This window comes from Pseudorasbora parva, chromosome 4 (genome assembly GCF_024679245.1).
Source record: "Pseudorasbora parva isolate DD20220531a chromosome 4, ASM2467924v1, whole genome shotgun sequence".
Taxonomy (NCBI): Eukaryota; Metazoa; Chordata; class Actinopteri; order Cypriniformes; family Gobionidae; genus Pseudorasbora; species Pseudorasbora parva.
Window position 1 is genome coordinate 52387271 of NC_090175.1, and position 288358 is coordinate 52675628.

General features: G+C 37.1%; 1 protein-coding gene, 2 long non-coding RNA genes and 1 pseudogene across 4 annotated transcripts; 3 read left to right on the forward strand and 1 right to left on the reverse strand.

The window, feature by feature from the left end:
• The first annotated feature begins 45872 nt into the window (after positions 1-45872).
• Positions 45873-165941, forward strand: LOC137074160 (uncharacterized). The gene is made up of 3 exons (XR_010904927.1): positions 45873-46010; positions 71563-71634; positions 165817-165941. It is a non-coding gene; the product is annotated as an uncharacterized lncRNA (long non-coding RNA).
• LOC137074157 (uncharacterized) lies at positions 82797-87168 on the forward strand. Its single transcript, XR_010904926.1, has 5 exons — positions 82797-82922; positions 83658-83725; positions 83917-83960; positions 85016-85864; positions 86940-87168. It is a non-coding gene; the product is annotated as an uncharacterized lncRNA (long non-coding RNA).
• LOC137074159 (uncharacterized) lies at positions 90717-98571 on the reverse strand. Of its 2 annotated transcripts, XM_067442851.1 has the most exons (16): positions 98051-98571; positions 97252-97310; positions 96488-96933; positions 96109-96201; positions 95565-95945; positions 94518-94619; positions 93822-94054; positions 93325-93503; positions 93140-93233; positions 92691-93035; positions 92490-92607; positions 92287-92378; positions 92063-92177; positions 91460-91732; positions 91146-91322; positions 90717-91070 (listed from the first exon to the last, which is right to left on the reverse strand). In XM_067442851.1, the coding sequence occupies exons 1-16, from the start codon at positions 98288-98290 to the stop codon at positions 90880-90882; spliced, it is 3138 nt and encodes a 1045-aa protein (XP_067298952.1). In that variant the 5' UTR covers positions 98291-98571; the 3' UTR covers positions 90717-90879. The 2 variants fall into 2 exon arrangements, with proteins under 2 accessions (XP_067298952.1, XP_067298953.1); XM_067442852.1 differs by lacking the exons at positions 97252-97310; positions 98051-98571 and having other exon boundaries at positions 96488-97240.
• A 28843-nt stretch (positions 165942-194784) lies between the features above and the next one.
• LOC137073812 (uncharacterized) lies at positions 194785-198024 on the forward strand (annotated as a pseudogene).
• The last annotated feature ends 90334 nt before the right edge of the window (positions 198025-288358 follow it).

Below are 288358 nucleotides of genomic sequence, written 5' to 3' on the forward strand. Positions count from 1 at the left end.
GTGTGCGCGTTGCAATGAAGCACGCAGTTTAGCGCGATGATTAACTTACGTGTACAATAAGTGTGCTTTCTCCCGATCAATTTTGAGCATCCAGATGGTAATCAAACATGTCTTGTGGAGAGCTCACAGAGTATGCATTTATTTGTCATTTTTAACTGTTCAAAACAGAGCCTGTGTCAGGAAATTGTCTATCCTGTTGCGCCCTCTATAGGCCAGCGACTAGTCGACGTCAGGTCGACTAGTCGATTAGTCGGTGCAACCCCTAATATATATATATATATATATATATATATTGAATCAATAAAAGGTTCAATATATGAAGCGCTACAAGAATTAATTAAGGCTCTATATAGACCCTTTTCTTCCAAGAGCGTATGTATAGGCATGTTTTTAGAGTTTTGTAGACATGTATAGAGGCATGTTTTTCTAATAAAACTGGCCTTTTCTTGGGAGACAAAAGAATGCAGTAGACTCCATTTAATTTCATTCCTGTCTAGGAGAAATAATGGATATTACAGATTTCGTTTGTAAATTTTACTTCCCCAAACAGTGGGAACCTCATCTAGACACTCTGAGATGTCCTCCATCCATCCAGGCTTTCCAATCAGTATTACACACCCCAAAGGCATACATACACACAGTAATGGTGCTTTTTTTAGACAACACTGACATATCGATCAACACTCGACTGGAATGATGCACATTTGTGCCACAACAGCGTGTTTAAAAATTATTGAACCCATGCTGAAAGGATAATAGGACAAATGCCACATGCTGACCAATTATGGCTTTACAACAACCATCAAACTTCTGGCACCCAGGGGACCATCACTGCTGTTTAAAAAAAAAGAGAAAGACATAGGAATCAATGGCCAAGTAGGGTATAACACTTTATTTACCAAGCTTCTGTTCTGGGAAAGAGTGTCTGTCCTTTCTGCGCTTCTGTATGATGGATGTCCAGCGTGTTTGAGAATCCTTCTAATGAGACCTCCGTGTTAACATGCGTCTCATATTGTCCTGCCGCTCAAGGGGGATTTCCTTGTGGAACAAAATGTTCGCCATCCATTTCCCACTGACAATGACTGCTGCATGATGGCTCTATGTTCAGAAACCTATCAAGCTGCCTACCTGAAAAGCATTCTAAGGCTTTGTAAGCCGAAGAAAGAGAAATGTTGATTATAAATGTTTCCTTTGTACCAAAAAGTACTGACAACAATAGATCAATCTAATTCAAATGCACTATGCTAGTGTGTCATGTCTAATGTCAAACTCCACTGGAATCAATTGTAAACTGTGTGTACTTTGTGTAAGGCATTCTGTTGGTGTGATGTGCATATGCTGTGTCTATGTGCAGCATTACACATCATCCCTTACCTTAAAGTGCCTCAATTTTGTTATTTTAAAGCTTCATAATTTTGTTTTTGAAGTCTCCTACAACAGGTTTTACATGCATCAAAGGGTCAAAAAACAAGTCCTTTTTCTCATAATATACATTTCACATCATCACAGTTTTCAATGATTCTCAAATGACTCATTTAAAGATTCAGTCTCTCTAAACCCCTCTTTCACCACAACACAAAAAAATCACCACAACACAACAGAATCAAGCCACAACACAACAAAATCTAGCGACAAGACAACGGAATCACTACAACACAAAAAAAAATCACCACAACACAACGGAATCACCACAACACAACAGAATCAAGCCACAGCACAACGGAATCGCCACAACACAACATAATCAAGCCATAAGACAATGGAATCACCACAACACAACGGAATCGCCACAACACAACATAATCAAGCCATAAGACAATGGAATCACCACAACACAACGGAATCGCCACAACACAACGGAATCGCCACAACACAACATAATCAAGCCATAAGACAATGGAATCACCACAACACAAAAAAAAAAATCGCCACAACTCAATGGAATCGCCACAACACAACGGAATCGCCACAACACAACGGGATCACCACAACACAACGGGATCAAGCCACAACACAACGTAATCAAGCCACAACACAACGTAATCAAGCCACAACACAACGGAATCAAGCCACAACACAATGGAATCAAGCCACAACACAACGGAATCGCCACAACACAACGGGATCAAGCCACAACACAACGTAATCAAGCCACAACACAACGGAATCAAGCCACAACACAATGGAATCAAGCCACAACACAACGGAATCGCTACAACACAACGGAATCACCACAACACAACGGAATCAAGCCACAACACAACGTAATCAAGCCACAACACAACGTAATCAAGCCACAACACAACGTAATCAAGCCACAACACAACGGAATCAAGCCACAACACAATGGAATCAAGCCACAACACAACGGAATCGCTACAACACAACAGAATCACCACAACACAACGGAATCAAGCCACAACACAATGGAATCAAGCCACAACACAACGGAATCAAGCCACAACACAACGGAATCGCTACAACACAACGGAATCAAGCCACAACACAACGGAATTGCTACAACACAACGGAATCACCACAACACAACGGAATCACCACAACACAACGGAATCACCACAACACAACGGAATCAAGCCACAACACAACGGAATCACCACAACACAACGGAATCACCACAACACAACGGAATCACCACAACACAACGGAAATGCTCCCGACCACGAGGGGTGTGGTAAAGTTAGTTTTCCTTGCCTTTGTTCTATAGATTGGCCAGTCTTACAAAGATATAAACATTACGATCAGTTTTAAGTGTGTAACCATTGTATATCAACATGAAATATTAAATTAAAATCACCTACATGCATTATAGCTGCATATTTATACTCGTGAATGCTTTTACCCGCTACCACGGCACTTGTTTCCCAAGGGGATGTCTGCCAATTCCACAGCTTGGTTGTAGTGTGAAAAAAATAAATAACAATAAAACGGACTCAATAATGCACAACATTGGAATTTGAACATTTAAACAAAAAACTAAACAAAACAAAAACAAAAAAAAGTCATTTTAATTCATAAAATTATATTTCAACCACTTGGTGGAATTACAATGTGCCCCTTTTTTATTAACAAATATTTGAGTTTGTCTTGTATAATTTTTTTCTGTTATATCAGGTTTTAAGCATTTTAAGCTGCCATGTGGTGATGATACAATATACCCCTCACATGTTACAATGTAACCCACCTATAGGGCATGCTATCCTGCAACCACATTGTGTTAATGAAAACACAAAATTACATATTTTGAACACCCGGTACAAAATATAAACATTAATAATGAATCATATAGGTTGTGATTTTGAGGAGCAAGTTGGTCCAAATAAAGTGTGTACTGTCCCATCCAAGTGTTTTATCCCATTTAGACCTAACGCAGATTTGAGAAGCAATCTTCAAAAGGTTATAGTGCTGTGTATCGCTGTGGTAACCACTGACTCTTCACATCCTCATAGTTTGGAAGTGTTTACAAAGAGAACTTACTTTTGCAGAGCAGAAAACAGCATCATCTCGGCATTAACAAACCAGCTACAGTGTTTCAAGCACCCATGAAGACCATAGATGGGCATTATGCAAAATGATACCGCGGTACATATGCAAGTCTTATGTTCACTAATACTACATTCATTTGATCAAAAATATAATCAAAACAGTATTATTTTGAAATATTTTTGGTATTCACAAGATCTATTTTGTATATGTATTCCTGTAATGGCAAAGCTCCAGAACACTGTCACATGATCCACAGTGCTGATTTGCTGCTCAAGAAACATTCTTTATTTTAATCAATGATATCCACATACATTCATGACTGCACTCTAACTTCTTGCAAAAGCAAAGTGATTTGTTTGTGTCAAGCCTTGTTATTTCACCAATGTCAATACCAAGAGTTTTCATTTAAAGGGAAGCAAATGCCAGCATTTGACAGCTCAGTATGGCTTGCTTTCACCTCAAGGAAACAAACAAACAAAAAAAATAAATGAATCAAATAACTGCTCTTTTCTGTCACTCTTGGGTCAGTTCCATTTCAAACAACTTTTATTTCCCTATCACGCATGTCAGTAGAGTAACAATTAAAAGTGGCATACCGCGACATGAATCCTGAATGTTAGCAAACTGTTTTGTTTCCTTAAAGGAACGACACTTCATTAAACCAGTCTCTTATAAAGCCTGTTTTTAGGTTAATTACCGTTCAAAGCTCTGATGCTTCTCTCACTTTTTTCTCCCTTAACTCACCAGAGGAGCTCTTGTGTTTAATTAGGGCTGTGTGGTACGCCAATAAACAATGCATTAGGAGACTAGGAGACAGCAGATAAGTGCCTGAGTCATTACCTAGGGTTCATAAGCTGTCTTGATGTACAGTCGTAATTGCAGCAATGTGGCTCCATTTGCGATGGGAGATCTCTTTGCGGATCTTAAAGAGTTTATATTGGTTTATTGTTTGTGGTTTAAAGAGTAACCTTCTTTTGTTGGCTGGCATACTTTATTAGGCATTAGTGGGAATTCATCTTCCCTCACCTGTTTGAATCATCTTCTGTCTGTAGATGGATTCTCTAAGCTTGGAAATCCCCCCTTTTCCCAACCTGTTTTAAAGGATTAGTTCACTTTACAATGAAAATTACACCATGATTTACTCAGTCACAAGACATCCTTGGTGTATAAGATTTTCTTCTTTCTGATGAAGACATTCGGTTAATAAAATATCCTGATGTTTCCAAGCTTTGTTATGGAACAGGGCTCACAAGTTTGAAGCTCAAAAAAGTGCATCCATCCATAAACTTACTCCATATGGCTCTGGGGGTTAATAAAGGCCTTTAATAAATGATGGGTTTTTGTAATAAAATATCCATATTTAAAACTTTATAAAGTAAAATATCTTGCTTCTGCCAGACTGCCTTCCATATTCAACCTCTTGCAGTTGACACGATACGTTGTGTCAGTTACGTTTTTTTTTTTTTTTTCCAGAAGTAGAATACTGCAGGAAAGAGTGAGGGTAATATTCATGTGGGAACCAACTCATGTTGGGGTAAAAGGGAATGAGGCAGCAGATAAAATGGTAGCAGATAAAATGGACAAGCTCTGCAGGGTGATGGAAATGGAAATAACACAGTATATATGAAATTAAAGCTATAATTAAAAAGAAGATAAATCAAAGATTGCAGCAAATGTCGGAAACAGGAAGTAAGGGTAAAACATATATAAGCAGTACAGCCAAAAGCAATACAGCCAAAAGTGGGGAAAAAGAGGTTCTCAGGTGAAAGTAGAAGGGAGGAAAACATTTGATCAAGACTTAGAATAGGACGTACAGGACTTAATAAAACATTGATGTTATTGTTCAAGCATCCAGCATCCAGCAAACACTTGAGCGGTGAGTGATTCCAAATTCAACACCTGTGATTGGCCAATTCCGTTGTAGAAGTCTACAAACATGTCTGTGATTGGCTACATTACTCACCGAGGCGAAAACACGTTGGAAATGTAATCATTTGACAAGTGCAAATACAGACACACACTGGATCTTTTGCTAGCTCCTTTTCGCTGATAATATGCAATTATTATGAATTCTTACAGAGGATTACATATCCTAGACAAAGTTATGGGTAGCTTTTCACTCTAAAAGCAGAAGCTGCAGCAGGTGGCAGTGGTTTGAGTGAGAAAATTACACGCTATTATCAAGTCCACCTCTAGTCCGGAACAGCGATGTCCATGCAACCCGTGGACAAGCCTCCCCCTACCCCACCTCTGGCACCGGGCCTGGTTTTGTGTGTTTTCGCTGCATTCACACTGTAAACCAATGCTGCCTCTCAGTCTTTCTGCCACTCAGTGGGGCGTAATCACAGTCACTCCAGCTGACGATGACGTCACGTGCATTCCCTCTATTGGCTGCTTCTGTCAATTTAAGATCGGCTTGCATCTTATATACAGACACGCGACTTTAATTTCACTTTAGACATAACCGACTGTGTTTATATATGTTACCCTTGTGTGTATTTGACAGTATTAGCGCAGTAAGACTGCTTAGTCCAGTAATCATGTGTGTTTGACAGGCTTTTAGTGTGCACGCGCAGCACATGTAAAAATTAAACGTTTAACCGGCAAGGCTTTAAAACACATGCAAATAATGAACTTTCATGATTGTGAATAAATGGAGCTTGAGTGATCGAATGGAATTCAAGCGTAGTTCAGGCAGACCACTAATCGCTAAACGATATCAGCTGACGCTCAGCTGATTTGTTACTCCACCTACTCTAATCAACTATAGTATTTAAGCTCTTTCAAATTCATGTTACTCAGTCTGTCGCACAGACATTTACACCCACGTCCACCCCTCCACCTCCTAGTATTCCATTATCGAGTATTGGATTCTGTGTAGAACTCTATTGTGTATCATTGTGTCTTTCTGTAGCATGTGCTAAGAAACTTTCGGTTATCAAGAAGGTTAGGGGATTATGTTTCAAGGATGTATCTCAAGCTGTCTGTATAGCATCTTTGAGCCTAAGCCTTTCACCAAATGAAAGATTGTCAATAAATTTTATTCTCAAAGTGGTCCTGACTGAACTAGTTTTCCTTAGTATAACTCTCTGACAACAACATTTCAAGCGTGGCTAAACACCCCCTAACTTTAGTGGATTTGATTGAATATTTGCTCATACTAGCGCGTAGACTAACTGGCACACTCAAATAGAGCCGATTTAAACTCAGAGAAATATAAATAATGAATTAAATGCAAAAGCAGAAAAAATTAAATCATTCACAAGCGCGTATTGAACCGTGAATGCTGTACCGAACGGTTCAATATTATATTGAGAATTGTGGCATCCCTAATGTTTTATATATATATAATGGTCACGTGTATTGATTATAGGATGATATAGAATTATGCAGTAGAAGGATGTGTGATTGTAAGTCCAAAAATCAATGATTTGGTGCCGTTTGTGTGTGACGACAGTTTCTGTGGATTTATCCTGTGGATTGTACCTCTGTTAGTAAGAGTTCATTCAAAGGTCGATGAGAAGAAGATCTGTTTCGACTCTTCCTCTGTCCTGGGGAGATCAAACAACCCCTGCCATTATCTTGATGTGCCACTAATTTCGCAAAGCCATAAAGTGACTGTTTGTTCGTTGGCCTAGACTGACCGGAGCCCATGTTGTTAATTGCCACAAACTGTTGATCTGGAGTGTTGATCTGGGTTTTGTGTATAATTATATTCAAACAAATCATCAAGATCCATGTGTGTGCGCGGCCTCAATTCCTACAGAGGCCATTGTAAGTCCACAAGACCGAAAGTGCACATGAAGTGTACCATTTGGGACAGGGTCTCAGTACTCTTTCAGATGATGTGTAATATTGCCCCCCCTACAATATAACAGGGAAGGTAGAAATGTCCAGAAATTTGGCAGGAAAAAAGTTACAAAATCCTATTTCTCTTTTCTTCAGGAAATCAATTGGGACAAATGTGCAAAATTTGTCACCACCTAAATATTCATGATATAAATATTCATCACCCCGCTTCACTGCTGCTCGCTTGACGCTCACACGCTGCTCCCGCTCCCGGTGTGAATGCACTCATTGATTAAGATCAATCCAGCAACACTTGTGGTAGGAGGAGCTTAATACATTTTATAACAATGACCAACACGTTTCAGCTTTAGACCTTTAGACTTGGAAATTTTAAAAATACATCTCCATCCTGAGAACTAAGAAAAACAAAGAAAATGAATAAATAATATCACAGAAACTCTTACAAAAGTCCTCATTCATATCGATACCATACCATTCCATACCAGGTGTATGATTTATTCAGGTAGATGGCCATTTTAAAATATCAAGCGAAACACCAAATAAGATTAATGTTTGTAATACAATAGGGAAGACCTCTGGAAATACAATTCCATATAATGTGGAATTCCATATAACGTGGCTCATATATTTTTAATGTTTCTACTTTTTAATGTTTAATGTTTCTTTTTCACCTTTAATCATTTGCAGATTTAGGCCCTATTTTGGAGTGGATAATCCAAAATATTTTGGAGGCCATTTTTTTCCTTTTGTCATTTTTACCTATGTTTAAAGTACCAGTGAAGCTTTATCTATTTCCTCTCCAGCTGTCAGCTGCATCGAGACAGCTTTTAGCAAGCCAAAGAGAATGTTCTCTGTCAGCCATTGAATACTGCAACCCTCCATATTTAGATTTGCCATTCAAAATGATAGAGGTGTCACATAAAGAGAGGTCTGACTGTGTCAGTGCATTTATAAAAGGTGTCAAACATGCTGGTTTGAATCCAACATTTAAGTGCTTTTCCTTTCTCTGTCTTCAATGCCCGCCGGCTGGAGAAAAACAGAGAGAAAATATTAAATGCCATTGCCGCATCTGTCAAGCACATCATAAACAACATCATTTGTGATGTCCAAGATAATTTCCTTTATAGTATGGCCTATTGAATGGTCATCTAAAGTATTCACAGAGCCATTCTGCTAATAGAAACAAGCCCCTCCCACTGGTTATTCTTTGTGTTTGTATCTCTCTTTCTGTATTTTTTGGGGTCCTGTGATGGGCCACTTTGGTGATGAGAGCGGCTCAAGGAAAAGAAACAGAACGGGGAGAAGCTTAGAGAGTGATGCTGCCAACCTCTCAACAGGCGGCAATCACTTTACCTGTCAACCCCTCCGCATGTCGTCTTTCATTTTCCAGCTCGAGGGACAAGAGAAAGCGTATAACAGCATTCACAGACACCCAGATGTTCTATTGGCGGGTATCTGGCACGTCGCATTTCTCCCTCTTTATTTCCTGTTTCCAAATGATGGCTGAGTTGTGTAGGAGTTGACAAAAAAGTAGCAAAAGATTATGAAAAAAATTGCAAGCATTTAGCATATTGCTGTGGCGGCAAATAAAGGATGAATTATTCATTTGAACTGTCAATGATACTTTTATTCCGCATACAAAGTGGAAAGCATGCTAAAAGGAATTGACTTGAACTGTGGATTGCTTTGCTAAAGGAATAGTTCATCTAAATGCCAATTGCCCAACTGTGGAGAGTTATGTGAACTAAAATAAACTAAGAAGAAAATATACTTCTGTATATTACCCACATTTTCTCAAAAGACAAAATAGCCTTTGCAACAGTGCTGTTTTTGTAATAGGCTAGCATAATAATATATATACAATTGCACTACATTTAGTAATTAAGACTGTGCCTGTTGAATTTAGCCAGAGAAAGAGAAAGTGTGTGATATGAGCGATAGCATCGGTTTACCTGGATGAGCGGACTGATATAGAGCTTTTCTGTGGGTGATGCAATTGACCAATCAAAATAGAGTAGTGCAGAGATCTATACAATGATCACGAATGACAAAGTTCTGAATTCATGCCAGATTAAACAATGGCGGGATTTGCGGATGTCAAATGTGTGCAATGGAGATTTCAGAGGTGGAGCGGATAGCAAGATTTTCAGAGAATAACGACTTGATTTGTTGTCTGTTCCTCATACAAATCTATTCAAATAATTGGATTTAATTGAAATGCATGTGAGGGTGTGTGTGTGTGTGTCCTTGTATTACATTGTGGGGACCAAATGTCCCCACAATATAATATAAACCTGAGATCATCTACATTGTGGGGACAAGCCTGCAATGCAAATGGAATCATAAACATACTTAATGAAGGTTTTTTGTTTTGTTGAAAAGGTAAAAATGCAGCATGTTTCCTTTGATGGGGTTAGGGGCAGGGCAGGGGGATAGAATGTACAGTTTAAAATACAGTTTGTACAATCCATTACGCCTATGGAAAGTCCCCACAATTCACAAAAACGCAACATTTGTGTGTCAATTATATTTTTTAGAACTTTTGAAATAAAATAAACTGTTGTCTTAAAATAGGTATTACAATGACTAAAACTTAAGCTAAAATTTAAATTAATAACAAATTAATTGAAAATATGAACAAATATTATACTAGTAGTGTATATAATTAATACTAAAAAACTCTATTGTATGGCTTATGAAGACATTTTATTTTTATATATTAATACTACTTTTAAACTTTACAGATGTGGTTACTACAAATTATTATGAACATTCTTAAAATGTTTTCCCCCAAACATTTTTCTATGTCCTTGCTTTGACCCGACAAAGTAGCATGGAATGATAGAGATGAGTCTGGTCACAGGCCAGAATGGCAGCACCAGATAAAGCTACAGCTGAAACATTTGAATCCTTCACGGGAGGAATCAGTCTAAAATAAGAGCACCGCTGTGAGGGCAGTGGGCGAGATGATGCTGAAGTGACACAGCACAACAGTTTCTTCCATTAATTTTAAATTAGCCAACACTCATAAGTCTCGCTCAACTGCAGCGTTCCACTTGATCTAGCACCACTACAATACTGTTGATTGTGTCACGTTGATGAAACCGTAGCGGTTGCTCTCGTCCGTACATCATTCGCCCGGAAAGATGGAAAGATGGCTCTGTACTGGCCTGGGGGCAATGTCGAAACGACAAGACCATTACATCTCCAATCCCCATTCTTGACTTATGCTGCCCATCTTCCATTTTGAAGCGGACGGGAAGCCTTCCTTTGTTGTCGCCTCCAGCCCGTCTATGCCTCTTCCTTCCATGCAACATAAACACAGATGCTAAGTTAAGATTTATTGCCGGTAGATATTTAATGGCTGCGGGTAAAGATTCTCATCCTGTTAATCTAGTTCACCATGCAGTGATAAAAGTGATTCTTGATGCAGTGCACCAGTGAAACCAAATGGCACTCAGCTGGTTTTCTTTGGTGACGTTTACACCGTTTTTCAACTGAAACTGCTAAGCTTTTTATACGTTTTGGCCTGTCATTTACACACAAAAAAATGTTTTTTTTTACTTTTTATAATCATAACCATACTTTCACCCAAACTGAATAATTAAAACAAGTTTAAAGGTAGGCTAAATCTTCTACAGATATTTTTTATTCTCTGTTTTTTTAATGACATACTCCAGTTATTGTTAAAACACACCACACGTGCTTCTTGTGTGCATTTTGAGCGTTTTTTGTGTGATTATTATATTTATTTTGTCCCACAAAAGTGTGCTGTCACTTTACACCATGACTGCAGCTGCTAAAACCTATATAAACGAAAGTTTACTAAACTAAAAGAAAGTTTATCATATTTTCTGGCTCGTTTACTTTATTTTTTATAATCATAACCATACTATCACACAAACGGAATAATTAAAACAAGTTTAAATGGGTAAATCTTCTACAGATATTTTTTATTCTTAGTTTTCTTTTTTGACATACTCCAGTTATTGTTAAAAAAAATACACGTGCTTCTTGTGTACATTTTAAGGATTTTTTTTGTGTGTGAAATCATTTTGTCCATTAAAAGTGTGCTTTCACTTTAATTGAGCGTCAGGAGCGTCAGCAGCGCAGCAAAAATAGGCTCGCCGCCAAAATCCCTGATTCACTGCTGCTCACGCGACGCTTCTCCTTGACGCTCACACGCTGCTTCTGCTCCTGCTCCCGGTCCCGGTGTGAATGCACTCATTGATTAACATGGGCGCCGGAAAAAATACGCGCTGCTCATGCTCGCAGTGTGAAACAGCCGTTACTTTCTTCAGTCAAACACAAAAGACAATTTTTTAAAATTTATTATAAAAATATGTTCTGCAGAAGTAAAACACTCTAAAAATGCTGGGTTAAAAACAACCCATGTTGTGTTGAAAATGGACAAACCCAGAAATTGGGTTGTTTGAACCTATTGAATGGACCCATTCAAACAACCCAATTTCTGGGTTTGTCCATTTTCAACACAACATGGGTTGTTTTTAACCCAGCATTTTTTAGAGTGTAGGTTCGGAAACGACGTGAGGGTGAGTAAATGATGATGCATTGCTTATAATAAAATGAAAAATAATTATACTTGTCATTTAGTATAGTGCAGCTCATTTGGGGAGACATTCTGGTTTGTAGTTACGGTTAAATTCATATTTCTCAAACTAAATAGAAGTATTAACCAAAAGCAATATTAACTTATTTCTCAAAAAAATTAAATAATACAAATAAAAAATAAAATTACATTTGTTTGAAATGAAATTTAGAAATGTTGACTTATGGACTTATGAACTCATGACTAAACAAAATATAGAGAAATATTTAAAAATAACTGATAAAAAAGACAACAGCACAACAAAATTACAAACAGGTTAACTAAAATTGAAATTAAAGCAATAAATATAAAAGTAAAAGCTAAAATATTATATAATACTTCTAAAGAGAAGTATTTGTTTGGTCTTAACCTTTGGTAACTGGAATGGTTGGGAACTAAAAATTTAAATTCACTGAGATTATTTGCTCATTTTCTTTCTAGGATGTAAAACAGTTCAAAATCAAATCATATGATTTTGAAGAAAGTCCCGTTTTTGTAATGGTGGAAATTTGCTAACAAGGTTGCACAAACAACTTTTTTTTTTTTTTGTCATCTTAACAACTGAAAAACTTTTTCAGGTTCCTGGAGACTAAACTGTATGCCATTGATTAAACTGACTGATACCATGCAGACAACTTTGTTTTGACAACACAGAAACCGAGAAAAACTAATTAACAACAACAAAAATGATAGCCTGCTTCAAAATCACTGATGACAATCAATGAAAAGAGCGGTGCCGGTCCAGACGTGGATTACGAAGAGCAAAACACTTATTTTGATGTGGCCCAAGGTGTCATTTTTCTTCATTTGTCAACAAAGTCTTCTACCTTCAATTCCCCAGCAATTTTCTCTCCATAGAGACACGAGGGAATCAGTCTCGGTTATAAGCACTGGCCTATTCTACAGCAACACGTGGCTGTCCAATACATGCATTATCACACTCCTTCCTTGTTGCGCACAGATGCTACAATAGTCTCACCGCGGGTCAAAGAAGAGGACAAGGATAGCATGACATTCTGTCATTTACATCACAATTTTTGATATGGCAAGTATCATGCCCTTTTTTGAGGGTTTGATTTTGGATTTTGAGGTGGAAGGTGTTTCAAAATGTGTTCATATAATTAAAGGATGATTATTAAGAAATGATCAGTAGAGAAAATTACCCTGATACATGATATAGTCCGCTGTATTCCTATAGCTGTCCACAAAAATGAAGAACACAAAGAAATAATACTTTTATTCAGCAATGACACATTCAGTTGATCAAAAGTGACTAATGTTACAAAAGATTTCCGTTTCATCACTGACAATAATCAGAAATGTTTTTGAGCAGCAAATCATCATATCAGAATGATTTCTGAAGGATCATTTGACACTGAAGACTGGAGTAATGCTAAAAATCTAGAAGCTTTGCATCACAGAAATAAATTACATTTTAAAATGTTAATAATAATTTACAATACTAGCATTTTTTACTGCATTTTTAATCAAATAAATGTAGCCTTGATGAGGATAAGAGACTTGAAATACGTTTAAAAATCATTTGAACCAATCAACCACATGACTCAATCATCAAAGAGTCATGTGAACCAAATAATATTGCATATATATAATATAATATACATATACATATATATAGAATTCATAGAATTCATAACAGCTACAAGTGCTATAACTGTTTATTCCCTTTATCATGTTTAGGACTGGGTGGACCTTCTGCTCTATTACTTGCCCATGAAGACCTTGAAAATCCTTCCTAAGCCTGGGTTTTCAGAGGCAAAAAGGCATCACAAATCCTTCTCAGTCACATTCTTGCCGATTTGGTCCGGCACCATAAACTCACTCATGATTACAAATTGAGTGCTACTGTGAAAAAGAAAACATTTGTATAAAGTATTTATGGCTAGAAGGTATTCATTGAGAGGTAAACATACTTTTTCTTATCTTAATTATATATATATATATATATATATATATATATATATATATATATATATATATATATATATATATATATATATATATATATATATATATATATATATATATATATATATATAAATACTGATTTAGAATATCAAAAAATATTATGCCACATGCGTCACCCACATGAATCAAACTAATTCTTACACAAAGGCTCTGTTTAAATCTGGGATCACAAGTTAACAAAGGAGACACATTCCCATTTACACCTGGTGTTTTAATCCATCTCTTTTGTCCACTTTTGAACTCCTTTATCCAGATTTCTTTGAGGGGTGGGTCTATGGGCGGGTAATGTATGGGCTTTTTCAGATCTTTCGATCTAATGGACAAAATAAGCTTGCCCAATTTACATATGAAGAGCAGCAGCTTTGGTTTCTGCTCTGACAGCAGCAAGACTGCATTTGCACTATACAAATGGCGATGCAACTGAGTTAAACATACTGACATGGAAAAGCTTAGGCTGAAAAGGAAGTAAAAACAGCACAATTTGCAATGGATGCAGACGGAATGATAATAAAAGCTTTTGTTTTCAGCAGCAAACCTTGGGTTGAGCCTTTGTGCACTATTAAGCCATGTGATCATGGTTGGTGTACACAAGTTGACGTCATTCACCACCGTCGCTTTTTCAATGACACACAACTCACATTAACAGAAGAATATCCGTTCTGTCTGCTTACATGGCAGAAGCAAATGCACATATCCAATTCATATCTGAGTTATTATGAATGAGGCTGAAACAGATCTGAGAATATCAGATCAATTCATGTGCTTTTTTCCCTGCTTAGATGTTAATAGGTTATATCTAGCATTGAGAAAAGTTACTTTGAAAATGAAAGCATTGCAATATTACAATACTCGCTAAAGTAACTAATTGTGTTACTTAGTTACATTTTTAGAAATGTAATGCATCACGTCTCATGCAAGACTTTTTTTTCTCACCTGGGCTGGGCTTTTTATTTTTTTATAACAAAAGTTCTATTTTTGGACAAATGTAAATGGAATAAAATAAAATGCAAATTCACATGTGTACAGTTGAGGGTGCAGCTAAAACAAACCTTTCAGCTGTGCTGCCATGTTTTGCAGGAGAATCGATTTTTATTAATATATATATATTTTTTACTTAAAATAAAAAGGTTCTTAAATCTTTCTCTTTTTTAGATTTAAAAAATGAAAAGTTATTTTTGCACATGGTTTAACTGATCATCGAAGGTCAGCAGCAAGTAAATTGTTCAATAAAGTGAGATTAAATGCATGTACATATTTGTGTTGTGTAACATTTTAATGTTAGGTTTGCATATGCAAATGTAAAATTCAGATTTTGCATTTCACTGATTTTATTCAATTTGAGGAATACTGAATCTTTTTTGTGCAAATGAGATTAAGAAATGCATGCTTGCATTTAGTCTAGAACTACAATAACCATCATGGTACACACAACACTTCTGCACATACTCCCGATTTCACTCAACATGGGGACAAGAGAGTCAATCAATGGGAAAACAAAATGACATGAAAAAGAAAAACATTAACTCAGATAAAAGTAAAAGTAATGGATTACTTTACTAGTTACTTGAAAAATGTAATCTGATTACGTAATACAAGTTACTTGTAATGTGTTACCCCCAACACTGATCATATCCGATCTGTGCCACATGAGAGGAAACAATCTGAACTGGATAACTTGAAACATGTAATGCAGCGGTCAAATGTGTTTTAGACTACCTCTAGAAGTGGTCAAAAGCAGACAAGCTCAAAACATTTTAGACCGTGTTTACACCTGTATTTAGTGTCAATCTTGTGATCCGATTGATCAAAACACATCTTAATACCAGGTGTAAAAATGAAAGCAAAGAAAATACTGCTATTTTCACTTAGTGTACAGCATCTTTCTGCCAATGAAAATACAGAATTGAAATATCCTAAATATTACGGTACTGCCGTGTCACCCACATAAACCTCAAGCGACACACTATTTTATTTACTTCCCCTAATGAGCCAACTACACTAAATACAATCATTTACACTTAGACATTTGTAGTCAGTTGGCAGCCCTAAAAATGACTCGTATTGTGATATAGGATTTCGGTCACACCGCCCAGGAGATACACATATGTACTGTTTGTTTTATAGATTTATTTTCTTTGCTAATGAATCAATTTGCTGGATCACCCACATATTCCCTCTCCCATATTCCGGAGGCCCACGGCTAGACAGACTGCACTCGACTGTTCTCTCGAGACTAGACGGGGTGAGTTCACTCAAGCGAGGCTTTGCCATATGGCACTACAGTGTGCAAGCCGTCAGCTCTTTTAATTCACCACAATCTTCAAGACGACATTCATCTTCGGTGAAAAACTTCTTAAGAAGCTTTTCCCGTGATAACTTTGCTGGATTTGGGCAAAGAGATTGTTTCTTCTGTTGCTAAGAGGCATTCTTAATCGTCTCAAGCTGAGATCGAATGCTCCTCTAGAATCAACAAGATATGCGGAATCCAATTTGATTTAATTCATTATCCACTCCAGCGGACGCTAATCGAGAACAATTGATTCTGCATGGAGACTAAAAGGGAGGCATGTGTGATGCTTGTAAGCACGTGAAGGCGGCGGCCTGGAGGTGTCCGAGTCAGATCGCTAAAAATGATTGGTTGTTTGTGTCATGCGGTCCAGGCAACAGAATGCTGGAAACGACATGAAGGGATGCACTAAGTGAGCATACCGCACGGACGAGATTAGATCAGTGTTTTCACTCCCAAGGCGTCGTATACGGAAGCATCTCACTGCAGAAGCCAAAGGAACCCCTTGGCGTTTCTATGTTGAAGCAGCCAATAGCCTCACTGCTGTCAATGAGAAACCTTTGGAGTCAATCCAGTGATGCAAAAGAAAGAAAAGAAGGAGATACTGTATTGAGAATTCCAACTGCAGGATCTTTTAAATCAGATGGGCCGATTTTTTTTTATTATACGAAGGTCATATTGAAACTCTTGGGATATCTTCGATGCCTTTCGTGTGTTGATTCTTCTGTTTACCCCTGGTATTAAGATGTGTTTTGGTCGATCAGATCACAAGTAGATGAGGCAGACACATACCCATTTACACCTGGTGTTTTAATCTGTCTCTTTTGTCTACTTCTGTCTTCGAGGGGAGGGTCTATGGGCGGGTAAATATATATATATATTTTCAGATCTTCTGATCTAATGTGCAAAATAAGCTCACACAATATGAACATGAAAGGAGATGACGGAAAAAACATGCGGAGAGCAGCAGCTTTAGTTTCTGCTCTGACTGCCACAAAACCAGCTGGGTGTGTGCTAGAAATAAGGAATGGTCAGAGAACATTGTGCTAGGTACATTTTTCATCTTCAAGCCATACTTAGTTCTTAAGCCAACAAAGTTTAAATCCCCTCTGGCTAGCGTGCTTCTCATAATGTGATGTTGTTTTGTGACTATTTGAACACAAATTGATCAAAAGTATAATTTATGATGTTAAAAAACATTTCCATTTTTTAGGTTAAGTGTAAGTTATCTTAAACTTTTCATATTGAATAATCGGTGAGCATAAGCGACTTTATAGCGAAATATTTTAAAACTCTTACAGACTCCAAACCTTTGAATGGTAATGCATCTATGAGCAGATAACTCAAATAAACTATAACTACTTTTCTATAAACTATAACTATAAGTGAATTCTGTAGAACATGGTTGTCAATGTATGATAAACAGAAACAACATCCCAAACATCCAATCAGATTTGAGGAACAAGTTTACAGTTTATGTCAAGTTTAAACTTACAAACCAGGGTTAGGTGGATCTGCATCAGTGTTAAGCGCTATCATTTGGTTTTGGGGATAACTTATGGATAGTGTTAGAACAACAATTTTAGACAGGAATGGTATTCCAGGATAAAAAAAATAAATAAAATTTGTTCCTTAAAATCACATCACAACACACTCATCCCCTGCAAATTAATTTCTGTGCGAATGCACCCATGAATGACCTATGCAAATGTTCTTTCACATCGAGAAATAATAGCAAGATGTTCTTGTTCTAAAGGGCTTGTACTTGACGCATGCTTCAATTTCTGACACGTTAAAAGTGAGGACATGCTGACCAAAGGAATCAGCATACACCTGGATAAAGGGTTAGTTCATACTTTTGTTCTCTTTCCATCCCTCTTTCTCACACACGTCAGTGATATTACCGTCCTTTGTACTGTAAAGAAAAGGAGAGTGGGTGCTGTCTATTACAAAGCTCAAGATAAATCTTGAGCTAGTACAGACAGGAAAACGAGACAAAATTTTCTCTCACAATGACGGGAATTCTTCACTGCATGGAGGGGGAAAAAGTGGCACGAAACTTGCAAGCAGTTTCTTTATTTTTCGCTAAGATCAGTTGTTCTTGGGCAGACTTTTGTTTGGCTTTCAAGAGCATCAGACTTTTTATCTTTCACAGTCAACAAAAAGCACTTTTCACAGCCGTCATTGTACCTGCCCAGAAAGATGCAGCCGCAGATGGATGTTTGACCCTGTGGAGAATGATAGTATTGATGGAAACTTAATCCCCAGCCAATGGATTTTTGCCAGATGAAGAGCTGCACCGAACCTCAGGTTGCGTTGACCTGTTCAGACTGGGCAAGGCCACATTTAATAACAGCTTGCGCCAACGCAAACACTATTTTGGCATTTTAAAAAAACTCAGGATTTGCTAAAGACAAGCAGTAAAAATGAGCGCTGAAAAGGCTTAGACAGGCTTATTTTTGCGATTGACCTTGCATAACCGTTTGCAGGAGTTTCCTTGTCTGACGCAAAATTTATTTGAGGAGAGTATTCAAAGGAATCATGCAAGGTGATTAACTAAGGTTTGCGCTCGTCAATATGTGTTTGCGTCATTAATTAAACCAGATGCCAAATTTACGCTCTTGTTAGAATGCTTCATGGTCATTATGGAACAACACAATCACACGTGAATGTGTATCAATAGTACGAGTTTGCAATCTCGTGGAATGTGTACGCTAAAATGAGTTTTGGTGTGCATATGCTACGCAGTTTTTTTGCGTGCATATGATACGCACTTTATGGTATGTATATTACACGCTCTTGGGTAGGATGGAGGTGGTGGGGTGGGTGGTTTGTGCGTATAATACGGCATAAAGTGTGAATGCATGCAGAAAACTGCTTACCATATGCACACTAAACATTCCACGGCATTGCACACTCTTTTTATTTATATGCATTTTTGTGAGATCGGGCTCTTATGGAAATGATCCGGTTGCACCTGTGTTCTTTCATTTGTGTGTCGTCACTAGATCACGCGCAGAACTTTCCACACCCATTAGCATTTTTTGTAATAGTGCTCTAACATTAATTTGCCCTGTTGAGTGAATCTGGCCATTAGTGTATTTTCAGTCACGTGTTCCTTTGTTTAGTTTCCCAACACTCTTTACTTGTCATGGAGATTTATTTAATTATCACAGGTGTTTGTCATTTTTCTCTCATTTGCTCTGTTTTCAGTTCTCATTTGTCTAGTCTACTTTAAGTTAGTGTTGGTGTTAGTTGCTTGCTTTTGTCTTGTGTGATGCTATGGATTATTAAATATTCATATTTGAACCTTATCCTCATCTTTGTGCCTTCATTTGTCTGCACTACACTTCCTGACACCCAGTCAAAGATCAAAGCCAGTAAGTCCGTGTTATGCTTGTTATATATTTAATATAAATTATTTTCTTTATGAAAATTCTTCTTTAGTGTGTCTCTGTAAGTCAACGAAAAACCCCAAAACATCAGTGAAATGTAAATAGTTTTTTCCAGGCATTGCAAAGTCATTAGTATGGAAGAGGATTAGGGCCAAGATAATAAAATAAAAAAAATAAAAAAATAAAAAAGCATCAAGATTAAAGTCATTATAATGCGAGATTAAACTCGTTAAATTTTGAGAAGAAAAGTGGAGATACAATTTCGAGAAAAGTCGTGTTTGGAGAAAAAAAACTTATATTGCGAGGAAAAAGTCTAAATAAAATCTTGAGAATAAACTCGTTTAAAAAAAAAAAAAGTTGTGTTTAAAAAAAAAAAACGTTAAATTTCGAGAAAAAAATTTGAAATAAAATCTTGCGAATAACGCATTCGATCAGTGTTCATTGGATAGCGTATACTGATATAGGACATGGCACAGTTGGATAACATAGTCAAGCTATATTTCAGACTTTATTTCAGTAACAAAGAAATACTTTCAACTTTAGCTAATAATGACAAAATTATAATTAGCATTCGAACTTTAAAGAGAATTTGCAAGCAACTTGACCAGACAACTGGCATTTAGATGCTTATTGCCAGACAATTCAGAGGAAGCTGTCAATCAATCAATCAATCAATCAATCAATCAATCAATCAATCAATCAATCAATCAATCAATCAATCAATCAATCAATCAATCAATCAATCAACTTTATTTATATAGCGCTTTTACAATCACGATTGTGTCAAAGCAGCTTCAGTGTCAAACAGGACAATATTGCAACAAAATTAGATTTGGCTGTACAGTCGTTCTGGAGAAAACAGTGATGTTATCAGCTTATTTTAATTTTTCATATAGCAACAATGTTGGCAGATCAGTATTATAGTTTATAGAATTAAATAAAACCTAATTCACACATTTTATTTGTATATTTAGTTGAATAACTGTGGGTCAGGGGTTCTCAGAGATGTAAATAGAACCTTTAGGCAAGAATTTTATGAACGTTGTACACTTGGAACTACAATGAAAGTTCCTTTCATTAGACGGGATTTCCAAGCTGACTCTTGGAAAGCTGTTGGCAGAGTTTTTTTCTCGAAATTTAACAAATTTAATCTTGCATTATAATGACTTTAATCTCAAGTTTTTTTTTTTTTTTTTTTTTTTTAGCTTGGCACTAATCCTCTTCAGTACATTAGTACAATTTTAAAGTGAGTCAAATTTTTTTTTTTGGTATATCTAATTGTAAAATATCAGTTATAAATCTTTTTTATTTTTTATTAATACATTTTTTTATGGAGAATTCCATTCTAGTAATGACAAACATCTAGAAAATGAGTCATAAGTCAAATATAAAACCATGCCAGAAGGTGGCACTGTCCCAAACTCACTCGGTTCTTTGCTGTTTTTTTGTGTGGTTATTTTTGGATAAATTCCCTTTAAGGATAATAAAAAAAAGTTAGGAAAAGAAAAACATGAAGTAATGTTTGTTCAGATTATCTAAAGACAATTTTGGAGAGAATTAGACAATTTGGATAGATAGATAGATAGATAGATAGATAGATAGATAGATAGATAGATAGATAGATAGATAGATAGATAGATAGATAGATAGATAGATAGATAGATAGATAGATAGATAGATAGATAGATAGACTAATCAAAAGGAGTGATGAAGCCATATATAATGTTGTGAATCTCACAATGTGGCCCTTTAATGTCACACAGGCCAGACCAAAAAGCGTGGCAACAATTTGACATCTGCTATGAGAATTGAAGAGTCTGGCCAATCATCCATTGATCAGACGACTGGTGTCCTTTCTGTACCCGGGACACAAATTGTTCTTTCCCCCCGGCATGGCAGTATCATCAACAACAGCTGCTACCCCAAAGAATGAATCATGGTGAACCAATAAACCTGGTGGACCCACATGCACCTACCCATAATTCCACTCCAATACAAAACACTTTAATCTTTAGAACAAACCGCGGATGTGTGTTCGGCGCACTGGCATCTTTCTTGGATTTTCTAAATGTGTTTCTTCTTTCTGTTCTTATACCCCGTTTTGTTGCACAATGTCTCTTAATTCTGCTACATCGTGATCGATGTGCAAACTTGCTGACTGAAAACATTTACTTAACATTCCAATGATCAATTCTAACATCAGGAGTAAAGTTGAAACCAGTTCGTTCAATGCATGCAAATTGATTTCTTATTTATGAATATAGGCAATATGGATTTGTTGTGTCACCCAATATTGTACATAATATAATGGAACATATTACAAATGTCAGTCTATGATAAATATAAACGTCTTTTTACACTCTGTGAACGGTTGCAAATGACCAAAAATATCGATTTATTCTTCAACGAAGGACGCTTAATTAATTAATAAGAGTGAATCTCATCTGCAGAGTGCATAATTACCAGAGAAATATGCAGCCTAATTGGTTCATTAGCATTTTTACGTTATCCGTGATCCATTATTTGCCGGCAGTTCTTGTTAAGAGCGGGTTATAAATGTCTTGGCGTTGCCTTCTTTAGCGCTGACTGGAAGTTTCGTATAAACAGTGCCCACCGAGCCAATTTAGACAACACTGTGATCTCTCTGTCCACATTTGTTTTGCACTCTGGTCTCTCATTGCGGCCATAAAGTACATCACCATTATGGGACCTCGCTGTGGCCATCCATATCTTTGATAGAACAGCTGTTTCTGTGCTTCAGCATAACATTACTTTTGCCACTGGAAAAATCGAATAGAGACAAAGGAGAAATAGAAGTGTATAACCTGTCTGAACTGTCCAATTTAGAGTTAATGCACACCCTTTTTGATGTGCACTGGCAGAACAACAAGTCATTTAGTTGTTTTGGTCCACTACACACACTGTTCCCTGCCTGCTAGTTGGCCCCACGGGTAGACCCTAGTCTGAAGGCAATATTCTTTCATGTGAACAAACTCTTTTGCTAAATCTTTTAGCAAATCATATTTTATAAAGGTTTTGGGGGGGGGAAGCTGATTAGAACATTTACTTTCCCTATTCAATGAATATTAAGAGAATCAGGCCTAAATGTCCCCCATCACTTAGTTTTTCCATGTATTTTATAACTCATAGGAACAAACAAATGTCATGCCATGAGAAATCAAGTTTGGGGGCCTGATAGTGTTGTTCTCAGCTCGTGTAGTGTTGCGAGACACCTATTGTGGATCATTTAAATAGTTTGAACACCACAACAACTTCAAGACTCCAGATTACAGACAGCAAGTCATCTAGTCTGAACTAGGGGTGGGCAATAGTAGTCACGATTAACCGGTACACTGTAAAAAAGATTTTGGTCTCCAATTGAACATTTTCTAGTGACTGATCACATCTAAATTTTTCAGTTGGCCAAATTGAATTTCTGTAAATTAAATTGCATCAATTCACAGAAATTCAATTTGGCCAACTGAAAAATCAATTACATGTGAAAAATGTTCACATGTAATGTTTGTTTCAATTAAAACGAACCCTGGTTGCGATTGCTCGGTTAGTGCAGTTCATTTGAAAAAGTGTAACGCTGCCATCTGAACTCTGGTGCGCACCAAACAAGCGGACCGAGACCGCTAAAAAGATGGGTCTCGATCCGCTTCCAAATGAACTCTGGTGCGGTTCGATTGATATATGAACACAACATGGACCAAAGACATGTAAATCAGCTGATTTGACAGTGCGGAAAGATCGATCGGTGTATCCAAAATGAGTAAACATTAGAGGGCAAACATGGAGCAACGAGGAGGTAAGTGTCTCATCATTATTTGGTCTGATAAGCACATTTAAAAAATGCTAAAAAAAAAAAAAAAACGCACAAAAAGCATACTTGGCTCTTCTCATCAAAGGATCTGTGTTGCCCATTAGTCGGAACAGTACAGACGACGGAACTTTGCAGCAGATCTTCATTTCTGCATACAACGGAGGAAATCCTGCTGCTGTTTTGAAATTTTATGAGCTCTTCATGAGTTCTCAGCTGGTAGAAATAATGCCATATGTACACGCATAAAATGACTGTGTTTAATCCAGTACACAGCATTGTTTTGAATGTTCGGTAAGCAGGCTCTAACGTCATATAAGCCGGCCAATCAGATTGTGACCGTCTCTATGCCTTTGGTTCCGTAACTCTATAGGTTCGCTGTTAAATCTTTCCCCGCCAAACACAGAAATTTCCGTTATTTGTAAGAAAAGGCTTCCAGACCAATATTGGAATTTTACGTGTTTCCGTGTTTTCACTGTCGGACTCTAGGGGGCGCTATTGCGCATCTTCTGAATGAGAGTCCTGAATCTCCTGATCAAAACACACGTGAGTAAGACGCAGTGAAACGAGCGAGCGCATGTAATCATATGCATATGAAAAATAACGTGATCATCGACAATAAACAGCATATGAATCAAAACTGTGCAAGTTTTGACTGTGCAAGCATTAGGAGAGTTGATGGACTTGATCTACTCTATCTGTGTTTGATCATCGCTCTGAATCTGATCTGGAAACAGTCTTTCACAAATACGTGATTTTCTCAGCTTTTTGTTCAAAATTTAGCGTTTATTTATTTTTATTTTTTAAACCTACCCATATTCAAGTGTTGATAAAAAAGCAATGCATGAAGCTAGAATAAAATAGTTTTTTTTTGTTTTTTTTTGTTTAATGCATGCTCAGATATTCATTAAACAAAAAATTATATGGGCTATTACATTTTTTTTTTGATAATTGTCAAAAACCCTGGTGGTGGCTGGCAACTTTTTTTTAAAAAAAGCTGGCGGGGAAAGAGTTAAAAATGCCAACATGAACGCTAAGCGAACCAGAGCTATATTATATACTATTTGTTTTTGTTTTTTGGTCCAGACCAAACTACAAGTGTGAACGCACCCTTAGATGTGATCTGTCACTGGAACATTTTCAATTGGAGACCTGAATTTTTTTTACAGAGTAGAAATCTCTGTCATGGTCGGTTACGCTCATGTGACATCGCTGCGCTGTGTGGTCACAAAAGTGCATTGTTTGCATGTGTTTTTAAGCATTGCGAAGGCAGCATAGATTAAAAAAAAAGTTTTTTATTTTATTAATTATGCCTTGTTGTGCACATCACAAATTGCATGATATCATGAATAATAGTAACCACAGTTATAAAACCTATTTATTCACTGGTACACTTTTAGATATATGATGCAAGAAAAATAACCAAGTTCAAGGAATCTGCAAATATTATAATGGATTTTATCTTTGGTTACAATTATTTATGAAAATATATAATGCATTACAACATACATTATGAATACCTTTATAATGCATCATACATAAAGGCTTTAAGTAAAGTATTAACAAAAGTTCTTCCAGTAGAACAAGACAACACACATTCGTATTAAATATTATATCAAACATGTATATCAAACTAATCGATGAAACTGATGCTCAGATGTTTTTATACCATAACAAGATATCCTAATAACCAATATATATTTTCCTTTTTCATCTTCACAGTGCCACATCGAACAAATTACCCAGGGTATCTTTAAAACCAAAGGAATTCGCTGCATGAGACTCGAACAATGAAGTTTGCACCTCAATTATTCAAATGAATGTCTTAAATTGAAAGATAATCAGACCCTCATTAAAGTAATTTTGTCATTACCTCTGTATTGCAATTAGAGTCTTGCCGAGGAGAGCTTCTGAGACCTGCACTGAATCTGGATGACTCGAAGATAACACTGAGGAGTAATTACTGCTCTTTCATATGGCTTACATGATGCAATCTGATGGAATTGATTGATAGGATGTTGATATTTCTCACCATCACTGGCCATCAAACTGAATGCTTCTGGCCTTAGTCCAGTCTCGCATAAGATTATGGCTGGCGTTTTGAATTGTCTCAAGTTTCAGCCGTTCTCTAAGGCCTTGACTGGCAGTTATAGCAATTTTGCCTCTGTGTAGAGGGGTGTTTTACCCCAGACATGTTTGTCACCACACACAAATCTTTTGGTAACACTAAGCTAATGATTAATTAAAGCAGACAACTGGAAGTTGAAATGCATTTCTTGGACACATTGGGGTAATTAACACATGAATGTATACTGCTAGTTAATACTATGGGTCCTATTTTAACAATCTAAGCACATGGTCTAAAGTGCACGGCGCAAGTGCACTTAGGACACTTGGTTTAATGAGGAGGAAAATGGTTTGTGTGCCCAGGACATGGTCCAAAATAGTGATGTCCGGTTCGCAAACAAAACGCTCTCTTTAACCGGATCTTTATAGTGAACCGGTCGAACCAGTTCACCAAATCAAACTGAATCGTTCTAAATGGTTCGCGTCTCAAATCAGGGCTGACCCCACAAGTTACTATAGTTATTAACTTTCTGACATGAGTGACAGTCTCTCCAACTAGAAATAAACTAATATCTTGAAGTAGATGTTGTAACTCCAATCGTTAGCTGAAGTGAGACATGTTTTGCTGAGAGATCTGATGAACTCACGAGCAGCTGATACTGAGTATGCGCGTGTAACCGAACGTAGCGGCTCTTGGATCAGCAGTACAGAATTCGAAAACCATTTCTGTCGGACACGTTCGATACTGAGAACCGATGAGCTGCGCATGCGTGTTATTTGTTCAGAGGAACGAACTGCAGGATAACTGTAGAAAACTAATCACTTTTGGAAACACCATAACAAAGCTGTCTTATCACTGTCAAATTAAACGCTCAAATTAAACATTTATTTGTTTTATCAATAATGCATGATATTTTCAGGAACAGCTTTTTTCTTATTTAATTTCTAAGTCGATACACATTTTAAAATGTACTCAAAACAGTAGGTTTGCTATCAGACTGGCCTACATTTTCAGCTTGCAGCAGTTCGCAGCTCAGCACACACACACTGATACAGCGGTTCTCGAGTCAGGACCGGGTTGCAGGTCGATCTTTCAGATCACCAGTCGATCTTTCAGATCTTTCGAACATGTTCGATTCTGAGAACCGGTGAGCGGAGATACTCAGCATGCGTGATAGCGTCGTAACCGAACTGTTTCTCTCGGACTTTGGTAACGGGCGATAAACCAATCAGATTCTCATCTCCCATTCCCTTTAAAAGCCAGTTGCACTTGCACCATGGCAGATTCACAATTTATATGCCGAAATTTGCAAGTGGAAAGACTGAACGCTTCTCCAGAGAGGAATCCTTGTTCCCCCGACTATAGGCTCATTTTACTAACGTGTCCTTTACATAACACAAAAAATACTGCGCAACTGACTTTATGTAACCCCTCTCATTCAGCCCACTCACTCCAAGTGGGACCCAAACCCGGGTTCACCGGCATAAAAGTCGGACGCTTTAGCAAGAAGGCCAAAGGCTGCAACCTCTAGCGTCAGTTGCAAGAGCATCTCTCGAGGTCAGAGGAGTGAGGTTTACTTGCACAGTGACTACTAACTAATTGGCCTCTGTTAATTTTAGACCAGGTTTTTGTTGGTCAATGGCACAGTCAACGCACTTAGCAACGGCACAACTGCATTTGTCATTTAAACAATGTGGCGCTAGCCTAGAAATCTAGACGCACCCTAGCGGCAGCAAATCTAATCTGCCGCTAGTGTCGTCTAGCAAATCTCAATACAGTTCTGAGCTGTAAAAACCAAACTCGGGTAGGCCAATCACATCGTGTATAGAGTCGATGGGCGAGGCTTAACCTAGTAACAGCAGAGTTGCGTTTGCGTGCTACTAGTAAACACAGAGGCTGTTGAACGCCGGTCTTTCGAATCAGCTTTGACCGCGACTCTGGAAGACTTGGAGTTAAGCTTTTCTCTGAGAAAAGAACAAAGAATGGCACTGAAGTCATTCTTAAACAGGCATGATGTGTTCAGAGTTTTGTCGACCGGATACAGCGAAAGTTTAATCTATCAACGAGCTCCGCTTCACGTTGCTCTGGTTGGTTGTAGCGCTATCCTATCGCCTGCAGAGGGAGTTTGAAAGACAACCGTTTATTCCGCCCCTCAGATTAAGCCCTGTCAGTGGTGAGTTCCCAGACCAAACATCTTGATGTGAAAATGAAAACTGTGTTGTGCTGAAATGAACACAAAACACTTTGATGCATATCTGCAGGGCCCTATATGTTATTAGGGAATAAATACATTGACACATTTAAGTAATATCAATTCCTAAATTACTTAATCTATGAATAATATAGAATCTTAATTTGTTGCTGATGCAGTAATGATTAATAAATGGTTTAGTTGTATTAGTCATGAGTACATTAACTCATAATTATCTGTGCATTAGTTAAAGGAAGTGTATGTAAGATTGTGGCCAAAGCTGGTACTGCAATTACTTTCAAATGACTGCTGAGCGGTGTATCCCCACCCCCCGGATGCTGAATCACTACTGACTTTGTGATTGGTAGATAGGTGGAGGGTGGAGCTTCAGGCCAAAACATCAACATCAGTCGAGGGCTGCAACAACAACTTTTAAATGACAATATTCTGGCCGGACTACTGTTGTCAGTGATATAAGTATTTGAAATTAACATGATTTATTAATTTCTAATGACATATCAGGGCAATTTTATGTTTAATTGAAAAACATTTCTTTCATAAAGTTCCTTTAAGCATGAATTAATTTGAAGTAAATTAAATCATCTTAAAGTCTTGATCATTTCAGGTAGGCTCATCAGGTACTTAAATATGCTATATCAGTTTCTATTTATTGTTTGGGACAAAAGAAAATCAAAAAGTGCCTTTAACCTTGCTGTTAGCCTGGTGGTGCCCTATCAGGTGACGGCTCAAACGATGTGCTCTCATCGGCCATCGGCACATCGCTGTGTATTTGCATAAAGTTGAACTCAGCTCAACTCTGTCGCATCGGCGCCAGTCTTCGTCTCTCATATTGACTCAAATCAACAACTCCCGCTGCAAACCGTTGTCACTGTGAACGACGCTTAAGGCAGTGACCTGACTCTAAAAACCCTTGTCAGTGACTGATTCATGGGCTGCAACTCTGTTAACAGTCATTCACACGGACAACACAAATAATGCTCGTATAACACTAACTTTTAGCATCTTTCTAAACTGATAACTAGTCCAAGCACATATTTAAAACAGTGCTGAATAATTTAAATTTACAAAACCAATTTCCATTGAGTGCACCCCCCCTTTCCCCCCACTGTTAGAGTACCTCTCTTCGCAGTCTGTCACTAACGCTCTTTTCAGTTCCTGTCCAGTGTTGTCAGATTGGGTGGACATTTCCAGCCCGAAAGCTCACCAAAACCCAACCACTCCAAGAAAGTCCCGCCCAAACCGTTAACTGACAAAATAATTTAATATAATTTTATTGTCATACCAATCAAGGTTATTAATAGCACCATTTTATCTCCTTAAAACAAAGGAAAACCGATCAAAACAGGGCAAATACATTATGAATTCTGTCTCTATAAAGCTCCTCCTTCCAAAAATAGAATGTGCTCTGATTGGTCTGCTGGATTGGTGTGCTGTGATTGGACAACAGCTTCAAACATGTTTTGAAAATGCATGTTTCAACACCCCTCACACTCATTTTTAGGACTGCCTGACACATGTAGCTATCAAAGGCCGTTTAGATTTCAAGCAGTGTTTACATCAAGCAATATACATACGATGGATAAAATGTCAGACAGTCAGCGCTGAGTGATGCTGTTTGACATACTTATCAACACATAACCCAGACATAACCACACACCATTCATTTCCAATCACTGTCTGAACACAAGTTCGGTCTTCTATATTTTATGTGATGGGATGGCGGCAAGGGAAAACACATCTCCGTCGCCATATCCAGGCTGTGTCCTCACTTAAAACACATCTTTAATGCACAAATCCTCCCATTTGCAAGAATTCCCATGTGAACTAATTTGTAGTTTCACTGAGGAAAAAAACAGAACATTCAGTACATCAATGAGAGGTTTGGGAATATTCTTTGAATTTACTTTAGATTCGTGCAACTCAAATGAAACTTCAGATTAAATGAAGTAGGGCTGGATGATGTATATCTTGTCTAATATGAGGGACAGATTTTGTTTTCTTTTATTAAACTACAATTTATTTTGTTCTTTTTAGTCAAAAACAACCTGAACATGTTTTGGAAAGTTTTTTGTAAAATACACCCTTTAAAAATGTTGAATCTACTGGCAACAATGTGTTTTTACATGCACAAAAGTAAAACTGATCATTTATATGATTATTTAATAACCTATACAATACAAGAACATGGATTTTGATATAAAAATGTAAACAGAAATGCACAAAGCAAATTTAATAAGCCAATGCATTGATAATGCATGTAATGAGCAACAAACTAGACAGATTTTGCTTCATGCTTTTACAGTATTTGACCTTTCCATGATAAAATAACAGCATTAAGCCACTTAATTGTCCATATACATTGTTGTGTTATTACGCATAATCTGTGTATGATTGAGCATGTAAACACACCCATAAAAACAACCTTTTAAGTAATTTCAGAGCAATTCCATCCGTCCCTCCGACTGATTTAGTTCACTCATGTAGTTTACTGAATGTAACATTCACTGACATGTATAGCCCACTGTTTAAAATATATATGAAACCACATTCATTTTCATCTCATGAATACAGAATATGTTTTAAGTGACTCAATATATGTAGACATGCATGTCTAAACTGACTCACAAACACACACATGTAAACAACCACTTCCACTTTGGTTTCATTTGAGGTGAACGAACCATGAGTGCTTACACAAGACTTACGATCTTAATTAAAGTCCTCCCGTAAAGCTCATTAATGCCGTGTACACTGTCCTTATATAATGTCTAGCTGTAGCATTAATCATTTTAAGAGCAGTATCAGTCTGCCGTTTGGCCTTTTCTACAATATGCTATACCTCACAACGCACTTACACAGTTGAGAAGTCAAGCGTGAATATAATGACATCAAGTGTCTTTCGGCCGCAGTATTGTGAGAGTGTCTGCACACAAGGATGTTCATTAATTTCTCTTCATATCGCCCCCAAATCCCCACCTCTACCCTATTAAAATAAATCTTTGTGTGTCATCTTAGAACAAAGCACATCTCAGATCATTAATCACTAGTGGTGAGGCCACAACAACTGCTAATCTAAAACCTGTTCTTTGCTCCGACTTCCCTCTGCTGCCATACACCTGGGAGCTTCACGCAGCAATCTAACATCCCTAGATAGAAGGAAAGAGTGTGGGAGTATTACACAGAGAACAAGAGAAATATAGAGGACAAATAAAGTGGAAGTATTTAGCCAAAACTGAAAACATAAAAGATTGAAAATAGAAATGGCATTGATTTTCAATAAGAGATCGCAATTTGAAGCGACATGACCAGCAGCGTCCGTCGGCGGGTGTGAAAAAAGAGACATTTGTTTAATGTAAATTAAAATGCAATGCCGCATCTACCAATGGGAGCGAGGGAAATCAGCGCTCATGTGATTCGTCCCCTTTGAAAAACGGTAGTTGAGTGCAGGAGCAAGACTATGAGCAATTTTTTCTCTGAGCAAAAAGTTTGCTATGATTTGTCTCTGCCCACATGCAGGGATATAATAAAAAAAGGTGATACATGGAAAATTGTGAATATCATTCATCTTGGTCGTGATATGATGTATTATGCAATGCTGCATTTTATATACCAACACTTTTCTCCTCCAGAATGTTCACTTTTAGCAGCAAGAAAACGGATTCCTTGTCAAAATGGAATGGCATGTTATTTTTAGAGGCAATACATTGGCACCTTTGGTGACCTCCAGTTATAAAACTAGTGTGAATGAGGGTTTAAAGTTACTGTGGTCAGATGTTCACAGCTGTCATAATCCAGGAGTCTAGGATGTTTATAATTAAAAATATAGCCATGGTCAGAATTATTGTCAGCCTTGGTAAATATGAACAAAGAATCCTGTGAAAATAGATCAGTATTGTTAATCCTTTTGATCTTTTATTTCTAACTTTTCATTGAAGTAAAATAATTAAATTAAAATGTGGAGAAAACTCTTAATTAAATAAATACATTTCTTCAATACACGGTGGCGACAATTAATGGCATCCTTTATGCAATACTTTTTGCAACCTTTTTTTGCCAAGATAGCAGCTCTGAGTCATCTTCTATAATGCATAATGAGTTTGGAGAACACCTGACAAGAGACCAGAGAACATTCCTCCATGCCGGATCTTTCCAGATCCTTCAGATTCCCAGCTCCATGTTGGTGCTTCTCTTCAGTTCAGCCACTCATTCTCTATAGGGTTCAGGTCAGGGAACTGGAATAGTAATGGAAGAAGCTTCAATGTGTGCTCAGTCAAACATTTGTGCGTTGGTTTTGATGTTTGATTTGGATCATTGTCCTGATGGAAGATCAAACCATGGTCCATTATAAGATATCCAGTAGAGGTGGTCCGGTTTTGATTTATCTGTTTGTATTTGATATATGATGCCATGTATCTGAACAAGATGTCCAGGATCTCCAACAAAACAACAGGCCCACAACATTAAAGATCCAACAGTATATTTAACTATGGGCATGGGGTACTTTTTATCATGGTTTGCACCAAATCATTTGATTTAATTCTTTAATTCCTTCCAACTTAAACCCCAGAAAACACCTCAGACCCCAGAAGGTTAAAATAATAAGGCATAGACATGCTTGCAGGCAGATTTATAACAATTTTAGTTAAGTGACATCATCACTCAGGAGTGGTCTCTTGTTTTGTTGCCTGGCTGCCAGTTTCTCTGTAGCTGGCAAAGCACGCTATGTGAGCAAAGTTAACGTAAGTTAACTTTAAAATTAAAATAAATATCTGATCATCCTCCATATCATGGCCCCAGTTTACATCTTGTATTGTCTGTAAACTCTTTCATTACCAAGGCAATGACTGAGGCATCTGAATTATATTCCAAAGAGTTTATGGCCTGGCGTTGTCATACTCAGTTCTAGTCAGAATATGAGTCTGATGCTCCATTGGGCTGTCATTATGGGGCATCTTTCAACCGAACCAGGAAAGACTTCAAATGGATAGACCTACAACCAATCAGAGCAACGGAGTGCCGCATAACGCTAGTTGTCAAATGTCAACAGAACTCAACTGCACTGTGTTGCCAAGTTTCTATGTCCATGGGTTAAAGTGACCTCATTTATGTGATATATGGAATGCGAATTTTAGTAGGCAACCTTGCCAAAATAACACACATTTTACCCCCCATACGCCATTTTCTTTCCGGAGAACAAATTCAACCCAAGCGCCTTTGATGATGTGAATGATTACGTTGCTTTTTATCATATGTCCATCATCGTCTAAAGCCCACCATGACAATTTGATTGGTCCGAACAGTTTCTGTTTGTGCAAAATTACTCCTCTATGGATCAAGTCTGAACTGCCTGAGCTCAAATGTTGTGGGCGGGGCTGAGTTCAGCTGGCATCCAAGCTAAAGAGTTTAAGCCCCACAGTGGAAAACTATCCATTCGTAAAGTGAAGAGAAGGGTTTGGCCCTACAGTGGAAAAGCTACTTTTGTGAAATCACTGAAAAAAAAAGTTACATTGACCTTACAACATTTAAAAATACTGATTTATAAAGAACACAGAAGTGTTCCTAATTCTGATGAACATCTAAATGCTTGCTTGTCCACTAGTCGTCCACATAGCAATTTACTATAAATCTTTCACTCTATACCCATATGAATCGACATTGAAGTGTTTACAAAAGGGATGCATCAAGCTAGAATACATTTTTATTAAAATGTAAAGTGCAGTTAAGGGTATATTTCAAGTATAACAAATACTTAAATAGGAACATAGCATTATAAAGTGTAAACATAATTTCTATATAAGTACTAATGATATGATTATGATTTAATGATAAGAAGGATGCCATGTTCACAAAGAAAACTTACAAGTAAGCATGCAAACAAAAAAAGTGCTACAAGTATTTGACTCAAGTTCACTTGTAGTGTAATAGCACTAGTATACATAAAAGTATAATTTTATACACTAAAAAGTGGTCCAATATTGCTCTAAGTAGTATTGAAACAGTACACTTCTAGTAGCCTCCATTGATGTTAGAATTAGATATCACTTACTACATATAGTATACTTAAAAATACAAGTGCTCTTTATTTAAGTACATTAACATGAAGTATGCTTCTTTTTTTTCGTAAGGGATGTTTTGCTTCAAAAGTGTCCTTGTTATTTCTGCATAATAAATGTCATTTGGTTTTAGATTTTGTTATCTAATGCAATGCCATTCAGACATGTGAAGTGTGTGAAGTGTGTGAAGTGAAGTGAACACTTTTTGGAGCCACTTTTCTGGTATGAAACTCCTCACTAATGATGCACAATAAAAGAGTTGGTATTTTAGCTTGGGTTTTAAGCTTGAACTTGTTTTGTGCAAATGTTGTTTTGAAAGCAGGACTGCAAAATGATAGCAATAATGCATAATGGTCATGTATTAATATGTCAGCACTGTTTCTACATTGACTCAGTGTTCCTCAATGTGTCATATCTTTGTGCTATGCCTTTCTCACTTAAAAAAAAATAAATAAAACCTTTCATTACCTGATCTTTTCTTGTAACAAGAACTTTACTCTGATAGATTTGCATAATCCTATTACCTTTTGTTTTGCATGAAATATGACTTAGTAAGGGGCACAAAAGGCAACAGAAAAGCCTCACAGTAACCAAAGAGGAATATAAATATTCTATAAAATGTGAATTTGTATCTACTTGGACTTAGACATATGGTACATACATTATTAATTTGTAAATGATTGTGGTCCAGGAACATCAATAGTCCAGAATTAGCGCTGGCAGTGCTTATTTGACAGTGGGCAGCTTACTCTGAGCGGCCAGGTTGCTTTGATAAAGTCGGCAGAGGGAACACAAGAGACTGGAAGAAGAGAGTCCTCAAAACTTTGAAAGAAATAAACTGTAAAAAAAACATTTTAAAGCAATAAAATCAGAGGCACGTCAGCATGTAGTTCAGTGTAAACCTGCGGCAATGGGTGCCAGCCACATAATCAGTGACACATGATCAATGATCAACATGGGCATTTGTGTTACTTTTAAGGATGATGTTGGTTATTTTGAGTACATATAAGCACCCCCCCTCAACCCCCCCCCCCAACCCCCCCCCCCAAAAAAAAAAAAAAACACAACAACAAACAAAACAAAAAAACAAAAACAAAGGGAGAACAGATTGTTGAGCTGTTTTGTCATATGAATGTGCAGAGCTGAGAATAGTCACTTCAAATGAATTAACATTCATAGCTAGTACTCAAGGTGGGACAGTCTAGGCAGGGTCATAAATAACCGCTGTTCCACCTCAAGGCGTTGAGCTACTGGACTATTGACATCAGTCTGGAAGGTGGATTTATTTTAGGGATCTATGATTAATGACATCATACAATCTTTGTTTAATTGAACATTAAATTGCCCACATTTGGACCCTTCTCAAAAAACTGCCTGCATTTCCACTGACCCAAACGACGACAACTCAAGTTAATTCTTCTCATCATCGTAAGGGATTATAAGAGGCATTTGCTGAAACAGTGAGAATGTACTTACATGTATAACAAATACAATTTAAAAGAATCAAATGTTAATGTTGGATGTCTAAAACTGGGAGTGAGATTCTGTGAGTCTGATTCTCAGTATGACATCTCTCTGATTGTTTGCCAATTGTCTAAATAGCTGATGTTTATTATAGGGCACCACTCAGAAAGCCACTGATTGAGCTATAGATCTTAAAAACTGCCGTAGATTGGATTTACTGAGGATGGACACAGAACCAAATCATATTACTGGAGTAAACACAGCAATTGAAAATAATTTTTAGTAATCGCCTATTGGCCTCAACCAGACATTGTTAGTATTGACATGGAGAACTATTTTGAAATATCCATATTTAGCATGAGCCTTCATACAAGCTGGGTTTAAAATAGTGAGAAGGTTCAGAGCTGTACAAAGCAATGCCATCAAATTATTGTCACACTGAGGTTGCAGCATGCATGAAGAAGACAATGACGAGACATTTTTTTCTTTTCTTTATGCCCTGTCCAACAACACAGTCTCAGTCCCAGTATTGACTTTAGATCTGAGGCCTGTTGCATGAAGCTAGCTGGACAAACTCTGAGTTTCAGAGTAGGTTTAGAGTTGACAAATCCAGATAAATCCAACCTGGATTAGATCAAGTTCAACTGTTTCTCAAAGCTCGGTATAAACTTTCTCTCTAAAGTTTGCGTTTAACTCTGAAGAGGTGCACCTGAACGTGTGACACGTGCGGCAAACAGCCAATCACAGTGCCCGTTTGAATCACTTCTCTTCTGAAGATTGAGAGATTGTTTTGAATATTATTATGAAAGGAAATGTGTTTACAAAGCAGGAATAAACTCTGATGCTGCAGCGACAGTTTGAGAAGGCTGCTGGAAGAATGTCTGACTATATCAATGCATAATGTGAATCAAAGGCATATGCATAATAATTATCACAAAGAGCTCAAATGAATTCATGTTGTTTAAAAGAATTATGAATGCATGTATTATATTTATACTATTTGGCTACTTGTCAATTAAAATAATATTTATATGAACATATATTCAAAGTGATTTTAATTCATATAATATAAATATAATAAATAATTAGCACCAAAAGATGCACAATTTTATTTCAAACGTTTTTTTCATTATATAAACTTCTTTAATTTGGAACGAGACATACAGGGGGTGTGGCTTTATTGATTCTTTACTTGCAGCTGATTGGTCCAGTTTGGGTTTGCGATCTGTAACCCAGAATAAAACCTGCTCCAGAGCAGGTTAGCTGTGTAGTGTAAGTTACCATGGTGATAAACACTGATTAAAACTAATCCCCCTTTTTGAGCCCGAAAAACCAGAGTTTGCTCAAACTAATCTCAAACTTACCTGGGTAACAACTGAAACCAGCTTTGTGCAACAGGCCACAGTTTTTTGTTGGTCAATGGCCAGTCGTGTTCAGTTCCTCAAAATAACAACAGGCCAGCAATGCGCCTGAATTCTCCTCATTTTCAGACCAGCACGCCCATGGGTGAACAGATATGTGCAAGGGCATTTGATATTTAAATAATGTGGCGCTACAGGTAAAAATTATATGAATAAATCCTAAGTGGTATTTGAGAGTGTAGTTTAGTGTGCATTAATAAGGGCATTGTACTTTGGCAGTCTTACTTCGGACAGGACAATAATAAAACGGTTAACCAAAGGAAGGAAACAAGAAACAGGTGGAGCAAATTAATCAAACAAGGAATCACCATAGAAACTAATGCAAACATGAAAACCAAGAAAACAGAAAGGGAAAAATCAGGACACAATGGCCCTGTCCCAAATGGCACACTTCATGTGCACTTTCGGTCTTGTGGACTTTCAATGGCCACTGTGTACACGTGTCTGTTAAATCCACGAGACTGCAGGGTGTCCCATTTGTCATTGTAGGTCTCAGAAGGGTGAAGCACCCCCTTTGATGTCGATACGCGCCCTCAATGTGCACTTCTACTCAGCCTGCACTGGTGCGGGTTATGCAGAGGACTTCTTCCTGGAAGTCAAAGTGGCATTACGTCGTGAAAGTGCTGACTCAGAGGAAGACTGTGAGGGTTTAGGGTGCCATTTAGGACAGGGCCATAGACTAGACTAGACTAGACTAGACTAGAATAGAATAGAATAGAATAGAATAGAATAGAATAGAATAGAATAGAATAGAATAGAATAGAATAGAATAGCCTTGGAAACTAAATTAGTTTTGAAAAAAAAAAAAAAGTTAAAGTTGAAGTATTAGTATTAGTCTGAAATAAAAATAAATAAAGCTATATACTATATATAAAAAATGACATGATTAAAAAATAAAAAGTACTTTTAGTAGTTACGAGTAAATAAAATTAATAAACCAATTAGCAGTGAACATTTATTAACATTTATTCAATTCTTAGTAATCTCACGTGTCTGGTCTAGAGCTTCAAAAAAAAAAAAATCTTATTTTCTCAAACTCTGACATTAAAGACTGCAATAAAAATGAGATCTCAGGATGATCTCGTACATTTCTCATCTGTTTCTCAAATGACCTACGCTGCTAATATTATAGGTCTACTTAAACGAAACATAGTTGTTTGATAGCCTATCAGATGTCTAATAATTCCCGCCTCTGATCACTGAGCTGTTTAATCCCAGTTTATTTCTTAGTAATCCTATTGCTGCACTTTTAGGTTTAAATAAACTTAACGTCCTTTAAAATGCATTAACAGCCTGCCTCTTTAAAGGTACTGATGGTGACTTTCACAGAGGATACATTTTGAATTTTGATGACTGAATCCATGCTATGATGAATATCGCACGGTCATCATTTTACGTGTTAATCTTCTGTAGTTTTCTTCATGTTGTCAGAAATGGCTTCTTTTAAAGGTGCAAAACTTGCTTGTAATGCACATTAGCATGAATGGCTCTTTTGTTGCATGTAGCCTTGGGTATTTTTTGTTCTGACAATCTGACGCTTTAAAACCTATCCCTTGAAATCCTTAGATCCTACTCTGTTGTACAGTATATGCCAGAGTGATTTTTGTTTTGAGTGATGTTTTTGATGGAGCCTTTATATCTAACCATTTTGCCGCTCTTTCTTTGCAAATCTCAGTACTCAAGGGGGCACTGGATTTGCCTTAAAAATGCTTGTATCATTAAATAGGGTATTAAACAGATTGCTATCTATAAACATATCAACTTTAACAGTTCTAAAGGCCCGTTCACACCAAGAATGATAACTATAAATTAGTGCTGTAAACATGTATGTTAAAGCCTTCACACCACTGAAACGGACGCTTTGCATTGCACTTGGTGATGAAAGACTTGGACGCAGCTGCTCGGCCATGGAAACCCATTCCATGAAGCTCTCTACACACTGATCTTGAGCTAATCTGAAGGCCACATGAAGTTTGGAGGTCTGTAACTACTGACTCTGTGATTTTACGTGGCCTATACCACTTTGTGTATGAGTTACTGTTGTTCCCAATTGCTTGCAATGTTATAATACCACAGTTGACATTGGACTATATAGTAGTGAGGGAATTTCACAAATGGACTTGTTGCACACTTATTGGATCATCACTGTACCATGCTTGAATTCGCAATTTTTTTATGCAATATTCCAATTTAAATGTGCAAGTTTTGATGGAAACATAGCAGCTTCAGACACCACTGGAATGGACAAAAACACAAAACTATGCACTCAAAAAATAATTTGTTGAATTTACTTAAAAAAGCAGCATCAAGTGGTTCCACGCAACTATATTGAGTAGGTTTTACAAATAACAATTTAGTTATATGAACAAAAGAATGTCAAGTAAAGCTGACAAAATGTCTAAGTATTACAAACCAATTGAATTTGTCACTGTTGCATAATATTTATATGTGTAGTTTACTTAATAATGGTATGTTACATTTATAAAAGTTTATGTTAGGTGAACACATTTATCGATTTAATTTACCTTATTGAATTAACCACTTCTTCTTCAAGTGAATTTTTAAAAACAAAATTCAAAAATAACTTTATTGAGGGCAGGACGTCCATCCAATAAATGTGTTTATATGAGTGCCCACAGCCTAAACACAGGCATCACTATTCTGCATAATGGTAACCGTAAATAATACTTTAATCCCTAAATTTGCTCTACTAATGCAGTCCCTTACAAAGCATTCTGGGAACTACAGATCCACTGTTAAGTTGACCGAACAAACACTTTATTTAATTTCAATTAATTTCATTACATGAGTTTTTCAAGCTATGTGAACAACTATGATTTGAGTGTAATTAACAACAGTGCAAGTTCATTTTTTGAGTGTGCCAAAATGCCTTTTTTACAGAGTATGCTCATAAGCACAGTCTTACATTAACAAGGTTGTGAGAAAATGGGATGCATGTGAGAACCTCATCATGTACTGCAGGTCTTAAAGTGACAGCAGCCTAATAAACCCGCTGCTGTCTGCCATTAAAGGTCCCATGGCATGGATTGTTTTATTATTTTATAATGATTCCTGGGGTGTACTAATATTGTTAGTATGGTTTTTTATATGCAAACATATCATAATCTAGAAGTAAAAGGCATTTTTTTTCTATACTGATATTAGCCCTCTGGCTTGAATGCTCTGTTTTTTAAGGGGCGTGTCTGCTGTGAGTCTTCAGTGAAAACACCCACTGTTGTGATTGGCTGACATCTTTGTATTTGAAATGAGATTACGCGCGGAGGGGGAGTGGTTTAGTCAGGCACAAGCAGGCAGCTGCAGCGCTGCCAGTCGAGAGAGAGACGCAGAGAGAAGGAGCAAAGATTGCTGAGGAAGTGTTATTGTACCGAGTTTTTGAGAGGGCAAGTTTATTTTGTTTGTATCTGAGAGCTCTGAATAAACACGAGTGAACTTTGCAACATTATTTCTGTCACAAAATGCTTTCACCACAGCTAACAGCAAGCACCCGACATGAATACAGAAAGAGCTTCTGTTGAGCATAATGAGCAGCGTCATTCAAATGGCAGTTTGGGCAAGTGTGCACTGCAGATATACGTGTGATAGACCGATCCAAACATTATAAAGAGTGTTCTTTGATCGCTCTCTGTAGTTTAATCATTTAAATAAAAGATTTGTTTAATGCTGCTCACAGAAACGAGTGGAGTTGATGGTTTTAGTCACTGGCTTGATTCACTGATGCATCAAGATGGCCAGCGGCGGGACTAACAGTATTAAACGATTTAGAAAGAAAGTCTGTGTAAACTTGAATGATTAGCTGCACATCAGAACTCACTGATCCCAGATCAAGCATTAATGGTAAAGCCTGTGCTGCTGACATCCACTGATAAACTGAATATATTCTCTACTATAATTCTCTGGGCGGGCAAAGCAGAGGAAGGGGCGGTAACCTTTCCGGGTATCACATCATAACAGGAGAATTCAAGATCAGCTCGTCTGAGCTCTCATTTTCTCAAAGGCAGAGAAAGACCGCCTGAACTCAGTTTACACAGATCCAAATTTCTCGCCACTTGGGGACAATATTCAGGCTAGGGGAATTCATATTAATGTTGAAAAAACTCATAAAATAAAAATTTCATGCCATGGTACATTTAAGGATTATCAAAGAACACAACAAAAAGAGAAAATCACTCACTGCCTTTGACTATACATCTGTAGCTTTAATAAGGATTCATCTACATTTAATTTATAATTTATGCAGTAAATATTGTGAAGTGTTTGATAACTTCATCCAATTTCTGTACATCCTACCTGTTAAACTTGAAAACCTCAAAGCACTTTTTTACAAGGTTACATGGGCAAAACAAACAAACAAACAAACAAAAATTATTTTAATAGGGCAAGTAATAATCTAATTAAATTGTAAATTAAATCATATATATATATATATATATATATATATATATATATATATATATATATATATATATATATATATATATATAAATGTTTAACCAATTGACAGCACTACTATAAATATAACTATATCGATAATAATTATTAGTTTCCACACCAATGCATATTGTTTTGTCGTCTACTGCTTTAAATACCCCAGCTCTTTATAGAAGGATAGATTCTGATTGGATCGCCTGAAAAAAAAAAAAAAAAAAAAAGTGATTCCAGCGATGTTGTTTATCTGTGTCTTTATCATTATACATGTGTTGTGGACTGCTAGAACTGTATATTTATCATTATTTTAGATATTTATCGTTATCATTATTGATTGGGCCTTAAGTGGGTGGTTCTTGGCCAGAATAAGCTGCACAATGCAAAGCTGGTGTTCATCAAAAGTCTAGCTTTGTGAGACGAACATCAATATTCGAGCAGTACAGGCGAAAGCAATGAAGATATCCATCTTAAATGACAGAAAACCAACACAATGCAAGACAATGCAAACAAGAGGAATGCAGAGACATGGAAGGACTTGAAAGAGTGAGAATGAAAGACAGAGACAGTGGGAGGGAAGGCAAGCTGGAATGAAAGCGGGAAAAAAAGCATCTGTCTCTCTGTGGGTGGTGCGTAACAGATGCAAAGCTACATGTATGGATGACTGTCTGGTCATATATAAACAGAATGTAGTTAGGGTGCTGTTTCTTAGCTTGTGGCAACAAGAAGCCACAGTAGGGGTGCCGACAGACCAGCCAACAAATCACAGTTCGTTTCATCAACATCCCGCGTCCTTTACGAGAGCTGCCTCCCACGCACGTCAACAGGAAACGCACAGAGCGCAGCTTTAAGGGGGCCGCTGTATGAGGGGTGATTTATACAAAATAAGTAGATTGCTAAGCAAACTGAGAGGAGAACTAACGTGTATACGCTCGCCAGCCGTCTGGCCAAAATCCCATAGTATTCAGGCGTCAGACATAGGATTCGAGACGTTAGACGTCACGGTCACGTGTCGGAGCTGCGCTCAAAGTGCGCGGCGGCGTGGCGGCGACGTATGTGAGAAATTATATTTTTTACTTTGCGTCTGAATAACGTACGCGTGGATAAACGCCTGGATAACGTACGCGTGAATAAACGCCTGGATAACGTACGCGTGGATAAACGCCTGGATATATTCATCAAAATTTGGAAACTGTATCCTACTATTTTGATAGTTTTTGTGAGAAGTCTCTTCTGCTCACTAAGGCGCTGCATTTATTTGATCCAAAATACAGCAAAAACAATATTTTGGAATATTTTTACATTATAAAATAACTTTTTTTCTATTTGAATACATTTTAAACCATTTCTGTGATCAAAGCTGAATGTATCACCGTTACTCCAGTCGCAGTGTCACATGATCCTTCACTCATCATTCTCATGTGAGGATTTGAGCTCAAACATTTATTATTATCAATGATGAAAACAGTTGTGTATAATTTATTGTCAGGATTATTATAATGAATAGAAAGTAAAAAAATAACAGATTTTTTTGGGGAAGCTTATTCAGCAAGGATGCATTAAATGGATGAAGTTAAAGTATACACATTTATAATGCTGCAAAAGCTTATATTTTTATTTATCTTAAGTATAAAGCTTTTGCATTATAAATGTAGGCCTAAGCTATCTTTAACCCTCTGCCCGACCACCGGCTTTTTTGATCAGATGATAATGTTGTCATCACATCACATGCATTTGTTAGATATCTGAGAAGTTATATAATATTTCTATAATAATGTTGTCATTATTTGCACATTTGTTTTCAGATATTCAAAATGTGTGTACAGGATGTTACAGTCTATGGCAGGGGTTTTCAAACGGGTCCCCAGAAAAAGTTCAGATAGCCTAATTTAAAAGACAAAGCAAAAATGAATAAAGTCTACCGAACAGTCTAACTGTTTTATTTCTAAACGTTTCTTTCATTGTTTGCCATATACATACTTTTCAGAATTGTATATGTTTGCTTTGTATTTTTCTAGCGAGTTTTTCTCACTATAGTCCCCTTTATCTCGCTCATTGAGTTTGTAGAGCAGTATTCTTAATGCGATACATAGCTGCTTATTGTGAAAGTTGCCTATACTAGTCATTTTTTATTGAACATGTTCTTCAGGTTTATACGTCCAATGTAAAGAATAGGCGATTTAATTTTGGAAACAATGTTCTATTTAAAATGTCACACTTACAATTTATTTACAGTTTTTTCATACATAAAAAATATATAGATGGATTTAAGGGGGTCCCTCATAAAGGTTCATCATATTTGGGGGTCCTTGGCATCATAAAGTTTGAAAACCCCTGGTCTATGCAAAACGTATATATCAAGATGGATCTTGGATATCATGATGAAGTTTCACAAGACCATTATAACTAACAGCACATAAATGAAATCAATAAACACCATCCATATTCTCAAAAACTTCTGATAATATTTTCTCTTGCCATAACAAACGTACTTGATTACAATACAGTTACAGCAACCAGAGAAGAATTCAAAGACAAGTAAAGGGTCAAGAGATCAAATAAAGCAGCCGCTAATCATGATTCTGGAGACTTCAAATCAACATTCAATAAATCATCAGCATCTAAACCTCTGATAATCTCAAAAAGAGCTTGTGTGTGTGTGTGTGTGTGTGTGTGTGTGTGTGTGTGTGTGTGTGTGTGTGTGTGTGTGTGGATTCATGATGTCTAAAACATCCAAGTTATAAAATGTTCAAACAAACTCTTTATTAAACGTCACTGGACTAAACACAAATTAACAATACGTATATGTTCACCCGATTACAGGAAATAACTCAGATGGCAAATACAGCCACATGTAACACATCTGACACGTGGTGTAATTATAACACATTAGTGTGTAAAAGGTTTCAACACACTTCTGTGTAGGAGGAATAACACATTGGTTGAGTTACAGGTAACACAAATATGTGTTAAAAAAACACAACATGTGTCGTCCGAGCACATACGCTATATGTGTTAAAATTTACACAACTTGTGTCAATTTTAAACTCATTTCATTGTGTTGTTTTCAACACATCATGTTATAAAGTGCTCGAAAAACACCATCATTGTGCAGTGTATGCAGTGTTTATGTTTTCAAACAAACAGGCCTATGCAAATAAAAGTTATTAATATAAACTTTTTTTTATCAGTTGCTACATTTTAATTTAAAGTGCAAACTCTGTTAACTGTTTTCTCTTCATGAACTTCTCTCAAAAGCAGTATTATCGGTGAGGTGTTAAACTGTGAACAATTGCGTGGATAAAGTCAGAGTTTGAAACATTGTATTTTGTGCACATGCGTTCTGTACTCGATTACGAACTGCTGACACAATGACACAATTTCTGTGTTAAATGCTACATTTATTGAGCACACTCACTACATGTGTTACACATGTTGTGTCAATTTTAACACATCTCCTTTTAGAGTGTAGCAAAAGTTATTATCTCTTACATCTGTTTTTAGTGTTCATTTAAAATAAGACAACTCTGATATTATTTATAATCTTCTAGGCCTATCTGTTATTTAACAGTTTAGATTGTTCTTTAATGATGATCTAAACAGCAGAAGACAGAAATTGTGGTTTAAATCCCAGGGGAGCAGGTGGGGTGCATGGTTGTAACACTGCATTACAATGAGCCCCTATTAGAAATATGATATTATAATCTTTTTTTTTTTTTTTGTAATTCGTTTGAGAAAACCATGAAAAAGGGTTAATAAAGACGAGTCAATGTTCAGAAACTATTCATTATTATGTTTTTAACTATCCTGTGCTTTATTAAGCGATGTGTTTGTTGTCAAACTCAATTGTTTAAATATTTTTAATGATGAAAAATGCCTTTATATTAAAACGTTAATAATTGTATTTTATTAACAAAATATTTTAGTTTGTCTTGTATATGTTTTGATTGAATAATAACATTCTAAGCAGTTATTTGGACATACTACCCCACCTATGGGGCACGTTGTCACATTTCACGTCCATTGTTTCAGGATAAATCAGGAAAAAAGCTTACACTTATTGAAACAAAACCACATAATTGTATTAGACGTGTGAAATTAATGTAGGCAAAAAATACTCTGAACCCCAAGTGGATTTACACAAACTGAGACAGTCAAAAATCGTTATAGGTTGTGCCCTGCTCTCCCCTAAATGATCTAATGTGGATAAATGTATATTTTGTATTTTCTCCTAATAAATACGTGTTTATCTGGGTTAGCTTCTGGCCTATTTTAAATACAGCTTTATAAATGGGCATTTCTTTTAACTACTAACTGTTTTAACACATTGATGTAAAATCTGTAAAATGCACGATTTAATAGGCTACATTTATTTACCTTTTTTTTTTAACTGGCTGAATTAAGTAATATAGGCGATTTCCTTTAGTATTCCATAGCTACAAGAGACCTATTAGCCTACATGTTGTAAATAAATATTACTTGTTTTTAGAATGTACAGGGATTAACTAAAACACATAGGCTATCCATCGGTCCTCATCACTAGACGAATTGTTAATGCACAGAGTTTACTGTAATTACGTCAACTTCGAACATTGAAGGTTTTTTTCCGATAACTGGCAAAACTTCAGACACGCGCAGACGTCACGTAGCTTCTCAGGCGAGTATGTGGGCGACGAAAGTGTAACGTTTCTTATCACACGTCTTTGGTCACGGCTTTGCTCACGTCAAGGTACGCGACGATCGACACGATTGATTGCTTAGTTAGCAAAGTAAATATATAAACCACCCCTCATACCGCTGTGGCCTTCATTGTAGCCGGTGTCTCTTCGAAAGACGCGCCCCCCGTGAGCGTCCGCGCTGCCGCCTTCTGACAGGACACGCGGAGAAGCTCCACGGAATGCCAAAACGTGCTATCATGTAGGAACGAGAGAGGTGAGGAAGACACAGCAGTGCACTGGCAAGGTCTTAATTGCATGAGTAAAACTGGCAGAGGCAGGTGTTTGTGTGCTACTCGTGTGTGAAAGGACTGTCTGATTTTCTCTCTGTGTAAAGAAAGAGTTCTCAAAATTAACCTCACCACTGGTCAAAAGTTTGGAATAATTATGCTCGCTATTTATGCTCACCAAGCATTCATTTTTTTGTTTGTTTGATCAGTAAAAGCAGTAATACAGAAATCATTCTTATATAGGGATTTGGTGCTCTGTTATAATCAATTATTATTGATGCTCAGTCAGTGATTAACTCTTTCCCAGCATTTAATAAAAGTTGCCAGACAGCGGCAGGTTTTCTTTTTTTTTTTTTTTGATCAATTTCACAAACCTTTCATGAATAAATTGTTGTATGAATTTCTGAACATACAAAATTATAGATACATAGATTATAAAGAATATTATAAATCAAAGCACAGATGGAGTAGATCGAGTTCATCCCCCCAAAGCTTCACGGTCCTGTTGCTCGTACTGGGTTTGACATTTTATTCACTGCAAATCCTAACGCTCAAAATAATTAATTGGTTTGAGTAGAGCCAACTCAAATTAAACTAATTAGTTCAAACAAATGAAAAAAAGTTCACAAAACAGACCACAAATACGCATTTTTGTCCAATCAAATGTTCTCTAGAATGGTACTTGTAACCTGGTTCTTAGATGGGTAGGAAGGAGGCGAGAACCGGCGAACATTCAACAACTTTTATTAAATAAACAAAACGAAGGTAAACCGCGGGCAGCCCCTCACGACTGCCCGCACACACATAACAAATCATAAACAAAACTCAACGTAAAGTCCAGGCCTGGTCCTCTCTCGTCCTTGACTGGTGTCGCTCGTCCTTAAATGCCTCCGAGCTCCCTCATGAGAGGACTCAAGACCTCAAGGTGTGGCTCGCAGGTGACGCTCTTTCGCAATCACTCGCTCCTCCCATGCCCCTCGCTCATTCACCTCGCCACAGTACTGACTATCTGTTATCGACAAGTAATAACAAGCAGCTCATCAACATTCATGGTTATTGGCTATTTTAAGTCAACATACATTTTAAATAAACTATTTATTTTCGTAATATAAATGACATACAAACTGCAGTTTTAATCCATGTCTGATATAGCTTTAATGCTAACATCTAGTATATGTAAGAGTTCTCCCAGCATATCATAGCCAAGCTTATGACAAGAAAGCAAAATGTTTGGACCTTATGCTGGTCAAAAACGACCTCCTTAAACCGGAGGAGACAATCTGACTGACATTTAAAGTGTCCTATGTTTTCTTTAAATGCATATCATTATGCAAGATACAGTATAAAGTGCAACAGTCAAAAGAAAATACACTGGCATTTACAGTGGTGGCCAAAATGATTAGAAATCCTAACAGATCTGAAAAGTTTTTACTGAAAAACTAATAAAAAATTTTTTTTCTCTCTAAAACGTGATTTCATTCCATAATGTTTATGAAACATGCAGATGGTTGCTCTAATCATTAAATATCAGAAGTGAGTCGCACTGTTTTTATCCACTTTTAACTTCAGTATTTGCTATGTCCACCATTTGCATCAATTACAACAGCATCAGTGTTTACAGCCACGTCTCTCTGCTCTGCAAAAAAGGCTTTTCCTACTTAGTATTTTTGTCTTGTTTCTAGTCCAAACATCTAAACATTCTTAAAACAAGAAGTATTTACTAGACAAGCAAAAGTAATTGTCTTGTGTCCCACTCAAAATTAAGGGAGTTTTTGCTTTAAATAAGCAAAATAATTTTAAACTAAGATGTTTTTTGCAGTGTGGCATAGTCAATATATTTCCTCTGAGAACTTCAACACTAGTGTTATCCCATGCCTTCTGCAACTGAATGTACAAACGATCTGTCCAGTTTATTTTACAACTCACTCCAAATGTGCTTGACGGGGTTGACGTCCGGTCTTTAAGGGGCCAGTCCATCATTTTCAATGCTCCAGCAGATTCCTTCCATCACTTGCAGTTCAGGTAATAGTAAGACAAATCTTTTGGGTCATCGTCCTCTTGGAAAATAAATCCAGGCCCATTAAGACGACTCCCAGATGCTATGCCAGTGTTTTTAAACATTTTGGCCACTACTGTAAATAAGACTTGCGGCTGGAATTCTGAAGAATCTCACTATTTGTATCTTTTATTCTTCACGGTTCTTTTCAAGATTTGAAACTGACTGCTTGACAAAATGCAGTGCAAACTGACTGCAAACAAAATTTGATCAGTGAGCCATTCTAGTAGCTTACACAAATGATATACTATACCTGACAAATAATTCTGTCAGTGATTTAGAGAGAAATGTTTAACAATATTCGACTTGTCATAAATGTTCCATGATGATGAACACAATGTTAATATACTTTTGTTCCTTGTTACTGAATTTAAATAATTTGGTGTCAAATTATGTTTGCTAAGCACATAGGGGGTTGCCACTGAAGTGTGAAACACTGATTGAGCTGAGAGCATTTCTCTTACTGTTGCTGAATTACAAATGAATGTTGAATAAAAAAGTATGTTTGTTGGATTAAAACACACACACACACACACACACACACACACACACACACACACACACACACCATTTTTTTTAATGGGGACATTCCATTGACACTTTATAGTTTACAAACTGTATATTCTGTACCCTAAAGAATATAACACTAAACCTACCCATCACAGAAAACATTCTGCATTTATACACTTTCAAAAAGCTTCACTTAATTTGATTTATAAGCTGTTTTCCTCATGGGGACCAAACAATGTCCCCACAAGTACACATATTCCAGATATTACTATCTTTGTGGGGACATTTATACCACACAGACACACACACAAATCTGCGTTGCAATTTCCTTGGGGTTATTAGATTGCTAGAAGCTGACTGCATAAACATCTTTATTTTATTATTCAAAATTATTTTTCATTTTCTTTAAGGGAGGCCCTTTTAAGTTTCACTCACATATGCGAAAGATCAACTAGAAAACTGTGTGTTTGACTAATTATATAGTGACATCTTTGAAAATGAAGCTAAATATGCTATATGAGATTCTTTAAGAATAAGTGTGGAGAGAATGTGATATTCACATAAACATCAAGTTATATATGACTTCAATGTCATTTTAATCAAATTGATGATTTGCATTATCATTAAGATCAAGAAAATGGTACTTCCAAAATCTTTGAATAGATAATAAATATATATATATATATATATATATATATATATTAGTGTTGTCAAAAATATCGATATTTCGATATGTATTGATACTGGAATATCTGAAACGATACGATTCTCAGTTTTTACAGTATCGATATCAGCTGCGCTCTCCTCTCCGACCGAAAGCGAGCTGACACACACCGGCATATTCTCACTCAGCCCGGTTAACCTCTGAGCACGGCGAACGCGCGTTATGCTGGACTTTTTCCTCATGACAGTGTGTTAGTGTTATTGCACATAAATTAATTCTACTAATCCCCGCAGATTTCGTGCTCACATCTGAACCGCACACACATAGCCTACCGTAATAAAGCCGCCTCTGACATGATACAAGTGCAAACATTTGCTTTTTTTCCAGCTTATTATTGGTCAAATACACTCAAAGAATTATCAGTCCTCTGGAAGAGTATTAACGTAAACACAGTCGCAAACAGTTCAGGAAGAACGAGTAAAAGGAACAGTGTTTAGGATCCATGCGTCCGTTAGTCTTAAAGGGACCGCAGTCATTTGTTATTCAAACTACAAAAAGACAAACGATCAACTGCTCTTGACTGATCAACTTGTGTAACTTTAATAGTTTCATCTGTAAGCTATTGAATTGTTTACAAAGAACATTATCCAATGTTCAAGCTTCCTTGTGCTGTGTGTAAGCTATTGCAACAAAAAGCAAAAATTTGTGAGACAATTTTAATAGTAATTGATCAATTGATCAATAATTGTTCAAATCAAAACGATGCCCAACCCTAATGAACATGCTGGCCACATGAATTTTCAGTAAAAAATAACAATGAATAATAATTTATTCTGTTGTTCTGTTGTCATATTAAGTTCTGTTGTCATATTAAGCATCTTATCTTTTTTTTTTTACTGTGGTATCGATTTAGTATCGATATATCGATATTTTAGTCTGGTATCGTATCGAAGTCATAATTTTGGTATCGTGACAACAATAATATATATACCTCCAGGTCAATATATATATATATATATATATATATATATATATATATATATATATATATATATAGAGAGAGAAACATATTAGAATGATTTCTGAAATGTGAGGAATAATGCTGAAAATGTAGCTTTCCATCACATAAATAAGTTACCTTTTAAAATACATTCAAATATAAAATGGCTTGGGTTACATGACTGTAACCCTATTCCCTGGGTTCAGAATGAGATGCTGCGCTAGCTTTTAGTGCTTTGGGAAGTCTCTTGAACAAGCTATGAATATAGTGCGTGTAACACTTCAATGAAATTGACCTGGAGGTAGTATAGCCTCGGTCGGTGACATCACTTGTGCACCTGCAAGCCCTCAGGCCTTTTTGTTTGAAGAGCAGTCTTGGGACATCATCGGCACCAAAACATTAGCTTTTAGTGCTTTGGGAACAAAATCACCCATACAGCTGTGCATGATGGTGTCTAGACCCCTAACGGTTGTGTAGGTGTGCTCAAGAACACAAGAAAGTCTCAGACATTAATTTGTGATGTTGACTCAAGTACGTGAGAGCACGGAGTGACATGAGCATCTAAACTATAAAATCTTCTGAAATTGTGGGGAGAGGATCAACCTGCCGCATCCCGAAAACTTTGTATTGGGGCATCCCTTGCTAAGGCAGTAGAGGAGGCAACCCCCTGGTGGAGTGAGCCCTTAACCCTATTGGCAAAGCTTGACTGCATGCCTCATAGACAAGAACAATAGCAAGAACAAACAGTTTATTTGGTGGCGGCAGAACCTCTGAACCCCAATGACAAACAAACAGCCACTCTGACTTACGCCACTGGCTAGTGCGGTGGACGTAGGCCTGGATAGCACGAACTGGACACAGGCTAGGAGTTTCTCCTGATCCGGAATTTTGAATGGCGGAGGGCAGAAGGTTTCAAGAGTGCCAGGATGTACAGTCAAAAAAGGAATCTTGGGCAGGTAGTCAGGATGAGGATTCAAAATCACTTTTACCAAACCTTGGGCAAAGTCTAAGCAGGATGGTGACATTGACAGGGCCTGCATACCCTTAGTTCTTTTTAAGGAAGTTCTAGCCATAGGATTAACCATCTTTAGGGTCAGAAGTTTGCCAGATGCTGACTCTAGAAGGTCTCAACCAGACTCCCGAGGACTATAGCTAAGTCCCATGAAGGGATATTGGTTCTTACAGGGGCCTCAGTCGTCTGGCTCCTCAAATGAAGTGAGTGAACAGATGATGTTTCCCAAGTGGCACCCTGTCAATCAAGGCATGGCAAGCCGAACATCCGGCCACATAAACCATGAGAGTAGCAGGGCATGTGCCTGTTGGCAGTTTTTCCTGCAGAAAATCCTGAACTGAAGCAACCTGACAGTTGACTGGGTCTGAGTCTCAATTGGGGGAGAAAGTATTTCAGGGCCAGAAATACAGCCATCAACTTGAGGCAGTTGATGTGCCAATCGTGCTGATGACCTTCCCATTCCCCTTGGCCTGGACAACCACTTAAGACCGATCCCCAGTACGTCAGGAAGGCATCTCTCATTAGCAATTTGCAACAAGACACCCCTAGAGTGGGACCCACGGCAAGGAACAGGGGTCTAAGCCACATAGTTATTGTACGAAGCCCGTGGCACGTCACTTTTATTAGCCTCCAAGGATTGGCCCTCGATTGAAATTCCCTGGCACTAAGACACAACTGTAATGGTCTCATCTCCAACATCCTTATAGGAATCCCCGAGGATGCTGATGCCATGAAACCTAACAATCTTTGATACTGATGAAAAGTAAGATTTTGGCCTAGCCTGACTTTGCTCCGGTTATGCTGAATGGTCTCGATTCATGTGGGAGACAATTGTTCCCGCATCGTAATCGAATCACAAACTACCCCCAGATAAGTTGTTCTCTGGGTAGAAGAAATAACACTTTTCTTGCCGTTGAGTCTCAACCCGAGAGAAACTAAATGAGCTAGCACAATGTCTCTGTGCTGAAGCACCATCTCTCGTGCTAATATTAACCAATCGTCTATATAATTCAGAATGCCCTGGAGGTAAAATGGAGCCAGTGTTGCATCCATGCATTGTGTGTATGTGCAGGGAGGAACTTACTGTGTTGTGGCAGTATTTATATGTGAAAATATTCTTCCTTTAGATTGATCATAATGGACCTAAATGTTAAATTTGCGACATGACCATCTTTATGGTTAACATCTTGAACTTGAGTGCTTTGACTGAAAGGTTTAAGCCTCAAAGATCGAAGATTGGACACCCCCCCCATCCTACTTGGGAACTATTTTTACGAGAGGGCGCAACTCGCCACACTCTGCATCTTTGCCTCCCTTTCTCAATAATCTGGCAACAACAGAGTAAACTGTGCCACCAATTAAACCAGAGGGGGATATTGGGGAATCTAAATGGAACACACAATCTTTGTCTTTTGTTCCTGATAGATTGAGCCACAAACAATTTGTCGCACAAAGAGACAAATCTGTGGCTTGGCGAAGCTCAGCAAATGCTTCACCATCGATAGTCCCGGCACACTCAAATCCTTCAAGAGGTCAGCCTGGCATGCCTGTAACACCACCTTGGTGTGCAGTGCGGCACCAGCCTGACCTGCAGCTTGATAGGCTTTACCCGCGAGAGCCGATGTTGTTCTGCACTGCTTCATGGGGAGGGGTAGGTTACTCTTGTTTTCATCTCTTGTTCTTATTTCAAATTACCCTGTCCGATATTTTTTGCTTCAGTAAAGGAGTAAAGAAGACAGTAAAGGCATGTTATGCCTGAACTGAAGCTGAAACATGAAAGTTAAGTTGCACAACAAAAATACAATGTTTAGGCATTATTGTTATTTATATTACTATTACTTAGGTTTATTGGTTGTAGGTTTAGTTTTAGATTGAACTGTTTACCTTTTTAAAGTAATTTAAAATATATTTTTATATAATTTGGCAAGTGTATGCATTAAAATAGTTTAGTTTCACAGTTATTAATGTATGCAATCTTAGCAATAAAACTGAATGTTTTTTCTCTTATATATTTAGTATTGCTCTTTAATAAAGAAAACAAATAATGATTATCTGATTAATCAATTAACTGATCGATTAAGTGCTAGATTAATCAATTACAAAAATAATCAATATCTGCAGCCCCTAAAGATTCAACATCATCATCCACTGCATGAGCCAAAGAAGCACCGGCGTGTGCTTCGGAACCACGCAGGGAGATATGTGGATCTAGTGAATGAGAAGTCAAAAGGGATGGACCTATCTCCTGCTCATCAGCCAAATCCATTCTAGAGCCCCACGATCCCACAGACTGAAAGTAGCCAAAATGAGCATGCAGCATGTTGACTGCAAACAACTCACAATGGGGGAACTCGCCTAACTCCAATGCATTTACCACGTACTCTTTCTCAAAACACTCAAAACAGTAATCGTGTGTATCCATGTCTGCCTTTGGCCGAGAGCATGGAGGAAGACGATGCTTAGACTGCTGACTCAGTTTCTACTGATATAGATTTCTTTTTAGCTTGAACTACTTTCACTTATGTTGTAACAGAGATGAAAAAAGAGAGAAATATGCACACTGCCAGTTGAAAATTAACTCCTAACAAAGATCTCAAGTTGAGTTTTTAGAGATTCTCCAGAGAGATTGTTTTGCACACCAGCACAGAATGGTCTGAAAACAAAAAGGCCTAAGGGCTTGCAGCTGGGGCTCATCTATTTATAGCCTTGCATAACAGGTGTGTGTGATGTCACAAACCGAGGCTAAAATACCTCCAAGGTCAATTTCATTGATGTGTTACACACACTATTCATAGCTGGTCATGATAAGATACTTCCCAAAGCACTAAAAGCTAGCGCAGCATTAAGTGAAGCTTTTGAAAGGGAACAGCTATTTTTAAATGTAACACTATTTCACAAAATCCTGTTTTACTGTATTTTGGTGAATATAAGATGCTTATTTAAAATGTAATGTATACGGTATAGTATATGTCAACTTTTCATGACATTTTTAGAGGCTTAAACATTACACACATGCACAAAAATAAAAATAAAATAAATAGCAAAGGCGAAACCATAGAAATGCTATGATAGTTTGTTAGGTGTACAATTACGTTTGACTCATCAGTTTAGTTCATTTGCATAAATTTAGCACTATGTCCTGAGTGTAGCTAAGATGTGCACTTCCATGTATTTCCAAAATTGATATTTTTCAGAGACACAAACATTTAAATTAGAAAAGCGGAAGAAAAAACTACACAACCCTGATTTCTGTATAGTTGGACCTCCTACAATGTGACCACTTTATATGCTTGTCACCCATTTTCCTGAAAAAAAAAAAAGTGACACACCACACTAAGGTTATAAAACCTATGTTACACAAGCCACTAGTTTCCTTCCCCTCATCTGCACTAAGGTCAGAATTTGATGTTCTCTACGCACAATAGTTTACCACATGCACAATTACATCTATCACAGTAGAGACTTTTTGCTCTGTGTATCATTAGTTGTTTCCCGTCTCTGCACCTCCCGACAGCAGTATCCTTTGTGTGAGGAGGTTACGATTGACTGAGCAAGTTAATAAGAACATTCAGACTTGGCTCTGCGAAGCGCCTCTCCAGTCAGCAGAGGTTTCACACCTGTCTGTAACGCAGAGCCCCATAAGGGTCTCAGTATGTATTGGAGGAGAAGCTAGCAAGGTTTTAGACAGCTTTGGAGAAAAGCCCTAAGAGTAACTTTACGCAGTGAATGGAAAGACCTGACCGGACAGATGGCTTGGGGATTTATGTTTCAGCCTGAGCTACAATTACTCTCTTTCACTGCACTATATTATACACACAGGAGCAAAAGGCAGTGATAAAAGTGTAAATCTCACAATATTAGGGATGCACTGATGTATGGGAGAATAAAAGCAATTATTTTCACTATTGGCCATCTGCTGATTGTTAAAAACAGCCGATGATCAGGGCAGATTATGTCCTGTCTATCAAACAGAGGTGGAAAACGTGAAAGACTGCATCTGAATTAGAAATCTAGACGCACCCTAGCGGCAGCAAATCTAATCTGCCTGCGAGTGTCGTCTAGCAACTCTCATTACCCTTCTGAGCTGTAATCGCCAAACTCTTGCCGGGCCAATCACATCGTGTATAGAGTCGGTGGGCGGGGCCATAATGACGACTGCTGAGTTGCGTTTGCGTGCTTCTAGTAAACACAGAAGCTGGTGAACGGCGGTCTTTCGAATCAGCTTTGACAACGACTCTGGAAGACTTGGAGTTAAGCTTTTCTCTGAGAAAAGAACAAAGAACGGCACTGAAGTCATTCTTAAAAAGGGAAGATGTGTTCTGAGTTTTGCCGACCGGATACGGCGAATGTTTAATCTATCAACAAGCTCTGTTTCACCTTCGTTGCTCTGGTTGGTTGTAGCGTTATCCTAACGCGTGCAGAGGGCGTTTTAAAGACAACCGCTTATCCCGCCCCTCGGATTGAGCCCTATCAATGGTGAGTTTCCAGACCAAACATCTTGATGTGGGTCTGGCTTGTCAGGCTACACCTGAATGTCTCTTGTGTAAAAAAAAAAAAAAAAAAGTGTGTAAGCTGTCATTAAAACAGTTTGAGAATAATATGTCACTTAACATTGTATTTACCTTAGAGACAGTATCCTATATATATATATATATATATATATATATATATATATATATATATATATATATATATATATATATATATATATATATAACATATTATATAATATATATAATATATATAATATATTGTAACGCAGTTCGTAGATGGGAAGGAAGGAGGCGGGAACCGGCGAATGTTCAAACAACTTTTTAATTCAAAATAAATAAACAAAACGAAAGTAAAACCGCGGGCAGCCCCTCACGGACGACTGCCCGCAAACACACAAAATAAAACGTGGGCAGCCCCTCACGGACGACTGCCCACTAACACAAACACACATAAAACAAAACATAACATAAAATCCAGGCCTGGTCCTCTCTCGTCTTCCGCAGCCCTTGCTCTTATATGCTCCCGTCACATGGCCGCGAGACGAGACCGGTGAACATTAATCACCGGCCCGCTCTCGCGGTCCCTTGCCCTGCTGCCTGTCACACCACATATATATATATATATATATATATATATATATATATATATATATATATATATATATATATATATATATATATATATATAATATACAATTAGATATGAGCTTATTTACTGTTAATGATATATAGCAGCCATATCACCAGCCAAGACTGGTTTCCCACTGAAGCCAAGCAGGACTGTGCCTGGTCAGTACCTGGATGGGAGACCTCCTGGGAAAACCATGTTGCTGCTGGTAGAGGTGTTAGTGAGGTCAGCAGGTGCTCACCCTGTGGTCTGTGTGGGTCTTAACGCTCCAGAATAGTGATGGAGACACTGTACCGTAACAAGCACTGTTCTTTAGATGAGACATTAAACTGAGGACCTGACTTTCTAGTCATAAAGAAATCCCAGGATGTCCTTCCGGAAAAGAGTAGCCTCTCATCATGGCCTCCAAATGATCCCCATACACTGATTGGCTTCATCACTCTGTCTCCTCTCCAGCATGTGTGTGGTGGGTGCTCTGGCAATGCGTCAGACTCTAACTCTGACGAAAAAGACTAAAGGCTGCAACCTCTAGTGTCAGTCGCTAGAGGCTCTCTCGAGATCAGAGGAGTGAGGTTTACTCGCACAGCAACTACTAGCTGGCCTCTGTTACACGTGCAGCTGAGTATGCAAACATTCCATGTTTTATTTGAGGATAATTATTAGCCTATATCAAAAAAATAAATAGCAGTTGAATGTATAGGTCCCCCCCCCCCCCCTCAAAAAAAACAAAACAAAAAAAAACCTCAAATGAAGCAGCACTACTGTTTTTTTACATTGATGATAATAAGAAATGTTTCTTTAGCAGCAAATCAGAATATTAAAATGATTTCAGAAAGGTCATGCGACTGAAGTCTGGAGTACAAATTCAGCTTTGATCACAGGAATAAATTATACATGTTTTAAATGGTAATAAAGCACCAAGCAAACAATTTTAATTGTATATCAAATAAATATACAGTACACACTGTAAAAATAAAAAAAAAATAATAATAAAAAAATAAAATATTCAGGCCCCAACTGAAAATGTTCTAGTGACTGATCACATCTAATTTTTTAAGTTGGCCAAATTGAATTTCTGTGAATTAAATTGCATCAATTCACAGAAATTCAATTTGGCCAACTGACAAATTTAGATGTGATCAGTCACTAGAACACTTTCAATTGTTTTACAGTGACTATTATGCTATGGTAATTATGGTAAGGAAAGAATAGTATAATTTTCTCAGAAATGTTCTATGAAAGTCCTGTTTTGAAATGGCATGCCATGAATTAGCCAATTAGGACATCATTTATCAACCTTGTTTGTGCTCAGTTGTGAGAACAGTTCAACAACTGTTGATAGCACTGCTAAAAGCTACTTCAGCTGGAAAAAGTCCTTTTGTTGTTGCCTGGAGCCTTCAAGGCCAGTCAGCGTAATGCCAGTCAGGAAAGAAAGGGACCAGAATTCAAAAACGAAAGCCACTAATATACTCAAAGTTCTTTTAAAACAAAGATGATGCCACTCACTCTGCTGACAGTGGCGTTTAGATGAATATGTAAATATGTGCTGTGCTTTCCTATCAATTACTATATGAACACAGAACAAAATTGAGAAAACAGCAATCATTTTAATAAAGCATAAGAAAAGCTACTGATCATCACAACATGGATATGTTTGCATGTGTTCTGTAATTTAGCACTCTAGTATCACGTCACTTTATTTGTATAGCACTTTATACAACAGATTGCTTAAAATCAAGCAGATTTACTGTATTAAAAACTGTGTCAGTGTCTCATTTCATCAGAAGTGCAACTTTTACTTTCTACAAAGTGGCTTTTTTAAATTTTCTAGCAAAGCAGATAGAGCAACTATTCACTACCATAGTATTGTTTCTCTCCCCCCCCCCCCCCCCCCAACTATGCTAGTGAATGGTTGCTCTATCTGCTTGGTTACAAACAGTGGCATTTCTAGGATCTAGAATTTAGGGGGGCTTAGCCCTAGCAAGGCTCTGCCTGTGAAAAATTGGTTACACTTTAGTTTAGGGTCCACATTGCGCTATTAACTTGTAGCTTACAAACATGCATACCCGAAGGATATTGGCTGTTTATTGTTACTTATGAAACAAATAATACTACCTTGCTGCATGTCAATACTGTACATGCATTAATCGTACCCAATAATGTAGGCAGATTTAAAATCACTGAGATCCCAAATGTTCGGGGGGTTCGGGGGCATGGTCCCCTGAAAACATTTTGATTTATATGATCTACATATGTGCATTTTAAGATGTTCTGAAGGCCACCCAATTAGATAACAATAGCTCGAAAACCATGTCACTGGGCATTATATTATTTGTCTTTCTTATCTCCACATCTCTCTTTTTCTCTGTTTTTATCTTGCACTGTCTCTTCCCCTCATAACGTTGAGCTTTGACAGATATAGTTTTTCCATTTTCATCAGTGAAGGAAGTAAACATATTTACAATACTGAATTTATATGTTTTATGAATCATTTTCTTAGATATGTTAATTTACTGTTTATTAAAGTTAAGTTTATTAAATTAATTCACAATATAAACACATTCATTACTAATCTTATGCCTAATACAGGCTGGAAAAAGAGTTTTTTAATTATTTTATTTACTGTAGGTTACAAATAGAATTATATTCATTTACAATATATACACATTCATTATTAATCTTATCCCTAATCTGATGAAAGTAGCTTTGTTAATATTTCTTGTTCGTTAATTAGGCCTACATTATGAATCACAGGCATATTTTCAGTTAAAAATGACGAAATTAGACACGTTTATTCAGTTGCCTGTATATTTTTTTCTTTTGTTTAACATTTCTGACTTAAAGCAGCAGCTGTCAAACATAAATGTTTAGTTTAGCTGCTTACATTTATCTTACTTGACGTCGAGTTGCGCTGCTTAAATTTGCTCAGCCTCAGCAGTTTCTTTGTGAACATAAAGCCCGCCTACTCTGGTTTAATTGGTTTTCTCAAATATTTTAACATTGACGAGTGGTGACAGACCATTGAGGCTCAGATTTACACACACACCTCTGCTTCTGACATGCGCTGCGATCTGCTCAGCACCGCTGCGGATTGAAGAACATACAGACTAAAAGAAGGGACGAACCCAAAGCCTCCAGCCAGTTTCATATGTTTTAAAGATTAATCATATTTTTTAGGGGGGCTGAGGCAAAAGTTTAGGGGCTGAAGTTTTTGAGGATGAAGCCCCCCTAAAAAGGGCCTAGTGATGCCCATGCTTCCAAATATCTTCTTTTGTGTTCAGCAGACCAAAGAAACTAGTTTGGAACAACATCAGGGTGAGTAAATGATGACAGAATTTTCATTTTTGGGTGAACAGTCTCTTTAATTGAACTGGAGCTTTCACGCATGCCTACTACATATTCACCATGGACCAATGCTAGTACAATTGCAATCTTACAAAGTACAATCTTGCAATTCTGACTTTAAATCTCACAATTCTTATCCTGACAAGCCAGACCCACATCAAGATGTTTGGTCTGGAAACTCACCATTGACAGGTCTCAATCCGAGGGGCGGGATAAATGGTTGTCTTTCAAACTCCCTCTGCACGCAATTGGATAGCGCTTCAACCAACCAGAGCAACCTGAAGCAGAGCTAGTAGATTAACCTTTCGCCGTATCCGATCGGCAAAACTCTGAAAACATCTTCCCTTTTTAAGAATGACTTCAGTGCCATTCTTTTCTCAGAGAAAAGCTTAACTCCAAGTCTTCCAGAGTCACAGTCAAAGCTGATTCGACCGCCTTTTGCCAGTTTCTGTGTTTACTAGTAACACGCAATCGCAACGCGGCTGTCATTGTGTTAAGCCTCGCCCATCGACTCTACAATGTGATTGGCCGGACCAGAGTTTGGTTTTTACAGCTCAGACGTGTATTGAGAGCTGCTAGATGACACCCACTGCAGATTAGATATGCTGCTGCTAGGGTGTGTCTAGGAATTGTGAGTTTATATTCTGAGAAAAAAATTACAAAATTACGAGATGTAAACTCGCTATTGTGAGAAATAAAGTCATTGTGATGAATATAAAGTGGCAATTATCTTTTAAATAGTTTTATTCCGTGGTGGAAACAAGCTTCCACAAAGAACATTTAAACATTTGCTTTTTATCTCTCTGAAACAAATTTGAACAATTTAATCATTTGTCCTTTGCATCAGGTCCATAATTTATACTAGCCACATAAGAGCGATAGAGCCAGGTAACCTTGAAAAGACAGGCCCGAGTGAATCGCTCCCACAGTGCTTTCATATCAATGCAGAAGTTTGTGTTCTGACCTAGATGTTTTATCATCTATTTTTGAAAATGCTGCTGTTTCTTCGTCGCTCTCATTGGGATTTTGAATCCTAAAGCACGATGCACTATACCTGAGAGAACCAATCTATGACGCCAAATATTTCACTCTCTGTTGCTTTGCTACTTTCACATTAATTATATACACAGCACAGACATCCCTAATTGGATCGTGGACTTTGAAATATTCAGTTTCTCTCAGCTCAAGTCCCTTTCATTGCTGTCTTCTTACCTTGGAGCCAGTAGTTAAGAAGGGGGGAGGCCTCTGTGCATCCTTTTTGCTTTCGGTGCAGTTGCTAGGCAACGGCAAACTGGTTTCCCTGGCAGCATCACATCTTCAATCAGGGAGGCATAGACGAATAACAGGAGTTAACCTTGAGAGACTACAGTAACGAAAGTGAGAATGCCACCCTGATGCCCCATTCTTGGTGAATATCACAAATGATCATGAATCCCTTTTGTTTCTCGGGTGAAATTTTGCTTTCTTTTGGAACATGGATTTAAGGTTATGAAAGCAACGCGCGCCAAATGAAGTGGGTGAGAGATGAAAGAATATTATAAATAGATGGAGAAACTTGCATAGATTTGCTGGAAATCGAAATGAAGAATCAAAGAAGGGGAAAGGGAACATTGTGATCTTTTTGATCCAACAAATGAAGTGCATTAGATCATGCCTCGTATTTTCATATATACATAAACAACCTACATATTGAAGGTATACAATTCTGTATTTATTAACTCACCCTCATGTCATTAGTTGTTGTTTTCTGTGAAACACAAAATAATATATTTTAGAAAATTATTTTCAACATAGCTCATGCAAATGTAGTAAATACAATTACTCTTTTAAACATTTTACTATAAATGTTGTATTTTATTTAATGCATTTTATTTTTGTAATGCTGTCTTGTGCAGTGTTAATAATTAAAACTATTATTGAAGCTTAAAAATTAAATATAAATATAGATAAAAAATACAAATGTTGCCATGCCAACTAATAAATTAAATAAATAAATAAGTTGTACTAAAATTACTGCAAAATAAATGGAAATAAAATGTATGCTTCATAGAAACGAATAAAGGCAAGCAAAAAAAAAAAAAAAAAAAAAAACGAATTTAAAATATTTAATAAACTCTACAAATAAATACTATAAATAGTACTAAAATAACAATGAGCGAGACAGTCATACATCTTAAATATTTACAATATTACTAAAACAAAAAAAGACAGAAACACATCAAAATGACTAAAGCTGTGCTAAAAACAAATTCAAAACAATAAATAAATACTATATTATTGTATAAATGATATCATGTTTCCCTGAGTATTTTTGTGAAGGCCGTTCTCTGATTAATTGCAGCAATGATTTTGCTAGTTCAGGTTGAGTTTTCTGGGTCAGCTTCTCTAAACGCAGCAGGGAGACATTGCTCATGGCCTGCTTCATGTCTCACAGAAGGGCTAATGTATGAAAAAGATAAGTATTTGTCTCATTTCATGCTCATTTTTGTGTTGAGGTTAAATTTGCTCCTAGAAATATTCGTTGTGAAACAAGATTACCTTTTGTAATGAGTAATGATTCCTCCCCCCCTTCATTTACCGTAGCTACATCAAGATTCCAGAGTTACTTTAAAAAAAAAAAAAAAGTACATACAGTATATAATGAGCTGAAAATAGCCCCCTTTTACTCACAATGAAATCACACAGGTCTACACTGTGAGCAGAATGATACAACAAAAATACATAATTTCACTTCATAATCAACAAAGCACTATGAGTGGCATGACGTCTACAATCATTTATAGGGCTTTTCACAACGCACTTAACCCTGGATTATCCTCGTTTTAAACCCCACTTTGTATCCCGGGTAAAGGAGAATTGAACTGTGGGTTCCCGAAAACACAAATTTATGAAAACAGGTTTCAAAGAGTAAGCGAAAAAATACATACAGACTTAAAGGGTATATTTTATGCCCCTTTTCACAAGATGTAAAATAAGTGTCTGATGTTCCAGTGTTCATTGTGAAGTTTAAGCTCAAAATACCACACAGATTATATTTTATATCCTGTAAAACAGTACAAATGCAGTACAAGTCCCTTCAAATGCAACAACAGAACATGTCAGAAACTGATGGTGCTCAGTTCGAACCGGACTCGTACAATAATGCCTACAGTTCAGAGAATATATGATGCATAGAGATGTATGGATGTACAGTCTAGTTTAATTTCGGTTTTAAGTTATGAGAGAGAATCTTTTCTCCCACTCCTAGTGTATAGTATGACCAACAGAATATTAGATCGATTAAGCACAAATTGTTCTTTCCTTTAGGCCAGGCCGGTAGGCATAACGTGCCAAGTTGATGCTTCTTCTGCAGACTGATTTATGCTTGTGTGTTACGTGACCAGACTGTAATCGCAGCCTTTGAGGTTACAAAATCGTGTTTTATCATAGTGCGATATTACCGCAAATACATTTAATCGTTCAGCTTTAGTCATTAGAATGTCTGAAGGAGGAGCATCCCAATAAAGAGTTTGCAGCTACATGTCAACTAACTCTCATTAGAGTTTTAGTTGACTGTCTGTTTAACATCTGCTAAGTTATAGCCTGGATGCCAGCCGAACTTAGTCCCATCCACAACATTTGAGCTCGGGCAGTTCGGTCTGGACTTGATCCATAGAGGAGTAATTATGCCTGAACAGAAACTGTTCGGACCAATCAAATTGTCAGGGCGGGCTTTAGACAATGATGATAATAAACAGTAATGTAAAAAAAATGGCGTTTGGGGGGAAAAATGTGTTATTTTGGCAAGGTTGCCTGCTATAATTCGCATTCCTGAGTCACATAATTGTGAAATCACATAACTGAGGTCGCTTCAGCCCGCAGACATGAAAAACAATCCGTGGGAAAACCACAGACTTGGCAACACAGTGCAGTTGAGTTCTGTTGACATTTGACAACTAACATAATGTGTTGCTCCGCTGCTCTGATTGGTTGTAGGTCTATCTAATTCAGGTCTTTCCTGGTTCGGTTGAAACACGCCCCATAATGACAGCCCAATGGGGAAGTATCAGACTCCTATTCTGAGTAGAACTGAGTATGAAAACGTCAGGCTAGCAAAGTTACTTAAAGTCAACAGAATGTTCAAAAGTGACCAAAATAAAGTGTTACCATTGATCCCAAGATGGGAACCCCTTATGAAATGACTGAAAGAACCCTTTTTGTATAGACTATATCCCTGTCTAGACACACATCACTTTCTCCTTGTAAAATCCATGCAAAATTGTCCTTAACATGCATTAATTATAGTAAGTTGTGTAATAAAGGTCAAACTTTAAAAGTCCAATATCTGTTGCCACAGTAAGTTAAACATACTCTTTATTAAAAAAAAGAGAACATTGTCTACAATCTTTTTACATTATAATGCCGCTCTGTTTCATTATGACATGTACATTAATCTCCCAGAGTGTGTTCAAAAAGCAAATGTGATTGAATTGAAACATCAATGCTTTTGGATCGAAGAATGTGGTTCTGGAAGCTGTAGATTGGATTTTTAAATGTGTTTTGTTAAGCCGACTTAGCAGGGAGGCGAATCCATAAGGGCATGGACTAATTCTGCCGATGGTCTTTTTATGGCTCAACAAACGCAGCACTTGCTGTCATTGACGGAATGAGCATCTGAATGACACGAATCTCAGCGGCGGAAACGGTCGGCCGATCTCACGTTACGAATACAGAGTTCAGGTCTCTTATCGTGTGCGTATCTAATCGAATTAAATCAGGCATGAGTCAGAGGCAGGGTCTCTCGAGGGTGCTGTTGTTCTTGTGTTGTATTTGCATGCTATTGTGGGTTCCATCAAATCTGTCTCCTCGGTTTACATCCCAGAGATTTGCATGCCAGCTTACTGTCTTGCTGATGTTTGACAGGGCTATTATCATGACATACTGGCTGCTTATGAAATATTCAAAATAGCAAAAAGGCTAGAAAGTAACATTTGGAGAGCTATAAATAGTATCATGTGAATCTGCCCTAAATGGCCCCTATTTAAGGGGGAAAACAGGCTGGAAGAACAGCAGTAAGGAGAACCTATTACTGCAGGTTCAAATATGCGCCCAGTCACTAGAATTGAAAATAGCATATGGAAACTTGTTCAGACTTCAAATCTAACACAAAACATCACACACGCCACTTTAAAACGAGAAACGTGTATGCATACACATCGCCTTTTGTGCTATACACCTCTTTTTCAGATGTCAGGGTTATTTTTAAATTAATTTCAGAAGCAATCACCCACAGGCAATATCTACCATGCAAAATGTAAAAAATTCAATCACTGTGTGATGAAAGAGGTCACTGATGAAAAATGACAAACAATAAACTAATTAACTTGTAGCTATTAAAAACAGCATCTTGAATTATGAATTGCACTAGCAGACAGCGTAACTGACAACATGAACATTTTGCTCTGGTGTTTTTCCATAGCTATTGTTGAAACGGCAGCTTGTCAGTCACCATAAAACTGTTCTCACAAGCGGTTGTTGTCTGAGGAAGTTTTGTTCTATAGTGATCATTTGTTTGTTAGGTGTGTTATGCTAATGCAACATTAATCACGCGCTTCACTTCTGGTAAGGTCAATATCAGGGTATTCTCACAAAAATGCGTATAAATAGTACGAGTGTGCAATGTCGTGGAATGTATACGCCAAAACTCATTTTGGCGTGCATATGATACGCTGTTTTTCGTGTGCATATGATACGCACTTTATGGCGTATATATGACACGCTCTTGGGTAGGTTTAGGGTAGTGGGGCGTATATATGACAAGCGGCAGAAGTTGAAGATTTCTCAACTTTTAAAGCGTCAGCGCAGGCGTCATTCAATCAGATCACCGTATGCAAATATCCTAGAGCAGGCGCTAGCCAATTGCGTTCATTACTGCTCCGTGAACCATCCAGACCAAATCCAGACGCAGCTCCCAGCCAGTACGTGATATTCTTCCCGCTGTCAGCGCTTTTTTAGGACTGACTGTACCCAACAGCTTCGAGCACCTGTGCAGTGCACTGACAACAACTACACAGGCAATCGTATTCGCACATACAACCAAATCGGCATCCATTTGGTCTCACAGACCAGTTGGTTTTTTTTGTGTTGTGTTGTGGTCCAAGCGGCAAGTAAGTTAATGTGATTGGCTGTTGTCAGTATGACGATCGCGTCAGCACCAAGCTTCAGCCGCGCTCTCCGTCAAGCGTTAACGTGTGAACACACCGTTATTCACTTTGGCAGTTATTATCTGGGAATAACATACTGCTGAAATGTGCGATTGACCAATCAGAATCAAGTATAGTTTTTGATCGTTTTTCTGGGCCTGGTGTCTATAAAAGCTTTTCTTTGACAAACAAAGTTTTCAGCTTTGAAACTTAGAGGATATTCTTATATTGCCATGAACTTTTATATCAATATCAAAAGCTAAAGGAAAAGCTGAATGAGTGCATGCTGCTCCTGCTCTCCATACACACGGCTTCTGTGCTGCCTCTTGCTGTGTGAAAGCAGCGTAAATGTTTTACAAAACAACATGGACCCAATAAGTATAAATTGTACTTTTTACCAACCATCTGACACAAAAATGGCAAAAGCTAGCTCAAAATGGTAAGCTTTTATGATTGATTGGTTAACTGTCAGACAGACGTCCCCAGATAGACACAATTCTTGAATTAAAATCAGTTAAAGTTTTAGACAGCTAATATTTAGCAATTAAGATATGAGAGACTAGGCTAATGATAGTTAAAGTCCCTGCAATTAACACATCTTGGATAAAAATACAATTAAAAAAAACATCAGCTAATTGACAAGAAAAATCTCAAAACAAATTCATAATGCAGAGTATATGCACTCTGATGTTGTGCAGAGTATTTTACGGAGGAAGAAAACTGCAAATTTTAGAGAACCAAGTAATTCACGGCGGAGCTTATCCAACTAAAGCAGTTTTCAAACCAATTTAGGTAGGGGTCTAAAGTACTTAGGAATTAATTGTTAACACTGTTATGCAAATCCAGTAGAGAATATATTAAAATGTTTTATAGTTACATTTGAGTATCTACTAGATAGAAAAACCTTATCCGGATCAAAAATGTCCTACATATTAACAAAAGTCTGTGAATCTAAACAAAAGAAAAGAGTTATAAATGAAAACCGAACAACTCCTTTAAAAACACAAACCAAACATGACATTATTTATATATATATATATATATATATATATATATATATATATATATATATATATATATATATATATATATATATATATATATATATACACTTAAATGGTATAAGCATTCTGTCAGACACAGACGAGGACACAAAGGTATTAAAGAAGGGACACAGGTGATACTTAGAAGGGTGGTGACAATCAGACGAAAGGACGATGAAGGTGAAGACGATGATGATGGTGAAGATGAAGAAGACGATGATGAAGATGCAGATGGGTACAGGTGAAGGCTTCGATGAAGGACAGATAGTCGAGGTTGGATCGGTGCAAGACCAGACAGTGAGTGTGAAGGTTAAGTGAAGGTGAGGAGTGCTTATGTAGTGGTAGTGTCTGATGGCTGTGAGGGCGTGACAGTACCCCCTCCTCCACGGGCGGCTCCTGACGACTGGGACGGGCGGCGACGGGGTCTACCACGGCCCTGAGGAGCGGGTCGGTCAAGGTGGTCTTGGTGAAACTAAGTGAGAAGATTAGGGTCCAGCACATCGTTCCTGGAGATACAGCTCCGTTCCTCAGGACCGTAGTCCTCCCAATCTACCAGGTATTCCATGCTGGAACCCCGTCGCTGAGAGTCGAGGATGGCTCTCAACCGGTAGACTGATGGGTCCTCATCGATGGTAGGAGGAGGAGGTTCGTCACCATCACCAGGATCTGTGGGTGAAGAAGGGACAGGTTCAGTGAAGGGGTTGAGTAAAGACACATTAAATGATGGTGATATTCTGTAGGTGGGTGGAAGGTGAAGGCGGTAGGTGACTTCGTTCAGCTGCCTGTCTACTGTGAACGGTCCGATGTATCGGGGACTCAGCTTACGGCAAGGTAGCCAGAGACGGACGTCCCTCGTAGAAAGCCAGACCTTCTGGCCTGACTGGTACCGCGGCGTGGGTCCGTGTTTGGCGTCAGCGTGGTGCTTATGTCTCCGGATTGCCTGCTGGAGTTGCATGTGCGCTGAGTCCCAGACCCTCTCACTCTGGGACCTCCGAGGGCTCACCTGTCCAGGGGAAGAGCGGTGGTTGGTAGCCGAGGACACATTGGAACAGGGTGAGCCCTGTGGTGGACTGCTGGAGTGAATTTTGGGCATATTCGGCCCAGGGCAGATAATGGCTCCAGCTCTCCTGATTACTTTTCTACACTTAAAATCAATATAAGTGTTAGTGCTTATTAGTCCATTTAAATTACATGTAGGGCCTACTAAAAGTTAGCCTAGAAATCTAGACGCACCCTAGCGGCAGCAAATTTAATCTGCCCGCAAGTGTCGTCTAGGAACTCTCAATACCCTTCTGAGCTGTATTCCTCACAATTTGGACGGGCCAATCACATCATGTATAGAGTCGGCGGGCGGGGCCATAATGACGACGGCCGAGTTGCGTTTAGGTGCTTCTAGTAAACACAGAAACTGGCGAACGGTGGCGGTCTTTCGAATCAGCTTTGACTCCGATTCTGGAAGACTTGGAGTTAAGCTTTTCTCTGAGAAAAGAACAAAGAACGGCACTGAAGTCATTCTTAAAAAGGGAAGATGTGTTCGGAGTTTAGCCGACCGGATACGGCGAATGTTTAATCTGTCAGCGAGCTCTGCTTCACCTTTGTTGCTCTGGTTGGTGTAGCACTATCCTATCGAGTGCAGAGGGAGTTTGAAAGACAACCGTTTATCCCGCCCCTCGGATTGAGCCCTGTCTATGGTGAGTTTCCAGACCAAACATCTTGATGTGGGTCTGGCTTGTCAGGCTAACTAAAAGTATTTCTTAATTTCAAAATTAAAATGTCCTGATAATTCACTCACTGCCATCTCATCCAAGGTGTTCATGTCTTTCTTTCTTCAGTCAAAAAGAAATGAAGTTTTTGATGAAAACATTCCAGGATCTTTTGGTCTTCAATGCAACCATAATGTTGAAGGTCCAAATGAATGCCTCAAAGGGAATGTTTCAAAGGGTTTCAGAGGTTCTGCACAAACCCAGCCGAGGAACAGGGTCTTATGCTGCATTCATATGCTCTTGAGTTTTCTGGGTAAAAAATACACATTTCAAAATAGGTATCGATTCAGATGTCCCAATTCGATTCGATTTCGATTCACAAGCCCTCAAATCGATTCGATTCAATTTTCGATTTCGATTTTGGATTCTCGATTCAACTCAAATGAATATAGATTTAATACAAATACAATGTATTTATGAAAAAAGAACAGTGAACATAAACGGGTAATTAAAAAGAAATGAAGAGCCACAAACCTGTAAATTAAACTTTATTTAACTTTATTTTTGGTAACGTTACACCTGAGTACATTGAAACAGAACGCATCTCTATATTTTAAATCCATGCAATTGTTAAATAAAATTTTGATGCAACTTTATTCTAAAAAAAATATCTGAGAATATTTTATGGATGTTTTGATATATTTATTCTAAAACATAAAAAGGATATTGTATTTTTAAAAAAAAGTAATTTCAGTACACAACAAGCTTTTCTTGTGATTTTGCTGCTCGTCATGTGTGCATTTACTTTTGAGAAACGCGTTCATTATTTTTTTACAGTCTATGGTTAATTCCTGGACAAGAGTAGTTGCCGTGGTAATGGACAACAATACCTCAACGTGCGGATTTAGGTTGACTGTGGATTAACTATTATTTGAGGAAATCTGTTTATAATATAAATTATTAGGGTCTGAATTATTGATCCTGCGCTATATATGGACTATAATTTGAATATGTCTATAATGGCTAACGTACGTGCTTAAGAGACTGCTCAAGTTTGATCCTAACGCAAGGCACGCATTCGCGTGCAAGTTATGTGATCTATTTTTAGCGGTTGTATGCTCAGCTGTGTGTGTTGTTACATCAAATGGTTCCGCAGATTTTTAGTATTACTACAGCATTTCACCTCAGCATTATAAAAGGCGACAACGCACCGGAAGCTGCCATTTAAACACTGAATGGATAAATGATGTGCGCCTCTTGCTCATTTGTAAGTTCCAAGGGGGTAATCTAGCACTCGGAAAGCGTTCCACCCATAGGGGCGCCCATTGCTAACCAAGCCATCACCTGCTGTTAGCATCCCATTGACTCCCATTCATTTTTGAGTCACTTTGACAGTGAATAACTTTACATCTGTGGCATTTAAAGACTCCATTTGTCCATTGTTTATTTGTAAGAAACACGACAATGCATAAAAGGCTCCATTACCTTGTATCTTACACTATCGCCCCGTAGAAGCTGTTTTTGTAAAAAAATAGGCTAACGATTGCGTCATAACCAACGTGACTCTGTCGCACAGTTGAGAAAATGAAGCTAGTGCAAGTTCTGCCAGCAAGATTCAATCTTTACATCACAAATTACCTTCTCATCTATCCAATCATATCCTTTACGTAGCATATAAAGGATGTACTTACTAATTTATGAGTTCGCAGCACCACCATCCTCCCCACCACCACCAAGATGGGATCTTTCCTCCATCCCCCCATACACAACCAGCCGGGCTTTCATATCATCCTCAACACCACCAAATGGGATCTCCCCTCTACCCCGAAGACTTCAGGATATCTTTCCCTCCATCCACCCCACCACCACCAGATGGGGGTGAGCTGCGCCCCTGCCTCCGTATTCAGGCAGGTTACGCAGATTCCGTACCCTCGGAATGCGAATTACGAATGGGGCCTACGCCAAAGAACTTGGTTGCTTGCTAAATAAATGTTATTGTTACAGCATTAATGCTCCCGAGTCTTTCTGGCAGAATTACCGTATAGACAGGAGGAGACGCTCAGAAGCAATCTTTTACTGTCTATGAGACAGTCGGGGGGACATGGAGACATAAAGTCCGATAAAGTCAAGGGGGAAGAATGGGGAGAAGCCCATAGTGAGCCAAAAGCAACGGGAGAAAATATTTAAACAACGTGATTCAGATTTCACTTTCCACAACTACTAGAAGACTTGTCAGACAGTTTGCTTACGTCACATCTACGTCGTCAAGCTCAGTCTGAGCCTGCGCAGTTCGCTTAAGCCATCAGGAAGTGAGTGCTTCTAATTGACCTCATTTTCTGCCGTTGACGTCTATGGGATAGATCTGTCCATTTCTTTTACAGTCTATGGTAAGATCACGCAAGGCAAATAGGTGACATCTAGTGGAGAAGACTAGTAAATAGATTTACGTTAATCTTATGTTCAATGTTATCGAAAATAAATATGGAAAATTCATTCGTGGCCTTTGAGATTCGATTCTGAATCGACAAGATTTTTAAAAAACGATTAATTGAAAAATCGAATTTTTGCCCAGCCCTATTTCAACATTTGAATGGGATGAGATCGTAATCACGACTTCAGAAGTGGGAATTATCAAATTTCCGATACCACATGAAGGCAGCATTATTTAGCCAGACCATATGTCTTAGTCTTTCCACTTCCAAATTTCACTATATAAATAGCGAATTTGTCATAGTGCAAGTGCAATTGGCTGAGACTCTGACTGGATTACTGTACTATACACCCTAAACACACCCATGACTCATTTGGAGACTAGGTAGAACCCTTTAGGACCATGCACCTGTGCTTCAAGTAAACTAGTTAAACTAGCAAATCGTAATAACGGGGCCTTTTGTGTTTTCCAGATTGGTAAAGCTGAAAAGGAGGATGACGAGTAGACGAAGAGGATAGGGGAGAATTGACAACAAATCATACAGGTAAGTCTGGCTACAGATGAGACCAGACAGCTGGGGAAGTGGTGCTTAAGTATAGTTCTTGATGGGGTAAACGGTGACAGCTGAGCATGATTAGATGTCTGCTGATTGTGAACAGAGCGGAGAAGTTCAGGGATCTGGGGAGCTCTTGACACTGTGCAATACTAAACTTCACCAGTAAACTTGGTTGCATTTACTGATTTACAGAAGCAACCCGTGGCCTGTTGCACAAAGCTGGTTTTAGTTGTTACCCAGGTAAGTTCAAGATTAGTTTGAGCAAACTCGGTTTTATCAGGCTCAAGAAGGTGGTTTGGTTTTTATCAGTGTTTATCACAATGGTAACTTACACTACACAGCTAACCTGCTCTGGAGCAGGTTTTATTCTGGGTTACAGATCGCAAACCCAAACTGGACCAATCAGCTGCAAGTAAAGAATCAATAAAGCCACACCCCCTGTATGTCTCGTTCCAAATTTTAGAAGTTTATAAGGAAACTTTTGAAATAAAATCGTGCATCTTTTGGTGCTAATTATTTATTATATTTATATTATATGAATTATAATCACTTTGAATTCATATATGTTCATATAAACATTTTTTTAACTGACAAGTAGCCAAATAGTATAAATATAATACATGCATTCATAATTATTTCAAACAACATGTATTTATTTGAGCTCTTTGTGATAATTATTATGCATATTCCTTTGATTCACATCATGCATTGATATAGTCAGATACTGCCTTCTCAAACTGTCGCTGCAGTTTATTCCTGTTTTTTGTAAACACATTTCCTTTCATAATAATTTTCAAAACTATTTCTCAATCTTCAGAAGAGAAGTGATTCAAACGGGCACTGTGATTGGCTGTTTGCCGCACGTGTCGCACCTCTTCAGAGTTGATTGCTAACTCTGGATTAAACCTGAGTTGACAGAGAAAGTTTATACCGAGCTTTGAGAAACAGTTGAACTTGATCTAAACCAGGTTGGATTTATCTGGATTTGTCTGATTTTATCTGGATTTGAAACTCAGAGTTTGTTCAGTTAGCTTCATGCAACAGGCCTCAGGACAACTGTCACGATAAATTAGGGTTCCACTTTATATTAGTTGGCCTTAACTACTATGTACTATGTGCAGTGCACTTACTGTGTTCATATTGAATTGCAAAACACTTGCTGATGTTAAGGTGGGATACAGGTAAAGTTAGGGACAGGTGTGGTGGTATGGGTAAGTTTAAGACTAGGGTTAGGTGTAAGTGAATTATCAACAGTGTTATTATAAATATAACTTACAGATGCAATTACATGAAGGCCATTTTTAAAATGTAAGTACGATGTAAAACATGTATGTACACTGCAAGTATATTGTATGAAAAATATTTAATATTAAAATAACATTATATGTATTCTATTTAAATGTTAGTGCACAGTAGCTGAGGCCAGCTATTATAAAGTGGGTCCATCTTACTTAAAAGTTTAGAAAGAACTAAATGCGCTTACTTTTCTCATTCTAGTTCCTGTCAGAGGATACATTTATTTTTATATAATATATATAAGATATTTTATTAAAATGAAAATAAAGTAAAACTAAATGCTGGAGGCAGTACATGGCATGCATGACTGGTCCAATATAGTTTTTTAAACAACAATTTCCAGACTGCTGATGTTTGAGTGTGTGATTAGATAAGATTCTACATTGTTCGGTGAACACTCAAAACAAACCAATTAAGAAGATGGGTTTAGTGCTGCTGTAACAATACCAGGAATCCCTTGACACCCAATTAGAGGAGAACTTCTCATGCCCTCAGATGTCAACGAGGTCCGAAAAGCTAAGTTAAAACAACAATTGCAGGATCCCAATCATGGCTAGAAGACTAAAAGAAACTAGACTTGATGCAATCAACATGACATTAAAAAGTATTTTTTAATGCATTACATTATTGCATTTATATTTATTTCTTTATTTATGCATTTATTAGTTTTCAGGATCATTTATTTAATGCTTAATATTACCAAGGGTGTGCTACCAAAGCATTTTGTGATACATTTTAGGAAAATAAAAACTATCCCGCATGACTTGAGGGTTAATTTGGGAATATGGGAATTACCGTCATGCTTCACTGATCATGCAGTTTGATCCTGTACTGATGCGGGTGAAGAACTTTGTTGAGATGCTGTATGGATTTACTGTAGAAATTGAAACTAGCATACAGGGCCACATCCTCTGTGCATGGCCGTGACCTGCTGTAACAGCATACAGGTGAGTGATGGGACTTCAAATCTGGTTCATTTCCCTTCACTTTCTGTTCTCTCTCTATCTCTAACAATGATTCAACTTTATCATATGTATTTCCATTGAAATCTATAGCGAAAATGACTCATGATATTATTGTGACATAAAGAGCTGTCATCAAAATAAAAAATAAATAAAACAGATATGAAACAGCTATTTTGAAATAGTCTGCCACTTGAATTTGTAATGCAAATTAAAAACAACAAGATTAAAAAGAAATCAGCATGCTAATGTTGAGTGACTAACACTTGATAAATGTTGATTCAGAAATGTTTTAATTTTTTCTCACACATTGGAGGATTGAGCTATTGCAAAAGTAGCTTATTTATAAAATATTCATCTTATGGAATCAAGGTCCTTGAAATATCACCTGATTTTGTATTTGTGTTTTGCCATGCCAGGACATTTAACACCACTCTAGAAAGTATTTGAGATCAGGAACCTTCTTTAACTGCATTTGCCATTATGCAGCGCAAATAAAATCTACCATTGAAAGAAAACAGTACCTATATATTGATATCATGGATTAGAAGACAATTAAACAGCAATGATTAAGTTTGTTTTATATAGTTTTAATGTTAAAATACATTATCTTAAAGCAGTTTATTGTTCACAGACTACTCTTAGTATGCCATTCACGGTTTTATCTTTCCCAAAAGTGTAAACATTAAGCCCCCAGACACAGCCTAAATTTTGATATGTCCAGTCATAAAAATGCATCCGAAGCAGATATGTTGGATGAGTTTTTCTGAAGATGCTTGCATTCGCTCTAGAATCTAGACAGAGTGTTAGCCTACTCAATTAATCCTGATACATACCGACAAAGCTAAAACTGTCCTTAATATGTTGGACATTCTATTGAAAGTAGCCTACTTTGACCTGTTTAGACATGTCTACACAAGTTGTCCATATGAGCTACTCTAAACAAAAATGCTAAATAGCACTGAAAGTGGTTAATTGGTTTGTAATCATAGGTTGAACCACTTTAAGTGCTATAGCACCAACCTTTAAAGATGCTATTCAGCACCTTTGTCAAATGTTGCTATGTAGAACCAAAGAACAGCCCATTCTCCTTCTTAGATTTTAGATCTGTTACTCCACTCTCATATGTTTGCTATGAATGGGAATTTACTACAATGGCAAAAGCTGTTTTGAATCACTTTTATGCTTTTCTAAGGTCAAAAAAGTATTGTGTGGGGGCAATTCGAAAATATTTCAGGGAAGCAAAATGTTGAGAACCATGTTATCTTCAGGAAATGCACTGTATTTTAATGTTGTTTTTATCCTTTCCCCAGCTAAACTAAAAATAAAGCCATATTCGGACAGTCATTTTTTATTGCTACCGTAATAAAGTCCTATTTCGAAAATAATTGATTTTCATGTTTCTCTTTTCAGTGGTGATAAAATATTGTTCTTGTAAATACTTTCCAGTAGTTTAGTAATACAATTGTCGGCAAAATCTTATTGGTATATTTAAAGTGAAATGCAATGGTACGGTACTCTGCAGTGGTCAAAAATGACAACCTGAACTGTGAATTTTGAAGTTAACTCTTTTTGAAAACTCAGAGATGTGGATTCAAATGGCAATTAAATGATCACATCACCTTGGTGTTTGTAGGTAATTTGGCCAGGGTTTTTATGTGGGTGGTGGGTGAAAAACACTGACATTCTGGATTCAGACGGCAATACAATCACTGACTAGCCCCTGTAAATGATGAAAATACCTTACAACCCCATGATAAACAATTATCAATATAAGAGTTGAAAGGGCTTAAAATTGTCATGAACTGGCTTAAAAAATAAATAAAAATACTGTTGTCTGAGGTCAACTAAGGACGTTTGTGCGTTTTTTTTAGGCAGGATTTTCAAAGTCATCATCTGATTGGTTGAATTCTACAGGATGTCTTTGATAGAGATGTTTTAAAGATAGACTCCTTAAAATATGTCCAAGAGTTTTACACACTGGTCTGTAGCATAGAGACATTGATGTTGCCTTTTTTTACGCCCCTAAACAGTATGCGGAGCAAACTAACTGTGATTGGTTGCTTTACATGTCAGTAAGACAGTGTCTGGGCGGTGCTTGGACAAGGAAATCTGCGCTGAAGTCCAGACCTTCTGCCATCAGTTTGAATCTCTGGTTACACAAGACTAGGGGAGTTGCGATACACTAAAGGGTTTCTTTGCAAGGTTGTTTGAAAATATTGCAAATTTTTGTAATTCCACAGAGTGCCACTGGTGTTGCTGAAATTACATATTTTGTCTATAAAACAATCCTCCCCACTCATAGCTCAGCAAATGTAGCAATGCAGAAAAAAAAAAAAAAATCTGGTTGACAAAATTCTACCGATGCACAGTGTATACTTTCATACCAACAGCCCTACTTGTAAAATATGGTATGAAAGAAATTAATACCAGACTCAGACTAATACCATATAAATCTCTCTCTCTCTCTCTCTCTCTCTCTCTCTCTCTCTCTCTCTCTCTTCTCTCTCTCTCTCTCTCTCTCTCTCTTCTCTCTCTCTCTCTCTCTCTCTCTCTCTCTCTCTCTCTCTCTCTCTCTCTCTCTCTCTCTCTCTCTCTCTCTCTCTCTCTCTCTCTCTCTCTCTCTCTCTCTCTCTCTCTCTCTCTCTCTCTCTCTCTCTCTCTCTCTCCTCTCTCTCTCACCACACACACACACACACACACACACACACACACACACACACACACACACACACACACAGAGACTTTGAAAAATATCTCAAATAACATTCTGTCGACCATCCTGCATTAACAGATAATCAACAGGATGAACAGTGCCATTACGGCTGTCAACAGTTCATTATAAACTCCATGTTCCTCTGGCCATTATCACATTGACTCAAGCTTGAAGGACAGTGGCAATCACCACACTGGAAATATTGTGTAATCAGACATGCCCCTCTGCCAGGGACAATATATGGGGGCAAGCCATGGGCTTCCTTCAAAACACCACTTATGATAATGAATGTTATTGGGATTCAAAACGGTACGAGAGAAAATGCATTACAGTTGTACCACCTTTGTGCAAAAACCTGGATTTTATTCACCAATATTTCCCGCTACCAAACAAAATAACAGCAAACCGCATTCATTTCTTCCACAAACTATGTCTTTTAATGCTGTGACGCTGACATCATGAGCTTTGGTCTGGTTAGTTAAACCATGTGGAGGGTTAATCACTGACTTACGCAGATTCACACAAACAGTTTGGTTACTAAGGGCAAAGTAATCCATCCAGGATGATGCATCACTGGAAAACATGGATGGAGAGATGTTTATGGAGGTATTAAGGGATGGATAGAGATAGCAAGAATGAGAGAGATAATCTTGGAATAAGTCTGCAAACCAGACAACAGATGCATTTAGATCAGACAGATCCATCTGGGTATCTAAGAATAATTCCTGTATCTGCTGTCAAAGCACATCAATTCTCTATTTTTTCACATTGACTTAGCAGTCACCAATAATTCAAAATAGATAGGTTAGAAGACATTTAATAATTATAAGTAATTATTAAAGCTAAAGCAATTGATTCTGATTATTACAGGATGCGATTCTAAAAGCAGAGCAGCCATAAACTGCTTTTGTTCCCCATTCAAAAGATTGCAAGGTAACGCTTTAGATTACAGCCCAGAAAGTACTGCGTATAAAATGCCTTTTACTTGCTAAAACACAGAATACAATAGAACGCATGTAGATGTTTTGCTCATTATTTAGAGGCCTTCAAAAAATATGATACTTTAGGCTTTATAGACGTGCAAATCCAATGCGATCATAAACTTCAGGGACCAGTGTGAAATGATCTACCAATGCGATCATACACATCAGAGAGTCATATGATTTTATATGTTATATTTGTGTGTTGGACTGAAATCTGAAAAAAAAGACAAGAAAAACCTCTGCCAATCCCAACTGCCTTTTCCTTTAACCAGTGATTTTTATCACCGATTCCAGATCTAAAACATTTGAAAAATCTTGGCTTGCAATCCCTTGCTTCCTAATCCAAAACACATTTCCTCAGAGGTACTTAGCAGGTTTGGTAAAAGTGAAGAACTTGGAGATATGTAGGGCTCCTCTGAGGATTGGGTGGTCCAGGCAGAGTCTGGTGGCCCGAGGGGGTGAGAGACATCTGAAGACATTAGCGCCTGCTGAGTGAACTTCGGCTTCCTCAAAGAGAAAACAGAAAGTCAAGACGAGTTCAGATTTGATGTAGGAGACCCTCTAGGGAGGACAAACTTCTAGGGCAGAGTCATATTTTTGTAATGGCTAACATCAATGTCCTTATCAAAGGTGAGGTGCTGTGGTCCTGATTCTTTTGCGTGAAAATACACTGTTGAAGCTGATGAAAAGTGTCAAGACAGAAAATTGAAGGTGATCAATAATGTAGGGAATATGAGCAGAGTAGGTGGGGACACAATTTGGATTGATTTAATGATGAGCAGTGGACTGTTCAGATAAAGACCAGTGTTTCCTTGTTAGAAACTTTAAAATACTTGTGATTGCAGACAGTCATTTTGTTCTTAAGAATATATGTTATTTGATTACACTTGAAAAGTTCAGAATTAATGGTCTCACTTTAAATTCCTAACAGGATTTTGACCTGGAATGACGAAGGGAAAAAAAAGGAATTAACTGAGCTGACTCGGCCCTAATTGCACACTTGAAGTGCACTTGTGGTCTTTTGCGTTCCCATTAACTCCATGAGGCTGTAGAGTGTCCTATTTGTCATTTTATATTTCAGAAGGAGACTCAAGTGCACCCTCTAAGCACTTTTTCCTATCCCACACAGGCGGGATAGGCTCCACATTTTATGCAACATTATTTCTCTAAAAATGTGGACTCGGAAGACTGCAATGGCTTAGAGACAGTCACACAACTGAGGGATTTCAATACTGCAACACAAGTTATTACACCAATGCACAAATAATTACATCATTATTTTCCCCCAAATGAATTATACATACTCAATAGCTGGATATGTAGAATATTAGATCATTTATTAGATGTATTTCTCAAAAATGAATTCAATACTGTTAAAACCAAGTGCAGCACCACATAATATGCACATCATTTTCAGATGAGTTCACACTGTGAACAGTAATCAGTAAAACTAAAACGTGACGAAACCCATTGCCTTAAAATTATTATGTATAAACTTCATACATAATAATAATAATAATAAAAAAGTTTTGTGTTATAGTATAGTTATGTGTTTTAGTATATGTCTGTTTGACCAACACAGTCTCACTCCCTACTCGTCAAATGTCTGACGCATGGTCAAGGGACCATGGCGTCACTTTTGAACGCAATGGGTATACCTTTGGCGTTATTTTTCAACGTGCAGGGTAGTCCGATAGACTTCTATAGAACTCAACTGCGTTGAAATTTGACGTCTTGGGTCCGCACACCGCAACCCGTTGACTGCCTTATGGGTCGACAGTATAATCAATAAAAATAAAAAGGAATAGGTTACAAAAACTATTTATGCCAGGGCGAGTCAGATGGTGGCCCCCAGATAATTTTTATCTGGCGCTCCAACTGGTTTTTGATGTTTAAAAACCCCCGCAATTGGATATCAAAGTGCCCTCTATATAAAGGTTTGGCGCGTTCGTCTTCGGTGATTTTAACAACGCACATGATGTACAACCGCATTCAGCGGTGAGTTTAACAACGCTCAACTGCAGGTAAAACGGCATTCAAAGGTGAGTTTGATCTAAGCAACGCTCAACTGCAGGTAAAGGGGCATTAAAAGGTGAGTTTAACAACGCTCCAAGGCGCATGCAAGTAAGCAGTTTAAGCGTTTTCTTGTCCATGTATGACACTGCTTTATTTATAGCATGCTGGATAACGTATTTTTATCGGAGGTTTGTTGATTATAATAAATATAATATGCTACGATTGAGTTCAATTAATCTTTTTTTTTTATTATTATTATTTTATTTTTTTATTAAATCCTCAAAATTAAACGCTGATGTCACCGTATGGGTGATCCCAAGGTTCATTGCGATTTTCTACTCGGTAAGTATAGGGGTTAATTAATAGAGATGGATTACACATCAAATTACACATCAAAAACTGTTCAATCAGGACAAGACGTTGTGTTTAGAAACTTTAGATTTGTAAGGTGGCCATTTCTTATGACGATAAATAATAGGACATTATAAAATTATAGCTTTCTGCACCAAATGTGCGGGCTAGCACATGTTAGCTAATTTAATTCAAGGTCATTTTTGTCGCATATAATCATGTATGATACAATCATAGAGGGATGTAAGATTTTTTGAAGTATTGCATTAAGAAGCATTGCATTAGCCCACAACTATTATCCAACATTATAAATGTTCAGAATGAAGAACGGTGTTGCCAGATTGGTTTGTTTTACAGTCTAATTGTTAAAAATCAACGCAAAATTATATAATACACAACCAAAATAAATCCATAATTGACAATACAAATGAATCCATAACTACTACACTGTAGCATAACAATTTTTCAATATGAAATAAAACAATTCATATGTATTGTAATGTAATAAGTAATGATGTCGTCAATTATTGACTGATTCAAAGTAAGTTAGCTTGCAAAATAAGTAAATTAGAAAATATATAACAATGACACGTATGAAAAATGATTGGTTATGCCAATAAGTTGTGTTGTGTTTGTTGATGCTGTCTAAAGTGCACTGTATAAAGTGTGTGTGTGTGTGTGTGTGTGTGTGTGTGTGTGATGTAGATTTCAAAATGTCTCCAAAGCAATTCAAGCCTTGCCCCTCCTGCCAAGCATCTAACCAGGTGAGGGAAAGTTGAATAAAGCATTATGTCCATAATTCAAATATTTGGTTTTAATGTTCTACATTTCTCATTATTAGGTCAATTGGACACTAAAGTATGCGCTTACTAAATGACCCTGTATGATATCTGTACTGTTACAAAACAGTGATAATGTAAGGCGTCTGGTTGATATAAATCAACAAAACGCCATAGGCAACATTGATTAGAGTAGCCTGGGTGTCTACATCTACCACTTTCACTGTATGATTATAATAATAATAATAATCCTGTGTCAATCTAGAGATGCATAGTCTGAATTGCACTGTGCTTCTTGTGTTCCTCTTTTTCCTGTATACAGCCAAGTTAAACTGTATCTTGATCATTTCCACATCATATGATGTCTGACTTTGGTATAATTTTACCAACACAGGTGAGCTGCAAAACCTGCAGCTCTTGTTTCGCAGCCATCTCCCAAAAAAACAAAGTAGCGGCCAAAAAAAAAAACCTGGACAGGAAGTGGGGGGAAAGGGTCCTAAAAAATAGAAATGCAGGAAGGGTGGTGGACTCTGCCCATATTGCAGTAAGTAGAAATGCTCATATTTCATTAAGCAATATGATTTGTTTCACTTTCATTAATATTGTGTGATAGGGCAAGGGCCTCATTTTACAAAAATAAGTTTCATCTGTCAGTGAATTAATTTGAGGTAGTCATAGATGGCATTGGTGTAACATATTATTTTAATTAATTTGTAATTTTATTGACATGCATGCATGCATGGAATAGAATGCGCATGTGAATGCCATCAGTCTTTATTCAAGAACCGCTATAAAGCCAAAACAATCTCTGTTACTTAAATTATCCATTTATCACTGTAGCGTTTGGATCAGGTGGATAGGTGGCCAAAGAGGGAGTCCAGTCAAAATTAATTTTTGTTATCATATTTTGTTTTGTGTGTCCAATCAATATAATTATTTTTGAAGGGTGTTAGGACTTTTAGTGTTCCCGTTAGAAACCCAGATTGCTAACTACAGATTAGAATCACTAATGATCAAACATTTATCCACATTCATCAGCTATCTTAATTCAAATAAGCAAAGCTAAGCAGCAGGAAGAACGGTTCATCATGACCTGAGTGAAGTGATTCAGGTGATACACAACAGATTGACTTGATTAGTCATAATCACAAAAAAATGTTAAATGTTAATGTTTTAATTTATTAGTGCATTTATAATCAAGATTTTATATCTAGATTCTAGATCAAAGTTTATGCGTATTTGGCGTACGGGCTGTCCGGGGGAGGGCTCCTAGCTTGGGATATTTAATGCAATTTTTTTCAATAGGATGGAAAAAAATGCAGTAGGAATAACAAATTTTTGCTGTCTGCATTTATTTATTACAGGTAAAAAAACTAAGTGCATTGGGCTATGTCCCAATTCTTTTTTACGCCAAGAAAGATAAGGTCTCTGGAAAGTGGGCGGCCGATGTGGTGACTCATCTGCCACCCACTGAAGACAACATAAAAATTGTGGCCACCATGAAAAAGGCCTACAATTTTGTACTGATGAAAGAAGGTAGGATTTGTGTAATTTAAGTCATGACAGTTTTAAACTGGGTTTTTTTTTATGATGAGGAAATATTGAAAATTAACATACAATATTGTAGGGAACTCCACAACAACATTTCCAGAGCCCCAGACCGAGCCCCAGCCTCAGGACCTGCCAGAGGCCCAGACCGAGCCCCAGCCTCAGGACCTGTCAGAGACCCAGACCGAGCCCCAGACCGAGCCCCAGCCTCAGGACCTGTCAGAGCCCCAGACCGAGCCCCAGCCTCAGGACCTGTCAGAGCCCCAGACCGAGCCCCAGCCTCAGGACCTGTCAGAGCCCCAGACCGAGCCCCAGCCTCAGGACCTGTCAGAGCCCCAGACCGAGCCCCAGACCGAGCCCCAGCCTCAGGACCTGCCAGAGGCCCAGACCGAGCCCCAGACCGAGCCCCAGCCTCAGGACCTGTCAGAGCCCCAGACCGAGCCCCAGCCTCAGGACCTGTCAGAGCCCCAGACCGAGCCCCAGACCGAGCCCCAGCCTCAGGACCTGTCAGAGACCCAGACCGAGCCCCAGCCTCAGGACCAACAAAAGGAGAAATTTTTCCTTTTAAATTTATACCCTGTCTCTCTCCCTGTGAAGGAACAACCCCCCCCAAAAAAAAGAAAGTGTAAGTTAACTGTGGTCATAGCACACTATGCATTAATTTCCCCTTTTTGTAATCATTATATATGAAATACAGAAATTTCCAGGTGAATTTAAGTACAGTCAATCAGTTAATAGTGAGTAATTTTACATTTTTGTAATACACAAAGGAATTTGTCCTCACATACATACCTTTCAGTACTGAACACACACACTAGGAGTAAAGCAATGAACAATACACACTTGAGGAGAGATGAATACACACACACACAGATCAGTGGTCAGCTCAAATAGTAGTCAGCCCCTTCATTCCAGGAATGATAACTATAACCATAACGATAAAAGAGCCCAGACTGACCAACGATAAGCAAAGTTTTGCTTTGTGTTAATAAATGTGATGGCTAAAATGTGAAGGGTTCTTATTGGCTGTTAGCTTTTTATCGTTCTCAAAATCACTTTAAAAGTGATCCCCAATGATATTGTTCTCCATGTCATTATCGTTATAGTTTATCATATTAACGAGAACAATATTTTTTTATATAGTTATCGTTCTTGGTGTGAATGGCCCTTAATATAATGTATTCTTTAGTTATTTAGCTGTATTTTCTGATATTTTCAAAGTTCAAGGACAATGGTTAATGTTGGTCCCCAGGTTTTATGAAACTGGGTTAAGAATTTGTTAAAGTGTAAATTGTTAAAGTGTTTTGACATTTATGGTTAATTTATAATTTATTCATTTATTTATTTTTTGTCATTTAAGGTTGCCGGAAATGTAGTAGGCAGCAAGTTTTCAAATATGACTCCATAACAGGAAGAAGGATAAATGAGGTAAGAAATATATTTTTCATTAGACTCTGATCATCTCTTCATTGTCTATGGCTCATCTGGCATTTCACAAAATTCTGACCATTTAAGAAAGTGGTAATTTAAGTCCATTTAAGTTCAACTGAAGGCCAAGTGACCTTGAACCAAAAATGATGATTTTTAAAACCTGATTATATATTTGTGTCTTTCTGTAGGGTCAAGCAGAAGTAAGGGTGAAATGGTTACCTTGCTCTGCATGGTAAGTACTGCTTTATATTGGGTTATATTGCCTTCATAAATGTCCTTTCTATTTCCACTTTTAACCATCTCATAGGTGGTGGATAAAGGTTGGAATGTATATTGTAACACACACAACTTCAAATGTACAGATTGTCTCAAAGTTTTGCAACCAACAAGCAGCGTTGAGAGAATTGTCATGTCCACTAGGTTTTAAGTCCAGAGTCAATGCAGCCTTCTACCTGAAGATTTTAGACCATGGTTCCATCTGCTGACAAGCTTTATGTACATGCTGATTTCCTTTACCAGCAGCACTCTGCCTCTGCCACAGTGCCAAAATTGCTAGTAACTGGTTTGCTTAGCATGGTATTGCTGTGCTTAACTCATCTCACCTGAACCCCATATAGAGAGGACAATGATAGACACCAAACCCAACATTACAGACAACCTCAAGGTCACTATCAAAGCAACCTGGGATTCCATAACACCTCAGCAATGCCATACACTGATGGCCTCCATACCACACCACACTGATGCAGTAATTTGTGCAAAAGCAGCCAGACCAATATAGAATGTATGCATTAACAATTTTTGATAAGTCAGATTTGTACATCTATTTTCAAAAGGTCAACATTTTTGTATTCCTCTTTATTCTATTTTTTTGAGTTGATAATTTATGGTTTTCATGAGCTGTAACTGTAATCATCAAGATTAAAACAACAAAAATTGCTTGAAATATTGCACAATATTTTAATTTTGGAGACCTACCTGTATATGAATTACACTGTTGGTTACACTGTTATGGAGGACCAAATTAATTAAATAAATAATGAATTCAATAAAACAAGAAATGTACCAGTTTATTCTGAAATATTTAAATAATTAATAATTATAATTGGCCTTGTTGACTGATATCGGCTATTGGCTAGTTAACTTTCTATCATTTTATCAATTAATGTGGCTGATGTTTATCTGTTACATTGCATCAAGCACTATATATGTATAGGTTTGTATAAAAACAATGAAATACAAGAATTATCATACAATCATACAATATTTATTTTTTTACTGATACAGTGGAAAAATCTGGGAGGAGACATGGGAGCCGGCCTGCCAGTTCCCACGAGGTGCCAGCCATGAGTGACGTCGCCATCCTGGTTACGGATGTGACTATTTGAGACGAGAAAGAGGAGCCACGTTACACATGCTGTCATGCTGTTATTTTTTTCTTTATTATTGATTTTTGTTAAAAGCTGTTCAAATAAATCAAAGTGTACCTATATTTCTGTTTATGTCTTTCCATTCATCTTGTGGGTTAGCCAATCAGCTGAAATCAACATGTAAAATGATATATTGCAATATGATGACCAAACAGAGGTGGACAAAGTACACAACTCTATTACTTGAGTAAAAGTAAAAGTACTACTGGTCAAATATTACTCCGTTACAAGTGAAAGTTGTAAAAACAGATTTTTTTCAGATTTTTTAAAAGTACAGAAGTATTTGTATTTAAAAGTACTTGAGTATCAAAATTAAATTTCCCTTTTTAAAAAAAAAATAATACTCAAGTAAAGAACAGAAACTCAAAAAATGTACTTAAGTACAGAACTCAAGTACTGTGCTTTAATGGAGAGTGACGATGTGTGATTTGGAGTAAGTGCTGGTTTTATAGTGCTGTTGGCACTCAATATTCTGTATACTTGCACGTTCATAATGTAAATTACATTATAATGCCAAATTCATTCAGGTTTGATAGTTTCTTGATAGAACACTTGATAGTTTTGAAGTGTTTATTTTTGTACATCTGGCAAAGAGTTCGAAAGAATTGTTCTAATGTGGTTTGTTATTTTTTATTTCCAAACAGTACTTCTCCATGTGCTAGTTCCTCCATCCCAACTTCACCATGTACTAGCTACCAATATCCTGGTAAGTAGAAAAACTACTACTTTAAAAAAAAAACACTTTTCATAATAATGTATGCTTCATAGAAAAGGTTCAGTCACTGATGGCCACCGTTTCAGTCCGCACACAAACAGGAAGTAAGTCAAACTATCTGGCTTTATGGATTTTAACATTCGTAGGTCAAACTATTTTAAAGTGAAAAGCAATCATGCTAGTATTTTCTCAAAAAACTAAGGATAATTAGCCTTCAAAGATTATTTTAATTTCATTCATCTTACAGTTTTTCTAAATCGATTTTACATATTTCTCCAAATTAATGTAGTTACTCTCAAAACTATTAACACAGCAAACTAAAAACATTCTTATATTGGCAAAACAGTTCAGTATTCACTGCATAATGAAGCACTGCAGTTTATTCTATTAATGCATTTATCAAAAGTTAATACTGACATTAAAACTACAAGTGTTTTCTCTGTTGATTTAATAAAAAATGCAGCTGTAGATACACAAATACATGAATGAAATTACCCATTTTTCATGTTCTTTAATTGTGTTCTTCAAAGTTCTTTAATGACGAGTTTAGTTGTATACACTGTAAAAAAAATTCAGGTCTCCAATTTAAAATGTTCAAATGACTGATTACATCGAAATTTTTCAGTTGGCCGAATTGAATTTCTGTGAATTAAATTGCTTTCACAGTTTTGTTTGTTGTGTTTTGAAAATGGCACAAAAATGCTTGTGATCTTTATGAAAACCAATGAAAAAGCGGCAAATGTTTTTCCTGATATATTTAAGAGATTTGATTGGCTGTATAAATTGCTGTGATAACGTTAGGGATTTTTTGTGCTCAGTGTTTTGAGAAAATGATGCTTTTGATTTGTAATTTGTATGAGATAATGAGATGTATGTAAGGAGAATTTACTATCTGTTTAGGACAATTACAAAGTGTATGGATCACTGTGTTAAATGTATTGAGAGCAGTTACCTAAGTTTGGAGAAATGTACCAAATCGATTGAGAACTGTAACATGAATAATCTATCTCTGATTAAATGTTTAGTGTGACGGTAATTCCATTATTATTCATGTGTGACCTTACAGGCTATATGAATGGATTCACAGAGGAGGGGTCCAAGGGCCTCATCAGTCTACCTAAGAGAAAACTGCAAGACTTCAGACTCAGGCAGCAGACTATAGCATGCACCTACAGAGGCATTCTCAAATGAACTCCTAGGCTGGCGGAAGAGGAGGAAGGGGAAATGGATGAAGAATTGGATTGGCTACATGACATCAGCGATGATGATGATAATGCTGCTGCTGATGATGATGATGATGATGATGATGATGCAGAGGTGGGGACTCAAGTCACTTGACTTGAGACTAAAGTCAGACTCAGGTCACTTTAATGATTTGAAAAGGTTTCTAAAGTCTTGACAAAAGTCTTGACTGTGTTTTTGTAAATTAGTTTGTTTGCTACATATGCTCTCATATTCTACTCTCTTTTATGTTACTGGAATTGTGATAATCAGGGTTATGTATGCAACTGATAATGTCTGTAAATACTTGCTGATATCTGTATATATGTAAACAGAAATACAAATGTGATTTGTCATCTGACTATTGAGTTGATTTTGGCTCATCAACCCTTAGGATAAGAGAGAACTGGGAACTTTCAGATTCAACCTGAGCTACCAACATTTTGAAACATTAGAGGTCACAGCAGATCCCATAATAAGATGTAAGAAACTTACATACTGTACACAGATAAATTCTGTGTAATATACCATACAAAACTGACTATGTAGAAACATTGAGGCTTAGCTCACCATGTTATACTGAGGAACAGTTGGCAGGGTTGGGTCAGATTACTTTGAAATGCACTGAATACAAACAACATGAAAATATAAGTAATCAGTTATGCCATACACATTTAAGCAACAACTCAAGTCCATGTTGTCCATGTAAAGGTAATAACCATATCCATCTGGACAAGTGAGAAGATGAATCTAGATTATAAGGATTTAATGTATCGCTCATGAAGAACTAAACCATTTATTAATGATTACTGCTACAGCAACTAATGAACATTGTATATGAATCATAGATGAAATAATATATGAATTGCTGTTAATTAAATTTGACATCGTGTTAATTCCCAAATAACATTATATTAAATAATGATGTAAATTAATGTGTTAGTTATCACAATATATGCCTCTGTGTCAATGGTACCTTCACACACATGCAGCTCACCCATATGCCAGGGGGTACTGGCATACAAATATCCCAACTTTTCTGGAAATTGGGTTTGTAGTTTCTCACAGTGACAGGTGTTGGAAGGAGGAAAAGGTTAATGGGAAATCTATTTTTCCTTTTTTTTATGGATAGAAACGAAATCTTTAAACAGATAAATAAATACAGAGGATGCCACAGGGCCTACAGTATGTGTACTCTTTGTTTTGAATACCAATAATAATACTACAGGTACAAGATGAGACGACTACCCAAATTATATTCTAGAATGTGGTCTTTTGGTGTGTGTGGTTGTGTGTGGGTGTGTGTACGGTATTAAAACCCTTACACCTATGGAATGTCCCCATATGTCACAAAAACTAACGTGTGTGTGGGTGTGGGTGTGTGTACGGTATTAAAACCATTACGCCTATGGAATGTCCCCATATGTCACAAAAACTAACGTGTGTGTGTGTGTGTGTGTGTGTGTGTGTGTGTGTGGGTTGGTGTGTGTGTGTGTGTGTGTGTGTGTGTGTGTGTGTGTGTGTGTGTGTGTGGGTGGGTTGGTGTGTGTGTGTGGGTTGGTGTGTGTGTGTGTGTGTGTGTGTGTGTGTGTGTGTGTGTGTGTGTGTGTGTGGGTGGGTTGGTGTGTGTGTGTGGGTTGGTGTGTGTGGGTGGGTGTGTGTGGGTGTGGGTGTGGGTGTGTGTACGGTATTAAAACCATTACGCCTATGGAATGTCCCCATATGTCACAAAAACTAACGTGTCTGTGTGTGTGTGTGTGGTGTGTGTGTGTGTGTGTGTGTGTGTGTGTGTGTGTGTGTGTGTGTGTGTGTGTGTGGGTGGGTGTGGGTGTGTGTGTGTACGGTATTAAAACCATTACGCCTATGGAATGTCCCCATATGTCACAAAAAACTAACGTGTGTGTGTGTGTGTGTGTGTGTGGTGTGTGTGTGTGTGTGTGTGTGTGTGTGTACAAGGTATTCCTCATGTTGTGGGGTCATTAATCTGTTAACACAATCAGAAAAAAAACAAACAAACAAACAAACATGTTCACTTTATATACTGACACCTCAAAGTCCTCTCTGAAACAAGACCTGAGATGGTCTTGTATCCATGAAATGAGAAAATTTAAATTTTGTTGTACAGCTAAACCAAATACATCGCTGGAAAGGTCTTGACCTGGAGAGTAACATAAATTAATATGAAAACTCTATATGGCTCCTACTTTGAAATACTGACCTTTGAAACGTCACATTGGTGCATATTTGAAGGCTTATAATTCATTAACAAAAGAGGCTACAGATATGGGACAAACTGGTATAGACTGCTCTTGACCTCAGCTATCATACTGAGGTATATACAGTATAGTCAACAACTGGGGGTGCTGTCAAATATGGTTAAAATGTATTTAAACCCACTTAACAATGACATATTCAAAATCTGATTACATAGATGCGTTTACCATACCCCTAAACCCCTCACTGTACTTTCAACTAACTATTTACAACATCAAATTCTAAGGAAAACACAAATGTTGTAAAAACTTCAATTCCCTATAACCACACCATGCAGCTTGAACCGACTATGTACTACAGTTGTAGTTCTTCTGGTTTGCAAATTAGGGTTGTGAACTAGGGTTGTAAAAAGATATATCTACTGAATATATCAAATATCTAGTGCAGTCAAACTAGTAATTACACTACATTTAGATAATCTATGTTAACAAAAATTAAAAATGTTGGTTTATTTAAGATATTTTAGCCAAAACAGTAGAACGCGCAAACTCCGCCCACAGCACGAGGGAAAAAAACAACAAAACATATTTCTCAGAATTAACGGAGAAATTAGTAAATGTAATAGCATTAACATGAATATACCGCATTGTTCACTTATCATATTTAATTTTTTTCTGAGGAGAAAAAGGTGAAGAAAATATTTCTGGGCGGAAGTACATAATGCAAGCTGCGTGGTTTCAGCGTCGTAGTAACCGCCATAGCAACGAAAGATAATCTTCATTCAGGGAATGTATATTATCTGTATCTTTAGTTTAGTAAAAATAAAATGCACATTTCTCATTAGAAAGCAGCCAACAGGAAAAAGAAGAGAAAACTACGAGAAAAGTTGTTCATAAAACATTACATTACATTACATTTATTAAGTAGGCTACTATTACTTTTTTTATTGACTTCTCAGGTGTGCTGTGACAATGGTTGAAACATGTATGGGAAAGCTGTTTTGTAGAGTCATTACACCTGCATGTTCCTTTTTATTTTTTACAAACTTATATAGCGTGTATTGTAGCTGTAAACTTCATTTACGCATGGAAAACATTATGAGGACAAGCTCCATTTTACAAATGTCCCCCCCCCCCCCCCCCCCCAATCAGATTCTGACCAGTTACAATGAAAACACACACATTTTTAATAATGAAGCAGAGATTTATAAACAAATATTTTTTTATTTACAACATATGTGTACTCATTTTTGACACATCTGCAAGCAACTAGTAATGCCTGCCTGAATTATACCAACGTGCCCGTTATTTTAGATCTCAGATCGGCTTGTATAGTGAATAGGTCGTATGATCTGAAAATACTGATCTGGCGTCAGCTAAGGTTACCTCTTGGGGTCCGCACCCAGAGGTAATATATACACGGTTTTAAATTAAGTTAACTGGTGAATATGTTTGCACTTGCCCCCACTGCTAAAAAAAACAACTAAAAATTAAAAGGAAACACTGACAAATATAAGGATTCAAAATAAAATTTATTTAATGCTCATCTCTCACTTAGAGTGCTCCTCAAACTCAGTCATCTGACATTTCAGAATCACTGTCGTATCCATCCCAATCATTCTGGAAGTCCATACTTGTTCCAGTCAAAACTTGAGCATAACAGTCTCTTGCATGCTTCATCCTTCTGCTGACTTCTTGCTTCTTTCTCAAAGTTAAGCTGAGGAAACCCTTGATCCCTTGTTCATTTGGATCCCACAGCTCACCTTATGGGAGTAAAACAAAAATGATCAGAAAAAAAAAAATACAATGTACAATGAACACATTACTTAAATACATACTTTTCAATGCCTCACTGGAAAGCTGGCATGACATCTCCTTGAGTGTGTCTGCACGAGTGGAGAGAGATTTCCAATGCTTTGCCATCTCAGAAAGAACAATCTTCTTCTCCTCCTCAAGCCTCCTTATTGCCATCACAACATCAAAGGCCTTCCTCTTGGTTTTCAAATCTACAGCGTCTGGGGATACAGTTGTGGAAAATAAGTCAATTTTAAGTATTTTTCAAAGAATTTCTGAAATAATCTGTGATAAGGCATAATTGGTGTTGTGCTACTATGTGAATCTAACAAAATTGGCAACAGATTTGTATACATACCACAATGTGAAAGCTGCCATGGCCAAACTGTCTCGTCAGAGAGAATGATGTCAAAGATGACTCTTTCTGTATCTGGAACCATACTGTTGTATTTTTCAACAACAGAGCTAAGAATGGCCTTCTCCTCTCTGATTTTGCGCCGAATCCGGGCCCGACCTTTGCTGCCATCGGTGTCTTTGTAAAGGCGTTGGGACCTTCTTTTAATGCTGGCCACCAGCACCTCCATTCTACTGGTCACCACGTCAAGATCAGCATTTTTTTGGGATGTTGTTGCTGAGAAGAAAAGTGCAAACATTTCGCTTACATTTTCATGGCAGTAACTGAAATGACCTAAGTCTCAATGTAACAGAACATCACAGGGAAGTCATAAGGATTATCCCTCTTTGCTTCCTTTTTTTTGTGGTAATTTTGTTGGCATTTTGTTTCGACATGATTTTCAGTGTGCATGCACTACATACTAAAATTTTGCATTTTAATTGCAAAAGTACATGACCAAAAAAACAGTGTATGTATGATTTCATTTTAAAACAGTAATTACTTGCAGAAGCATGTCTCCCATTATTCTGCAGAACTGAGACACTGAAGTAATAGTATAACTCTCACCTTCTGCCCACTCCTTAATATCAGTGACCCAGCCCTCAACTTCAACCTGTGTCACTGCCAGCTGGATTCTCATGCTTTCCAGGTCCTGAAGTTGGCTCTCCAGGCGTTTTGTGGCCTTAAATAACAACAAAAAAAAGGATATGAAAGAAGAAAAATGTTATACCTTCAACAATATTCAATAGAAGGTATTTACAATATAAGAACATAACAATAATCATCTCTACCTTCTGATATCGGCAGGCAAGTGAAGTAGCCAAGTTATTAAACTTTTGCTGATTCCAGCGCATGGCCATCAGTGTAAGCATGTCTGTACGTCCTGCAAAAATGGAAAAAAATACACTAATCTGTGTTTTACCACATGTCCCTCACTGGCTACAATTTTTTGTAACACTTTAAATCTAAGTAGTGCAGTGTGTGGTTACCTTACCTGCTTTGGACATGTGCTTCGTCGTTACAGCAATCCTAGAGAGGAAGGCGTTACACTGCTCAACCTCCTCCCCAAGTGTCAATCCGGCCCCTTGCTGATAAGCTCCACTCCATTTAACCTATTAAAGAAAATGCTTAAATGCTGCCAACATACCTTTGCAGGTGTTTAGGGACAGTTAACGACATGGTAATGTTTTCTTACCTCACATTTAAAATCATGGGCTTTGGCATGAAACACTGAGAGGAATGGTTTCATGCTAAGAAGATGCTGGAGCTCAGGGCAGGTTTTTGCCACTTTGTTGAGGTAGGGCCAGTACTTGCAGGTTACATCCATGGCAAAAAAGCGTATTGGCTTATTTGCCAGCTTGTTCTGCAGGTAGAGGGGATAAGCATAGATTTCTCCCCTGTACATGTTAAGAGCGCCAAGAAAAACTCCATGTCGACAGACTGCAAGCTCAAGTCCCTCCTCATCAATTTTACTTGAGGATCTCTGAGACGTTTCCCTGGCAGCTGACCACTCCCCTCCACAGACACCTCTTCCAGAGACCTACAACATGGTAAAAGGTTCATATAAATAGTCAGAACTCACCCAAACAATGTCAAATGTAAGATGTTATTGGTGGTGTTTTTGGAAATATTATACAAGTTTACATGGTTGGTGGTAGAATGAATGTAATCCACAAATCTCTCTACTTCATCATCTTTTGCAATGAAGATGCCATCAAATAAGGCTTGTTCTTCAGATCTAAATAAAAGAAGGGTACACATTGACTTTCAATATGACACAGCAAAGGTTACTTTAACAACACTGCAAATTATAGACATTTTGTAAGTACCTTGCTGCATTCTTAAAGCGGTAGTGCTTGCGATTTCCGTCCACAGAAACAGCAAGCATGTCTGGGGTGCACGCAGGACAGACAAAATGCTCCTCCCTGCAGATCTTATCCACCTCAAATTTAACAGCCTCCCACTCCAAAAAGCTTTTTCTGAAGCTGTCTGCTGTGATCTTCCCAGTCTGTTTCAGAACAGTAAAACATGTCAACATAATTCACAGTTAAGTTAACTAAAGTTAATAATGTCAAAGGTGAGGCCAAATTTGAGTTGATAAAATGTGGTGTACAAATTTAGATTTCGTTACGGAGTGGTAGTTTTACACAAAGACTTTGAATCTTAGATGATGTTCTATCAATGTATCGAGTATAGCTTAATCACTGTGTTTTGATATCATCAACATACTCCAATTATAATAATCAATGTGTTGATAATGTCACCATAGTCATTCTGCGATACACGTTAATACCATTTGTTAGTGTTTCCCACCCCTAATACTCACACGGCCAAATCGGACAGTTCGTTGATCAAGCATTCTTAAAAATGCTTGGCAGGACAGTCCTGGTGCTGCCATCTTCAACTCTTCATATGAACAAAACACATCTGTAGCGTACATTGTGGAAAAGTGAAGGGTAGCAGGCCAGTAGTCATTACGGACCAAGTCATCTACTCCAGCGCTCCATGTGGCTTTGCATGCCTCGCATTTCATCTCAGGCATACTGAGATCATATCGTCCTGGAAAAATCAAGGACACATTGTATTATGCACAACTCTGACAAACGCATTAGGAACAAGAGGTCCCTCCCACATGTCCCGACATAAGTTTATAGATGCGGGCGGGAGCGGGACTAAAACGTCACATTATTGCGGCACGGGACAGAATACTGCAGGAACTTTTCAGAATACTAAAAATCCTGCCCAGCTCAGACCACTATAGGGAACGCTTGAATGGAAATAGATCGGGACACATTTACGAAGCCAATAGCACAACCTTTTTTTTTTTATTCAAATAGGTTAATGAAAATTGGCAGGAAGCAAGTGGTAGAGCCCTGTGGCATATAGCATATATTTGAGCTCTATGGAGTGGAATAAGGTTAAAGTCCAACCCAGGTCCCTATCGACACTTTGCCCAGAATTTGATATGGATGCTACAGCCACTTGATCTGGAATGTTCCATTAAGTTAATTTTCATTCTTACCATTCATTGTAACCACAGCAACAACTTTTCCTGTGTTGACACTCAACGGTCCTGGAGAACAACTACATATTTTCTCTGGCATCACCAACGGCACAATACACACTGAAAGACACATCATATTCAGGGATTAAAGACAAGCATCTTCCTATGTACTAACTGGGAAGTATTCTGTAATATTTTTTTTTTTTAAACCAATGTTAAAAAAACTTTAAAGATAAAAGATCATTAAGTGTGTTTCAGAGAAAGTACTCGAAAGATTCCTCTAAAGCCTATTATACTGTGAAGTTATTTAAATAAACTGAGAATGGGACTAGGGCTGTACAATATATAATTGCACTTTTTCTGACAGATAAAGCGATTACCATTTCAATACAATTTTTGAATGTAAACGATTCGATTCAGTTCAATATTCCAAATGTCTCTTTAATTTGTGCCACCTCTGATAGGTAAGCACAGCCAGTGTATAGGAAGACTAGGGCCCTGTCCCAAATGGCACACTTCATGTGCACTTTCGGTCTTGTGGACTTACAATGGCCATTGCGTGCGCGTGTCTGTTAAGTCCACAAGACCATAGGGTGTCCCATTTGTCATTTAAGCTTAAAGAAGGATGCTCGAAAGCCTCGCTTTTGCGGCTGCTATGCACCCTCGATGATCACTTCAGCTGGCCCGTAAGTTTGCAAGCTACTCAGAGGACTTCTACCCGGCAATCAGAGCGGCATTACGTTATGAAAGTGCGGTCTCAGAGGAAGACCCTGAGGGTTTAGGGTGCCATTTGGGACAGGGCCTAACATCCACTGACCGACTGAACTTCACCAATCAGAATTTTTGTAGCCATCACGTACTACGCACACCCACCAACCAGAAGTTGCACAGTCAAGATGAATGACGTGAATATAAAAGTCAAATGTCACCTATCATGATTATTTGCAGGTTTTACCATTAGGCAGTTGCATTGGATCATATTGCAATTACGATTGCAATAATTGTGCAGCCCTAAATGGGACACACACAAAAAAAGAAAGAAAAAAAAAAAGAAATACAGCTTACCACACTGGGAAAGAGCCCTCTCCACGACACAGGTTGTTGGAGGCAATGGCTGAAAGAATCCAGCTATTGTTGCATCCCTGTTATGGAACACGTGGTTTTGGTGTATACGGACATCACAATCAGCACAGAAGAATGGTTGTGGTCGGCAGTCACGACAACGGATAACAGCTGGACTGCTGCCACATTGTTGGCAGATCTGAGTAGTCACATTTTGTTGTGCCACCATGGTATTAACCAGACAGGGTCTCTCTTTCTCCCACCTCTCTGAGAGGAGACTTTTTCGAGTAGACCAGTCTGAGGAAGCTCGTGGTGGTGCTGGTGCTGCTTCCTGATCATCCAAGTCATCAACATGTGAGTGGTTTAGCTCTTCAAGGAAAGTCTCTGTTAAAATAGTAAATCATATTTAAAAAAAACTTTCTACACTATCAAAGTGTGCAACATGGATGTTGTTGGTTATTCTGTCACAAAAAAACATGTAATTTACATTCTAATTATTAGAATCTATAAACATAATGAACTAATAGAGATAAAATGAAGAACATACCAACAGTGTCAGGAGGACAGTAGTTGGCTATCGCAACGCTGCTGTCCAACATCCTATGTGCACCAGTCTTACGACTGTAGCTGTGACTAGTAGCTGCAGCAGAAAAACAAAACAAATTAACCTTTACAGCATTACAAATCCAGAGTTTTAAAAGCTAATTTTATTCCACACAATGATACAAAATTCTATTGGCCCAATTTCGTTGTCTATACCGCTTTGGATGAGAATGTAATAAAAACCTAATTTCTCAGGCCAGACATGCTACTGATTCATGTATTCAATCCCAAATGGTAAAACAATCTATATCTCTATTTTAGATATATGTGAAAAAACAGAGGAGTTCTCCTTAAAGTAATATGACTGAAAAAAGAAAACTGACCTGTTTGGTTTCGGGATGACCTTGGTCTGTCATAGACAACATTTCCATCACTGTCTCTCTTCAGCCACCTGACAGGTTGATGGCTGGTGGATGGTGGAGCCTTCTGGACTGGTTGCTGGCTGGTGGATGGTGCTGCCTCAAGTTCTCCCGGCATCTTATTGATAAAATCTTCCAAGGTCTGGAGTTCATAATTTAATTTAGATTTTTCAACCAGCTCATCAAGCTCATTAAGGACCTGTTTGAAACTGGAATTGTCACTCATGATGAACAAGGACAAAAAAGACAACACTAAAGAGATAGGGGGGAAGAGCAAAAGAGCAAGAACAACAGAGAACCAAACAGACTGACAACAATTAACTAGACAAACGTGGCTCTTAAAAGTGCCTTTGTTTTTGCTTTGTAACGAAGCTGAAGTTTGAAAGTAAATGATGAAGGGACTAGGGGACCTGTTGAGAGAAGGGAAAGAATATAAATTCAGATTTGAAGATCATGTTCAAACAACTACATACATACTGAATAACTAAAGGTTTAAGAACTTGAGAAAATGTTGGTCTAGTTTGCCCATGCTTTGGGATGTGGTGGCTTTAATCGTCTGTGGGTGCTTATATAAATATTAGGCTAGAATACTGTAGTGCTGGGTGTTGCCTGCAAACTCACAATAAAATATATCACTAGGTATGGACTGATCTTGATACTCATGGCTGATATTGATACCAACCAATGTTTGAATTATGGACATAATGCTCTATTAAACTTTCCCTCACCTGGTTAGGTGCTTGGCAGAATGGGCAAGGCTTGAACTTCTTTGGAGACATTTTAAAATCTACATCACACACACACACACACACACACACACACACACACACACACACACACACACACACACACACTTTATACAGTGCACTTTAGACAGCATCAACAAACACAACACAACTTATTGGCATAACCAATCATTTTTCATACGTGTCATTGTTATATATTTTCTAATTTACTTATTTTGCAAGCTAACTTACTTTGAATCAGTCAATAATTGACGACATCATTACTTATTACATTACAATACATATGAATTGTTTTATTTCATATTGAAAAATTGTTATGCTACAGTGTAGTAGTTATGGATTCATTTGTATTGTCAATTATGGATTTATTTTGGTTGTGTATTATATAATTTTGCGTTGATTTTTAACAATTAGACTGTAAAACAAACCAATCTGGCAACACCGTTCTTCATTCTGAACATTTATAATGTTGGATAATAGTTGTGGGCTAATGCAATGCTTCTTAATGCAATACTTCAAAAAATCTTACATCCCTCTATGATTGTATCATACATGATTATATGCGACAAAAATGACCTTGAATTAAATTAGCTAACATGTGCTAGCCCGCACATTTGGTGCAGAAAGCTATAATTTTATAATGTCCTATTATTTATCGTCATAAGAAATGGCCACCTTACAAATCTAAAGTTTCTAAACACAACGTCTTGTCCTGATTGAACAGTTTTTGATGTGTAATTTGATGTGTAATCCATCTCTATTAATTAACCCCTATACTTACCGAGTAGAAAATCGCAATGAACCTTGGGATCACCCATACGGTGACATCAGCGTTTAATTTTGAGGATTTAATAAAAAAATAAAATAATAATAATAAAAAAAAAAGATTAATTGAACTCAATCGTAGCATATTATATTTATTATAATCAACAAACCTCCGATAAAAATACGTTATCCAGCATGCTATAAATAAAGCAGTGTCATACATGGACAAGAAAACGCTTAAACTGCTTACTTGCATGCGCCTTGGAGCGTTGTTAAACTCACCTTTTAATGCCCCTTTACCTGCAGTTGAGCGTTGCTTAGATCAAACTCACCTTTGAATGCCGTTTTACCTGCAGTTGAGCGTTGTTAAACTCACCGCTGAATGCGGTTGTACATCATGTGCGTTGTTAAAATCACCGAAGACGAACGCGCCAAACCTTTATATAGAGGGCACTTTGATATCCAATTGCGGGGGTTTTTAAACATCAAAAACCAGTTGGAGCGCCAGATAAAAATTATCTGGGGGCCACCATCTGACTCGCCCTGGCATAAATAGTTTTTGTAACCTATTCCTTTTTATTTTTATTGATTATACTGTCGACCCATAAGGCAGTCAACGGGTTGCGGTGTGCGGACCCAAGACGTCAAATTTCAACGCAGTTGAGTTCTATAGAAGTCTATCGGACTACCCTGCACGTTGAAAAATAACGCCAAAGGTATACCCATTGCGTTCAAAAGTGACGCCATGGTCCCTTGACCATGCGTCAGACATTTGACGAGTAGGGAGTGAGACTGTGTTGGTTTGACAGACCATGTCAAATGGTCATATTTGAGGCCATATTTGAAATTTACTATTACATCTTTCGTTAAGTTAAATCTTCAATGGCTTGAATTGAAAGAAAATAGACTTTAAAAAACTGTGTAATTATAACAAGATAATAAATTAAAATTAAATAATGTTGTTTACCAGTAAAATGTAATTATTGTTTAGACCACAGCTGTTTGTTTGTTAATTTTTGATATAATATACACACACATATTTAACATGTGCAAAACAACCAGTGCATTATCAATGATTCGCCCTGGAAATCCAGAACATGTAGATAATAAATCAAAAAAGTGATCTAGTACTCTGGCAAAACATTATACTACCAAATGAATGTGGACACCTGCTTGTTGAATATTTTATTCTAAAATAATTGTCATAAATACAGGGTTCCCATCTGCTACTATAAAAGCTACCTCGGATGGCTTTCCAATAGATGTTACATTTCTGCAGGGATTTGCTTCCGTTCAGCCAGAAGAGCTTTAGTTACTTCAGGTACTGATGTGGGGCAAAACGGCGCGGATTATATTTGATGGTCTGGTTCACTGGAGGTTGTCGAGTGGGGCAGAGGTCAAGTTCTTCCACACTTGTTCAACAAATCATCCCTATGGACCTTGTTTTAGCAAACTTAATATAATCTGCATTTACATAAAAAATATGTGTCTGAAAGAGAGTCCAAAAGAAGTCACTGATTTGAGAATCATGAATTGATTTGTAAATGAATTTTGGAAAAAGACCCATTTGAGAATGACCCATTCACAAGTCCAATGAACATTTAACCTAAAAACTGCAAAGGTTTGAATCTCTGGCAACAATTGGAAATTTAAGTTACAGTCCAGGCTACAAAAGCTAGTGGCTAAATGGTGTGCAAGGAAAACCATCCAAACACATCCGTTTCTGACCTGTCAGTTTCACCAAGGTGCCAAATCAATCCCCTCAATAATTCATCTGTAATCCGCTGTTGGTCTAACCGCACTCAGGACTAAAAGAGGTGACGGGTCTCATTCTGCTCAGTCTTATCTACGACACAAGAGATTAGGAGTCAAAACTGCATAATCAGACGATCGTACCTGACAAACCGACTGTGTATAAACATCCTTCTTAATGTAGGATTTATAAATAGTTTATACACCCTACATTAAGTATAGCCAATTTATGTTTGGAAACAATATGTTGCATTTATAATGTCGAACTTACAAACAGCTTAAATGTTTTTTTTCCATAATTTTTTTTTTTTTTTAGGAAGGAAGGTTCATCATATTTGGGGGTCCTTAGCATCATGAAGTTTAAAAAACCCTGTGTTGAAGCATTACGGGTTCCTTTCACTGTAACTAAAGGGCCAAGCACAACCCATGAAAAACAACCACACACCATAATCCCCCCTCAACCAAACTTTACAATTGGCACAATGCAGTCAGGCAAGTACTGTTCTCCTGGCAACTGCCAAACCCAGACTTGTCCATCGGATTACCAGCCTTAAAAGCATGATTCATCACTCCATAGAACATGTCTCCACTGCTCTAGAGTCTAGTGCCGACAAGCTTTACACCACTGCATCTAAACTTTGCATTGCTGACCCCGTTCTGAGATTTTACGTGGTCTACCATCATGACTGAGTTGCTGTTGTTCCGTTGACCGTAGAATATTTAGTAGTGAGGAAAGCTCATGAATGGACTTGAATGGTACCACACTTGAATTCACTGAGCTCCTCAGAGTGACCCATTCTTTCGCAAATGTTTGTAGAAGCAGTTTGCATGCCTAGGTGCTTGATTTTACACACTTTTGGCCATGGGAGTGATTCAAACACCTGCATTCAATGATTTGGAGGGGTGTCCAAATACTTCTGGCAATATAGTGTAAAACAGCATAGCCAGCTGTAATATAGTGAGCACCCAATGCTAATACAGTGCATTATGAAAACATCTATGGAGCGAGGACTGTGGGTAGTGCACTTAAAACTAAAGCAGATAGACAATTGAGGCAAACCCAGAGAGACTGAAGAGAGAGAATGCGCTCTCAACTAATATTTACAGGGTAATTAATGTTCCCCTCCTCTTGCCAAGGTACATCTGGCATAGAATGAAAGACAAAGACACAGTACTGTGGTTTCGCTGGCTGCCACTAGAAACTCTGCAACTACAACTCTTGGCTCATTGATCGTGAGGAAGGCCATTACTTTAATTAGATGGTGTGTCCTTGGCTAAAAACTTAAACACATAAAAGCTGTAAAAGTTCTGCAACTCTTACTCTTTCATGAAATTACCTGAAGATGGGTTTTTCACACTAGAGTCTGTACTAAAGCTGAGCCGAGTGGGATGAAATTCTATTGCTCTTCAGAGAAGGAGTGTGCTGTCTAGTGATTAATGGTCAGAGATGTTCTTGTGTTGTTGCAGAGGTTATAGTGGCTCATGAGGGGGAAAACTGATCATATGGCATTCCTTGTTCTTTTGGGCTATCAAAAATACTGTCTCACCAGTGTTGGACAATATTTAAAATTGGCTAATTTCTAATTCATGAACTTGAATTTGAATTGCCACGCTCCTCAGGATGCTGCATTACAGTGATAGGTTGATACATTTACTGTAATACTACAACAGAGGTATTATTTAGTCCACTAAAACATTATGCAAATAAAATCAATGCAATTTTGCAGATTTTGACCCAAAGTCTATGCAGACATAAATAATTACAACAACACAGCTGTTAAATGATTAAAACTATTGATTATATATATATATATATATATATATATATATATATATATATTTACATTTACATTTAATCATTTAGCAGACGCTTTTATCCAAAGCGACTTACAAAAAAGGGGAGAGTAATAGAAGCAATGGAACAGACAAGGCCAAAAACCTGTAAGAGCTGTAAGAAATCTCAATTAATTAGCACAATACACAATTTTTTTTTTAATTTATTTATTTATTTTTTTTTTTTTTAAAAGACAGACATCTACAACAAAAACTCACGTCCGCACAGTGCCGAACACTGGATTTTGATAGCTAAGATAGCTACAACCCATTAGGACTAAGGCTGTTGCCCCAGCTGTTGTCGTTAATGCAGATTCAGTGGCCCAATGGGTTGGTTTTGTATTCTAGCTAAACGCGCAGCAATAGCCATCTACAACAAAAACTCACGTACGCAATATACAGAACACTGGATTCTGATAGTTATGATTACTATGTAACATACCCGCCTGAAGGCGCAAATCCGGATGAGAGACGTAGATATGATCCCGGAGTGTACGCTTTTGGTCGTTGCTGTGGTGATCAGTAAGTGCTATTCTGTATTGGTCAAGTGCAAATGGAAAAGATGTGTCTTAAGATGTTTTTTAAGAATGGCTACAGACTCGGCAGCACGAATTGAGATCGGCAGGTCATTCCACCAGGTAGGAACGGTCCAGGAAAATGTCCGTGAGAGCGATTTCATGCCTCTTTGGGATGGAACCACGAGGCGCCGCTCGTTCGCAGAACGCAAGCTTCTGGAGGGTGTGTAAGTCTGAGCAAGTGAATTTAGGTATATTGGTGCCGAGCCAGAGGTTGTTTTGTAGGCGATAACTAGTGCCTTGAATTTGATGCGAGCAGCCATTGGCAACCAGTGCAGTTTGATGAAGAGAGGCGTAACATGCGCTCTCTTCGGCTCATTATACATACATACATACACAGATCAGACATAATATTATGACCACCTTCCTAATATTGTGTTGGTCCCCCTTTTGCTGCCAAAACAACCATGACCTGTCGAGGCATGGACTTGATTGTTGTGCTCCTCAAACCATTCCTGAACCATTTCTGCTTGACCAAAGCACATTGTCAACACCGGCTTGCCTTCTTTCCATAGTGCATCCTGGTGCCATATGTTTCCCTGGTTATTGACGCACACGCACCCGGCCATCCACGTGATGTAAAAGAATACTATATTCATCATAACAGACCACCTTCTTCAATTGCTTTGTGGTCCAGTTCTGATGCTCACATGTCCACTTTTGGCACTTCTGGCACTTCTGGGAGTGGACAGGGGTCAGCATGAACACCCTGACTGATCTGCGGCTATGCAGCCCCATACACAACTAACTGCAATTTGCGCTACAGTAGCTCATCTGTTTGAGAAGGACCATACGGGCCAGCCTTCACTCACCACGTGCATCAATGAGCCTTGGCCGGCCATGACCTTGTTGCCAATTTCACCACTGTTCCTTCCTTCGAGCACTTTGGATAGCTACTGACCACTGCAGACCGGGAACACCCCACAAGAGCTGCAGTTTGGAAGATGCTCTGACCCAGTCGTCTAGCCATCACAATTCGGCCCTTGTCAAACTTGCACATCAACTTCACATCAACACATCATTTTATATATATATATATATATATATATATATATATATATATATATATATATATATATATATATATATATATATATATATACATACATACATACATACATACATTCTTGCTGAATAAGTTAATTTCTTTCAAAAATCTTACCCTAAACAGTTATGTATATTAATACAACATTATAAAATAATTATAAAACTTTCAAATGAATGCAAAATTATTCATAGGTGTCCTGTGATTTATGATCACAATTCGTTCCTGAAAACTTGCTCATAAAATCCTTAATTACCATTAGATTGGAATTACAATTAAAGAAAAAAATAAAAAATAATATGCGCCTCTGCCCGCATGGGTTTTGCTTATTTGGTAAACATAAAAACAGCCCTTTGTCTCTTAACACATGGATTCAAACACTGCTTAATAAGGTAATTATCCGGCCCACTTGTAACTCTGTCTGCCTTCAAGTATCACTCATTATTAACATACAGCAATAACACACAATGAGTCATGTTTAATTTGACAAGAATGTTTGACCGCTGCTTGAAACAGCATGAAACAATAGAAAAAAATAAGACTGTTATTATTTTAAATGTTATATGCCTTAGAGTAGACATCCTGTTTATAATCTGACAGGATCAAATGTAATGGAAAATGTATATTGCAAAATACTTATTGTAATATAGAATTTATAATTGTACCAGAAAGATGTTCATCAATTTAGTGGACAAAACAACAAATTCAATTTCTTTATATAGGTATATAAAATCAAAAAATATAAACATTACAAAACCCACAACAAAAAGACTACACCTTTAACAGATATTAACATGAAAATGGAAAATTTAAATATCAAATCTAATTCAAATATTAGCTATAATAGCATCTGTGTGATACTAAAATAAAAGTTATCATAAAAAAACAACAACAACTTAGATTAATACTTTAATACTTAAGTATCAAAAAATACTTTTAACCCCCCTCTCTCCCCCGGTTTACTTAAATAACTTCAATCGGCTCACTTGCCACCTTTGATGGTCTTACCATCTAACACTGAAGCCATTTCCACATCCTTTATCTATAGCCATCAATATAATACACATCTATGAAACGGTTCTTACAATATAAGCCACAAATGTATTGCCCAACTGCCTCTATAGATCGTGTTTGCCCAAGCATTCAAGCCCTGTAGCCATGAGATTACGGCTGCATTATTACAAGAGAATTTCTAGGGAGGGATTCGCTATTCATTCTTGATATTTACCACCAAGGGGTTGTGTGTATTTTGTGACACATCTAAGTCTTCTACCACAGATATTGGAGCATCAGAAAGCTGTCCACAGTGCTGGAGTGGACAGAGAGCAGAAACTAAAGCCAAGGCATTAGGCCGCCAGGCCCAGAGGAGCCGTCATTTACCAGCATTACTGATCACTTCCAGGGTTTCCATTAGCCCATCTGGCAGAAGATCAGCTAGCTGATCCAGCTCAGTGAATTTAGAGGTTGGATCATGAAGGTAGATCCAGTGGTGAATGAACTTCTAGTGACCACATGCTAAAGGCCAAGCTATGAAAGGCTTATCAAAGTATTGAGCTGCAGCTTTTGGTTTTCCATCATGATTGAATTTCCATCATGGAAATTCATCATGATTGGATTATTCTTGTGATGGAAAAGTTGAGTTTTCAGTATTATTATGTTCAATGTGTTGCACATTCAACAGTGTTGCACGATCCTTCACACACAATTCTAATATAATGATTTGCTGCTCAAGAAACATTATTATATAAATATTGCAAGCAGTTAAATGGCTCATGAAATGAAATTTTTCCTTGAGCTTTTGACATGAGATGTCATCATACTATAAGTATATCCTATACATTTCAGAACTGAAAACTTCCATGTTAGTCCAAAAAACAGCCTTTATTGTTATCAAGCCCAGATAACAACTCATTGTGGAATGTCCCTATAGATCAGCAAAAGACCGCCTCTGCAGAAGATCAGTGCCTACTTTATCACTGCTACTTTGACCCCGCCCACTTGTGTGTTAGTGAGATGATGAGGAGAGAAGAACAATACAGGGTCACTGAACTAAAAATAAGTTTACCTTCCAAGGTCCTTTCAAGGGGAACAAATAATCTGTTATTTAAACGGATTACATCATAAGTCGTTCAAAGAACGCTTCCTTTGCAATCCCTGGAGCTGTTAATCAAACAGTGCGAGTTTATCAGTGACTGAGTTCTGAACTTATGCCAAAACTCCCATTAAAATAACCAACTCTCTTATTTACATTGTGTTTGCATTGTTAGTTATGATGAAAGAATTTGTTAGTGTGCAGAAATCGAGTGGCAATGCTGAGATCACTGCATTCACGCAGTTAACATATCTGTGATCAGCTACAATTATCATCACTGCAACCATTCATGTCACAATCTAAATATAATTCTAGAATCGACACTTTTAAATTCTTGATGTGGGTCTGGCTTGTCGACCCGTGTGTGTAACAATCGCTCCAGCGGCCATGCTCTGCTCCACAACACTCAGTCCTGCTCTGCCTCATACTACAGTAACGATAATAACCGCATCCAAGAACATGATTTCTGCCCGGTCCTATTTTCCACCGGCTGTGAAGTGAAGACCACATGTCCCAAGATACTGCGCTCAAACATGGCGTCATCAAACTATGCCTTTGTTTTGAATAGGCGCCCTCTAGTGGATGGAAAGTTGCATAGTGCACCTTTAACACGAGAGGCTGCTTCACTGAAAGCACACGCGCTGACACATCTGATGTAGGCTTGGGCGGTAATAAGGTAAAATGGTATACCGCGGGATCTAAAAATAGCAGCGGTATCAGTTTCAATACCTTCAAACCGTCAAAAAAAAATATTAAAAAAATATTAATTATTAAATATTTAATAAGTTGAACTAATTAAACTATTTACATATTAAATACTATTTATTTATTTAAAGCCTAAATATATGCGTTATTGTGACAGCGGATGAGAAAGAGAGAGAGGGGAAAAGACGGCGAGTCGGGCACTGAGTTATTCGGTCTCGAAAAAGAACAACTTCTGCAGTTTGGAAGTATTTTGGGTTTTGACCGAACGAGAAGGGAGAGGCGGTAAATATAGACGAGGCAATTTGCAAATTGTGCAACAAAAAGATGACCGCAAGAGATGGAAATACCTTGAACCTAAGGGCGCATATCCGAAAACCACCATCCACTCACTGCTGCGTGGATGAAAAACCGAGCGCACCCATATGCTGTAATATTGCCGAAGCCTTTTGTCACACAGCTGGCAATGTAAGCAATAAGCATGAACTCCACAAGAATCAAGTGGACATGGGACTCACAAAACAAATGTCAATTGTCTGACAATTGTCTCATAACGGTAAGCATAAAACGTGCAGAGAGTTCCTCAGGGGCAGGGGCTCAAATGTAAAAAAAAAAATATATATATATATATATATATACACATATACTTTGCATCACATAAATAAATTATATTTAAAAGTAGGCTATGTTAAAATAGAAAACCTTTTTTTCGGTATTTTTTATCATATAAATGCAGACTTGACTCGCATAAGGAACTTACTTAAAAATGTGAATGCAAATTTGAACAAATGGAATAACATTAATGGGCTTATTTTTTTATGCATTAATTCGTTTATTTAGGCCTATTTATTCATTCATTCGTTTAGGCCTATTCATGAATTATTTTGTTTATTTAGGCCAGTTAACTCATTCATTCGTTAAAAGAACGAATGAATAAGCCTAAATAAACATCGTTTTTTTTTTTGCTGCAAAAAAACAAAAAACAAAACAAGCCGATGCAGGTCCCGCGGCATCGGCACCGTAGAGGACCGAGTCGGAGCTCAAATGACAATTCACTGTTTGGAGCCACAAGCACAACGGTTTTCAGCCCCGCAGGCAAAGTTGTCGGTCCACAACGTGCCCTGTTAAAGCCGGACAAAGTTGGTTTTTCTAGCGAAAAATCTTGACTAGATTTGATGCCACTTGCCATTCGTTTCTTTTTTCTTTTCTTTTTCTCTTTTTCATTTATTGTTATTTATTTAATTAATTAATTCGTTAATCAATTGATTCAGGTAGCCTATTTTATTTGGTTTTCGTTAAAAACAATATTGTTAAGAAGACTGGAAAGAATTTATTTTTATTTAGGCCTATTACTTTGCAATCATTTTTATAATATAGATCTTTATGTTAATTCAACTCTGGTTGACTGTTGTGGGTCTATTTACACTTTTTTTTTATAAGCTGCTCTTTAAAGTTGTTCCAGGCAGTGTGATTTGATTTAATTCATTTGTGCGCGCTAAACCTGTTCTGGATGTTTATGTTAATTTAATTATGTTTGACTGTTGTATTGCACTTTTTTAAAACTGTTATTTGTTGCTAATACCAGTTGTTAATATTGTTGTGCATGTTATTTTGTTATTGTTTCAGTATTAGTGTTTGGTATTCAGTTTCTGAACGGTTTAGGCACAAGCCAACAGTTTGTTGACGCTGTCTGAGCCTTACATCATAATGTTTTAATTATTCACGGTAATACCGTATACCGAGGTAAAATAGGGAGGAGGTTTGACGGTATCAAAATTTGGATACCGCCCAAGCCTAATCTGATGCACATCTACGTTTAAAACACCGAAAGGGAAACGGTCTGAATTTAGAAAATTTCAGTATATGTTGTTAAATCATTATAATGCTTTAGCCTGCAAAGAACAGCTGTATGTATGTACTTTGTCTCCGAGGCTGACAGGACGCTAACATTAGCTGTAACAGTTACCTCAAGCAGTTCAAACGATGTAACAAGGGATTTGAGAAACCAGACTGCATGACCATGCATCCGACAGAAATATAAACAAATCAGAAATGCATTCGATTTCAGTACATATTTTGTTATTTTGATTAGAAAACCGTCAAGAGCTCTAAAAAAGCTAACTGTTTGGATTTATATGAAATGAAAACACTTAATACAATAATATTACATTTTGTAATATTAAGTATGGTCGATAAATGCTGTAGAAGTATTATTCATTGTTCGTTTTATCTGTTAAACTTTTTATGCACTACGAACTAACATGAATGATTAAGGTACAATTGTATTGTACAAATCAGTACTGTTTTTTTTTTTTTTTTTTTTGCTTTTTATTGTGATAAAGTTCAGCACTGTTTTACATAAGCCCCTTTCACACTGCACGTGGGACCCGCAATATTCCCGGGAACATTGCCGGGTCGCATTCTGTGTGAAAGCAACCACGTCCCGGAATTGATTACCGAATTGAACCCGGGTCGGGGACCTATAACATTGCGGTATTCAACCCGGGACGAGCGCTGTGTAAACAAAAGCCAAATTAATGCCACAACGTGTACGTAGTTATCGTGTGACTCCTAGAGCTTTTTTTTTTAATAATACAACCCTGCAGTGCCAGAAGAGCTAGTCGGTGTTTTAAACGCAGAGAGTGTTCGTATACAAAAGAAACTAAAATTAAACAAGCAGAAATGTGTGCAAACTGGACACAAGTCGAGACCACTGAGCTCCTTACTATCCGCGCTAAAGCTGAGATCGCTCGCCATTATACGTCACATCCGGATGTCACGTGTCAACTCGATCTGTGACCGTTACAGGTTGTGTGTGAAAGAGCACACATTACGGTATTTCGCTGGCAGTGAGAATGGACCACATCTAGCGGCCCGGGAACAAATGCCGGGTCGCATTATTCGTGTATTTGCCGGGATCGCAGTGGGAAAGGGGTTGTAGTGTTATGCTTCATCCAGTATCTATTTTAAAAACTATTAGTCGATTAATCAGTTATCGGCAAGTGTGGTCCAACCTAGTTATCGGTATTGGTCAATCGGTTTAAAAATAAATAAATAAATAAATAAAATAAAAAATTAAAATAAATAAATAAATAAAACACCTTAGCAACACATCCGCAATGCCCTGGGAACCATCTACAACACTATCAATTGTGTTCCACTGACAAAATGTTAATGAGGAAAAACATTTGTTCCTAAAATTAAAATAAATAAATAAATGAATGTGATGTGTCAAGCACATGTGCAGGATAAGCTAAAATGTTAAATCAAATCCTTATCCTCATGAATTGCAGAGCAGTCTGGTTGTCATATATCGCATGGATAACAGGCGCTGTAAGAGATGGGATGAGTCAGCATGGAGAAAATGAAAGCAATACTTTGAAGTTTTCATCTTGCCATCAGATGGACTAGTTACCTGATTTGACACTGTCTAGTTTGACTCGACTGCACAGAGAGATGTTTTGATGAAATCGAATTTACAAAATTGAAATCGAAGATAACTAATCTAGCTTTGCGATAATATTTAGACTGTAAAGGTTTTTATTAATTCAGAGAAAATGTTAGTGATATTTTATTAATGACAAATCCTTCAATAATGTTTAAAAAAATCATCCCAGGATGCACTCCCAGTGCACTACAAACACGCCTAGCTAAAATGATTAACACTGGTTATCTATTTCTTTTAGGGGACTTTCTGTGCATTACATAGAAACAGAAAATTGCATGTCAAATGTTGCATGCTATAAGGTGAAATTGACCTTACAATTTTTTTGTACATTGCAGGGTTCAAACTAACCAGGCAACAGGAGACTTTAATGGACACTTCAATCCCCAGTAACTATCATTTTCTTTTCTTAATCTTCTTAATATGAAAACCTAACTTGTCATACATGAACAATTACGTGCAAACAAGAGTTTATGCTATCTTCTACTTTTGTTTTGTCAATAAGGCTGTGTGACTGCTCTTTTCAGACAGTCTCTGCACAGCCCTGCAACTGCTGGACCAAAGCTATCAGACTTGCACTCTAATTCCCGGTTTTCGGCCAGTAGTCTGTCAAGCTCTGCCAACCACAAATTTGCCTGGCAAAGACATTCGAACAAATGTTTTGAGATAAAGCTGATCCTTTCACCATGTGACTGAGCATGCTAACAATGCTAACAACACCACCACAGAAGACGCAGCCTATAACTCGCCAATAAAGTTGTATAGAACACATTATTTATAAGCAATCATTAGCTGCAAAAGTTGATGCTCAAACAAACAAGTTCTCTCTAGCTTGGAAAAGATTATGACAGCACTTCAAGAGAGTGATTGTTCAGGGCTGTGTCTGACGTATCTGGCAGGATGTGTTTTGGTAACGTCGGGCAGGTGTCCCATTGTAGCGGGGAGATTATTGCGATGGTGAGGTAATCCTCTCATTTGGACCGCAGGGAACGCAGCTGTAGGAGTTTCAGAGCACCTCAGAAAACTCATGAAAATCAGGGTGTTTTTTCCTAAAGTGGAAGAAACCCTAACCCCCCTTCACAGACTGTTGAAGCATATTGACTTTATATCAAAAGAGACAGCTTTTGCACTCAACATAGGCCTTCTTTTTTTATTATCTTTACAGAATCTTCTCTTATACGTGTGGATTTTATCAAACCTCTGAGGATTATCAAGTCTGGTAATTATCCGTGTCAACCATTATTGCAGCGTTATATTTATTGACAAGGATTCCAAGATCTGTGGTACTGTGCAACACTGCAGTATGTATAACTACTTTACTTATACAGAGTACTTTACCTATTTCTTTCAGCATATTTCAATTAATAAAAAATATATGAAAGTATAAAACCATACACCGATCCGGCATAACATTATGACAGGTGAAGTGAATAAAACTGCTCATCTCCATCAGAGGACCTGTAAGTGGGTGGTATATATTAGGTAGCACGCGAACATTTTGTCTTCAAAGTCGATGTGTTAGAAGCATGTAAGAGTTTGGCAAGAGTTTGACAAGGGCCAAATTGTGATGGCTAGATGACTGGGTTAGAGCATCTCCAAAAATGCATCTCTTGTCGGGTGTTCCCGGTCTGCAGTGGTCAGTATCTATCAAAAGTGGTCCAAGGAAGGAACAGTGGTGAACTGGCGCAAGGGTCATGATGCACGCGGGGAGCGAAGGCTGGGCCATGTGGTCCAATTAATCAGATGAGCTACTGTAGCTACTTGTGGGCATGTGTGTGTCAGAACTGGACCAAGGAGCAATAGAAGAAGGTTGTCTGGTCTGATGAATAGCATTTTCTTTTACATCACCTGGATGGCCGGGTGCGTGTGCGTCACTTACCTAGGAAAAACTTTTCACCAGGATACACTATGAGAAGAATGCAAGCCTGTGGAGACAGTGTGTTGCTTTGGGTAAAGCAACATTGGCCACAATTATTGTAACCTCCTTTTGCAAAGATAACAACACTGAGTGATCTTCTATAAGGCCGGATGAGTTTGGAGAACACCTCACAAGAGATTCGAGATTATTCCTTCATTTAGAAGATCTTTCCAGATCCTTCAGATTCCCAGCTCCATGTTGGTGCTTCTTCTCTTCAGTTCAGCCACTCATTTTCTACAGGGCTTAGTTCATGGGACATGGGTCTTTTGTGCTTTTTTGATTTTGTGATCAGTAATACATATTTGTGTTGTACATATTATGTTTTCGATCACTGTCCTGATGAAATATTGACCTATATAAGATTTCTAGCAGAGTTTGAGCAGAGCTTTCTAGCAGAGCTTTTGATTTTCTATCTGTTGGTATTTGCTAGAATCCATGATACCATGTATCTGAACAAAATGTTCAGGGCCTCCAGCAAAATAAATAGGCCCACAACATAAAAGATCCAGCAGTATATTTAACCGTGGGCATAAAGTACGTTTTATCCCTGTTTGCACTAAACCCATCAGGTGGGTCTGCTGCCAAAAAGCTCGGTGTTTTTTTTTTTTTTTCATCGGACTATGGAACCAGGTCCCTTTTGAAGTACCTATCATGTCTGACAACTGAATATGCCGAAGTTTGTTTTTGGATGAGCGAGGAGGATTTTTCTTGAAACCCATCCAACCAACTTGATGGTGGTGGTGATGTAAGTGCTGTCTATATATATATATATATATATATATATATATATATATATATATATATATAGTACAAAAAGAGGTTTTTTTTAAACTATAATAGGGTCTCTAATCTCTTTAGGGTCTGTAAGAAAGTCATTGAAGAACATTAAGCGACATTACATGAAGACGTATTATACATCTAAGTATTATAATAAGGCAAAGCTGACCTCGATCTCTCTTTTTTGCATCATCACACTTTATGAAGGAATCTCAGTGTTTGCACATTCATTCTATGCTAATTAAAATAATGCTGGCCACATTTGAGGACATTTTTTAATCAAGCTGTCTGTGAACCACATGATCCCAATTCTGTGTGGTTTCTCAAATCCAGCATGGCTCACATAGCACTCAGGTAATTGTTAGCATGCTTATGCATAAATTCAACGTCATGAATATTTGAACGTATGCAAATTGCTCCAAGAGAAAGAATCTTGCAATTAGGATTAACACGTGACCCCCGGCTGATCCATAAAGCTTTGTCGATTACCTCACTGCATTACCAGTTGTTATTCCTCACAATTGCTAAAGGCTATTAGGTTATATCAGCAGTTATCTATCCAATACAATTACAGCTGTAATAGGAAAGAATAAACTCAGAGAGGTCACACAGCCTGGATGCTAATTAATTGTCTAGTAGCCCTTTTGAGGGCTTTTTTTATGTGCACAGTGCCACACTAAAAATATCCATATAGCTTCATACAAAGCTTGTTCCCAGACCAAATGCATTCCTTTCCATTTGAGTTATGGCACTCATTTAGAAAGGTGCACTGAGGTATGATCTAAAACTGAGGAGGTCTTCACCCGTAGCAGAGAGAGGAGAGCTTTTATTCAATGCTGTAACAGCCCAGTCCTGCTGAGTGATTCAGCATCCCGAATGAGAATTGATTATCGGCTCTATCTTAGCAAGAAATCTATTCTTGATATTGGCTGACAGTTCAATATGTCTGCAATGGGTGTCTAAAGGTAAAGGAAAGGATATACTCTTTATAATGGAATCCAGCCAGAGGGGACTTTCAAACAGTGTTTTTTTCTAATTTCTTTCTTCATTGCAGTGTGGAAGTGATCAGCAGGCTTGTATGCTATCACAGCACTATATGAGAAGAGAAAAGAATGAGACAATAAGTACATTTCTGACAGACAATGTCTGAAGCACTATAAATTAAGGCATGCAACAGCTTTGTGTGAGGAACAGTCCTTAACACACACACACACACACACACACACAAATTGTAATCTATTCAAAATTGACTATTGTAATCATAATGAATGCAAAATATATGTATCAGAATACATGATTTCTACAAGGTCGAACCTGCATTATGCACACAGATTAGTCATCAACTTCTTCATCTATTAAATCCAAATCCTTAACATAAATTCAGACAGGTCCACTTGAGTCAAAAACACAACAGGCAATCTTTTAGTTCACTTTTTATTGCGTATTTTGCATACATTTACTTTTGGCGGAATGGCTCTGTTCTAAATTCCCATCCTTTTCATGAGCTCAATGAAAAGCCAAGACAGGGAACAGCAGCTTCTGGGGACAACCTCCCAAATTTCCAAACTTGGACGGCATCTTAAATCCCCTATTTACAACAGAACACGCATAAATGACACAATTTACACTGAATAAGTTAAACACAGTTAAGGAGGAGCTGGGGAGGAGGTGGGTTGCAAAGCAGCATGCAGTGGAAGCAGCAAGCAGACAAACTGAACTAAAGCTACACTTAAGTACGACGCCCTGTTTGAGAGTTGCCAATTGAGTTCATGGGAATTGGATCAGCTGATATGGGCGGGGTTGGAATTTTTCCAATCCGCTGAGAGCCAAGCTTGACTACGTGGCCTGCCTGAACTAACGCAGATGCTTGATTATGTTTTAAAATACATACACTTTTAATAGAATAGTTGATTTTGGACTGATATATTTAAGCAAGCACAACACTTAATAGAAGATGTGAGTGTTTAGTGCACTTCATCAAATGTTGTGGGCACAAATGGTGGGCTACTCCTTCCATTTAGGTGTTTTTTAACTGCTGGCAGGACACCAGAGTAGCAGACGGCTGATCTCTCAGAGAGACACATCCATTACGCCGCTGCGGCCACTTTACATTTGTAATTAACTCGACCAGAGGAGGTCACTGTGTGTCATTCTACTAAATATTTCATGAGTTTCATAAATTGGAGTTATTCATCACTGCTGGAAAACAGCTTCAACATCCCTGCATATCATTACACATGGAATGAGTCCCATGACCGACACCATTCAACCCAAAAAGAATTATTACAAGTCAATAATAATTTGACTTATCTACACACACAGACTTGTGAAATATGAGTACAGGTGAAATTATCAAGGTGAGTTAATAGATCCACATAGTAAAATTGTCTGTAGCAATTTAGGTCAAGGTGAGAAGTGCCGCATTTGTGGTCACATTGTGAGGAAAATAATGAAGGTGCTTAAAGTAATTCATCAAGAGAAATAGGAGTTTTAACGAAGACTGAAATAGATGAATTTGGGGTGGGGGATGGGGTGGTGGTGGGCTAGTTAGTGGGAGCAGCAATGTGAAATGCCTTATGGGTACACAGTCAGTCAGTCAAGTCAGCAGCCATTTTCGTGAATGACGAATAAAGAAAGTGTCCAAATAAAATGTTTGATTTTCTTGACAAACTTTACCCTGGTTTAACTTTAGTAAAATGAACTGTTGCAACTATGGTGTTTTATGTTGTATTACGAGTTGCATTGTAAAATAATTTTGTATAAAGATTTTTTAAAACAGCATAACTGACAAGTACATAACAGGAAAGTTTCAAAAATACTTTGATGTACACTATCCCTTGCTTTTCTAAAATAAAATAAAAAAATACATAAAACATACATGAATAAGTATGTATGCATGAATGTATAGAGTAGAATTGAATAGAATATAATGTGCTATTATTATGCTACACAATATGTTTTCAATGCTGAATTCAATGCATACTAATATGGCTGATTAACAATAAAACATGACTATATTATATTATATTAAACATTTTATATTATATTATATTAAAGGTGTCATGAACTGGCTTGTTTATTTTTTTATACTGTTGTCTGAGGTCAACTAATGGTTTTTGTGTGGTTTTTACATTCAAAAACATCATAACTAATAAGTAATAGGCTATTTTCTATACTGGCTTTAATGGCTGTACCGTACTAAAGACTTAGATGTAAATGCCCACGGCTTGGATTGGATAAGATTTGCATATTGAATGAGCTTCAGCTCCCCTGTCAGTTCACGTGAGGGAGGGATTGTTTTGAAAGCGGCAAACGGAATTATTCTCTCGATCACAGGGCTCGTAAACGTCTTAATCAAACAAACACAATGATTCAATTCTCATCCACCCGCGATTGATTGGACTATTATTTTTGTATTACATGGCCCGCCCAACAGTGTATGTGAGCGGAGTGGAGCGGCAAGAATTTTCGCTCCGCGCTCAAAGCATTTCATAATCACTCTGCTCCAGCTCCGCTCCGGGTTTATCACTTTCCGCTCCTCGCTCCCTCCCCGCTCCCTCCTCACTTAAACCTCGCTCCGTGTTCGCTCCATGGAAAAATGGTGCCTTATTAACGCTCCACTGTACATTTTCATTATTTTCTTTGTTTTAAATATCACAAACCTCTGTGCAGATTCAAAGATGCATTCAGTGTAAAATAAATACACAATACTAGGTGGAAAACATCAACGTTCTTTATTGGAACAGTAATATTAAGCTAATAAATAATAGTAAGCTAGTAAATTAGGCTATCAGTTGCTCACTTTTGAACAAATTTTAAATAAAACAAAATGCTGGATGAGGCTAAATTAGCCTACATCAATGAGCAAACGAAAAACATTAATTAAAAAATAATAAATCACCAAACTAAAATAAGTTAAATTTCCAACAGAAAAAAAAAAAAAAAAAAAATATATATATATATATATATATATATATATATATATATATATATATATATATATATATATATATAAATAATAGGCTATTGTCTACTTAGGCATTAACATTCAGAACTGTAATTAGCCTATCTGAACAGCAAAAATGTTAGTTGGTTGGTTGAATTTGTAATCATCAAAACTATATATCCAATGCTGCGTTCACTTTCAGAAAAACAAGCTTTTGTAGAGTGGCAGGTGTCAAGCACATGCGATTCGTGCTGGACATCAGGCCAGCAATAGAAAACACCCTTTCTGCGCTGGCTGAGCCGCTGGGGATGCTAAATATTCGTCTTGCCATTTGTGAAAGTTGGGGCAGAATAATGGAGTTGTCCTTCCAGAAGCTAAGGATGTCAACATCGGGGTTCACTCTTGGCATTGCGAGGTATCGTTCGACTTCTCCTTTTACGTCTAGTGCTGCAGATGAATGTAATACATAGCTGATAGGCTATGTATTACCAACCTTTAGATTTTCTTTCCAAATGTGAGTGGAACACCTTATCATGTTTCCTTGACACGTGCCTTTTTAGATTCCACAAGGAACCTTTTGTAGTTTTAATCACCTCCCCACACTGGCATTCTCTTTTGTCGTCTTTACCTTTTAAGATACATTTGTATTTTTGTTCACCTTCTTTAAGGTAGTATTTCAGAAAATCCGTCTTTCTGTCAGTGGCGTTTAACCGTGCTTAAAAACATGTGAATTTGTTCACGCTATAATGCATTTGCATTATGGGCGTTAACATGAGTTGTGCTCGTGATGGAGCGGTAGTGGAGCGCTCACGGAGCGCGTGAAAACTGTGACGCTCCGACTTTTAAAAAAAACGCTCCTAGCTCCAGGCAAAATCACGCCGCTCCACTCCTCGCTCCACTCCCACTCCGCTCCGCTCACATACCCTGCCGCCCAATCATTGGATATAAGAGCGAACCACACACACACACACGTGCGTGTGCACCTTTCAAATGTCAAGTCGAGAGAGAGTGAACAGCACAGATCAAGAAAGGAATATTATATCACTATTTGAGATTCACTGGCCTGCCGATGGACTTACGTTTTGGTAGCCCGTCTGTAAAACACACAGCCCCGGGACGTTGTGATTTGCAATCCCTGGCCCATACATGTCTGAGTCCAGCATGGTAAAGCTATGTTCTGTTAAACAAAATCCAGCATCTGAGACTTGTTTACAAATGATTCTGCAGTGAAATTAAGCGAACATGTCGTACATGTCTTCCCCACGTGAGCTGGAACTTCATTAAAAATAAATGAAGTATCACACATTCCAAATATTGCTATATTAGGATCCGAAGGAAGCTTATGCAGCGACTGTGTTCTTCCACAACCAGAAATAGTGCAATATCTTGTAGGGGTATAACAATTCATTTTTGTGAAATAACAACGATTCGATTCGTATCACGATTTGAGGTTGTCGATACGATTTAAGAACAATATTGGTTCCTTTATAACAATATGATCCGAAACGATTCAGAGACTTGAAATCGATTCCGTAACTTTTTAGCCACAAATTTAAATCAGTGTGACTGTTTTATTTCAGCCGAATCGAATCGTTGTTAAAACAAATCGTTACACCCCTATCGTTTTGGATCATATCGTTCTAAATGAACCAATATTGTCCTTTAATCGTATCGACAACCTCAAATCGTTCAAATTGTTACACCCCTACTTATTATTCTGTAGAGGTGTGTTTTATCATGCAATGATGTATAGATGCGCACACCATCGTTTTCTGGGCCTGGTGTCTATAAAAGCTTTTCTTTGACTGACCAGGAAGTTTTCAGCTCTGAAACTCACAGGATATTCTTATATTACCATGACCTTTTATATATCAAAAGCTCAAGCAAAAGCTGATTTCTCAATTCATCACCCCTTTAATAGATCCACATACATGCATGCACACACACACACACACACACACACACACACACACACACACACACACACACACACACACACACACACACACACACACACACACACACACACACACACACACACACACACAGACACACAGACACCCACACACACACAAACTGTATAATATAAATACCATAGTTCAACTATGGCTACTATGTAAGAAGTCAGGAGTCACAGATTGTGATTCAAACGTATCTTTAAACTGCGTAATGCTAAAGGCAACTGAAGATTAAAGGGCATCACATGGATTATGATCTGTTGTGATGTAGTCTTTAGAGCGACTCATCAAATAAATGTAACAGACTTATCAAACTGAGTGCATAAATGTCAGTTACATACATGCTCCATTTCAGTTCACTGATGTTCCAGCAACATTTACTAAATATTTCACTGCTTCTGACACCGATATCAACTTTATATGATACAACCCGGTCTGACGCATATTAGTCTCAAAAGTAATAAAGAACAAAAGTGCACGATGTGCCGTTTAATATCCCCTCACATTCCATATCTCTTAAATTTTTCAGTCTAAACTTGACTCATCATTATTCTTTAAAGCTAACCTTGAAACGTGTTTCAATCTCGTTCACATCAGCCCATGAAGTCAAGCGTTAACACACAGCTCTAACAAATTCCTGCAGATATGGTATTCCACCTGCCAGCAATAATGGAGTAAGTCTGTGCTTCTGTTATGCCCGCAGGTGTGACATTATGCAGGGCGGTTAACAGTGTGTCAGAGAGCTAGCCCATTAAACACAGTAGTGGGTGGAGACGCATCCCAACAGGGAGGGAGTCTTAGTCCAGTTAGCATATTTCATCTGCGTTAATACCCAAATAAAATGTAAAATAGCCAGGGGAGGATGTGTCAGGACTCGATCGAGTATGTCAAGAGTTTGAAAACATGCATGTGAGAGTCAAAGTATTCTTACTATAAAATTTTGCTCTTTACAAAATGATTGGGTGTTTTACAAAAACAGTGTGTTTATATAATTTAAATTGTTTCAAAGCAGCTTTACATACATTCCAGCTGCTGTTCAGCTGAAGACAGTTCAGTGTTGATTCTGTTCCCTAGTAAGATCACCAATTATTAAATGAGTTCCATTTCATCTATAAATCAGTTCTGCATTATTGATGTCATCATCTAGCCTGACAAGCCAGACCCACATCAAGATGTTTGGTGTGGAAACTCACCATAGACAGGGCTTCAATCCGAGGGGCGGGATAAGCGGTTGTCTTTCAAACTCCCTCTGCACGCGATAGGATAGTGCTACACCAACCAGAGCAACGAAGGTGAAGCAGAGCTCGCTGACTGATTAAACATTCGCCGTATCCGGTCGGCTAAACTACGAAGCACGCAAACGCAACTCGGCCGTCATCATTATGGCCCCGCCCCCCGACTCTATACATGATGTGATTGGGCCGTCCAGATTTTGAGGAACACAGCTCAGAAGGGTATTGAGAGTTCCTAGACGACACTTGCGGGCAGATTAAATTTGCTGCCGCTAGGGTGCGTCTAGATTTCTAGGCTAATCATCATCCAGCTCAGTTCAGATCTCATATAACAGCGTCAGTACGGTCCAATCAGTAATACTGTTAATATTAAGTGTCCCCATCTAAGCAAGCCAGGTGACAAAACCTTGAGAGGAACCAGGCTCAGTCAAGGTGGAACTGTTGGAAACATTCGGGATAATGGCTTAATCAAGTCACCAAAATAATATAACATTGTTTGACTGTTTTTTAAATATTGTAATCCCAAAATCATATGCATTGTGCCTTTACATTTCAATTTCCCCCCAAAATTCAAGATTTTCAGTGTGGTCCCAGACTTTTGGACTCTGAATTACAGTCTGATCCCATCACTGCACCACAGTACTTTTCTGAAGTAACTCCCAGAAAGTTAATTAGCTTTACAAATCTGCAGAGTGTCATTAGATCCAGAACCTTATCGCGTGCTGCAGATTTGTTAATCTTTGGAGCAGTAATTACTTTATCAATAAAGATCAAGGAACCAAAACCTTGTTGGCCAGAAACAAAACGAGGAAGCAGACCCGTGACCTTTCTTATATATCACAACAAAAGAGCATCAGTATCACTATGAGAAAAACTGTAACGGCACACTCCAATAATGAACTTTGCAAACAATGTAGCGCTAAAGGCAATTTGCACCATCAATGCTCTTGATAACTAAGGAAACGATTCTAACGGAATGAAGCAATATTACATATTCCCTAGTGTGGAGGCATTTAATGGTTGCTATAGAAACTGTTATGAGGAAGTAAATCAAATGCTGTAGTGTGCTTATCAGGATTCATTGGGATTCTAGAGGGCGTACACACAACCCTACTCTAATAAACCTGAAAAGAGCATGAGGAATGCTCATAACCCTGAGCCTATAGAAACAAATCTGCTCAAATTGATTGGATTTCGTTGGATGTGGTTAGATGTTATGATCTCTGTCTTTTTCTCTTGCCCAATCACACACTCTTCACTCGCTCTTCGTCTCGCTCGGCAGGGATTTTTGGTGCCGCTCAGGAGCTTTGTCTTTGCAGTGGGGTGAGAAATCTTTGGAAGGAGAATCAGTGAGTTTTGTTAGTCAATTAAAAGTTGCTGAAAACTTGATTCAAAGCTCTCCTGCCTCCTTGTTACTTGCAACTTAAAAGTGACTAAAGATGCGTGCTGGACTTTTGCTACTAATAGGGGTTTCTCAGCCATGCGGACAGCTGATGCTTCCATTAAAAGAAATTCTGGTCTAGATGGTTATGCTCTGCAGTCAACATATGGTTTAGAAAATGAAATACTTTTCAGAAGCGCACTAGAGGCACCATCTCAGAGAGAATTACTGCCCACTGTGCATGCTGGCAAGCACGTAACCCCATACTGGCTCTGGATTGATGGAAGCATCACCTCCATTCCTCATAGATCACATTTAACCGCGCCTAAACTACAGGCCTTTTTACACTGGAGTCTGAGTCCATTAGGAGTCAAAGTTCAGTTTGTTTTGACAATGTAAAAGCTGTTTTCTGAAGCAACTGCACCCGTGGGAGCTTGAACGCAAGTTGGACAATAACTGAAGAACTGCAACGTGCTGTAATAAACAACTTAAAGGAATGTTCTGCTCTCATAGACCTTAGTCCATCGAATGCACACTTCAGAATCTTGGCAGAGGGAGGTCATCCGGGGACTTTTTGCTACTGTTTGAATACTGTGGATTCGAACATACTAGTCTGTTGACATACTGTTTTTCACATTGCACATTGTAGCCAATCACAGACATATCTAATGAGCAAGTGGACACAATGGCCCTCATTTATCAAAAGTGCGTACACCAAATTTCCAGCGTACACCTTGCGTACACCCAAACCCAAGGTAACTTTGAGATCTTTATTAATATGGACATTGGCTTACGGCACGCTCAATTCCTATGCCAGCTCAGGAGGTGGTGTACGCACGTTTGAAGAAAAATAATTCCTAACACCACAAAACGCACTGACAAAGATATGCCATATTATGACCCACTGTAAAAAACAACAACAACATAGTAATTATAAACTTCAATGTTTATTTTTGTGCAATGGACTTCAATGTTTAATTTGTGTGACTATACCAAAGCATTTGATTTGTAGGCATATGTATTCCTCCAGTTGCGAGCCTGAGCGCTTTACTTGACGGTTCAGGCCCGACAGCTGCGCATGGACTGGGACTGAAAATAATTCAGACTGACAAAATAATAAAAATGACATTCTTCTTCTTTTAAATAATAATAATAAAATAAATAATAACAACAACATTCTTCTTCTAAAAAACAATAAGCGTAATTAATAATAAAAATCATAATAATAATACGAATCTTACAAATTGTCATGCAATTATTAATGTGAATGAATGAATGGTACTCCTCCTCACATCATCATCATATCGTACACCCCAATAGCCTACATGTGCTGTGATACGAAATTAAATGCTAATAGTTTCAAAACATGTTCTGTAAAATAATGCATTGTGATAATTTCTCATCCAAACAGCTATTTAAACTGCTGGGGTGCGCTTCACAACCTCCACACTATTAACAGTACTGTTAATTTAGGTTCACATTTTGTTTTTGTGGGTGCCTTTATTCCCACTCTTTAAACTCTAAAATAAAACAATTTTGCTTTTTTCCACTTCCCTGATGGTCTTGATGGGCGCGTCTCAATCATCTCACTAGTCCACTGGTCAGGGCACTGATCAGGGGAGTCAGCTCCTTGTATTATGTCCTAATCAGTGCCCTGACTAGTGGACTAGTGAGATGATTGAGACGCCCCCAAATCTCCACGTCAGAGAAGTTTCGCTTCTTTGCCGTCTTACGTGTCTCCATGGCGTAAAATGAGGGCTTGGGGGAGGCGGAGACTTTAATATATATGGGCGTGTTATTCTAATGAGGATCGTTTTCAGCCGCGGCATTTATCAACGGCAGGTATTGCTTACACCTGGATTGCAGAGGTACGCACAGCTTCATAAATCAGGCGGTGAGAGGAGTGTAAGCATAATCTTACGCCAACATATATGCCGTTACTACGCAAGATTGATAAATCAGGGCCATTGTCCAATCAGAGTGATTTATGATTCCACGCAACAGTGCTCAAAGCATTACATTTATTTTAATTTCAGTACTGACTTGGTACTGAAGTCTGAAATTTTGACTGCACTACATTCTATAGTAGGAAAGTATCTGATTTCGTCTTATGAATGCTATAAGAACTGAAATGTGTAAACATAGTTTTATGAAAATGATTTACACGTGCAGCTCAAATAATGCACATTTGTATTGTTTTAAAATAATAATTCATTTAAAAAAGGCTTTCTAGGTTGTCTAAGCGCGCATATAATAAACAGATTTTTATGTGAAGTGACATTTTTCCTGCAAAAATCAGAGACGTGACTTACACATGTAAAACATTGATGCTTGGGTTTTAAATCTTTAAGTAAAAAAAAAAAAAAAAAAGCCAACAAACGGACACTTTTGTCATGCTTATTTTGCAATCTCTAGTTTCCGGTAATTTCTTTCTGATTAGTTTTCTGATAAAACTTTCACTTGTTGGTGAAATGAAGGGTTTGTGTGATGTAGTTCCAGAGATATAATTATCTCATCTGTTGACATGATGAGCTTGTGGAAACATATCCACATCACTATGATCAAATGCTTTCTTAACTGTTGTTCTCTCAGCGCTGTCATTTTTTTGTTGTTGTTTTTTGTTTTTGTTTTCTAACTTATCTACTTCTATGCAAATAATAAAACAAAAAACAAAATCACTGTGAGTATATGTTGACCTTGAATCACGTTCAGTCTCTTGTACATTACATGTGCACAAGTGCAAGCACAAGCAATACATTGCTGGCTGCAGTTCACTTAATCGCCACCAGTGTCGCTATTAACATGTGTTTCTTAATTATACATATAGAATTTTAAGTGATTTTGTTTAAATGTAAGCTTAAAGGGAGAGTAAAGGAGGAGCTGCAAATGGAGACAGTCTGCAAGTGCAGTCTGCAAGACTGTGGAAGAAAGTGTCGCAGGGTTACCTGTGTCAGAGGGCTACCCTAACCCTAACCTTAACCGAGTTTGTGCAGCCTGGTACAGCCACTCTAAAGAAATTGCACCGGCTGCTCTCAAATCGAGCTCATGGCGCTTTGTTGACATACGTCGCAGTCACGTGGCGTCGGCACTTTTCCTCTTCCTAGGGGTGCGCGCATGTGTGGGCAGAACCTGTTGCAAGCGGTGGTTTCCATGGTAGCGAGAGAACCATGCCAAGCCAATCACTTGTTTCGTCCTGAACGAAAATACGAAAATAATGCAGTGATTATTGCAGATTAAAAAGTCTAGAGTCACTTGATTTTTATACTCTCTTTTTCAGAGTGCTTACATTTTAATTATGTATTGACGTATAAAGAAAGTTTAAACAAATTTGGACAAAAGTGTTTTAGATCATTCTACCTTTAAATTAAGTGTGCACCGTGTCAGCGGGAGATTTACGGCTCATATTATCCCTCATGTAGTTCCAGATGCAGCGTTTTGACTGAACCTCTTCTACTTCTGCTGCATGAGATGAGAAGAACACAACTACAATTTTCTGGGTCTTAAAAGAGTCTGCATTTGTGATATGTCCTTATTTCATGCCAAACGCTAGCTCGCTCTGTCTGGATGCTTTTAAAACTGCTCTAAGTTTGCATTTTTGTCACCTATCACACGTGCACTTCAATAAGCCAACAGAAAGCAGGTTAATGCGTTTACATGCAGTGCATAATTGGGGTAAGAGGCAAAAAACGACCTCTCCCGACCGGTTTATATTTATGCCGTTTATGACCTTACTCCGATAAAAGAAAACGGGTTACCGCGCTCACATGACCATGTTCATTGTCAGCTTATTAGGCATAATCGGCTTAAGAACGTGCATGTAAACGCACCCACTATATGAAGTCTGACAAGCTGATGTGGAACACACCTATTACAATGAAACACATGGCAGGATCACATGACAAACAGGAGCACATGACAAAACCAGGAAACATGACTGTGAAAAACGTATTCAAAATAAAATAAAAGACATGAAGCATGAACAAGAAACAAAACCATGACACCCTGTGACACACTCGAGGGTGAGTAAATCATGGAGTATTTTTCATTTTTGCTTGAACTATCGTGGACCTTTCAACATTTCTGCTTTTGAATCCTCTGATGCCATTCAGTTCCATTACATGTGCCTCACCGTAACATATAACAAAAGAAAAGTATTTTTATGGTAATCAACATTATGCCAAAAATGCGGTTGAGCTTATGTAGTAGCATTGCAATATTATTTTAAAATATTAAATGTCATATTCTCTTCATATTCAATGTAACACAAATCAAATACTTACTATAAAAAACATATGACATGATCATGCACATCTTCAAATAACTTTAAAGTTCTGCAGAAAACTTTGTTTATCTGAAATATTCATCCCGTTAAGCCACTAAAATGAAATATTAGTAATAAAATAATGATGTCTTCATGTTAATGTGACAGGTGCAGTTTCACTGAGAAATACAGGCTAGCTCATGGTGCAATAACCAGCTCTATTTGCTGCAAATAATGAAAAAAAGAGCATTCTAATAATGCCTCAAAATATATATTTCTGAGAAAAATAAGGCAAAGGGAAATTTCATAAGTATTAAGAAACATTTAGGGACAGTAAGCGTGACAAATGGGTAATTTAAACCCTGGGGTGCGGTTTATGTGGTAAACTTCACAACAGGTGTGCAGTTGAAATATTGTTGATATATAATTTTCCTTCTGCTGCCTTATCTCCATAAGTTGTTACCTAGCTACCAAAGTAAAAGGGGGAACACTATTTTAGTCATTGGTAAACCTTACATATAGATAACAATAAATTATGCATAATTACATGTAACTAATCCTATAACAAACATAATCATCACCATAACCCTATAGTTAGTACACCTAGTTAATTAACATTACTTAGTACTTAAATGTATAAATAAACTGTAACAAGGACACGTTAAAAAAAAAATGTAACCGTAAAAGGTTGCTAGTTTTCAGGCTGCATTGTCCCAAAAATGTAATAAATAATAATAAATAAATAAAAATACATTACAAAATTGTACCTTTTAAGGTACAAGTGGCCATCACTGGGGCGATACCCTAAATCAGGGATAGCCAAGTTCAGTCCTTGAGATCTGATGTCCTCCAGAGTTTAGCTCTAACCCTAAGCCACCATAGCATAAAACTCATGGCTCACCATTGTTGAGATTCATAGGATGATTCTTGATATAAGTGTGCGTCTAAACATTTGTTTTTAAAAATCAAAATTCAGAATATCTAATCTGTGGCACAAAAGTATTGATGGTGAATATTATTTATTATTATTTTTATTCAGTGATTAGTTTAGTTGTTACGACCCGTGTCTTGCACTTGTATTGCCGTTTTTTCTTTCTCTCCTTTCCTACTTTCTATCCTTGCTCTGATAGGTTTACCAGTGATTGGGTGGATGATCGCTATTGGTCATCCAGCTGAGGCGTGGATGATAAATACAGGCGTCTGCATTCGACGAGGAGCTCATTGTTGGTTTGGCCGTGAACGGGTTGAGAGCTCCTGGATCCCTCCTCCGGCCGATGATCAATCTCTTGTTCTCTTTGATGTTTGGGCATGTTAACAAGGCCATCACCAGAGCGTAGGGGTGTCCTGTGATTTATTTTGAAACTTGTTTGAGTTCTGTTTATGTTAGGCACTTAGGTTAGTTAAATGTATTTTCTTTTGCTTCTATTAGGTCATTTAGTGTATCTCTCTGTTTCTTTTTTAGTTTGCTTTGTTTGTTATTTTGGCCTTTGGACACACTAATGAGATGCTTATCCTTTTATGTATGAATACTTAATACATTTATATTTACTTATAATGGGTTGTGCATGTTTGATTATCGACCGGAGTGATTCGGTGTGATTGTCTTCTGTTTGGGCCTCTGATTGAACTCAAGAAGCACCATGATGCATGCGTGAGAATATCTCATCAGTCTGAGAGTTTGACTGAGCAAGCCAGCGAAGAGCAGAAGCAAGAGAAAAAAAGGATGATGATAATATAAAACAAGTTAACTGAATCATCGTAGTTGCGCATGTTTCAATGTTCAGACTTCCTAGTTCAAATCCAATAAGTGTTTTTAGGGTACAGCAGGGCTAAAGATGCACTGGGGTAAAAGGTGCACTTGACTTTATTCTCTTTTAAACCACTAGATGACACAAAATTCAACTCAACACATTTATTAACAACCACTTTTGATGATGCACTTGGAAATTTGGCTGATCCTTGATGCAATCCTAGACAGCAATGGCAAGTTGATTCTGCACTAATTTGATCTAATATTTGTTTTCAAAACTGTTGTAGATTTATGTACCAAATGAAGAATCAATAAAAAGTATTATATATTATATACAAACAAACCCCTTTTTTGATCATTTATTTTTACACAAAATCTGTTGCTCTTTTAATGTTTAACAAAAATGTGAGTATATGTTTTAACTCAGTCATACACTGGTGAAAGTCACATGTTTGTGTGAATTACTTAAGCCCTGTTGTATCAATACCAAAGCAAAAGGAAAATTACTGCTTCCCAACATCGTCTTGTAACGATACAAACCTTGAAATGGAGACGTTCTCTTATCTCTCATTCATGAACGTCCCTTAAAACCACACAGTCATAAGAATAAATAGAAAGGAAATATAATATAAAATGTCTCTCATATAATCACATAATGAAGTTGAGGCTGAAACATCTCTTTCACCAGCTGTACAGGGCAATACTCTGATATGAGGCGAGACTGTTGAAGGAAACAATGCTAACAATGAGCTCCTTTAAGTCTGACAGTGAATCAAAAGGCTCTGTTGTACATGTATGATGTCAGCTACATTGATTGATAGCTACTGGTGTAAAAAAACAAAACAAAAACTAACACTGTTTGGTTGTAGGTTGTCACGAAGACTGAGTAATGTAACAATGCTTTCTTAACACTCCCAAGGTTTCCTTGCTTTATGAAAGCTACAATAATAGATGAATCCAGTCCAGTGAACTGCAAAAATACATTCCCAGGAATAGCAGCATATAGGAGTACATGATGATTCAAGCATGTACAATCTATGTGTTACATCCCTCTGATAACATGTCAACTGTTAACTTTTATGAATTCCCATCATTAGCCTAAAAAAGGAGAATATATTGTAAATAGAAGTATACAATATTACGACATTAATACAAAGTCCTAACCAGATGCAAAACCTTTTTTTCTGTCTGTACTACAATCAAGAAAGCTGCACAAAACAACAAATTCATAACCAAGAATATATTTGGGATTAAATACAAAGCTAAATGGAACAAGAGTTTGGACATATCTCTGGATAAAAATGGAATGAAATAATTATTAACACAATATAAGGGCCCTAAATCCACAACACGGAAGGTTTGAGCCCATTCAGTGAGATGCAGAAATGTAAAGTATTGCAGTAAACACACACACACACACACACACACACACACACACACACACACACACACACACAAAGCTCCCCACCAGTCATAAGCTGCAATGAGGCCTCTTCGGATGTTGCTTCGCTAATCTTCTGAACAAGATTTTCCATACTGGTTTACCAAACACGTTTTGGATTAAAGCCATTCTATTACAGTGCGAACCTCGGATATATAGCAGAGGGGGAGAAGAAGAAATAACACGACTTGAGCCATGTTTTCTCAATAGCCCTTTAAGAGTATTTGCTTCTTGGTAGGGGATCACATGCAGCGGGGAATAAAGAAGACTTCCTAAAATGGGAATTTGTGGGATTATGGCGGTTGTGGGTGAAAAGCGAATATTGCTGGAGGTACAGTTTCAGCTCCAATGAGCCTAGCAGTGGTTTTAGTGAGAGTGTCAATCAAAGAAATGTGGACGACTGCCAAATGAGGCACTAATTGAAGGTCAAGTGGTCAAGTACAGACACGGAAAAGTAGTTAAAATTTAGTTCACTTTAATGACTTGATAAAAAAAAAAAAAAAACATACATATCTCAAAATGCACAAAAATGACAAATAATTAGAGGTCAACTTTTAAGGACATATGCATTGCCTCTGGGACTTCAGTGACAAGTACTGTGCTTTTTTAATTAAGATAAACATACGACACTCCTGGAAACATAATTTGTGAACATTGCACTCATTTTGAATGACACATTTCATTATGCATCAGTGATGGAGCTGTCGGCTCACTACAGTAACTAATTTTCCAAAAGTCAGTGCCACTGTGCTTCCATGGAGCAACATAATTGATCTCAAAGCAGAAATACTGTGAACATTATCCCCATGTCCATTAATGTAGACATGTTTGAGGGCCAGATTCAACTTAGTGGTTGAGATCTGCCGATATTACCAAAGGGAAGTAAAAGCCCCCATACGTCTGCATGAAAGCAAAAAAAATTCGTCCCTGTTTTCTCCAATGAAAAGACCAGTAGCTAGTAACTGGAAAACGTTGTGCTATGAATGTTCTTCCTCAGTAAGTTGGGAGTAATATATGGCTATTGTTATGTTGTGTCTTGATCTTGTGTTGTCTTGATCATGTTGTTGTGTCTTGATTTTGTTATGTTGTCTTGATCATGTTGTTGTGTCTTGGTTTTGTTGTGTTGTCTTGATTTTGTTGTGCTGTTGTCTTGATTTTGTTGTGGTGTCTTGATTTTGTTGTGGTGTGCCTTGAATTTGTTGTGTTGTGTTGTGTTGTGTCTTGATTTTGTTGTGTTGTCTTGATCTTGTTGTGTTGTCTTGATTTTGTTGTGTTGTCTTGATTTTGTTGTGTTGTGTCTTGATTTTGTTGTGTTGTCTTGATTTTGTTGTGTTGTCTTGATTTTGTTGTTGTGTCTTGATTTCGTTGTGTTGTGTCTTGATTTTGCTGTGTTGTGTCTTGATCTTGTTGTGTTGTCTTGATTTTGTCGTGTTGTGTTGTCTTGATTTTGTTGTGTTGTGTTGTCTTGATCTTGTTGTGTTGTCTTGATCTTGTTGTGTTGTCTTGATTTTGTTGTGTTGTCTTGATTTTGTTGTGTTGTCTTGATTTTGTTGTGTTGTCTTGATTTTGTTGTGTTGTGTCTTGATTTTGTTGTGTTGTGTTGTCCTGATTTTGTTGTGTTGTCTTGATCTTGTTGTGTTGTCTTGATTTTATCGTGTTGTGTCTTGATTTTGTTGTGTTGTCTTGATCTTGTTGTGTTGTCTTGATTTTGTTGTGTTGTCTTGATTTTGTTGTGTTGTGTCTTGATTTTGTTGTGTTGTCTTGATTTTTGTGTGTTGTCTTGATTTTGTTGTGTTGACTTGATCTTGTGTTGCGTCTTGATTTTTGTGTTGTGTCTTGATTTTGTTGTGTTGTCTTGATTTTGTTGTGTTGCGTCTTGATTTTTTTGTGTTGTGTCTTGATCTTGTGTTGTCTTGATTTTTTTGTGTTGTGTCTTGATCTTGTGTTGTCTTGATTTTGTTGTCTTGATCTTGTTGTGTTCTCTTGATTTTGTGTTGTTTTGATTTTGTTGTGTTGTCTTGATTTTGTTGGGTTTGTGTTGTCTTGATTTTGTTGTTGTCTTGATTTTGTTGTGTTGTGTTGTCTTGATTTTGTTGTTGTGTCTTGATTTTGGTGTGTTGTCTTGAATTTGTGTTGTCTTGATTTTGTTGTGTTGTGTTGTCTTGATTTTGTTGTGTTGTATCTTGATTTTGTTGTTGTCTTGATTTTGTTGTTGTGTCTTGATTTTGTTTTGTATTGTGTCTTGATTTTGTTGTGTTGTGTCTTGATTTTGGTGTGTTGTCTTAATTTTGTTGTGTTGTGTCTTGATTTTGTTGTGTTGTGTCTTGATCTTGTGTTGTCTTGATTTTGTTGTGTTGTGTCTTGATCTTGTTGTGTTGTCTTGATTTTGCGTTGTTCAGTCTTGATTTTGTTGGGTTGTCTTGATTTTGTTGTGTTGTCTTGATTTTGTTGTGTTGTGTCTTGATTTTGTTGTGTTGTCTTGATTTTGTTGTGTTGTGTCGATTTTGTTGTGTTGTCTTGATCTTGTTGTGTTGTGTCTTGATCTTGTTGTGTTGTCTTGATTTTGCGTTGTTGAGTCTTGATCTTGTTGTGTTGTCTTGATTTTGTCGTGTTGAGTCTTGATTTTGTTGTGTTGTCTTGATTTTGTTGAGTTGTCTCTCATTTTGTTGTGTTGTCTTGATTTTGTTGAGTTGTCTCTCATTTTGTTGTGTTGTCTTGATTTTGTTGAGTTGAGTCTTGATTGTGTTGTGTTGTCTTGATTTTGTTGAGTTGTCTCTCATTTTGTTGTGTTGTCTTGATTTTGTTGAGTTGTCTCTCATTTTGTTGTGTTGTCTTGATTTTGTTGAGTTGTGTCTTGATCTTGTTGTGTTGTCTTGATTTTGTCGTGTTGAGTCTTGATTGCGTTGTGTTGTTGTCTTGATTTTGTTGTGTTGTGTCTTGATCTTGTGTTGTCTTGATTTTGTTGTGTTGTGTCTTGATCTTGTTGTGTTGTCTTGATTTTGTTGTGTTGTGTCTTGATCTTGTTGTGTTGTCTTGATTTTGTTGAGTTGTCTTGATCTTGTTGTGTTGTGTCTTGATCTTGTTGTTGAGTCTTTTTTTGTTGAGTCTTGATTTTGTTGTGTTGTGCCTTGATTTTGTTGTGTTGTGTCTTGATTTTGTGGTGTAGTTGTCTTGATTTTGTTTTGTCTTGATTTTGTTGTGTTGTGTTGTCTCAAATTTGTTGTGTCTTGTTTTTGTTGTGTTGTGTTGTCTTGATTTTGTTGTGTTGTGTCTTGATCTTGTGTTGTCTTGATTGTGTTGTGTTGTCTTGATTTTGTTGTGTTGTGTCTTGATTTTGTTGTGTTGTCTTGATTTAGTTGTGTCTTGATTTTGTTGTGTTGTGTCTTGATTTTGTTGTGTTGTGTTGTGTCTTGATTTTGTTGTGTTGTCTTGAATTTGTGTTGTCTTGATTTTGTTGTGTTGTGTCTTAATTTTGTTGTGTTGTGTCTTGATTTTGTTGTGTTGTGTTGTCTTGATTTTGTTGTGTTGTCTTGAATTTGTGTTGTCTTGATTTTGTTGTGTTGTGTCTTAATTTTGTTGTGTTGTGTCTTGATTCGGTTGTGTTGTGTTGTCTTGAATTTGTTGTGTTGTGTGTTGTCTTGATTTTTTTGTGTTGTGTCTTGATCTTGTGTTGTCTTGATTTTGTTGTGTTGTTTTGATTTTCTTGTGTTGTGTCTTGATTTTGTTGTGTTGAGTCTTGAATTTGTGTTGTCTTGATTTTGTTGTGTTTTGTCGTGTCTTGATTTTGTTGTGTTTTCTTGAATTTGTTGTGTCTTGATTTTGTTGTGTTGTCTTGATTTTGTTGTGTTGAGTCTTGAATTTATGTTGTCTTGATTTTGTTGTGCTGTGTCTTGATTTTGTTGTGTTGTCTTGATTTTGTCGTGTTGAGTCTTGAATTTGTGTTGTTTTGATTTTGTTGTGTCGTGTCTTGATTTTGTTGTGTCTTGATTTTGTTGTGTTGTGTTGTCTTGATCTTGTTGTGTTGTGTCTTGATTTGGTTGTGTTGGGTGTTGTCTTGATTTTGTTGTGTTGCATCTTGATTTTGTTGTGTTGTCTTGATTTTGTTGTGTTGTGTTTTGATCTTGTGTTGTCTTGATTTTGTCGTGTTGAGTCTTGAATTTGTGTTGTCTTGATTTTTTCGTGTTGAGTCTTGAATTTGTGTTGTCTTGATTTTGTTGTGTCGTGTCTTGATTTTGTTGTGTCGTGTCTTGATTTTGTTGTGTTGTCTTGATTTTGTTGTGTTGTCTTGATTTTGTTGTGTCTTGATTTTGTCATGTGTCTTGATTTGGTTGTGTTGTCTTGAATTTGTGTTGTCTTTTGTTGTGTTGTGTCTTGATTTTGTTGTGTTGTCTTGATTTTTTTGTGTTGTGTCTTGATCTTGTTGTTGTGTCTTGATTTTGTTGTGTTGTGTCTTGATTTAGTGTTGTCTTGATTTTGTTGTGTTGTCTTAAATTGGTGTTGTGTCTTGATTTTGTTGTGCTGTTGTCTTGAATTTGTTGTGTTGTCTTGAATTTGTGTTGTCTTGATTTTGTTGTGTTGTGTCTTGATTTTGTTGTGTTGTGTTGTCTTGAATTTGTGTTGTGTCTTGATCTTGTGTTGTCTTGATTGTGTCGTGTTGAGTCTTGAATTTGTGTTGTGTCTTGATTTTGTTGTGTTGTCTTGATTTTGTTGTGTTGTGTCTTGATTTTGTTGTGTTGTCTTGATTTTGTTGTGTTGTGTTGTGTCTTGATTTTGTTGTGTTGTGTCTTGATTTTGTTGTGTTGTGTCTTGATTTTGTGTTGTCTTGATTTTATCGTGTTGTGTCTTGATTTTGTTGTGTTGTCTTAAATTTGTGTTGTGTCTTGATTTTGTTGTGTTGTCTTGATTTTGTTGCGTTGAGTCTTAAATTTGTGTTGTCTTGACTTTGTTGTGTTGTCTTAAATTTGTGTTGTGTCTTGATTTTGTTGTGTTGTGTCTTGATTTTGTTGTGTTGTGTCTTGATTTTGTTGTGTTGTGTTGTGTCTTGATTTTGTTGTGTTGTGTCTTGATTTTGTGTTGTCTTGATTTTATCGTGTTGTGTCTTGATTTTGTTGTGTTGTGTCTTGATTTTGTGTTGTTTTGATTTTGTTGTGTTGTGTCTTGATTTTGTTGTGTTGTCTTGATTTTATCGTGTTGTGTCTTGATTTTGTTGTGTTGTCTTGATTTTGTTGCGTTGAGTCTTAAATTTGTGTTGTCTTGATTTTGTTGTGTTGTCTTGAATTTGTGTTGTGTCTTGATTTTGTTGTGTTGTGTCTTGATTTTGTTGTGTTGTTGTCTTGATTTTGTTGTGTTGTTGTCTTGATTTTGTTGTATTGTGTTTGTTGTGTTGTGTCTTGATTTTGTTGTGTTGTCTTGATTTTGTTGTTGTGTTGTGTTGTCTTGTCTTGATCTTGTTGTGTTGTCTTGGTTTTGTTGTGTTGTGTTGTGTCTTGATTTTGTTGTGTTGTGTTGTGTCTTGATCTTGTTGTGTTGTGTCTTGATTTTGTTGTGTTGTGTCTTGATTTTGTTGTGTTGTGTTGTGTCTTGATCTTGTTGTGTTGTGTCTTGATTTTGTTGTGTTGTGTCTTGATCTTGTGTTGTCTTGATTTTGTTGTGTTGTGTCTTGATCTTGTTGTGTTGTCTTGATTTTGTTGTGTTGTCTTGATTTTGTTGTGTTGTCTTGATTTTGTTGTGTTGTCTTGATTTTGTTGTGTTGTGTCTTGATCTTGTTGTGTTGTGTCTTGATTTTGTTGTGTTGTGTTGTCTTGATTTTGTTGTGTTGTGTTGTCTTGATTTTGTTGTGTTGTGTCTTGATCTTGTTGTGTTGTGTCTTGATTTTGTTGTGTTGTGTTGTCTTGATTTTGTTGTGTTGTGTCTTGATTTTGTTGTGTTGTGTTGTCTTGATTTTGTTGTGTTGTGTCTTGATTTTGTTGTGTTGTGTCTTGGTTTTGTTGCGTCGCGTCTTGATTTCGTTTTTTATAGTGGCTTGTGTCTGTTATATTGCGAACTTTTGCTTTTTAAATGCCGTCGTTTTGTGCACTACTGTGCCACCGTAACAATGAAATGAAATGACGTGAAATGAAATGAACACCTTAATCTTTCATCAACCTGTAAAAATAACACAGATGTATAAACCTGACAGAATGAGACCCATTTCTGAATCATGTCATTTTACATCTTCGCCTTCACTAAATGTGACGCCTCAAGCAAACAATGCCAGAGTGTTTCCAGCTCAATCGGAATGCTATCGGATCTCAGTGTTTGATAAGTTGTTCTTAATTGAGGCAATTGTGATGTGTCGATTGCATTTTTTCTCACTCTGAACTGCACAAAGCAAATCCGCTTAATGCATCGTGGCACCAATTAGCACTAAAATGAAATGTCGGTAGCAATTTGGATTATTTATGAAGTATACAAGAATTTGTACTTCCAAAACTCGTGATCAAACTAGTGAACAGCGGCCTACATTAGACTGAGATCATGCCACTCTAGTCCCACGGCTCGGTGCGTTTGATCCGACTCCAGATGTGAGCTTCTTTAAGACCCAGGCGGGATTATACTCTCATAATTGGCTGTGTTAATTACCCATCCTTGCATGCGTCTCAAAGGCAGTGCTCCGCAGCAGGCCTTGGCCTTATTATAATAAATATTGCCTTATGAGTGTAGCTTGGCAGGGAGGTTGCACAAACACACGTACAACGCTTATGCTTCATGAGTGCCTGAAATGCAATAAAACGAACCTTTTAATATTTAATGCAAATTTATTATTAATGTTGTTGTGGCTTTGTGCTTGCATAATGTTTTCATCACATTAAATAAAGGCAGATATGTCATTACACTTTCACTGGAATTGTTCTTAAGACCTTCAGAACGTGAAGCATTGGTATGGCATGATTAATACAGAGAGCATGCATATGTTTTCAAAGGTTTTTAGAGATGCGGCTCACACTTTATTACCTTTTGCTTTGCCTCCTGACCAAGCATAACACATATGAAAACAAAAGCTTTCCGTTAAAGGAGTACTTCAGGGCTGGGAAGATGAATCTGTATTTTAACTGGTTCATTAATGTAGTAGAAATGTGAAATTATTTTTTAATTTGGGGCTTTCTAGACTGAGAAAAGCCAGAAAACTTATTTTTTGTCTCATGGGGATGAAAGACTACAATTCCCAGAATGCTTTGTGCCCTACGAGGCCACTCCCAAAGCCACTGCTTCTAGATTACTGAATCACTGATCCCTTTCCCCCCGCGACCGCGTTCATTTTCATAAAATCAGTTCAGTTAGAGAACAGACACTACAATTAATAACTGAACGTGTGTTCAGTATGTGATTTAGCCGCTGAGGGAGTCTCACAGCCCAAAACGCTGCAGGAGTCAGATATATTGACAGTCATGGATGAGCTCATGATGAGATCTGAGGTAAACGCGTCCGCGGCATAGATTCACAGCGCATGTTCAGTCTGGCGTGTTTTCAGTTCTTGCCTTTGAAAGCTTAACTTTCATAGGAATTAGTTTGAGAAGTTGAAAGACTTACTTTGCTCTGCTGGCCGCACCGTTTCCATCAATGCCTGAGGCTGCAGCTGCCAGATGAGTGCTGTGTGATCTCCATCCCCCACCCGCGAGTTGAAAACATGCGGAAATGGCTCCCTCTGCTGGCTGTAGTCTTTAGCCTCTGGCCAACAATTCCTCCGATGGCGCAAATTGATGATATTTGCGTCATGGGAGGAATTTTTCCAGAAATAAAATGTATAAATCTCTTGTCTCAGGGGGATATGAGAGGGGGAAGCACAATCATTCGAATATACTCCAGGGTTTCTACTGATACAAAGCCATATGCTATTTGCTGAAGTAACCCTTTAAAAGAACAGATCAGCCTAAAATAAAAATTATGCCATTGTTCTTATTTCTGTTTTGCATACAATTACAATGTGCACTGGAGGTTTAAAAGCATGACAGAAATATAATAATTGTTCACATAACTTGTGTGCTATATTATAAATGAACGCTATTTCAACACTCCACTTTAGGCATTAACTATAACTATCTCTCATTACAGTATTAGTAGACTGTTTGGTTTGGGTTCAGGTTAGTAGAATAAGTTGACATGTTGTAAAGATGCTTATTGTCTTATACTTATAGCAGAAAAGCAGGTTATGTGACATACCCGGTTATGTTTAGGAGCAATTAAGCGGATAACCTAAACGTTTGGTTCCAAAAAGGAGGTAACTTTCAGAGTATTTAAGTAGCCATGGCAACTCACTTTCTGAACATAACCTGCTGCAGAGCAGCTCATGTTCCAAGGTTACTTTGCTTAAGAGGTATTCAGATGTGTTTTAAATAATTCATATAGTTATTAATATACAATTGTATATACTTTGTTTCAGTTTTATTCAACATTATATATTAATTGTAAAGAATTAGAATAAAAAATATACAAATAAAGTTTACATTTGAATGCAATTCAAATATATAATTTGTTATTGTCATCTCACACATGTATCTGCATTCAATTAATTAGCATCAAACAAACTATATAATCCTTATTCTCAGCGAATAAAGATTACTTATTAAACTAGGATGCTGAAAAAAATGATTGCATAACCACAAATAGGTGGCGATGTAGTGAAGTAGATTATGTAAATCACCATTAAACAAAAGAAGAAGAGGGAGTAAAATGGCCTGCGTCTTAGCGTCTGTTATGGCGAATCATTGATTCGTCGCTCTGCTGAGAATTTTATTGTTTTTATTTATTTATTTAAGGATAGCCCCTTGAGATGATCCATCTCTTTTTCGAGGGGGTCCTGAGTGTCTTGTGTGTTCATGGTTAACATACTCAGAGTTGGCTGAACTTACTCCTGAATGTGTTTTTGGAACCAGCATACCTCGATTAAGCCAGGGTTGGGTTAATCAACCAAGAGTTCAGGGTGTTCACCAACAAAATGGACACTTGACCACTTTGATCACTTTTGCATCTTTTTTTAAAAGCTTGATGCTGGTCGTTATTCATCTCCATCATATGAACAAGCTTTTATCTGAAAAATAAAGAATTCTTTAATGTGTCACATTCAAATGCGATTTTGCGATTTGGCTGGCGCTGAGCCGGAATTTTTTTATAGCGTCCCTAGCGTCCTGGGCCCCCCAATCGGACACAGACACCAATAAACAAGTTGGTCTTTAGATTGAGAATTTTATGAAAAATAAATGTCATGTTCACACTGCCCCAACAGACACAGACAAACTCAAGCACCCGTGGAAAAACACAGGATATTCTTCATTCATTTTAGCCAATAAAAACAAAAGACTGCAGCTTTCAGACATGTTTTATAGTTCATTTGAGGCCACATCTATGGCAGTAAATGTCAAGAGCACATTATATTAACGCAAGAGTGCATCCATGTAACGAATCTCTCCCCTCGCAGGTGGATTTATTTCACTCTAGCACAGAACTTACTGGACACTTTATCTTTGTCCAGTGTTCATTCACGAATATCTCCTTGCACCTTCTCTAAAATTGTCTTCTGATTTGTCCAAAAACCTGCCATTTTCACTACTAAAAATTATTTACTAAGCCCGCCTAGCACCTGCATGCAGTCTTTGCAATGGACTTGCTGTCCAGGTCAGATTACATCAGAGTTTGTTGTCTTTCGTTGGAAAATTACCACACTGCTCAGACATTCACGACCCAACAAACGCTGATTGAGCATGTTCAGTCGGGAGAAAACAAACCCTGACCAACGGCAAACACAGACGGGCATCACACTAATCCAACAAACTCCGGCAGACGTGTTTGTTGCCGTTTGTCTGTGCGGTGTGGATTGGCCTTAAAAAGAGGTTGTTTAAAGAAAATGTCGGATGATTTTGAGATAATCAAATAAAGTAAAATATAGAGTACAGCTCAAACAATTCAAATATTTACATGGATCGTGAAAACGAGCATATTCACACCGGAGCGTCCTACATCATACACTAGAACGGTTTAAATATGGAATAATTTTAAAATACACAAACATATCACTTTGCTTCAGAAGGCCTTTATTAACCCACCGAGCCATGTGGAGCAGTTTTATAACCCCTTTAAGTCTTAAGAAACAGCCATGATGTATTTCTTTAAGTGCTTTTATTTAATTCGTATATTAATATATTATCTAAGTACAGTTTATATATACTTACAATGCACATTCAATACAATTATGTTTACTTCCTTTTCACAAGGGGTTATTAACTGAAAAAAAAAGTTTGGAACACCATCATTTCAAGTTCATGAACTATACCTAATAGCTATGTCCACTAATAGACTCCATGCCTTATCTCTCAGCTCTCCGTAAAAGCCCATTTTGGCCATGAAAGCTTTATCGACATGTTTGTGAGTTTGGAAAAAAAAAATCAACACAAAGTTATTGATAAAGGCAGAGGGACTCCTTTGGCGAGGGCAGGTGGCACAATCAATCTAATAATGCGATCCATGAACCACCCTGGCTCTTGAGGAAAAAAGAGCTTGACAAAAGTGTGAAAATCTTTAGGTCAAATGTGAAAAGAATAATTGGGTTTGACCTGCTTGTGTCAATTGCAGATTTTGAGCTGTGATAAGGCATGGATATCGGTGTAGGTTATGTTTGTGTTGACAACAAAAAATGGAGTGTGGGTATAAACAGGAAAGTTTATTTTTAGGTGTTTTGAAAAAGAAAATGAATGTAAGCTAAACTACCCAACGTTCTTCAGAAAAATCCTTCAGGTCTTGCAAATAAAAGCAAAAAACCAGCTGTGGATCATCAAGAATGACACAGTGTTAAGAATCAATGGTTCATACTTTTGAACGGGGTAATATTAATAAATTCTGCTATTTTTTGTCTTTTATTTTCTATATGTAAAAACAGATGATCTCTCTTATTTTGTTAAATTATTTACATTTACACAGATTCTGCAAGCAGTTCACATAAATGTTTTCTTGCAACTGTATCTCCATTTATATTTGGGAAATTTCTATATGTGTTAGACACTAAAACTGCATTTTTCAAAACATGATGGACTACAACCTTTAAATGAAATGCAAAGCCTTCATTTTGTGTGAAAATAAGGTCCTCAGATGTCATTATTAAATGTCATAAATGCTCACATATAAGCAGACTAATATACTGATAAATCAAATATCACACTTTAGAGAAGCAGGTGGTTGCCGTAGAAACTTCAATATTTCAATACATGAATTCACTTCCAACTAAATGTATTGGGATGCTTTTCATATGAGGATTGTGAAAACCTATTACATGATGCAGGTAGGTGCAACAGTTAATATGAAAGAATCTCCACTGAAAAGCAAAATAATCATTCCATTACACTTGACCTTTTTGCTTTACATGGTAAATACTAAACACTTTATACAGTAATTACAAAGAGCCTCTATGGGCTTCTGTTTCCATGCTCTCTGAATGTTTTTATTTATTTTATTTAAGAGGTAATGTGTGTCCAAATAAATATGATGTATATGTCTGGGTAAACATAGCTTTGCTGTCCAATTACCGTCTAATAAGAGACCAAAAATCTGAAATAGGTATTTTCATCACTAGAGGATTATGTCACACAATTGAGGGGAAAAGCATGCTAGACAGTCATGTTTCTATTGCACATCCATAATATATGAATCTGTTGGATGCCTGTATGCTTTTATGATTTTCCATCATAAAAGCATCTCTTGATTGAGTCCATTGTCCACACATCCAGTAATCTACCTTCTTGGTGCTTCGAGGTGAAGTAATTATCACCAGGTTTAAGATCAATTTAGAGCTGGAAATAAAAGCAGGATTGATTTCTTCTGTGAAATCTCATAAATTCAAATGAGCTTTTGAGGAAGATCTGCTATTGCAGTTCAAATTGTTGAACCTGAAGCCATACTAAAATGTTCTGAAATAATATGAAGTGCTTCAACATTACCTAATGCCAAAAGTATTGGAACACCCCAATTCAAGTGTTCCAATCACTCATGGCCACGGGTTTAGAAAATCAACCACCTAGGCATGGAGACGCTTCTACAGACATTTTGTGAAAGAATGGTTCGCTCTCAGTAGCTCAGTGAATTCAAGCGTGATACTGTGATAGGTTGCCACCTGTGCAATAAGTCTATTTTTGAAATTTCCCCACTACTAAATATTCCACGCTCAACTGTTAGTGGTATTATAACAAAGGGGAAGCAATTAGAAACAACAGCAACTCGGCCACAAAGCGGTAGGCCACGTAAAAATCTCTGAACGGGGTCAGCACATGCTGAGGTTCACAGGGTGCAGAAGTCATCAACTTTCTCATCCAACATTTCTCGGCCTTCTTATCCAACACAAGAAGAATGTAAAAAAATTCTGATAAACACCCCTAAACCTTGTGAAAAGCCTTTCCAGAAGAGTTAAAACTGTTATAGATGGAAAGGGTGAGTAAACTCTACCTACAGATTTTAACCTACAGATTTTAAAATGAGATATCTTTAAAGTACATGTACAAGCAAAGACAGGTGTCCCAAAACCTTTGGTAATATAGTGTATGTCTATTAATATAAACGTTTCTATGCATCCTTAGCATCTGTTAAGAGGCCATGTTGCAAAATATCCTTTAAGGAAATGCCAACACTTGCAAGGCAGCAGATACATTGTGGTTAAAAGATTCAGAAAATTGGAGGAATGGCAAATAGAAGAAATTGATCTCATTCCAACCATTCATACTGCATAAATGACCAAAAAACATAAAAAAAAAGTATCTTTAATCTATGGCTTGTGTACTACACAATTGCGCTGTTTACCAAAATATTCCATCCCAGCTCTCAAATAAAAAATACAGTAAGACATGTGTCATGAGATGTTTGACGTTATATAATTTATATATATTTTGGTCACAAAGCGTGTCCAATATTTGATTTGAGATCAATGAAAAGCACTTGAGGCTACTGCTTTGAAAGTTCGGAAGGAAGGAATTCAGTTTGGAAGGAAATAATCTTGAAAGGAAGTTTGGAAGGAATTTTGATGGATACATTACATTAATTAGAATTGGAGGAAAAACGTTTGTAAAAGGAAGTTTATTTGGAAGGAATGAAGTTTGGAAAATGTTTGAAGGAAGGGAGTTTGGATGGAAGGAAGTTTGGATGGAATTTTGGAAGGAAAGAAAGAAAGAAAGAAAGAAAGAAAGAAAGAAAGAAAGAAAGAAAGAAAGAAAGAAAGAAAGAAAGAAAGAAAGAAAGAAAGAAAGAAAGAAAGAAAGAGAGAAAGGTTGGAAGGAAGGAAGTTTGGAAGGAAGGAAGGAAGTTTGGAAGTTTGGAAGGAAGTTTGGAAGTTTGGAAGGAAGTTTGGAAGGAAGTTTGGAAGGAAGTTTGGAAGGAAGGAAGGAAGGAAGGAAGGAAGGAAGGAAGGAAGGAAGGAAGGAAGGAAGGAAGGAAGGAAGGAAGGAAGGAAGGAAGGAAGGAAGGAAGGAAGTTTGGAAGTTTGGAAGGAAGCAAGCAAGCAATGAAGGAAGCAAGGAAGGAAGTTTGAAGCAAAGAAGACAGTTTGGAAGGACATTGCAAGGAAGGAAGAGTACAGTAATCATAATTGTAAATGCATGAAAATGTCACAAGGTCTCCAAAATAATATTCCTTGTATATGTTTTGTAGTGATATGTGGCTTGACTGTTTTTTGTAATATTCACCTAAACATGTATTTTTAAATCAGGCACTTAGACTCCAATCATAGCCTACTCTACTCAAGTGTGTGAACCAAACAAAAACAAACATAAGCTAAATAAAAACACAAAGCTCTCTTCTATATCTCTGTTACCAGTCCCCTACATATTGTCACCTTTCCCTGAAGGCTACAAGTGTGGCATTACATACACCGATGTAATTTTACACTTGACACATCCTCTAATTCTCTTTACAAAGGCTCATGTCAGTAATTAAGGTCAAACGATGCTACTTTAAAAACAAGAAGAGTTGCCCTAATGACTCCCCCGACACCCCCCCCCCCCCCCCCCCCCTTGTCTTTATAATAAGATCAGTATTCAGAACACAGCATGACTTCCCTTTTGGTAGCAACCTCTCTACCTGCTACCTACAACAATATCTGTGCTGTTGCTCTGCGTATTTCACAAAACAGCAGCAATAAAGTATTATTGCAGTGTGGCCTTTGTCTGTAATGCACTTTTAGTAGATAATGTATGAAAGCAAAATGAAAGTGCATTCTAGAAATGAAAGAGCTCAATTATTATAATAGTAAAGGGCGATTAGGAAAACGGAGAGGAAAACTGATTATGTCTTTATGAGAGATATTTCAGCAGATTTGTTCTGGGACCTAAGAGCATTTTGGCAGTAGCAAAAGATAGCTAGGGACACACTCTCATAAGAAAACATCAGTTTACTGACTTTTATCCTTGCTCCTCAAAATATCAATCCAGTGCCTTTATCTACTCCTTTAAAGTACAGCTGGATCAAAGAACCATCCCTGGACCACAAAAGTCACATGCCCTCCCTAATTGTAACGTACCGAGACACAAAGGTTGAGAGTCCAGCAGCTTTAATGAAGGATAATCCACAATCGTAGTCAACAGTACAGGCAAGCAGTCCAAATAGGCAAACAAGACGGAGTTTGTGTCGAGAAATCCTGGCAGCTTGAAGCGCGTATCGAGGCTTGCATCGTTTAGACCAATGAGGTCACTGATGACGTCCGATGCCTCGCTTCGGCCTGACTGGTTCAGAAAGCGGTTTGGATCTTGCACTCTGCCCAGTTAAACCATGCCAATATTCAGTTTTATAGTAATAATAATATTGCCCTTAGTAATAGTATGTCCCTAATAGTAGTATGTTGAAAAGAGTATTCCAAAGATACCCAGATGGTCTACCATTTCCGGTCATAATTCGAAGCCCAGATAGATGCACACTCTAACGGCTGATATTGCCCACAAACCATTGCGACTTGGACGAGGATTTCGATTAGAACTACAAACGGGGGTTAAAAACTACAAACATGACAGATGTGAGCATTTGACAGTTAAGTAGAGAGGTTTAAATTAACTGCTTGAGTGATTAATTATTAGTATTTAACCTGACTAAAATATATTTATTACATGTTGTCCACATTGTAATGCTACATTTGGCCATTAACTTTTAAATGCATGAAAGAAGAATGTCATATATGCCTAAGATGACTTAAAGGGTGAGTAAATCATGGGCTGATTTTCATCTAAACTAACACTTTAATTAAACTTCAATTATACATATATTTAAGTGGATTGAACACAATCAAATTAAGTTAGGACAAAAAGATATAGCAATTGTACTTTAGCTCATTTTACTTGAGCAAATTGAACAAGCAGCACAAAAACAAAACAAAAAAGATTTGTTGTCAGTCTATAACATCTCATAAAAAAAAAAATAATAAAAAAAAAAAAAAAAACTTTGTTTTTGCCTTAAAATTGGTTTGTGGGTTTTACATGTAAAGGGAATCTCATGGAAAGTATAATCTCTTTTTCTTCTATTTAATAGATACTGAAAACACTGATGTCAAACATGTCTCTTCTTACGGACAAATCTCAATGCAAAATACTCTTTTGCAAATGCAATTTTTACTACCTTTTAAATGTATCATTATATTTAAACTGCAAACACATAAAAAGAGTATCTGCTTTAAAAACTCACGACTGGCAGATCAACGTGTGACTTCATTTCTCTCTGATACGGTAGAAAATTAAACTGAATGTGGGAGATTTTAACTGCAACGATGATTGACAGGGCAGTTTAAACAGTGATGGGATGCACGTAACTAAGCGACAGAGTCCGTTAAAGATGACGAAGTAGAATGTCCCAAAGTTTGCATACTCTTCTGCTACACACTCAAAAGTATAACTTTTTCTTCACGAAAATAATACATACTTTCAAGTCGTAGACAGTGTTGTGCAAGTTACTTCCAAACTGTAATATATTATAGATTACTTATTACTGCTATTTAAAACTAATTCTTTACATTACAATATTACTGTCTCAGAATTATAATGCGTTACATTACTCCTGTATTACTTTTGAGTTCCTAACCAAAATAACTACAGAAGTAGCTCTTAACATTCTAAAATGTAGGCAACCAGAGAGCATTTTACATCCAGTAGAAGGCGATATGATGAAGCATAATGACATGGGCCATCCAGGCTAACAATAGAGAATTGGCAAAAAAGTGAATGCTCAAGATAATGCAAGAAATCATGACGATCCAACTCTGTTATATTATTTTAGAGGTAAAGTGATTATCTGGCAATATCTGGGAATAATTTAGGTCTGTTCATACACACAACAGAACTGTGTAAACTCTAAGTTATGACAATATGGTAACGCATATTTTAAATCTTAAAATATTAACGGGGGGGGGGGGGGGGGGGGTTTAACGCAAGCGTTACTGGAAATGTACCGAGTAAAATATTACTGAAAATTGATTAGTAATGCCTTACACTAATGCATTACAGCAAAAAGTAATAAGTTACTATAATGTATTACTTTTGTAATGCGTTACTCCCAACACTGGTCGTAGAATAAGAAGCCGAATTGGGACGCAGTAGCCTGGATGCGAGCCAAACTTAGCCCCGCCCACAAAAAATTTTGGTCGGGCAATTCGGTTTGGCCTTGCTCCATAGAGGAGGGATTATCCCCGAACAGAAACTGTTCGGACCAATGAAATCATCAAGAGCGGGCTTTAGACGATGACGGACAGATGATCAACAGTAACGTAATCATGCACGTCATCAAAGGGGCTTGGATTATATTTGTTTGAATCCTAAACGGAGAGCTTGTTTGTATATGCATTCACCATCACAATTTCTCTCAGAAATGATGATCATGTTGGGTAAGTACTCTGTGTATATTTAAATTATTTTACAACTCTGGCAAAGATCGTGTATTCCAGCCTGATTTCAGCACGTGTGCAGACAGGGTTGCCAAGTTTTCAACAAAACGCGGACACTACTAGGGGGGTTCTCCGGTGAAAAAATGGCGTTTAGGGGGTAAAATGTGTGTTATTGTGGCAATGTTGCCTGCTAAAATTCGCACTCCAGGGTCTATATATCACATAATAGTTGCTTCAACCCGCAGACATAGAAAAGAACCTGCGGAAAAAACGCGGACATGGCATCACAGTGCAGTTGAGCTCTGTTGACATTTGACAAGTAACGTTATGCGTCCCTTCGTTGCTCTGATTGGTTGTAGGTCTATCCAATTGATGTCTTTCCTAGTTCGGTTGAAACACGCCTCATAATCACAGCCCAATGGAGCAGTTTCAGACTCATATTCTGACTAGAATTGAGTATGACCACGTCAGGCTAGGGACGCAGCAATAGGCTGAGCTAATGAGGTAAATGAGACACAGTTGTTGATGAGTCTGGGTAAAGGATTATGGGAAATGTAGTCTGATGTGATATGGCAATAGTCTGAGGTGGAGTGCCCTCTGGTGGACTACACGAGAACTCTCACTGGTGATTTTGACACAAATCCACCGTGATGCAATACCAATCTCTCTCTAAACATGACATGAGCCAGCCCATAAAATGGAGTGTAGGGTTATCATTAAAACTAAGATGAAATTTGAAAAGTGTAGTAAAAAAAAACCTCATAATAAAAATGAACAATGCACCTAGCCCATGTCAATCAAACACATGATAATATCTGAAAATTGTTGCAGCTTTACAGAAATCTCCAAGCATCACAGCACATTTTGGCTGTACACCCATGAACTTAACACATCTTAACACTTTGCATTACTGTACATGACTAAATCATTCATTATACAGGATATCTGTAGCATTACATATTAATCAGCTTTTATAAGAGTTCTGCTCACTAGGAACAACATTGACTTTTTCATTTCCATATGATAAACAGGCTCAGACAATAACAAATGACTCCGCCAGTCCTATTTTCCTTGAAACACCATGAACCTAACAGCTTTAATTGAGGTTTTTGTGAGGGATTCTTGGGGTTTGCATCTCATAGAATGCTAATGAGCCGTTGGCAATGTGAGGTCCATTATGCATACATCTACATGACCTTGTGCATTGCATTAAATGTGCTGAGAGGGGGCTGTCAAAGAGAAATCCCTTTAGTACTGCCCCATTGGAATACTTTTCTACTTTATCAGGCTGGGCATTTCTGAAAGGCCATCACGGATCAATAAATGCAGAAAAAGCGCTCAAAACATGTCCAGGTTTTGGTCCTAGTGTACTCATTAGTTACAAAATGTTTTATAAGATTTATGTGAAACATGGCATGCATTTTAATTAAAATTGTAAGTTTTGTTTTTCATTTGGATAATTGGGTGCAACTGCAAAAAGTGTTCATCAACACATACAGTAAGGACTAAACATAAACGTTTCTTTTTTTAACAGGGTGGTCAGTGAAAAGATGGGGGGTGAAACACTCAGTTTCAGTCAATCTCATGTCAAGTACATATAGAGTAATATTGCATCCTTCATATCTCCGAAAAGTCTTTAGTTTTATTATATTTATAAAAGAAATATGGGCTGTACCGAGTCTTTCCGAAAAAAAACGAGCGTCTGGAGGCGTATCGTGTGGGCGGAGCTAAAGAATGACGATCGCGCAAAGCGATGACGTCCTCAAGCGTGGAGAAACTCATCGCTATCAATTCTCAGCTAATAGATATGATCCAGAATCATTCAGAGGCTGAAATAAATTGAACAGGAGAAACAGCAACAGCAGGACGTCCGTCTCTGTGGTATGTACTGTATTTAGTGGCTTGTCAACTCGCAGTTTATGAGGACATGATTCGGTTTATGGACTACTGTATGCGACTAAACCTTAGCAGTAGCAAGCAAAACGGTTTTGCACGTCAGACTAGTGTAACGTTATAGAACAACAATGGAGTTAGCGCATTTGAATGACGAAGCACGCGATCGTGTCGTTTACTGATGTTTACTCACGCGACAACAGCATAGACATTTGAAGCAGTTTTACTCACCGGCTGCTTCCAAAGCAGGACCGAACCTTTATCGCTGGGACTGCTCCATCAAAAACACACTTCTTTGGTATGATTTGGTGAAGTCCTGACAGCAGTGACTTGCTGTGCTGAAGCATTGAAGTCGCTTGATGTCACAGATAGGAATAAAGTGGAGCGCGGCGGGAGTGTATGGGCGTGCATTTCCTCTCTCGCTCTAGTCACGTGCGCGCACCCTACCGGGAGAAGAGCCCGTACGGCCCATACAAGGACCTTCCGCTCTAGTAACATCAAGCTGAGCCATACTCGAAAAAAACTCTCTGAAACTTGTGAGAAACCGGAAGGAGTATTTTTGACACAGAAATACTCCATCAAACTTCCAACATTAGCAACATTACCAACAATCCAAGTCTTTAACAGTGTAAAAAGCTCAGTATGCATGAAACAGCATTTCACCCCCCCCCCCTTAACCTTTAGAAGATGTTGATAATCAACCCCCCACATTTTTTATATGAGCTAAAAATAAACCTTAATTTTGCCTGTTAGCATTTTAAATAAACATCCCCATTATATAAAATGTGAAAAGAAAGAAGTCTCCCCACAGCTGCATTTATTTAATAAAAAATACAGTAAACAAAAATGATATTTATTTACATGTATTATCCATTTGTTTACATTTATTAAATGTATTTATTAAATATATTAAATCATTTATTAAATAGAAATCCTTTGTAACATTATACTGTAAATCTTCACTATCACTGATTGATTAGATGCACTGATGAATAAAAGTATTAATTCCTCAAGTATTAAAACACTTATTATGTTTGAATGTTAGAATGATGTTATTGTTTCCACATATATGTTAAACAGCATAAACTGCACATTTTATATTACACAATAATACACTGAAATAAATTGTGTTGGATTCACATGATTTAAACTTCTACATCATTCCCACATGAATCAATTAAGTTAAACATAATTTGTTCATGTGAAGTCAACATCATGGAATTAAGTTATTTTAAGTGACACTTAAGTAGTCTCAAAGTGAATTGTATATGGCTCCCTGACGTGATTCAGGCGATCAAATTCATATATTCATTCATTCATCCAATTCAGTTTCATGTTAATGTTACACAGAGGTGGAAAGTAACGAATTACATTTACTCGCGTTACTGTAATTGAGTAGCTTTTCTGTGTACTTCTACTTTTTTAAGTAGTTTTAAAAATCTGTAATTTTACTTTTACTTAAGTACATTTTGATTAAAGTATTGTACTTCGCTACATTTTAAACCACATCCGTTACTGAGTAAAAATAAATCATTAATGCAAAGAGGGGAGGAAAAAAAACCGAGATCCGGAAATGACTAATATTGAATAGAGGGCGCGGGACGCGGGAGAGAACATGCGCGCAAATATCAGATGGAGACGAACAAGACAGATGTCAGTGACGCAGACCCAGGTGAAAGCAAAACGCCGTCGTGAAATCCTGGCTAGTATGGAAATACTTTGGATATAGAAAAAAATAATGTGGTGTTGTCCTGGAGGATATCAAATGTGCACAAAATGTGGATGCAAATGAAGAAACACATAGAACATGTTCGGGCACACATCCCTCTGTGCAGATAAAGGTATGTTTATAACTTAGGCTGATTGATTTCTGTGACGCAGAGGGAATCCCGGAATCCAGTCATGAACATTAACTTTACATTATAACCAGGGCTTGACATTAACACCCGCCAAATGCGGGTAGATTTCAGCTGTGGCGGGTACGGCAGCCACTCCCACTAGCCACTTTGGCGGGTTGAATGTAATTTCAGCCTACAGCCAAATGAAATGCCAGGACCGTTTTACTATTCTTTATCGATCAATTTGCAGTAAGTGAAGGCGGGACAGGCGGAATCGCGTGAATGGCACACAACAGAAGCGTGCTCTCTATCACACGTGCAATCAGTTCTCCAGTGTTGGGCATAGCGTCGCTACAAGTAGTGACGCTACTAGCTTAACTACATTTTTCGTTTGCACTTTCCCAAGCATTTCTGAAGATCAAGCTCAAATTGAAAACTGCCAAGTCGCCGATATACTTCACATATGTTCCTTTCTGCCTCGCGCAGACGCGCACAGATGCGCGTGAGCCTTCCAAAAGACTCCTTTGGCAGTGAGCGCGGAAAGACGGGTTCGGCGATACGCGCACTATCTAGTTGACGTTTGTTTCCGAGCGCTCAGTTCGCTGTTGCACGCGCGTCATCCGCCTGATGACAAAAGAGATCGTCTTCAGTGCAAAGTTTTAAAATAATCTATTGTGTCTGTTGAATAAACACCTCTTATTAAAAGCATAGGGGTCCAGCATGGCCACCTCTTGATATGAATTAATAATTTTTTTCCCATGCAGATAGAACACACACACACACACACACACACACACACACACACACACACACACACACACACACTATGTTGGTCTATGTGGTTTACAGGAACTCTCCATAGGCGTAATGGTTTTTATACTGTACAAACCGTATTTTCTATCCCCTTACACTGCCCCTAAACCTACCCATCACACACACACACACACACACACACACACACACACACACACACACACACACACACACACACACACACACACACACACACACACACACACACACACACACACACACTGCCCCTAAACCTACCCAGCACAGGAAACATTCTGCATTTTTACTTTCTCAAAAAAACATAATTTAGTATGTTTTTAAGGCCATTTGAATTATGAGGACCTTTGGTATGTCCTCATAAACCACATTTATAGTGTAATACCAGTGTCCTCATAAACCACATAAACAGGCTCTCTCTCTCACACACACACACACACACACACACACACACAGGCACGTTTAGTTTTTTGCCATGTTGGTACTGTTTGCAGCAGGTCTTAATTCTTTTGCTACTGTACTTTGAGCTGAGTTGAATTGTAAATTAACTTACAGTTTCCTGCAAAAGTGCCCAAGTCTAAATTGAGCAAATACATGCAAACACAGGTGCGTATGCATATCATACACATACAGATGAACATATACACACTTTTGACACCTGGTTTTGTTAATAATATGGATCACATGTTTTTGTTGCCAAATTGATTTCGGACAATTTTTGAATAACTGAAAAAGTATGCATGTCAATCTGCTTGAATTATATTGATCACAGAGATATCATTGATTGGAATGAAGGTGGTTTAATATAAAATGAAATAAATAAAAATAGCTCAGATGTAGTAAATTACTTTTGCCAAGTTGCTGTAGCTTAGCTTGCTACATTTCCTAGCTACCCCCAGCTTCAGTGTAGTGAAGCTTAATTGAATGTAGAGTAACTGGTATCTTAGCTCTTTCTAAGTATCTTGCCCAACACTGCTCCTTGTGCCTGAATAATTAAATACACATGCACACGTGTAATTTGCTGTAGTTGTCCAGCCCCTTGCCCACCTGCACATCCCAGCTGATATACAATGTAGTCTTGATTTGGGTGGTCACTCTGCATGTGAAAGTTTGAAAGGGTTTTAAATCTTCAAAATCAAGTAAAATGACTCAAAATCAAGTAATTTAAGCATGCCAAAGTCAACTTTAATCATATAAAATGTAATTTCCAAACTGCAAAATTGTGGCCGGTGAAAATGCTGAGTGGCTAGTTATTTTGGAAAACCACTAGCCACGGTGGCTGGTGAGCAAAAAAGTTAATGTCAAGCCCTGATTATAACGTAGAATTGGTGTAATACAAGCAAACTGGTGGATGAACGAAAAACTCGAATGTAGAGCTGCAGGCCTTAGAAATAAATCAAATCGCGACATGGTCTGTGAACATTAAAGCACAAAACATTGCTATATGAATACATGATCTGCTTGTTCTCTCTCTGTGAATGAGCTGCTCCGTCTACTACATATGGACTCTATTATTCTTAAACATTTTCACAAATTAATGATAAAAATAAGTTGTTAATCTAATTCATAGTAATTTATTGAATTTAGTTTATTAGACATGTTTTATTGAAATTTTGATAAACAAAATAAACAAATGGTTTTAAGTTTGTTATAACAAAGCATTTGTTCAACCAAATAAAAAAAAAGACCAATCTTCTTCATTCATTTAACATCATTTTAACTAGTGATAATAACCATCATTTAATAATAGGTACAGTAAATGTTTAATTGATGTTTTCTGAGATAGTTGTCATATCGTGAAAATCTCATCCTATCACAACCCTACAGGGGAGAGTCCCCCACCACCATTGTTAAAAAAGTAACTAAGTAACTTTTACTCTGAGTACATTTTAAATGAGCTACTTTTTACTTTTACTTGAGTAAATTTTTAGACCAGTAATTTTACTTGTACTTAAGTAAAATTTCATTGAAGTAACAGTACTTTTACTTGAGTAGAATATTTTGTTACTCTTTCCACCTCTGATGTTACATAGCTGAATTATAATACTGCACTAGCTAGTTGACATACATTTAGCTAGCTATATCATACATTATCATATAAAATGCTGAGCATTAAAAGCTTCTTCTGCCCATGCAGTGACGTTTGCGGATCAGTCCACAGCCTAAGCAAATGCTCCACACTTCTCCACAAATGGTAATCCACCATATTTAAAATTGTTCCAATAATTCCAACATAATTGAACATTAAACACTGTTACACACTATAGTCTACCCCTTTTCTCATCTTGCTCAAAAATACAAAAAACAACACTTTTGTGTATTTCTATTGAATTGGTTTTAGCTCATTTTACTTGAGCAAATTGAACAAGCAGCAATAATAATAATAATAATAATAATAATAATAATAATAATAATAATAATAATAATAATAATAATAATAAAACTGTTTTGTTTTAAGTCTATAACATTAAAAAAAAAAAAAAAAAAAAAAAATCCTTGGTTTTACCTCAAAATTGTTTTGGGGGTTTTACCATCTGAAATCTCTTTTTTCATCTATTAAATAGATACTGAAAACACACTGACCTCCAACACTGTCTTTTGAAAAGGTCTCTATTGTCTATTGTATTGTCTCTTCTTATGGACAAATATCTATGCAAAATACTCTTTTGCAAATGTAATTTTTACTCCTGGGATCATCAAACCATAAATGCTTCACACACACTCAAAACAAAGGACACACATAGTAAACTTGTGTGTTATCTAACAAAGTGATGCACATGCTAAGACACTTAAAGACCCTGTAAAGTCAAAATTAAATACGTGATCTGAGTTTGGCACACAACAGAAAAATATGTTATTAACAGGCTATTCTCACAAAAATGCGTATAAATAGTAAGAGTATGCAATGTCGTGGAATGTATACGCCAAAACTCATTTTGCTGTGTCTATGGCACGCTGTTTTTCGCGTGCATATGGCACGCATTTTATGGCGTATTATACATACGAACAATACGAACTTAAATAAGGACACAGGATCTGTTTTGTAAAGAAGGAAACAGGATCTGTTTTGTAAGTGACTACATCCAGGTAACGCATTTCCGTGACGAAGGCATAGCTAGCTAGCAAACTGTAGGCTATAGTAACTAATAGTACTCGCGATTGAGCGGCGAACTGGTGTGAATGTACTCTAGTTATGAGCCTCAGTGGCTACAGTGTGTCATTGACAGTTGGGGCGGGGCCAGGATAAGAGGCCCGCCTAGAAAATCCAGAGCACAGCAATGGTGAAAAACTGTTTAACGGTCTAACTCCACAATTTAGTACTTCACAGTTCACAGTCTTTGTAATGTGTTTTAGCAAGACATTTCTAACATTTATACTGTGTTTAGAATTTTTTCATAGAATTGCCTTTACAGGGACTTTAAAATACCGTATTATAGTTTTGTATCATAAGACTGCAGTCAGCAAGATTTTTTTTTTTTTTTTTTGCTATTTAAGATTTCGTACATTTAAGAAACATGAACAACTTGAAGGAGTCAAAGAGTGTAAATGTGTGGTTAGTGAAGTGCTTACTCAGCATCTAGGGGAGTCATTCTCCACCAGATTAAACGTTTCAAGATTTTAAGAGAGGCAGTTTTGTTGGGTGATTTGCACCTGAGAAACCGTTATTTAGGAAAGGCAAGCTGGAAAAGAGATTACAGCATGCAATAGACCATCCAGAAAGCATGAAGTGACAAGAGTGTAGCGATGGGTGCAAAATTGAAATGTTTGGTTCATAAAAAGACTGCAGGATATCAGAAGAATAACTGATGAAAAGAACATTGATGCCTGACAACCTAGAAAATTTACACTGCAATGTGCCAAAGTGCACAACAGCATACACACAAAGCATCCGAAATCCACATTTACGTTTATTAATTTAGCAGATGCTTTTTATCCTGAATGGTTTAAGATTCATGAAACGTTTGCCAAAGCAAAGTGTTTTCTTAGGAGACCTTTAGCATCTTGTTGACCCATAACCCACCAACTACAAGGCCCAAAGCTACTGAAAAATCCCCTGTTGCAAAACCATCTATGAGAAATTCATCTTCATAAACACAGCCCACGGAGGTGACTGATACACGGCTCCTGAGAAAAGGAACTTTTGTTGTGAGAGACACATAAATAGTTCATGCTTTGTGTTAGTTGTGTTGTGTGTTGCTGCTCTATGTCCTTTGGCATTCAATATATCTGAGCGAGAAACATTTAGCAAAGCGACAGCAGTGAATACGAGTATGTTTAAAGAAATAAAGTATCTAATGTTGTGCTGAAAGACCCAAAAGGAATTGGAGTGTAATGCTTTCACAATGTTGACAGAGTCGAACTACGGGTGATTGTGACCTTTTTTCTACTAACAAACTGCAACAAATTCTGCCAATATTTGGTATAAGAAATCTGCATGTACATGGTATTTTATTATTATTTATAAATGAATTAGCCTAAAATGATTTGTAATATATATATGAACTTTTTTCACATATGCTAATTTTTAAAAGGACCTGTATTATAAACACCTGTTCAATTTCTCATTAATGCAATTATCTAATCAATCATCTTTATTTATATAGCGCTTTTACAATGACGATTGTTTCAAAGCAGCTTCACAGTGTTAAACAGGAGAATATTGCAACATAATTTGATTTGGCTGTACAGTCGTTCTGGAGAAAATGGTGATGTTATCAGCTTATTTGAATTGATCATATAGTGACAATACTGGCAGATCTATAATTTGTAGTTTATAGAATTAAATAAGAACTAATTTATTTATTTTATTTGTATAATTAGTTAAAGGGTTACTTCAGCAATTAGCATATGGCTTTCTATCTGTAGAAACCCTGGAGTATATTCGAATGATCGTGCTCCACCTTCTCATATCCCCCTGAGACGAGAGATTTATGCATTTTATTTCTGGAAAAATTACTCCGGTGACGCAAATATCATCGATTTGCATCATCGGTAAAATGTTTGGTAAGACGCTAAAGACTACATCAGGCAGAGGGAGCTATTCCCACATTTTCAACTGGCACATGAGGGATGGGGTCGCACTCACAGCTCTGCTCGGCTCAGACATTCATGGAAACGGTGCGGCCGGTGGAGCAAAGTGAGTATTTGAACTTCTCAAGTTAATTCCTATGAAAGTTAATCTTCCAAAGGCATGAACTGAAAACGCGCTGAGAACTACTGCCGCGAGCATGGACTCGTTTACCTCAGCTCTCATCACGAGAGCTCATCCAGCTCATCACGATTCGTGTAATCTGACTCCTGCTGCATTTGTTCTGACACTTCCTCAGCGGCTAAATCACAATATATTGAACAGACACTTTCAGTATTTAATTGTAGTGTCTGTTCTCTAACTGAACTGATTTTATGAAGATGAACGCGGTGGTGGGAAAGTAAAAGTGATTCAGAAGCGGTGGCTTTGGGAGTGGCCTCACAGGGCAGCGAAGCATTCTGGGAATTGTAGTCTTTCATCCCCATTTCTGTCTTTTCTCAGTCTAGAAAACACTAGGGGTGTCAACAATAATCGATTCGGCGATGCATCGCGATGCGGGGCATGAACGATTCAGCATCGATGCGGCAAAGTGCCATAATCGATTATGTCACTGTTTATTTTCTGGCGGACGATAAAGTTGTGAAGTTTCAAATACTTCCGGTTCCGAGATAACAACAACAACAAGGAAGATGGCTGAGGCGGAGGGAGATGACCGCGATAGACGGGTTATTAAAAACGCGCTAACGACCCGAGGTGTGTAGGATTGTACGTATATTTTTTTTGCACAATAATCAATGAATCTATAATGACGAAAAACGCCGCAATTCACCTTTATTCCACAAGGTGGCAATGTCTGATACGCAATGATGAAGTGACGTTTCACTCATAGTTACCTCTGACAGAAAACGAAACCATAATCTGCAAAACTTGAAATGGCTCAGTGATTTACCGCAGAAAGCAAGTACTAAACACAATCATATGTTAGTGTCACTGTCTCTTGATGATGGATGTGGTCAAGAAGCTGTCAGTGATCAAAATATTGATTTTGAAGACATTGAAAATGAGTTTTGAGAATATGCTGGAGATCGCGAATATGAGCAGATGCTGAATATGGTAAATGAGCTCTGACGAGGTCATATGATGATGGTATTAAGCATCTGCTCAAACTGAATCCTTCCAAGCTCCAAAAGGTAACGAAATAGGTTTTTATTTTATTCTTCTGTAGCTGCTACTCTAAAATCAGGAGTTTTATATATTATCACGACAGGTTGAGGTCTATCCATGTTAAATATAGATCTGGGTCGCTAACGACCTGAATATGTAAGAATGTTTGGTGAAACAGTCATGCATTTAAGGGTTAATTGCATTTTATTTAATTACGTTTTATTTTATTTAATAACTTTTATGTCAAAGATACAGGAGACACATAGCAGCCAATACAATCTGTTGTTTAATATCTGCTTGTATTGCCTCATGACTGATGAAAAATTTGCTTTGTGTGCAGTAGAATTTTGATGCATCACAATGCATCGTAGAATTGAATTGAATCGAATCGTTACCTGGTGAATCGTAATCGAATCGTATCGTGAAGGAAGTGCCAATGCACACCCCTAGAAAACACCAAATAATAATTTCACTTTCTACTACCATATTAATGACCCAGTTTAAATACAGATTCATCTTCCCAGCACTGAAGTACCCCTTTAAATAACTTAGATCATATTTTTTTGTGTCCCCAACTGAGAAAGCCAAGCCAAAGGCAACAGTGCCATGTAACCAAAACTCCATCAGGGCATGATGGAGAAAAATAAACCTTGGGAGAAACCAGGCTCAGTCGGGGTGCCAGTTCTCCTCTGGCCTATTATCAAACAGTGTATGATTATTTTTCTGGCAACCTTACAGGTCAGAAATCATATTAGATCGGAATATAAAAAAAAATTCTTTGTATCACGCAAGAGACAGGTTTACTGAGGATGGCGCGTTTATTGCACAAGAATATGAATATATGAAAGATCGGAGTCGTCGCGCCGGAGACGGGTTTATTGAGGATGACATGCAGGTTAGGCAAATTCAGAGGAGACACCAATTGACACGGCTCAGTAGACACTCCAGGATGAGCTGGTCATGTCCAGGTCCACCATTCGATCCGGACACGGCCTGGATCCGGCCGACTGCAGTAAACGTTGGGATAAACAGAGAGACTAATATTAGCATAGATGCCATTCTTCTTATGATGTAACGAGTACATCTGGTGTTATGTGAAGTGTTCCCGGTTCCAGCTGACCTAGTTAATGCAGCCTAACAGTCAGTTAATTGATTTGAACAATGGAAATTGATAATGTTCTATGTGTATGCCAGAGTAAAGAGATGTGTTTTTAGTCTAGATTTAAACTGACAGAGTTTGTCTGCTTTCCAAACAATGCTAGGACGACTGTTAATAGGAAAAGGATCGACTGCCTGCAGTTGATTTAGATATTCTAGGTTTTATCAACTGGCCAGACATAATCAACCAATCACATGGCAGTTGCTTCAATGCTTTAGGGATGTGTTCCTGGTCACGACAATCTCCTGAACTCCAAACTGAATGTCAGAATGGGAAAGAAAGGTGATTAAAGCAATTTTGAGCGTGGCATGGTTGTTGGTGCCAGAAGGGCCGGTCTGAGTATTTCACAATCTGCTCAGTTACTGGGATTTTTACGCATAAACATTTCTAGGGTTTACAAAGAATGGTGTGAAAAGGGAAAAACATCCAGTATGTGGCAGTCCTGTGGGTAAAAATGCCTTGTTGATGCTAGAGGTCAGAGGAGAATGGGCCGACTGAGTCAAGCTGATAGAGGAGCAACTTTGACTGAAATAACCACTCGTTACAACCAAGGTATGCAGCAAAGCATTTGTGAAGCCACAACACGTATAACCTTGAGGCGGATGGGCTACAACAGCAGAAGACCCCACCGGGTACCACTCATCTCCCCTACAAATAGGAAAAAGAGGCTACAATTTGTACAAGCTCACCAAAATTGGACAGTTAAAGACTGGATGAGTCTCGATTTCTGTTGAGATATTCAGATGGTAGAGTCAGAATTTGGCATAAACAGAGTGAGAATAAGAATACACAATGCATCACAGTTTCTTGCATATGGGGCCGCATGGCCACAGACCAGTTAGAGTGCCCATGCTGACCCCTGTCCACTGCCAAAAATGAGCGTCTGTGGGGTGTGCACAACAAACAAGTCTGATCAATGGAGGCCCAACTTCACAACTTACAGAATTTAAAGGATCTACTGCTAACATACTGGTGCCAGATAGTACAGCATGCCTTCAGGGGTCTAGTGGGGTCCATGCCTCGACGGGTCAGGCTCTTTTGGCAGCAAGAGGGGGACCGACACAATGTAAGAACGGTGATCATTATATTATGCCTGATCTTTGTATATATGCACATGGCCATTAAAATGTTTTATTCAGCAAGCATGCATACAATTGATCTAAATTGGCAGTAAAAACTTTAAATACTGTTAAAAATATATATTATATTTGAAATAAATTTGAGCAGTTTCCACAAAAGTATAAATTGAAGGGTTAGTTGACACACAAAAAAATGAAAATCACCCCATGATTTACTCAACCTCAATTTATGACATTCTTCTTTCAGATTAATACAATAAGAGTCTGGAAAAAAAAGTATATATTATATACACATACATATGCACCCTGGCTAATCCAAGCATTATAATAGCAGTGAATTGGATCCCAACTATTAAGCACAAAGTACATCCATCCATTATAATAGTAATCCACATGGCACTGGGAGGTTATATCCATATTTAAAACTTTATAAAGTAAAATATCTAGGTAGGTTCCACCAGACCGCCTTCTGTATTCAACTTACGAAAAAGCATAACTGTCGACATCTCGAGAAAGTGTTTTCGGCACTGGAAATCCACTTTGCATGCAGTTAAGGATGAGGACTTGTGCTGGAATTTATATGGTAAAAGCGATGCCATCGTTCCTGATCGTATCAGTGTGTCAAGTGCTGAAGCATGTTCTTCGGGTCTGAAATACAGATGTGATAATAGGCATGTGTGATAGACCAATCACATCTGGCTTGTCTGACTAATAAGAGCAGAGGAGGCTTGCAGAAATGAAGAGTTTAGAGCGACTGACTCTTCAAATGAAGTGTTTTCAAGTTGATCATATTGTAATCTCTCTGTATGTGCAGTATAGTACATTTCTAACTTAAAAAGTTCTGACATGTTCTGATTTAGTGGTTTTTGATAATAAAAGTTGATATCAAATTTTAGCACTTTTTCCCTAATTCAACTGCATTGAAGATGTTCTTGACAACTAGGATGTAAAAGTCATGCTTTTATAGACATTTTATTTGTGTACTGGTAGGCCAGGTGCAGATGAAGTGCGTGTGTGTTCAGCTGCGGAGAGTACTATCAGAGAACACCCCAAACATATGCTCCAGCATTTGGATCAAATCCCAGTTTGTATTTATCATTCACATGAAGACAAATGAGAGGAAAACATCTCAGATTAAATATCGACTTCTGCTTTAAACTCTTGCATGGTCAAAATCATGATATATTGTTGTTATTAGTAGTATTACTATTGCTTATACCAGAAAGAAAGGGAGACTATTGCTTTATTGTATAAAAGGAAAACTAAGCAGTGCTGGCAGAATGAACGTGGGTGAAAAAAAAATTAATTGGAAGGGAACGCTTAGAGAAGCCCCAGCTGTGATTTATATTTGAATTTGTGATGCTTTGTCTAAGGCAGAAACTAAAAACGAATAATACAGAAAAAAGTCTTAGAGTATTGTTCTGATAGCGAAATTAAATTAATATTGCATTCAAAAAGGGGGAAAACATAAATATATGTTGCATCGTACTGCAGTGCACTGTGAGAAAAGAGAAAATAAATAAATAAAAAACACAAATTTTCCTGGGTACTTTCGTCTTATTTAACATTTTTAAATCAAGATACATTTACTTGAAAGCAAAGTTATTGTTGTCTGAATAATACAGCCTGACTTTATGCTTAAAACAAGATGACAAAAGTCTGTATCCTGGTATAGCAGGATGTCTGGCGCTCTTTTATTATTGCCTTTTCTTCCTATTAAATATCTAATTAGTCATCATAAATTAGATGATATACATATACCCTTCAAATCTGACACCCTCAGTGCATCCTGTGAAAACCATTTTGAAATCAGCGTAAATGAAATTAAACCATGGTAACGGCATTAAACAAAAATCTCATAGGAACTTCAATTTCAGCCAAATGGATAAGAAAAATAAGTAGATTTTCAGTTTAATTTATAAAGTTTTAAATTTATGCAACTTATATACTAGGCTTTTTGAAGTACAGCCATAAAAAAATCTTAACTTATAATGACATTTCTAGGGCCCCTCATCAGCGAGATGCCAGTACAAGACATGATGCGGGAACACAAGTGATCGTCACCTTATAAAAGGACCTCTATTTTGTTTGGCATAAAGAGAATGATAGAAATTCTAGTGTTACTCTGGTTCCGACAAAAAAATAAAATAAAAAAAAAATAACTGTTGGTGATGAGTGGAATCTGCACCTGTTCAGCACACTATTCTTTCCATGAAAGGTATCCATGATTAATGTTAATTGCTGTGGTGGGTTTCCCTGTGAATGTCATAAACCACTGCTTCTGAATGAATACATTTTAAAGATTATACAGCTAAAACATAAACACGTCCTGAGATTTGATTGTGCCCCGTTGAGGAAGACCATTTTGTGGCCCATTGAAAACCCTTAGCTAGTAACATTTCCCGGCCAATGAGTCACACACTCAATTAAACTCACAGACGGAAAATATTTTAGAGCAGAGAAGATCTACAAAATGTACATTCATTATAGAAACTGCTTTAGGGGAGTTTTATTTTTTTTTATAACTTTTAACTACTGCTGCCAATTTGAAGCGCTGATTTACTACAATTAATCATAAAATAAATATTAATAAATAAATGCAATAAATGAAAGGTGTTATGAACTGGCTTATATATATATATATATATATATATATATATATATATATATATATATATATATATATATATATATATACATATATATATATATATATGACATAACATCTCGTTGTTACGAGAAAATATGTTTTTGAATTTTAAAGGCAGAACTTTGCTGCGCCATGCCATGTCTTTAAAATATTGAGCACCCCCATATTGCCCAAATGGTATGATCCTCGTTTCATAACACCCGCAAAGATTCCACTGTGAGATCGGTGGTCGAATCTTCGACTATTCAGGGTCACCCCTAAGAGATATATGAAGAAAGGTGAAAGAAACAATCTAGTAATAATTCTCAATACATGGTATGACATTTATAATTTTCTGCATATCAAAGCTCTCTTTCACTCTCAGCAATTGCATTACCAATATAACCAAACACATTATATCAAGCTTTAAATAAAGCATGTATTTAAGAACTTAACAATACCCTATTCAACATTTTAAGTCCTTCCCCATGCTCACCAGCGGCAGCCACCCTATTAAAAGCATCTCCACCATAAAACCATAAAATACAGGAGTTATGACAGCAAACTGACTTCGTAATTCATGCAGACTCAGCAGGCGATGATAACATGGCTATCATTCATATCTGCTGTGTTACTGACTGACAGAAAACAATGTTTGGAAGCGATTATCAGACCTGAAGGCTCCCAGAGCAGAGAGACTGATGGTTCAGCCGTATCTTTTGATGGCTTCCTGAAAAGTCTGAAGGAAGTAACAGCAACGGCTTTCCCTGCACAGCACAATAAATGAAAATGCATCGGAGGACAATGTATAAATCTTATCCAACTATTATATTGTTGTCACAACCATACCAGGATAAGGGGCTTATGGATAAATATTATATTGGATTGTTTTTGTATTCTTGCTCAGAAAATTTTTTGAATTATTGTAATGCTAAGTTTATAAGTTTAGTTAACCTGAAATTGCATAGTGTGATCTATTTGTGAGTAATTTTATTTCTGATTATATATATATATATATATATATATATATATATATATATATATATATATATATATATACACTGTACGCACCTGTAAAGAGTGAATAATAACACAAGCAATGCTGACATTACATTTTCTACAAATTAAAGACATTTTGACGCAGGCACATTAAACAATGCTCTTGACAGCTGAGTGCTGATTTTGTCGGATCCTCTGACAGGGCCCTAAAAAGCTTTTGGGAATGGGTATTTCTTCAAAGGTTACAGCTGACATTTTTACATTCTAAACCTGTCACAAATTATAAAAGAGTTATTTTGGTCCACCAGAAGGCAAATCTCCTTCCTAGAATATGACATCTAAGTGGATTGAAAGGGCCAACAACCGTAGATAACATTTGATGGTCACATTATGATATATCAGTGTTGTATTTTAGGATTAATGCTCCTGCAGAATTGTAAAAGTGGCATGCATCTACAAGAAATGTAAATGCAATCAAGACAAATTGTCTAATTACATCTGGGTTCATATCTTCTTGTCATACCAAGTGCTAATGGATTTAATATTGGCTCATAAAGTAGAAAACAAATTAAGCATGCTTCATAATCATTGCAAAATTTACTTCATGCATAATGCATACATCCTAAATCTCAAAGATCATTCATGTAACAATTCCCTAATGCTGCATCTGTTCAAAGTTGAATGTGGGATATTCCTACTTTTGTGTGTGTGTATGTGTGTGTGTGTGTGTGTGTGTGTGTGAGAGACACTTACATTGCATTCTGTTGTCAGATGCTTGTACAGTGAGCTGTAAAGACCTTTGCAGGTGAGCAATCATCAGATCATCTGTCTCTGCAAGCAATAAAAAAATGAGAAGGACGACTAGAAAAGTATTTGCTTGAGTAACATACTCCAATAAACTGGTTTATGTATAGTATAGGTTTCATTTTTTTTTTTGTACACTGAAAAAGAAGACATTTCCTTCTAGCTAGGGAATTTTTTTTTGAAATTGTGATCATTTGTAGGCAGTTTTATGTTTTAACATTCAACAAAATGTATTGTTATTTTACCAAAAATGCTGAAAGTAAAAAGAGTGAAGGACCCCAATGACTAATTAGACAAAAATCTAATAAATGTCTGTAAATTTGCCCCTTATATGTCTTTTTATGCCTGTGTTGATAATATATTGATAATAAAAATTCAAAATGTATAATGTAGTAACTTTGACTTTTTGCTTAAAAAATAAGCAACTTTTTAAAGACTTTACAGGAAATTAATAACCGGTGGGCTCCGAGCAGTTTTATGCCTAAAAGTATTTGAAAAAAAAAAAGTTAAACTATGCATTAAAACATATATGTAAGTCTGTGAAGTCCTTTTTATGGATTGTTATACCTGTTTTGATAATGTAGTGTTGAAATTAAAACCAGATTTAAAATAATATAGTAATATATTTAATATAGTAATATAGTAATATCTTTTATTTTTGATACAGAATTTTTGATGATCTCCCAATGTTGTCCAAAGTGCATGTGCAAGTCAGCAATTATTTCATCAGCAAGAAAGGAAAATGCCCAAAACAAATATAACCGTTATGTTCTACTGTATATTCAGACGTCATTTCTGTGACAATACCATGTTTCAGATTTGTGAGTTAAGGGTAGAAGAGAATTGCAAAGAGTTCAGTGTTTAGTATTAGTACATTTTCTTTCCTTTAGATCTGGGCTGAGTATCTGGAAACCAGTGGTTTCCCATCATTTATTCATACTGCCAATGTGGCTGTTCAAAATCAGATAGTCTTTTTGATCCTCTTCTCCTATGTGGGATATTCAATATTTATTGCTCCATTGCCCATTAATGTGCCAGACCTCGTTTTAGACTGAAACTCTATTTTGCCTATTATAGTAATAAAGAAAAGCTATTAAGGGGAAAATAAAAGAGGATTATTGTGAGAAATGAGTTTAGATTATGGCTTTATGGCACAGCACATAATTGCGTTTGCGCTTAAGGTTGAGAATTACAAACTTTGCTTTATCAACTTCTTGCAACGAAACCAGGCCTTTTCGCTTGACATATTTTCTCATGCAGAGTGTGACTTTAGGTAATAATGATGGCTAATGATTGTAAGCGTGTGGTCTAAATGTAAAATCTAAACAAAAATACTGTACTCAATTTTTTCTATGTTACATCCTAAACCATATCAGTTTTATTTTCACTCCAGAAAATTTGCAGCATGTAAGTTGTTGCTGTCAAGCGTGAAAAACAAAAGATTTATTCATATTCTGAATTGATTATCCTAGAAAGCATGCAAATCGTAATGCGGCAACACAATCTCACAAAGTTACTTTATAAGCAATGAAGCTGTGTAGCAACTAATAATGCAATAAGTAGTAGTAGTAATAGTAGTAGATTAAAGGTGCAAAGTTCAGATTCTATTTATTTAATTATCCATCCATCCATCCATCCATCCATCCATCCATCCTTCCATCCTTCCTTCCTTCCTTCCTTCCTTCCTTCCTTCCTTCCTTCCTTCCTTCCTTCCTTCCTTCCTTCCTTCCTTCCTTCCTTCCTTCCTTCCTTCCTTCCTTCCTTCCTTCCTTCCTTCCTTATTTTGTACACATACTTTAATTGGTGGAAACACTGTACTTGCGGTTTCTTTGTAAATACTAAATATGTCTATTTATTTAGCGATTTTACTGGGGCATTCTTGTAGAAATACAAACTCAAGATGTCAATAATACTGTCAAATTTCTTGTGTTTCCTAGTCTTCAAGCATGAGCACTGATATCCTCCCACACAATTTCTTGGATGTTTTCAAGGCACTGAGAATCATTGTTTAATTTCAGCAGCTCTTGACAGCTAGGGGAAGCACAGAGCTGTTGATAATAGACTGTATTGGTTGATCATCCTCAAAATAAAAAGAAAAGTTCAGGAGTTCTGGATCCAACTTGACTTTAAAGTCACAGAGACGTGAAAATGTCACAGGTAGTCTTTGGTGTAATACATCAAGGGACAGCTAGGCCAGAACAAGCAGCCACAGTAGACAGCCATGAAGTAAAAGATAAGAGACTCTTTTGCTGAGATGAAGGATGTCTTTTGTGTGAACTGTTCTTCTCGAGTCAAGAGAAATGACTAATGTGCCTCAATGTGAAATTGCAGAGGCATCTAAAAAAAAAAAAAAAAAAAATGTAGACTAGATGAAAAAAGGAAAGAATACAGATCCACCAATTAGAGAAGCCACAGCTGCATTGAAATGTCCATCCATCAACAAATGCTAGACATTAAATTCAACGTTTCTGAAGTAATGTGATATGCTGTTTCCAAATTCAAATGAGAACTGCTGTGTCCAGCGTTATTTGAAGTTAAAAACTCAGTTTGAAATTGCATCATTTAATTTCCCAGTTGTTTTTCCTTCCCAACCAATAAACTATTTATTTAGTTCAGTTCAAAATTGTTTAGAACTTTTTCACCAAAGCAAACTTTAGAAGTTTTGCACCCCATGATAAACAAACACTGGTCCATCTTTATTCTTAGTATATAGACATGAGGGAGACTGGGGCTAGTTGTCACATCGGGAAGTTAAAAGTTGTTACAAGGGTTGTATCTCAGTAACTATCGTGGTAACACTTTATTTTACATTCATGTTCCACATGTACACACTATATTAATTTCAATAACTAGGTACTACTAAACCTAACCATACCCCATGGCAATTTATAGTTACCTTGTTTTAAAGTGCACATACTTTAAAATAAAGTGAAACCATTCTATTTCTTCAGGAGTTTTCTTTAGATTTTCAAACATCAGTTAAAAATACCAATCATGTTATTTAAAGTACCTAATGTGCACTTTATAGTGTACTTCAAATCTTAAGTGACTTCCAGATAATAGTATTAACAAAATAAAAGGTTACTTAAGTAAACCTAACTACTATATTACATTTTTCATGAATATGTTTATACTTAACACACTTTTTGAAAAGTGCTCTTCACAATAAAGTCCATTAAAACATTCCCTTGAAAGTACATTTTGAAACATGTCTTAATCTTTTGTCATGCTTTAAATAAGTAAACTTTAATATGTTGGTCAACATACTAAAGCACATTTCAATGACTTGATTAAAAATGTAATTGTATTGTGTTACTGTCACTAAACTGAGATTGCTGAATCCGGCCAATACTTTAGGAGTATTGATGGCACAAACAGATGATGATAGGGAATAAATTGAATGACAGTCTTTCTCTTGCAGGTTGTGCAGGATGCAGATATTGGTGCTGGATGACAGGGCACACACCACTGGAGTGGGTAAGAATCACAGGTAACAATCCTCAATATAAACAAAAGGAAAATATACTAGGATATCAATCTTGATATGAGAACAGGAATTGTTGAGAAATTGTAGAGTCTTTCCTTGATCAAAGCCAGTGAAATACTGAGGCTGAGGTATGTGCTTTTATGTGGAGCTGATGAGGTGAGAAATTGGTGGTAGCTGTGGGTGATAGAGTGTTTGCATTTGGAAGCCAAGAGGGATTCTGGGAAATGTAGTAATGGAGATCGTGACTGCACTACCCCCCGCCTGGAAGATGTGTCCTTGTGCTGTGATAAATCTACAGTAAGGTGGGAGGGTGGTCACCCTGGAGGCTGAGAAGATGTGGCTCAGACTGAACAGGAAGGCTCCAGAGAAGTACCAACAATAGGGAACCAGAGAGATGCTGGTAGTTCAAGGAGCCTGGGAGGTGCAGATATAGTAGCTCAGGAAACCACCAGGGTGCTGTTGGTAACTCAGGGAGCCTGGGAGGTGCAGACAGGGCTTAGAATTTAAACAATGGCTAAGTGGCTAAACGCATCTCGTTGTCATGTAAGTGCCCTGTTCTTGTTGGACAGACATTTTAATTGCATTTTGTGTCTGTTAAGAGGCACAAAGACACCCTTTACAATTATGCCCCCATAACTGCCGTTTTAGCTGAGTGGGGGCTCTGGAAATAAACTTTAACAGCTCCGTGTTGCAAGCACCAATCCGGTTAGAATTATTATTTTTTTTGTATATAGACTGTACTCACAAAGATATAACAATCAAGATAAACTTTACAATATGCCTGAGTTGTCCTTTAATTGCAATTGACTGTTAGCAAAGACATGCACCCTTTAGTTACTTTTGCTATGTCAGACAAGCCAAGTCTAAAGTGAGACAACAGGACACACTTTTATAGTGTATAAAAGCATTCTCTGCTGAGATGCTAGGCTGCAAGTAATTTCCAGGTACACATTTGACATCAAAGACAGGGGCAGTGTTATTTATTTATTTTCTCCGAATCTGACAGGTACGGTAAATGTATATTCTAACAACAACACAATGAAAAGCGATTCAAAGCACAGTAAGCGTCATGTCACCACATGACAATATCTGGCTGCTACTGTATGTAGCAAAAGAAAAGCATGGACACATGTACTGAAGCTAGTACAGAAAAGGTCCTGGCAACTGCTTTGATACACTGACACAAGAAAAAGACTAGCTGAATGTGGGTTCACAAAATATACCCAAATGTGGATGCTCTGTGAATTATAAATGTAGGTGAAAACACATCATATAGACATGTGAGACATCATAAAGACCTAGTTCCAGACTACACTGAGAAAAAAAAGAAAAGGCTAAGCTAAATATGATAATATCTAAATTATTATGTATTTTTTTCAAAAATATTTGTAAATACCATTGAATCAACCTAAATCCACACCATCAAAACTTTATGGGTTAAATCAGGTGAATATACATTAAATGTTTCGTCTGATACATTTTAAACACCTCTTGTTGTTTTGCACTCCCACTGTGAGGCAAAATTGTGTAAAAATATAAATAAATAAATAAACAAATAAATAAATAAATAAATAAATAAATAACAATGCTGCAGCAATGCTGAACCTTCCATTGCTAAGACATTTATTTTTATATTTGATGGGAATTGTCTGGGTATTATTAGCTGTGCTTTAAAGGGTCAGCGGCTAATGGGGTTAAAGTTTAATTAGTTTGAACTTTGAGTGCTGCATAACAATGCTTGGAGTTGCTGATGCTGATGCTTTGAGTGCTGCTATTGAGGAGGGATATGTGGGTTAGGGACAGGTTTGGTGATTTGGGTAAGTTTAAGGGTAGATTAAAGGGTAAGGGAAGGGTCAACAGTGTAATTATACATGCAATTACATAAATTAATTACAGCTGTAATTGCACGCAGGTATTTTATATATATATCCCACCAGTGCATCCGGAAAGTATTCACAGCACATGTCGTTTCCCACATTTTGTTATGGTACAGCCTTATTCCAAAATTGGTTACATGTATTTATTTATTTTCCCCTCAGTTAAAAAAGCCCATAAAAAAGGCCCATAAAAAAAAAAAAAAAAAAAACTGTTTGAAATATTTGCAAATTTAAAAAAAAATAAAAAGGTAAAAACCACATGTACTTAAAGCTGCTGTCCGTAACTTTTTTTGTGTTCAAGATTTACAAAAAATATATAATGAGAATGTACAACATTAATCCATTTTCCAAACTGTGTTTTTGTCTTATCCTGAATCATTATGGTACACTTATAATAAGTATTTATATTGGGTCTATTTCAGGCCAGACTGGTAGGTACCGCTGCGGAGGAGCACAGTCCCTGGGTGATCCGCCATAGACATGAACAGAAAGAAGTAGCTCTGGCTCCAATGTTCTTCTGCAAGATGCATGCAGTTCTGTTTATTGACCACTAGAGTGCAAAAAGTTACGGACTGCAGCTTTAAGTTTTCACAGCCTTTGCCATGACCCTCAAAATTAAGCTCACGTTCATCATGTTTCCACTGATCGAAGGAATCGTCTGTAGACCTCCGAGACAGTATTGTATCAAGGGACATATATGAGGAAGGCTACAGAAACATTTCTGGAGCATTGAAGGTCCCAATGAGCACAATGATCTCGTTTGAAACCACCAGGACTCTTCCAAGAGCTGGCCACCTGACCAAACTGAGCGATCAGGGAAGAAGGTTCTTCTATGTGGAGATGAGAAACTTCCAGAAGAGCAACAATATCTGCAGCACTCCACCAATTAGGCCTTTATGGTCGAGTGGCCAGATGGAAGCCACTCCTCAGTAAAAGGCGCATTACAGAGTTTGCCAAAAGGTGTCTGAAGGACTCTCAGACCATGGGAAAAAAATACTCTGGTCTGATGAAACAAAGATTGAACTATTTGGCCTGAATGGCAAGCGTCATGTCTGGAGGAAGCAAGGCACTTCTCAACACCTGGCCAATACATTCCATACAGTTAAGCATGGTGGTGGCAGCATCATGCTGTGGGGATGTTTTTTCAGCTGCAGGAACAGGAAGACTAGTCAGGATCAAGGGAAAGATGAATGCAGTAATGTACAGAGACATCATTGATAAAAACCTGCTCCAGAGTGCTCTGGACCTCAGACTAAGGTGAAGATTCATCGTCCAACAGGACAGCACACAGCCAAGATAACAAAACAGTGGCTACAGGACAACTCTGTAAATGTCCTTGAGTGGCCCAGCCAGAGCCCAGACTTGAACCTGATTGAACAACTCTGGAGAGATCACTCCCCATCCAACCTGATGGAATTGCATATTGAAATTAAAATGTACCAATCCATGATTTATCTGTATTTTAAGAAGGGACAACACACACAGGTTTTATGGGCTCTTTTCATAGCTGTAATAATTTTTACATTTTCAAAACAGTTCATTTTAGTATAATTTATAAGCAGTTTTTCTCATGGGGAGAAAATGTTAAACCCCATTTTTAAATGGGGTTTAACCCCATTGAAAATGTTAACCCCCCCCCCCCCATTATTAGAAATGAACTAAGACAGTAAAAACACTAATGAGATTCATTTAGTATCTCATTTGTTTCTTATATGATTATATGGAGAACACATTCACTTTTGCTGAAGTTTCTTGCTTTTATTTTGTTTCCTAAAAAATAATTGACTTAGAGTTTCAGACAAGATCTTAATTGTGTTTCAAATTGTGCTAACATTTGACACCAAAGTTTGCATTCAAAATTTAGAGAGCTAAATATATCAAACATTTCTCATTATTTTGTTTTTCAAAGAATATATTAATAACACTTTAGTTTGGGGTCAATTCCTTCTCAATTAACTAGCAGCTTATTAGCATGCATATCACTTGAATATTGGCGGTTTATTAGTACTTATAAAGCACATATTAATGCCTTATTCTGTATAACCCTATTTCACATCCCTTAATCCCACCCAATACCCAAACTTAACAGCTTTACTAACAATTAATAAGCAGTAATTTAGTAATTTGGTAATTTAAAAGTTTGAGGCAAAGGTCATACACTGAAAAAAGTGTGATGACTTTACATGATTTAATTGTGTACATTGGCCTCACACTCTCAGAAAAAGGGGCGGTACCCTAAGGTACAAAAGTGAAAAGGTACATCTTTGTACCTTACTCACCCCTAAATGGTACATATTAGTACCTTAAAGGTACATATCAGTACTTAAAAAGTGCAAATTAGTACCTTAAAGGTACATAGTAGAACCTTAAAGGTACGTATTAGTACCTTTTCGGTTTTGTACCCTATAGGGTACCGCCCCAGTGACAGAAATGTACCTTTTTTTTCTGACAGTGCATGAATCAATTAAGTTATTTTTATTTTTTTTAATTTTTTTTTCATCTAACGTCAACATCATGGAATAACATTATTTTAAGTGTCCCAATTAAGTAGTCTTAACGTGTATTTTTATAAGGCTGCCTGACATGATTCAGGCATGAAAGTTTTATCTATGCATTCATCCACTTCAATTTCATATATTTTAATACTTTGTTACACAACTCAATTATAATACTGCATGAGCTAGTTGACAAACTTTTAGCAAGTACTAACTCACATTAGCATCTTGATTGCTAAGCCTTAAAAGCTCATTCTGCAAAGCTGTTATGATGAAGTCACTTTAGTCCACAGCCTAAGCAAATGCTCCACTCATCTCCCATCTCCACAATGGTAATCCAGTGTAATTTAAATGGTCCTAATAATTCCAACATAATTGAATATTAAACACAATCAAGACTCCTCCTTTCCCATCTTGCTCAAAAATACATAGAATATTACTTAAATAATAAATAAATTACTCTCTCTCTCTTGATTTAGCCATAGACATAATGCTGGGAACTAACAAGCCCTGCCCAGTTCCAGTTAATGCAACAACAATCATTCATGTAATCGCAACACAAATGGATTAGGTAAACTTCAATTTGACATGTATTTAAGTAGATTGAACACAATTAAATTAAGTTTGGACAAAATGTATAGCAATTGTGTTGCTTTAGCTAATTTTAAATAAGCAATTAATGAACAAACAGTAAAAAAAAAATATTTTCTTTCTTCAATGTGTTAGTTAATAGTGAGAATTGGACTCTAATCTAAAGTGTGACCAATACATCACATCAATGACATACACATCCGTTTTATATTAATTTAATGATGCATTTAAGAATATATATCATCTTTACTTTAAGTGTATGTCAACAATTGACGTACAACACTTCTTTCACTTTTTTTTTTTAACCAAAAGAAAGATAAAAACATCTGACACAAAGCTGATTCCTAAATTAATTTAAGTATCAAACACAAGTTCTGAAAAAATAAAATAAATGCAAGTCTTTTTTTTGGATGTATCTCAAGTTCTTCCTCTAATCCATGATTTTCATCCATCAGGCAAAATAGCTTGAAGTAATAACACATCTCCTCAACAACTGCTCGAGGAAAATTCATCTCCAAACCACAAACAGTGCCGTAAATTACAGCAGAAGCATGAGCAATGGTAAAAGTGATACTCTCCTCAGTAAGCACTATTAAATAAAAAAGGATTAATTCAAAGACTGAGACAAGCAAGACTGCTACTTGTCCAACTTTAATCAATTATGTCCAACTTTATATTTACCTTAAGTCCCATTTACGAATGAGATCCCCGTTAAGCGCCCCTGTCCTTTTCAGACGGAACGTCTATACATTTAAACTAATATGTTTTTTTGTTGTTGTTAGTATTAGATTGGGGGTCGAGCCCTTGAGTCATGTTCTGTCAAACAACAATGGCTCTGGATATAGAGCCCATTCTGCTGTGGTTTACCTAATACAAGCGTGGCTCTGGGGATAATGGCCTGGCAGTGACTAATCTTTCACTCTGCTGACGAGCATGTTTGTTTTAAGTAAGCAGATTAAACATAAAGGAATGAATAAGTGAGCTGCTTTTAATTTGTATGGATAACTGGTCGTGTTTCTATTCCTGGGACGTTGCACAGTGTAGATTGCTCTGCCATTCATTATTTTCCCTTGGTTTGCTTGCTTTCTCTCAGGACTACTTCACATGAAGGAGCAGAAAACAACCAAAGCAAGAGGGCCTGCTCTATTGAACTTGCTTTGGCAGTGCAGATATATCTAACTAATGAAAGCCTTTTAATTACTATTTTATACAAGTAAAACATTTATACAAGGGTTATTATAGCTTAGACAACACATGTATCAATTTTAGCAGTGTTTTATGTAACTTCAAAGGGTTTCCTGTAAAATGATTTGCTGCTCAAGAAACATTTCTTAATATTATAAAAGTTGAAAATAGTTGTGCTACTTATTTATTTACTTTTCTTTAATAATATTGATATTTTATATTAACCCTGATATTTTATATTACATTACTGTAAATGTCATGTCTTTACTTTCACTTTTGATCCATTTAATGCATTCTTGATGCAGAATTATTATTATTATTTTTGAATTAGTATCTATATATAACACATTTTGACGGACAGACAATAGATAGATGGACAGACGGAAAGACAATAGACAGGCAGATAGAAAACATTTAGGGGTTAACAAGACTATAGGCAGACAGACATGGACGATAAAACAAAAGACAGACAGACAGACATACAGACTTATTGTGTATTGTGTTAAGTATCGCGAGTATCTCTGTGTTCGGGTGGGTTTACCACATTACTATTGTGTATAAAATACACAATAAATACTGTATTATTTACTTGTTCTAAGTAAAGAATACTTTTTTAAAGCGTGGTTTAATTTGGTTATATCGTTTGACAAAAATGTACTTGAAACAGAATTGCAAAGTAAACTTCAACTACGTAGACTGATGAGTTTTACTCAGATAAGATCGATGGATGGAAAGAGGGATAGACAAACAAACAAAAGATCTGATTCAAATCCCTTTTGCTGTTACACTCAAGAGAGTGCTATTCATCGGTGCATGTCAAAGACATTTCAATTGTAAGTAAAAAAAGTGGTTTTGAAATCTATAAAACGACCATGAAAGGATGGGGTCTACATATTTACACTACAAAGCATCTAAGACTGCAGTGTTGAAATAAGCACTTTACTATTATGCTGCTGAAAAATACGCATGATCACCTACTGACAGCATAACACAACAGTCCGAACCGAGTCTTTTTCAGCAGTTGCTAAGCAATTGATTGGCTTTATCACAAAGGTGTAGAGTGCTCTTAAGTGGATGAACTCTGTACACTTCCCTCCTTTCATGCTTTTTGAAAGTTTTTTTTTTTTTTTTTGGCTTTAATTTTACAGAGAAGTCAAGAGAGATTAAGACAGAAAGAAATGCGGAATGGGATCAGGACAAGACGCAGACAGGATTTATACGTGTCCATGAGCTCTTTCATTTCTGTTTGCTTTGAGCTGCTTTCAAACAGCCTGTATTGTGAAAAGATTATACTAATCAACTCGACTTGACATGAACAGGTTTCACATGTGTTCCTTATTTTTGACAACACTAAGATTATTATGAAAAATTTGAAATAGCTCATTAATCTTCCAAGATTGTTGAGTTAAATGGGGGTCACAAATACACTACTGCCTAAACATTCAGGGTCAGAATATATATATATATATATATATATATATATATATTAGAGGATGGATACCCGACCCGAGCCCGACGGGTTCCGACGGTACCCGACGGGTCGGGCCGGGTTCGGACAGATATTTAGAAATGACGTTCGGGTTCGGGTCGGGCTCGGTCACGGTCACGTCAGCGCGAAAAGGCATTGAACCTTTTAAATTTAAAACTGCTTATTATGCAAGTAGCAAATGGGCCTGTTTAACTTGATGCAATGGTTTGTTTTTGTGATTAAAATACATGCATTATATAACCCTAACATCCGTCTTCCTGCATGCGGAAATTTGTTTATGTCGCCGTGACAACAACTCGCAACACGTGCGTGCATATTGCCCGCGGCATCCTCGTCATTCCAGTGAGCGCAACTTCAGCGCTGCTGGCAGCAGGACAGCCTTGAAGCCATCCGCAGTTGATGCAATCCTTTTTCTACATAAAACCTCGATTAGCCTAAACTTTGATGGATAGATTATGTAAATATATCCCATGTTGCAGTTTAGGAACCACAGTTTGAGAAAATTGGTAAGATGACTTTCATTTCAATAAGCATTTAAATTGTGTTACGTTAATGTTTTGTTCTGTTAGCTTGGGCCATTTTTAGCAGACCTTTGTTCATTTAATTTCAGTTGGCTATTTGATTGGGCTCTGTGTAACGTTTGATGCCCCGTGTGCGCGCTGATGCGCTCGTCTGTAAACATTTCAGAATGCCTTCCTTACAGTTGCTTAATAAAAGCGGGATTTCCACACAAACAAACGTGCGTGTCATTAGTATGAGGGGAAAAAATAGATTTTAACTGTCGGGCTCGGGTCGGGCTCGGACATAAATATTTGAATGCCTGTCGGGCTCGGGTCGGGTTCGGTTAGGCTACTGCTCTGTCGGACGCGGGTCGGGCTCGGACAGAAAAATGCAGCCCGATCCGCACTCTAATATATATATATATATATATATATATATATATATATATATATATATATATATATATATATATATATATATATATATATATATATATATATATATATTATTCTCTGAAATAAATTAATACTTTTATTTATATTCATTTTTTTAACAGTGAAGACATTTATAACCTTAAAAACATGTTTTTTATTTAAAATTAATATTGTTATTTAAACTTTCTTTTCAATAAAAATAAAATAAAAATGTATCATGATTTCCATTAAAAAATATTGTTTTCAACATTTTATGTTGATGATGATAATAAATGTTTTAATAATGTATTTTTTTCCATAACTGTTTTGAATATTGATGATAATAAATATTTCTTGAGCAGCAAATGATAATATTATAATAATTATGAAGGATGTGACTGAAGACTGAGCTATGATTCTGCTTTGAATCAAAAATAAATAATTAAAAAATATATTACAATGTTACTTTTTAATATAACTTTCAAATATAAAAATATGTTAAATTGTAACAACTTTACAATCTAATACACAAAATAACATTTCAAGATATTACAGTTTTTATGCAGACTTGTTGAGCATAAGAAGACAAAAAAATATTTTAAACTGCATAGTTTAAGAAGTTAGTATCTAGTAACAAACAAACTAAAGGTTGCATCAATCTGAATACCTCTTACAAAAAAAAAAAAAAAAAAGTATTATTATTTATTTTTTTCTCCGCAGTTCTCAAGAAACATGTTTAAATGTTTATTGAGCAATTTTCATCACTGACGTCGACTCCGTAACCCCCAGGGTGGTAAAGTCTTGCCTTATACGAGCTCGGGAGATTTATGTGCCAAATCCCTAAAATCTTACACGCTATCAGTTTGTGTGCAGCTCTCCATGCAGAGTCTGTAGTACAGGCTGTGTTCAATTAGGAAAGCTATTTCAATCTGGCCCTGCAAAGTCAGCATACATTAATAACCATGTTGCTAAAGAGCATGTCGACGTGGAAATATTTCTCATTCTGCTGACAGATGATCATAAAGGATGTTAAGACAGGGTTCATCATTCAGTCTCAGTTTTCCTTTCAAAGTAACCCAGAATGCGTCACATCATCACATGCTTGATTAAAGTGTTGCCTCCTCACACACTGACAATAAACCTGACACGTTTCTCCAGAAAAGAAAGACAGAGAAAACAAAGCAAAACGTACTATTACAGGTCATTCTTAGTATCGGTAATTGGGATAAAGACATTCATTTGTAATGGTAAAAAGATTCTAATTACCAGAAAACAATTCCTCCCTCTATAGATTTGTGGTGTGGCCCATAATTAATTGAATCCCTAATAAGCTCAAAAGGGGATCCACATGGTTTCAAAATCAATTTGCACTTTATGTAGAATGAATCCTATTAAATGAATTCATTCCTTTGGATTTCTTTTTCATGCACTTCCAATTATCCAGAACTTCTAGCTGCAAATTAAATTCATGCAAGACCTTCCTCCGGAAATGTGATAAATGAATCCTCAGATGACCAAAATTCAACACTCCAGTGAATCTTTTGTTCCTAAATAGATCTAGGCACCAAAAAAAAAAAAAAAAAAAACTTTGAGGACAGTCAGCAAGATCCCTGTGTGTCAGATCTCGTCCGTAATTTCATTCCGTTCCTGGGCATTTTTGAAGGCGTATGAAAAGATGAGCTATGTGATTTTAAGACAGCATACGGCAGGCGCATACAGTTATGCAACTATCAAATATCATCTTTTGTGCTTCACAGAAGAAAGAAAGTCTTACGCGTTTGCAACGGCATGCCGATGAGTAAATGATGACAGTGTTCATTTTGGGGTGAACTATCCCTTTAATGTTGCTCACAATATTTAACTCCATAATTCTGCTGTCTTGTGATTGTCTGAATCATCCTTAAACCTCAAGGTATCTGCTGCTGTCGCTCTCAGCACCATAATTGCCACGTACAGCTGCATTTACTTTATAGTGACTGAATCCGTAGTTAATTACACACAGTCTTTCCAAAACCCTGCTTGTCTTTTATTTCCAGAGTCTCTGTAATGTAGTCCTCCTACACTTTTGTCTATGGGATTGACAAAAGGGACACAAGATAAACACTTGGAGTGAAATACTGTCAGCCAAGAAGTCAATTGGACTGTCTCAGGGTTGTTGACAGGCTACTAGTACTCAACATAGTTACTTTCATCTCCTTTTCCCTGCAGGAAAAAGCTGGATCATGCATTGCCAGGCAAGGTTAGCCGAGTTCAATAATTTTGCGAGGTAGTGCAATTTCCTCTGACTGTCAGTCTCGCTATGCCAACTCTTATAAAACATGGTTATTCAAGTGTCCTATTAGTATACTTATTTTAAACAAAAAGTAAGAAAGTATACTTTCAGTCTACTTTTTTATGTCCAAAATATACTTAAAATTTATATTGACAGAAAAGTCTAAGGGCCCTATTTGAATGATCTGAACACATGGTCTGAAGCACATGGCACAGATCCACTTAGGGTGTGTTCCAGTCCACTTGTGCTGGTTTAATGACAGAAACAACCTAGTCTCTCAATGAGTCATGGGTGTGTTTTGGGGCGTAACGTCCAATCAGAGTCTAATCTCCCTTTCCCTTTAAAAGCCGGTTGTGATTTCACCATGGCGGATTCACTATTTATTAGAGGTGACCCCGACTAAGGATTTACACATTCGAATCATAATTTTCGAATCTCTCTATGGTCGACCGAAAGTCGAATCATCTATGTGTGTGTGAACCATAGACCAGAAAAAAATAAACGGTATAAACGGGTTGGGAAAGGCAGGACACTAGTCAGCAGGAGGCTAAGACTATTTTTATTTTACTTCACACACGGCACACAGCCAACACTTTTAATAAAGTGATCAAAACTAGGCTACACTACACATTGGTAAATTAACCGTTCTCTCACAACATTTAAAAGCCGCGATCGAAACACAGAACATCACACAAATATATAAAAGAACATTTTGATAAATAAACCTAAAAAAATACCTGCCTGTGCGTTTATATGCACATTCTTAAGCCGATTGTGCCTATAGTATAGGGGGTCGCACACCGGACTGAAGCTCAGCACCGTCTCTCTCACACCAGGCAGACGTGAACATTATATACGCGCGAGCTCAATTTTGAATCGACTTCTGACAGAAGAGCTGCACGATGAGTGTATCTTGTAGCACAGGGTGAAATCAGTATGTGCATTCACGATTTGAGGGAAATATACATTTAATCGCGGGGACAGCGCGTTGAATTCCGCCATCGGTGTATTTGTGTTTGATTTTTAAAGGTGCGCGCGTCCAGTGCGAAGCTCAGTGCCCTTAAAGGGGCGATCGCTCAGCGCCGCAACACGTATTTATAACACTAATATTGAGCACCCATATTGCCAAAATGGTATAATCCTCGTTTCATAACACCCTCGAAGATTCGACCATGAGATCAGTGATCGAATCCGGTCCTGCATATCGATGCATCGAATCTTCGACTATTAGGGGTCACCCCTACTATTTATATGCCAAAATTTGTGAGCAGAAAGACTGTGAGCGCCTCCTTTTATTTTAAAATTGAAAAATTGGTTGTGTGCAGCTTGGCATCCCTGTGTGTGTAAAAAGCAGAATGTACGCATGTTGTGCACCCGCCTATATGCATATATTACTAACGCATCCTTTAAATAACACAAAAATACAGCACCACTCACTTTAGAGCAGGGTTGTATTGGTCAATGGCGCTGTTGTTTTCAGTTCCTCTGAATAGCAATACTCCAAATATGCGCCTGAACACACCTGGTTTTCAGACCAGTGAACAGAAGGGCATGAGTGCATTTGCCATTTAAACAACGTGGCGCTGGTGCGTCGGCTGAAACTAGGAAAAAAAACATGTATGATGGGGCCCTAAGTTCATTTGGCCTATCCATTGTGCTTAAAATATTAAGTACACTTGGCTTAGTTATGTTTACTCTTGATTAAATAGCCAATTAAATACTTTTTTTTCCCGCATTGTTTTAAATAGTGTATTATAAATTTGCATTGTTTGAAAATATTGATTTAAAAGGTAACACTTTAGTATGGGGAACACATATTTATCATTAACTTTGACTTGCACATCAATAAACTCCTAATTTACTGCTTATTAATAGAAGGTGTTCTTGTAGCATTAAAGTTTAGGTATTGGGTAGGATTAAGAGATGTAGATTATGGTCATGCAGAATAATGCATTAATATGTGCTTTATACGTACTGCTAAACAACCAATATTCTAGTAAAATCCATAAAAAGCAACTAGTTAATAGTGATAAATGTGCTTCTTCTAACATTATAATTAGATTTCTGGAGATACTGAATTAGTTAATGCTGATACAAAGCAAATGATATATTTACAGAGGGAAGCCCCTTTAAAAGTTTGTGTTTGTGTTTGCAAGTTTAAGTGTTTGTAAATGTGGAGATGACTTGAAGCTGGAGGCAGATGTGCTGGGACCTACATGTGGGCAGTTTATTATCAGAGCACATCCATTTCTATACGCCTACCACAGTAATTTCAGGTAACTTGGGGATATTGCTGTATCACACCTTATATGGAGCATAACAACTGGGATATAAGAAAAGAGATACAATGAGTCTCCCATGTTCTTTTTGAAAATTGCTTAAGTCATGGAATATAAGAAATATGAGTGGAATAAAGCTTTAAACAATGACATATTTACCACATAAGACTGTCTGTCTGTCAAAAACATGCATTTAAAAACTTTAATTAAACAGTGCTACTAAATTAGTAGTGGTTAACGATTATGTGAAATAATAATGTACAATTAAATGTATTGTATCAATATCAGCTGATGTTAATCCAATATTTACAATATATATATATATATATATATATATATATATATATATATATATATATATATATATATATATATATATATATATATATATATATATATATATATATATATATATATATATATATATATATATATATAAGGGCGGTCAACGTTAACTCGTTAACGCATTAAAATAATTTAACGCAACTATTGCGAATAAATTACAGAAGTACGTTACACTGAGCATCTGCACCTGTGAACCCTGGTAGGAGGAAATGTCCATTCTAACCCGATTCTGAGTTTGTGAGTTTAAGCCATTCAACTCTGGGAAAGTGTTCAGTGATCCAGTAATCTAATTCATTCTAACAATTCGTCCTAAACGGCCAGGCTGATTAGGCTACACCAGACACATCAGAGAGAATAGACTCACAGTGTGTGTTTTATTGAATTGTTCATTTCAGTGTGTGCTTTGCTTTTAAAACACGAGCTCTGTCGTATTCTGTGATTGTTTCTGAAAAGCGCAATTTTGGTGTCGTACAGTAAGCGTGTGAGAGTCCCTGATGGACAGAGAACGGTGTGCACTCTCTCGATCACTGATCTCATGCAGCATTCATGTACATTTCAGTACATTTACGTTGTTTCCACACATGCTCAGGAAGGATAATGTTTGATTTGTCATGTGTGAATGTTAGTGATGACCGGTTCGCGAACAAATCGTTCGTTTGAACTGCTTCTTTTTAGTGAACTAGTTCACCAAAATGGACTGACCATTCCAAACAGTTTGCGTCTGTAAGCACTAATCCACACATTTCTAAAGTTGTTCACTTTTTGATGTGTATGGCTCTCCCTCTGACTCGAAATAAACCAACATCCCGAAGTTATTCAGTTAACAGTACACTGACTTAACCTACTGTTAAGCGAGAACTGATGATGATAATGAGCACAGATCCGATGATATACTGAGCATGCGTGCAGCCGAGGAAATGCGCTGTGGTGTTTTTAGTGATCGTAGGTTTTTGCAGTCAAAGCGGTTGATTTAGGAGTTTTTTGGTGTCTCTGTGTGGTTCTGTTCGGTATCGCAGCTTGAGAGGCCAACATTTAAATGTCCATTTTACATAAAATGTCTAAAATTAAAATCTCGTTGTTGTTGCTCTGTACACATACAATGGGATGAATTCTGTAAAGGTTCTTTAGTAATTCTTTTTTTTTCTTCTTTTCATGGTTGCTTAGATGTGTATAAATTTAGTATATAATATAATTATATGGTCTCCTTATATTTGGTTATTTGGTTTCCTTTTGGAGCCTCCAATGATCCTTGAAGCTTGCAGAAAATACACATATATTTCCACTATATTTCTATCTAGGTTGAAAGTCGTTTCTGTTGCAGCTCTGAAAGTCAGTGAATGATTTTTTCCTTCTTTGAAATGTTTTTTGTTGTTGTTGTTGCAGACAGTCTATCAGGAATCACTCTCATAGGGTCATATACATTTCCCCAACTTTTTTTGAACACTGCTCAATTCATAACAAAATGGAAGAAGACTGTTCTTAGGCACAAGTGTGTGCACCCATAGCCATACTTTGAAAGTATGTTTCAGTTAAAAAAAGAAAGAAAATCAAGATTAGTTTAGTTGGCATACACTTGGTGCATGTCTTATAAAATATTAAAAATATAAACGTCTGGGAGAAAGAGAAGAGTAAAGTGGGGAGAATATCAGATGTGTATCAGTGTGTTGGATCCGTGCATCCGGCCTTAAAGTGACATCAGCTTTGTAAAGAGCTTTGTAACTTATATACAATTTTTTAAATTAGTTTTTAGTTAGTCGTATGGTAGTATGCCAGATGGAGCATCACTGAATGACTTAAACCATGATGACATGATGTGCATTTATACAACAATAATAAAATATTGCATTGGCATAAAAAAAGGAAATTTACTTTTATACTTAGGTACTTTTGAAAACAAATACTTCTGTACTTTTACTTGAGTAAAAATCTGTTTTTACATCTTTCACTTGTAACAGAGTAATATTTGACCAGTAGATCTTTTACTCAAGTACTAGAGTTGTGTACTTTGTCCACCTCTGTTATATAATATTAATGACAGTAACTGATATAGTATACCAATATATAATGCATCCCAATTTAAAAATCAAAAGTTTTTGTTTGTATTTGTATTTTTTATTTTATTTTGTATATTACTTCAGACTAATATGTTGTCTTGGGGCTTTCTTTTTTAGTTAGAAAGCGGTTCTGCACCAACTCCAAAGTTTTTTTGTTGAATAAAATATTTGATATGTTTCCTTTTGGCTTTAGGAAATGATATTCTACAGAGACTGTGCTTTTCAAAGTATTACATGTACACTTTGGAGATTCTGTAGCACTGGTTCTTTTAGACTTGAGCACTGCCTTTGATATTATAGACCACAATGTTCTTTTGTCCCATTTAGAACAGGTGGTAGGTATAAATGGATCTGCCCTACGCTGGTTTCAATCATATCCAATGCCATCTCATGACCAATTTGTACGTATTTGTACGATGTGGGTAATTTGTACGACCTCACTCATATGGAATTGTGGATTGACTCATATGGATTCATATAATGCCGGTGCTCAATGTGCTGTACAGAAATAAATAATCAATGAATTAAATTCAGACACGGACAAAGAAAAGCCACAAGTACAACAAATCATGCAAGATATTATGAATTATAAGCCAAGCCAAATTAATTTTAACTTAAATTTAAAAATGGATAAAATGGGAGTAGTTCTGATTTGAATAGTGTTACATCTGTGACTGTATTCTCGGATGTGTTGCTGTTTTTCTCTCTTCCCGTTGTTTTCCATTGTCTCTCCTCCTATTGTTTCTAATAGGTTGTTCCGCCCCAAATTGGACGTGACGTCAGAGAGCGCTGGTTGGTTACGGCGGTGCGGCGGTCCTTTAAAAGAGGAGCGGAAGCGCGTCATCGACAGAGGGAGAGAGCTAGAGACTGATCCATGTGATTTTAGTCCTGTGTACTGTTGTAAAACACAAGTTGTATGAGTGAATTACTAGTGAGTGAGCCATTGGTGTTGTTCTTTTAATTTAAGTTACTCCCTCTCCTTTATCACTTGTTTTTGGTTACTTTAGTGGCATGTATGCCACGGTTATATTATTTGTTTGTCATTTATAAACCGTAGGGGCTAGGTGCCTTTTATTTTGTTAACTACATTTTTTCTCCTGTTTATGTTTAGTTAGGGAGATAGGTAAGACATTGTATTTTTCTTTGGTTCTATTTTTTGTTTGACAGGGAATTTAGTTTCTCCTGGTATAATTTAGTTGACTTTTTGTTTGTTATTTTGGCCTGGCCTAGCCCCGAAGTTATCCCTGAGTTTTGATTTACTTTTCATTGTTGACTTGTGGCAATACTCACCTTTTTGTCCTCACAAAGAAATTAAAATCAGGAACCCGAGAACGTTCCTTTTAAACGTACTCTGTTTTGGGACTGTTTTTTTATGTTCACCCCTGCACCCCTAGACCAGGGGTCGTAACAATATGTAAGCTATTCTAAAGTCTCAGAGAAGCTATGGAAAATGCCTGCTTACCCCAAGACTTTAGTCTCATTTTAGGGAACGACTAAGAGCCTCTGATTGGCCAACCTAAGGTTCTACCTTTATATAAGGGGCATTAAAGTCAATGTTCATTTGATCTTTTTTTTTTTTCAATTCATATACGTTGCAATTTCCCGTTTGATTATTTACCAAAAAAGAGGGTGTAATACATTTCCAGAAACAATTGAATTTCCCCACATTGACAGAATTTAATTTACAGTTGACCCCGCATATATGCATTATGTATGCATGCAAAAGTCTTTTCAGTGTAGCTGAACTGCATTATGCATTGGCTGCTTGCTTGCAAGGTAAGCAATCCCTGTTTGACTAATCTATGTACTTCACTGAAGTTCTCATTCTCTAGTCGATGCTAATTATCTTCCTCATGCTACCTGGGATGAACGTAATCTGCCATCTGCTATGCTGTTGCTCATGCAACTCCTAACCGTGAACCTAGTGAGCTGCCAATTAACTTGGTGTAATCATGTGCCTTGATAAATTGCTAAATAAAAATAAATGAATTCATGAAAAGTGGTAAAAATTCAATGAGTAGTTTCTTCTTGATCTGACACGTTAAAATTAACTTTGTTGTTGCAGCCTAATGTAGTCAGGCTGATCCAGTCATATTACACTTGCACACCAGTACATCTTAAAGGAATAGATCACTAACCATTATTTATTAAGCATCATTCTGTTCCAAACCCATATGATGTCATCTTTCTGTGGAACTTGCATAAACACACACACATTTTTTTAATTTTTTTTATGGAACATGGGTAATAGTTTCTGACGGATTTGGTAACACAAAAGAGTATAGATATAGAAATACGGTTTCTTACATTTATGGGACAGTTCATGTTAGATTTGTGGATGAGACTGAATACAATTGTAAATTAGGTCTAAAACGTTTTGAGTATGTCCACTTTCGACCACTTCAAGAGGTGGTCGAAACGCCTACTGACTTAACGTGTAAACATTATGGGAAAATTATAAAAAAAATAAATAAATACATACATTTGATCATCCATAGATTCAGCCCCTCCATCCTCTCAAATAATCTGGACAGTAGTGGTTGACAACAGAGACTAAGAAATGAGTTTTGGTGTGCAAATGCTACGCAGTTTTTCGCATGCATATGATACACTTTATGTGCATATGACACACTCTTGTGTCACCCCGACTGAGTCTGGTTTCTCCCAAGGTTTATTTTTCTCCATCACACCCTGATGGAGTTTTGGTTCCTTGCCACTGTCGCCTTTGGCTTGGCTTGCTCAGTTGGAGACACTAAAAATATGATTAAAGTTATTCAACTTAAGTTATACAAATAAAATGTATGAATTAGGTCTTATTTAATTCTATAAACTATAATACTGATCTGCCAACATTGTCGCTATATGATAAATTAAAATAAGCTGATAACATCACTGTTTTCTCCAGTACGACTGTACAGCCAAATCTAATTTTGTTGCAATATTATGCGGTTTGACACTGTGAAGCTGCTTTGACTCATTCGTGATTGTAAAAGCGCTATATAAATAAAGTTGATTGATTGAAGTAGGATAAAGCCTAGTTCAGACTGCCCAATTTTTGCCCCGATTTTGAGTCGCCGACAGGTTTTGCGAAATCGGAGACAAAAGCCCGAGATCATCGGCAAATCGGTGCTCGTGCACGCGAGTGACAATCATGCAGTGTGAATAATCAAAGACGTGATCAGAGAGAATCACTGACGCTGGTGAGATATCTGGCATGCTAAATATCTGGATCTGTCAGCGATTCAAACTCCTGCTGTGTGAACTGCGTTCTGACTGAAAATTACATCGGCGATGACCGACAGCCAATGAAAGAGTGAGATACAGGGCAGCAGGAGGTTCAGGGAGGAGAAATAGAGCAGAAAATGAGTATTTTAATAGATATATTTACAATTCTATCAAACAGAAACAAAGCCCAAACATTTGCACATCCAGCCGCAGCAGCAGCACATTACACAGTTATTTATTTACCTCAAGCTGTCATTGCAGAACACAATCCTGGCTCCCTCTATCTCTCCAACAGTTTCTTCTGCCATAATCTTTTTTTTCTTTTTCTCCACAAATCAGCGCACATACAATTTGAAGCAAACTTTGTGCAGTTTATCATTTTTAATAACAATTCCAAGTCTCGCGCGAGAACGGTCTGACGCACATGCGATCTTGCGTTGTTTACTTGTCACATCGCACGTGAAGTTGGGAAACGTAGTTTTCGCACCGGAGAGAGAGAGAGAGAGAGTTATTGGCGATTCTTCCTCTTGTTCAGTCATGCAGTGTGAACTCCTCAGTCGTCAAACCATCGTGCAGTGTGAATCGTGCAGTGACTGAATGATACCCCAGATAGTCATGCAGTGTGAAAAGAGCAGTGACCCAACGAGTTTGAAAATCATGCAGTCTGAACTAGGCTTTAGGGTGGTGGGGTGGAGGATTCGTACATATAATACACCATAAAGTGCATATCATATGTATGTGAAAAAATGCTTTTTGAAAAAAAACTCATTTTGGCGTATACATTCCACAAGATTGCACACTCGTACTATTTATACGCATTTTCGTGAGATCTGGCTTGACTGAAGGGACGGAACTTAAATGCAAACACAGATGACACTGATTAAATGAAGCCCAGGTGATACAGATAACGATGATTAATGAGACAGCTGATACAACTGAATACAAACAGGGAGCGGGAAACTCAGATCCACTTATCCATGCAATGCTTCTGTTGTGCCCCACTCCACTTTATTCCGATGGGTGACGACAAGCAACTTTAACACGGCCACATAGCATTCGGGGAACGCAGCGCTGCATTTGAACCGGGAACCGTCACAACATCACGCTTAGAGTCGTGTTGCAAAAGTGGATCTCCACAGTACGACAAAGGAATATGTGACAAGTAAATTGAAAGACAACAGGTGTGTTGGACATCGACTGAGGCTGGATGGAACCGATCGGCGAGAGTAGCCGCGTGCAGACGGGGAGGAGCTGCAAATGATAAACATGACAATATAACATCGTAACTACATAAAAATTAATTTTACCGTTATAAAAAAACAAAAAGAGAACTGATATATGAGCATTAGTGAAGCTGAAGGTATTAGAATAAACACGAAACGTGATCGCTGTCATGCGGTGAATCCAGACAATCGTGGAACAGCGGTGTCATCATCAGAGCTCGAGCAGATCTGGAGAAACTTCTCCGGCTGCATTAGCCGGCTGCTCTAGAATTGGTCTTGCTGTACTTTGATGACACACATCACAGTCACGTGGCGTCGGCCTGCCTCAAGTCCAAAAATTTTTTTCTAACGGCATGCACCGCTGCAAAACAGCCGCAGATTGTTCTGTGCATCACTGAATCAGTCGAACAAGCCTAACACAAACTGACAGTCATGTGACAACATCAACCTACTTAGTATTCCTCAAGCAATTCATTATAAACAATATAACAAGACAAAAAATAGTCCTGTTTTTTTGTAAAAGGGTCATGTAAGTGTTATTTCTTTTCTTTCTTTTTTCCCTGCAAAACAATAATTGAATTTTGATGACTGAATAAGTGCAATTCCCCACCGACATTTAATTCATTGTTACTACAGGGAGAAAACTGAAGAATAGGAATAATCATCAGCAAAACTTGAAATGACTGCAGATTTTGATTCTGCCTCATTTCGTTGTCACGTAAATTCAAATGTGCTTTTGCGCTTTGGCTGACGCCGAGCCAGAGACACACACGATCAGTGCTTGTCACATATCACAACTATTCAGTGTTTGCCACCACATAATGTTTATTTAGGTTCCAGTAAATGCACTCAAGTACTAGCAAAACATACACACTGATGTCGATGGAAGCACCAATAACAATCCTTTCAGTTATAATTTGACCGTGTTTTATTGATATCAGAAACACATTACATAGTTAACTATATAGTTTACTCTATTCTTGTCCCAGTTCACCGGCCACTTACTTTCATGTATTTCGTGAGACGTGGATGAATTTACGTTATGTAAATCTGACAGAATCCTTCCCAGAGGAGTTGAAGCTGTTATAGCGGCAAAGGGTGGGCCAACTCCATATTAAACCCTAAGAATGGGATGTCATTAAAGTTCATGTGCATGTAAAGCCAGGCGTGCCAAAACTTTTAGCAATATATTGTTTATAGGAATTTCACATGAAGTACTTATTAAGGCACCTATCATGACTCTGGATACAGCCATATTAGTATTGATTCACCTCCCAATGTGCTAGCATAGTAAATTGGCATGTATGGGCTAAAGTACCTGGCAGCTGATAGTAGCTGCGTTTAGCCCACAGCTGTGAGATTAAGCCAGTGCCTCTGAGCTTAGCGGCCGAGCTCATTTAATATTGCTACCAGTGTTCATTAAGGACTCAGAAGGAGGTTGGGAATTTTCCCTTTAAGATAAGAGCAATCAATGATTACCTGAGAAAGATGTGATTAAGCAGCCCCCGCTCCGGTGCACCACCCCTACCTGGATCCGGGCGAGGCAGTTATCTTTACTTATTTAACTGTGGTAAAGCCAACTCGGGGGAATGACAGGTGCTGCAACAACACTATTGATTTGTTCTGCAGGCCTAAACAAAGTCCCATTTGAGTTGCATGAAGAAAATTCTTATGTGGAATACAGAACAGCTTCAAACACAACTAAAAATTCCAAACTGTTCGTCTGTCTGTATTTGCATTTTGAATGCTTTCTTGATCATATTTTATTTTTGAATCAGAAAGCAATGCGTCATGACCCCTTAATTGGTGTGCTGAGGAATAAATCCGTCTATAGAGAGCAATCTTTGTGAAATTAGTTTATTACAGACAGATTTTTTTAATTTTCAAAACAGAGGTTGTGCCATGCAAGGAAGTGGCAAATTATGAAAGATGCTTTTTAACTCTTTAAAAAAATTGACAGTCACCACCAGGGTTTTTGACCATTTTCACAAACATAATAGCCCATGGAATATTTTGGTTTATGAATATCTGAGCATGCAAACGATAAACGATTTTTTATTCTAGCATCATGCATTCTTTTTATTTTATCAACATCCAACTAGAATGTTTAATAAAAAGATAGAAGCTACATTTTGAATTTCACATTTGCTAATAGAAGCATTGAACCCACAGCTAAGAAAGTCACGTTTTTGTGAAAGATTACATCCAGATCAGATTAATATCGATGATCAAACACAGATGGAGTAGATCGAGTCTATCAACAGTCTTGTAGCTCGTCCTGGGTCCACATCTCATTCAGTAACATTAGGCAGTTTTGATTTATATGCTGTTTAATGTTGGTGATCACGTTATTTTTCATATGTATCTGCGTACATGCGTTCACTTGTTTTACTGCGTCTTCCTCACAGGTGTTTTAATCAGGAGATTCTGTACTCTAAAAGCCCAAAAAATTTTGTTTGCCAGGGAAGCGCTTTCTCACAAATAACGGAGAATTCGGTGTTTGGCGGACAAAGAGTTGAGCAATTTCCCACTTCTGCACTGTAAAAAATTATTTAGAAAAAAAGTTACCTGGTTGCCTTAAAATTTTGAGTTCATTGAAATTAAAATTGAGTTATTACGATGAACATTTTTTGAGATTTGACAACATTTATTAAAATATTATTAAAAGATTTTGTAAGCATATTGGGGAATTGTGTGTGTTTTATTTCTGATGACGCAGTGAAACATGCCAAATAGTGCTATTTTCACGATTTATCAAAGTTTTTATGTTGTTCAGATACAATAATATTTTGATTTTCTATTTATTAAACAAATTTCCTTCATTGTATCAACTTAATATTATTTCAATAAACTCAAAATTTTAAGGCAACCATGTTACTTTCTTTAAGTTAAACCAACAAAAAACAACAATAGTTTTTTTACAGTGTGTATAACACTGTACTTTATTTTAGAAACACTTTGCCATTCTTTGATGATCAATGTCTCAATTGTCATTTCAAATCCTAAACATTGCATTAAAAGTGAGGTGTCTTTTTTAAGGTTAAAATAAAATATTTGTTCCAAATTAAAATCCAGAGAGAAGTAAGCCATTGTTATGTAGATTTCTAAACTCTGTTTGTTGACCAGTCTAATTAACTCACATTGACTCAACTAATTGCAGTTAGTTGCAAAGAGTTGCATATTAAAAAAAAAAAAAAAAATCTTATTTAGCAAATTATAGATGAAATTGGTTGTTTTCTATTCATCAAAGAATCCTGAAAAACAAAATGCATCAGTTTTAACAAAAAATAATAAAATAAAATATTAAGGAGCACATCTGTTTTCTACTCTGAACAATAAGAAATGTGTCTTGAGCAGCAAATAATCATATCAGAATGCTCATGTGACGCTGAAGACTTAAGATATAATTCTGAAAATGTAGCTTTGTCATCACAAATACATTACTTCAAAACATATTTAAACAGAAAAAGGTCATTTTAAATTGTAATAATATTACACAGCATTACTGTTTTTCCTGTATGTGACAATGGACCACGTCATAAGGGTCAATCTTTTGTAATTGAGATTTATACATAATCTAAAAGGTTATAAGGTTTGTTAGGATAGGACAATATCTGGAATCTGAGTGCGGAAAAAAATCTAAATATTAAGAAAATCATCTTTAAAGTTGTCCAACTTAAGTCTTTAGCAATGCATATACATTTATGATATATTAACGGTAGGAACTTTACAAAATATCTTCATATAAATATTATAATGATTTTTGGCATAAAAGAAAAAATATATATATATCTTGACCCATACTTGGCTATTGCCACAAATATACTCGCCGGCTTCTGACAGTTTTTGTAGTTCAGGGTCAACTATTATTGTTTTTACTGCATTTTCATCTCTCTCTAAAAAAAAACAAAAAAAAAACCTTTCCAATATTTTATATTGACCCAAAACTTCGAAAATTAGTGCATGTTGTTTAGCGACATTAGTGGCAACACAAAATAACTTTAGCTTTAAAGGAAAGATTTAGAGTTGTTTCCTGATCACAAAATCCAATTTATTTCACAACACTGGATATAGTAGTCCTCTAATTCAATTTCTGCCCAAAGCTTGCAAACCAGATAAAGATTGAACAAAACCATACTTCATTTCTCCCTCAAAATAGTACCAGAGCCTCCTTCTAGAGCCAGGACTTATAAGGCAAATCAAACATGACCCTGTCATTAGTGCATCAATGCTGACCTCCTTAACCTCTGCTCCTCTGAGCTAAAGTGCACAAGGTGTCAAGTAGCAATTCAGAGACTGGAAACATTCACAAGCCCAGTCCGTCCAATGCATTTGGCTGAGATGCCAGTACAAAGGCAGAGAACAGCTGTCAAAGCGCTGAGTGACTGTGACCGCAAGTGAAATCACTTTACATATGCCATTAAACACAGCTGCAAACAGACTGTTGAGTTTTTGTTAGGATTTTGTTAGTAGGTTGAAATCCTACTGACTGAATACATGCACGCATTCACGGGAGGATGCGATGCACACAGACTTGTTCTTGTATTGCCTGAATGAACATCCAAACTCATGTCCATTGTCCCAATTCATTGTAAAAATAAAACATTCATCACTCTAATAGTAACTTGACATCACTTTTACAACAACATTACACCGGGCTATAAGCTATAAAACATTTAATATATCGTAATAACAAAAAAATGTCAACATAACTTATACGCTTACATACAAATACAAATTATTTAAGTGCATCAACAGTTTTCAAACTGAGCAAACATAGTTGGGCCATCTCCACCAAACATATTACTATTGGAACATATTTAATGTCAACTTTTCAATGTCAATGGATCAAGAGACTACAAAACTAAACTAAGCCTATTGTTTGTCTAAATTCCAATCCATTTAATATAGCAAAAGGAAATTGTTTCACAAAAAGTTTCTTAGTATGACAAAATATTTCAACATGCATTTAGCATTTTTGTAGGCCTTTTCTGATGCAATAAAATCTGTTTGGTATACTCAGCTCAACTGTACTATTGACTTTTGAATTGAGTTTCCCCACCTGGTCTAGCATGGATGGATATATATATATATATATATATATATATATATATATATATATATATATATATATATATATATATATATATATATATATATATATATATATATATATATATATATATATATATATATATATATCACGTAATATATATACACACACAGCCTACTCTGAATTGTGCAGTTGCACAGCATCTTGCAGCATTTTAAATGCTGTTTTGCCAGGCACAGTGGACAACCCCTGCAATTTCTAAGTCTCAGCTTCTTTGGCCCCCCATGTGAATATAAATTTTCCTGTATATTGCCTCAAAATTGCCGTCCTAAATCATTGGCTGATTTTGTAATGAAATGTAAATGGGATGTAGAGGAAATTTTATCAAGGTTTTAAAGTTGTTTATTAGATCATAACCACCAGTTTTTAAAAGCTCCATAAGTTAAGTAAAATTGCAACTTGTGTGAAGCCTCCAGTGGTTTAACTTTCCAGAAGTGTTGATGAAAATTTGGCAGGGTGTATTTTGAAAGGCAATAGACAGAGAAAGAGGGGAAAAAAAGTCATTTTGAATCTGTCAATAAATATGATGAGTGCTTCATCTACATCTGAGAACACTGCTGACCTTCAAAACTTCTTAGTAGGCATTTCAGCCAAGTCTTCCACAATGTACACAGTTATAACCATCAGATAAAATTTAGTGCTCTGTCTTTATCTTAAATAAAAATGTATCTCAATCATCAATGATATTTGCCTGTGACCTCATAAAACCAAAAAACAGATGGGAAAAAAAAGAGCAAGGAAAAGGAACATTGGGCATATTACATATTTGGGGGGGGGGGGGGGGGGGGGGGTGAAACACTCAGTTTCAGTCAGTGTCATGTCAATCTTCAGTACCTCTAGAGTAGCATTGCATCCTGCATATCTACGAAAAGTCTTTATTTTTTATAATTATATAAGAAAGATGCGCTGTTCCGAGTCTTCCCGAAAAAAGCCGAGCGGGTGGGGGCGTATCGTGTGAGCGTAGCTAAATAATGACGTGTGCGCGCCGCTGTTATTGTGTTGAGTGCGTCGTAAAGCTGTGTCATCCCTAACAGCGGGAAAAAACTTTATTCAAAATAAAATATGGCTTTTAATCAGATACAGCCATACATCTATGATCCGGAATCAGACCCAGAGGCTGCAGTTGAACAGGAGCAGCAGCAAAAACGACTAGAGCAGGACGTCTCTATGTGGTACAAGTTATACACTAACTATATAATATGCTTAGCGACTTGTGTTATTTACATATTTATACTTGAATTATATCGTCGTATTTTTGTCTTTGAAGGTGTACATGTGGGAAGTGCAGTTGTGCACGTGTGTGTGTTTACGCGTGGTTTGTGTAGACAATTGTAACGTTATTAAGCGGACTGGTTTTGCACGGCAGGCTAAGTTAGTGTTTACATAGAAAGACACGGAATAGTAGCGCATTTGAATGAAGAAGCGCGCTTATTTAGTTCAACATATTTCCCCACTCTTTGTGTATTGTTGTTTGGAGTGCTTTTACAATACACAAACATAAAGTTACACATATAGTGGCCAGCTAAACAAATGTACACGCACTACACATCGCATGCTCCATTGATCAATTAACTATACGTGATCATGTTTGGGCTACTTGATGGGCATGGGCAAAAACACAGACATTTGAAGCAGTCTTACTCACCGCCTGCGGTTCTAACGTTGGGACCTTTATCGTTGGGACTGCTCCATCCTTCAGCATTAGGCGATCGGATAATCCGGCGTCGAGCTGGGCCTTGTTTATGAAACAGTCGGCACCGAAATGCAGTGAACAGACATAAACCTTTGTGCAACTCAGTTGCTGATCCGGAAAAGCAAATTACATCCACTGTTGCCTTAACGCGGGGTTTTTTGGCAATCTGTACAGGACTGTCTTGGTCTGGCAACCAAAAACGCACTTTTTTGGTGACATTGTTAATTTCTTGAAGTCACATCACCTGTGCAGCGCAGCCTACGAGCCAGCGCTTTGATGGGCGTAGTCTGTTGCTTTCGCTCTCTCTTTCACGCTCTTCCAGTAGAATTGTCCGTACGGCCCATACAAGGAAATTCCAAAACTTTAATGTCAATTGGACCCATGATCGAAAAAAAATTGCCTAACCTTATGACTAACCGGAAGTAGTATTTTTGACAAAGAAATACTCCCATCAAACGTCCACCTTAACTTTTGAAACTTTGTCTATGTTTAGTATGGGATTCCAAGTCTTTAACAGTGTAAAAAGATCAGTATGCATGAAACAGCATTTCACCCCCCCCCCCTTTAAATAAAAACAACCCTCAGGCTATTTATATTTCATTTAATATGTAAAAGAATCTATATACAATAATACAAAGACATTTTTAATGTTACAAAGCATGCATGTTAAATTTCATACCCATTAAACATAAAATTATTCATTTTCTTGAGTGACTTCAGTGGTAATTAGTGTAATATGTGTGACTTTCTTTTATGCAGTGAAGCACTTATCTTGTTGGATGTAGGTTTGGTGAATTAACCTAGCAAAAAGGTTTTTAATTGGAGGCTACGAAGGATCAGAGCGACTTAACCTTGAAGAAAACCCACCAGATGTTCCTGCTGGGTTACATCAGTCAGTCTGGGTGAACTTAACCTGAATTTAGTTAAAAGGACACTGCCATGTCAGGGCCAATAACCACATGTACTACATGAAAATATACGAGAGTGTAACGTAATTGTACGTATTCTCGTAAAGGTGTGGGTGCCTGTTGTCTTTTCTTTTCTCCCTCTCTGCTCTCTTAGGAGGAGTAGTGACACCTGTTGTTAATCAGTGCCCTGAGTGTCTACCGTTGCTGATTTGCTCCTGCGACCCTGTGATCTGCTATATAAAGATTTCCAGGTCTGCAATGCAGGAGAGGCACGAGGGTTTATCCTCTGTCCCTCTTGCGAACTTTCCCCTGTCTCCTGTTGCAGACTTTAGCACTGTTTTCTGCATTGTAGTGGTGTTCAATGTAAGAGATCTCACTAGTGTTTGAGATGAGTGTATAGGAGATGTAATTTTGATTATATTAGGATTCTTTTCCTTTTGGTCCCTGAGTGCAGGGCAAGTTACATTTGTTTTGTTTCAGCATCACTTAAATATGTTTCTAGTTTAAGTTAAGGAGGCTGTAGGGAGTTGGGTGCCATTTATTTTGTATATCGTTTTCTCCTGTTTATGTTGAGAGAGGAAGTTAGATTTAGATTTATGTTGTTTGATTACATCATTATTTTGTGTATAGGTTATTTACTTGGTTAAAATTAGTTAGATTGTTTTTTGGTTATTTTTGGCCTATACCCTCTCCTGAAGAAATGCCCCTAAATAAGATCTTTGAAGCAATTCAGATCTTTGGTCTTTATCATTGTTTTCCTATGTTCCTTAAATAAATATTTTTGCTTGGTTTATTGTGTTGGTGTTAAATCAGTGCTGAGACGGGGGTTCTATAGACCTAAGCATTTATTTATAATTTTATATTCAATTTTTTTCTCCTTTACCCTAGACGGGAGTTTGTAACAGAGAGGATTATTTTTATTTAATTTTTGTTCATTTCTGAAAATCAAATTGCTACATTTTTGGTATCTAAACGAAAGCGAAAATGTTTGCAAAACAACGAAGAACTCAAATAATTCCACAAGGCATGGTAATTCTTTCATAGCCACAGACCAGTCAGGGTGTTCATGATGACCCCGGTCCACCACCAAAGGTGGCAACAGTGGGCATGTGAGCATCAAAACTGGACCATGGAGCAATGGACGAAGGGGGCCTGGTCTGATGAATCCTATTTTATTTTGCATTATGTGGATGGCTGGGTCTGTTCACATTGCTTACCTTGAGAACACATGGCACCAGGATGCACTATGGGAAGAAGGCAAGTCGGCTGAGGCAGTGTGATGTTTTGGGAAATGTTCTGCTGGCCTCCAAATGCCCCAATTTCTCCCACTTGGAAATCATGGAGGGGTCTGAAATTGTCATCGTCGGTGCATGTCCACTGTGAGAGACATAATCTAAAAAATAAAAATAAAAATCCAGAAATAACAATATATGATTATTTAAGTATTTATTTGTATGAGACAGCTGCAAATAAGTATTTGAACACCTGTCTATCAGCTAGAATTCTGACCCTCAAAGACCTGTCTACCTTTAAAATGTCCACTTTGTTAGCTGCATAAAGTCACCTGTCACCCCATACAATCAGTAAGAATCCAACTACTAACATAGCCGAGACCAAAGTGCTGTCCAAAGATACTATAGACAAATTGTAGACCGCCACAAGGCTGGAATTAGCTATGGGAAAATTGTCAAGTAGCTTGGTGAAAAAAGGTCCACTGTTGGAGCAATCATTAGAAAATGGAAGAAGCTAAACATGACTGTCAATCTCCCTCAAACTGGGGCTCCATGCAAGATGTCACCTCGTTGGGTCTCAATGATCCTAAGAAAGATGAGAAATCACCCCAGAACTACAAGGGAGGAGCTGGTCAATGACTTGAAAAGAGCTGGGACCACCGTTTCCAAGGTTACTGTTGTTAATACACTAAGACATCATGGTTTGAAATCATGCATGGCACGAAAGGTTCCTCTGCTTAAACCAGCACATGTCCAAGCCCGTCTTAAGTTTGCCAATGGCCATTTGGATAGTCCAGAGGAGTCACAGGAGAAAGTCATGTGGTCAGATGAGACCAAAATATAACTTGTTGGACATAATTCCACTAAACGTGTTTGGAGGATGAAGAATCCCAAGAACACCCTCCAAACTGTAAAGCATGGGGGTCGTAGCATCATGCTTTGGGGGTATATTTCTGCACATGGGACAGAGCGACTGCACTGTATTAAGGAGAGAATGACCGGGGCCATGTATTGTGAGATTGGAGACCAACCTCCTTCCCTCAGTTAGAGCATTGAAGATGGGTCGAGGTTGGGTCTTCCAACATGACAATGACCTGAAGCACACAGCCAGCATAACCAAGGAGTGGCCCTGTAACAAGCATATCAAGGTTCTGCCGTGGACTAGCAAGTCTCCAGACCTAAACACAATAGAGAATCTTTGGAGGCAGCTCAAACTCTGTGTTTCTCAGTGACAGGCCAGAACACTTACTGATAGAGATCTGTGTGGAGGAGGGGGCAAAAATCCCTCCTGCAGTGTGTGCAAACCTGGTGAAAAACAACAGATGTTTGACCTCTGTAAATGCAAACAAAGGCTACTGTACCAAATATTAAAGGTGCCCTAGAATGATTTGAAACAATATGTTAAATTGTTTTCTGATATCTACATAGAGGGTATGTGGCTTATTTAGAAAAAAAAAAAAAAAAAATGTCCAGGTCCATTTACATGAATATTGAATTTTAATGTTGAGCTCTGCTCTGATTGGCTTGTTTAGACTTGTTTTTTTTTTTTTTGGTCAACGATATTGCATGTTTATATAACATTAGTCACGATGTAGGCTAAGGTTACACAGTGACTGTGATGTAGCCTAAGCCCTAATCTGAAATACAAATAGGCAAAAAAAAAAAACCCACCATACTTCAGTTCTCAAAAATATAAATACTATATAACTTATATTTTTACAAAATGATTAGCCTTGTCAAATGACTTGTTTTAACTTATATGGTGGAAAAGGTGACGTTTGCTAGAAGGATCGAGTGAACTATCTATGCAAAGTATCTACAGTTGTATTTTGTAATACAAAATAATATTACCCTTTGTCATTAGACACACTATTTAGTTTGGTATGGTACTTGGTGTTTCCTATTGTTACTGTACTAGCATATTGCGTTATCTAGACAATGCTGTCTCTCTAAGAAACTTTCAATTTAATCAGAAATTGTTTAAACAGTCAATAAGTGGATAAATCGCTACTTACTGCTTGCAGGAATATAGTCGCCACTTTCTTCAGTTTAAGACGCTGAGCGAAGCTTGCTTGAAATGGGCCAAACAAACGAACGATCTTGAATTAAATTGTTGTGGTATCGGATTATAAACATCAACCATGACTGTTGACATTTTTTATCTGTGGGAAGGATATGTAAAGTCCTCAGGTCTCAGCCTGGAACATGAAGTGTGTCCATGCGAGCTTGTACCTGATGATTCGCTCCATTTCCGCCTGACAATGAACATGTTTGGACAGAAGCAAATGTTGGGGGTGTGCATATAAATGATCCCCAACGCTTGCGTCACGGTTGGCGTTATGTTGAGAAGCACTTTTTTTTCCGTGAAGTTTTGAATTCACAAGATTTACATAAGAAGTAGGAGGTATGTATAATACGCCATAAAATGCGTATCATATGCACGCGAAAAACAGCATGCCATAGACACGCCAAAATGAGTTTTGGCGTATACATTCCACGACATTGCACACTCGTACTATTTATACGCATTTTTGTGAGAATACCCTGGACTCACAGAATGTGATGTCAATGTACTGAACTCTTATTATTTCACCATGGCAAGGTTTATTACATTTTTCATTCTAGGGCACCTTTAACATTGATTTTCTCACTTATTTATTTGCATCTGTATCCAAAGAAAAAGTTTAAAAAAGCATACATTGTGATTTTTTAAATTATTCTTTTTATGTCTCTCACAGTGGACATGCACCTACGATAACAATTTCAGACTATATATATATATATATATATATATATATATATATATATACACACACACACACAGGCATAACATTATGAGATGCAAAAACCTCATGTAAATACCTATATCTCATGCATTATAACTGTATATAATTTCTTGCATCCTTTAGGAGTCATTCATCAACAACACCTAGAAATGCAAACTTTCATGTATTTTAAACTCCTTGCATTCAATTCATGCAAAATGAGCACGTAATTTTGTGAGAAAGGGGGATAAAACAAAACGCCAAAGGTCAAGCTCATCCACCTGGTGATTACTTTACCATCCTCGATTGCATTATTGTTTGTCTTGCAATTTCCTCTCATCAGACTATCATTTGATTATGCAAATATGCAGCTGGTTGTCTGGAATGTGAAGTTTATCACTATGGCGATGGATACTGGGATTCAGGCCTGGCCAATCCCTGCTCCCACTGGCTTATTTGACGCAACCCCCTTCCTTGTCTAGTCTCTGCCTGCGATGATGTGTGATGATGCGCACTGTGTTTATAAATAGCACCAGCTTTTCACATTGGTTTTACATAATCAGGACATTTCGCCTTGCGTTAAATCAATGTTGACACAGCACCAGGGGGACCACGGGTTTGATTGTCAGACATAACAACATCCATTTATCTCCCTTTAAAAACTTGACTCTGTTTCCTGCTACTATACGGCATATTAGTCTCCGGACACATTCACACGTCACATCACATTAGCGCGATCATAATTGAGCACATCTGAATAGTTTAAAAAAGGATCAACAATATGATTGGTTCATAGCACAATAATTGACCAGATATTGGAAGCGATCATACTTCATCAAAAAAGCTGGTAAAATATTCATCAGATCTCATTCTGGGATTGGTATAATGCTTTATTTCTCAGCGTGAGACTAACACAAAGAGAAAGGACACTCTTGAATTAAAGGGCTCATATCATGAGGAGTTATAATTTTCTTGATCTTCTCAGATCAAAGAGATCATCCGTTTTAGATTGTTTTACAAGTCAAAACTTCCTCCCCAGTCCAAAAAGAGAATTTATTGAAACTAAGCGGAAAAAAGCAATTGTTCTGAAATCTGATGTCAGAACCATGAAACTTTAACCATTAAACGCATACCTTGGATCTTTATCAACCTGAGACGTCATTCACTGTCCCTCCTCCTCATTATATTATTTTTTTTTTTTTTAAAGTTAGACATCAATATTCAGAAAAAAAAATAAAAATACATACATATATATATATATATATATATATTAGGGCCGCGACTCGATTAAAAAAATTAATCTAATTAATTAGAGGCTTTGTAATTAATTAATCGCATTTTAATTGCTTATAAATATTTGACCTGAGAACAATGAGAAGTAATTTTTCACATGTATTTTTAGTATACCATTGAATAATGACTGTATACATAAGCTTAATCAACAAAATATTGTTTATTTATTTCAGTCCAGCAGACCAGTGCATGTTTGCCAGTTTAGCAAAAGCATTTTTGTGATATTTGAGGCTCAATGTGCTGCGGTGATGCGCGAATTCCTTGTTGTATAGCTTGCACACTACCATGCTCTTGACGACGCTTCCATTCTTTCGTTTTTTAAAACAAAATTTCCCATCCACGGGGCCAAGCAAAGCAGTCTCATCAGCTTCTTCGTTCCATAGCTTCGTTCATGTTCACATGGTTTGTTGTTGTCGTGACTCCAGAGGGCTAGTTGGTGTTCCAGTATAATTGGTCCGTCGAAACTCATTCATTGAAAAACGTTTTTTTTTTTTTTGCGTAATTAATTAACGCGTTAAAGTCACGTAATTAATTAATCTTAATTAACGCGTTAAAGTCCCGGCCCTAATATATATATATATATATATATATATATAAATAAATACAAAATTTCAGAACGCAAATCCTGTGTCAATCACACGAATAAAAATTATATATATATATATATAATTATTATATATTATTTATATATATATATATATATATATATATATATATATATATATATATATATATATATATATATATATATATATATATATATATATATATATATATATATATATATATCATTTTTATTCGTGTGAATGACACAGGATTTGCGTCACTCAAATAAAAATATTGCACAACAATGGGTGTCTTCACGCACATCAACATCTCTTTCTGCCAATTTTTTCCATCATCAAGCAGCAAACTTGTCATTGCAACTCAACTTTCTGTACACTAATGATTTTTTTTCATCTTCTCTAGCAGTGCAAAGGCGATATAGTGAAGAGATTTGTTGAATAAAACTGGAGTCACTGATAAACTCTCGCTGTTTGATTGACAGCTTCAGCACACGCTGCTGCAACGATTGCAAAGGGGCTTTCTTTGATCGCTTTCTTTATAGAATTTAATCACCATTAAATAACAGATTATTTTCATTCTATTAAGAAAAACAGCGCAAGTTAATATTTAGTCACTGACACTCAGACAAAGATCTGACTGTTCATGAATCACATTTCAGATTAGAAGGCATTAGAATGAACACAGTTACTTAAATGTTGCATTACTATCGAGCCCAGGCACTGCCCAATATTCTGTAATCCTCAACGGCGTGCTCATGGATCTGGTTTAACACCAGGCCTGTTACATTTGTGAGTCGGTGGGCGGGGCTAAACAGGCAGTGATGAACCAGGAGTTGATCTTCTTCTGCAGAGGCGACGGTTCACCACACACTGACGTCACGGGTTGGCACATTCTGAGATCGAGTGTTTGCTGGGCCTGGTGTCAATAAAAGCTTTTCTTTGATTAACTTTCAGCTCCAAAACATACAGGATATTCTTATATCATGATACTATATATCAACGGCTGAATGAAAGCTGATATTTCAATTTATGGCCCCTTTAATGTTGTCTAAATAAAGTCACAAGGATTGATTTAATGATCTCTCTACTACCCTTCTGGGGCTTAAAAGTTGTGACTGCCAGTGTGGGGACAGAATACTGTCAGATTTAATTTTGAAATATCTTCCTTTGTGTGACAAATATGAAAGACTTACAGGTTTGGAACATGAGGGTGAGTAATCCATGACAGAATTTTCCTTTTTGGGTGAACCCCATTCGATGACATTTTTTGACAACATGCCCCATTTACACTGTATGTTGTCACACTATGTTATGTATGAATTATTACAATCGAACTAGCCTATTACAGGCTATTTCAAACAATTATAAAGCACAACATGTTTTATAAAATAAAAAATAATAATATAACTTTTTAAAATAAATTGTACAAATAAAACTGAAATACTGGCCAATATAAACTGTAATTAATATACATATAGAATTAAAATTTCCATTTATTTATATAGCACAGTTAAAAAACAACTGCAGTTGACCAATGTGCTGTACAAAAATAAATAATATAATATATAATAACTTAGAACATAGAATATATGTGACAACTTGCCCCAATGAAAGTGTGACTTTTGATTTAAACCAACAACATTTCTGTTAGAGAAAAGCATTTGTGGATTATAATCTATTGCGTAATTGAAATACAACCTTGACATTTTCCCTGGCCTCCCTACATCTTCAAGCCTTGTGTTCGAAGGTTTCGCATCTCTTACATACGCATGATATTGAGTCTCCAGACTGATCCAGACCCGCGAGACCCTTATTTAGCACTGCTGACACAGACTGACACAATGGCATCATGCTCCTCGTCGGAATAACGAGGACAATAGCAGAAGGCCAGAGGGGTCACTGGTGTCACAGACTTGAACCTAATGACCGCCTGCATTAATCTCCACGCAGACAGCGAGCCGCTCTCTGTGATGTTCTGAAGATCAGTGCGGCCGGAGGCCTGTGGATGTATCTAGGTCTGTCATCCCACCACATCGTGTCTAGAACAGATAAAGGCGCTTTTGCAGGATGGCTTTGATTCTTAACTCCCTGATTCCAGAGCAGCGATCAAAGGCCTGGTCTGTTTAATGATATAAGGCTGCACTGAAAACTTACTCTTTAAACTGTTAGACTATAAATTGCAGACTTGGGTTGGTTAAGATAAGGTCAGTTCCTATGTCAGTGTGTTAGTCTAAATATTAACATTAAGAACTTAACTTGTGTAATAAAAAAGTAACTCAAATTATAAAGTACTCTTGTTAAGATAGTATTTTACCAACAACAGGTGACACTGTACCATAAGTGTCAATGTGTTAACTAAGTTAACATGTATGTTTATTAAGCATCATAACAGTTGGGGAACATTGTCAGAGCAGAAGGAAGAAAGTTTTCTTCCAGGACAACCTTGTACGTGGTTTGATTCATGCGTCCTTCACAAAGACAGATCTGCCCGATTCCAGCCTTGCTGAAGTACCCCAAGATCATCACAGATCCTCCACCAAATGTCACAGTGGGTGCGAGACACTGTGGCTTGCAGGCCTCCGTCTAACCATTAGCCATCCAGATGTTGGACAAGCCTAAGCCAACACAAATAAAATAAAACAAATCCACACCATAACACCCCCTCCACCAAACTATACACTTGACACAATGCAGTCTGGAAAGGACCATTCTCCTGGCAAATGCCAAATCCAGACTCATTCATCGGATTGCCAGACAAAGAAAAAAGATTGGTTACTCCAGTGATAGAGTGTAGTGTCCAGTGGCAGCGTGCTTTACACAACAGCAACCCACATTTTGTAATGTACTAGGTGATGTAAGGCTTGCATGAGCTGATCGGCCATGGAAATCCATTCCATGAAGCTCTCTACAGACCGTTCTTGAGCTATTGATTCTGCAGAAAGTTGCCAACTTCTGCACACTGCGCCTCAACACGCTCTGTGATTTTATGAGTTGCTGTTGTTCCCAATGGCTTTCACTTTGTTATAATACCACTAAGAATTGGCCGTGGAATATTTAGTAGTGAGTACATTTCATGAATGGACATATTGCAAAAGTGGCAACCAATCACTATACACACTTGAATTCTCCAAGCTCCTGAGAGCGACCCATTCTTTCACGAATATTTGTAAAAGCGTCTGCATGCCTAGGTGCTTGATTTTATAGACCTGTGGCCATGAAAGTGATGGCACTTGAATTCAGTAATGTGGAGGGGTGTCCCAATACTTTTGTCAATATGTATGTCTGGCAATAATCGCATGTAAAACATTCTAATGGCGTTCAGTCTTTCAAATATATTGCTACTGTACCATTTACACATCTAAATGAAAATGCCATTACGACTCTATGATGCAAATTGCAAAAAAACAAAACAAAATTAAAATAAGAATCTCTTTATCTGCTGAATACAGTCTCGTTTCGGTATCTGTCCTGTTTGACTAATACAATATAATTTTACTTGGGTATAATAAATATTCCCCAGCATTTTCCGTGCATGCTTGACCTCTAAACAGAACAAAATCTCTTCTGTAAATATGATATATATTTACTTACATTTGATATATATATGTTAAAATGTTTTTATTGCATTTAGCCATCTCTACTAACCTTTCTCTAATGAAAATGCATTTTAGTTAGAATAATCTACACACAAAGCTCATTAAAACAATAGTGCTGAAGTCTGGTCTTTAACAAAGTCCCTCATTATCAGAGTCAGCATACTAATATCAGTGAAAGTATAAGTTCTGCCAAGGTGAAAATTGTGTGTATTTATTTGGCTAAATGTTACATATTGTTCAATTCACATGAGACTAATTACTAAATAACCTTTACTCGCATCGGTATGTTCAGCACTCATACATATTCAAATGTTTTCCAGTTTTTCGCTGGTGCACTTGAAGACGTGGAGCTCCAAGTTGTCAGAGGTTGGCTGCAGTTTCTACATAACAAATACACGTCATCATCACAGCAATTATCTTTCGCTTGCTTTTATAAATTCATTTTGTCTGATACATTGAAATAATGACAGGAAGTGCCACTGTTTTGTCAGAAAGCAATTTAGGGTGAACAAATTATCGTGCAATAATGAGAATGTAGGATAATGTAGGATACACTGTTAGCAGCCAACAGAATGGACAAACAAACAAAACAGGATACATTTTAAACTGCCTAGAATTTAAAGCATCCAACATATTCTGAATGGATTGCATTTGGAATATACAGTACTTTTCTTCCCCCAGCAGTGTGGAAATGAATTTACACTTTGCAGTTCTGATGAAATGTGGCGGTAGGCCATGATGGACATGAAAAAAAAAAAAAAAAACACGAATATGTGAAAGTCACTAAAAATGACTTGAGAGTTGTGAAATAAAATACATTGGCACACATACACACCCACTTACAGTCACATGAAATATATTTCACAATCATATATTTCTATTGAGAGTTTTCCTTTTTGCACTGAAAGTTTTTAAATCCAGCCTTCTACCCTCATATTTTTTGTACACCTCATACAAAAACATTATTCTTATTTAAAGTTTAGTACTTTGACTTGTAATGCTGCAAAAGCTCAAAATACTGATAGTTGCGTGTGTCAAAACTTGTATTAAAAAGCACCGCAGAGGCATATTCATTTAGATTCACGGTTGTTAGGTTTGACAAAATAGCTGCAGTTGTAACCTGCCTGAAGCAATGATGCTATTTAAAGTAGATGTGTTTGTTCGGATCATTTTCAGAAGGCAAAGGGAAAATCAAAATGTCGGGACACAGTTGGCGTTGTGTTTATTAAATAGGGACATGTCGTAAAATGCTAATGGGAGCTGCCTTGCATTATATAACCTGTTCAATGTATGTATCCTGGTAGCAGGAACCTTTTTTTGCCTTTTTTCTAAAGCTGCAGTATATATATATATTAGTTTTAACATCGATATCTCAATGTGCACATCCACGATGGTCACATCACAGGATGTGAGATGTCAAGAATAGGGATTGTAATTAATCATTGTTCGAAATTCACATGATTCTCAGATTAATTGCGATGTTTATTATTTGCATGTGTTATAGGTCATGTCAGTTTAAACAGTCGAGTGATTTAAACCAAAGGTCTTCAACACTGCTCCTGGGGATGGACTGTCCTGCAGAGTTTATTTCCTGCTTCAGCACAGCTGCCTGTGTATTTTCAACAAGGCCATGTCCACACTAATATGTTTTAGTTCGAAAACACCTCCTTTTCTCTTCGTTTTGGCCTTCTGTCCACACTGAGACAGCATTTTAAGGCAACGAAAATGTAGCTTTTTGAAAATGCTCTCCAACGCGGATACATTTGAAAATACCATCTTCGCGTAGTGTGGACTGTGAAGACGGAGATATTTAAAAATGATGACGCATGTTTAGTCATGTGACGCATATTGTGCCATTATATATATGCATGTTTATACTGCTATTGTGCCAGTTTGTGCTATTCACTTTCACACAGTTGCTATATGTTACTTTGCACACTTCATATGACAGTCCTGCCAGGATGACAGATTTGCATTTGCTGTCCTACGGTAAAACACGAGTGGAGTTGCGGTTTAGACCAAACATAATGGTTGATCGAGTGCGACCTCGATGCATCAGTGAATGATGAGATATTTTAGCCTATCCATTTGAGTGAAAGAATGCACAAAAGAGAACTCAATTCGCAACTCGGGCGTGCAAACACTGACTTCTGTTCTCTCTAATTTTGTGCTTGAATGGACACATGCATGCAAAATGATATCAACATGTCCGTCTCATTTTTCCCATCTTAGCTTAATAAGTATAAGGCATTCCGAGTCCCTCAAATTGTTTGCACATAACAACCAGACCAGTCAATGGATTGAGTTATCTGTTAGTCCAACCGATGACAGGGACAATTCTATTTCATATCAAGGATGCCCAAACTTAAGACAAATCTGGTTTACTTCTGAAAAGGAGACAAACTGAACCTCATGTAGCTGCATAAAATGGTATCTAATTTGTATTTTTATGGACATTATAGACATTCGTTATTATTATTATCTTCAATGCTATGATTTCCGGACAGCTCCCGAGCCCCTGCCGTGTGGGAGACCACTCACAGTGCTATGAGAAGAACCTATGCCAGGTCAAATGCTATGTTTAGAGCATTGGACTCTTGAAAATGTCTGAATGTCATTAGATACAAATGTCTCTTTTTGTATCATTTCAAACTTCTACGTGAAATGACATTCATACATATTTGGACTTTTAAAATTGTCTGGATGTCTCTGTTTTAGATACAAATGTCTCTTTTTTATCATTTCAAACTACTCTACATAACATTGTAATCATGCATTTAAATGTCAAATGGTTACCGATTTAAACCGTTCACTGTAAACTAAACTAAATGTAGTTTTTTCTGCCAAGTAATAAAATATAACTAAATCTGGAGTAAAATATGAACATTAAATCCAACAAAACTGACAGACGCATTTTAAATCTGTCAATAACAAAAATAATCAATACTGTAATTATATGAAATCAATCAACAATAGATAATCAACAAATCATTAAAACTATAATATATAATGCCTATATGTCCATAGTCTATTATAGATATTTACAATCATATCTAACATATTTCTCACTATAAACACATATGAGATTTGTCCCTCTCATGTCTTAAAAATACGACACTAAAGCATACCATATTCGTGGGATGTGATCACATACATTTATTTCTCTACATGAGAACCTGGATTTTCAACTCCACAAGTAGGTCAATGAGAATTGGTCAAATTTAAAGTTCCAAAGTGACTTCCAGTCTATTATTCTTCACTCTCGGTTTCTCTCGTCACCCAGCACTTACAATGGCATGTGCAATACATCAAGAGCCCCTCCTAAATTTGGCAGAAACAAAACGCATGCAGGCAAAGATTAAAAGTTGATATGTTTGCCTTTGTATCGCTGATGCATTACATGAAGCATTGGATTTGTCACAAGGTGTGCCCACGTTTGGGAAATTTGCAGAGAGCTGGCGTTTTCATCAGTCACCCTGGGGGATAACGCTACGGGAACACTCAGCAAAAACCGCTGAGGTGAATGTGCAAACGCTTTGAAAAACCACAGGCTGTTTTGTCAGCAGAGGTGTCACATGAATGCACTATTAGGTCTTTTTTCAGTACAGCTAACATGATGTATGATTATGTCTTTGACGTGAGCATACATTTTTAAATATAGTGGCACGAAGAATTAGATACCAGCTATCTGTGATGGTTAAGTTCAAGGAGAACTGGTATGACATCTGTCAACAGAAATAAAGAAATCTCTTGAGAAACTGTTGTGTGCACAATATGACACAGCCCTTTGCATTTTTACCTGCCTTTGTGCAGAGATGCCACTTCTTTAAGCTAGTCAAATTATTTATGTTTTAGGTTTGATATATTGCATAGGCCTACATTATATTTGACTGAAATGCTTGTATTTAAATATTTGATATTCTACCAATGATACAATTAAAAGTTTGTGATCACTATGACAATTAATTTGCATAACAGTGACTGCAAAATATGTATGGGTATGACATATTTAGTTTTGTCACATCATGTTTTGTAATGAACACCGTAATATTTAGGACCGATGAGCGATTGTGCTTCATGACTGTATTTGCAGACTTTGACATTTTATGATGTGTATACATTAAGGTAAATATTTTGTTTTTACACCTTTGTGCAGTTTTCTAATAAAAGGGTATTTCAAGCTATTCTGTATCACATGTAGGCGCGGCATCTCCTCCTGCGCTCCCGTCGTGAAAATGTGACTGTAAAGCAGCGCTTATTATTATTATTATTATTATTATTATTATATATTTTTAATACATTTTGAATTCCGTTTGGATTTTACTAGATGTATATAGCCTAAAACAATCAGCACAAATAACACTGTTGGATTTAATCTTCAGGATAATATAGTTATAACATATAACATGGAGTAAAAATTAAATATCATTAATTCTTAATCATTCTTCTCACATTTATTTTCTACAGTTCTAACTTCAGCATCTGTGTCTCGAATTCCCTTTGTCTCCAGAATGTGTGTACGCACAGCTCAAAGTTTGCTTAAAGGTGTGTACACTCCCGTCAAGTTTGTTTTTTTGCGTTTTGTGCGTACGCACGCTTTATAAATGAGACCTCAGATCTCAACCCAATTGAGCATCTTTGGGAAGTGGTGGAATGGGAGCTTCGTGCCCTGGATGTGCAAGAATGCTTTCAGCACCTTGTTGAATCAATGCCAGTAGAATTAAGGCAGTTCTGAAGGTGAAAGGGGGTCAAACACAGGATTAGTATGGTGTTCCTAATAATCCTTTAGGTGAGAGTGTGTATGCATAAACTGCTCAATTCATATGGATTATTTGTACGATATCTTCATGAACCTTTTATTAAATAACAGACTTATAGTATGTTTTCAAACACAATGTTAATGTTATCTACAGTAATGCAAATAAAGTAAATGTCAACAAATGAAACCTATTGTGTGTCACAGAGATAACACTAAAAAGTTGAAATGCCATTTTTAATTAAACAGTTTTTTCTACTTAAAAACAACACAATTATACTACAAATGTCATGTCTAAATCCTTCATGCCTTTATTTGTAATTGTCTGTGAAATTTACTAGCCATTTCTGAGAAAAAAATATATTTTGTAATTTTATGAAATATTTTGAACTCACACATGAACATGTAGTGTATGAACTTAAACTTCTGAACTTAATCTCTACACTGCTTTTATATGTTAACTGATGTCTCATTTGTGTCTACTTTTAAATGTATTCTAAGCAAAAACATCTGAGAAAGAACATCTGAGACTGCAATGAATCATAATGTAAAAGTCCCCCGAGTTAAAGCACACCCTGTGTGCAATAAATTTGTCCTCTTTTACAACTGGCAATGAATGACACCTAAACGCATTATTTAACCACAGCACTATAAAGCACCTCTACAGAAAGTCAGGGCTCAAGGGTGAAATAAACCCAGTTCCTCAGTAGAAATCCAGAAAACACTTTGTCTTGAGTGCAAGTTGAGTGCAAAAATCTTTGACCTCGGACATAGTTTCCAGAAAGCATCCCTTTGACCCGCAGACAACAGAATTGGTGTTACACTTCCTTTAACACATAAGCTGATACAAAGATTTACAGCCAAGAACAAGAGAGGTCAGCGCACTTTCAGAAGAGTCAAAGTTAGGAATATAGTTGTACTGTATAGGTTTTTTTTAATCGTTTTTTTGTTGTTGTTTTTTTTACTAAACCAAGACCTGTCAAAGATTCAGAAACAGCTCTACACAACCAGAAGAAAACAAAACAGTTTCCTACAGATGGTCAGACAGACTGATCGCTCCACTAATATATGAAGGCTCAAACTGTTCCCTTAACCCCTCACACATGCTTACAGCAAATGTGAGCCTGAAGATAAGATGTCCTATGGTAGACAATATTGATTCTGATGGCAAACGAAGGAGAACCCAGCTAACAGAGGACATTCAGAAAACATTCAAAAGTAACGTTCACATTCTTTTATCAGTCTTTTATCAGACAGGAAAACATACCGCATATTGCCAAAAGTTTTGCGACGCACATGAACTTTAACGACATCCCATTCTTAATTTATTCTTTTAAGTATGGAGTTGACCCACCCTTTGCTGTAACAGCTGCAACTCTTCCAGGAAGGTTTTCCACAAGGTTTAGGAGTGTGTTTATGGGAACTTTTGACTATTTTTCTTTAAACAGCGTTTGTGAGGTCAGGCACTGATGTTGGACGAGAAGGCCTGGCTCTCAGTCTCCGCTCTAATTCATCCCAAAGTTGTTCTGTCGAGCTGAGGTCAGGACACTGTGCAGGCCAGTCAAGTTCCTCCACAACAAACTCACTCATCCATGCTTTTTTGGACCTTGTGCACTGGTGCGCAGTCATGTTGGAACAGGAAGGGGCCATCTACAAACTGTTCCTACAAAGTTGGGAGCATGAAATTGTCCAAAATGTCTTGGTATGTTGAAGCATTAAGAGTTCCTCTCCTGAGTTTCACCCCTGAAAAACAAGTACCGTTCTCCTGGCAACTGCCAAACCCAGAATCATCCATCGGATTCGACATTTCACAAAATGGATTTATTCCACAGGTGGCAACCTACCACAGTAACAAAATTGAAGTTACAGAGCTCCTGAGAGCGACCCATTCTTTCACAAATTTGTAGAAGCGTCTGCATGCTGTGTGATTTTATACACTAGTGGCCATGTAAGTGACTGGAACACTTGAATTCAATGATTTGACTGGGTGTACTAATACTTTTGCCAATATAATGTATTTCATTTCTGCCCCAATTTGCAGATGCATAAGCCAAGCACAGAAAATAAGCATAATTCCGGGCAAAATCATTTCTTAGAAGTTGCTATATTTGTTTCGTGTAAAATATACCAGCTGACAGGGAACATTCTCAGAACTTTGACTAACATTCTGGTATGTTTCTCAAAAGTTATAAGTAATGTTCTCATAATGAACATTTGAAGAAGTTCCCATAACTCAATGGGAACGTTAACAAAATATTCTTAAAATCATTTTTTATCAAATTCTCGCTGTGCAGGAGACACACACACACACACACACACACACACACAAAAAAGAACAAGTAAAGTAAATAAGAAATTCAGTAAAATGATTGTGGATAGCTAAAGACTATTTGACTAAAGAAGAGTCATATAAGCTTATAAAAGAAGTCTGATATATTAATATATTGATATAATATGATATATAAGCTTATAAAAGAGCTTATAACGAAGTCTAATAGTTTCAGATTATTTGAGATTGGTCTTTTTTTTGTTTAGAAATGTCTGAGTCAAATCTGAGTTAATCTCGTATGATTAGTAATTACAGTAATATAGTGAAATAGTATTACAATTAAAAAAGAAAAAGATTTTAATATCTTACAATGTAATTAATTAATGTGATACAAAGCAGAATTTCTGGATCATTACTCCAGCCTTCAGTGTTACATGATCATTCTAATATGATGTTTTGCTGACAAAGAAATGTTTCTACTTCTTCTTGCAGTTTTTATTTGATGAGTTGATTGTTTTAATGTAACAGATTTTACTGACATATATGTTTATTCTAACACACACACGCGCGCGATCATTTAGCATTTCTGAAGAAGAGCACAACTGTTTTTTTTCTTTCTTAGATGGATTCATTATCCATGAACATCTGCAGCAACAGATATTTTCATAACTCTGCAATTATCTATGATCGCACACAAGGGTTGTTAAGCCAGCTTCTCTTCCAAAATGTTCTTAAAGGGGCACAGCTTAAATTAGTCTTCTACACAAGCCCTCTCTGACAGTTTTATTTTGCACAACAGTGAATACTTCAACCCTGTAATTGTCTATCTCTCTCTGTCTATCTTGCTCTTTTTTCCTGTCTGCATCTCTCCCGCCCCTCTTCATAGATTTTTCACGGCTGATATTTATAAAACTTAAACCTTTTAATTACACGTTAACTCCCATTTGCTATCATGAAGCTAAATCAATTCCTTTAAGTAGTTGCATAATGGTTTAGAGGTTATACTTTTCCAACGTTAGTGCAAGAGGTGTGTATTTGTAAAGCAATTTGTTAAATTAACTGAGCGTATAGCGTATTTCAATATGCAAATCATCAAATTGTCAGTAAATATATTTATGTGTTAATGACATTAAACAATTTGAATGTGTATAAATGCCTTATTTTCTTAAATTAGTGACAAACGGCCTCAGTTTCCAAATGAATCAGTCTCTAATTTTTAGATAAAGCTACCTTGAGCACGATTTAATTGCACGCTGTGTGTTGTAATTAAATAATCTTGCTATATCTAAATGCTTTAACACAGTCGCCTGGAATAGCCAAACATAATTACTACTGTCTAACATTCCCATCTTGCATAACACTCCCTGATTGTCCAGAATGGCTAATTAACTGTGTTATAAAGAAGCTGCTCTGTGGCTTAAATAATGTTATATGATTCTGAGCAAATTTAAAACCTGAAAAATTACATATTAATAATACATTTTCACATATTTGCTTTGTATTCAATTCTACTTTCCTGACATTAAAATCAAATAAACAATAAAATGTAGAATATTATTACTTTTACTATTATGCATTTTAATAATCTTCACCTTACATGACAATAAAGGACACCTTACACACATAATAAAATGATAAAACTTTAGAATAACGGACGGGCAATAATTAGCATTAATTAAATTAAATAAAAATGGTGAAATTTAAAACCAAAAAACAGATTCACTATTTAGCAAATTCCATAAATAAAGAGTTGCATGACTAAAGGATCAGGACCTCGTAGAAGTTCAAGGGAGAGTTCGAGGAGCAGGAATTTAAAATCAATATGTTATTTGACCGGTATTTACATATTTATATACAACATATATAAAAGAAATATTCATATACAGAATTCCAGAAATATTCTAGATGGAGTTCAAAATCCTCTTTTTCTTGCACCCCCAACCAGCAGACACAGAAGCATAAGCAGCCTTTCTGAGGTAATTGAAAGTGAAAATGGGCTTGACGCTACTCCTATTGAACTAGTCATGCAGCATTTAAGACATTTAAAGCACAATTTTTATGTAAAGCTGCTTTCAATCTACTTGGATTGTGAAAAACGCTATACAAATAGAACAAATAGAAAGGCTTTTTTTGTACTCCTCAACATTTAAATGTTTGAAATTTCTATTCATCCAAGAATCCTCAAAAAAATGATAATGGTTTTCCATTCCATTTCTTATGTATTTTACAAAGTGGTTAATTCACAGGGGTTTAGACAAATTTTTCAGATTTTTACAAATGAGGTTGTATGATTTTGTACGATTTGTCTAAACCTCAGTGACAGGTAGGTTTAGGGGCGGGTTAAGGATAGGTAGCTTTTATGAATTTGCACAAATTAACCACCTTGTGAAATACATAGAAATTGCAGTGAGATCGTGAGATTGTGGTTTTCACATAAGTATTAAAGTGTCTATTTTTAAAAGCCTTGCGCTCGGGGACATGCAAGACGCTACACGTAATTCAAGACTACTATACTCACTGTGAAGTTATTTTTCGTTCTTCACTTAGAAGTAAAAAAGTCGGATATATCTTTGCAGCGAACATCTAGATGCCATCAACACTACTGAGAGCAACATTTAGATGAATATGTGCTGCACGCTTTCCTCTCAATGACAAAATAAACACATTAACATTACAGCAGTGAGAAAACAGCAGTTAAAAAAGCATGTGGATATGTTTGCACAAGCTCTTCAAAACACCAGCATTATGTCGACAGATGGGGTAATCAAAGATAACACTTATGATAGTTTGATTATAATGTATATGTGGCTATGCGAGACTGTGTGTCCTATCATACACTGGGTGCAATTCCCTGCAAGGCATTTTGCTAGTTTCAGCCTGACGCAGTTATCATTTCCATGTCCAATGCCACGTTGTTTAAAAAGCAAAAGCACTCACATCCATCTGTTCTCCCATGGGTGTGTGGTCTGAAAATGAGGTGTGTTCAGGTGCGTTGTTGGAGCTTTGCTATTTTGAGGAGCTGAAAACGACTGTGCCGTCGAACAACAAAGACAGTGGCGCAGTATTTCTGTGTGAATTAAAGGCCGCTTTAATAAATTGTGAATATAGGCAGGCAGCAGCACACAAACGTTTTTAAATATTGAAAATAAAAGGACTCTTCTCTGGCAAAGCGTTCAGGCTTTCCGCTCAAAAATTCACCTGTGTAAATAGCAAATCTGCCATGGTGCAAGCACAACTTAAAGGGAATAGGATATGAGACTCTGATTGGTTTATTTAAAAAAAAAAACACACACCCTTGAAGACTTTAGGTACAACCCTTTTGGACCATGCATCTGGCACATTGGCGTTTTTTCTTTTTTTTGTTTTCCGTTAAGCTAGCAAAAGTGGATCCAGGCTCTTCCTAAGGGCACCTGCATCATGCGCTTCAGATCATCTGCTCAGGCTGTTAAAATAGGGCCAGAGAGGGCTTTGTCTCCTGCCCAGAGTCCAGAGAGGACTTTGTCTCCTACCTAATAATAATACTATTTCATTACATTTATATAGCACTTTTCTAGACACTCAAAGCGCTTGACATAAGGTAGCGGGGCATCTCCTCAACCACCATTAATGTGCAGCATCCACCTGGATGATGTGACGGCAGCCATATTGCGCCAGAACGCTCACCACACACCAGCTGATTGGTGGAGAGGAGACAGAGTGATTAAGCCAATCAGGAGAGGGGGATGATTAGTAGGCCATGATGGACGGAGGCCAATGTGCATATTTGGCCAGGATGCCGGGGTTACAGCCCTACTCTTTATCGAAGGGCATCCTGGGATTTTTAACGACCACAGAGAGTCGGGACCTCGGTTTAGAATCAGAATCAGAATCAGAATCAGAATCAGAAAGAGCTTTATTGCCAAGTGTGCTTTCACACACAAGGAATTTTTTTTGGTGCTGAAGCTTCCAGTGTACATAAACAATACAATACAACACGGTAATAAAAAATTCTTAGAATAAAAATATTCAACGTTATTATTATAAAAATATTAACGTTTAACTCCTGCCCAGAGTCCAGAGAGGACTTTGTCCCCTGTCCAGATTCAAGCAGGACTCATCTGAGCTGCTGGCTTCACCCTTGCTCTTTCCGCTTATATTTTGATTTGTTCCTTTGTTCAGTTTTCCACCACTCTTTTGTTTCTATGGTAACCATCGTTAGTTAGTTTAGTTCAGCTGTGTGTAGTCATCATCTCATTTGTGATCTCTACTTAAGTTACACCTTCAGTATTTGTCCAGTCACTTGGATTTTACCCTCTGAATCTTCAGTTTGTTCTTAACAGTACACACCGTTACACACATAGACTGATTAGCGGTTTTCGACATTGATAATAAGTTAAGATATTTTTTTTTATTCTGAGCAGCAAATCAGCATATCAGAATGATTTCTGAAGGATCATGTGACACTGAAGACTGGAGTAATGATGCTGAAAATTCAGTTTTGCATCACAAGTATTAATTACATTTAATAATATTGAACTTTAAATTATACTGCTATTGAAGACATAATTTGCATGTTTGCATGTTCATGGTCACACTCATCATAGTGTAATGCATTTCTCCTGGCTGCTTGCCTCAGGATAAATTTCCTCTGGAGAGCATACCAAAGCAACAAAGACAATTAAGTGCAAGTGCTGTTCTCAGCATGTAACATTTTGATGGCAAATCAAAAGAGACAAATGCATAAATAAAACAGTGAAGCTGGCATCTACTTATTTACATTGGTAAACAGTTGGCGCTAGTAGCCTACTTATTGTGATGACGTGCCGATGACGCAGTAATGATACCGTGTTAAAAGAGAGTCAAGTTATTTTGAAATAATGTATACGGTTACAACGTATAGGGGTCAGCCGTAACAGAAAAAAAAGGTTGAAGGGCTCACCAGAGAGAATTCAAAATGATATAACATTTATTCACAAAGAAAAACAATAAGGGTTTGGCTTCAGGGCCAGACAAGGCCACAATAACAAACGTCTTTTAGAAACTAATTTACCTCCAACAAAAATAAAGAAAACAAAAATACATGCAACTTCCATACCTCCCTTTAACATTAACAAAAGTTCTAAAGAAAGTGTAAATAAATCAGCATCCAACCCCCTACATCCCTTAATTAGACAAAACAATATTTACAACAAATAAATATAAAGTTGATTGTCAAATAAATCAAAATATATTACTCAGTCAAAATCAAACGGACTAGAAAACTAAACAAAATAATGAAACAAAGGCCTACAATTAAACAAATCCTTAACAAAGTTTCACAAAAATACCATCATGCTTTCTCTGATGAGACTCTCTCTGACTTAAAAGCCAAAAAGGCACGACGGGCACCACAGCACACACAATGGCATGAAGCCTCCAGTAAGTGTTTGGGGCGGTCCTTATACCCGGATCAGGTGCTGGACAGGACCAATCACAGTCTTCAAGTGATTAACAGGAAACACCAATCTGCAACACACAACTTAGAGTGAGACAGAGTATCCACAAAACAATTGATATAAAAAAAAAATGAAGGAAATATACAAAACCATCACAAACCTTTGCTAATAAATAAAAGAAATCACTTTACATTCAACCTCTGCGAGATATGGCTCCAGTCATGGACACTGGATAAATGTACGTCTCTGTAGGCATTTTAAATAATAAACTGTAATTTGCAGTGTTTACATAAACCAATACTGCAGCAACAACCTGTCCCAAACAAAACATGAGCAGCGGTTACAACAAACGTCAGACACTTTATTTCCACTTTTCAAATATGTCCTTTGTCTTTATTGACAATAAACACCTTTCCAATTGGATATGTAATGAGAAAATGAAGTACATCGAGTTCGGCAAATGCCGGATTTGAATAGCAGCTCGAATTGCATCAAAACTTAATGCAACACACCTTACCCCGACACTATGACATCTGACAGAAATAGAGGGTGTGTTCCTGGTGTTACAGAATGAACCTGCATTTGCAATCGAAAAGTCGTTACTCGCATTGGATGGGTTCTCTCCCCTGTCAATGTGATTTTTTTTTTAAAGTCCTTTTTATAGAATTTTGCATCGCTGCTGTTTCTCTATCACACAACTGCAAATTATAGGCTAAGTGAATAGGTAAACACACTTAATGAAGTCACAGGCGCGAGCCGTGTCACATACATGAGAGAGCCTATTGCCTAACACAGCTGTCAATCAAACATGCGAAAAACATAGACTGTATAAAACACATTTTATTTCAGTTTTTGATGTTATAATAATTTTGTTATTTTGTTAAAATAATTTAAACAACTGTTATTTAACACATATTATTATATTTGTATAATAAACTGAGGGGGCCTGTCATCATAGTGGGCAGGCCTGTGCCCGTCAGGCCCGTCCGCTGGCTACGCCCCTGATATACATTTTTATACTTTTATGGTCAGGGGTTTCCTTTCAATTTTAGTACTTTTTTAAAATGCTTTTGTATTACTTTTATTTTCTTATGAAATATTTTTTATTCAGCTTTCTATTCAGATATTATAAAAGCTTGTTTCTGCTATGCAATAATAAAAATAAAAGATAATTGCAACTTTTAACTCACAACTGACTTTTTCCTCAAAACTGCGACTCTTTTTTGACCATTGCGAATTATATTGTAAGATTTGCGAGATATAAACTTGCAAAAAAGAGAAATAGTCAAAATTGTGAGGAAAAAAAACTTGCAAATCTGACTTTTTCCGCACAATTCTTACTCCCCCACAGTTCTCTTTATAATGCAGTTTTCAGAGAGAAAAAAAGTGGCAAAGATAAAAAGTCACAATTACCTTTTAATTTTTATTCAGTCGTGGACACAGTCTTCCAATTAGAAATTTTGCCTTGGGAATTAATTTAAATAGATACTTACAACGTTTGTAATATATATTTTATTTCAGCTTTATTTAAAACAAAACAAAAACAATGACAACAATAACTATCAAAAGACTAGCAATGACTGAGCACAATCAAAAGTTGATTTATAAAAATGTAATAAAAAACAATAATAAGAATGAAAGAGTACTGGAGTAATCAAGCTACACAATGACACAAAAAGTATCATAAAACTGGTCCATGAAGACACCTAAATAATTAGTGGATTCTTAATAAATAGCTTTGTTCAAATGTTGATTATCAGTCAATACTTGCTCAGAGCCAATGCATGACTTCAGAGGGCTTTGTATATTGTTCACCGGGCACATGGACACATTTTATGATGGATTTCAGTCTTTTTGAGGGCCTTGTCATTTGAAATCCCTCTCCATTTTGTTTTTGTGGAGCAGCTGCTTAAGGACATTCTGCCTCAGATCTCCTCTTGTGCTTCACAGAATAAAAGACAACAATACTAAAGCGGAGCAGCATGGGGCTTAGTATGAGAACATTTTCATTTTGGTGAAACTACTCCCATAACTTGTCAAGTCTTCGAAGGCTCCCCCTCCCCCCATCTCACACAAAAGAGACCATTCAAATGTATTCCTCCTCATTTCATAGCCACGTTTATCCTCTGGCTCAGATAATGTAGCGATTTTTCAGCCCAAGGGTTGTTAGAATTCCTGCACAGCTCTCAGTTCGTTATAACATTTGATGAACGTTGCGTTCCAGGTAAACACAAAGATCGGCGAGGTAAAAAGCTCCTTTAAAGGTCACTTTTATCCATCACAAAGCAAGTGTGTTCATGAAGAAGACATCAGGTCCCTTGACGCATGATCTTAAACATATTCTTAAGGGCCTAGTCGAGATGTGGAAGGCCAGAGAGGTTAGCTCTTTTTTTACTGTTATGTTATTTCTTTCCCTCCACCCCTGAAATGACAAGAGGCCTTGAGGTCACATGCTGATACCCTTTACCTTTGCTTTTATTGTTTGATTGATGCCACCGAGGACTGGTTCAGCACAGCTTTATTTTGTCCTAGCATGAGCGCTTTAAATTGATGCCTGTAAACCGAAGTACATAAAAGGTTTGATGACATACCGCAGCAGGTGCGACAATTTGTGTTGAGACAAAGAAGAGGGAGCTTGTGGAATGGGGAACTGGCACGATAAAGAAAGGGTGTCAAATAATTAGGAGCATACATTTGTTCACAGGAGCCATACTTTAAAGGTCCCGTTTTTCGTGTGTTTTTGAAGCCTTCTTTTTGAAACGATTTCTGATTGGGCCAGTGCTTCCCGTGTTGTGCGTGTTCTTGTGGGCGGAGGGTTAGTCAACAAACAGTTCTAGTGATGTCATTCCTGCCAGGAAGTGCAGAGGTGTAGTCCAAACCTGCCGTTCTCGCTGTAGGCTTTTAAAGGGAACTTCTGTTAAATAAAATATCTCGCTTGGCATTGAACTTTGAGCGTTATGATTTTACAGGTATTATTTAAGCTCTAACAGCAACATTTCACACTAACTAAAGTTTGAAAGATGGGATCGCAAAGCACAGGACCTTTAAAAGAGTGGACAACAGCTAGAGAGAGTTCATGAATGAGGGCTTCAACCAGGGAGGTCTATGATACCTGGAGAGAATGATCTGTTGCCAATTTATGCTTATTCATATGTATTCACTCTTTAGTCAAAATTAATAAATATAGCATACACACACTGATCAGGCATAACATCATGACAGGTATTGGAAACCCTTGCAATCCATGTGGATGTTACTTCCACATTTGTGCATGTATCACCTACCTAAACACTGTTGCAGACCATCTACACCCTTTCATTGAAACGGTTTTCTCTGGTGGCTATAATCACTTTCAGCAGAATAATGCACCCTGCCGCAAAGCAAAATGGTTCAGGAATGATTTGAGGAGCACAACGCGTTTGAGGTGTTTGATTGGCCTCTAAATTCCCCAGATCTCAATCCAATCCAGCATCTGTGGGTGTTCAGGCCTTGTTCAGGCTTGTCTGGTGCATGTGCAGAAAGTTTCATTTCAGCAGCGTCCAGTAACAGAGTTATACAGGATTTTCCTGGCTTTGTTTTTTTCTTAAAAGTCTGTTTTTCCCTGTGTGGTATTGCTGTCCATTAATAGATACTAAAACTACATTTATTATTATCATTGTACATGTGTACATCATTCAGCTGGTTTTACCTCAGAAGTATTATATGAATATACATACAATCGGTACTATGCTCACCTATTTGAAGAATCATCCGGTTATTTTGTTATCAAATATTATCCCATAATCCACAATTATGTTTATTAGTCATTATTATCATGTATGTTGATGAAAATATATCAGTGTCGGATTGGCATATTTACAGTTGTTATAAATAGCTGGGTTAAAAACAACCCAAGTTGGGTTGAAAATGGACAGCAAAAAACACAGCAATTGGGTTGTTTTAACCCAGCGATCGGGTTGTTTTAAGCAAATATTTAACCCAACCCCTGGGTCCATTTATAACCCAATTTGGGTTGTTTTTATCCCCGCATTTCTAGAGTGCACTTTTGTAATCTGATCTTGTTAGCACCAGCAGTGGCTAATGTAGCTGCATTTAAAGCGTATGCATTACAGTTAGATCTGATTTACTGTTACATCATACAATTGTAACTTATCAGTGTAGTAACACAGTTCTCATCTCTGATATTATATTACTTATAATTACTTATTAATTATATTACTGATGATATAAGTCCTATTATCATGTATATTTATCCTCTTTATTTCATCCTTATTCTCTCACAGAAACCACATTTATGCACATATATCCACACAAACATCTTTATGACTTGCAATCGGATGGCCTAATAAACATGCGATCATCAAAGTTCACTCTGGTACTGCAGTTCTTTCTAATCGAAGAATTAGTCCACTTGAGTTCTAACCATCCCACTGCGCGCACAATATCCCTCAACTGTATTTGCGTTTTTACTTTGTCACCCACTCTTATATTTTTAACCTTAACTGTAGTTATTTAGTATATTACATTTTACAGTTACATAACTAACTATCAGGAACATCAATTAAGCCATAAGACTAATTGGTAATGAATTTCCCACAAAACACGGACAAAGAGATAGGATTGCAGATCGCTGTTATTCTTTTGTTCAACTCATGCAGAAATGGTGGAAATATTCATTCATGGAGAAAAAAGTGAGTAATCCAAGCCACGTGCCAAATATTTAACCATGCATCACCAATTGCGATAAGGTCAAGATTTATCTAGGGTTCTCTGTCATTAGGGGATGTAATGAAGCTATCTTTATCACACAACCTGCATTTGTTCATTCAAATTAGCTGCTCTTAGGTCATAGTGGCCAGTTCTCTGATATTTATTATGTTAATCAATATGTAGCCGTCATTTCCCATATGAAATATAGCACAAAAAGAGAGAGAGAGAGAGAGAAAAAAAAACGTTATAACTAATCATTTGAACCCAACACCCATCGAGAGAGCACTTTCAACAAGAACACGCATATTACATTTGATTCATGAAAATTCATGAATAAAACAAATTGATGCAAATGCAAAATGATCTATAAATGATATATATATATATATATATATATATATATATATATATATATATATATATATATATATATATATATATATATATATATTTGACATGTAGTTGTTATTTTAGTGTAATTGAGATATAGCAATTTTTTTTAATCAAAAACTGAGAAATTATGTATTAATACACACACATGCAAGATATTTAAGGTAAAAGTATCCCACACATATATTAATAAAACACAAACTTTTATTTTGGATGCAATTTGCATTATTTGACAGTCCTACACTGTCATTTTTTTTGTTGGTTTAACTTTAAAAAGTAAGTAACCTGGTTGCTTTAAAGTTTAGAGTTTATTGAAATAAAAAAAAAATTAGTTGATACAATGAAGGGAATTTGTTTAATAAATAGAAACTCAAAATATTTTTGTATCTGAACCACAAAAAAAAAAAAAAAAGATAAATCATGAAAATAGCACTGCGTCATCAAAAATAAAACACACAATCCCCCAATATGCTTACAAAATCTTTTAATAATATTTTAATAAAGGTTGTCGAATCTCAAAAAAAATTCATTGTATTAACTTCAATGAAATTTTAAAGCAACCAGATAACTTTTGTTTTTCTAAATATTTTTTTACAGTGTAGCACTTTTATATTTTGATAGTTTTGCATAGTAAATGTAGTACTTGATTATAATTAATCAGTTTTATGATTAAATTTTCCTGTAGTAATTAGTCATATGGCTTTTTTTTTTCTTAAAGAATTGGTAAATATTTTATATATATAATATATAAAATATAACTTTCATCTGAATTGTATGCCTCCTGTGAACACTACTGCATGCTGATCAAAGCAAGAAATATCCGGTTCTCTCGTTTGCACCTGAATTTTAATCCAAAAACATGATTGCAATAAAATAAAGTCAACCAAGGCTCATTGGAAATACGTGACTCTGCCTACATTTTTGCAACACCCGAATTATGTACCTCCAGGTACGTTTACCTGCACTTTTTGGGTAAAACGTCCACCGGAGGCGCTAAGTGGTAATATTTTTTCTCTATTCCAGATACGCAACATGACATCATGACTGATCTCACAGAATGAATATTTATACCCTAATTTTATATTTTGGAGTAACTAACTCCAGTCCTACCCTAAACCTACCAACTCTAACCAATATAAAACACGTAACAGGCAAATAAATGTACAGTCACAAGTTATGTATTGCAAAAACTGACCAAAAAACTGTATAAAAGTATTAACTCATGTTGCATTCCAATCCTTCTGAAGTCATACGATATCTTCATGTGAAGAACAGAGATGATCTTAATGTTTTAATCGTTGAAATTATGATCACGCTCCTTTATGAACAGAACACACGCACTCGTTCATAAGAGAGCTAATGGCATTTTACAATCAAAGCTGACGTAATGACACAATTGGTCACGAGACACATGACAGCCATTGCTGTCAAAGCTGACGTGACGTTTCTTCCGGCGGCAATATTTGAAATGTATTATTAATCTTTGGCCGATGGACTTGACGCTACTGATCGCTTTTGGGGATTTTCTTCACACAAATCAATCGTTTGGCCTCGGAACACTTGGGATATTTGTACTTTCTAAATAAATTATGTATGCTGTCGTATCTGCCTGTTATATCCTGTTTTTTATAATACACAAATGGGTAGGTTTAGGGAAGGGAAAAAGCTAAAAAGCGATTATGCGTCTTGATAGCACGCCAAAATGGCATACGAATTGGCGTGTCTTATATACGCCATTTCATGAGATCAGTCTGGGAATGGAGAAAAAATATTACCACTTAGCGCCTCCGGTGGACGTTTCACCCAAAAAGTGCCGGTAAACGAACCTGGAGGTACATATTTCAGGTGTTGCAAAAATGTAGGCAGAGTCACGTATTTCCAATGAGCCTGGGTTGAATAAAGTTTACACCAGATATTCGGTTCTGTCAACCAAAACAGATCATTAAAAGGTGTAAATGTTATCTAAAATCACTCTCATAACTAATGGCCGATTAATAAATTTGGTGTTAATACTAGTTTAATTCAGCACTTCAGTTTCGACACCAGCAGCAACAGAGGAAAGCTACAAGACAGAACTATGCTCTTAAATCTTCTGCATAAAAACATTGCCTCTGAGAGATTTCGTGGCCATTTCTCCTCCTTTAGTTGAGTTATATCCCTATAGCTGCCAAGGGAGCATGTGAAGTTCAACCTAGCGGCATTTATGAATATTTTTTTTGTTGACCTGTCATGCACCATAAAGGGAAAATGAATGCCATTAGAAAAGTTTCTTTTGTGCTTCTAGCCAAAAAATAATGTTCATTTATTCAGATTTGCTATAAAACTATTCCCCCTATATCAATAAGGAAGACATTAAGTAAAATGAAAGATAAACACTCAGATATCCTCTTTCAGGGAAGCAATGATTGAATCATGTCCCATGAGCAGATCATGGGAAATAATTACTTCTAATACAGAAATGTGTATGAGTTTATAGAAGATTAAAAAAAAACAAATGTTCCAAATCATTTTATCTCTAATTTGGTCGACAGGAAACTGACACATGAAAGAGAATATACTTTAAAGGGGTCATATCATAAATGTTTTATCACTTAAAAATTTCCCCAATGTCCACTTATAACGTTTTTGTGCCAAACATGACGTTTTTTGCAGCTTAGGAAGAAGTTTTGACTTCTGAAAGTTACAGTATGTTTTCACACTGCATCAAGTACATCTTTTATCTCGAAAGATCAATGAGAATTTGATTCTTCTTGATATGAGCCCTTTAACAGTGACTATGGCACTGAAGAACCAGCTGTCATCTTAATATGGTTTGAGTCAAAGGTGTACGTAAAGATAGCGGCAGTAACCTCTCGTCGTGTCAGGTCTGCACACATCTCCTCCAGGCCATGAAGCACCAAGGTCAGAGAAACCGATAGTCATGTTTTCCCTCAGCTTCTGTATCAACCAATACAAAAAAATAAAAACTGCAGGAGATTGACATGAAAGGATGGTGCAGAATTGCTCATCTGTACTGCAAATCATGTATGTGGCTACTTGATTATTTAATTTGATAGAAGCCTATAACTGATAATCTTCCTGATGGCTACAATCATGTTTAATAAAAGTGGTATTATTCAACATGTGGACCATTAGGCTTTTTGAAGTGGTGCATTGTTGAAAAAAGAAAAGAAAAAATAAATTAGCACCTGGTTGGAGTAGTGCAATTCTTTTCTCATCTGACAATTGTCTAGACTGTATGAATGGTGTTTTTTTTTAAATCTAACCTTTATTTAACCCGCCAGGTACATTTGAGATTTAAAACAACTTAACACACTTAATGTCAAATGTATACACAACTAAACATTCACATTTGATTCCTTGAACCGTATAACATATTCAAATGTATCAAAATTTACCAAATGCCTACACCCATTAAAAAAACAAACAAACAAAAAAAAAACATAAAAGGTTTATCAACTAGTTGTGGCCAAGTACTCATCATCATCATCATCATCATCATCATCATCATCATCATCATCATCATCATCATCATCATCATCATCATCATCATCATCATCATCATCCTATGGATTACTAACGTGCTAGAGCACTTTAAACTGAAATGTAGTTGGTTTGTTTTTAGTGAGAAAGAAAGAAAGAAAGAAAGAAAGAAAGAAAGAAAGAAAGAAAGAAAGAAAGAAAGAAAGAAAGAAAGAAAGAAAGAAAGAAAGAAAGAAAGAAAGAAAGAAAGAAAGAAAGAAAGAAAGAAAGAAAGAAAGAGAAAGAAACCTAACAAAATGAACACACACACACAATCATATAGCAGTTAAATCCCCCAGGTTAACAAAAATGGGTTCCGAACTAATCCTCAGGGAATAAACTATTGGTCAGGAGACGCTCTAACGTATATGCCATAAATCTGTTACAGTCCATCCAACAACATTGTCAGAAAAGTGAGTGATAAGACTCTTTGTAAGAACATTACATCTGACAGCGTCAAAGCTATTCAACAAATCACAAAACAGAGTCAGACAGTGTGTCGTATGATTGAGAGCTTCCGTTATGTCCAGTCTGCATTCATGACGGTGGATACAGATTTTAACTCAAAATGGTTGCTCAAACATTTATTTATTTTTTCCCGGATCTGGTCAAACGGTTTCAAATGAATGTTATTTATATATTAGTATTGCTTGAATTCACCCTAACATTTGCCATATCAGATTCTTAGATTAAACAATTCACATAAAGGTCAATTATACTAAGTTATTACATTAATTTGAAATATATATGTATTGAGGTCATTTCGTTTTTGCTATAATACCTTTTAGACTACAATCTTTAACTAGTAAAGCAAACTATGCAAGCCCTAATCCTAATATAGTCACAGAAAACCACAGAGTGAAGTAAGTTTCATTGTCATACAATAGGCATTATTCGGAATTTTGAGCAGACACAGACGCGTGTTAGACCCGCCTTAACTCGGCTGTGTAAAGATGCCTATAGTCCGCAGCCATCAGGAGAGGGAAAGATCAAGATGACTCTGATTCAGATATAGATCTAAATTATTTATTACACTGAAATGCAGCTAGGTATATTTCATATTTCAAGAAAAGATAACTAGTAAAATGACCTTACAATGTAAACAGGAAATCAAAGGCTCAGTGACTAGCTGTAGATGCAGGAAACCAATCAACATACACAATGACTAGTTAAATAAATCAATAGGTTACATCACCCATCTAAGTTAGAGCCAACTAACCGTTCTCTCAACAGAAGTAAGGACGAGGTTCGGGTCTTTAACTTTAAATTTTCCTTGAGCTTTTGTCATATAAAAGGACCACCATACTATAAGACTTTCCTGTACATTTCAGAACTGAAAACTTTCTTTTTAGTTCATAAACTGTTTTTATTATTACCAAGCCCAGATGATGACTCATTGTGGTCTATAGATCTGTGAAAGACCACCCCTGCAGAAGAAGATCAACGCCTACTTCATCATTCATCATTGCGACTGGCCCCGCCCACTGGAGTGTTAGTGAGATGACGAGGAGAGAAGAGCAATGCAGGATGGACTATAAATAACATTACCTTTCAAAGGATCCTAATTCTAGGAATGTGGTAGTTTATTTATTTTTAACAATGTGAATGTCTCAGTTGAGCATTATTTTTTGTATTCACTACATTTCACTGTGGATCCTCAGTATGTAATGTAAACATGTACAACTGAGCTATTTCGTATGCGAAGATGTAAGCCAATCACAGCAGTGGGCATTTACACTAAAGCTGTTTACACAGCAGACACGCCTCTTCACACAGATTAAATAAGAGGGCTACAATCAAGGTATAGGACTAATAATGTAAAAATCATACTAACATAATAACAGCATCCCAGGAAACATTATAGTCCAATACAACACTGCAGTTCATGACCCCTTTAATACCAGATAAGTATGTAAAGTCATAATAAAGTCACTGACTGAAAAACCAGCAGTCTACAGTTTTATTCACAGCCAGTCTTCTCTTTGACCATTCTTGCTTTGCTGTAACATTAACAAAAATCTCCTCAGGTGTAACAACACCTTCCTCTACCTTTCTGATCATTTACTAATACTCATTGAAGGACAAAGACATGAATCCAAGGACCAAGTTCACTCAGTGAGGTCTTAAAATAGCGTCAGTCTTCAACTTTATCAGCTTAAGTTGCTGGGGAGCGAGCACCACACGTGTGGGAGAACTGTGCGAGTGGAATAGATGTGATAAAGTGTGTAATGGAACTCATGAGGAATCAAGAACCTTTCTTTTATAACAGCATGGATCGACAGCCTTTCAGCTCCTGCAAAATGACACAATTGTCTTGGACATCTTGACTTTGTCTCAGCCACCATTGACATACATGAGCACAAATCAGTCTAATTGCAACCAAAGAAAGGTGGAATATCATATATGTCATCTAAAAATACATCAAGCCTACAGAATCAAGGTGAAGCTACAGACATGCATCACAAACATCAACAACAACTAGCTGGGGGCGGGTTACACTAGGGGCTGCTCTACACATTGTGTAGAGTGAAATCAATGCATTTCCCACTGCTTATGTTTTGGTTTGGAATAAACTTTCCATTCATCAAAGCCTTCTGAACAAAATGTATCATAGGTTCCACAAAAATGTTAAGCAGCATGTGTATATCACTCACACCCTCAGCAACGCCAGCAGGTGTGTTCACACTGTTCCAAAATCACCAGCCAAGATATCACAGTTATCTCATGTCATGTTTTCGGTAGCAGTTGGCTCAAATCTTATTTGGCACCAAAACCAAAACATTGTAAGCAGTGCGAAATAAATTGATTTCTCTCTATGCAATGTCATTTGAACAAGTTCATCACTTGTCTGGGGTTGTAAAGGTACCTATTTGGGTAGAAGGTTGAAAAACAAAATGCAACCAAGTTTACATCCAAACTGATCTCATAAAAATACATTTGTATAAGACGGTCATCATTTATTTGAGTTAAACTGAACATACACCATAAAGGTACATTCTTCATCCAAGCATCCTATCTATGATTATAATATCATTGCATTGTAAAGGCAAATAAATACAATGTCCAAAGCAAAACTTAATACAATGACAATTGTGTCTCAACATGTAAACAAATTGAAAAGATAAAGCTTGCCTTCATGAAAGGCAGACAAAAAAGTTACATTAACTTTATAGTCTTAGATGTGAGTTTTTTGAAAGTGAAAAAATTGTAAATTCTTTCAGAAACACTTACAAACATTAGCAATGTAACATAAATATTCTAATATTATAAATATCAAAGTAATACTTAGCTGTACCTTGCCATTTAATATGCTAAAATACATTGAGCCTTGGTTCTTATCTTGATAATTGATTCTAGTTTGCATCATTTCCCAAATCCACTCCAATTTTGGTTCATCGTTAAAAAAGTATTTCATCAACTCATTTTCAAAGTTCCAACAAAACATCAGAGGGAGTTTCTGGCCAATTATTCCTTTAAACTCAGACACTCTTTACCCATTGTTCCTAGACACAATTAGGGAGACAGTGTCTAATTTATACTCAGTGCTGACATATGGGCATTGGTTCATAAAATTCCATAATTACCCATCAAAAAATATGGGGGTGCTCATTTAACTGATGTTAATTAGTCAAACAGTCAAAAACGTAAGGGAAGAATCTCCGAGCCATGAAACTTAACAGGAATCTAAATGATAATTGGTGAGTGCTTTTTTAAAAGTTCCAAGTTTTCAGAAGGTTAGCAGATAGTTCAGATTATAACACTATGCACTTTTGTTCTTCTATAGGTTGACTGCTTCTTTTACCTGTGCTGGTACAATAACTTAAAGCTTAAAACGTAAGATCAGCTGCACTGTCCCTTAGTGAAAAGTAAATATAGTAAAATGTACTTGGAATACATTTATTTAATGCTAAATATACTACAAATACACTCGGGGGGGGGGGGGGGGGGTTCTCAAGTTTCAGAGAGTTTTTTTCGAGTATGGGTCCACTTGACGTCGACAGAGTGGAAGGTCCTTGTATGGGCCGTACGTGCTCTTCTCCTGGAAGGTTGCGCGCGCATGACTGAGGTGAAAGAGCAAATGCACGCCCATAAACACTGCTGTCAGGTGCAGATCCAGTCGTCTGTGCAACACTTCTGTCCCACCGCGTTCCACTTTATTCCTATGAGTGACATCAAGCGACTTCAACGCTTCAGCACAGCATTCCGGGAAGGCAACGCTGCATTTGAACCGATCTGAACGCAGAAATGACGGGAAGCGGCACAACATCACGCTTCAGTCGCGTCGCAAAAGTGGATCTCCACGGTCACAGGACTTCACAAAATCAACATTTACCAAAGAAATGTGTTTTTGATGGAGCAATGACGATAAAGGTTCACGGTCGTGTTTTAGAAGCAGGCGGTGAGTAAAATTGCTTCAAATGTCTATGTTGTTAGCTATCGTCACGTAAGTAAACATCAGTAAACAACACGATCGTGTATAACGTTAGTTAATGTATCAATGGAGCATGCGATCTATGGTGTGTGTTTAAATACATTTGTTTAGCTGACCACAGGTGTCAGTTTGTTTATTGTAAAACCCAACACATTCTCACACCCAACTCGTCACATATGGACGCTTGACCAGGACCCCTTGTCGTCACTTTTTCAACGAACTGGACGTACCTTTATCGTCAATTTTCGACGCGCTGGGTGCTCCATTCATTACAATGAGAATCCTTTGGCGTCATACACAGACGCATTTAATTCTTTGCGTTTGTAAAAGCAGACATGATTTTATTAATATTTAAAGGCTACTTTTATATTTTGGAGCAACTAACCCAACTCCTACCCTAAACCTACCGACATCTTAACAATATAAAACACATAACAGGTAAATAAATGTACAGTCACAAGTATGTATTGCAAAATCTGACCAAAACAATATAAAAGTATTAGCTCATGTTGCATTCCAAGTCTTCTGAAGTCATACGATGTCTTCATGTGAAGAACAGAGTTGATCTTGATGTTTTAATCGCTGAAATGATGATCCCGCTGCCCCGTGAACGAACTCATTCATATCTCATTCAAATAATTCAAAAGACTCCTGAGCATGACGCGATCGGTCACAAGACACACGAGAGCCAATGACATTTTACAATCAATGCTGACGTAATGACGCAATTGGTCACAAGACATATGAGAGCCAATGCAATTTCACTATGAAATCTGAAGTACGGGCGGCAATATTTGAAATTTGATGTGTTTGTTCATGATCCCAGTGCGTCTGTGTATGACGCCAAAGGTTTCTCATTGAAATGAACGGAGCACCCAGCTCGTCGAAAATTGACGATAAAGGTACGCCCAGTTCGTTGAAAAAGTGACGACAAGGGGCCCTGGTCAAGCGTCCATATGTGACGAGTTGTTCTATGTATAACGTTACACTAGTCTGACGTGCAAAACCGTTTTGCTTGCTACTGCTAAGGTTTAGTCGCATACAATAGTCCATAAACCGAATCATGTCCTCATAAACTGTGAGTAAAGACAAACAAATGTTGATAGGCCACTAAATACAGAACATACCACAGAGACAGACGTCCTGTTGTTGTTGCTTCCCCTGTTCAATTTATTTCAGCCTCCGGATCTGATTCTGGATCATATCTGTATTAGTTGAATCTGATTTAGTGTAGCGTTTAATTCTCCACGCTGGAGGACGTCACCGTTTTGTGTGCACTCGTCATTCTTTAGCTCCGCCCACACGATACGCCTCCAGCCGCTCGTTTTTTTTCCGGAAAGACTCGGTACAGCCTATCTTTCTTTTATAAATGTAATAAAACTAAAGACTTTTCGGAGATATGAAGGATGCAATACTACTCTATAGGTACTCAAGATTGACATGAGATTGACTGAAATTGAGTGTATCACAAATACATTTAGTTATACTAAAGTACATATGAATAAATTGTGCTTAAGTATTATTCACTAGGGTCGCTACTGCTATCTTCAAATTTAGCCTTAAATTCAATGCTGTAAAAATTCTCATTATTTGTAAGTATGGTACGTCACACCACTATTTTTTCATGTGTGTATACATGATCATCAAGTAAAACGATCACTGTAACAAGGCTTTGGACCTGTGAAAAAAATACTATTATGTGAGCTAGTGCCTTATTCCCTTTTTTAAACTTTAAGGGTGAAGGTGACATGAGATTTCAGGTGCTCCTCTTGTACGACATGCTATACTTTAAGGGGTGATGAACCGAGAAATCAACTTTACCTGAAGCCTTTGATATATAAACGTTATAAAAGAATATCCTGTAAGTTTCAAACAAAAGCTTTTATTGACACAACAGCCAGAAAATGAGAGCTCTCAATTATATACACTGCTCAAAAAGAGAATAGCATCAAGTCAGTTAAACTCATGGGATATTGATCTGGTCAGTTAAGCAGCCGATGGGGTTGTTAATCAGTTTCATCTGCTTTAGTTTCACTAGATGGGCAACAATGAGAAGACCCCCAAAACAGGACTGGTTTTACAGGTGAAGGCCACTGATATTTTCTTTCCCTACACATCTTTTCTGACTACTTTTCACTTATTTTGCATTTGGTTAGGGTCACTGTCACTACTGGTAGCATGAGGTGATACCTCTACAGAGTTTGCACAGGCAGTCCAACTCCTCTAGGATGGCTCATCAATATGTGCCATTGTTAGAAGGTTTGCTGTGTCTCCCAGCACAGTCTTAAGAGCATGAAGGAGATTCCAGAAGACATGCAGTTACTTTAGGAGAGCTGGACAGGGCCGCAGAAGGTCCTTGACCCATCAGCAGGACCGGTATCTGCTCCTTTGTGCAAGGAGGAACAGGATGAGCACTGCCAGAGCCCTACAAAATGACCTGCAGCAGGCCACTGGTGTGACTGTCTCTGACCAAACAATCAGAAACAGACTTCATGAAGGTGGCCTGACGAACTCAGACCCTGAATTGGCGACGACAGGAGAAAACCAAACTATGATTTTAGATTATGCTGGCTCCATAATGTAACATAAAATGTGTAAGAGAAGTTTATTTAAAGCTGCTATCCATAACTTTTTTGTGTGTTCAAGATTTACAAAAATTATATAATGAGAATACAGCATGAATCCATTTTCCAAAACCCTTTTTATGTTGTACCCTAAATCATTATGTTACACTTATACTAAGCGTTTATATTGGTACTTTTTCAGACCAGTCTGATAGGAACGGATGAGCACATTTCCTGCGTGACTCCCCATAGACAGAGAGAAGTAGCTTCACCTGCAATGATCTTCTGCAAGACACATACAGTTCTGTTTATTAACCGCTAGAGCGCAAAAAGTACAAAAATCTTAATCTGTTAAAAGTTAAAAATCTTAAATTGTGTTCTAATGAAGAAACAAACACACCTACATCTTGGATAAAAAAACAAACACACCTACATCTTAGATGCCCTAGGCATAAGCAGATTTGAGGTCTGACAGCGTTTTTATGCAAGCTGTACGTGTGCATTTGACTGTGGATTGACTGTTTGACTTATAAAAACTGGAAAACTTATATGGTAGTTACAAAGTACCAAGACCGGAGTTATTATGAAAAAAGCCAGGACTTTTCAGTTTGGACAGTATCCAGATAAAACTATTTTAACTTCCTAGTTTAAGTATTATGTAAGCACTCAGTAATTAAATAGACAACGTGGAATATTTAGTTGTAAACAACATTTGCGACCATAAGAATATCATTATTAAATGATTAAACATGAGAACACGGACGACTAAATACAGTATTATTAATTTAAGCAAGCTGCAAAAACCTTAAATATACACTTATTCACTCGTTGATTATAGAGAATTAGACAGAACTTGATTAGACAGAACTTACAATGTCATGATATTTATTACCCAGCCATAAAAATAACTTTGTAATATATCAATGTCATTTAAGAAAGGGCTTGTAAATTATAATGATTAATTCTTTGTAATGAAAGACGTCCTGTGTCACATCAAGTCAATTGTTGGTTTTCAAGTGCTGTAATCAAGTGCACCAGGAGTGTTTTGATTACTGTGTTCACGATGATATCACTGCTTCAAACTAATGTTGTGTTCTTCAAATTCAACTGAGCATGAGTAGTTCCTATGCATTTGCATTTAGAAATATACATCCAAATCTGTGTTCCTCTACAACTGTTAAAGGTACAGTATGCAAGTTTTGCTTGTAAAGGTCGCTTATTCAAAACAAAGGCGTAGCTTGATGATGGCGTGAATGAGCCTGGAATGATGGGAGTTGTAGTCTTGACTTCACCTCCACAGCTAATGGAACGCAATCTGATGGACTGAATGATCAATCATGAATGAGCAGATGTGTTGAAGGGGTTATGAACTGAAGGGGTTATGAACTGGCTTTTTAAAATATATATTGTTGTCTGAGGTCAACTTATGATGTTTGGGTGGTTTTTAAATTCAAAAACATCATAATGAATAAGTAATATGCTATTTTCTACCCTGTTTTTTTTTTTTAGCCTCTCTCATGTAGCACTTGGTTTTTATGGGCGTGTGCACTAAAGACTTGGAAGTAAACAGCCACTGATAAGATTGGATAAGCTTTGCATATTATAATGAGCTCCATCTCCCCCCTCAGAGTACACGTGAGGGAATGTTTTGAAAGCGTGTGGAAAAGCAGCAGCCGGAATGATTCGCCCACAGGGTTCGTAGAACATCTTTATCAACCAAACAATGATCTATCTCTAAGAAACCCGCAATTAATTGGAATGTTATTTTTTATTACTTGGCCCACCTGATTGGTGGATATAACCGTGAACGGTGCATTACTAACACACACACTGCGGAGTCAGACAAATCAACATGATCCAAACTTCTGCAAAATATTAAGTCAAGAGAGTGAACAACGTAGCCTGGTCCTAGTACTTTTGTATATTTAATTTGTACAGAGAGTATGGTCAATCTTCATAGACAAGTGTTAACTTCCTTGAAGGTGGTTACTCTCTTAAAGTTTAAAACTATTGGATCTGCCTACACTCTTAGAAGAAAAGGTTATATCGGCGTTACGTATTTGGAACCCTTAAAAGGTTATATATAGAAGTATAGTTGAGTATACTCCAAAGACCCTTTTATGCTAAAAGGGTTAAATAATGACAAGAAAGAACCCTTTTTTTTAGTTTTCTAAAAGTGCAGGATTCAGAGTGGGTTTACCCGAGTCAGCTTAAATGCTGTGGGAAAGGTCCCCATGTAAAGAGAAGGGTTGAAAATGTGAGTGAGTGCAGGAGTGATTGAAGAAGAAATGGCCTGAAGAAGGGGAGAGGGTATAGGATCAAGTGGACAGATAGTGGAGTGATTGGAAAGGAGTTTAGAAATATCTGGCTCAGAGAGAAGGATGGGAACGTGTGTGTTAGTTGTTGAGTTGTGCGTGTCAGTTTGTGGTAAGAACTGGTTGCTGATGATGGAGGTTTTGTTTGTGAAAAATGATGCAAAGTCATCAGCTGTAAGAGTTGATGAAGGAGGGGGAGGAGGAGAACAAAGAAGAGAGGAGAATGTTTTAAAGAGTGCGCGAGAGTCAGAGCAATTGTTGATTTTGTTGTGGTAGTATGTTGTTTAGCAGTGGAGACATTTGTAGAGAACAAAGAGTGAAGAGACTAATACAAGGTAAGGTCAGAAGAGTTTTTAGATTTCCTCCAGCATATATTACGCCGAAAGCTAATCTGCGGAGTAGTGTGTGTTGTGTCAGGAGTCAGTATGAGGTTAAGAGTGATGAGAAAGTGGTCTGAGGTGTGCAATGGAGTAACTAAAGTGTTGTCCGTGGAGCAGTAGCGTGTGTAGACGAGGTCTAACTGGTTAACTGATTTGTGAGTATAGCCGTAGTAGATACTAACTTACGGTCAAATGAGGTCAGTAGAGAGCTGAAGTCTGTGGCTAGGTGTTTATCAAGATGGATGTTGATGTCACCAAGCAGAATCAGAGGAGTGCCATCCTCAGGGAAGTTTGAAAGCAACACATCCAACTCCTCCAAGAAGTTATAATTTACAATGAAACGATACAATTGCATTAAATAATGTTTTGAGATTTTTAGTTTTGAATACAAGAAATGTTGGAAAGTATATTTAAACATGAAACTTAACCTCCAGTAGGTGGCAGCAGCTGACTGTCTTGATGAGTGACTCATTGAGTCATTCATTCAAGCGATTCATTCAAACGCTGAATCATTCAGTAACACACTTGTTGTGAGACGCATTATGGATCTGCTGTGAACAATTTTCGCTGCTGAAATAGAACAAAAAACACTCAATATTTCATCTAAAATGTATGTGACTTTAAGTGAATGTTAAGTAAGGGATAATGTACATCCAGCCGGTTGTTATCGCAGAATAAACCCCGACAGAGTGATCAGGACCCCGGCACGAAGCGGAGGGTAAACAGTTCGAACCTGTTTAAGCCTTTATCTATTGCTGAAGATTTGCCATGCCCTTGCTAAATGTTGAAAATGAATGCTGAAAGGGTTAGTTCACACAAAAATGAAACCAAGCCTATGATTTACTCACCCTCAATTCATTATAGGTGTATATGACATTCTTCTTTCAAAGGAATACTTCAGCACTGGGACGATGAATCTGTATTTAAATTGGGTCATTAATGTAGTAGAAATGTGAAATTATTTTTTTAATTTTGTGCTTTCTAGACTGAGAAAAAAAAACAGAAAATATATTTTTGTCTAATGGGGATGAAAGACAACAATTCCCAGAATGCTTTGCTGCCCTACGAGACCACTCCCAAAGCCACCACTACTAGATTTCCCACCATGACCGCTTTCATTTTTATAAAATCAGTTCAGTTAAAGAACAGACACTACAACTAAAACTGAAAGTGTCTGTTCAATATAATGTGATTTAGCCGCTGAGGGAGTGTCACAGCCCAAACACTGCAGGAGTCAGATTACATTGATGAGAGCTGAGGTAAACGCGACCGCTCTCGCAGCATAGATTCATGATGCATTTTTTGCACTCATAAATAGTTTAAAATAGAAAGACCTTACTGTAACACATATAGAAGTTTAGCCATCAAGAATATGCATCTTAATCTTACCAGTCAGCAAAGGTTACATATGCAGTGTTCATGGCCTTGAGCAGCTGAGAGCTGCCCCTGATGGTGGGATGTATTGCCTGTCATTGCATGTGCTAGAATATATGCTACAATTAATGCAGTTTCCACAACTAATAAGAATCATGGAAACAGCATTTTCAATTTGTAGTCAATATGAATAACTGAACAGGAATGAAAATATACCAAACTCAAGGTCTTTGGTTTGCAGGACTAATCTTTTCACCAGTGCTACATGATACTGTAATAAGTATAAACATTAAAATATACAATATATGCAAAAAAATATGCAAATGTATTTTGTGTTTAGATCTAATTATATTTTTTGTTATTATTGAAAAATGAGCATGTTTATCATTAATATTCAACACATTTCGGGTACAGATCTCTCTTATCTAGCCCTATTGCATTCTGGGACTTTGTTAAGCTGCATTGAAATTATCTTATATGTCCCTGATTCCACACCACCTTTCAATAGCGAGAAGAGTTGCAATTATTATACTGCATTGTGCTGAATATATGCGTAGGCCTTTTTATTAGGTAGGCAACTGCTTTTATTAAACGCTGCTGTATCAAGCAGCTCTACATAGCTGAATATGCAAATTTCTACTGCAGGAGCTAGAAGCACATTTTGTGTCAAAAAATAAGCCGCATATCAAATCACTTTTTCGGATATAGCATAGTGTCCACAGCCTTGGCTTTCATAGTTACGGCCCATAGGATTCACCGATTTGCACAATCAGTTATAAACCACAGTGATATATTGGAGCAATTTAGTGGTTAACAAAGTTGTTGGCACTTCTCCAGTAAGCCTTATATTAGCATGGCAGTCATCACACTGTTCTCATTTCATTTCATGCCTCAATCATTTGAAATTTGTGGAAATGAAGTCGCTAGAGTGCAACAAACAAGATGTCAGAATTTTATGAGAGTTCAGTGCTAGCGCTGAATCAAATAACTTATTGAGTGTGAAAGCATTATATTTGCTTCTTATAAAGGTCATGTCCTGAAATTCAAACCTATGAGAAAAAAGTCTTAGAGAAGAATTCATATATTAATGTCGATGATTCATAGTGTCACTTTGACAACAATAAAATCCACTGCTATAATAATAAAAACCATATGGTAATTTACCATGGATGGATGTTCCATCCATCTATCCATCCATCCATCCACACATCCATCCATCCACCCATCCATCCACCCACCCATCCATCCACCTGATCCTAAACTCAAGGGATTCCCATTCTCTTTGTTCTTGGCAATATTTCCCCAGCCAGACGCCATTTGTGCCACTTGAATTTCCCTTTGGTGTCAAGTTTCCAGCTCTGGGTTCATTTGTGTGCCCCTGCCTGTAGACCAAGGTGATCTGAGTGGGATGTAATGAATCGGAGGGGTGCATAATCAGTTTCTAGCCAGCTAATGAAGTACCCGCGTCGTATTCCTCCTTAGCAGGATAGTCATTAAATTAGCCCTTGCTTTCAGCCCACCTCACTCCATCTCTGCTACACTTGTGCTTTCCACTGAAGAGAGCTTGCCCTGTGTGAGCTTCTTCAATGTTCATATGAAAAATATTTTTTGAAAATAACAAACTGATAGAAAAAATAAAGTTATCAAGATGTAAGATTTTACTAAACTGCATCATCATAGTTCTGTCATGACACCTCTCAGAGTTTTTTGTGTGGTAATGTATGTGACAATATTGATATGTTTGGTTTTGGCGGAATAGATCTGCTACATAGTTGCTGCTGCAGAGCAAGATGGGACTTGCTATTGCCAATACATACTCAACATGCAGCTGTGAGCAAATAAGACATGCTGTTGCTGTACAATATAGCACAACTGCTACAGCAAATGCTGAAAGCAAGGAGATTGAGTTAAGGACCGACCAGCCTACACCATCTAGAGTCTCATGACAGAGCTTTGTATTGAGACAACACTGACAACCACTGAAAAAATAAATACATAAAATCAGCTGAGGCTCCAAGCTGTTTCAGGCAAATTCCATTTTTCTGAATAGTGGTGGCCACTCAAGAAATCCAATTAGATCTCCTCTCCATTCACCCTGTGCTGCTAAAGGCCAGACAAAAGAGAATACCTCTTGCTTTAAACTGCCCACTAATATCACAGCAGGCTTCTGCCATCATTCATCTAAAGCCAGAGCTTATATATGGCACATCCACTTCATGCATTTATTTTAAAACTTATTTTAATTATTTTCTTTTTGGTTCATACATTACCATGTGTAATCACCATTTAAATATAGGTAGGTATAATATGCTTTTTTTTATTTCCCTTACAGGGTTTCAAAATGAAAGATTATACAATATGTGTTTTTAAGCCTGTCACATTAAACCTAAGAACTGAAAATGAATTGATTTAACATAAAGGTCATTTTGCACTAACCACATTTGCTATGTAGTGAAAATAATTGAGAAGAATTATTATACAAATCATATATAAAAGCTTGTGGTTCAGAAATAGTTTGAATGCTATTATTCAGCAGGGACACGTTAAATTAATCAAAAGTTATTTATAATGTGGCAACAAATTACTAATTTTGCTAAATAAATGCTGTTCTTTTAAACATTCTATTCATCAAACGATCCTGAAAAAAAAAAAAGTATGACAATAAAATATATTAACCTACATGACTATTACATAAAAGCACAAATAATTTTAGCTTCACAAAGGGGATCATCATCTCTGACTTTAACAGTATAGAGGACATTTAGAGGCGCATGGTGGGCATTTCATTTTGTCGTAAGATAAATTTCTGGTTTTGCTGAGTGTGCATGAAACTTTATTCCCATCAAGGATTCCTTTGCATGTCTACTGGAAAGCTATATTTGATATAACCAGTTTGACCCCCATAAATGGTTAAGTGCTTGTAAAGACAGGTTTGCAGAGCATGTCAGGTCTGAGTGATTGCTTATGTGCGGTACATGTGTTATGCATGCGTGTAAGTGCCCAGTCTATGATAAAAATGCAATTCCCTTGATGCAGCTTGTCTATTAAATGATTCCTTCACTTCCTTTTTTCTTCTCACAGTTCCTAACAGGAGTACAGGCTTCATTTAGACCGATGTCTTCCATGCAAGACCCCATAGATCTGTTAATGTCCCTGATCTGTTCTGGGGCTTCATGAATTACTCCAGAAGCAAGTTTTGTTTTGGAACAAAGCGCATCAACAATGCATGATATGATTGTCTTCCTTCTCATGGAAACACGAAACATGCATGACCCCGCACCAATTTTGATGCTGGAAATGACTCCTGGGATGTTCTGTTTCGTTGCAGATAATGAATGTGCTTCAATGACTGATGTTTCTAAGAAGATTTAAATCCCATCTCAACCACGTTTTTGCTCCTTTTTTTCTTCCTTTGCAGCATGCCTTTATGGTACTGGTTAAATTGTACATAAAATAAAAACCCACTTGCAAAATTTAGTCAAATTTGGTTTAAATTTAATTTTGTAAAAATTTGGTATGAAATAAAAGTTGTGATATTCTTCCTTAATATGACATATAGCCTACACTGAAAAAAATGACTTTGTGGTATTGTAAAATCTATTACATTAATTCATGTAATTTATACATTGTAAAATCAAGATTAAGTTGGAACTATATATCTTATGTAAAATTTACACAATTTATTAATGTAATAAATTAACTGAGAAGAAAGAGTACATTTTACCATATATTTACAAATAGTATTTAATGTTTTATAGTCACAGCACATTCACCTAAAAATACTAAGTAAATTTTAATCTGAAAAGCAAAGTGTGTTTGAATCTGCCCGGCCATTTTTGTTGTTGCTCAAAAAGATCCCGGTTCAGTGGCAGAGACGGTCGGTTTGGGATGTCGCTTTTATATGGCTGACTTATTCTCGGTAAGTTCTGACTTTTCTATTTTAGATTTGTGATAACGATGTACTTCGTTTTGATGGTTTGATTATTGCATAGACGTTACGGTTTAAAATTGACTAAAAGTGAGTTTTAATCACAATAACGGTAGCTAAAGCTAAAGCATTATCCACTTCTATAAAGTTGAGACTGGTGTTTAGTCAAAGATAGAGGGGATTAAATGTAGTTAGCCACGTTCTTGTAGAAAAATTCACCCTGTCTGGTTAACTTCAAAATAATTTAATGTTAGCTGGCCGTGATTAAGTGCTGGCTGCCTGTGTGTGTGTCCTCTAGCTAATGTTAGCATTTTTAGCAAGTGTCTAAGTTGTTTTTATATCCACTGAAAATTTCACAGCAATTATTTTATCAAAGCATAAGTTAGTCTGCACTCTGTACTAAAGAAGGAAAGTTTGGATGGCAGGTGAACTCTGATACCAAATAAGCATTGATGTATAACGTTAGCAACAAGTGCATGAATGTCAGCAATTCTATTTTAGTGAGCTAACGACATGAAGGTCCGGTCACCTTTTTAATGAAAATAAAATGTAATGTTATAAATGTAATTCTATTTCTTAAATGGAATTGTGTTCTTTTTTTCTTACAAACTGTATGCAGGAGGACAGTCGCAGTGTTGCCGCTGAACATATCCTTAAGATGGTCGTCCATGGAGCTGATCGAGAGGATCCAGTCGATGAATGAGCATTAAGGAAAAGTGACCATTCTGTTTCAGCTGGACTATGCATGTGCTCGTCATTAAAGGGTTAAGTTAGTTCAGTTCAGTCTAAAATGAAATGTCTGTCATTAACTCCTCTCCCTAATGTCGCTCCACAACCGTAAGACCTCCGTTCATCTTAACACACAGTTTAAGATATTTTATATTTAGTCCGAGAGCGTATGCAAGTGTATGCACACTATACTGTCCATGTACAGAAAGGGAATACAAACATCATCAAAGTAGTCCATATGAGACATCAGTGGGTTAATTAGAGTCTCTTGAAGCATCCAAAATACATTTGGGTCCAAAAATAACAAAAACTACGACTTTATTCAGCATTGGCTTCTCTTCACCGTTTGAATCTTTATTTGAGGATTGAACACAAACACGGAAGAGAAGACAATGCTGAATAAAGTCGTAGTTTTTGTTATTTTTGGACTCAAATGTGATACATTTCATATTTGGCTGAACTAACCCTTTAATGTTAGTTATGCCACTGTTGGCTGCTGATGTTTAGTTGAACCATACATGGTTAATTCTACAGTTATTGTAAATTATAATGAATGTACCTTAACTACTTAATCAGTTGATGTGAACATTACTGATTTAATGGTTAATTGTAAATTTTGACATAATAAACTGTTCAACTTTATTGTATTTATGTGTGATTTGTGATAAATGTATTTGATGCAGAGAAAATTATTACATTTATTTGGTTTAAAATAGCAACATTTACATAATAATAGTGAGTAATATAAATTAATTCAACTAAGTAATTCAAAATGTCAAATGGACAAACATTATAAAATCTACTTAATTACTTCATAAGAGTAAATAATACAGATTTATAAAATTTACTTGATTACCTTTAATAAATACAACATGCTAAGTTAAATATAATTAAGTAACATTTACTTAATGTCTTTGCAAATGTTACATTTATAGTTAAGTACATTTTACTTGATATTGGCAAGTAAGTTGTACTTGATATCGCAGCAGTAAATTTTACTTAGAAAAACTGAGTGCAAATTGTTACAAAGATTTTATCAAGTAAATCTTACAAGTTGTTTTTATCAGTGTAAGTGAAATGGCTTCTCAGATAAGAAAATTACGATGGGACTTGATTTTGTCCATGGGAAATAGTTTGGAGGAGGATTGTGGTTTGCTGTTGATTGACCTCATGTGAAAGACAAGTTGACCCACCCTCTCTCCAGTAAACGTCATCCAGGAGAAGTGTCCATACAAGGAATTCCACACTTTATGATATCATACTAAAAAAAAAAAAAAAAAAAAAAAAAAAATCAGTTTTTGCTTGCTTTCTGGGACTCCTGACTCGCTACAGTGGTTTTAATGGAACAAGATGTTTTTATACCAGGGGCTGAGCCTATGCCAAGAGCGTGGTGAGCTCGTGCCAGGAGCATGGGTAGTGAGCTACTGGAAGAGCCTTCATACGCTACAATGGCAAACAGCATCCAGTAGAAAAATTCAACTGCAGTAGCCACTGTTGGGCAGCACTCAGACATTTTAACACCATACAGCAGGGCAAAAAAAGTATTTTGTCAGCCACCAATTGTGCAAGTTCTCCCACTTAAAAAGATGAGAGAGGCCTGTAATTTTCATCATAGGTACAGTTTAACTTTGAGAGACAGAATGAGAAAAAAAATCCAGACAATCACATTGTCTGATTATTAAATAATTTATTTGCAGATTAATGTGGAAAATGAGTAGTTGGTCAATAAAAAAATGTTAATCTCAATACTCCGTTATATACCCTTTGTTGGCAATGACAGAGGTCAAGCGCTTCCTTCATGCAGATCTCCTCTAGAGAAGTGATGTTTTGGGGCTGTCGATGGGCAACATGTATTTTCAACACCCTTCAAAGATTTTCTATGGGGCTGAGGTCTGGAGACTTGCTAGGCCACTCCAGGACCTTGAAATTATTTGTTAGAAGCCACTCCTTCGTTGCCCTGGGCGGTGTGTTTGTGATCATTGTCATGCTGAAAGACCCAGCCATGTTTCATATTCAATGCCCTTGCTGATGGAAGAAGGTTTTTACTCAAAATCTCATGATACATGGTCCCATTCATCCTTTCCTATACATGGATCAGTCTTCCTGGTCCTTTTGCAGGAAAACAGCCCCAAAGCACAATGTTTCCACCCTCATGCTTCACATTAGGTATGGTGCAACTCGGCATTCCTTCTCCTCCAAACATAACAATTTGAGTTTTTACCAAAAAGTTATATTTTGGTTTCACCTTACCATATGACATTCTCCCAGTCTTCTTCTGGATCATCCAAATGCTCTTTTGCAAACTTCAGCCAGGCCAGGATATTGACTGGTTTAACCAGGGGGACACGTCTGGCACTGCAGGATTTGAGTCCCTGGTGGTGAAGTGTTACTGATGGTAGCCTTTGTTACTTTGGTCCCAGCTCTCTGCAGGTCATTTACTAGTTCCCTCCATGCGGTTCCGGGATTTGTGCTCACTGTTCTTGTGATCATTTTGACACCACAGGGTGAGATCTTACGTGGAGCCCCAGATCGATTATAAGTGGTATTGCATGTCTTACATTTTCTAATAATTGTTCCCACAGTTTATTTCTTCACACCAATCTGCTTACCTATTGCAGACTCAGTAAAAAAAAAAAAAAAAAATGCAGAAAAAGTTGCACAATTTGTGGCTGACTAAATACTTTCTTGTCCCACTGTATATTGTAGAATTAAAACACTTTTATACCCAAATGTCAAAAAATTTACTTGAATCAATGAACAGCACCAATAAAGCCCCAGTCTTGCAGATCATTAACTAAAACGTTGTTTCAGGGTTTAGTTACCCTTTACAATGTTGTAGATCTTTTACATTTACAAACAGCTACATTACAAAATATATGAAATGCAATATTTGAAAAAGCACAATAAGGGCACTTTAAACAATAATGATGAACACGGATTAATAATTTATACTTAATACTGCAATATTCAATTTAAAAATATATAAATGGTAATTTTAATTTCAAAGTGGTTTTAAGCTGTAATTCAGATTGTTATTTGAATTTTAGCAGATCACTACAAGGGCATCCAGCGGACATAATCTACGCCAGGATGACCAGCTGAAGCATTGTTGAACTCAAGTGTGCATAATATCGAAGGCAGACGATGTGTTTCAGGTGGGCTTGGATCTCTTATTTAAAATGAGCTCTTGTATTCCATGCCACTTAGAAAGAGTGAGATGAAATAGCTTCTGGTGGTCCTGCTGTCAAAAAGACAAAAGCAATAGTACTGTTGTCAGGCACACACACACACACACACACACACGCTTGCTGGACATATCTAAGAACACGGCCTAAGAATGAGCCTGTATGAAGAAACACCACCTCAGAAACATAACTAGTGAAAAACAAGTGCTTTACAGCAACACATTTAAAAGATATTCACCACCTGATAAAAGGGAAATAAATCTGAGCTAGGAAAAATATGGACAACTACAAAGTAGAAATATTAAATGGTGTTTTAACTGATGCTTTTACATAATCCACCTAAGTGGCAGTAAATCCAGTGCTACTAATAATTATGTAAAGCAGATTTTATCAGTACTTCGATGATAGAGACCCAGGGTGGTGAACTTGCAAAGAAACACTTGATAGATTTAATCTAGATTCAGAGTTATTATAGTTATATAAAACGAATACCATAAAAAAATATAGTAACATGCGTATCATATGTACGCGAAAAACCCCGTACCATATGCATGCCAAAACTCATTTTGGCGTTTACATTCCACAACATTTCACACACATATCTTTTTATGAGATCGGGCTCATATATATATATATATATATATATATATATATATATATATATATATATATATATATATACAATTATTCAATTAAAATATTTATGGATTATTCAATTCAATTTGATGGAATTACCTATTAACTGAAATGCGTAAATCTTAAAAAAGGCTCGTTACCAAACAATTAAAAAAAGTTGAAGTGAATGATTCCAGAAGAAATGCAGTGTGAAATAACCAGAGGGAAAAGGAAGCTGTGAAAGCATGTTGACCTGATCTAGTTAACCCTGAGGATTCAAGGCTTGACACTGTGCTGTACGGTACAGCGCCCAATTCAGTCTCTCGTTTAAGACTTACAGAGACCACCATCACCCTTTCCTTTTCATTATGCACACGCAGATTCCTCACTGTCCAGCTCAGAGGTATCTGGACTGCTTTCATACTTCCTGTAGTAAAGCCTTTCGTTTATCTTCAAAGACAAGCCAGTCTACATCATAGAGAGTGTGAAATGAAGAGAAGAATCAGCAATGCAAATAATCAAAAGACAGACATTTTTTTTCTAAGCTAATTGTAAATCTAAAGCTGGACGGGATGAGAAGAGTTTGAGATTGAAAGCAAAGAATCAGACGACTGTTTGGACCTTTTTGATTTTTTTTTTTTGGGAGAAGTACAAAGGCGTCCATCCTGCTGAAGGCATCGCTCCATTAGATGTTGTCCAAAGCGTTCACGTTTAAAGCATTCACTTTGTAGTCTGCAGTGTTCTAGATATATCGCTGCACAGCAGATACTTTCAATCAAAGCAGCTTGCAATATATTTTCAATGCAACCCTGTCCATATGTTTACAAAGACAAAGACAGAATCAAGGGCGGCTTGAGTAAGAACAGATTGCTGCACATCTGCATTTTACCATATAAAACATATGAACAACAAACCTTTATGTCTTCTGCTTTCAGTATCAGGGGAAATGGACCATTTGAAAACTTTTGCAGCACATTAATATATATTAGCTTTGAATATTCTCTTGGATCGGATCATTTGAAGACCTGCTGTAGTTACTATGCTGTAATGTATGAACATAAGAGAACTTATACATCCTTAAAAAAACATAAGTTATTGATTAGAAGTTCTATTTTAGAACAAACCAAAAGTCTTTACTAATGAAAGAGTCATACATGCATGCAGATAAAGAGATTCACAAAATGGAATTCAAATTTCAACTTCATATTCTATTCATTTTCCTTAAGGAATGAACTAAAACTTGCTTGCTGTCTAATATGAAGGATAAAGACTGAAAGGGAAATTGCACTGAATGGACATTTCTTGTCGCTTCATCTTTGTTTTAAATCTTAAAACTTCTGTCAAGGATTCAGGGTGATTCTTCTTTTGGTTAAGTGGATGAACTTTCATTTGGTAAATGGTCTTGAACTTACAAGTTTCATCAACAATTCCGGAGATTTTAACTTGAAAGGAATTAAAAGAACAGTGTATGTATGTCCCATTCCATCTGGTTAGGCTTATGAATCAAGTGGAGCATGAATTCAGTGCGAAAACAAACATGATGAATTTATATCAACATATACATATGATGCGTAAAGACAAAGCGCCTAAAAATGTATGCATTCAGAAAACAGCTTTATCCACAGGGGTTCATCCAACAATATACACTACATGAAGACTCATTCAATCCAAGTAAACACAGACATCAGGTGTTAAGTTATATTCTCAAATGCACATGCCATCATATTGAGTTAGTATATTGTTCACAGCACTGGATATATAATTGATTGAATTGTTCACAAAAATATAATTGTTTTATTCAGTATGTTTGTGTTCAGTATGCTAAGAATTACATAATTAGATTGCAAAAAATAAGTAATGAGATTGTATTACATTCCACATGTGTGCATATACTGTACACTGTAAAAAAATAAAATAAAAAAAATAAATAGAAAATAAAAAATCAGGTCTCCATTTTTCAAGTGACTGATCACATCAAAAAATTTCAGTTGGCCAAATCGAAATGCTGTGCATCAATTCACAGAAAATCAATTGGCCAACTGACACATTTAGATGTGATCAGTGACTAGAAAACTTTTAAATTGGAAATTAAATATATTTTTTTGTTCAAAACACTACACAAAATTCTCTGCATTTGGCACAATTTTCATGCAGAAAATCTCGTTTTTTTTCCCCATAAGGGACACACTGCCATTCAAATATGGCAAGTATGTTTTTTTTTATTTATGTGCATTGTTCTGAGAGTATGAGGCATGCTTTCAGAATTTTTTTGTAAACAATCGAGAAAAACTGGAACATAAATATTTCATATAATAAACCTTTTCACAGTGAAACAGTTATTTTATCTGCATATTTTGCAAAAGGTACCTCTTCCGCTTGTCCCATAAAAAAAAAAAAAAAAAAAAAAAAAAACACTGTGTCAAACTGATTCCTCTTTCACCTCTGCTCCGCTTGTTTTGATTGTAAATTGGTGCATCTCAAAAGGTTATGATTGCACTTTGAATTCATCAGGAGATGTGAAAGCAAGCTCTACTGTGCAAACCTATCATAAAGGGCAATTTCCACCAGAAGGGACAGGGATAAAAAGGAGCAGGGGTCAGACGTATGGCAGCGTGCAACGGCAAGAGAGCACTGCTCAAAGAACACTTGCTTTAAGATACTTTGAGTGGACTTGCTGCGTAGGCCACATAAATCTAGCACTGACAACCACAGTGAAAGTCATTACTCAAGCACTGTCACGGCAGCAGGCCCGTGCTAGCCTCACATCAGCCGTATGAACCCTCTTCTGTTGCTCTGTTGGGCTTTATGCAGCTGCGTCACTCGCTGAGGCTCATTCATCTAATGGAGGCAATGAAAATGGGGAGGCAAATTGATGTGGTCCATTTAAGGCCTCGATTCAAGCCAGCGCCATTGCTTTTAATAAATAGGGGAGTATTGATATATTTCTATCTCCCCGTGAGAGCAGAGGGCAGAGGATTCCGGTTACTGGTGGAGGTTTTTTTTTTTTTTTTTTTTTTAAGAGGCTCTGATGTATGTTAGGTGGGTAGAGATTGGAGTAGGAATCATCTGAATAATTCAGTTCAAAATCAATTGAAATGATTAAAATGTAAAATTTATTTCCAAAATAAATGGGCACTGATATGTTAAACACAGATGCTCTACCATACACATAAAGAAACAAACAGTGACCCTTTCAACAGCATTGTTTCATATACAGTATGCATTTCTATTCATTTTCTTTGTAGTTTAGGGTACCCAAGATATGAAGAATTGTAGTCAGTTGGCCTTTTATGCTAAAGCTCTGTTTGCTGATTTTAAATCTGTGTGACAGGTATATTATTGTGCTCTATTTTGATTATGTTAGCTTTTTTATGCATGTAGCAGCATGCAAGTCATTTGAATATAATACTGTATATAAATACAACTACTGAAAACAAATGTACACATTTCAGTGGTTGTATATTAACTTGATGTCCTTTCTAAAAAAAAATTGTCTGATCTTATCAATCCAATATAACCGAGACAGGATTGGGTGTTTTATCCACTGAGCGAGCTCGTCAATGATTTTTATCCACCATGACATCAGAAAGTATATCAGTGATGACACAAAAAACATGCATAAACAAACACAAACAAATCATGCCAGAGTGAAGAACATGGACAGAGTATCTGTTATGGGTATACACACATTAAGCTTATCAATCAGAATTGCTGCTGAGAGACACCAAAATTACATTTGAAGAAAATAGGCTATTCCTCTGAGATTTATCCAAATTGACACTCTTTCTCGGGGAAGCAGGACGAGCTGATGCTCACATCAGTGATGACAGGCCCTTGTTGCATGGGCAGCAAAGTGTGAATGAACAGAAGCTCCAATGCTACTAAAAACAGGAGAAAAAAAATCATACTGTTGCATTCAAAAATATGAAAGCTGTCTCCTAAAAGTACACATACATTCACAAGATGAAAATCACCACAGTGGATATAGAGACCATTTCTTAGACATAGATTCAATTTAGTGTTTGACAACTGAATTAAATGGCAGTCAATACTTTTTTATTTGATCTTTATTTATTAGATGTGATGAGACAAAAAGACAGCCGCAAAGTAATGGCAATAAACATGTCTTTTTTTCTTCTTTTTTTTTTTTTTATTGAGGTGCTCCGCATGAAATAATGTAACAGTGTTGTTTGATTCATGAAACAATGAATCTTATGAGCTGGATCTTTTTAATGAATCAAACCAGCCTATTCTGATTCACGGACAAATGACTCTTTTGATCTAACCCTTTGAATGGATAATTGAAAAAAGATCAACAAACTCAGGAGTTTTAATCAGTCTAACGAATCCTTCACAGAATTAATTTGCTGAATCCACAGTGGCTATGAATTCTGCAGTATTTCACATACAGTCAAACCAAAAATTATTTAGACACCAAATATTATGTTTTACTTGCAGATGCAGGACACTATAGTTAATTTATGTAAACTGTGACACATTATACCAACATCTTATACAGTGGATTACCAGTAAAAATTATAAAAATGTGGGACCAAAATGATTCAGAAACTTTGACTTGACCATGTTTGCTGAAGGGATTTTTCTTTAGTTGCTAATGCGACTAATTGAAGCATTGCTTGGTCATTGGTTGATAAATATTGATATTATCTAATTGTGTACTTAAATTTAACTGCTGACCACTGATTGGTTGATTTTAATCATTACATATCTTTATATCAAAGTTATCTGACATTTTTAAGATGAACTTGTTCTGACAATTTAAACTGACATATTTTATTATCATTTTCTAAACTATAGTGAATAAACTGTGATAATGTGAGAAAATCTTGTCTGAATTAATTTTGGTTTGACTGTGTATATACACTCACCTAAAGCATTATTAGGAACTGTCACATGCCTGTCCTGTTTTGTGTGCACATGTGGGTTTTGTCATGTCTCCGGTCTACTGTCAACCCCGCCCTTCTTGTTATCTGATTATTGGTTAATTTGCCCCACCTGTTCCCTCTTGATTTCTTCCCCTTATAAGCTCCTTGTGTTTGTCAGCCTTGGTCGGATCGTTGTTATGTTATGTACTGTCTACGTATCCCGTTCCCCTGTGACTTCTAAATGTCACATGCCTGTCCTGTTTTGTGTGCACATGTGGGTTTTGTCATGTCTCCGGTCTACTGTCAACCCCGCCCTTCTTGTTATCTGATTATTGGTTAATTTGCCCCACCTGTTCCCTCTTGATTTCTTCCCCTTATAAGCTCCTTGTGTTTGTCAGCCTTGGTCGGATCGTTGTTATGTTATGTACTGTCTACGTATCCCGTTCCCCTGGCGCCCTGCACTAACCGCGCCTCCCAGGCGTCCAGCTCTCACCGCGCCTCCCAGGCGTCCAGCTCTCACCGCGCCTCCCAGGCGTCCAGCTCTCACCGCGCCTCCCAGGCGTCCAGCTCTCACCGCACCTCCCAGGCACCTTGCGCTCACCGCGCCTCCCAGGCGTCCAGCTCTCACCGCGCCTCCCAGGCGTCCAGCTCTCACCGCGCCTCCCAGGCGCCCTGCCCTGCCTGCGGCGTTGAGGCGTCCTGCTCTCACCGCGCCTCCCTGGCGCCCTGCACTAACTGCGCCACCCAGGAGTCCTGCTCTCACCGTGCCTCCCTGGCACCCTGCTCTACCCGCGCCGCCCTGGCTGCCTGAACTCTGCGGGCCGCTCCGGCCGCCTGGACTCGGTGGGCCTCCCGAACTCGGCGGGCCGCCCTGGCCATTTGAACTTTGTGGGCCACCATGGCCTCCTGAACTTTTTGTTTTCCTTGTCCCTCCCTTGTTTGCCCCTCCCTTGTCTGTTCCTTCCTTGTCTGTTTCCTCTGTCCCTCCCGTCCCGCCTTGGTCTGTCCCTCCCGTCCCGCCTTGGTCAGTCCCTCCCGTGCCGCCTTGGTCAGTCCCTCCCGTGCCGCCTTGGTCAGTCCCTCCCGTGCCGCCTTGGTCAGTCCCTCCCGTCCCGCCCTGGTCAGTCCCTCCCGTCCCGCCCTGGTCAGCCCCTCCCGTCCCGCCCTGGTCTGTTTCTCCCATCCCTGTCCCTAGTGGAGCGTCTGGTAGCCGCTCCTTAAGGAGGGGGTAATGTCACATGCCTGTCCTGTTTTGTGTGCACATGTGGGTTTTGTCATGTCTCCGGTCTACTGTCAACCCCGCCCTTCTTGTTATCTGATTATTGGTTAATTTGCCCCACCTGTTCCCTCTTGATTTCTTCCCCTTATAAGCTCCTTGTGTTTGTCAGCCTTGGTCGGATCGTTGTTATGTTATGTACTGTCTACGTATCCCGTTCCCCTGTGACTTCTACGTGGTATGTGTTTAGTTTCCATTTATGTATTTTCTAGTTTATGTTTTCCCCCTCGTGGGTTGTTGTTTTGAGTTTATGTTTTGTTTTTGTAAATAAATTATCATTTTTCTGCACTCGAGTCCTCGCACCACTTTTCCTTTATGTGTAACGTGACAGGAACACCATACTAATCCTGTGTTTGATCCCCTTTCGCCTTCAGAACTGCCTTAATTCGTGGCATTGATTCAACAAGATGCTGAAAGCATTCTTTAGAAATGTTGGCCCATATTGATAGGATATCATCTTGCAGTTGATCGAGATTTGTGGGATGCACATCCAGGGCACAAAGCTCCCGTTCCACCACATCGCAAAGATGCTCTATTGGGTTGAGATCTGGTGACTGTGGGGGCCATTTTAGTACAGTGAACTCATTGTCATGTTCAATAAACCAATTTGAAATGATTTGAGCTTTGTGATATGGTGCATTATCCTGCTGGAAGTAGCCATCAGAGGATGGGTACATGGTGGTCATAAAGGGATGGACATGGTCAGAAAAAATGCTCAGATAGGCCGTGGCATTTAAACGATGCCCAATTGGCACTCAGGGGCCTAGAGTGAGCCAAGAAAACATCAGCCGCACCATTACACCACCACCACCAGTCTGCACAGTGGTAACAAGGCATGATGGATCCATGTTCTCATTCTGTTTATGCCAAATTCTGACTCTACCATTTGAATGTCTCAACAGAAATATCAGACTTATCAGACCAGGAAACATTTTTCCAGTCTTTAACTGTCCAATTTTGGTGAGCTTGTGCAAATTGTAGCCTCTTTTTCCAATTTGTAGTGGAGATGAGTGGTATCCGGTGGGGTCTTCTGCTGTTGTAGCCCATCCGCCTCAAGGTTGTACGTGCTGTGGCTTCACAAATGCTTTGCTGCATACCTTGGTTATAACGAGTGGTTATTTCAGTCAAAGTTGCTCTTCTATCAGCTTGAATCAGTCGGCCCATTCTCCTCTGACCTCTAGCATCCACAAAGCATTTTTGCCCAGAGGACTGCCGCATACTGGATGTTTTTCCCTTTTCACACCATTCTTTGTAAACCTTAGAAATGGTTGTGCATGAAAATCCCAGTAACTGAGCGGATTGGGAAATACTCAGACCGGCCCGTCTGGCACCAACAACCATGCCACACTCAAAATTGCTTATTAATCACTTTTTTTCCCCATTCTAACATTCAGTTCGGAGATTGTTTTGACCAGGACTACACCCTTAGATGCATCCAGGTTGCTCCCTACTGGCCCAACCGAATCTGGTTCTTCGAGCTATTGTTCCTCGCGACGGCACCTTCCTGGTCATCCACAGACTTTCTCTGTGAACCCCTGAGTTAGTATCTATCTATCTATCTATCTATCTATCTATCTATCTATCTATCTATCTATCTATCTATCTATCTATCTATCTATCTATCTATCTATCTATCTATCTATCTATCTATCTATCTATCTATCTATCTATCCATCCATCCATCCATCCATCCATCCATCCATCCATCCATCCATCCATCCATCCATCCATCCATCCATCCATCCATCCATCCATCCATCCATCCATCCATCCATCCATCCATCCATCCATCCATCCATCCATCCATCCATCCATCCATCCATCCATCCATCCATCCATCCATCCATCCATCCATCCATCCATCCATCCATCCATCCATCCATCCATCCATCCATCCATCCATCCATCCATCCATCCATCCATCCATCCATCCATCCATCCATCCATCCATCCATCCATCCATCCATCCATCCATCCATCCATCCATCCATCCATCCATCCATCCATCCATCCATCCATCCATCCATCCATCCATCCATCCATCCATCCATCCATCCATCCATCCATCCATCCATCCATCCATCCATCCATCCATCCATCTATCCGCACAGTCAAACCATAATTTATTTTGCTTCAATCCTAACACTTATATAGTCAATACATTATTATTATTACTCAGTACTCCAGTAATTACTTTTGTAACACAGACACACATTAAAAGAAAATGTAACCACAAGTTGTTCTGTTGGTTTGGTGTTTTCTATCCCACAGTCTCTCGTGGACTCTTGTGCTTACTTCTTCTGCCAAGCCGCTAATTAACTCGGAGTGATCTCATTTCAACGCGTCAATCTAGAACGACATGGCCGACCTTGCAACGTGATAGATTCATAAACGTTTTCACAGAGCAATTATCAAGAGCCGGGGGAACTCGTGGGGAACAGTGGAGTTTCACACACAAGAACTTGGCAGAACAGAGACAACTGAGATGCAGATTTCACAATATAATAATTCCCAAGTCGAGGCATTAGAAAGAGAACTACGCTGAGCCAAGTACTGCACAACAAGTGCTATTTAGTTATTTTTACAGTATCAGTGACAATTATTTAATCAGTATGCTTAAAAAATGTTTTGTCCTTCACAAGATATCCACGTCACATTTCAGTTACAACTAAAATAGTAATAAAATAAAATAAAGACATAACTAAAAACACTTGCATTTATTTTAATGACAAGTAATCACACTTCCCTCTGAATTCTCATTACCATACTCTATTATAATGTTTACTTTTGAGTTTTTTTCTTCATTATAAATGGTGATTCTCATTAGATTCTCATTATTGTAATACAGCATTAATTAAAGGTTTAACTTTTTTTATTATTATTATTATTATTATTATTATTATTATTATTATTATTATTTCAAATTACAGTAATGAGGGAAGTATTTGCATTATGGTATTGACAGATATGCTTAGTTGCCATGCAAACATGTTTATGATCCCACAAACAGGCTGTATTATTACAAATGTAAATATATTTTCTTTTTTTTTCTTCTGATTATGGGTTGAAATACACTATCAGAAAAAAAGGGTTCATTGATGTCACTGGGGCTGAAACATATGCTCTCTTAAAGTACTGATATATACCTTTTAAATATCTAATATGCACCATTTAGCGTTAAGTAAGGTATAACAATGGACCTTTTCACTTTTGTACCTTCCCAGTGACAGCAATATACCTTTTTTTCTGAGCGTGTGTAGGATCCGGACTTGTTCTCATAGGAGGTTTCACTTGTTCACTGTTCTGTGTAAATAAAGATTGACACTAAGCTGTTGGTGTTTGTCTGTGTATTTTTCTCTGCAAATTATGTTTTAATTTGAGTTAATTGGTTTAAAATGAGTATTTAACCTCGTTATTGTCCAGTGGTAACAAATTACTGTGTTATGTTTCCATTTTAGTTATTACATTTTACATGGTGGCTTGAATACATTCTAAGGTTCATCTGTTTTGAGAGATAATCTTCACATCACATAATATCACATAATATTTTAATTAGATTTATTTAACAACACAAAATGGGAAAATTAGCATTTAAATAATGTCATAAATTTTATATATATATATATATATATATATATATATATATATATATATATATATATATATATATATATATATATATATATATATATATATATATATATATATATATATATATATATATATATATATATACACACACACACACACAGTCAAACCATAATTTATTTTGCTTCAATCCTAACACTTATATAGTCAATACATCATTATTATATATAATTATTATTATATATAATGTCCAATGTTATGAAAAAATCCAATTATAATGCTATTTCTGCATTTTGTAATAGATTTATAATGTCTCTTACACATCAGATTCACCAAGGTACCCTTGTTTTGACATAATGTAAATCCCTATGTACAGTATGTAGCAGACACATAAAGACTTTGAAACAGAGAGCATCATATTTCACCTTCTAGACAGATAATCAAAAAATAACCTTTCATACGAGAAGCTTTTCTTATCCCCTTTAATCTGATCCAAGATCAGCATTCAGCAATATGCTTACGCTTTCCAAGGAGAAACTCTGGATACCACCATTCATCTTTTCTCTTGCACAATACAGTTAAAATCATGTGATATAACAATCTAAAACTCTTATCTTACTGCCACAGAAGAAAAACACATGCAGAAAGGAAATAATCGATTTGACTGTGATAGTGCCACTGAAGTTGTTGGGGATATGCAGAGGAACTGTCTACAAATATAAACTTGTTTTGCTTGTTAATGAGTAGAAACAAAGCACGAGGAGAAGAACAACTGATGATAATTGATCTTAACAGTGATTTTGAGAAATCTTAAGTCAAAAGAGATATTATCCAGATATTTTATCTTGTTTGGTAAAAAAATCTTTAAACACCATACATTTACTTTAGGAAAATGTAACCAAAATTGTGTGAGATACTTGAGTCTGACGTTTTGTACACTCTTTGCATGCATGATTATGAGGTCATGCTACTGTATAAACAGTCCCTGGTAAGATAAATAAATGACCTCATTTGAGAAGGGATTCAATTGATTTGTTCAGAATCTTCCTGTGAGTAGCGCCCCCTTCATGACGTTTCATTCAAGAATGCAAAAATGCTGCTTAGAATTCAAAAATCATTTGATCTTGTTTTTACCACCTACCATGTAAAAACATCTTTATTACTGTAATGAATGCTGATAGATTATCTGGTAAAGAGGGAACATGGACTTATGAAGTATTTTTAAGAGCTAAACTATTTAGATAAATAAGACTTTGAATAAAATCCCCAACTCTAATTAAGGTGTAAGCACATAATATGCACAACCCCATGCTGACATTCAAGTCCTTTAACAACAAGCATTTTCATGAATATTGTTGGTGTTAATGGGCTTAAATGTCGCCATAGGATTGTGCATATTGCTTGTATTTTATGCTCACACCCAAAGTATGCGCACATCTCTACTAAATGTAGAGTGAACAGTCAAACGCACACAACATAATGTCTTGGCGAGTATTCATATAAACACAGTTATGTTTTAACCATAATAAAGATGTCTCCAGCGTATCGATTCATGATTCGGATCGCATGTCTAACTGCCAAACTGCTGAAATCATGTGATATTGGCAATCCGAATCATGAATCAATACGATGATTCATAACCGTTTGAATCTTTATTTGACGATTGAAAACAAACCAGGAAGAGAAGACAATGCTGAATAAATTGTAGTTTTTGTGATTTTTGGTGAACTGTGAACTTGACATACTCTATCTTCAGAATTTTCTCTTCAAAAGCTGAACGTACTGTACACTTTGTGTCTGTTTTCTCTGCCATGGTTTACAATTCATTATATATTGTCCTCACTGACGATTCTAAAATAGTCTCTTTGTTGAAGAATAAGGAACATCAGATATTGAAAAGGATCATCATTTACTTAGCAAGTAGTTGAAAAAAATTCTATATTAAAGTTTTGGTAAAAAGTTTCTCTTCATTTCTTATTTCAAAGAGAATAAATGCTGTATTCTCTTCTCTGTAATCTGTTGTGCATTATCTGCTTTCCTTATCTGCACGACATTTTATGTTTTATTCATTACAACTTGAGGAATAATCATTCTGATTGAAATGTAATTCGCAAAACAATTTACAACAAGACTCTTTTCATTTCCCCTGTTTTTTCCATCACACCCATTATTCGTTTTCTACATCACTTTATGCAAACACACGCTCAGTTATTTCCTCGTTGAAGTGATTGATTTGTTTGTCGTGGATTGACATGCGGTTTCCTTATGCATTATTGAACAAAGCTCTGCGACTACAATTAACACAATTTCAGCAGCAGCCGAAGCGGTAGTTAAGGCATGCAATGACCCTTTTTTTCAAGTTGTCACTATTTGGGAGATGGGATACACCCATAAGTAAAACTGTCAAAACATAGAAGGTCTTTTTGGTTGATCTAATATGATTCAATCTGCTGCATGCTTCAGGAATACCAATGCAATTTCATCTCAAATTGCCACCATGATTCCGCCCTTCACTTCACAATGCAGGTCAAACAAGGACAACGCAAAATAGCTCCCAAGAAACTTTGGTGTGTTGTGTCCATCCGTTTCTTCTTCCCCCCTGTCAAAGTTGTGTGTCCTTTCCCCACAAAACTCTAGGATGTATGTCCTGAGGCACCAAGACTTTGACAGGAAGGATCTGTCTGGCATGTCTGCAGTAATTAGCGCTGACTGCTTCAGAAGAGAGTCGAGTGGCACTGCGGCGTCTCTCTTATGTACAAGCATCTGGGCAGATACTGACCAAGCTTTGGGGTTACTGCAGCTGGGTTGACCTTGCATGGAGCAATTTGCTAATGCTAAGCAAGACTTGTCATGCAATGTCGCCTGACAGTTTGTCAAAGGATTACAGAATAAACAGCAAGGTTCTAGCATTGTCTTTACTCTGTGGGTTTGATGTCTTATCCCAGAGATTATTTGACTTTATTTGAAGTCGATTGCACTGCTTAAATACTACTGACATTGAGAACTATGGTTGATCGGTTCAAGTCTCAGCTTTCTGACTTTCAGTTTAATTAGTGTTGGGACTGGGAGGATATTAGGTGATTTTAGAGTTCAGTAGACATGGCCAAGTTCCAGGGCAAATTGATCAAACGTTATTGGCGCTGGGAATAAATCACAAAATCCTGTTCCTAATGTGATGTGAAACGAAAAATGTCATTTGTTTTTTTTTTTAAGCATTATAAGAACGTGTCCCTGTTTTTATATGAGAATGATGTTTGATAATAAACATGTAATAAACATTTATAATAATTATAAGCTCTTTTTAATCAACCGGATGTGTCCCACTTTTTAAAACCTTTATTAAAGTAATTATGGAAATGATCAAACAATATGTTTTATTAAAAATATATGGGCATACGTATATATATATATATATATATATATATATATATATATATATATATATATATATATATATATATATATATATATATATATATATATATATATATATATATATTATATATATATATATATATATATATATATATATATATATATATATATATGAATATATGTAGTTGAAAAACATAAACCCAAATAAAAATTAAATTGGCTAAAAATAAATAAGTTTAAGCACTACAATTATTAACTGTTATTTTCAGTTAATAATTGTAGTGCTTCAACTTATTTATATTTTTTTACATTAAAACATAAAAACTAGAAAAATATAAGTTTAATATTTATTTTAATATTTATAATAATAAAATTGCATCATTCTGGGTTTTAAACTGTGTTTAGATACCGGTGTTGCAAAATTTGCAAACCTCATATGAAATACATGCAAAATAATGTATAATTTACATTTCCTGAAGGAACTAAGTGCTTCTTTTCTCTCATCATTAGGAATCAGATCTTCTATATTGTACGCTGTTCATGGAAAGTGTCAATCATGCACTCTCCCTGTGATAGATAAAATGTCATTTGGTTGGTTACTTCATATTCCATAAAAAAATATTACTGAAGTATTCCTTGACTCAATCTCTTAAGACACAGAGAGTCAGCTGTGGCCTTTGACAAAATCCACAATTGTGGAATATGACATTAAGGATTTCAGACATTGTATTTCATTTCTGAGTTATCGATCCACTCAGTGGTTTCTGATGTCGAGCATAATATGGTCTTGAAACCTTAACTTCTAGCTGTCTTAGTAATCCCACTTACCTCACAATAGGAGGACAAGGGCAGTTTGAGTCATTACGCAACGAGTGTCGGATCAGGACATCGTAGATGTCGAGGCCAGATGGGAATACTTAGTGACAAATCATGCTGACTCCAACATGCGGGAACGAGGGACCAAATTCTGCCTCAGGAATAAATCTGACCCAAGTGCACAAAGATATACTGAGAAATGTATTTTCATTTTTTTTGCATCATGTTTGGATAAAAAATATAACTTAACACTTTATTTTGGGGTTCAATTCTAACTATTGACTAGTTTTTTATTAGCACACATATAACTAGGATGTTGGCTGTTTATTAATACTTATAAAGCACAGGGTAATGCCTTAACAGTCTTCTGAGCATTGTTCAAGAAGCAAACACACTGTGTCAGTTTAAATCTAAACTAAAACACATCTCTTTAACCTGCCACACACAACATTATCAATATATATTATTCAAATCAGTTAAATGAGTTAGGTTAAATCAGTTAAATAATTTAGTTGTTAGGCTGCATAAATGTACAACACCGAATGTACTCATCATAATAAGAATTACATCTATGCTAGTCTCTCTTTTTATCCAGAGATTTATTGTAGTCATCCAGACTCGAGCCTTATCCAGATCCAATGATGGACCTGCGCCTAGACACAACCACAACACACCCCTGAAGTGTCTGGAGGATCGCCTCATCTAGACTCTCCCCTGAAGGGCTCCTCAACACGACAGCCAGTGGCTCTGATCCTCAACAAACCGTCTCCAGCGTGATGACTCCAATCTTCAACCAGATGGAACTGGACAAATATTCGGAATGTTCCAGTCTAATCCGACTTCTGACCTGTAATATTGCCTGAATCATTATCATACTCTGTTCGTCCATTGGCCTGAGGAAAACTGGCCTCCTGACTGATCCTGGTATTTTTCTCCATTCTGTCACCTGGTGGAGGTTTTGGTTTGTGTTGAGAATTGTGTTGCTGGTTCACAAGGCTATATGTGGGGAAACTGCAGTGGCACTAAGACCCCCACACTTAAGGGTGCGGTGAACGCTGACAATGCTAATAGACCTATATGTTTCATCAGAGAAAATACGTCTGGATGACAAAAGAACACTGGCTAGACGAAGATCAAAAAGGAAATTGTATTTAGAAATTAGATATTCAAAACTGACACACACAAAAATGGCCTGAGAAAAAGATTAGGCTTAAGTAATACCACGTGATAATTTTAAACTACAACAGCAATGCTCTGAGTCATGAAGAACTCAATCCGTCTAGACAGAGGATCGCAAAGTAATGCTAAAACTGACATCAAAAAATCTTTATATTTAGCTGGCTGGGTCCATTAAAAACAACTTCAAACTTCAAGCTGCTGAAACTTCAAACTTTCTGGTGAGGCTTTTTTCAACTCACCTCATTGTGAGCTTAAATGTGACATTTATAAGGGCCTTGTGTGACTCAAACTTTTTTTTTTTTCTGTTGTGCCATTCCATCCACTTGTGGTTTTCGCTCCACATTTTCTCCAGGCTGAAAAATAAATGAAGACAATATTAAAGTTTGGCATACATCAATGTGCACCGTTATTTTTGCTTTATTTTAAATGACCAGAAATGTTTTAGTTTTTGTAGTTAACAATAATAAACCTGCTCCAGGTTCAAAATTTATAATGATTAATAAATAAATATGCATGTTGTAAAAGTATTTAATTTACATTTAACTTTTGTCCCATGTGATCCGTTTTAACACCTGATTGGTGTAATGGTTCAGTCTAGACCAGTGTTTCTTCAACTTTTTCAGCCCAAGGACCACTATATCTTACATTTTTTTTTCTGAGGACCACCTACAGAAGCCCACTCTAACACGCCCCCAAAAACCAACAAAATAGGAAGGATACGCTAAATGTAAGTTTAATATGCAACTGTTTTCAACACAAATGCAATGATATGATCAGAAATTATTATATACATTTTTATTTAATTTGAAAAAGTAAATGTGAAATGAGTTGCAGCTTAATATGAACAAAAAACTGCACATGTGGAAAAAAAAAAACTGCAATTAAACATACTGTAACAGCCTAGGTCCCACTTAATGCCATTCCAAAGAGCCATTAGATTAAAACTGAGGTGCTGGGTATAGGAAGTCTATGGTTGTAACTATGGTAACAATAAAATGCTGAAAAGAATGTTCCCCTTAAGGCCCTTTCACACTGGACGCGATTTTGAATAATTTGCACGATGGTTTTATTTTTTGGTCAGCTGTTTGTGTAATGAGCGCTTCCACACCGAACGCGAATGTGCTGCGGCGAAAAAATTGCATTTATTTTTTTCGTTTCAGATTCGATTTTTTTTTACTCTAGCGGCGTCATAAACGGCTTCAACCAATCACATACAAGCAAACAAAGGCGACGAAATGTCAAGTTGATGTCATGAGCTATTCACTCAACATTAACCATTGCCAGGTATGGCATATCTCATGAGATTACAGCTGTAGGTCTAGTCAAAGCTGTGCATCTGCAGCTGTGTTTACTACTGTGTTTACAGACAGCAATAACCTAAGTTACCCTTTTATATATTGTTTTTTTTAACCTTATGTCCGCGATTATAGAAAGTGAATGTGTTGCCATCAGTATGTCTGTGGCACTTAAATGTTTACATTGTGACTGAACTGGAAACAGACCGGATGGATTGGTTCCTGAAGAGCGCGGTTTGTCTCGTCAGATGCGCTGCTGTCTCGGGATGAGATCCTCAAATTGTCCCACAGACTTACTACTAAAATACTAAAGTGCAGAACCGGCCATGATAAAGATTTGGCTCCTGTACATGATTAGCATACTCCCCTTCAGACTCTCTGTCCTTCAAGACTGGGTTGCACCCGAAACCGTCTTTTAAATAAAATAAAAAGCTCATCTTCACTGTCCATGTTTTCTCAGCTGACGCAGCAAATGTTTTGGAATGTTGGAGCTCTGAACGTTGCAAATTCGTGTCGCGGCTGATGTGAATGGTTTTGACGCGAAGTATTTGCATGCAAAACATTCGCTCATTCGTTTTGCTTTTTCGTTACGCGTCCGGTGTGAAAGGGCCTTTAATGTCCAATATCAGTGAAATTACTGGGATTTTACACATGAAACAAAAACTAGTACATTACAAAACTAATAGATCTGTGTATTTTAGATCCATTTTTACGTTAATAAAACCAAATGGCAAGAACTGTTTCGCAAGTTCATTAAAAATCTACTTAAATAAGTGACGATTTTATAAACACTTGCCTAGTTTAGGTCATCTTTTCGCGGACCACACTTTAAGAATTACTGGTCCAGACATCTAAAACTCTCACATGATTGAGATATATATTTCCAGAGTTATCCATTTTACTCATGCCTTCATCGATTTTCAGACTAGGCTTACATGCACAATGTCTCTGGATTTAAAGGTCACATCCTCCAAAGACAGAAGTAGTGAGAACACATGCTGCCATTCCATGTTAGCTGATGACAGAACAGTCTCAGACATTGATTCATGGTGAAGAACCAGAGACTGATGACTCCTGCAATGAATCGCACTTAGAGGTGTATTATCGTATTAGAGATGTAACAGCAAACACGAAGGTTGCAAAATTTATCAGAGATGAAATAGATATGACCTTTTCATTTTGATGTTCTCTGTATATTGGGAATTGGCATTGTGATGGAGTGTTTTGCCATTCTTTCACATCTATGTCGATGCGGAGGCGATGATGTTAACGGTGCACATTGACGTATGTCAAACTTTAATATTGTCTTCATTTATTTTTCAGCCTGCAGAAAATGTGGAGCAAAAATCACAGATGGATGGAATGACGCAACAGAAAAAAAAGTTGAGCCACATTAGGCCCTTATAAATGTCATATTTAAGCTCACAATAAGATGAGTAGAAAAAAGCCTGACCAGAAAGTTTGAAGTTTCAGCAGCTTGAAGTTTTTAAAGTCTGACCGACATTATGATAGATAGATAGATAGATAGATAGATAGATAGATAGATAGATAGATAGATAGATAGATAGATAGATAGATAGATAGATAGATAGATAGATAGATAGATAGATAGATAGATAGATAGATAGATAGATAGATAGATAGATAGATAGATAGATAGATAGATAGATAGATAGATAGATCTTGAGACCTGTGTCGAATTAAGGAATGTGAACTTTGTCATGTTTTTGCTTTGTCATTTACTGTTTTTATGTTCTTGACTGAATCTCAACACAAGATCAGTGGTAATTTGAGTTTAAAGCACAAGAAGCAATGCTACATTTCCATCTTTATTCCCAGCAGCACAAATCTCAGTCAGATGAGTCGTGCGGAAGGATGAGCTTGATGCCGTTTTCACACCCAAAGCACAGCGTGAACTTTAATGACCCTCTTGTTCAGATACTAGTCTCACCTCACTGTAGTATTACCACTGTGAATATGACTCATATGGACATTTAGACATGATTAAATCAGGGGAGTTGCAAACACACACACACAGGTGCCAACATCTTCATGCATTTTCATACATCTTTGCAAGTCCCCATGAGACGATGTCCATTGTGTCATTACTGCTCAGTCTCATTCCGATGAAATTAGTGAGTGTTTCACATACAGATCAATCAATGCTGCACTCAGTATGGTAATTTTAATCAAATGTGTTCATTTAAAGCAATGCCATTATTAGAACAAGCCACATAATGTACAACTGGCTCATTTAAAAAGGCCTGTAGCAGTGTAGAGTACAAATTAGAAAAAATATCAATTTCTTTTCAACAAGTGTCACCTTGTTGTGCTCTTTATACTTGTATACAGGGGCACTGATTTTTCTTGAACCACTGCTGCTTCTCCCGCCTATTTGAAATAATTGAGGCAATTAGTGTGATTAATCTAAAGCACATGAAACATGGGAGGTATAATATCAAAAAGGGACAAGAGAATGAAAAACGTTTTAATTTTATAATTGCATTTTAGATTGATTTTATAATTGCAAATATCTTGCATTACATTTATGCTTCATGCTCATTCTTGTTGCATGTTCAGCTAATGTGATTTCCCTCTGCCAAAAACTGTGCATTTCAATCTCAGTTTGAAATTCGAACAGGTCATAAATGCGCCCTGCTGCTGTGTTCAACATGAATCAAAGATCATTTGCCCTATCTTAGGTAAAAACAAAACCAAAACAAAACAAAAACCGTGGATTTTATGCCACTGGTCAGCCATATTGTCCATTTTTTTTGCTGAATCTCTTGGGGGAAGGTAAATGTCACTAAATGTCAGCACTGGTCCAAATGCCCCGAAAGCCAAATATTACCTTATTTATTATGCCTAGTACTTCTCAACAGGTTTAGTAAAACCTATTAACATTCTGTCCACTTTTTCAGGTCAATGCATCTGCCATCACCAGCCTTTTCATTACCCCTCGAATAGTAGGCAACACATTCTCACACCCAACACGTCACATATTGGTGCTTGGTCAGGACCCTTTGGCGTCACTTTTTAACGCACAGGGTACCCCTTTAGTGTTATTTTTGAATGGAGCACAGTTTGTTGCCCTAGGCGAGATTGAGTTTTTTTAAACAATGGGTGAACAAACAACATGCTTTTATAGTCACTCCAACACTTAATCAAGCAAATTAGGACTTGAAGGATCAATTGTAATAAATTGTTCATACACAAGGCTATTTACCAACTATTAACTCCATAAACTGTGCAAAAACACTCTTAAGCACCTGTAAGGACACTTGAGCAAATTATGATCCACAAACTGGATTAACTATACCCTCTAAAAAAAATAAAAATAATAATAATAATAATAATAATAATAATAATAAAAAACAAACACACACACACAAATATATATTTAAGTGTATTCCTGAAAGGGAACTATACAGAAGAACTGACACCACTTGCCTATACTATCACCATAATTGTTACTGTGTGTGTGTGTGTGTGTGTGTGTGTGTGTGTATGCACCTACTAGTTGTGAACTCACTAAACCAACCCAGGCTCATTGGAAATACGTGACTCTGCCTACATTTTTGCAACACCCCAAATATGTACCTCCAGGTACGTTTACCTGCACTTTTTGGGTGAAACGTCCACCGGAGACGCTAAGTGGTAATATTTTTTCTCCATTCCCAGACTGATCTGATGAAATGGCGTATATAAGGCACGTCAATTCATATGCCCTTTTGGCGTGCTATCAAGAAGCATAATCGCTTTTTAGCGTGTTTATCAACGCCATTACATTCTATCCCCCTACACTGCCCCTACCCCTAAACCTACCCATCACACACACACACACACACACACACACACACACACACACACACACACACACACACACACACACACACACACACACACACACACACACACACACACACACACACACACACAGCCCCTAAACCTACCCATCACAAGAAACATTCTGCATTTTTACATTTTCAAAAAAAATATTTAGTATGTTTTTATAAATCCATTTACCTTGTGGACACACACACACACACACACACACACACACACACACACACACACACACACACACACACACACACACACACACACACACACACACACACACACACACACACACACACACACACACACACACATTCAGACACATTTTGAATGCGTAACTCAATCCCTTCCCTAAACCTACCCATTTGTGTATAATAATAAAACAGGATATAACAGGCAGATACGACTGCAGGCACAACTTATTCAAAAATTACAAATATTCCAAGGGGTCCGAGGCCAAACGATTCATTGATGCATTGATAACAGAGAGTTCGGAGCAACGTGAATGTTTTCAAAGAATTCCTATGAAAGTTAAGCTTCCATATGCATAAACTGAAAACATGCCAGACTGGACACCTTGAATGACAATGCAGCTGTGAATAAATGCCGGGGGCGGCCGTGCTCATTTTAGTTTCAGTTTTGAATTTACTCCAATTCGGGGACGGGGTTGCTTCATTACCCTATTATTCTTAATGAAAAACACAACAACAAAACAGTACAATGACAAACTCACTTAAATAGGCACTCAAACATTTCGCTTTGAGACCAAATCTTCCACGATCATCTTGTCGATCTCGATCATCAAGAGCGATCATTCAGGCTCTTCACGCTCGTGATGAATGAAATCTGACTCCTGCTGGTCTGTGCAGTGACTCTCGTTCTGCTTCGTAACTAAATTGTTTTATTAGTATAAAAATCTAAATGACGGTTGGGTGGTGCTGGTAGTGGGAATGGCCTCCTAGGGCATTGAAGCAAGTACATCCTGGAAGTTGTTGTATTTCATACATATGAGCCAAAAATGCATTTTCTGATTTTTCTTAGTAAGGCACCAACTTCTAAAATAATTTCACATTTCTACTACATAAATGATCCAATTCACATTCATCTTTTTAGCGGTGAAGTACCCCTTTAAATGCTTTTTGAGCTGACACATTGGGCAAACAACTGAAATCAATGGAGTACTCTGTGCGTTGAAAAATGACGCCAAAGAGATACCATGTGCATCTAAAATGGATGGCGAGGGGTCCTGACCAAGGGTCAATATGTGAGGAGTTGTAGTAGGCTATTAATCTGTTAGATGGTATATATATTTTTTTTTTTTTTTTTTTTTTATGGCTTCAGATAATTGTGCATGTAAATAATATCAAAAGAAATCTATCTATTTACTAAACCTAATTATTCTTTCCTATGTTTGCCCTACTAATCTATCATCAAATTGTTCAGCCTCTGAAATCAGACACACCATTTTTAATGATCCAATTAACTCCAGATGGATAAAATTATGTCCCAACCTACATTTTCTTTTCTCATCGAATATCTAGCCGAGTAAAATGGTTGTTAATGCCCTTTCATGTTGCACTTCAAAGTACACAGTCTTATTTGTATTCATCTCTCAAATCAGCAGTAGAATTGTTTACCAGGATATCTGTAAAGTATGATCTATTGCACAAAACGTCCTTAAACGTAGCAGCTTTGCTGCATTATAATAGTTCAACGCCTACTGCTTATGCTGAAAATCTGGAAAACTATCAAGTGTGTCTTTTCAATAATTCATGATCCTGTATCGAGACACACCTGGACCCACTGTATTTGATCTGTGATAAATCTTTGTTACTATAAATCTCGCTCATACGTAATCAATCTAAATGGTTGCGTGTCTGCAATCATCAATCATCATGAAGAATCCAGCTTTGATTATATTCAGTTTTGCCTTTTAGGGTCACCATGAAGAGGTTTTTCACACTCTCAGAACTGCATTACGGTTATCATCTATGGATGAACACACAGATGAATGCAGTTTGTCGCAGGGCCCCAGATATGGTGATCACGAGAGTTATATAGTGTACGAGAGACTTCAAGAGTCATTCAACGGATGCGTTGATGGCAGCCACACAATCTGCATCTAATCCATACGCATAAATCTGATGCGAGTTGGACAGGATTGAGCTCTGGCTACAAAAGGCAATATCACCGTCCGCCAGCCATGCATTCAGCGGCACAAGCCCTTGAAATGGGAAGACGCTCCATACCTGCGGATGCCAAGATGGGGTGCAGAGGAGATAATGTGTCTGACTGCAGGTCCAAATGTGTGATTTGACGACAGAGATATGGATCAGTACACTCGAGGACAATTTCTTTTTGCAAAAAGCTGTTAGACTACAGTTATATCTTAGCAGGACATTCCAGCACACTTGTATAGGGAAAGTTCACTTTAGCAGCTTTTATCCAACACCACCAGACATCACCGTTGAAGCCTATTCAAATGACAGTCACACTCTAAAAAATGCTGGCTTAAAAATAACCCAAGTTGGGTTAAAAGTGGACAATCCCAGAAATTGGGTTGTTTGAATGGGTCTATTCACTGGGTTCAAACAACCCAATTACTGGTTTTGTCCATTTTCAACCCAACTTGGGTTGAAACATTTTTTAGAGTGCAAAACTCTAAACTTTAAGCTAAACTTTAATGGTTAGAATTAAAAATTCTGTCATTATTTACTCAGCAGTGATGCTTTAAAATGACCAAAATAATAATAATAATAACAATTATTACTTCAGTCTTCATTGTCACATGATGCTGAAAATTCAGCTTTGATCACAGGAATAAATTACATTTTAAGATGTAATATAATATAAAATAGTTATTTCAATTTGTAATAATATTTCACTATTTTAGTGTATTTTGATCAAATAAAATAAATAAATGTAGCCTTGGTGAGCATAAATAAAATCTTGAACCTCTATCTTTGTACTGACAGGCAGTATTGTGTACATTGTACATTTATTAGTCTGTTATACATGTCATGAAATCAATGATGTCTGAAGACATTTGATCCTCATTTGGCTCATAATGGGTGATGCAGATTACACTTACATTTCTCAAACCCATTTTAGTTTTACTGCAGCTCTTTAATATGCAAATAATCTATCTTAAGTATATCCATTGAGAGAACATCAGCTCGTAGATGAACATGTTTGCAATTAACAACTTTCTCAGACTGAATGCTGTAATAGTTAATTAGTGTTTGGGTGCAGAAACACATCCCAGTGGCAGCTGGACTATCTCATAATTCAGTTCATAATCAGTCTAATGTGTTTCCCCTCTTCATGGTTGACCCATTCGCCCAGGTGAACAGTCTTTGACGCTTACGACTCCATAATGTCAACATATACATCACTAACCTGCATAATTTGACAAAGCATCCCTGTTAAAAGGCCAATATTTACCCCTTTGAAACTCTGTCAAAGTCATCTGTCATTGTTGGCGGGCGTTCGCTGATCTATTGACATGCAGTCTATGCGAGCTTACACTCCGCTGCCCTTTACATACGAATGGTGGGTGATAACCATCATATTTCTCATAATTAAGTCTGAAATTGTCACCACACCAGAGTTCATGGAATAAATCCACCATTAGCAACTAATAAAGAGCCTTACAGAAGATACTCTTAATAAAGAGTCACTTACTCTGCCAAAGGGCAGTTAGTGAAGAATTAGGTAAGGCTACTAAATCAAATGATAAGGTCATCAGAGACTTAAACAGAAAAATACAATTATAATTGTGAAAGGAGCCCTTCGTTTTCCTTCCGGAAACCTGATTTCTTTTACGAAATAGACATTTATTCAAGTATGCTATTAGTATACTTCTTTTAAACTAAAAATGATACTTTCAGTCTACTTCTCAGAAATATACCTAAAATTGCACATTTAAGCATACTTGGAAGTATAATGTGAATTAAAAGTATAATTACGTACTCTAAATATGCTTTTCTTGTTGTAGTTGTGTTTACTTTTTTGCCTATTTAATACTAGCATGGATGCCAGTCGAACTGGGATCTGTTGAACGAAACGCGCTGACTACTATAGTCTAAAACACTAGCTTCTCAGGGGTGTTCTTCAGAAAAAAATGGCATTTGGGGGGTAAAATGTGTGTTATTTTGGCAAGGTTGCTTGCTAAAATTTGCAATCCTGGGTCTATATATCACATAATTGAGGTCGCTTCAACCCGCAGACATGGAAAACAACCTGCGGGAAAACCGCAGACTTGGCAACACAGTGCAGTTGAGTTCTGTTGACATTTGACAACTAACATCATGCGTCGGTCCATAGCTCTGATTGGTTGTAGGTCTATCCAATTGAAGTCTTTCCTGTTTCGGTTGAAACACGCCCCATAATTACAGCCCAATGGGGCAGTATCAGACTCATATTCTGACTAGAATTGAATATGACGACGTCAGGCTAATTAAAAACTAATTTTCACATAGTTTTACATACTGTCTTATACATTGTTTGAAAATTTTGATTTATATTAAAACAGATATAAAGAGAACAGAAAGGCCTCCATTGGCACCAATGTTATTTCCTCTCCCAAGACCCATAAAAGGTACTAAAGACATCTAAAGACGTTATAAACTCCATCTCACTACAGTGGTTCTACAATCATTTTATGAAGCGACGACAATAGGTTTGTGTGCAAAAAATAGTAATAACGACTTTATTAGACAAGATATTGTTTTCTGTTTGAGCCTCTGACGTGAACCCATGGAGCACCAAGACACAAGAATAATTTTATACACTAAAAAGTGGGCCCAAGTTGTATTGAAACAGTACACACAAGTATACCTCTAGCACATTGATATAAGTACACTTAATACATAAAGTATGTTATAGATTAATTCAAAATAAACAAGTAAAAAAGTTTAGATTTTGCATTTTAATTAAATAATACGTTTAAAGAAATATTATAATTACTATCTTATCTGATGATCATCATAACTTCTCACTGCAGTACAAACTAATCTTTTCATAAGGATTCATTATAGGGATATTTTATTAAACAATAAAATACTGGATCTCTCAAACACGTACACATTTCTTCCTTCTGTCAAGCACAAAAGGAGTTTAAAAATAGTGCATGTGTCACAAGGACTGTTTCATGGCATTTTGTTCTCATTTTTTGGACTCTGACAGCCCTTGGTCACCATTCAGATTCATTCAATGACAAAAAGCCACGTCAACGTTTTGTATTTCGCCTTCTGTGTTCCATGGATGAAAGAAAGTCAAAGGGTTTAAAATGACATGGGGTGAATGAATGATGAAAGACTTTTCATTTTCGGCTGATCTGTTCCTTTAAATCATCTGTGAAATTTCTAATTCACTCATTTTATTAAGTTACCTACTACAACTTCACGTTTTCAATTAACATCTAAGTATTTCTGCTGATCAGCATTATGCAGACAGCTGGATATTCAAGGCACGTCTTCTTGCCTTAAAGTGAGAAAAGACTAACACAGTGGCCCGTATTAGCTATCTAAAATTAATTTGTTTCAAGTCAAAGAAGAGGCATCGCTAGGGACAAACAGACAGACAATGTAGGAGGAATATGCAGTGCAGATGAATAATAGAAGTCCAGAGACTGACACAGAAGACACACAAGAGGTAGAACAAGGGCTACATGCTCCCTAGAAAACAAGAACAAAGATAATTGTGACATAGCACTCCTTACTGATAACCCCGGATCAGGCACAGCACGAAGAATCAGAACATTTATTTCACAGGCAACCAAAGGCTCAGATTTGATTCATTTCGGTATTGAAAGCAACCTGCAATTTTGTTTGATGCTTTTAATGAAATGTTATTCTGACAGCATGAATAATTGCGATTTTTGAAAGAAGTCTCTTATGTTCACAGAGACTGCATTTATTTAAAAAAATATTATATATATATAATATGCTTTAAAATAATAAGGATTAAGTCATTCATGACAGGCCTGTGAAAAGTTATTTGAGTCAAAACAAAAGACTGTGAATTGAGAAGTATATAGACTGCAAGTATAAGTTTTACCAACACATTCTCACACCCAACTCGTCACATATGGACACTTGACCCGGACCCCTTGTCGTCACTTTTCAACGAACTGGGCGTACCTTTATCGTCAATTTTTGACGCGCTGGGTGCTCCATTCATTACAATGATAAACCTTTGGCCTTATAAACAGACGCATTTAATTATTTGCGTTTATAAAAGCAGACATGATTTTATTAATATTTAAAGGCTTCTTTTATATTTTGGAGCAACTAACCCAACTCCTACCCTAAACCTACCCATATCTAAACAATATAAAACACATACCAGGCAAATAAATTTATTGCAAGTATTTATTGCAAAAACGGACCAGAAACAGTATAGAAGTATTAACTTATGTTGCATTCCAAGACTTTTGAAGTCCTACGATATCTTCATGTGAAGAACAGAGTTGTTTTAATCTTATTGTTTTAATCGTTGAAATGATGATCATGCTCCACACATGCCCTCCATTCATATTTCTGATTCAAATGATACAGTCAGACGACTCTTCACCATGACACGATCGGTCACGAGACACACGACAGCCAATGCTGTCAAAACTGACGTTACACTTCTTCCGGCGGCAATATTCGAAATGTATTAATATTCGGCGGATGGACTCGACGTTCTGATCGCTTTTGGGGATTTTCTTCACATAAATCAATCGTTTGGCCTCGGAACACTTGGACTATTTGTAGTTTCTGAGTAAATTGTGCCTGCCGTATCTGTGTATCTGCCTGTTATATCCTGTTTTTTTATAATACACAAATGGGTGGGTTTAGGGAAGGGATTGAGTTAAGTGTTCAAAACGTGTCTGAATAAAAAGAAAAATGAATGTAAATAAATTATCCTGAGTGAATCAAACTGACGAATATAAGGTGTTGGAACAGGGAATATGTGTGTGGACCATGGATGCTGCCTGTCATTGACTTTCATAGGCATCACTTCCATGAACCATTCAATGAAATTTTTGGCGAATCCATGAAACTACCACAGATTTTTGAGTTAAGGATCCGTGTTCATTTCACGGAATTCTGTGAGATCAGGTTGGTGCTGACAGTGTGAACACAACCACCCTACAATTATAAAAATCCACCCATTCCGTATTGTTTAATCCACATAAAAAAAAAAAAAAAAAAAAAAAAAAAACATTAATCACCATTCTGAAAAATCTTGTTGTAAGCGCATTTGAGGAGGTGGTTGGTTAACACGACCTCATGGTAATGCCTATCAATAGTACGAATGTGAATGCGTATCAATGGTACGAATGTGAAATCTCGTAGAATACGCCATAAAGTGCATATCTTATGCACACGAAAAAAAAAAAAAAAAAAACATTTTCAAAACTCATTTTGGCGTATACATTCCACGAGATTGCACACTTGTAATATTTATACGCATTTTTTTGAGATCGGGCTGGGTTGGTTGTCTCCTGTCGTGGTCGATTCGGGGTCTGAGTCTGGCTTACATATTTCCCTCAGCAGTGATGTTAATTAACAGTGTTTATATTTCACAAACCACACCATACTGTCATACTCTCACTCAGAAAACAACAGGCCAATCAGAAGACAGGCTCGTGAATAATAATTAGACAGGCCCAAATCGATCTGTTCTTATCAGAGCTCCCAAGAAAGGAGCTGTAAAAATAGATTTTTGGTACATACTTTATACTGCAAATATATAATCTTAAGGACATCAACACCTTAAATAAAACTACAGAAATGTGTACAATATGGCATATTTACGAAACTCAACATGACAACATTGGCTTAATCAATGGAATGGCTTTTTGTACTATTGAACATACACACTTCAGGTTTAATCATTGCTGTAGCAGTGAAGGGCCGAAGCAGAAGGCGCACAGGAGGCACACAGGAGGCATACATTTCTATATGAAACAGACAGAGAGGGGTGTTGGGAGAGAAAGTAATAAGGTGAAGCTGATCGACTGACATTTGCATGTTTTCCAATTGAACCAATAGGCAGCTTGGGAAAACAACAATGGAGCGTAAGTTCAAAGGATGGGCTGAGATTAAAGTCGCTTCCGGAAAATGAGCAATCGAAACATTAACCCTTGTGGAGAGAGTCATTCCGCCATATGTTCAGCAGTGAATTACTCTCTGGTGGCTTAGCAAACACATCCCAGTGAAAATAATGGGGATCAAATTGAGCAGAGATGCAGGCTTCAAATAAAGCCCATGCCTGACTTGAGCCTAATACTTTGAATTAATTAACTTCATCTTCTATGGCAACTGAAACCAACATTTTCCACTCACAGCCTTTGTTCTTTAATCCTTGAACACATTTAAACCACATTAATGAAATGTAACTCAAACACAGAGGAGGAATGTGCAAAGCCATGAGATTTTTTATACACGATATGGTGATGTATTAAATGATTAGTTCCCTCGAAAATGAGCTATGTCATCATTTACTCACCCTCATGCCCTTGCCAATCTATCACTTTCTTCTGAAGAACACCAATAAAGACATTTCGAATAATATACTGGGCTAATGTACTCTTTTCCTATCATATTACTGTACAGTGAATGGGAAGTAAAGCTTTAAAGCTGCCACATGTGATAAAAACATAGAACAAATGGCCCATACTACTATAGATACACACACACACACACACACACACACACACACACACACACACACACACACACACACACACACACACACACACACACACACCATATACATATGATGTCCTCTAGGGGTCATTTACACGACACTGTTTTCAACGAAAAACTGAACACTATATGTTTTGCCTTGTTCATTTACGCAACAACAGCGTTTTGGGGGCCTGGGAATGCGAACTTTTGAAAACAGCACAATATCATGACATGACAGTCGATATCATGGGCATTTCGGAGCCCCATCTCATGAAAATGCGTATAAATAGTAAGAGTGTGCAATCTCGTGGAATGTATACGCCAAAATGAGTTTTGAAAATGTTTTTTTTCGTGTGCATATGATACGCACTTTATGGCGTATTATACGTACGAACCCCCCACCCCACCGCCCCACCACTCTAATCCTACCCAAGAGTGTGTCATATGCACGCCATAAAGAGCATATATATGCACGCAAAAAAAAAGTGGTCAAGGTCAGAGCAAACGATCTTCAGTTACAGAAGTCTCATTCAAAGACCAGCCATGATGTCAGGTTAGAGTGAACACAGAAAGTCAATCAGGTCAGTGGAGTGAAAACATTGCAAATCACTAGCCCTGACAAGACAGCATGAAAGAAAATTATCGCCAGTCCTATAGGGCTTGACTTGGGGAAGAGGAAAACAAACACACTTCCTACATCAAATGTATCTGTGTTGACCTGATGAAAGAGACAATCGGAATATTAACAGAACAACTCTAGGACCAAATATATTTTGGGGAAGTTTGTTTTGTGCTATCTGTGTTTTCTAAAGCATCAGAATTAAAGGGTTAGTTCACCCAAAAATTAAATTTATGTCATTAATGACTCACCCCAATCAGTGAGGCTGAGATTTTTCCTGCATTTTTTATATCTGTAGTAAGCATTTTGAGAGGTGTTTGACAATTCAGAGCCACCATACAGGCGAACGGCAAAATCCAGCATGGAGTCTGGCAAGTTAATCCATTTCATCTCGCAGCACAAAACATCAATATATAATAATATGTGGCTCCAGCATCGCTAGCAAAGCATCAAACTAAGCCACTGACATCCTGAAGTAAACTTTGAGTCAAGTCCCTCAGCTCCTTGATAATGAGGTAAAACTCTCCTTCCTTTCTATGCAATCTCGCTTTCTTTTTCTCTTTTAAAGAAGAGAGAGGATAACAAAACCCTCCTCACTGCTTGAAGAATTTCAGGGAATTATTTTTTGAATTTTTTATTCATTTATTTTTTTGCAGCAGATTTATTAATATGCATCGGACTCAGTGTGAAAGGTTTTTTTTGTGTGATAACTTTTTAGAATGACGAATATGAAATAATGCATATACAATTTCAGACTTTTTTTTTTTTTTTTTTTTTGTATTTGGAGGGCCACTGTCCTGTATAATTTAGCTTAAACCAAAATCAAAATCGGCTACCAGCAATTTTCGAGTAACTCTGAAGACCTCGATCGGCTTCCACAGTTTGTTCGATTAGGGTTTAAACTAATCTCTGCGGGGCCCTCAATGACCAGATTTAAGAAACCCTGTTCTACACTTTCATTGCAGTACTGTTTGGAGTCCTTAAGATTCTTTTGTTTTAACTCTTTCCCCACCAAACACAGAACACATGTTCAAACACACGTTCCGTTATTTGTGAGAAAAAGCTTCCCGGCCAAAAACTGAATTTTCCAGGTTTCCGTGTTTTCACAGTCAGACACTAGGGGGTACTATTCGGCATCTTCTGAATGAGTACTGAATCTCCTGATCAAAAAGCACAATCAGAAATGTTGGGGCAGGCTTTACACGACGACGAGAGCACAGCAACGGTGAAGCAGGCTGCCGTTGTGGAATATGACTCAATCAAATTAGCTACCGTGTCTGTTTTAAGCAATTTAAACTTTTCCTTTTTGTTAAAACCCAAGCAAAAAGCAACACTCGGCTACCAGATGTGGATTACACCGGCTACTGTGATGAGGAGGATGGGGAGTGTGATCATGTGCTAACACACAAATTATAAATTATTGTAAATAAATAACTAGCGTAACTATGCTCAAGTCTGATAATGTTCTAACACATCTGAAATGACCGAACTTGAATAAAGTTTGTGAGAGATAATTTTCCATAGACTCCTCAATATTTTTTTTATTCTCAACATATTGCAAATCATGCTCTAATCGCAATTCAAATGCCTTACAATGGGGACAAATGCCATCAGAGCTTGATTTTTTCTGTTCGACCGTCAATCCGAGATGTTTCAGTCGGTCTGAGATGCTATTACATTTTCCAAATTTTGCAAAAATGTTGATGGAGTGGCGATGGACACCAGCTATTATCATATTTGACGGCAAAAGTCGTCAGAAGCCATTGCAAAACCTTCCTCGAAATCGCAACCAGAGAATTGCTGTCGGAGTCTCAGATGTTTCTCCGTCGCACTCCATACGTCATTGTCCGTTGGTGACGCCGCTTTGGAAATGATTTGTCTATGAAGCTTTGCCAGACCATAACTCAGTTACTACTTTGTAGAAAAGACACCCTGGATTTTAACCAGGCTAGATTATCTCAGCTTTTTGTTCAAAATGTTGCTTTTTTTTATTTTATTTTTATTTATTTATGAAACTTACCCAAATTCACGTGTTGATAAAAAAATAATAATAAAAAAAAAATAAAAAAAAATGCATGAATACAAGTTTTATTTATGTATTTATTTGTGAATTCATTTATTTTTAAGAAGAGGGTCTGCTCTTTCTTTTGATATATTGCATGTTCAGATATTCATTAAAAAAATGCTGGCAGGGAAAGAATAATATATATATATATATATATATATATATATATATATATATATATATATATATATATATATATATACATACATATATATATATATATATATATTATATATATTATATATATATATATATATATATATATATATATATATATATATATATATATATATATTATATATATTATATATATATATATATATATATATATATATATATATATATATATATATATATATATATATATATATATTGTATTCAGCAAGGACATTTAATTAATCAGAAGTGACACTAAATATATAATTTATAATGTTACAAAATAATTTTACTACCTTTCAAAAGTTTGGTGTGTGTAAGTTGCAGTGTGTAATATTTGTATGGATCTATCAACAGAAATGCACTATAATATACATAACTATATTTTCAGTGGTGTACCTATACATAATAAACCATTTTATTTGTATTACCTTAAAATGAGCCATTTCTATCTACATACTCTGCGGGTCCCCTTACAGTGAAATCACCATTTTCAGCAGCCATGTTTCTACAATAGCCGTAAACGGACAAACTGCTTCCTCAGATGACATCTTTTCCAGCCACCGTAACTTCTCTTTGTGCTCCAAAAGAGAGGGGTGAGTGGTGGGCGGTTGCCCTCATCTCACCGCTAGATGACTCTAAAATTTACACACTTCATTTTTAATTATTTTTTTTTTTTTACTTACCAACCACTGTCAGCGTTTTTTATACTTTTCATAAAAATGTTATGGCCCCCAGAATATTTTGTTGCATGATCATGCAATATATCTAAAGAAAGAACAAAGCATAGTGTGCTCTGACTGGCCAGCTGACCCAGTGCATTGTGATTTGCCAAAACACCTGAAGCATGTGATGAAAATGTAACACCCCTCACCATAATTCCAAGCTTCAGCAATTCATAAATATGGTTAATAGCTGATCAAATGAATAAAATACATTTCAAAATACTGTATATTCAAATAGAAAATTGTTAATCAAAATAATATTTTACAATGTGACTGTTTTTACTGTAGTTTTGACTTTTTTTTTATCAAATAAATGCAGACTTAGTGTGCATGAAATACTTCATTTTTTGAGTATTTCAAAAATCTTACCCGCTGCAAGCTTTACAAAAATTATTACGGATTAAAATATCAAAGAGATGTCTATTAAAGTTAGCAGCATAAGCAGCCTTTTTGTTTATTTGACAGCTGGCAGGTGGCATGAAAATGACTAAATATGTTTCATCTTATACTTCATACTGTACACATTCTTTGCCTCTCCTTCCCCATGCAGTTGTCAGAAATGGGGATGCTAGCCATGACTAAAGAACTGGTATGTTTAGCTTAAATCTGCAGGTGAAATATCCCACCCTTACTGAGCGTTTTGAATTATGTGCATTGGAGCTTAGCACTCAGGAGATGAATTACAGTCAAGCGTGAGGTATATTGGCTTTCGTGAGTTGCTGTGATTGCCCCAAAGGGTTTACTTAGTGAAACGCTCACCGCATGATTTATGGATTAGAAGGCCTTATTGAGAGGTCTTTTGAAAAATTGGGCAACAATAGAGCAGGCAGAGTATGTCGTGAGGGGATGCAGGACATTTGGCCGAGGAAGAAACTAACGTGCTGGCAAATGAGACTTAGAAATAATCCAAAGTCGAAAGTCGGTCGGCGGCGGAGGTGGCGTGTTCCTCGTCGCAAAATGAGATTATTCACTTTGTCAACAACAAAAGCCTTCAGGGCTGATTAATGACTTTTGGAAAAGGTCAAGTGCCAGAATACGAACAGAATTGCTAAGATGGAAATGTTATTCTCATTTTGCAAATTGCAAGCTATTATTTAAGGAAACGCTTCATATCAAAGCTGCAAACTCAAGGACATGAAGGGGCTGATTAGAAGCTGGCTACATTATATAATCAGGTGTTTTATTTCTGTTTTTGAAATTGTTGTTAAGCCCAGCGTTTTGGAGAAATCAGATAAAAAGCGCAGGGTGTTATTTGGTCTTGATTGTGGCGAGATTGGAAACTTCAAACTGAACTGAGGCGACTCTCTCAGCACTTTAAAACGATGTGAAGTTTCTCAGGCCGAAAGGTGACTGGAGACAAACTTTCATATTTTGTGTGTGTTCCATGCCGGACCAGAAGCTTTGAAATAGACATCCTTGTCGAGTCTCCTTGCCCTCAAGACAATCATAAATCATGAATACTACGGAGGAGGATGGCAGACACTGGGTTCAGCCGGTTTTTGGCTGTACCGACTTGTCTTTTCATGGTGAAATGTGTCAGAGATGGTGTGTAAAACAGGCCAGCGACGACACTTGTTAACAGTTAAGCTGCAGAACAAGAGAAACACAAAGTTCAAATGGTAGCCTATATAAATTACTTTGTTCATAAAAAAGCTATTTTTTTTAACCATTTGACTCAATTAAATCCATTGTGTGCGAACTACTGCTTGATCTTCCTTGATCTTCTATATATAAAATGTTTTTTTAATCAAATATTAGTATTTTATTTAAATTATTAGAACATATTTTAATAGTTTAAAAGTTAACAGCAACAACACAGGTCTTAAAGGGGTGGTCGACAGACCCTTTTTACAAGATGTAAAATAAGTCTCTGATGTCCCCATAGTGTGTATTTGAAGTTTTAGCTCAAAATTAGCATGTAAAAAAAATTGAGGGTAAGCAAGAAAAGAGTTGTTTTTGTGTGTCCCTTTAAATGCAAATGAGCTGCTGCTCATTGGGCGGAGCTTCAAGAACTGCAGTTAACAGCTCTGATTACCTCGTGCAGACAGGCAAAAATAGATAAAAATACAGTTCAACCTTCTATGTTCAAACCAGAGTTGGACAATGAAGAAGTGACAACATGTAGAATGCGACAGGATGTTTCTGAATAGATAGTTGATGATTTTTTGTAGCTGATGTGGAGTTAATTTTCAAATCATTGATTAGCATATTATGTCATGATAATTTTCACCCCCTTTGTTGTGTGTTCCTGGGGGCGGAGTTAATGTACATTTTAGGTTAGTGATGTCACTAACCTAGGAGGAAGCTTGTGTAGACTGTTGTAGTCCCAATTTCTTTTTAAGGGGTGGTTGCAAGTGATTTCACTTTTTAAACTTTAGTTAGTGTGTGATGTTGCTGCGTGAGCATAAACAGTATGAAAGTTGAAAGTATGAAAGCGCTAAAATTCCAATGCAAACTGAGATTTTGTCTTTTTATTGCCAACAAAAACGGCCGGTTTGGACTACAACAAGCTTCTTCCTGGGTTGGTGACTCATAAACCCTTGCTATTTACATTAACTCTGCCCCAGATGTGACTTCTGCCCGTAATGGGCGTGGCATTTCTGGACAACCTGTGCTTGGCACTTTAGCCAATAAAAATACAGGAAACTACATTTGGCCATCTAACCAATCTAAGACCATTGCGTTTTTCAGAGGGATGGGCTTCATAGAAGCAGGAAGCAGACGAGCCGTTCAAAGGACAGTGGAGACCGGGGTGTGGAATAAAGGTAAATTATAAGAAAAATACAGTGTTTAAAAATAGTAATAAAATATTAAGACATGTTATACTGTGCCCCATAAACACAACTAAGCCTAGAAAAAAAAAAGAAGAAGAACCTTAATCAGTTTGGAAATGAAGATTAGGTTGTATATTGACATAATTTTTGCATATTGACACTTTATACATAATTACCAACCCACACTACAGTGCCACCTACAGAATAAAATAAATAAATAATGCATTATAAATAATGGTAAAAAAAAAATGCAATTACAGCTATATGTGGTTATATTTCATTTGCAACTGAATGATATATACTTTTTTGTTTGTTTGTTGTACAGAGGGAATGAAAGTGGAAACAATGACAACAACCAATGCTATTTAATTCACTTTTGTAGAAACTATGCCACCTCAGTGTCCGTTTTCAGACCTTCAGGACGTCTCTCCAGCGCTGGAAAACTTTTTCTAATAATAACGCAGGCCTTAAAGCTCTTGCCGGATCATACGATATTCCTCTAACCTTTTATATTTTGTAATGTCTCTCAGTCATCAACAGTCTTTCTTCAAATCTCTATTTTGCTCACTCTCCCTCCTCCCTCTACTGCTGATTTGGCTATGAGTGTGTTGTGTGTTGGCTCGGTCCAATACATTTTCAACAGCATTTATTTGAAATCTCGTACTGCACATTTAAATTGCATCTATGGTATAGACAGATGTGGTTAAAATGATGAAATGTGTGACTTTAACAACATAGCTGATCAAAAGAATAAAGGGTTTACAGTTCATTTCAGGAAAGAAAAGCAGGATCCTTCTAAAATCAGAACTGGTAACCTATGTATTGCACTAGAGGAAGGCCTCAATACAAGTTGGAAAAACAAACTCCATAAAAATGAAGTGTGCTCCTGAAGCCCTAGTCATCCCCCTAAATAATTGCTTTTGCTGTACTGGGGCGGTGTGGTCACAGGAGTGTGTGTGGGTCCATATGCTGTTTAGCTCTGTAACCTCACTGCATCAGTTTGCTTCAACTCTCCAACTAAGACACCCGGGATGTGAGTATATGAGGGATTTTCAGCCTTAAAGGTTTGATGGCTGTAGAGTAGATTCAAAATTATTTCTGCGACTTGAGTCGACCTTAAGAAGCCAGTTGTGTTTGCTAGTACTGCTTGGACGTGATAAATGAAATAACAGAATAATTGAATGTGCTATATAGTGGACTTTCATATTTATTATTTAAATATATTTAAATCATTCTTTAAAAAAAAGACCTTAAAAATGGAGAAGAGTCATGTTTCTCCAAAGGCAATTACCATATCTCCATGCCTTCACGGCTCTAAACATGGATAATGAGATGCTGAGTCTATACCAGCTAATCCCAGCTCAAGGTTACACCGGAAGCACAACTATTTTAGTGTGTTTGTTAATGTGTTGACATGTTCTTATGCTGTTAATGCTGCCATGGTTTTATAGAGTGGGAAATATTAATGCACACTGCCATGTCATACAAGAAGGACAAACAAAATCCTCTGAAACAATTGAAGACAAAATAATGTTGGAAATTAGAAATATTAGCTATTTTAATATGTTATATTCTCATATTACTTTGAATATGTTTTGCTTTTACCATTCTTGCTGAATTTTTTTAATACTATATAATTTCAAATAAGAATGATTATTACACTGTACAAATTCTAATTCAAAGTACATTTAGCCCTATTTGAGTGTTTTACAGAAAAATCCAGTCTATCCACTTAGAAATTGCCAGTAAAATTCACAAATAATTAGTTTTTGCTCAGTGAGTTAATATGAATGCATTCACTGGCCACTTTATTAATACAACTGTTCAACTGCTCATTGACGCAAATACTGGGATTTTCACGCATAACCATCTCTAGGGTTTACAGAGAATAGTCTGAAAAAGAGAAAATATTTAGTGAGCGGCAATTCTGTAGGTGAAAATGCCTTGTTGATGCCAGAGAATGGCCAGACTGGTTCTAGCTGATAGAAATGCAACAGTAACTGAAATGTTACAACTGAGGTCTGCAGAAACGCATCTGTGAACACACAACACGTCCAACCTTGATGCAGATGAACTACAGCAGCAGAAGAAACACCAATGCCACTCCTGTCAGCTAAGAGCTGGAAACTAAGGCTACAGTTCATAATTCTCACCAAAATTGAAGAATAGAAGATTCTGATGAGAATTCAGGTGAGTCTGGTGAGTCTGAGTCTCGATTTCTGCCCCAACATGCAGATGGTAGCATCAGAATTTAATGTAAACAACATGAAAGTGTGGCTCCATCTTGCCTTTTATCATTTTATCAATGATTCATGCTGCTGGTGGTGTAATGGTGTGGGGAATATTTTATTGCCACACTTTGGGCCCCTTAGTACCAACTGAGCATTGTTTAAAGACCACAGCCAACCTGAGTATTGTTGCTGACCATATCCATCCCTTTATGACCACAATGTACACATCTTCCGATGGCTACTTCCAGCAGGATAACATGCCATGTCACAAAGCTAAAATCATCTCAAACTGGTTTCTTGAGCATGACATTGACTTCACTAAACTCAAATGGCCTCCACAGTCACCGGATCTCAATCCAATAGAGCACCTTTGTTTTAGCAAGGTGTACCTAATAAAGTGACCAGCGAGCATACATAAAATACGCTGAGCAGTCATAACATTATGACCACATTCCTAATATTGTATTGGTCTGCTTTGTGTTGCCAAAAACATCCCTGACACGTCGAGGCATGGACTCCATTGGTGTGCTGTGGTATCTGGCACCAAGATGTTAGCATTAGATCATTCAAGTCCTGTAAGTTGCGAGGCAGGGCTTCACATTGATCTGATAGCAGATTCCACAGATGCTTGATTGGAATGAGATCTGGGGAATTTAGAGGCCAAGTCGACACCTCAAACTCTTTGTTTTAAAGTTAAAACCATTCCTGAACCAATTTTGCTTTTTGATACATGGTGTGCAGCAATGCTTAAGTAGGTGGTACATGTCAAAGTAACATCCACATGGATGGCAGGACCCAAGGTTTCCCAGCAGAACATTGCCGAAAGCATCACACTGCCTCCAACAACTTGCCTTCTTCCCATAGTGCCATGTGTTCCCCAGGTAAGCGACACGCACAGACCCAGCCATCCACATAAAAAAAAAAAAAAAAAAAAAAACACAGAACCCCCCCCCCCCCCCCCCCTCCTTCCAACTCCACTGTTGGCGCTTTTGGCGGTGGACAGGGCTCAGCATTAACACCTTGACTTTTCTGCGGCTATGCAGCTCCATACACAACAAACTGCAATGCACTTTGTATTCTGACACCTTTCAATCAGAATCAGCATTAATGTCTTGAGCAATTTGAGCTACAATAGTTTGTCTGTTTGATCGGACCACATATGCCTGCTTTTGCTCCCCACGTGCATCAATGAGCCTTGGCCACCCATGACCCTGTCACCGGTTCACCACTGTTCCTTCCTTAGACCACTTTTGATAGATACTGACCACTGCAGACCGGGAACACCCCACAAGAGCTGCAGTTTTAGAAAATACTCTGACCCAGTCATGTAGCCATCATAATTTGGCCCTTGTCAAACTCACTCCAATTCTTACGCTTGCCCATTTTTCCTGCTTCAAACACATCGACTTTGAGGACAAAATATTCACTTGCTGTCCCACCCACTAACAGGTGCTGTGATAAAGAGATAATCAGTGTTATTCACTTGTTAATCACAATACATATTATTATAAGTTATAAATATAATTGTAACTAGCAGGGTACAAAGTGTCAAATGCAAGTAAAACTTTGGTAAGTGATTAAACTAGAGTTACTGCAACACTTATTTGCAATTCCAGCATAATGCAAGGTTTAAATTGCAACAGTCAGACATCCACTGTTTTCCAAATCAAAGAGATCCAGTCTGGTTTCTTATAAAAACTTTTACCTCACCTGATTCACCATGAAAAGGTGCTGGTGTTAAGCCACTGAGGCAAAGGAAATGAAAATATGAGGAAAAAGGCAATTTTAGACCCTGCGAGAATCAATTGACATCAGAGCGAGAATCGTATGAATCCTTACCTTGAGAATAAATGTCAAATTTATGATTGTTCATATACAGAAGCACCTGCGATATGCCTGCTTTAATGTGTGTATACAAACATGAATAAACACGCTGGCAGTTGCGCCATATTCTTGATATCGGAATGATGCAATCACTTCATATTTGCTTCCTAATCTTTATATGTAGCTTTGAAAAGTTGGAGCCAGGTGTGCACAGAGGTTCGGGAAACTTCTCCTTTGCATTTCCAGATTCTATATTTATGCTGTTCATCCTCAAAGGCGCCGGTTTCACGAAGAATTAATGAGGTGTCTCGCTGTATCTGTCGCACAATGGGAAAAAGAAGGCAAGAGAGATAAAAAGCAGATGAGAGAAAGGTTTTCTGCTAAATGATCTGCAGTATAGGCCTCCCCTCCACCGCGGTCTTCCTAATGGTCTGAAGGAACGCTCTGATCCTATCTTTGTCTTCCACTGCTACGCTACGTTCTCTCCACGTCTTGCCCTTCCTCCACCCTTTTTAATCTAACTCATCATTTTTACACGCCCTGCCTGCCTTTTCTGTTGGAAGGTGCAATTTGTTTTGGGTTCCTTTAAGTTTTCAAGTTATCTACCAGCCAACGATACTCCAGGAGCTTCATTATTCAAGGTGACGATAACCATCTTTTGTAGTTTAGTGCCCAGCTTTAACCTGCGCAGACTGCTGGAGCCAAATATTTTATTTTTTTCTACTTTATTTAATTTAATTTGGTGCTTTTTTGTTGTTGTTGATTTTCTTATTTTTTTGTGTTTACTTACACAATATATATATATATAAGTAAACACAAAATATATATTAGTTGCAAAACTATAGTTGCAAACAAAGTTGCAAACTACAAAATATTAATATCATTGCTTTTATTTTAAGGAACAATATCACACACATATTTTCCATTTTCATGTGTGCTTGTTATTATTAATCTTCTTCAAATTGAAATTTGACAAATGACACAAAAGAAAATAATCTTAAAAATAAAAGTATAAAACAGAAAGTGTTTAAAACTGTAAGGTTCAAAAGTTAAGCTTATTTTAAAACCTTTTGATGGAATGCAGCATCTCACCATTTTAATCATATTAGACAGTATTTCCAAGATCTAAAAATGTTTAACATAATAGATTAATATATAAATATTATATTACTTCTTCTCTTTAATGCTTTAAAAACATCACTGATAGACAAGACACATGTAGAGACCGAGTAATGTATTATTCATCCACATTTACCTAGGGCATGCTCTTCACAACTGGAGGTCAGAAACATTCTATATTATAACCAGGCCAAAAGCATTTATCAATAATAATCTCCTTAATTCTTAATGGCCCAATTGGCAATTGCCTGTAATTGCCCTGCATATTAGATGCAATGGTGCCTATAAAGTGACAATGAAGATCACTAAGAGGACATGAGCTGCCTGACATATTCTGACAAAAGCATCAAAATTTCATTGTCAAGAGAATATGGGTGAAACTGCACATGATCCTAACCTTTCTCATTGAATTATTTATTTTCAAACCCCACAATTCTCAGTTCCAGGGAATAAAAGCTATGAATATTTCAATTCCCTAATTTGCTTGGTGGTTGTAAGTCTAGACTTTGAGGTTGATTTGATTTGGAGTGTCTGAAAATGTTAAACATGACTGTTAGAAATATGCTGCATTTATTGTCATATCAAATAAAAGCTGTGATATTTGAATATCATTTTGCAACACAAAAGAGTTTGCTGTCATATTTGGCACAATAGGGACTTTAAGCAACAGCTGCTGCGGAATGCAAAGACAACTAAGCACACAATAAAGAGAACGGCATTCATATCTCAAGCTGATAGTTTAACTGTTGAGCCTAAGCCTCCGTTACTAAATCAAGCATTATATCCAAAGATTAACTAAGGCTTCAAATTAATCCCCCAAACTACATTGACATTTGACCACCTTAGTTAACAATAGTCTGGCTCTGAGTAACCCACTTCTAGCCAAAATTACCTTGAATTTGGTTACATGTCTTTGACATATTAATGTTCTAGATGACTTTAGCCTGACGTGGTCATACTCAATTCTAGTCAGAATATGAGTCTTAAACTGCTCCATTGGGCTGTAATTATACGGCGTGTTTCACAGTTACCTCTACTTGACCAGGAAAGACATCAATTGGATAGTCCTACAACCAATCAGAGCAACGAAGCAACGCATTGTCAAATGTCAACATAGTTCAACTGCACTGTGTTGCCAAGTCCACGATTTTTTCCCACATGTTTTTTTCTATGTCCACGGGTTGAAGCTACTATTATGTGATATATAGACCCATGAGTGCGAATTTTATCAGGCAACCTTGCCAAAATAACACACATTTTACCCTCTAAATGCCATTTTTCCCCTGGAGAACCCCCCGAGAAGCTATTGTTTAGGGCTAGTAGTTGGTGGGTTTTGTTGTAAAAACTTGGCAACCCTGTCTGCAAGCGCGCTGGAATCAGGCTGGAATACACGATCTTTGCCGGTGTTGTAAAAAAATAAAATAATTTAATGATACACAGAGTACCTACCCAACATGATCATCATTTCTGAGAGAAATTGTGAAGGTGAATGCATATACAAACAAGCTCTCCGTTTAGTAATCGAAAAAATATAATCCAAGCCCCTTTGATGACGTGATGATTACGTTACTGTTGATCATCTGTCCGTCATCGTCTAAAGCCCGCCCTGATGATTTCATTGGTCCGAACAGTTTCTGTTCGGGGATAATTACTCCTCTATGGAGCAAGGCCAGACCGAACTGCCCGACCTAAAGAATTTGTGGGCGGGGCTAAGTTCGGCTGGCATCCAGGCTATCTATACTTGGGCTATGGTGATATGTTTATTAAACTTTTACTGTTGATGAGTGCTGAGCTCCGCTGATGGCCTGGGTCTCACACCTCCAAAAACGCCAGATCAAATTTTCAAATAGGAGCTCTCTTAATAAACAAACCACATATTTGAGCTTTAAACAACTACATTCTTGCCTAAAAAGTATTAAAACTACATTTTGTGATACAATAACAGTAGTATTTTTAAATAACTCTGGCCTCTCGGTTTTCCATCCGTCACTTCACAACGTGACAGCAGTAAGCAGGCTCCTCATTGGTTAACATGCCATGAATATCCACAAAAGTTCAGATTTTTCAACTTGAGCGATTCGCGTGTTTCGAGCGAATCACGCGTTCAAAATGCTCAATTCGCGTGATCTGTGCCGTGTCATTCATGCGAATCGTGCCATCCGCGCCGCCGAATGTCTATTCGCGTCTCTGCATTGACTTAACATGTAAATCACTCGCACGAATCGCGTCATTCGCGTGCGTGTCAGCGTAGCATAACGATGTCTAGAACTGAGGGACCTCAAGGGTCTGAAAAACGACTCATTGCTGGCTGTATTTCTGCTGGAGAGGTAATCTTTCATTTTGATTACACATTTTTTTTTTGGTTTATGTTTTTATGAAGCATGTATCACTTGCACATGTTAAAGCTAATACACCGCATCCAGGAACTTTTTTTTTTTTAGAACTAAGTTAGCTTTAGCTACTAATCAACAATGCTTTTATCATGGAAACTCTTACATGCAAAACACAGTATATGTTATGAATCTTACACAAAATTTATCTTCATCACAGTATAACTGATGTTATTGGAAAAACATGTATCAATGCTATTTGTAGCTTTGCCTTATAAATATAACTAGCTTGTTATCATTTTTTTATTGTTTCTTTCTTTCTTTGATATTCTTTTGACCTTATTTTACTCGATGTATTGTTTCTCTTTTTTTCCATTTCCATTTATTGTAATATCTTAATACAAAAAGCCCTTCTAGGGACAGTTGTTGCGAATTAGCCTATGGCTATAAACACTATGATGCTGGCATGGGATTTTCTAAAGATAATCTATGTTTACTGTATCTCTCCCTATTAAATAAACTATAAATAATACAAATAAATAAATCAGACAAAAATATTTTTTTAAACTTTACCAGTTTACCAATATCGGTATTCTAGCTTGATAGTGAGTACTAAAAGGCTCATTTGTTTATATTCATACTGATAAAGTATAATTTTTTATTACATGTGATTCTGACATGATGTCACTACATGCTCTCTGCTCGCGGTAGGTGTAGTGTGTTTATGTATTTTGGGGGCATGGCTTTGGAAAGAGCCCAGAAGAGAGAAGGTGGATATAATGAGCTGTCTTAAAATAGTCGTGAGAGGTCTACAGACACTCAATTTTTATACTTTCTTTTTCAGAATACTTACATTAATACTTTATATATCAATTTTTTATATCAATATATATATATCAATATCAATATATCAAGTTTTTTAACCAATTCTTACCTAGCCTACCTTTAACACTATACCATCATAGAAAACGTTCTGCATTTTTACATTTTTGAAAAACACCACTTTGTATGATTTATAAGCCATTTTCCTCATGAGGACCAAAAATGTTCCCACAAAGACAAGCATTTCAGATATTTCCGGGACATCTTGTCCACACAACATAAGGAATACATGAAACACACACACACAATAAATAAATAAAATATGTCCATATTGCAGTAAAGATGGTCAATCCTAAACATGTGCACTTGCAATATGCACACTCTGATTCAATACAGGACTCGCACATGTTCCAACATACTGGTTGTGAAATAATATAGAATTTTATTTTCTGATCAATCATTGTGATGACATTTTTGAGTGGATTATAATCTCCAATTATTCTGGAACAACACGTTATACTACTTTTTTTTAAAATCACCTTGTGTATTTCATTGAAATGTACTTATGGTTGAACTTTTTCCTTGTAGGCAAATTATGTCTGATTCCCATTCCGTCAACCGTCTCCCTCTGCACATTTGATCTGCAAAATAACATTTTCAAAGTAGTTTCATGTCAAAGATTTTCGATTGTAGCAAATGTATTGTTGGTCAAACGTTATGAGAGAACAGGCCGAAAAAGCAGGTTCATTTAGTTCTGCAGGATGAATGGCTTTGCCGCCTAAAGGGAGGATCTAATGTGCACAGAGACGCAGTAAGGGTTGTGTCCTCATTAGCAATGCTAATCGCTTTCAGCGCTCTGCTGCTACTGCTGTTAGCGGCAAGGCCTCGTGTTGTTCTTGAGATCAGGGTCTTTGAACAAGAATGATGGTTGCACACAGACACTGACACACACAATTTCTGTGGTGCTTAAAAAGAATCCTGCTTGTAGTCATTCTGCCTTAAGGGAGACAATGTATCATCTCGCTTCAGTCTCTTTTAAATGTAGAGGGGCAAGCATAATCAACCCTCGGGATCTTTTTAAGCAGCATGTGGTGCTGACTTGCTTTACAACAAGTGTCTACAACACAGGCAAACTAGGAAGGGACGAGAATGGGAAAAAAAAAGAATGCACAAC

Bases quoted from the DNA above. Each gene is read 5' to 3' on its own strand.
- LOC137074159 (XM_067442851.1), bottom strand. From the start codon at position 98,290: ATGCAAGTAAGCAGTTTAAGCGTTTTCTTGTCCATGTATGACACTGCT. The intron at 96,934-97,251 runs GTGAGGGAAAGT...TTCTCTCAACAG, and splicing joins TCTGCCAAGCACCTAACCAG to GTCCCCTAGTCCCTTCATCA. The intron at 92,608-92,690 runs GTAAGAAAACAT...TTTCTTTAATAG, and splicing joins CCCATGATTTTAAATGTGAG to GTTAAATGGAGTGGAGCTTA.